We start from the raw sequence: 268,647 nt of genomic DNA, 5'->3' as shown, positions 1-268,647 counted from the left end.
CATATTTCCACCCCATGGGCCATGGGAATGGAAAAGGGAAGTCGTCCCCTCTTGGTCTTTCCACTTGGCCCAAGGCCAAGGTCAAGTGGCAAGTGTTCCTTGCCACTTGACTTCACATCCCCACCCTCTCCTCCCTATAAATATCCAAGGCTCTCCCCTCCAGTTTCATTCATTCCAGAATTCTTTCCCCTCTCTCCCACTCAATCAACCCTCTCTTCCCTAGCCCCCTCTCCGCCACTAATTTTGGTGGTTTTGGTTAGGGATGGCAGCGGACCGGGGGAAAGCAGGGCCCCGCCTCGCCCCGTTTGGACCGGGGATGAAGGGTATGAAACGGGGATGGAGGCGGGGACGAAGGTTAAAATCCATCCCCGTCCGGGGGTGGAGGCGGGGATGGACGTGCACTTTTCCCCGTCCCTGCCACGATCCCCACCCCAACCACTTTTCCCCGCAATATCCCCGCCCCACCCCGCCTCATCCCCGTTTGAACCGGGGATGGAGGACATGAAACGGGGATGAAGGCGGGGATGTAGGATAAAATCCATTCCCCGTCGGGGATGGAGGCGAGGCGGGGGTGGAGACCTTGTCCCCCACCCCGCCCCGCCCCGCCCCACTACCATCCCTAGTTTTGGTCCTCTTTAGCCCCCTTTGCTCCCCTTTTTAGCTTGTTTTCTTCTAAACCTTTCCCTAGCCACTAGGCTAGGCCCATCCACTCCCTCTTAAGTTCAGACCTACCTAACCTAGCTAAGCCCTCGGTTTGAACCTAGCCACCTAGCTAACCTAGCCCACTCTTCTCCTTAAGACATAGCCCAGTTTCGGTTATGTCTAGGTTTGACCAAACCTACTACTAGGTTCAGATCCAGCTCACCCGACTTCATCTTCCTCCACAAAACTAGGTTTTTCCCAATTTAACTCAGCCTAGCAAAGTTCAATTCCACCAACCTCCGTCAACAAAGTTGCGCAGTTGAAGGGATCACCGAAGCTATCATAGTATTATTTTTGGAGAAAATTTTCCCCATGTTTTTTTGAAAATTTTTTGCTTCTCTCAACAAGCATTCCAAGGTAGAATCTTCTCTCTTGTCAAATGCCCATAAAGCGTACGATATTTGATATATGTAATTAATTCATTTGATTATTTGCTCCATCATGAGTTCTCAAAATAATTAATTGGTTATGGATATTTTCCAAGAAGTATGGGTATTTTACGAACACTCTACAAGAAATGAGTGTCTTACAAGAAAATAAATATTTTCAAAAAAAATAAAGTATTTAAAAAAGGTAAATATTTCAAAGCTCTTATTTTTCAAAAAATAGCACACCAGGAAATAAATGATTTCCAAAAAAATATTTCACAAGTATCTTACAAGGTGAAAAATTATTTGGCAGATATCCCTTGTAAAGATAGCTATCCTTGATTCCTATAAACTCTATCTATGCTCACATAATTCACAAAGAATCTTTGATTGAATGCAACATCATAAACTACATGGATAGATCAATAATAATGAGTTAGGGTTCGTGAAACCCTATGGGCCATAGAAACAACCTCCATTAATAAGCATATATTCAGCTCAAAAAACAGAGCTTAGGTTTGAGGAACCTTTGGGATACAACCTAAACTGTTGTAGTGTATGATAAATATGATAGTCAGGTGAAGTGCTTGAAAAGGCCAAAACTGAAAGATAGAATAATCTATGCATAAATACACACACACTTAAAGAAGTGCTCATATGAGCAAAGAGACCCGCCTTCACCGCCGATGTGCTCCTTAGTGTCAAAAAGGTTAGAACAATATTAAATGGGAGAGAATATATAATTGTGTCATAAAACATTGGCTACACAAATGGGGTATGCAAACCATCAATGCCCTGAAATGCTGATAAGAGGCAGATACAATAATAAAATACTTAAAAGAAAACTCCATGTTTCTCATTCAGATCTAGGCCTACCTTAGAGAGGGTAGGAGGTACAAACTTCGATGGATACTTTTGTTAATATGTCCCACGAGTGACAATGACTCGACGTGCCTGACTATCAGAGATACAGGACATGATCTACTACATATATATTATAGGTTGGTAGTTTCTATACTTCTGCAGAAGGTTAGGGTGCATCCTTGTTTATGGCCCAAGGTGAACTTCTCTCTCGGTCCCTATGGAGTCACAGAGTCAGTTAGTCATACGGAGTATTAAAACACATAGCATAATAAACCCCTGTATGATCTCAGTTATGACTCAAAGTTTCTCCTGTGAGTACCCATAGTAGGAGTTAAATATCAAAACATAAGTTCATCAGAATCACACTATTGCACACCTGTTATGATATAAACCAGTCTCTTAAGATTTATGAACATTGTATTGTGAATATTAAATATTATGATAAGATACATACTAGGTTGTCACAAGTCTGACATTATTATAAAATTTCAGGTGAGCAATGAACAAGAGATGGTATGAGGCAAGGGTAGCATTCAAAGCCAACAACTTTTAGGATTCGAGGGCCAACTCAGGATACTTTTGTCTTATTTTTGAATCTTAAACATTCTAGAAGTTATAAATCTATTTTGAAACTCTGATATCACATGTCACCTACCCGAATTGTCAGACTCGAATATCAAGTTGAAAACTATGTTTTTTTGTTGTTTGAGAGTTTAAAACAAAAAAAATTAAATTTCTATGCAAAAATCTCAGGTTGGGATTTTAGGGTGTGACCAACATGGTATCAGAGCTTAGGATCCTGGAAAGTTCTTAGATCAGAATTTGCTTTATCTTCGATATCTCACTATAAGTATTATATTTTAACTAATAATTTATTAATATTATCGACTTAGCATGTCTTAGATGTGCTAAGAAGTTGTTTTGAATAGATGTCTTATAATGACATGATTGAGGCTACCAATGCCTTAACTGAGGCAGTCAAACAACAATAAACAAATATGCGCCACGTGAGACAATAGGTCCAAGAGTTGGTTCACAGAACACCCAACCCTGGATGATTGGATGAGTGTCACTAATGCCAGATAATGCATCCAGAGCACATATGCCCACTAAGTAGTTAGACTGATGATTCTGTAGTGAAGAAGGGCATACTCACCTTGAGTGCCACATCAGAAAGGGTTATGAATAAAGACAATAAGCATCAGAAAACTTATCTGAAATAGAATCACATGTCAGTGGTTCAGAGATAGAAACCATCTCTTCAGACTCATATATAGGTATGACTAATCCAGAAGAACCTACAAACCCACCGACATCGTCCGAATACATATCATCAACACCTCCTTATAACATCAGTTCACCAATGTATGATCCGATTGCTTTTGAGTACCCTCTAAACATAACAATTCACACACCGACATCTCTAGTGTATGATCCATCTTCATCCTTCTACCCTTCGAGCAAGGCAAGGTGCATTGAAAATAGAAGAGAATACATGAAACAATATTCTAGACACCCATAGGAGGAATTTAGGAATGGTTGTTTTGGAGTCAGCTTGTTGAACTCCAAATAGATATCTTTCTTTTTAATCCTGCTAACGAGCCCTGCTGGTAATTTTGTATCTATTGCAGATATCATTAATGTTATTTTTTGTTGTTTTGTACATATAACTGTTGCATATTATAATCGGGTCATTCTAATATGAAAAGAATGACTCACCACACCAGAAAGAAGTTGACTCCACTCGATAAATGGGCAGAGCATGAGGGTTGGCTATGGAGACCCTTAATACTCTTGCTACTATTTTCTGAGATCAGGCCCGAGATAGGTAGGGACAAGAAGTCATACCCAAAAGTTGTAACCCAGGAGGGGTTACATACGGAAATTTTTTGAAATTAGAACCTCTAACATTCACAAGAAAGGCTGACCTAGAAATTGCATAAAGCTGGGTTAAGAAAATTGAACATGCTTTTTCAATGTTATCCATGCCATAAAACAAGAAGATAGACTTTGGCACATATAAGTTAAAGGATAACGTTAGGAAATGGAAGGACATCGTCAAAGGAATTCAAAAATTTTAGAAACAAAGTGATTCCCTGGGAAGATTTTTGAAGGGCCTTCTTAAAGAACTATGTGCACTTCATGCCAGGGATAAAACGAAGGTAGAATTCCCCGAGTTAAGTCAAGAAAACATGAACTTAGTTGTAATGCCCATGATTTTTCAAGGAATTTTTATAAATTTTCGTAAATGCCTTTATATGTGATAAATTGATATTGCTAATAAGTACTAAGTATTATACAATAGATTATGTAAAACTTAGAAAAAAAAAATATAGGAAATACACTCAAACACCAATGGGTCCTATCGACCCTAGTGAAAATGATTTTTTGAAATACATTTTTGGGAAATTGGAATTGTTAGAAAAAATACAATTAAACTAGCTGAATTTTGGTTTAGAGAAAATCACTTACATTTGAAAATAATTTGAATTGCATTTAAATTCATTCTATTTAAATTTAAATTCTAGCTTTGAAAGAATTGAAATCCAAAATACTAAATTTAATTAATTAAGAAAATAATTAATTGGAATAAAAAATATAATGTAATTAAATTGAATAAAAAGGTAGGAGTCCATAGGTGGGTGCTCCCATCCTATGTGACACCTTATTGTCAATTTTAAGAAGTAAAAATGAATTTAAAAGTTTAAATTCACAAGTTTTAAAACTTTCCAAAAACTAAAATTTAAAACCAATAGTCAAAACTTACCTAATTGGATAGGAAGCCTCCCAATAGGGGGGGGGAGGCATCCCATCCTAGGGGTGGCAATCGGGTCGGGTCGGCGGGTCAGAATACCTCAACACGAACATGACTCGTTTATTAAACGGGTCGGATGTGGCAAACACGAACATGACCCATTTATTAAACGGGTAACCCGACACAACACGGTTAACCCATTTAATAAATGGGTCGGGTCGACACGACACGATTACATGACACGGCGACCCGTTTATTAAACGGGTCGACCCGATAACATACACATGATAACCGCACAGGCGCACACCACCACTGGAGAGGAGAGGTCTCGGGCTCTCGGCTGGGTAGGAAGGAGTTAGGTGGGTGACTAAAGTGTAAAGTTAGGAGTTAGGGATAGATAAGTTAATATATATATATATAAACGGGTTGCGGGTTGACGGGTTCGTATAAACGGGTTGACCCACCCGCCTAACCCGTTTATTAAACGGGTCAAACGGGTTGGCGGGTTGGCATACCCCTAACACGAACACGACCCGTTTAATAAACAGGTTAGGCGGGTCGACCCGTTTACGACACAAACCCGTTTAAGCCAAACCCTAACCCGGCTAAGAAGCGGGTTAGCGGGTCGGGTCAGATTTTGCCACCCCTATCCCATCCTAGAATCTTCTAGGATAGGAAGTCTAGAAAAAAATTAAGAGAAAAGAAAGAGAGATTTGAAAAAGGAAAGAAAGAAAGGAAAAAAAATATAAAAGAAAAAAAAACTTGACCTAGTCAAACTTGACAAGCAAGCAAGTTTGACAACCTTTGCAATATGGAAAGGTTGGAAACCCCTGAGGGGGGGTGTCGACCAGCCCATATACATTAAAATTACATAGTATACAATATAGTATATACTATATATGTAATAGATATTATTCAAGACTACGTAAGGTAGAAAAAAAAAGAAAAATAAAATAAGAGAAAATGAAACTAGAGGAGGTAGGAGAAAGGCAAGTAGGCTTAGATTAGATCAAGGGTTGAGATCAGCCCTAGCCCTTGACCTAACCCTAAGCACTATAAAAATAGATGAGGGGCTCACGTCGCCCCCTATTTGTCATTTTCTCTTCTTTGCCTTGCGCTTTCTCTTCTCTCCTTCTCCCTCATGCTCCTTCTTTCTTCTTCTTCCTTTTCCTCTATTTTCTTATGGTTTGCCTCTTGTTCAACCAAGAGGTGAATCTACGTACGCGGGTGGAGTGAGTAGATCATCTCGACGCATCTACCACACGAAGTGGATGGTCAGTACATTTGTGGAGTTCACTTTTATTTTATCGAAAGAGGTGTTTTCACGCAAAAGGTAGGGGGGTTTATTTTCTACATGTAAATTAGAACTCGTAGGCACAAGTTTATTCCGATTTCTAGTAGAACAAACCCTGAACCAAATGCCCCATGCGTTGAATTAGTGTTGGGTTTGTCAAACTTTGAATAAAGAGTATTTTTGAAAGAAAAACCCTCTTAAAAATCATTTTTGTCAAAATCGTATTCTTGAGTTCGAATTAACATATTGTTAAAAAGAAAGGCTTTCATAAAAATCTAATTGGGTTAATGAAGAAGGGTTGATTTTGATTCTTTCGAGGAGGAATCAGTGATGCAACTTTTTCAATAAAGCATTTAAGAATATATTTTCAATAAAACTGTTTATGCAAACCGTACATCAAATCATAAAAACCGGCTCGCACGAGTGGTGGAGTCTGGGTTGATCTCAGAGAACGGGAAAAATACTTTGTACTCCACAAATAACTAAGCTACTCTTTATTGCCTTGAAAAATAAAAGAATTAATTAACTAAATGAGAGTGCGGCCCTCTACGGAGGGCTTAAACAAATAAAAACAATAAGTGCCTTATTACAAACCCAATGAATAAAATAAAATAAACATCCTAAACTAAAAATGAGAAAAAGGGTCTTCAGTGCTATGAGCTTCTAGTCCCTTTTGATGTCTCTTCTTTTTTTTTATATTCCTTTGCTTATTGTTGAAGGCTCCCTGAGGGGCTCAAAGGGCCTTTTGAGGAGACATTTTGAGGACCTCAGAGGGCTCTTTTAGGGTACTTTTGAGGGCTCACCGCACATTCAAACACTTTTCTACAAAATAAAAACATAAAATAAGAACAAAACACAGTAAAACTAGACAAAAATTCAAGGTTAGTTTAAAGAAAAATCACAAAAATTATAAAGAAACTAACATGTACACTACAAGACAAAATAACAAAACTAACTAACTAACAAGAACCAATCAATGTAACAACTAATAACAAATTGAAACCAACCAAATCTGAAACAATAAAACGTATAAAGGAATCAATCTATAAACTAATCAAATAACAATCTAATTAACTACAGGCTATCTAACTACACACGCTTATGAAACAAACTACCTAATGCTTGTATCACTAATTACTTAACATAACTTCAACACTACTATTTAATTAAACGGCTTCCTAAAAAAAAGAACTACAAGATATAGATTCAAACTAATGCTGGAGTATATATAAAAAAATAAACTAAGAAATCATACGTAGCTACACAAGTTTTTGTTGGCCAAAAAACATAACCCAACATGTATTCGGTTCATGCACAATTTGTTCATCTCACAGCTCACCGTGATCTGGTCTAAACTCATCCAACAACCACCATGAAATGAGTTTTGATCTAAAAAAATTATTGTTGAACTTGCCCCGGGGATTGACGCTGAAGTGGACCGGTTGAACCATGTTTTACGCTGGATCTCTAAGCAACATACTATGAAAACAAAAAAAAAGTATTAACAATGTGAAACGTTGTTCCATTTGCTTGCTGAGCGAGAGGAAAGGATTTGTAGAGTGCACGGGTTATGTGTTCAAGCGATGATCCATGACCAATGTGCACTGGCGCACACGGTTCCAGCGTTACACAGATCCAAGAATCGGGTGATGTTGTATCCGTGCGTGCGTGAAACTCGACAACCAAAAGAAACTAAGAAAAAAAAAGCACTAGACAATAACAAACAAACAAAAAGATGATTTATGCATTAACTCTGCCAAACAAAATTATATTTTTGATCATGCGTAAGGTTTCAGGCTAAATGACATATATGAATTAATGATGTACTTTAAAGTCATGTGCATGAATGCATATATGAGTTCTATTTATAAGTTGTATGCTTATTGTCTGTGATTGAGTGTACAGTTCAAGGAACCTTGACAGTGCCATTGGGCATTAATGTGGATAATATTGTTATACAATTAATATTGTCATGCATGTGAATCATGTTTGTATTTTTGTTAGCTCATGTACGAGCTTGGGTCAAATGAGAACCCTCAGATGCGAAATGAATGCACTATGAAATAAATGATACATACCTCACTTAACTTGGGATCTGCCTGTTAGAAAATGACATATATATGTATATACTTGAATATATATATATATATATATATATATATATATATATACATACTTTTCGTAATACAAGAGTATGTATATGTATATATATATGTATATAACTATATATTTAAAGTATATACTTATATTCTTGTAATACTTTTTTATTTAGTTATTTTTGTAATTTTATTTCTTTCTTATTTTTTGTCAGGTTCTGTCAAACAGTCAAAATGTTGACTGTTTGAATAGAGCTGTTGGGCTACTCCCAACGGCTCTAATTAGAGCTGTTGGGAGTAGCCCAACAGCTATCCCAACAACTATTTTAATAGCTCCTCTCATGTAACCTCTCTATAAATAAGGGCATGCTGCCCATTGTAATTTATATACAAAGGTAGAGGGTTTTACCTCTCACATATTCAGATTCAAGTGCATTTATGCACTATTCTTATGTTTGTGCTGTGGAGCATTTTGTATGCTATTTTGGTTTACCATATTGGGTGAATGTATGTTTTGTCAAGTTGTTTGTAGACTTGATTGTGTGAAAGACTCTTTACATGGTATCAGAGCTTGGTGTATGATCAACCGTGCATTGGTGAGCTGCCTCGTAAAGCGTGCCTTCTTTCTTTCGTGATTGGTGGTTCCTTTTTTTCTTTGGATTCATCATGGGTGAATTTTTTCCGCACAATACAAGCAACTCCAACTTCATTCCGCCATTCAAACTTGAAGGAAGCAACTATAACATTTGGGCGGGACACTTGGAGACATTCATCAAGGGTCAAGGTTTGTGGGGATTTGTAAGAGGTACTATTCTTGAACCCACTCCCAAAATTACATTAGGTGAAAATGACGTTGAGACTAGTCTTGAAGAAAAAAACAAAGCCATGGAAGAATACTACAAAAAATTAGATGAATGGGAAATGAAAAATGCTAAAATTCTTTCATGGATGCTTAGTGGAGTTGAGACAAAAATTGCCTCAAACCTTTTGTGTTACAAAAAGGCAAATGAAGCATGGGAATATCTTAGAGGTATGTTTACCGAAAAAGATATGGCTCACAAGTATTATTTCCAAGAAAAAGTTAGAAACATTAAACAAGGAGATAAGAATATAAGAGATTATTTTATGGAGTTATCTTCCATTTGGACCCAACTTGCCCAATTTGAACCCAAATGGGAAGGAAAGTGTATAGAAATGCGGAGAGTTCAAGTTGAAGAAGAGAGACTTTTCGCTTTTCTCTATGGTTTGAGACCCGAGTTTGAACAAACAAGGGCCTCCTTGCTATCATCTTCATCACCTCCTCCTATTCATGAGATTCTCACTAAACTTAGTGGAGAAGAGACTAGGCTAAACATGAGTAAAAATGTTAGTGTGCTTGCTACTTCTAGCAATGGTCAAGAAGAGTATTGCGCACTTGCCGCATCAAAACCAGGACACTATATCAAGCCATATAAACCTCCTCATTTTAATAAGAATCGAGGAGAATCAAAAATCATTTGCCATAATTGTAATGAGCCCGGTCATATTAGGCCTCAATGTCCTAGATACAAATATAGGCCTCAAGAAAAGCGTGTTGCGGCTGCACCATCAAAACAAGATGAAGATACTTTGAATCTCAAAGACCTCACCAAATCATTATCTCAACTGACGGAGGCATTACAACCACTGCTTAAAGGATCTACCTCAGGAGCGTCCATTGCAACCTCTTCTACTCCTGGTATGTGCTCTTCGCTTCTTGATTCAGGAGCTTCTTTTCATATGACCCCACATAGATCTATACTATCCGAATGTCAACCTAATTCAAATGCATCATTTGTTTCCACTGCCGATGGTACTGCCTTGGAAATAGAGGGTGTTGGAATTTTTAAAAATGATTTGTCAAAACATAACAACTTTTATATTCCGAAAATAAGACTTATACCAAAACTTCATCTTAATCTACTTTCTGTTTCTCAAATCTCGGATCATGGATGTGATGTCATTTTCTCATCAAGTAAATGTTGGGTGCAGGATCGCCAGTCCGGGAAATTGATTGGGGAAGGTTCTAGGCAAGGAGATCTCTATTATATGGATTTCCTTTGTATTCCAAAGGAATCATTTTGCAACACTGCCCAAACAAAAGACATACGGACTTGTCATCATAGACTTGGGCATCCAAATATAAGAAAATTAAATTTTGTACCTATTACCAAGAATCTTTGTAAAGATAATTTTGAATGCAAAGAATGTTTACTTGGTAAAATGAAAGGCTTGCCTTATGGTCAAAGAACTTTTTACTCCTCAATGCCTTTTGAATTAGTTCATTCGGATGTATGGGGTCCTGCTCCTGTAGCCTCTAAAGGCGGATTATCCTACTATGTTGTGTTTATTGATGACTTCACTAGATATTGTTGGATTTACTTTCTTAAGTATAAATCAGATGTATTTGCAACCTTCAAAACATTCCATAACATGATTAAAAATCAATTTGAAAGTAAACTCAAAATTCTCAGAACTGACTCTGGAGGAGAATACTTGTCAAATGAGTTTAAACAATTTTTAGAAAATGAAGGAATTTTACATCAAAGATCATGTCCTAGAACCCCACAACAAAATGGAGTTTCAGAAAGGAAACACAGACATATTATGGAAACTACAAGAACTCTTCTTATTGCTAAAAATGTTCCAAAAAATCTTTGGGCTGAAGCTACATTAACCTCAGTATATCTTATAAATAGGATGCCTTCCAAAACTTTATCTAATGAAATTCCTTTTGAAAAATTATTCAAATATGAACCTGACTATCAAAGACTGAGAATCTTTGGTTGCAAATGTTATGTTTTGAATGATAAAGGAGATAAACTATCTTCTAAAGCTATTTCCTGTGCGTTCATTGGTTATTCAGAAACACAAAAAGGATTTAAATGTTATGATACCAAAAATGATAAACTTCTCATTTCAAGGAATGTTAATTTTGTTGAAAATGAAAGTGGATTTGAAGAAAACATGTTGGAAGACATAAACTCTGATTATTCTTTCTTGTTCAAACTATTGTCTAATGATGAAAATATTTATGTAGAACCTCTTATTGAAAATAGAACAATAGTTGAACCAATAGTATACACTAGAAGAAATCGAAATGCATTCAATGAAGGTGTAAATCAAAGTAATCATGAAGCATCAGAAATTCCTTCAGAACAAACCACTATTCGTAGATCAGAACGAACCTCAAGAATCCCAAATAAATTTGTGTCTTATGATTCATTCTCTCCTAAATATAGAGCATGTCTTATAGCTATCCACTCATATTTTGAACCCTCATGTTACAATGAAGCAAAAAATTTACCTGAATGGATAAAAGCTATGCACATAAAATTAGAAGCTCTTAAAGATGCTAATACTTGGGAAATTCTGGATTTACCTATAGGAAAAAAGACAATAGGTTGTAGATGGGTTTTTAAAGTAAAAACCAAAAGTGATGGATCCTTGGAAAGGCATAAAGCCAGATTAGTTGCCAAAGGATATTCTCAAGAATACGGAGTAGATTACGAAGAAACTTTTGCTCCTGTTGCCAGGATGACCACTGTTCGAATGCTTGTAGCTATTTCAGCTATTAAAAATTGGAATATATTTCAAATGGATGTTAAAAATGCATTTTTAAATGGGAATCTCAATGAGGAAGTATATATGGATATTCCACCTGGATTAATAATTCTTTCAGGTAAAGTGCTTAAATTAAAAAAGGCATTATATGGCCTCAAACAAGTACCTAAAGCTTGGTTTGATACTTTTAACAATGTTATTACAAGGTATGGTTTTAAACCATGCTATACTGATACAACTTTGTTTATCAAGAACTCTTCTGCTGGTATTATAATTTTACTTTTATATGTTGATGATATGTTAATTACAGGTAGTGACAAGGAGGGAATCAAGAAAGTAAAACAATTTTTGAAAAATTCTTTTGAAATGACAGATCTTGGGTTTCTAACATACTTTCTTGGTATAGAAGTTTCATACTCTAACCGAGGATACATATTGTCACAAACAAAGTTTGCTTCAGATATTATTGACAGGTCAGGACTTTCAGATGATAAAGTTGTTGATACTCCAGAGATTGTTGGAATGAAAATGCGAGCCGATGATGGAGTTCCTTTGGACAATCCAACTCCCTTCAGACAGCTAGTGGGATCTCTTATGTATTTAAGTATTACAAGACCAGACATAGCCCATGCTGTACATATATCCAGTCAATTTCAACATGCTCCAACATCAGCTCATATGAGTGCAGTCATGAGAATTATTAAATACATCAGAGGCACTATAAATAAGGGAGTCTTTTTGTCCTCTTCTTTCTCCTTAGATCTTATTGCATATTCTGATGCTGATTGGGGAGGAGATCCAAATAACAGGCGCTCAACAACTGGTTTTTGTATATTTCTAGGTGAATCTTTGATTTCATGGAGGTGCAAGAAACAACAAAAGGTGTCATTATCATCTACAGAAGCTGAATATAGAGCAATGGCAACTACTACTATGGAAGTCGTGTGGCTCAAACAACTGATTTCAGATATGGGGATTCACCTTCAGAATCCTACAAGATTGTGCTGTGACAATAAGAGTTCGATATACATTGCTCGAAATCATACATTTCATGAAAGAACTAAGCATATAGAGATGGATTGTCATTTTGTTCGTGAAGAATATTTGAAGAAGACTATTGATCTTCCCTATGTGACATCAGAATATCAACTTGCTGACTTCTTCACCAAGGCACTATGCTCACCAAGATTCAACTTTTTACTTGACAAACTTTCGGTGATTTCACCATAAGTTTGAGGGAGACTGCTAGAAAATGACATATATATGTATATACTTGAATATATATATATATATATATATATATATATATACATACTTTTCGTAATACAAGAGTATGTATATGTATATATATATGTATATAACTATATATTTAAAGTATATACTTATATTCTTGTAATACTTTTTTATTTAGTTATTTTTGTAATTTTATTTCTTTCTTATTTTTTGTCTTTTTGTCAGGTTCTGTCAAACAGTCAAAATGTTGACTGTTTGAATAGAGCTGTTGGGCTACTCCCAACGGCTCTAATTAGAGCTGTTGGGAGTAGCCCAACAGCTATCCCAACAGCTATTTTAATAGCTCCTCTCATGTAACCTCTCTATAAATAAGGGCATGCTGCCCATTGTAATTTATATACAAAGGTAGAGGGTTTTACCTCTCACATATTCAGATTCAAGTGCATTTATGCACTATTCTTATGTTTGTGTTGTGGAGCATTTTGTATGCTATTTTGGTTTACCATATTGGGTGAATGTATGTTTTGTCAAGTTGTTTGTAGACTTGATTGTGTGAAAGACTCTTTACACTGCCTTCACAGGCGAAGTGATCATATGGGCTAAAGGCGCCATAGCATACTGAATTGGGTTAGGTACCAGTAAATACATTCTAAAATTGATTGATACCCAAAAAAGGGTACTTGGGCTACTGAGCCCTGCTATGTCTATTGAAACTCATTCTGAAGAATGCCGACCTTAGAGAGGATACAGTGATAAAACCTTGAGTGACGTGTCATATTTTTTAAAGCAACGATGTCCCAAATGGTCTCCAGTCACTCCAAGGTATAAAAGACTGAGGCTATCCACATGTCCTAGGTAATAGACCTCAACTACTATAGATAGTCTGGATACATCTTATACTAAATGTCATACCTTTGCGAGAGTTATCTCTCGGTCACTGACTGCCCGTTTTGGAATCCCGGTGAGATAGGCACTTTGAGAAATTATTTCACCTAGCATAATAAACACCCATTGTGACCTCATCTATTTTGATGTTCACCCTTCGAGTACACAAGGCATAATTAAGAAAAACAAAGACTTATTAACATGATGAATATAAATTGTTCTCGAATGTTGAGATATATGTTTGCTATTTGCATTAATGTTGAGATATATATTTACTATTTGCATTAATGCTGAGATATATGTTTGTTGTTTGCACTAATAATGAGATATATGTTTGCTATTTTCATTAATGTTGAGATACACGTTTGATATTTGCATTAATGCTGAGATATATGTTTGTCATTTGTATTAATACTGAGATATATGTTTGTCGTTTGTATTAATACTGAGATATATGTTTGCTATTTGCATTAATGTTGAGATACATGCTTGATATTTGCATTAATGCTAAAATATATGTTTGTTGTTTACATTAATGTTGAGATATATGTTTGCTATTTGCATTATTGTTGAGATACATGTTTGATATTTGCTTTGATATTGAGATACATGTTCACTCTTTATTTTGTTTCAATTATATTATGATAATTATTGAACTGTGATATCATGTTTGTGAAAAATATTCTAGCACGTGCAATCTTGATGTTAGTGGTATAACTTACCGACTTTCATAAGTCTAACCCCATGTGTGATGGCATGATGCAAGGGTTAGGCCAGTGAACCATGTTTCTATTCTTCTATCGATCCTAAGATGTTTTGTCTTTTAGATCTAAGTTAGACTGAGATGATTTTGGTCCTCCATGTATGAACATGTTTTTGGTTCAAATGATTATTAATACATTATAATTTATGTTGGAATGAATTGCATTTTATTTCAATTCATGTAGAGTCAGATTCTTGACATAATCTTTTAATATGCAGACCTGGATTCAAGTTCATATAAGAATTGGACTCAATCCAGTTCAGAATTGTTAGTTTCAGTAACCTGCCTAAAGTTGTTCAATTCAAAAACCAAAACTATTTTTGTTGTGTATCGACCCTCTCATTTGAGTTGGATTGTATTTAAAAAAAATAGTTGAATTTTTTTAATTATTTTGAGCTTGAAATTTTGGGGCATTACATGTGCGCCTTCCCTCCTTCGTTGAACAAAAATTAGTCATAATAGAGACTCAAAATCTTCGACAATTGGATCATGACTTGCAAGGTGACTCGTACCTCGTACTTGAATGCTATAAAAAATGTGAGGTTGATGGTGCGAGGCATCACCAACACTCGAAAAAGCATGAAACAAAGACAAATATAGGAAATTAGAGACAAACACACTCTAAATAAATAAATAATGAGAAGAAAGTGAACTCACCACAAGCTTAGGTAGCCCTCTTAAGACATTGACTCCGATGAGCGACGCCTTCCATAATACTTTTATAGGGCACGAGCTCTGGGAGATTCAGATCCAGTATAATGGATCCTAGGATAGGTGATCTACACCTAGATTTGGTAAGTAGGTTCGATAGTGAGAACACTCAAGTTAGGTTAATCTCTCAATGTGATAGGGCTTCCTTAATCTAGTTCTAGATGACATAACTAGAGTGATAGATCCATGTTTATAGATTTTGAAATGGCACAAATTTTGGGTCCAAAGATCAAGATCCAACTTCTTATGATGTGTTACAATTATATTGGATTAAAGTTTTGAAGTCTCTTTCTTTTTTATTCTTACTACTAGGTTGAATCCTATTGGTTGAAGTTACCTAGCTTAAAGGCTAAGCAACCTGAAACTGATTAAGTTTAGTGAATCTAAGGTAAGAACAATCTCTAAGAGATTATGAAGGCTTATCTCTAAGAGAAAGGGGAGGAAGCTTCTAAGTGGCTTTTGGTGATTTTTAGAAAGATAAAGATTGAAGGTCGTCGATGGGGCTTCTAAAGGCTTCCTATGGATTGGAAATAAGAATTTCAAATCTTTACAATTTGCATCTATTATAACATGCTAAATTGTTTTAACCATAACTCTCTATCTGAGTATCAGATTAAAATACGATTTGAAGTGCTAGAAAGATAACATTCAATTTTTTAATTTATATTTTAATTGCAAAATAAATCCCATAAGTTTTGTGATAAAAGATACATTAAATGTGGGGCATACCTAAAAATAGGATTTTCTAAAAATAGGATTTTGGTCTGACATATCACAATGTTTTTGTCATTACTCTTTATTCTAATGTTCGATGGAACTAATTTTTGTCTCATTTAAAAACTAAGACTCTTTAGTTTAATTCATATTTAGGTTAAAATCATCAAAGAAGTTATTTTGAAAGCCAAAAATTCACTTGAACTTAATTTTAACTTAAAAATGATATTAAAGATTTTGTTTTAAAAAAGAGGTTTTTTCTGTTCAAAATTGAGATGTCTACCTAAGTCATATATAGTATGACAACAACTAATGGAGTATACAACAATTATTGCATGTCTTGGTGTCCCTACGGTGCAAGGCTGGGCCACTTTTGTCGTACGACAAAGCACACATTATTCATTTAGAATGTGTCCATCTGGCTCGTAGCGCACAAAGAAATCTGTCAGAGGTTTTCACTCACGCTATTCTCTCCTTGGAAGAAAAAGAGATAAATTGACCTTGACTATGGTCATCGAAACCACAAATGGAGAAGGTGTGTGTGTCTCATATATTTGCAGGAGTCGTCCAACTAGGGATGGCAGTGGACCGGTCTCCACCTCCGCCCCATTTCAAAATCAGAACATCCATCCCCGCACAAGGATGGATTTTAACCTCCATCCCTGTTTCATGTCCTCCATCCTCGGTCCAAATGGGGGTGAGGTGAGGCCCCATTTTCCCTTGGTCTATAGTCATCCCTTGAAGGATTGGGGATGGGGTGGGGCGAGGCAAGGCAGGGATTAGGATAGGGCCGGGGGGAGGGGAGGGGGGGGAGCGTAAGTCCATCCCTACCTCCATCCCCACACAGGGATAGATTTTAACCTTCATCCTCGCCTCCAACCCTAATTCATGCCCTTCATTCTCATGAAAGTATTGTAGGATCGATGCAACCAGCACTAGAGGGAGGGGTGAATAGTGCTTTTAAACTTCGTCTCTAGAATTTAAAAGATTTTGAATTCTGCAAAGCAATCACACACAAAGAATACAAAGATTTTATCCTGGTTCGGTCCTCCCGACCTACATCTAGTCCCCAAGCAAAACCCGCTTGAGATTTTGACTATCAAACTTGTGTCACCACAAGATCAAACAGACCAAAACTAGTCCCACTTTCAGCAACAACTCTGTTGAAAGCAAACTTCTCCTTTAAACCAATGAGACTCTGTCCTTTTATAGAAAAATTGAAATAAACAACTTACAATCAGCCTATGAGTCTTTCTTATGAATGTAAAAGAAGTGAAATAGGTTTGCAGAGGCTTCTAAGGCTTCAGAAATACTCAATTCACGATTTCACTGACTCACAAAAGAAATTGGAGTGAAGAACTTGAGTGAAAAGACTTAGTGAGTGAGAAAATGAATGTTTGAAAGAATTGGAGTGAAAAACATAGAATTCGATGTTTCAATTCATTTATTTATTTAGTGTAGATCTTACTCTTATTTATAGCTAAAGAATTTCAGACATTGGTGGTATGAAGGGGTGTCAAACTGACGATTTTGAACAGTCAAATTGTTTGAAAAATGAAAGAATGTAACTTCTAAAAAGTTCAGAAAAATGGCTATATTAGTCAACTAAAAAAGTTATCAGTCGACTGAAATCAAATATTAGCAAACTGATTGTTAAATCAGTCGACTATTGTGTCTATTCAAAAAGATTTGAATTCGAGATTTTGAAAATTAGTCGGCTAAAGAAAAATTAGTCAACTGATGAAAAATCATCAATAGACTGAAAGAAAACGTTCAATCGACTTGTATTGAATTTTTTAGAAATCAGACATTCGGGTCGGTCGACTAAGAGTATATTAGTCGACTGATCAGAAAATAGACATTTGGCTTTGAAAAAGGCACGAGAAAATCGATCGACTGATAAGACTATTGGTCGACTGATAAAACTAAAAATATAGGTAAATAGCTTTCTAAAATAATTTTTGCAAAGGGTTCTTTTTAAAGAAAGTTTTCTTAAGTATTTTTAGGTGTAATGCAAGTGAGATATGCAATCAAAGTAAGGCTCTTACAAGAATCTAAGAATTTAAAGAGATTTACACTTGCATGAAATCTTTAATCAATTCTTCAATGTAGAACTTGTAAACTTCTTCAATTCTTTTCTTCTTTCTTTATTGCCATAGCTGAAATCTAGTTGTTCATCATCAAAATATCGTACTTGAATTATCGTGTACAACTTCCTTGTCTTAACACCTCGGTCCAAATGGGGCGAGGTGGGGCGGAGCCCGTTGTCCCCCAATCCACTGCCATCCCTACGTCCAACCATTGGGAGCAGCCAAGCCTTGTCGTAGATCACCCTCTACTCTTTAGATATTCATTCTTCTCAAGAAATGTACATGAATAATTAATTGGGCAACTGTATCAAGTCAAAGGCACCTGCTTTGGATGTCATTCATTCATGAGATGAACGGCAGCCCAAACACCACCATTTTCCCTTGTTGTCAGCTCCCTCATCTTTTGTGCTTTAGATGTCGTTCATCTGCAAGATGAATGACTAAAGATCTTTGTGGGACCCATCTACATCTAAGAGGTAAACTATCCAACCATGGTATTTGGGTTACGTTCATCAAATGGATAAATGGCATTCAGGGCGTCCGTCAGAGGTGCCTCTAACCTCGTAGAAGAATTTTCTTCAAAAAAATAAATAATTATTTGGTTGGAGGAATTGGAATGAATAACTTCCTGGGCATGCTTTCTTGCTCATGACCTTTGACTAGTTGTTAATTGTTTCATAACACATGCATGTACATATTCAATAGTAAAGAGAATGTCTATCTCCAAAAAAAATAAGGCATAAAGCAACAAGTGTGGTTACCATTTTTTTTCATTCATCGTCCATGGAATGGTACTAGCACTACAGTAGTAACCAAATTGATAACACTATTTATATTAATTAGTTGTCAACAGACAAATACACCCTTACGCTCTTTTCTTTCCTTCTTTGCAAATGACACTAGTTAGAAATGAAAATTGACTACCCATTTTATTGTTTTATGAATGAATCTTTGTTCTTTTCTTTTAAAAACAGAGAGCCAAGTACATCTAATGTTATCACAACCAAACTCTATTATCACTCAAACATTGGGTATCTGACTCCTGCTGCCAAGACGTGCTATTGCTCGATCTGGGACCATAATGAAAGTTCACTCAAATAAAAAATCTGTAAAAATGTTCATTCACGAAAGTAAGATAATTAACACCCTCTCGGGTCGCCTAAGGGTAGGAGTACATGAGCTGAGCCTAAGCTATTTAAACTTGGCTCCCTTCAAAATGTCCATGTTCAAGCTCAGCTTAAGCTCGAAGCCAAGCTTGAACAACATAACTCACCTCAACAACTAAGTCTGGTCCCACAACATAGAAGTGCATACAACTCACCTCGATAAAGTCAAACAAATAATAATAGATGTATCAAAAGAAGAGTGATGGACTTACAAAGTCAAATAATAAAAACCTTGAAAGACACATTCCAAAGAATAAGAACTAATGAGAAAAAATTTCAAGTCAAGAAAAATCCTCAAGTAATGTAATTATAAAGCCTTCAATCACGAAATGTCCACCAATATTAAGTAGATAAAAAAGTATTTTCTAAGGAACACTCTCACAAAACCCATAAAGGGCTACCACAAAGAAGGTTCTCAGAATTCTCAAATTAATATTTTATTAAAATTAAGTATGCAAAAAAACATAATATTTAAATACCATGTAAAACATGTAAGATAATGTTCATTACAGAGCCACGAGACTAAGAAAATAATACAATCACAAGGACCACAAAAGGGCCAATAAGATAAACACCCAATAAGATAACTATTTTTAATATTTTTTAAAACTGAACATATTTAAAAGGCATTTATAAAAGTGAATGGTTTCCATAAGAAATCATGCTCAATACCTTATATACGAATAGATAATCTCATTCATCATGTAAGACAATCACAAGTGCGCAAAGATCATATATCAATATAAAAGTTATTTATTTAAAATTAAAAAATAACAAGGTATCCATGATCACTAAGTTCCTAACCACATATAAGTTTTAATACTTCATAAAATATTTATGTTTCACATAAAAATATATCAAAGAGAAAAGAAAAGAAAATCAAACACAAGTTAAGCAAAATCTCATAAAATCATACTTGTGAATGACCCACAAAGTCATTTTAAAATAAATATTTCAAATTATTTTAAAAATATTTGACAATTTTTCAAAAAAAACCAAAACAAAGTTCAATACAACAATAAATACAAACATGATTTGATATTTGTCTCCATGAAATGTTCAAATAAAGCATCTAAATGCCAACAACACATGCTAAAAAATTACTAGATCATATACGTACATTTTAAATAAAGCGAGTTAAAAAAAATCTAAGATTCAAACTAGATCTCATGGAAGCATACACATATATCATTTCACAAGATCAAACAAATATTATAAACCTTATAAAACATTTAATAAAAATAAAACCAACAATAATTTAAAAAACATTTAGAGATTTTAGTTTTTAACAAAAATAACAAATACTTTTTCAAAGAGAAGAAAAAATGAGTGTTTTTTATGCATAATGCATGAGATAGATAACTCAAATAACACTAAAGGTTTAATATACATACCAGATCAAGATTTTCCTTGAATACAAGCCACACAACGATCGATCACAATTCCTTCACAAAGCACGAACTCGAACCAAAGAATCCCAAGACCCAAAAAAAATAAAATACCAAGAAAGATTTCTTTGCTTTGATACCATGTAATGAAATATGCAAAAATATAAAACAAATGCCTCTAAGGGCTTACATAATCATAAACACAAACTGCACATGAACATACACACATCCAACTAAGGAACAATCCAAGAGCACTAAGGCACTACACAAACACTAAGTGCATACAAGACATAAAGGAATTAAAAGAAAAACACAAAAATATAAAGAATATATATTTTATTGAGCATGAATGCTTAATAAAAGCATTAAGAAATGAAAAAGGATAAAAGCCTTTATTTATACACATACAAGAGAGAGAGAGACCTCAATAGAGTTGTTTGACTATTCCAACAACTATAAATATAGTTGTTGGACTATTCCAATTGCTCTATTAACTAGTCAATTCTATGTTGACTAGTCAAAAAAGAACCCAATAGCTCTATCAGCTATTTGACCAGATAGTCCCTATAAAAGCAGAAAAGGACAAAAAAAGAATAAAGTAAAAGTATTAATATGCCCCTAATAGGCACAACCTATTACAAGATCTGAAATGACCAAAATACCTCTAATTATATACATATATATGAATATATACACATATATGTACAATATGAACCAAATATATATATATATATATGTGAATAAAAATACATATATATATATACATGTATAACTTAACATTGAGAATATCTTAGATATGACTAACTCCCTACTTATCACCTCTGTGATAATAATGTCATCCACATAGAGCAACAATATCTATACCTGCATTAGAAGACTTAACAAACAATGCAGTGTCAGTATAACAAGACTTAAAACTTAGTTGAATCATCACAGTGCTGAATCGATCATACCAAGTCTTAGGAGCTTGCTTTAGGTCATACAAGGCTTTCCTTAAACGAAAAACTTTTTCATGTATCAATCATAAACCTGAAGATGATTCCATATAAACTTTCTCATTTAAGCTATCATTTAAAAAGACATTTTTAACTTTCATCTAGAAAATAGGTCATTTTTTAATTGAAGCTATAGAGATGAGGATTCTAATAGTAGTCATACGAACAATGAGAGTAAAGGTCTCTTCATAGTCTATATCGTACTCTTGACTATATCTTTTAGCTACAAGTCTAGCTTTATATCTCTCTAAGGTTTCATCACTTTTGGTTTTAACTTTATATACCCACCTACATCCTATGATTTTTTTTTTCTTGAGTAAAGTTTAAATTTTATAAGTTTTTGCCATTTCTAGAGATTCTAATCCATTGTTCATGACTTTAATTCATTCTTGATGGTGTTTAGCTACATTATATGAAGATGGCTTTATATAGGAGTGAATGGTTATAAGACAAGCTCTATAGTTGGGTTCAAATGATTCATAGGATACAAACATACTAGGTGATTTAGACATTTTTATAGATCTCGTAACACTAGGCTGATCTATGTCTTGACTTTGAGAATACCTCTCTAGTGCACACAGAGATTGATCTCGAGTTTGACGAGAAGAGACTTGCATTTCATTATGAGATTCAACCATATCAATAGAGGTATTATGTGCATCATGAGTGTCATCATAATCGCACTCATGCATATCTTGAACATCATTATTATCATTTACATCATTAACAATATCACCATCATGCATTTAACTAAATCAAGCAAAAAGGAGTATTCACAAGGTTCCTTAGACTCAAAATTTTCAAATCCATTTTCCTTTTCAAGAAAAGCAAAAAGGAGTATGCATGTTAATTTTCATTGGCAATGGATCGGTATATTTTTGTTGTTTGTTCAGAACTAACATGTTTTAACTTTTCTCACCTAATTTCCAGCATGAAAGGCCAATTGATGTGCATCACAAGAACATTGACAATAAGCAACCTAATTTCATCTGCATGAAAAGGCCAATTTATGTGCATCTCAGTCCATTGACAATAAGCAACCTAATTTCATCTGCATGAAAAGGCCAATTTATGTGCATCTCAGTCCATTGACAATAAGCAACCTAATTTCATCTTGGATAGAATAATTAAGTCAATAGAAATATCTAACAATAATTTGCACTTTCACCTCTTTCAAGGCATTACCTTATGGACAATCAATAGATCTTTTCCATGTTATCTTGGACACTCTTGTTGCACTGGCATAAATCATGGAACTTTTGCAAGAATGGCAACACATAGTCTTTGTCCACTTGCAAGTTGGTTATTTTCCTTTATGATGACAATTTTCTTGCAGTTCATCCCACCAAATTGTAGCATACACTTTTAATTTTGTAGCAACAAATTTCCCTTCTCTCTCAAATAATTATTCTAATGAAAGAACTTGATGCTATTCAACTAATCAAGGAAATCTTTCGAATTTAAATGGCCTTACAAGCCAGGTTTGTTAACCTTAATCCCATTATCACTATGGTCTTCTATGGCATGAAGATGACAATCTTCCAATCATGTATTATCTCTTTAGAGTCTTCCTTTTAGAACTCAAATTGTATCTGCTATCTAATCCCCTTTGTCATGGCCAAGTTATGCATTCTTCAGGTTGTTGAGCTGAGTTAGCATTTGTTTTTAGGGTTCTCAAAATTTTGGCAGTCATCCATAGGTTTCTTCCTCGAACAACTTGTGGGCAATCTGCAAAGTATCATCTTTTTGCAGCTTTGTCCTTTATCTATCATTTTTCATTTATTATTTTGAATCATGAAACATATCCCTAAGATCATAGAGTCTCTGTTACGCCGAAAACAATATCTGTAGTCCTAGATCTTACCTTTCCAACACACCGAAAATTGTGTGCATCAACCATCATGATACAAGGTTAGGCCCAGCCAGAACAGACTACCAAATGTATGTGAGAAAAAGTAAACTGATCCTGAACAAGAACAAGCTGCCTCGTGGCCAAAACCCATCTCCGATACCAAAGTAAACGGGAACCATAGCTCGGAGCTATTTGTTCAAACAAGTCCAAGAACTTTATTTGCTCATGATTCTCAGTTTCCAAGTCAACAAGCAGCAGTGGTATGGCCGAAACCTTATTTTGAAGACTAGCATACGCAAGATTTTGATTTGAAATTAATAGGCAAATTCCGGGTTCGCTGCTTGTGATCGTGGACTGCCAACTGTTCTCTCTGAGAAAGAGTTCCCACTCTTTAAAATTCAGAGGTACGACTCAATCAATCATTAACAGCGTTAGCATGGCCAAACACCTGTTTTCTGGAGTAGAGGCAAACATGAAGGAAAGAGAAATGGAAGTAGCCTAACTGGTAGGGGTCTGCCTAACCCCAGCTTGCCTTTCAAAAAGAGAAATGGAAGTAGCCAAACCCCCAGCTCTCCGATTATGCAGTGTGATTCTTCCTCCTGCATTCCTATATGCAAATTACTCGCATGAAGAAGCAAAAGAAGATGATGATGATGATGACGAATGATGGTCAAGAGAAGAGACAAACAAGGCAAAGGAAGAAGCATTGGCGTACAGCAGGAGGAGGGAGTTCCGGAGTAATTAACTGGCAACCTGAAGATCCCGAGGGACGTTGAGCGAGACGCATCAGAGCTTCTCCTTGACGTCGTCCATGATGAAGGTCTCGTCCATAACGTTGATGGATCGGTAGGAGACCAACTCGTTGAGGTAGTTGGTGAGGGCCTTGCCCCCGAGGTCTAGCCGCTTGACGGCGTAATTGAGCGTGAAGTTTTGGAGGACCGGCGCGGCGTGGGTGAAGGAGAAGCCGCAATCGACGACGAGACTGCATTGGCTGGTGCCCATGAGCTTGTCGGGGGGGCAGCGGCTGGTCTCGTAGAGGTGGACGAGAGAGGGCGAGTCGGCGACGTAGACCAACTGGAACCCAAACTCCTCGAAGACGAGCTCGTCGGTGGAGCGCTGAATGGAAGGCAGGTTAAACAGTGGCTCGACAAGGAGCAGGGAGGAATCGGAAGGGTCGACCTTCAGGAGTGATTTCAAGATGCGGTCCCAGATATCCTTCTGGAGATCGGTGTTGATGAGGTATCCCCTGTCCATGGGACGCCGGATGGAGATGACGTCGTCCGACTCTCGGAGCTGATCGGCGACCAGCCACTTCTTGGAACGGGAGTGGTGATGGCCGCTGCCGCCGGTGGACGACAAGCGGCCGACGCAGTTGGGGACGACTCCGATTGGGTTTCGGTCGCCTCCGATGCCGGCCTTGCACAGTTCCCCGCCATCGTCCAGGACCACCACCACGTTGTTGCTGTTTGAAGATGACATGATAATACCCTTCTTCTTCTTCTTCCTCCTTTTGTTTTTTGAAATTAATTTTGCTTTCAAATTTTAACCCTTCCGCTCTTTTCCCTCCTTCCCTCTGTTCACGGTCACGGATTAAGTCTTTTACCCACACGCAGTCTCGAGTCTTTTTGGTTGAGGTATAAAGTTATATAAACATAGAAAATCTCGCGTGAAAACTCGAACGGACGGGGACCAGACGTTATCTTCACGCCTCGTCCACAAACTCTTCTAATAAAGGCTCGTCTCAAGCCGCCCTCTAGTTTAGTATATTTGTGTTGTCTCTAGGGGAGAGCGGTGAAGGTCGATTCATTCCCTTAAAAGAAGAAGTCATGGCATATGCAGCTGCAAGCGTGTCGTCCTCCGCCCTTGCCTTCACCAACCTTGCTCATCATCATCCTTCAGTCTATCCATCCTGCGGTGCGTACCTTATCCTTGCTTCCTTATGACATTCCTTCATCTTTAATTCCTGTTGAAGAGTGTTGTTGTTGCTTATGGATATTATAGCAGCAGATAGAAGGCCCGAGTACTTTACAAAGCATTCGGGTTCGAGAAAATTGTTGTGTATAGCGATTTTGTGTTGTGTGTGCAGCGATTTTCTGTACTAGTTTGTGTTTTACACAAAAAATCCTTACGCGTGATAACGATCTTCTGTATTTTGTGTGGCTCTAGTACTTCGTACAGTACTTGGCCGGATCACCTGACCACACGTTTTAGCTTTAAGAACTCAACAGCATGATCCGCCAACCCTTGAAATATTATCCTGAACCTGAAAAGGAGCGTCTACATACACCCCAATTTTACCTTTTTCCTTCTATAGCGTTGTTCTTGTTCTTCTTCTTCTCTAATAAGGTTTGGTCGAGGTTTCCGTTCCTTACATATATGTGTGTATATAATATAGAATCCGACCGATTGCGTTGCGTGAGACCCTTGCGTAGCATTGGGAGACAAGTCACATTAACTAGTGACCCACTGGATCTGATGATTTTGATTATGTTTTCGTTTCATGGGGGGAATGTCTCCCTTGTATTTGACTAAATTGTGTGTGTTTCTATTTACTAGAATTTTCAAATGCAGTTAGTGATTTCACGGGATCTCGCTTGATGGTGGGATGTCTTCCAAAGAAAAGGCAGATGATTAGGATGACTGGAGAAGTGCGTGCAGTTGCAGCCCCTGCCATAGAGGAAACCAAAGTGTATGCCTTCCTTTTCTGTCTTTTGCTTATTGCATGTACTCTCTTGCATGTGCGATTCTTGCCAAATGTGAATAAAAAAATCTAAAAAAGAACCGATGGAAACTTATTAAATGTGCAAGTAGGTAGATGCAACCTCTCTAGTTGTTTATGGGGCTATTTCATGATGCTTGAGTAGTTAAGAGAATGCCTTTTGGCACTAGCTCCATAACGCTTGGACTCTACCATTTTACTGCTGTTTTGTTCCTGAACTTGTGCTTTTACATTTTGCATTTCTTTTCGTTTGTCATCCAAGTTCAGCAGCTACTGTTAGCTTCTTCAGCCACAATCAAGTTATGGGCAGTACATTTTGACAAAAAAGTTCTTTTGGCTGATGCAGTTTTATTGGGTTTGAGCATAAGGTTCAATTTGCTTGATTGAGGCCCCTCCTATGTTTTATGTAGTTCCAATGGAAATTGAGAGCAAGTTGAAATCACCCAATTCTTCAAAGTGCCATAAAGTCAAGATGAACTCATGATAAGTTATGATAGCTTCAATTATTTTCACTGAAACTGGTAATTCATGCTAACTTGAGCATATGTACAATGCCTCCTTCTCATTGTTAAATATATATATATATATATATATATATATATATATATATATATATATATATATATATATAAATCTGTAATTCCTTTGTATTGCCCGATAAGGGCATTTTGATCTTTTTACTTGTACACTAGGTTGTTTATTAGAAACAACTTATTCTTCTTTTTTCTTTTTGACCTTTTTTTATTTCTTCTTTTGGAGTCATTGGGCCCCCACTTTTGGAGTCGTTGGGGCCCCAACGGTCATATTTTATGACCGTTGGGAGATCCCCAACCACTTCAAGACTGGGGAGCTCCCAATGGCTCCCTCTCCTTTTTCTTGTATATATAGGGGTGTCCCCCCTTCATTTGTATATGGTTCTCTCACTCATATTTTCAATAATATTTACCTTTTTTGCCTTTTGACATTATTTCTTTGTGGATTTATGTGTGTGCAACCTTGCACTTAAAGTGCTTGTATACTTTCTTTGTTTTTGTCCATTGTTGGACTTGTAAGTGTTCTATACTTGATATTTGTATTTCCGCTTAGTTCATTACATGGTATCAAAGCCTCTTGGATTCTCTTGAACTTGGAAGCCTTTCTTATAGTGTTTAAAGATCGTGAGAAGGGTACTATCACTTTCTTTGTTTCAATCTTTTTCTTATCGTCATGGAGCATGAATCAAGAGTAAATCTCTCTTTCAAGCTTAATGGATCAAACTACTTGATGTGGGCATCAACTTTGGAAAATCATCTTAGAGGGAAGAAACTTTGGGGCTTTGTGTTGAGAACCTCTCTTGAGCCATCATTGAAGCTCACCAAAGTAGAAGAAGGTGTTGAAAAAGCTTTCATTGGGGATGATCATCTTAAAGCCATTCATGATCATCAAATAAAGGTAAAAGATTGAAAAAATAATCACGCTAAGAATATGTGTCAACATTGCTAAGTTTAGAAAAGCCAATGAAGCTTGGTTCTTCCTTAGGGGTATGTATACCCAAAAGGATCTTGCTAGACAATGTTTTTGTCAAGATAAAATTAAATCCACTAAGCAAGGGGACATATGTGTCCGTGATTACTTTAGTACTTTGTCCCCTATTTGGGATGAATTAGCTCTTCTTGAGCCTAAATTTGTGGCTCCCGAAGATATTGAAATGAGGAGCAAATTGAAAAAGAGCATTTTTTCAATTCTTTTATGGTTTAAGACTGGAGTTTGAACAAGTGGGGGCATCTCTCCTTCGTAGGAGCAAGGCTATGCCTATTAAAGATGCTCTTGGCGAAGTATGCCAAGAAGAAACTCGTTTTGACATGACCCATAAGAATGATGATATTTTGGTCATTACTGGGTCAGGTTCCAATGTAAAAACCTATAAGCCACCTCACTTTGCAAAACCTAATGGACCCAACTATAATAGTGGTTATAGGAATGGTGTTGAACCGGGACATATGAGACCCATATGTCCTAAGCTTTAGGGTAAAGTTGCTTCTATTAGTGAAATCACACCTAAGAAAAAAGAAGCAAGAAAAAGTGGAGGAGATATTAAAGATACACTTAATCAAATATCAGAGGCACTTCAACAACTTCTCAAATCATCCTCAACTTCGGGTATCACCATTGCATCGTCTTCATCTCCTCCAGGTATGTGGATTCTTGGCTCAGGTGCCTCCTTTCATATGACACCTCATAAGAACTTTCTAAAGTTTATTTTAATCCTTCCTTATCTTATGTTTCAACGGCCGATAGAACTTCTTTAAAAATAGAAAGTATTGGAACACTTGATTCAAAACATTCTAAAAAAAATTTAGTTCAAAAAATAAGGGTGGTTCCAAAAATAAATTTAAATCTCTTTTTCGTTTCTCAAATCTTTGAGCATGATTGCAAAGTTTCTTTCTCACCTAAATATTGCACCGTGCAGGATCTTCAGTCAGGGAAGCTGGTTGGGCAAGGCCATAGAAGAGGTGATCTTTATTTTATGAATTTTTTGTCTCTTTCACCCAAGTTATTTTGTAATTTTGTAAATATCAAAAACATTGATGTTTGGCATAAGAGACTTCGCCACCCTAGCTTTTCAAAGATGTTTCTTTTCTCTTTTTTGGGAAATACATGTAATAAAAAAGACATAGCTTATAAAGATTGCATTTTTTTGAAAAATGAAAGCAATTCCCTTTCCCCAAAGAACTTTTGTATCTACACGACCTTTTGAATTAATACATTCAGATGTATGGGGTCTCTCATCTATCATATCAAAAGGAGGTTACTCATATTATGTGATTTTTGTTGATGATTTCACTAGATACATATGGATTTATTTTCTAAATCATAAATTTGATGTATTCTCTTTCTTTAAAGAATTTCATATAATGATTAAAAATCAATTCTTAAGCAATCTTTCTATTCTAAGATCGGATTCGGGAAGAGAATATATGGCTAATGATTTTCAAAACTACTTAAAAGAAAATGGAATTTGTCATCAAAGGTCTTGTCCTAGAACTCCGCAACAAAATAGGTTAGCGGAAAGAAAACATAGACATATAATAGAAACTACTAGGACTCTTTTAATTTTCAAGAATGTTCTAAAAAAATTTGGGCCGAAGTTGTTTTAACTTCAACTTAATTAATAGAACTCCTTCAATCTTATTAAACAATGTTTCTCCATTTGAAAAGCTTTTTAAATGACTCGATTTTAAATGACTAAGAATTTTTGGTTGTAGGTGTTATGTTCTTATTCATAAAAATGATAAACTATCTCCAAAAGTCATTGAGTGTGTTTTCTTAGGCTATGGAAAAAATAAAAAGGATACCGATGTTTTGATCCAATAAATAATAAAGTTTATATTTCAAAGGATGTTATTTTTCTTGAAAATGAAAATGGGTTTGAAAGTAAAGAATCAAGAGAAAACATTGATTATTTATTTATATTTGATTTATTACCAAAAAATGATAAGTCTAACTCTATTGAGGTTTTTTAATCTTTTGACAATGGTTCTAATAATGAACATTCTCTTAATGATAAGGATAGTAATCAACATGAGAATTTGAATAAACATATATCAAGTAATACACGTGTATACTAGATGGGGACAAGGCAATCATCCTTGTGCCTTTGACAAGTTCTCTCCAAACATATCTTCAAAAGAATCCCAACCTAGAAAATCAAATCGTATTTCTAATGCACCAAGTAGATTTGTATCATATGACTCATTCTCTTCAAACTTTAGAGCATGTTTAATAACTCTTCACTCTTACTATGAATCATCTTATTATAATGATGCCAAATAATAGTCTCATTAGAATGAAGCTATGAAATTTGAACTTAACACTCTTAAGAAAGCCAACACATGGGAAATAGGTGATCCTTCCCTAGGCAAGAAACCTATAAGATATAGATATGTGTTTAAAGTAAAACCAAAAGTCATGGGGCGTTAGAAAGATATAAAGCAACATTAGTTGCCAAAGGGTATGCTCAAGAATATAAAATAGATTATAATGAAACCTTTTGCCCCGGTTGCATGAATGACAAGTGTTCAAGATCTCATTGCCATTGCGTCTATTAAAAAATGGCCTATTTTCAAATAGATGTTAAAAATGCTTTTTTGAATGAAGATTTTGGTGAGAAAATTTACATGGAACCTTCTTTATGGGTGAATTTAAATGAAAAAATTTAAAAATTAAAAAGGGCCTTGTATGGCCTTAAACTATGTCATATGAGTGCGGGTGCGACACGGGTGCGGTGCAATTTTAAAAATTTTAGACACGAGGACTCGGCTATATATATGTATATATATTTAAAAATATATATATATATATATAACAATAATAAGATTCAGTCAAAGTTGTGCCCATTAGGGGACACGACTATATATATTGATTTTTTTTAATTTTTTGCCCTAAAAAATAGACAAAAATAGACTCGGTCAAAGTTGATCGAGTCCAAAATGTGGACAGACTCGACCCTGGTGCATTGACCGAGTCCGACACTTGGTTGACTGTGTCTACCCCATGTCGAAAGCCGCACCCATGTCGGGGCGTGTCGACAAGGGTGCGTCGACCCCCTAGCCGAGTCCATGTGACATAGGTCTTAAACAAGCTCCTAAGGTTTGGTATGACAAATTTAGTAATGTGTTATTAATTTGGGATTTATCTCTTGCTATACTAATGTTGTTCTCTTTGTCAAGAATATAGGTGATACTATTGTGATTCTCCTATATGTTGATGATATGATCATCACAGGAAACAACAAAAGAGTGATTGAAATTAAAATAATCTTAAAGAAAACTTTTGATATGTCTGACTTGGTTTCTTGAGATACTTTTTAGGCATTGAAGTGGCCTACTCCTCTAGAGGATATATTCTCTCTCAAATTAGTCGGGAATCTCAGATGAAAAGAAGGTGGAGACCCCAGAAGTTATAAATACTAAATTAAGACTCGAAGATGGTACAACAACAACAACAACAACAACAACAACAACTACGCCTTCATCCCAAAACAATTGGGGTCAGCGATATGAACCAAAAAAGAAATTCATTTCGGGTCTTCCACATGAATCCTTTTCCTCCAATCATTTCTATCCAATGCCATGTCCTCGGTGAGGTTCAAAGCATTCATATCCTTTCCTATCATCTCCATCCAAGTCTTCCTAGGCCTACCCCGACCTCTTTTAACTAACATATTTTCCCATTTCTCCAGCCTTCTAACTGGAGCATCACTAGGCCTTCGCCGAATATGTCCAAACCACCGTAAACGATTCTCTCGCATCTTATTTTCAATGGGTGCAACACCTACCTTCTTACGTATCTCCTCGTTCTGAATCTTATCTTTTATTGTATTTCCACACATCCATCTAAGCATCCGCATCTCAGCTACACTCATTTTTTGAATATGATATCTTTTGGCAGCCCAACATTCCGTACCATATAGTAAAGCAGGTCTAATAGTCGTCCTATAAAACTTTCCCTTCAACCGCAATGGCATTCTACGATCGCACAGCACTCCAGTTGCACTTTTCCATTTCATCCACCCAACCTTTATCCTATGATTTACATCTCTATCAATTTCTCCATACTTTTGAATGATGGATCCCAAATATTTGAAATAATCATTCACCGGTATTTCTTGCTCACCAAGCTTCACTACACTCCCATCACTACTTCGTTGCTTACTAAACCGACATTCCATATATTCAGTTTTACTCTTACTCAACTTAAAACCTCTAGCTTCCAATGTCTGTCTCCATAATTCTAACTTAGCATTAACCCCAGCTCTAGACTCATCAATCAAAACAATATCATCAGCAAACAACATACACCACGGTACATTTTCTTGAATTGATCTCGTAAGCTCATCCATCACTATCGCAAATAGGAAAGGGCTTAAAGCAGATCCTTGATGTAACCCAACCGTTATCGGAAAATTGGTTGTCACCCCTCCACAAGTGCGGACATTGGTTACTACTCCTTCATACATATCTTTAATTATACTAATGTACTTGAGAGAAACACCTTTCTTCATCATTGTCCACCAGAGAACGTCCCTAGGTACTCTATCGTATGCCTTCTCTAAATCAATAAAAACCATATGCAAATCTTTGTTCCTCTCCCTATATCTTTCAATAAGTTGTCTAAGAAGATGTATAGCTTCCATAGTTGATCTTCCAGGCATAAAACCGAATTGATTCTCCGATATCATGACAACCTTCCTCAACCTAGACTCAATCACCCTCTCCCAAAGTTTCATAGTATGACTCATGAGTTTTATACCACGATAGTTTGTGCAATCTTGTATATCACCCTTATTCTTATATAAAGGCACCAAAGTACTCTTCCTCCACTCATTAGGCATCTTATTTGTTCGCCAAATCAAGCTAAAAAGATTTGTCAACCATTCTAAACCTTTCTCTCCCAAGCATTTCCAAGCCTCGATAGGTATACCATCTGGGCCAACTGCCCTGCTTGATTTCATTTTCTTCAAAGCCTCTGCAATTTCTTTCTTTTGAATCTTGCGCATGAAGTCACGATTTATCTCATGAAAAGGAATGGAGAAGTCTCCAAGATCTTGAGCATGACTATCATTAAATAGCTTATCAAAATAATCTTTCCATCTCTCCTTAATCTCCTCATCTTTGACTAAAACCCTTTGCATTTCATCTTTGATACATCTAACCATACCCAAATCCTTCGATTTTCTATCTCTCATCTTTGCAAGCCTATAAATATCCTTCTCGCCTTCTTTGGTATCCAACTTGTCATAAACCTCCTTGTATACCTTAGCCCTCGCGTTTCGAACAACTTTTTTAGCTTCCTTCTTTGCTATCATATACTTCTCCAAATTCTCATTATCACGACTCTTACTTAGATTTCTATAACACTCTCTTTTAACCTTAATAGCTAATTTGACATCCTCGTTCCACCATGACGTATCCTTACCTAGTGGTGCACCGCCTTTAGACTCACCCAATACCTCCTTAGCCACTTTTCTCATGCCACCTGCTATCTTATTCCACATTGATTCTGAATCTTCCTCGAGACACCAATCAGCTTCCTTAACTACCTGCTCTACAAACATTCCTTGTTTAGCTCCTTTCAGTGCCCACCACTTAATTCTAGGATCTATCCTATGTCTATCCCTTTTGCGGCATTGTCTAATTCTAAGATCTAAAATTAAGACTCTATGTTGTGTAGCTACACTTTCTCCCGGTATAACCTTACAATCGATGCAACAACCCCTATCTCTCTTTCTAAGTAGGAAAAAATCTATCTGACTCGTATTAACCCCACTTTTAAATGTTACTAGGTGAGACTCCCTCTTCCTAAACCAAGTGTTTGCTAAGATCATATCATAGGACAAACAAAAATCTAAAATCCTTTCTCCACTTTCATTTCTTTCTCCTATACCATAGCCTCCATGGATACTCTCAAATCCAGCCCTACTAATGCCTACATGTCCATTAAGGTCACCGCCGATGAAAAGCTTTTCTCCATAACCACCGTAAACGATTCTCTCGCATCTTATTTTCAATGGGTGCAACACCTACCTTCTTACGTATCTCCTCGTTCTGAATCTTATCTTTTATTGTATTTCCACACATCCATCTAAGCATCCGCATCTCAGCTACACTCATTTTTTGAATATGATATCTTTTGGCAGCCCAACATTCCGTACCATATAGTAAAGCAGGTCTAATAGTCGTCCTATAAAACTTTCCCTTCAACCGCAATGGCATTCTACGATCGCACAGCACTCCAGTTGCACTTTTCCATTTCATCCACCCAACCTTTATCCTATGATTTACATCTCCATCAATTTCTCCATACTTTTGAATGATGGATCCCAAATATTTGAAATAATCATTCACCGGTATTTCTTGCTCACCAAGCTTCACTACACTCCCATCACTACTTCGTTGCTTACTAAACCGACATTCCATATATTCAGTTTTACTCTTACTCAACTTAAAACCTCTAGCTTCCAATGTCTGTCTCCATAATTCTAACTTAGCATTAACCCCAGCTCTAGACTCATCAATCAAAACAATATCATCAGCAAACAACATACACCACGGTACATTTTCTTGAATTGATCTCGTAAGCTCATCCATCACTATCGCAAATAGGAAAGGGCTTAAAGCAGATCCTTGATGTAACCCAACCGTTATCGGAAAATTGGTTGTCACCCCTCCACAAGTGCGGACATTGGTTACTACTCCTTCATACATATCTTTAATTATACTAATGTACTTGAGAGAAACACCTTTCTTCATCATTGTCCACCAGAGAACATCCCTAGGTACTCTATCGTATGCCTTCTCTAAATCAATAAAAACCATATGCAAATCTTTGTTCCTCTCCCTATATCTTTCAATAAGTTGTCTAAGAAGATGTATAGCTTCCATAGTTGATCTTCCAGGCATAAAACCGAATTGATTCTCCGATATCATGACAACCTTCCTCAACCTAGACTCAATCACCCTCTCCCAAAGTTTCATAGTATGACTCATGAGTTTTATACCACGATAGTTTGTGCAATCTTGTATATCACCCTTATTCTTATATAAAGGCACCAAAGTACTCTTCCTCCACTCATTAGGCATCTTATTTGTTCGCCAAATCAAGCTAAAAAGATTTGTCAACCATTCTAAACCTTTCTCTCCCAAGCATTTCCAAGCCTCGATAGGTATACCATCTGGGCCAACTGCCCTGCTTGATTTCATTTTCTTCAAAGCCTCTGCAATTTCTTTCTTTTGAATCTTGCGCATGAAGTCACGATTTATCTCATGAAAAGGAATGGAGAAGTCTCCAAGATCTTGAGCATGACTATCATTAAATAGCTTATCAAAATAATCTTTCCATCTCTCCTTAATCTCCTCATCTTTGACTAAAACCCTTTGCGTTTCATCTTTGATACATCTAACCATACCCAAATCCTTCGATTTTCTATCTCTCATCTTTGCAAGCCTATAAATATCCTTCTCACCTTCTTTGGTATCCAACTTGTCATAAACCTCCTTGTATACCTTAGCCCTCGCGTTTCGAACAACTTTTTTAGCTTCCTTCTTTGCTATCATATACTTCTCCAAATTCTCATTATCACGACTCTTACTTAGATTTCTATAACACTCTCTTTTAACCTTAATAGCTAATTTGACATCCTCGTTCCACCATGACGTATCCTTACCTAGTGGTCCACCGCCTTTAGACTCACCCAATACCTCCTTAGCCACTTTTCTCATGCCACCTGCTATCTTATTCCACATTGATTCTGAATCTTCCTCGAGACACCAATCAGCTTCCTTAACTACCTGCTCTACAAACATTCCTTGTTTAGCTCCTTTCAGTGCCCACCACTTAATTCTAGGATCTATCCTATGTCTATCCCTTTTGCGGCATTGTCTAATTCTAAGATCTAAAATTAAGACTCTATGTTGTGTAGCTACACTTTCTCCCGGTATAACCTTACAATCGATGCAACAACCCCTATCTCTCTTTCTAAGTAGGAAAAAATCTATCTGACTCGTATTAACCCCACTTTTAAATGTTACTAGGTGAGACTCCCTCTTCCTAAACCAAGTGTTTGCTAAGATCATATCATAGGACAAACAAAAATCTAAAATCCTTTCTCCACTTTCATTTCTTTCTCCTATACCATAGCCTCCATGGATACTCTCAAATCCAGCCCTACTAATGCCTACATGTCCATTAAGGTCACCGCCGATGAAAAGCTTTTCTCCATAAGATATCCCTTGTACTACTCCATCTAAATCTTCCCAAAATTGATGCTTAATGGAATCATCTAAACCTACTTGAGGTGCATAAACACTAATAATATTAATAATATCCGTACCTAATACTAATTTAATAAGTAAAATTCTATCACCCTTCCTACTGACCTCAACTACATTATCTATAAACTGACGACTCATAACAATCCCTACTCCATTCCTATTCTTATTTATTCCTGTATACCAAATCTTATATCCCCAAGGTTCTATCACTTTAGCTTTCTCACCTACCCATTTGGCTTCTTGAAGACATAAAATATCAATCTTTCTCCTACACATAACATCTACTAACTCTACCAACTTACCAGTTAAAGACCCTATATTCCAAGTGGCTAACCTAATTTTATGGTCTTGGACTAACTTCTTTACCCCCACCCGTCCAACAAAGTGAGGGAACCCTTGCCTATTTGACACCACACCCGGGCGCCGGTGTGACGCGTCGCTTCTGGGCGACGACCTAGCAACCCTTGCCCATTTATCACTGCCTCCGGGCCTAGAGAGGACAGCGCGTCGCTCAGTAGGGAACGCCCCAACGAAATTCTCATATTGGTTCATTTTCATAGGGTATGACAAAGTTTTTATGCTGGCTGTCACAGGCCTACCGCAACCCTCCTCCTTTATCCGGGCTTGGGAGCGGCAGTGTATACTTAAGACTCGAAGATGGTGTTCTACTTAAAAAAATCCTACTCTATATCATCAATTAATTGGATCTCTTACTTATCTCTCCATCACCCGACCCAATATTGCTCATGTTGTTCATGCGACAAGCCAGTTTCAGCATGCCCCTATCACAATGCACATGGCAGCAGTAATGAGGATTGTGCGATATATTAAAAACGCTATTTCAAAAGGGTTTTTTTATCCTCTTTCTCGTCTTTTGATTTAACTGCTTATACTAATGCTGATTGGGAGGTAATCCAAATAATAGAATCTCAACTGCTGATTTTTGTATTTTTTAAGAGATTCGCTAATTTCGTGGAGGTGCAAGAAACAACAAAAGGTATTTATATCCTCAACTAAAGCCGAATATTGTGCCATGGCTACAACAATAATGTTGATTGTGTGGCTTAAAAGTCTTCTGAGTGATATGGGTATCAGCATCTCAACTCCATCGAAGATGTGCTCTGACAATAAAAGTGCAATCTATATTGCAAGCAATCATTACCTTCTATGAGCACACCAAACATATTGAGATGAATTGCCATTATCTTCGTGATGAATATTTAAGATGAACTATTACATTGTCATATGTCACCTCAGAGTATCAGTTGGCCGACTTCTTCACCAAAACTCTTTTTACTCCTCGTTTTCTCTTTCTTCTTAGCAAACTTTCGGTTCTTTCCCCGTAAAGTTTGAGGGAGAGTTAAATATATATATATATATATATATGTATATACATATAAAAATATATAATTCCTTTGTATTGCTCGATAAGGGCATTTTGGTCTTTTGACTTGTACAATAGGTTGTTTATTAGAAACAACTTATTCTTCTTTTTTTTTTTACCTTTTTTATTTCTTCTTTTTGAGCATTGGGGCCCTACTTTTGGAGTCATTGGGACCCCAATAGTCATAAATATGACCGTTGGGAGCTCCCCAAAGACTCCAAGAGTGGGGAGCTCTCAATGGCTCCCTCTCCTTTTTCTTGTATATATAGGGGTGTTCCCCCTTCATTTGTATAGGGTTCTATCACTCATATTCTTAATAATATTTACCTTTTTGCCTTTTAGCATTATCCCTTTGTGAATTTATGTGTGTGCACTAAAGTGCTTGTATACTCTCTTTGTTTTTGTCCATTGTTGGACTTGTAAGTGTTCTACGCTTGATATTTGTATTTCTGCTTACTTCATTACACTCATCACCATGAGTAACTCATCTCCTGCGCTTCTAAGAACATTATGAAAATAATGTCAACATTATAATTGGCTGTCTTTTTATTAACGTTGCATGTTTTCTCAGTGTTATTGTTATCCACACAAAGTTATGTGTAACCTCAGCAGTCTTAAAACTTAACTTGATCATGAGAGAAACATTGCCTCACAAACTTGAAGAAACTGTAATGAAATAAGCAAAAATAAACACAATGTCCTATAATGGACATTCACAAGCAAAATGCAAAGAACAAGTCCACAATGGACATACACAAAGCCAACAATGGCTTGCTAAAAGGAAAGATCTTATAAAGCAAGAAATGGGCTTGTAAAAGCCACACATTACAAGGGGGTTTACCCCTCTATTTATCAGCAAAAGAGAGAGAGAGAGAGAGAGAGAGAGAGAGAGAGAGAGAGAGAGAGAGTGGGAAAAGAGTGAGAGAGAGTGGGCATTGGGAGGCCCAACAAGGAGTTGTTGGGCCCCCAACGGTCACATTTGTGACTGTTGGGGGTCCGACTCTTAGTTCGGACTCCCAATGCATTATGCATTTAATGCATTTACAATAAAAAATAAAAATAAAATTAGGAAAAAGAAAAGGAAAGAAAAAAAAAAGATAAAAGACTAAAATGCTCCTATTGGGCAGAATTATAGAAATACCCTTTATCGGGTATGATGGGATATTAATTAGTATATATATATATATATACATGAATACCTATGTCACAGGGATTCGGCTAGCAGGGTGCCGCACCCGCGTCGACGCGACTCGACGCGGGTGCGGGTGCGGTCAACCCGACCCTGGGTGCGTTGATCGCACCCAAGGTCATTTTTGTCCATTTTTTTTGGATTTTTTTTTAAAAAAAAGACAACCATATAAGATTAAAAAATGGTAAAAAGTAAGTTGGGCATAAATGTCATGGACCTTAACAGCTACCATACATTCATACATATACACTATATATACATATACACTATATATATATATATATATATATATATATATATATATATATATATATATATATTACATTTTTGCCCCTGCCGCACCCGGTTTTTTTGGAAGTGCCGAATCCCCGCACCCGCACCCGCACCTGCACCCACGCCCGCACCCGCACCCGCACCCGCGCCTGCACCCACGCCCGCACCCGCACCCGCACCCGCACCCGCACCCGCACCTGCACCCGCACCCGCACCCATGTGACATAGATGAATACATATATTTTAACAGAAACTACATCCTTGAACATACACATCACCACATAGCTGAAATGGGTTTCTCCATTATACATTGTGGACTGAGTACTGGTTACGGCAACATTTTCAGGGCTTGATTTGACACTTTTTGACAGCTTTTGTAGGCTGATGAGCCAATTTTGTTGCCTATTCATAATATCACGTCTCTAGGGACTTGAAGTCTCATACAAAAATCACTTTATGATCAAATACAAGTAAAGACCATAGTTCCTTGCATCATTTTGTGAGCATTGGAACCAAAGGATGCCCCTTTTAACTCCAAGAGTGAATAGATGCTCTTGATCTCTTCTAAGTTTCTAACAAATAGGTCTGAAAGATTGCAAGCCAATTGTAACTCATGTCATGCATTATACATAGCTTACTGAGAGTTCTTCCACACCCATAACTATATTACGGCATTAGTAGAGAACTACATATTTTAATAATGAAATTGCAGTCATGGTTTATGTGTTCTCCAAGGTGGAACAGTAAACATTTTTGCTTTACATTGAATGGACTATCTACTATTACTGGTTTATTTTATGCCATCACTTTTGATTAGTTTTTTTTTACCTTGTGATGCTGAACATTACACAGATGAGGTTACAGTGAAATACATTTATATTGACAGTGATTGGCTTTGAGTGTAATATATTTATCTGGACATGATGTTTGATGAGTTGAATTTTTATTGTCCCCCGTAAAGATTTACCTATAGGAACTGAAACCATCAAAATAGTGAGATATTAAATGAGGCTTATTTTTGTTTAATGAGAGGAAGTATTGGTACAAACACAAGGTAGTTAAAAGATGTGCAAGATTCAGTTCTAATCAAATCCTGCATTTTATGATTCTATACTAGAAAGTCATTAAATTCAGATACTTTACACTTGTTTGATAGATATGTTCCTGATATAGAGGACTCTCTGATAGTGGACAGGCAACATAGGAGGCATTTGCACCAGAAGTACAACATAACTCATCATTTTGTTTGTTTTCTTGTTTTGTTTTCTATGTCTCTTTTCTACTCAACATCAAGGCTTCCTCACGTTTGTCCAGCCTTTTGCTGAACCTAGTACCTATGATGAAGCTGCTTTCCGACCTAAGTGGCAACAAGCTATGAAAAAAGAGATACTTGTGCTAGTTAGAATACCTACTTAAGATGTAAGTGAGCTGCATGTAAGAAATAGTGCAGGTGGGTGTATAAAGTAGACGAACAAATGACCCCAATTTAGTGTTATAAAGCAAAACTTGTGCTAAAAGGTTTAGTTGATAGTTTGTATTGATTATGCAGACTGTTATTGCTATGTTGCTTGCAATAGCTACCATTAGATGGTGGGACCTTCAGCAGCTTAATGTGGAAAATGCATTTCTCAATGGGAAGTTTATATGAACGTAACTTTTGGTATGTCAAAACCAAAGGAAAGTGTCTCTGCTTAACAAGGAACCATATGGTCCCAAACAAGCACTTAGGGCCTGATTTGAGAAATTCAATTCAACAGTGGAACATCTTAGATTTTCAGAAGTTCAATTCAATGATGGAACATCTTAGATTTACACCAAACTTCCATGATCCAATACTTTGTGTCATCCTTATCACAAGGACACTGCTTGCTTCCACTCTATGTAGATGATACGATTTTTACAGGTGACAATGCTGGCACTACAGCTAATGCAAAGCAAAGACTTTGACAGTTATTCATGATGAAAGATCTTGGAGTGCTACATTATTTTCTTGGCCTAGAGATTGCCTACTCAAAAAAGGTTTTATTTGCTATCTTAGCACAAATATGCAGCAGAGCTTGTGACTATAGCCATGCTTGCGAACTATATGGCACTGGCACTGTGACCCTGTGGCCAAGCTCAAAAATGCATGCTGACTTGGCAATAGAATGATACAAGTTGTTTAACTGGGGATGAGTATGACCATATGCTTATTCATCAGAGGATTTTTTTAAAGGGAAATTTGAGTAGTACAACTATTCATAAAAATATGCAGCTACAGGGACATTATGTTATTTAATATCTTTGTAAAGCTTGAAGTTCCTATAACTTCTGCATTTGCTCACGCTACTCTTTATCTTGTGTCTAAATCAGGAGCATAAGGCTTTGTTGAAACAGCACTTTGATGCATAAGTGGATAATCTAGTACCAATTTTTCATTTATGCCTTTGGTAAAGTTATAACCAAAATGATGTCATAAACACCTTGACATGGTTCATCACCTAACTATTATTCATCAACTAGGCACTTGAACATGTTTTTGATCTGTCAGCAAGTTGAGTTCTGTTTGTTCACATGGCTAAAATTCCATTCTATGCCATGATCATGCTGGTTTTATGTCAATTATCATGTCCCTGCAGGTGTTATCTTCCAACCTGGGCTGAATTCGACTTAGGAAAGGCTCCTGTATACTGGAAAACCATGAACGGCCTCCCTCCTACTTCTGTATGTTGGAAATGAAGCAGGTTGTAACATGAGCTCATTTTCTTGTTTCTGCCTCATTTAGAGATGCAATTCAACATTTGACAGGGAGAAAAGTTAACACTTTTTTACAATCCCGAAGCAAGTAAGCTGGTCCCTAATCCTGAATTTGGGATTGGATTTAATGGTAAATGTTCACCAAGTGTCATTGCATTCTCTAATTAATTTGCTTTCACTTTTACACATAATGAGCTTGAGTATTGGCAGGAGGCTTCAATCAACCTTTCATGTGTGGTGGCGAACCAAGGGAAATGACACGGAAGGATCGTGGGAAAGCTGATCCACCTTTATATACCATCAAGATATGTATTCCTAAGCATGGTGAGGAGTGGATAAAAAAGCTGGGTTTTTTTTTATATATTTACGCGGAGAAACCGCCCCCAGGATCAGAGACCTAGTCACGCTGGCTTTGCCTGCCATGCTTACGATCACTTTCCTGGCTGCATAAAACTCTGTGGGCTTATCCCTTACCACCACCACCCCAAAAAAAAACTGGTTTTATAAAATGAATAAGTATTCTTTATCATTCACATGTCCTGTGGCCCCGGACATCATGAGTTGTTTCCCTCTGGGACCAAAATCGTGACAGGCATGGTACTGCACCTGGGGCCACTCCTCTCTCCTGGGGTATACCCCTACAGGGTGGGGCCAGTAAGGGCTTGATCCAGTTGGGATCCTCATCATAAGAAATAAAAGGATATTCCTTTATTGATAGTTGTTTTATGTTTTGACATGTTTATCATGATAATATGATTGGTTGGTGGTTGGACAGCTGTTAGTTTGATATTCTCATTCACAAATGGGGTTGACTGGGTTGGACCATATAAACTGCAATTTGAGGTTCCCAAGAGATGGCGCAATAAACCTATCAGTTTCTTTAATGAGGTAATGCTGATAAGATCTTCTTGATGAGATATATTACCTGTTGCAGTAATTAGTAGGAAAAACTGGAGAAGCTGTATTTGCATGAGACATATATATTAGATGTAAAGTAAATGCAGCTTTCATATGTACTGCAATTGTTTAAAAACCTAGTGGATTGACCTATGACCCACTCTATTGGACTAGGCCAGACAAAAAATGGATCAAACTGGTTGGCTAGCTTGTTTATAATAAATGGCCTCGATCAGGGCTTTGATGTAGCTTGAATTGGACAAGTCATACCAAATCGTTCTGGGATCCCATTCTATGTGTCTCTAGGCTGATCCAAACCTGCATTATAGCTTAAATAATTGGTGAAGTGGAGCACCTCACCCCCGCGCAACACCACTACACACCTTCCCCCCACAGCACCCCCAAAAACACTTATATAAGGATTTGCATAAACAGATTGATGAACACAAAATATATACTATTTCTTCCCAATAGATGATGTAAAATAAGAGGACAATCCTCTTTCAGCATCATAAAAGTTTATTATTTCTGATGATTGTTAATGCTTCAGTCAGTTTCTTACATACTATTTGAATTGATAATTGATATGTTAATTTTACACAGTCAGCTTTATCTCATGCTGTCAAAGATTAATTCTACCACTGCCATGTCGCCATCTTTCTATTGTAAAATGCTTTTCTATTTAAAAAACGAAAATGCTAAGTGGTTTCTTCAATCCAAGGATATTCCTGTTATTTTCACTTTACTTATTGTCCTGAGTTACGGCAGCCACTTTGATAAAACGCTACTGCAACTGCAACTGCAACCTCATGAATGGCAACTTATTGTCCTGAGTTGTATAGGAAGATTCTGCCTCTTCTAGTGTCATCTATGTCACATGGGTGCGGGTGCGGGGGTGCAGCACTTTCAAAAACCTTGGGTGCGGGAGTGCAACAGGGCAAAAATGTAAAAATTTATATATATATATATATATATATATATATATATATATAATTTTGAAGTTTTAACTGTTAACATTGTCATAATATCATTCATCATGCATGCAATATATCAACTTAAATATCAATCAAATAAGTAAAGCAATTAAACCTAAATATCAATGAAATTAGTAAAGTAGAAAAGAACTAAATTACATACCAAAAGTATATCCTACAATGTATATGACGATGAAGTAATGGATCTTAATAATTTTCTTCATCATCATCAAATGCATCATTAGAAGGAATATTGAGCTCAGCTAAATCCATCTTTGTCATGTTAAAATCATGCTCTCCCTCGAAGTCACACTCTTCTGGGTTTACATCCCAAAATTTGAATGTTCCTTGTCTGTGTTACAAACCCAATTTGAAAATGTTAAATACAATATAAGTATATTTAAATGAAAAACTAAGAAATAATCAAATAACTAAGAGAACAAATTAGTACTTGTATTCATCATTGGTTTGCGAAAGTAATTGAAGATTTGAATGAACATATACTAAATCCTCTGCACGCTTGATGGTGAGTTTGTTTCTCTTCATGTTGTGGATTTGAGAATATGTGCTCCAATTTCTTTCACAACAAGATGAACTAGCAGGCTGCGATAACAATCTTAGTGCAAGGCGTTGGAGAAGAGGTGTTTCTGATCCAAATGTTGACCATCATGTGATGGGATCTATATTATCCTCTTCTCTCGCGAATAATGTCGGTTCATATAATCTCGAAGATGAAAATTTTCCAAACTCTTGTGTGACTTGATGTAGAAGATATGTTTCTAGAAAAAGTCTTGTCATACACATATTTCTATGTCTTGATAGCTTTGGGTCTAAATTTGGAGGGACACAACCAATACCACCTGCCTATCACTTATTTGCATAATATTTTGAATTAAGAGAATGTGTCATGCAATGCAAAGGAGTGTTGCTCTTATCCCATCTTCTGACTAAAATTGAATGAATATGGTTAAAAAATTCTGAATCATCCAATGCAGGATTTTTTTCTTCATGCTTGAAAACTATAACTTGTATTTTTTCAATCATATTATCCCACATTTCATAAACTCTGTGAAGCATAGGCGCATCCTTATCAACTTCTCTTAACATTTTTCAAATAGGTTGCATAAATTGAAGAAAGTATACCACTCTATCCCAAAACTCATCATCAAGAATGAATTTCTTAATTTCTTGAGCCTTGATATCATCAGCAGCACAATAGAATGTCCAATTTTTATCAGTCACCATGTTAACCAAAGCATTCTTCACTTTTTTAATCCTCTTCACCATCACAATGATGGACGCAAAACGTGTTTCAGCAACCTTCAACAATTTTAGGTCAGAATGCCTATTAAATATAGCATTAACACGATGGTGGTTAACAACAAAATTCCTAATGCTTTCGACATTTCTTTCTAAATCTTCAATCCATGAGCATAAAGCATATGCTTGTGAATTTTCTTCTTCTTTGGGGTTGCAGATACTCTTTAGGGTCAGATTTAAGTTGTGTGCTATACAGGGAGTCCAAAAAATATGAGGGTACTCACTCTCTAAACTCAACGCTGCACTTTTACAAACTAGAGCGTTGTCTGTAATGATTTGTATCACTTTTTGATTACCCACTTCTTTTATAACTTCTATAAACAACATCTTCAAATACTCTGCATTTTTATATTCCCCAGATGCATAAACTGCTTTCAAGAATATTGGGCCACTAAGCGAACAAACAATAAAATTGATCAGTGGACGCCTTTGAATATCTGTCCATTCATCAGAAACAATAAAAACTCCATTTTGCTCCCATGAATATTTTTTAATCTCCAGCAACCTCTCCACATTTGCCCTCTTTTCTACAAGAAGTGTGGTTCGTATTTTTTCTGAGCTTAGAGGCACATAGTCACTCAATTGACAATTTGCCAAAGATGTTACTAAATCCTTCCAATAAAGATTTCTAGCCGCATTAAATGGGAGTAAACTAGAATAAAAATACCTCCCTACTTTTCAATTCATATCCTACCTTCCATATGTATTAAATGATGTTTGTATCGTTCTTCTACCTCCTACATTGACTTTTTTTTTTCAGCATCTTCTTGGTGGCTTCCAAATGGCACACTAATTGCACAAGAATCACTCATTGTCTTTCTCTTCTCATATTCTTCTTTTATTTTCTTGTATTGTTTTTGCATTGCCTCATTAACTTTTTTGCATCCTGAAATGCCATGTCCTGGTATCTTCGACAAATGAGCCTTTACTCTTGTGTAAGACCCAACAAAATCTCTTTCACAAAGCTTCCATCAAAATTTCTTGTTTTCACCTCCTCCTTTTTTTGTTTTTGCAAGCTTATCTACATGTACCCATAGTGGCCCTACATCATCTCCCACTACAACTATCAACAAAACTAGCAGCAAAACTCACATGTGGGGACGAAGATGACACAAAAAAAAATTATATTAAAATCAATTATGCAGACAATCAAGATTTATAATATTGAGTCCAATGATGAGTTGTGGAGCCTGATTCAGAGTTTTTGCCCTTACTGGGAGGTTCAGGGGATCCCCCGCCCCCTCCCCTGAAATCAGAGGGAGCAGGGTGGGGGGCTCGGCCCTCCTCTGACGAAAACAACGAGGGGGCTCGGCCCCTCCCTTGAAATCAAAGGGAGCAGGGAGAGGGCTCGGCCCCTCCCCTGCTGACCCAACAAGAGAGCGAGAGGGTACCTGCGACGAGGGAGAGGAGGTGGCGTCAGGCTCCCCTGCGACACGTCGGGAGGAGAGGGGGCGAGAGAGAGCAGAGCTGCGCGGGAGAGGAGAGGAGAAGATTAGGGTAAACTTCTTTCACAGCCCCTTTTGATCGGGCAACAATTTTTTTTTTAGGTTCAAAAATTGGACGAAAATGACCTTGGGTGCGTTGACCGCACCTAGGGTCATGTTAACCGCACCGGGTGCCGCACACGCGTTGCGTCGCGTCGACGCGGGTGCGGCACCTGCTTTGACGAGTCCCTATGACTTAGAGTGTCATGTATTATGCAACTCTTGTCCTCTAATTTATGGTATCAAAGCTTTAGTCTCTCAACCAAAGGTTTCAAGTTTTAATTTCTCAATGTTTATGCTAGTTGATGAACTAAGGTTGTATGTGCTGCAATTGTGTGTGCTTTTTATGGCATTTAGGTTGCTTGATTTCCATAAAAAATTAAATTTATAAGAATTCAATAATTTTTTGTTGTAGAGTGTAACTTTGGTTGTGATTTGCATTTGATCTATTTGACCTTTTAACTTTCGGTGAGTCATACATTTTAGGATAAGAGTTCATGATCTTTAGATTTATGTCAAGTTACAAGGATTTTGTTATGGTGGGCCACAATTTTGAACTTGTTATGATCTCTAAAGACCATGTTTTTTGGTACTCTGTGATTGATAAACCTAACTTTTCTAAATTTTAGTGAGGATCCAAGTTATTTTTTTTTAATTGTTGGTGGTAGAAGGTGATAGCTGTGCACTTCTGTATTGACCAACTGTGTTCAGGGTTTGTTATACATTGTTTTGTATTATAAAAGCGGTCTCAACGACAAGGTCTAAACGAGCCAATTAAAAGGTGCAAAAAAAGTTTTATTTTCGACCTTTAAATTCAAGCAAAATTTGAGCGAAATTTGGGTTAAATTTGGACGAATTTCAAAAGAGAAATTTGAGTTATATATCGTTGAATGCGGCTTAAAATTCTGAGCGTGATGATATTTTACTTTTCTGAATTTGGTCTACGGTTGACTCGAAAATCGTAATTTTTCAAAAAAGGACCGCCTTTACGGGCCATGTCCGGATTTGGATCGGACTGGATCCAATATATATGATCCAAATTAATATGAATCTGGACTCAGTCCAAGACCCATATTAATTAGGAATTGATCCAGCTCAGTATCCAATTGGATTTTGGTATGGATTTGGATCTTGGATCTGAATCTAGATCCACAATCCATACCCAACAAAAATATAGCTTTAAATTCAATATTTACATTTAAATTAAAGTTAACTAGAGTTAAAAGGACACTTAGAGGGATAAGGTACCCTCTGAAAGCTTCTGGATAATTATTTATTAATAAATAATTAAATTAATATTAAATAAACATTGATTCTAAATTTCAGAGAGTTACCTAAGTGGTGGGTGTCTAAAAGAATCTACGGTAACCATGAGATAAGGAGAGGAAAATGTAAGTCAAGGTGAAAGAAGGTAATTAGTAAAAGAAGTTTGAAAAAGTTACCAAAAAAGGGGAGTTAGAAAAAATATAGGAAAAGTAAACATTGGAGATAGAGTGAAAACTCTTTCTCCAGCCTCAAATGAGAAACCCTAGAGGGGCGTCACCTCTAGGGCCTCTCTCTAATTAAACCAAAAAGAAAGAAAAACGTGTATTAGAGAAAGAGCGGGAAAAAAAGAAGAGAGAGAGAGAGCGGAAGAGAAAGGGAGAGGGAGAGAAAACGTGTGAAGGAAAAGAGAAGGAAGAAGAAGGAATAAGAGGCATTCTTTTTCTCCAACCATCCATGATTTTCTGATCTCTTTTTCAAGCTTCAAAAAGGTACGGGTTCGTTTCTTTCAATTCAAATAGGAAAAGAAAGCTTAAATATGATTTAGGCGATATTCCCTAAAGAAGATCACAGATCTGATCTGTTTTCCATATTCAAAATAGGGAAAACTGACATGAGTATGGTGATCTAGTTTTATTTTAGATCTGTGCTTCGATTTCCATATAATATCATGCTTTATTTCAGATTTATAGGCATAATGTATATATATATATACCTGGACAGGTCTTTCCATGGGATAATCGGATAGATCTGGACAGATTTAACCCCTCTCAGCCCTGGACAGAACATGACAGATATGTCCCAATGCACTTGCTGTCCATTCTGGACAGATTTGTCTACTGCGAGGGTGGACATATCTGAAGGAGTGCTCTATGTTGAAGAAAAAAAAAACACATGAATAAAAATCTGAGCCCTGTCCGTTCTGGACAGATCTGTCCATTGGATAAGTGTAAATATCCGAACAGATGAACATGGGACTGCGGTTCTTGAAAACGAACCTGATCCATGGAAAAAAAATATATGTATATTCAGTTAAAAAAAGGGCATTTTAAAATTTTTTTTGTACTTTTTGGTCCTGGACAGGACCGACAGCTGTCCAGTCTTGGACTGGACTGCTGATCCAAAAAAAAAATTAAATGCATATATATATATATATATGTGTGTGTGTGTGTGTGTGGCGAGATCCAGCCGACTGTTTCGTTGGGGCTGGCATCCTGTCAGAAAAAGAAAAAAAAATGTTGTTACAAAAATAAATATTTTTGTGTTGCAGTTGCAGTGCCTGTCAAACCCAGCTGAACCAGGCCCGGATAGGCAGGCTTAGGGCCTGGGCCTGTATGTGCAATTTAATAGGCCTAGCCGAACCCATTTCAGCTGGGCATGAAAAAAAATTAGATATATATAATTTTTCTGGGCAGGTGTAGGGCCTGCCAGACTCCTGGAGTTGAGCCCTGGCTGATTGGGTTGGCTGGGCTCGGTTGGTCAGGTTTGAATAAAAAAATATATATGTTAACAGAGTAAGGAAACACTTAGGGTTGTTGCTGAATTAGAAAATCTGAAATTTTCTTGAATGTAAATTTTTGACTGTTGCATATTTAAAATGTTGATATGGATCATGTATCGGATTATTGGTTCGTGCATATTGGATGTGTTGCTTGATGATGATGAAATGCAATTTAGTACACTAAATTTCCAGATTTTGCCTATTATGAATTATTAGGCTATACTCATGCTAAAATTTAGCTCTGCATGCTTATGGTTGATCAAAGTATACATGCTCAATGTTTCTAATGCAATGTTACTTATATGTGTATCTTGTGGGCATATGCAAATTTTGAATTTTTGATTAATTTGAATATGTATCTATGCATGGTAGTTCGCATGTGAGCATGAATTGACTCATGAAAGGAATGATTTGGCATGATTATGTGAACACATGCATGAGAAAATTATTGTTTCTATACATCCTTGTTGAGCATGTATGAATGTGCATTTAAAAGCATGTGAAAAGAATGCATAAGTGGCATCTTCATTATGATTTTTACATTGGATGCATCGGTGGTCAAAAGTGGATCATCGTATGCCGTGTGGGCTCGTAAGCAGGTAATGCTCCATGTTTACTTTTCTTATGCATCGTAAAAACAACTTAATGTTTATTGAACTAATTGCATTGTTTCATGTTGCTATGGGTTGTGGTCCCGTGATGAGTTTCGCATGTTGATTTGCGAAACATATGTTATTGGTTTTGCATGTTGATTTGCAAAATAAATGAATTGAAATAATAAAAAGATAAAAAGAAGACAACAGTGTAATTCACGTTTTTCTCGATGTTTATTCTTTAGTGTGGTCATCCTGGAGTTGCAATTTTGAGGAACCGTGAGGATACTAAAACTCCATGTGCATTTGTGCTCCTAAACTCAACTAGGCGGTTCACCTCTCGGCTATGGTTTTAGTAAGATTCCGCGACTTTGACTGGGGGTGGTGTGTAGATGCAGTTGTTGTTATTGGTATATCAAGAAAGTGACATTAGTGGATGTTGATTTTTCTAATATCTCGACATTAGATGTTGAATTCTAATGCTCCGATAGATGGTTCTGAATCCTGATATCGGTCGGGGATTAAGTGTGGAACCTAGTAATAAAATACAAGTTATGTGTTAAGTTACAACTGAGAACTTAAGTTAACCTCAGAAATTTGTTTACCCATTTTGAGTATCCGCGGACAATGGTAATAAAAAAAAACAAGAAGAACAAAAAATTGACTGTATTTAATAGTGACATGCATATAAAAGAAAACTTTGGTAAAAGATAATAATTTATTCATACATGTGCATTGATATCATAATATTCTTGTTACGCATTAGATCATGCATATTTACTTGTTCTTTTACTTGTGCCAAATTAATGATTGCATGATAATTGCTCCCTATTGTTTAATAATTGTTCTCTCTTGCTTAATATGTATTCTCTATTGTTTAGTCATAGTTTTCTAATGCATGAGAGGTTAATTGAATTATGAATTCATTACATTGGTATCCCTCTAAAATATTGCATGAATCTTATTTATATTCTCTTTTACTTATTTATTTTGTTAGAGGGACTCGTACGCAGGATCTTTGATTCTGACACTCTTACTTTACTATGAGGAGCCATAAGGGTTACACAACTGTTTGACAAGTTTTATTTGGGGACAATGTGACTTCATATTTTGATTTATTTACATTCATTTGTTTATATAATCAGACTTTATGTTTTTTATTAATAAAGTTGATTTGGTTTGGATGATGGTAGTGTAAGATGCCTGGTGGTTGTAGATTAGTTACGACTGTAAAGGCCCCGGGTCTTTGGTAATGTTTTTGCAAATGTTATAAAAAAAATACCACTTTTTAACGGGTATAAGTTGGGGTCATTACATGTACTGTATCATAAGATATGAGATAAAATAGCACTTAAATTTTTTCAAAAAAATAAAAAATACAAAAAAACACAAAAGTTACATTAGCCTGAGATGTAAGTACTTTAACAATGTCCAGATACAATTATTTTCTCTATTTGCTACAGTATCCACTAGCCTGAGATGTTGATGGTTCATCTTCATCTTCTAAATCAAGGATAAATTCTAGCAATTTTTCTTTAACAAATGTTGCATGTACTTGTCTTTCTTTTATCATCTTTTATAACACTCATAAGAAGATTGACACAAACATCAGAGAAAATACGATGAGTACATAATCATATGGTAGAGTTTCTATGCCCCGCAATGTGGCATTTAAATCCATACAATACACGATGCATTATAAAACCATAAAAGTTACACTATTATCCCTCTCAAACATGTCCCTAAGCCCACTAGTTTGCAACATTTATATGTTGGATCATTTGAGCTACATCCTCCACCATTCATCAACCTTTAGGGCACAATTTTGAGATTTGAGAATACAAAAATAAGTGCTTTTGGATAAACAGAGAAAAAACTAGGATCAACAACGCACCTAGCTATCAAAAAAAGGGTTAAAAGCGAAAATTAAGAAATGTCTTAGAACAACATCAAAAGAAATGTGTTTACACTCGGTTTTGGTGCTTTAAATGATCCTCTAACTTTAATCTCATACAAATCCAAACCCAAGGGCTCATATTTGAGGGTTAGGGGCAAAAAAAGAATTGCTAGATTTTAGGTTATTCACACTTCTATCGCTCAAATCTAATACAATCCCTATTTTTTTATGTTGATTTAAACCAGAGTTATCGGAAGCGCCTATACCATAGGGGAAGCGCGTTTCCCCGATACACATTTCGGAAGCGCGAAACGTCACGCTTCCAAAATGCGTGGGGAAGCATCTTTTTTTGGGAAGCGTGCTTCCCATAAATGGGAAGCACGTTTCCCTTTTATGGGAAGCGCGCTTCCCCCTCTCTTCACCCACGCTTCCCTCTTTTTTTCATTCTTTTTTTTCTTTTTTTCGCTTCCCCCTCGCTTCTTAGGTCGCTTCCGAGACCGTTCGTGATTCTCGCTTCTAAGTCGTCCCACGCTTCCCGCTTCCTAAAAATTTGTAAGTGCCTCGCTTCCCGTTCCCGCTTCCTCGACTAGCAACCATGATTTAAACCCAAACATCAATTGGTAAGCTTAAACAAAGTTTAGGGAGGGAAAATGCAAAAAGAAAAAGGGTCAAAATGACCTCCAAGGGCTTAAAAACGACCCCATAAGTGGTCGGTTACCACTTTCTGGAAAGGTTATAAAAAAGGAAGTCAACTCGTACGATACAAGGTGTATTGTTTGATACAGTACAATACACATCTATATCATATGATATAGTCAGATATGAATCGATAATTGTAAATTTTAATATATAGGAGCATTATCGTATCAGTTCTCCTGATGATACACCGATACAGTATGATACAATACAATTCGGTTCTCCTGCTGATACACCAATACAGTATGATATGATACAATATTGATAACCACGGTATCAATGCCTTAAAGAACATTAAAAGATTGAGCACAGTAAGAAGTAGTTGAACTAGTTTACTTTAATGTATTGTTGGGCATGACATGGTGCTGACATCATCAACATAGGTGATGCTAGATTGGTGAGTACTTGGTTCAAATTAGAGCTGTTTGCTGTTGCAAGAGTATCTAAAAACAAGAGTTTAGAAACAGATCCCCTTCGATTTAGAGCTGTATAGAAAGATGATTATTTCATGTTTTCTTTTTAAAAAATAAGGTCAGATCTGAAGTTTTTCTTTCTTTTATAATTTTTTGTTTTTTCTTGTAAATACTTGTATTTGGATCATTTTTTATTGATGACCACCATAAAGGGGTTCCTTAGGGATTTTGGGCAGTACTTTTTGAGTTGGGGGATCTTTTTGAAGTGAACCAAAGTCTACAACAGAGATGTGTTTATTTTGGATTTTCCTGTTAACAATAGGGTTGTTTCGTGTCATCCTTGGTTCTTGGTTCAAGATGGATAAAAGTATTCCTATTCAATCGATTCCTGTTTAGCTTGATGGGACTAACTATACTTTTTCTACTGAGTTCATAAAGACTGTAATTGAGGGAAAGGAGCTTGGAGGATATGTTGATGGAACCAAAGCAAAACCCAAGGCTGGAGAAGTAGATTACAGTGAACAACTTAAATAGAGGAGAATACATAATGTTAGGGTCAAGTCGTGGCTTTTGTGTTTGAATCTTTGATATTATAGTGAACAACTTAAACAGAGTAGAATACATAATGTTAGGGTCAAGTCATGGCTTTTGTGTTTGGTAGAACAAGGTATAATGATCAATCTGGCCAAGTTTGAGGAAGCTAAAGATGCTAGCTTCCTTGCTGGGAATGTGCCAGCAAACTAGCTAGACATGGAAGGATCAGTTGGTGTAAGAATCAAGGAAGTTTAGACAATAAGAGAAATCTGTTAAGGCCTTTTATACAGAGAGAGTTTTGAGATTAAGAGAAAAAAAAAGTTGAGAATAATTGGTTTATGATTTGCAGGGCCTAGCTGAGGAATTGAGCAAAGATGGTGCTTGTGATAGAGCAATATTTCCTGATTCAAACATCATTGTGACTAGATGTGCAATGATTGGTAACTTGTCAGTTGAAGGGGTATGTCAAAACCATCCCAGGATTTTGTAAAACTCCCTGTGCTTCTTTCTGCATTTGCTGTTTGACATACTGCTACTTTGTTGCCATAAACACAGGGTGACCGTTGCAATCTGGATATCGTACTAGGCTGTACAGATCCAAGCTCACACTTGTACAATCCATTGGCCATTGTTGATGATGGATCTTGCCCACTCGGCCCAGATGAGGAGGATTGATAATTCTTAGTATGATTAGTGCATCTAGTATTGAACTATGTAAGCTTCTTGCATGTAAAACCAGCAGACTTATCTATATATTAATCCACCTTCAAATATAGAAACTGGATAGTCATTCCTACATGCCTGGATTTGTTCTGGAACCTGATTCCGTAAACAGAGAGAGAGAGAGAGAGAGAGAGAGAGAGAGAGAGTAGGTGGGATGTTAGATTGTAATCACCACATCAAAGCTTGGGCTTTTTGTTAAGCATAATCAGGCTGGGGATCAGTTTGATGGCCACATTTATCTTTAAAATCAGTGTTTGTTGAGAAAGAATCGAGGCTCTCAGATCAAACACTATGAACCAGATGCTAAATGCTAAAATGTGTCCAAGCAGAATCAGGCCTGATCCCAAGCTTGAATTTGTGGACGTGCAGAAAGCAGCATGGATCCCACATTTTCTCACACTGCCACTCTCGAATAACTTTCACCATGGAAGTCATCCACGCAGGGATGCACACGAGCAGAGCTTGGGCTGTTTGAACTCGGCTCGGTTCAAATTGTCTCTGTCCAAGCTCAGCTCGAGCTCTGAGCCAAGCTTGAATGGCATTGTCCAAAGTAGGCTTGGTTCCGAGCTTAAGCTGAGCCGAGCTTCAATGGCATTGTCCAAAGTCGGCTTGGTTCCGAGCTTAAGCTGAGCCGAGCTTCAATGGCATTCCAAAAAAGTTGATCTTGTAAAAGCTTTTGAGAAAGTGAGATTCGATCCCCAACCTCTCTCAACATTTGACAAGTGACCTACCACTAATCCAGAGCATATGCTTTGTCTATTGTGACTGAAAAATATATATACTAAAATTATTTACATTAACATAGCTAAAAAAAAGAAGTAAAAGACGGCATTCAAACTCAACACCTTCCGAGGAAAAGACTAACGCCTGATCATTAACCGTAACAAAACATATTATATATATATACTTTTATCCGTGCTTTTATTCATTTGGAAGTTGATAACACCACTCTTGTGAATACTAAGGGAAACAGCCAGCATTTTGGGAATGTTTTATGTCCCCCTTCCGCAGAATTAGAGTAGGACCACCCTCCCTACGATAAGTAACTTCGCGGAAAAGAGAAGGTCCCCATTGAAAAGCGACCTCCTTTTCCGCAGAAAAAGGGAGTGCCCCCTTTGCATTAGGGGTGGCAATCGGGTCGGGTTGGCGTGTCAGCATACCTCAACCCGAACCCGACCCATTTATTAAACGGGTCGGCTGTGGCAAACACGAACCCGACCCGTTTAATAAACGGGTAACCCGACACGACCCGCCAACCCATTTAATAAATGGGTTGGGTCGGGTAAACGGGTTTTCAGGTTGGCGGGTTGACGGATCGGGTAGGCAGGTTGGCGGGTCGGGTTGACGGGTCAGGTTGGCGGGTCGGGTTGATGGGTCAGGTTGGCGGGTTGGCAGACGAGTTGGCGGGTCGACCCACCCGCCTAACCCGTTTATTAAACGGGTCAGGCGGGTTGGCATACCCCTAACACGAACCCGACCCGTTTAATAAATGGGTTAGGCGGGTCGACCCGTTTATTAAACGGGTTCATTTTTTCCAAACCCGAACCCGCCTAAGAGGCGGGTTGGCGGGTCGGGTTGGCGGGTCGTGTCAGGTTTTGCCACCCCTAGTTTGCATTGCCATGGTGGGGATTGCGAAAATGCACAAATTTTTGTGCATTTCTGCAGAAACCCTCAGGTTTCAAGGGCATGTCACTTTCCATCGCAATTCTGTCATCACTGACCATGTCATGATTGTTTCCTCAACCTGGTTCTGAAGTTGCTGGCTCCGGCAATGGATTCTGGCCCATTTGAAGGTGGGTGTGGTCGAGACTAGATCAGGTGCAATATATTTGCAATTTTTTGGTCTGCGGCTGCTGCACCTGATCACCCACCACAGGCTGTATCCCAAAGATGGAGGGTGATCAACTGCAGCAACACACTAAATGTGTGCAATCACATTGCACCTGATCTTAGCTCGTTGTGGTCTGTAGATTGCCTGATGTGTTACTGCCTACTTGGATGCCACCACTAGAGGTCTGAAGGGCCTGTTCACAACTTCATCTTAACATGCGTGTAGGTGTTATAATAAAAACATCACTTTTAAAAGGAAGTGCAATTCTTCTGACATTGAAAAGTCCATTTCCTACATCAATGATGTATGGCACGTCTCAAAATGGTTATCGTCAAATAGAAATAATTCTATGGTTCTTTGTTGTGAAGATGAAGAGTCAACAGGGTACATGTTTTCGAGATGCTCATTCTTTTATGCATTGGGTTTGAGGCAATATTCATCTTAGTTTGCATGTTGAGACATTGTAGAAAACTTGGTCACACGAAGGGCAAATGTTATGAATTGCACGATTATCCTTCTAAAGCCAATGCCTCATAAAGAGAAGAAAGTTCCACGATCAACACGGTGCCTCAGTTCACTATGGAGCAATATACACACCTCATCTCTCTTGTGTTGTTAGGTAAAACGTCTCCAATGGCAAATATGCTAGGTAAATCTCTCTTAAACTTCGTAGACACTTCCTCTCAAATTTGGATTCTTGATATGGGCGCAACCGACGACATGTGTTTCATGTTTTTTTGTTTTGACTCTCATCATATTCCAAAACCCTTCAAACTTCCAGATGGATCATATAATCCGGTAACTAATATAAAAAAAAATCATGTAACTTCAAAATTCAAGCTTGATAATGTTTGTGTTTCATCATTCAAATTCAATTTGATATTCATTCATAAACTCATTAAGTCTTTGAATTATGTGGTAACTTTTTTTTTCTTATTGTCATATTCTAGACTCTCACTCGATACAGTTGATTGGAGTAAAGTGCATCGAGCGCCATATTATCTTGATCTGGATGAAAATAAGGTGGCAGCCATTTCCACCAATAGATCTAATGATATATTTGATTTATCGCACTGCCGTTTAGGTCATGTTTGGCGTTTAGGTCATATTTTTTTTAACGTTTAAAAATTTTGTCTTGAATGAATGATTTTATTTCTTTTAATCAATGTTTATGTGAGATTTATCCTTTAGCCAAGCACAACAGATTACCATTTTCTTCTAGTGATACCTGATCAAGATATCCATTTGAACTTGTTCATTTTAACATTTAGGGTGGATATTCTATACCATCTCATTCAAGAGCTCGATATTTTTTCATGTTGGTTGATAACTAGAGTAGAGCAACATGAGTTTTCTTAATGATATTCAAATCTCAAACTAAGGAAATGTTGCAATATTTTATCGTGATGATAAAAAAATCATTTCAATATGCAAGTGAAATAGGTTAGATTTGCATCAACATAGTTGTGTTTTCACTCCCCAACAAATGGAGTTGTGGAATGCAAGCACAGAAATTTACTTAAAATAGCAAGAGCCTTGCTTTTTTAAGCAAAATTGCTTCACAGTTTTTTGAGAGAATGCATCCTTACTATTGCATATCTCATAAATCAGATTTCAAACCTCTCATTTGGAAAACCATTGAACACCTCATGAAGTATTGTACAAAGGCAAACTCCAATATTCTCATTTGAAGGTTTTTAGATGTCTATGTTTTGCACACAATATACATCACAAGCACAAATTTGACACTCATGCTTGTAATTATATTTTTTGTTGGTTATCCATTAGGTAAAAAAAGGATACAAAGTTTATGATCTTTAAAACAAAGAAATCTTTGTTAGTAGAAATGTTTTTCACAAACAAAAATTTTCCTGTAAATCTGAAATCCAATCTCACAAAAAAATCTTGTTTTACCAATGCCCATCCTAAATGATTCTCATAAATAATATGATTTTTTTTAAATCTATCATAATCGAGAGGGGGAGAATGATTGTGATCATACTAGATTCTCATGAACCAAATCCGGTTAACAACAATGATATGGTCTATCCTGAACTCAATGATCATGGAGCATCACCAGAAAACATCCAAATTCAAGTTCAATCTAGATGATCCAACATGCCTAGATCGCATCCAATATATGTGAAAGCTATCAATGTGATATGGTAGCACTTTATGCCCACTCAATGATTTTATCTATTTTCATTATATCATTTTCGTTCATTTTCATAAATTTATCCAGAACACGAAGTATTCCTTGTTTCTATTACCTCCCATCAAGAGCCAAGAGACTACATGACATCCTTGAGAGATGAGAAGTGGTGAGATGCTATGTCAGCTGATATTCAAGCTCTTGAACAAAATAAAACTTGGAGTCTTATGGACCTACCTTCCGAAAAGAAACCCATTGGATCCAAATGTGTATTCAAAATCAGGTTCAAATCAGATGAGACTATTGAATGATACAAGACCTATCTCGTTGCAAAAAGGTATAACTCAACAAGAGGGCATTGATTACCATGATACCTTTGCCTTGGTCACCAAGCTTGTCACTATGTGATGCTTCTTGTCTATGGCAACAAAGTCAAACTGGCCACTCCATCAACTTGATGTCAAGAATGTCTTTTTTCACGATGACCTTGATGAAGAAATTTGTATGAAGCTGCCATTTGGTTTCTCATGTGAGAGAGAGACTTGTGTGTGTCGCCTACATAAATCTATTTATGGATTGAAATATGCATCACATCAATGGTTTGCAAAATTTTCAATTGCCTTGAAAAAAGCTAAACAGGCGTTTGTTCTAGTTTATGTTGATGACATCATCATCACCGAAAATGATAATGCTATGACGTGAAGGTATTTCTAAATCAATGTTTTCATATTAAAAACCTTGCAAAGTTAAAATACTTGGAATAGAGGTGGCCCAGTCCAAGAAAGGAGTTTTCTTGAATACTCTTGAAATATTACAAAATGTAGGGCTTTTAGGATCCAAGCCTAGAGAAAAACCTATGGAGCTGAACCATAAGTTGGATCATAGTGGTAATCTTGTCAAAGACCCTATGATTTATAGAAGGCTCGTGGGACACCTCATATATCTCACCATAATCTGACTAGACATTACATATGTGGTTCACATCCTCGGTCAATTCATGCAAGAACCAAGACATTTACACTGGGCTGCCATGAAACTCATGACATATTTAAAAAACACTCTAGGCCAAGGGATTTTACTTGAGTCCGAAAACAACTTGAACTTATCCTGTTTTGTGAATTCCAATCGGGCAAGTTGTCCATTCACTAGAAGATCAACCATAGGATATTGTACATTCCTTGGTGAGTCTCCTATTTCTTGAAAATCCAATAAACAAAGTGCACTCACACATAATACCATGCCTTGGCATCTAGCACTTGTGAAGTAACTTGGCTGAGATATTTATTAAAAGATCTTGGATTTCCATAAAAGGAACAACACAAATATTTTGTAAAAATCAATCAGTTCTATTCCTGGTTTTCATGAATGAACAAAACATATAGAGTTGAATTGCCATTTTCTGAGAGAAAAGTTGCAGCAGGGACTCATTAGAACTAATTTTTATCCGAAGTAAAAATCAAAGGGCTGAAATTTTCAGGAAGGCAGTGGGACGTGATCAATTCATTTGGTTGATTGGCAAGATGGGTATAATCAATCCTCAAAGATTCATCTTGAGAGGGATGGAATTCCAAATGACGTCAAGTTAGATCACACTACATGCAAAATGGAAATCCCCTCAGCAAATCAGTTCTTAAAATTAAGTGATTAGATTGTCTGGTCCTAAATTGTTGTAACCTAAGGAATTTCGTATCTCCATGTGTAAACTACACATAGTCTGTTTTGTACTGTGTAAAAGGAAAGGAGATCCGAACGAAATCGAGTGATTTTATGTTCAACAACCTGAGCATGTAAGTTCTTTTATGCAGGCATCGTTGAAGAGATAGTGAAGGTGGAGCCGCTTGCAGTATCTGCAGTAGATGAACAGGGTTCCTCTGCTTTGCATCTAGCTTAAGAAAGGCCATGTCCGACTAGCTAAAAAGATCTTATGGACCAACTTGGATCTCTGTTGTCTGCGCGATAAGGAAGGAAGAACTCCTTTGCATTTGGCAGCCATTAGGGGCTGGATGGACATTCTTGACAAATTTCTTGCCGCTAGACCCGACTCAGCCCAATTACTGACAATACGAGGAGAGAGCATCCTCCATCTATGCATCAAGAACAGCCAGATCGAGGCCCACCAATCCATAATCAAGAATCATAACGTGAACTACTACATCAGCAGGCGATCATGCCGGAGACACAATTCTGCATCTTTCTGAAGCCAGAAAGCACTCTGAGGTATATCAGCGCATGCCCCTCCTCTCTCCCGCCAACTCTTCTATGTGTTGCAACATATTCAAAACAATTCATGTTGATTATTTCCTCTTGTTCCAGCTGGTTACATGCTTGATCTCAAGAACAGAAATCGACGTGAACACCCGCAACAACCATGGCCTTACAGTCCTCGACATCGTTCGGAATCTAGAGATCGACTGCAACACCACCGAAATATTGCTTTCCATACTAGAAAATGTACATGCGAAAAAAAGCCAAGCGCGAGCGTCCACCCAGCAGCCTGTCACAAGATGCTCATAAGATGGTGACAATGAGGTTAGTAACAACAAAGCTTTATCCTCATCTTCAAGTTTAACATCCAGACTAAACAGACCAACAATAATCTTATTAAACACACTAAGATGGTCAAGAATGAGAGTACCTTCCTTCATACGAAGACTATAAAGTTGTTTCTTGAGGTGTAACTTGTTGGACAAGTTCTTGGTATGTAGAGGCTCTCTAGCCGCAACCACAATCCCGCTGTTGTCCTCTCTTCCATCACGTTACACATGACTTCATCTGATAGACACAACTCAATCACACCAGCAACCCTCAAGTCAAGATCATCTCATTCATCATCGGTCATGCTTTCTGGCTTATTCGCCTTCCCGACAAGAGCCTTGTGCAACCCTTGCTCTACAAGTAGAGCTTTCACCCTTCTTTGCCATAAGGAAAAGTTTTCTTTGCCATCAAACCTCTCCACCTCAAACTTAGAGCTAATTGACTTAGAAGACATGATTTTCCACGAACCTGTTCTGATACCACTTGTAGAGAAATTAAGATAACAAAAAATATGCGGAAGCAATATAGGATCTAACAAAGGCACAATCACATCACAACACAAGGGTTTACGTGGTTCGGTCAACACGACCTACATCCACGAGACACGGAGAGAATAATCCACTATAATGAAAGTAGAGAGTACAATATAGAGAGTACAACGTCCAATAGCTTGCCCAAAGCTAAAGATAATAATAACAAAGAAATCACAGGAATAAATGAATACAAGATTACTTCTTGGGTGCACAACCCGAGTCAAAGCCCACACCACAACCAACACCTCTCTCTGAGGATCAATGCGTGGTGACGAACCTTCTTCTTTCCTTTTCTTCTTTCTACTCTCTCTCTCTTACTTCTTCTCTCTCTGCACACTGCACACAGCCACTCTACCCTTCTCTTTCCAGCACACAGCCTTTGCACCCCTATTTATAGATGGCATAGAGTCTTTTAGATATGAACCTTCTAGAAGTGAGCCTTCTAGACTCATTCCAGAAACCGAAGGGGTTTTAACCCTTCAACTTCCTGCATTAATGGGAGTTAGGTGGCTATTCCACTTCCCCACATCATTAATGAGGGGATAGGGCTGACCCTTCAACTTCTCCTGCATTAATGAAAAGTGGGTGACTATTCCACTTCCCCACACCATTAATTAGGAATAGGGCTGGACCCAACAATCTCCCCCTCCAGCCCAAGGGGATACTCCAATTCAACTAATCAACTGAAGTTCATGCCGGCCAATTGCCGACATGTATTTTGTTTCTCCATCGGTAAGGTCTTTGTCAGCATATCTGCACCATTATCATTTGTGGAGATCTTTGCAAGATGAAGCAAATTTTTCTCAAACACATCTCGGATCCATTGGTACCTGATATCTATATGCTTTGACTTTGAGTGAAAACTCGGATTCTTGGCGAAATGAATGGCACTCTGACTGTCGCAGTACACCAAGTACTTGTCTTGCTCAAAACCCAACTCCATCAAGAATCTTTTCATCCACAACATCTCTTTGCAAGCTTCTGTAAGAGCAATGTACTCTGCCTCAGTAGTAGACAAAGCAATACACCTTTGCAATTTTGACTGTCATGACACAGCTCCCCCTGCAAAAGTGAGTAAAAAACCAGATGTGGACTTCCTCGTATCAATATCTCCAGCCATATTTGCATCTGTGTAACCTGTCAAGACAGGTGATCCACCACCAAAGCTTAAACAAACTTTGGAGCTCCCTTTGAGATATCTAAAGATCCACTTTACTGCTGCCCAATGTTCTTTTCCTGGATTTGCAAGGAATCTACTAGCAACACCTATTGCATATGCGATGTCTGGTCTCGTACATACCATCGCGTATATCAAGCTTCCGACTGTTGAAGCATAAGGAACTTTCTTCATTTTCTCCTTCTCCTCGTCACTTGATGGATTCTGCTCTAAGTTCAGCTTAAAGTGACCTGCAAAAGGAGAACCAACTGGCTTTGCATTGTTCATACTGAACCTGTCCAACACCTTTTCGATGTATTTCTCCTATGATAACCATATCTTCTTGGTTTTTCTATCACGAGAGATCTGCATGCCCAATATTTCCTTTGCTGGCCCCATGTCCTTCATTGCAAAGGTCTTACTCAGTTCCTTCTTAAGCCTGTCAATTATAGACATATCTTTTCCAAGGATAAGCATATCATCAACATATAACAAGAGAATAATAAAATTCTCACCGAACCATTTTATGTAGACACAATGATCTGCAACCGATCTATTGTATCTATTTTCAGCCATAAATGAATCAAATTTCTTGTACCACTGTCTTGGAGCATGCTTCAACCCATAAAAACTCTTTTTCAACCTGCATACAAGATTTTCTTTACCTTTGACTTTAAAGCCTTCTGGTTGCTCCATGTATATCTCCTCCTCCAAATCACCATAGAGGAAAACAGTCTTCACAGCTAGCTGCTCAATCTCCAAGTTCAGGCTAGCAGCAATACCTAGAGCAACATGAATAGAAGACATTTTAACAACAGGAGAGAAAATCTCTTTAAAGTCAATACCTTGCTTTTGACCAAAGCCTTTCACAACCAATCTAGCTTTGTACTTTGGTTGAGAACATTGTTCTTGAGTCTTCAACCTGAAAACCCACTTGTTCTTCAAGGCCTTTCTGCCTTCTGGTAGTTCCACCAAATCATAAGTGTGGTTCTTCTGCAATGCATCCATCTCATCGTGTATAGCTATTAGCCATTGCTCTTTTTACTCACACTTTTGTGCTTTCTGGTAACTCTCTGGTTCACCTGCATCAGTAAGCATCACATACTCATATGGAGAATACCTTCTAGAAGGTTGTGACTCTTTGGAAGATCTTCTCAGTTGGGGTTCTGGAAGAGGTTGTTCTCTAACTTCTTCCTGCTCAACATGGCATGCAGGTAAATCAACATTTGCCTCTGCATCATCTTCCTGCGTTGTTCTTTCTTCAACTTGTGCCACTGGAGGAGTAACTGGATCTAAGTGGATAGATTCACCTGCAGAAGTCTGAATTGACACTTCTTTCTTGATATCTTCAAGTGTCTGGTCTTCAAAGAATACCACATCTTTGGATCTGAATATCTTCTGCTTCTCTGGATCCCATAGCCTGTAGCCGAATTTGGCATCACCATATCCCAGAAAAATGCATTGTCTCGTCTTATCATCAAGCTTGGACCTCTCCTCCTTAAGGATATGAGCAAATGCCATGCATCCAAATACTCTCAGGTGCTTGTAAGACACATACTTTCCTGATCATACCCTATCTGCAACATTATTTGCTAAGGCATGAGTAGGAGACAAGTTGATCACATCAATTGTTGTCCTTAAGGCCTCGCCCCAGAATTTCTTTGGCAGCTTGGACTGTGCAAGCATACACCTGATTATTTCTGCACTTGTACGATTCATTCTTTCTGCAATTGCATTGTGTTATGGGGTACCTGGAACTGTCAAGTCATGGCGAATTTCATGAATTTTACAATATTCATATAATGGACCTGTGTACTCTGCCACCATTATCTGACCTGATGCATTTCAGTTGTTTTTATGTTTCTCTCTCAACCATAGCATGGAATTGCTTGAATACATCAAGAACCTGATCCTTGGTTTTCAGAGGGTATGCCCAAACCTTCCTGGAGAAGTCATCTATAAAAGTAACAAAATAAAGTGCACCACTGAAAGTTTTCACATCAGTAAAACCATTAATAGTTTTTGTTCTCAGAGTTCCACAAACATCAGTATAAACTCGCTCCAGAATGTGAGATTTTCTATGAAAGGCATTTCTAACAATGAACACATGGGTTTAGACGTGTACCTTTTAACTCTGGGAGTTGCACCCTCTTAGCAAGAATCTGCAAGCCCTTCTCACTCATGTGGCCTAATCGACTGTGACACAAATCAATAGAAGAGTCATCAGTTGTATTCAACTGTCCCTTGCATACCTTGTCTTGCATCTTGTAAAGAGTACAACATCTCTTTCCTCTGGCCTGAACCAATGACTCGCTGCTGAGTTTCCACTGTCCTTGGCTAAAAACACTGCTTCTGACCTCTTCATCAAGCTTTCCTACTGAAAGCAAATTCAACCTCAAGTCTGGAACATGTCTGACATCCTTGAGCACCAACATATATCCAAGACTGGTCTGGAGATGAATATCTCCAATACCTACAATTCCTGACGTTCCTGTGTTTCCCATTCGGACAACACCAAAATTATTGGTCCTGTATGTACTGAAATATTCTCTCCGTGGTGTGTCATGGTACGAGGCTCCTGTGTCTATGACCCAATCTGTATCCTGATATACACAGTTGTAGCAAGTGATGTCCTTCCTTAACCTGGACTTGCTCCTATATCTGCGGTCATTTTTCCTGTCCTTTGACCGACCCCTGCCTTTGGATGAACTCACCATCAATCCTTCACCAGAATCCTCATTCGGTGATGGTCTTCTCCTAATTTCATTGGAAATGAGCGTACATGTGACCTCTTCCATATCCAATGTTTCTTTTCCATAAATTATGGTTGTCACAAGATGCTCATAAGATGGTGACAATGAGGTTAGTAACAACAAAGCTTTATCCTCATCTTCAAGTTTAACATCCAGACTAAACAGACCAACAATAATCTTATTAAACACACTAAGATGGTCAAGAATGAGAGTACCTTCCTTCATACGAAGACTATAAAGTTGTTTCGTGAGGTGTAACTTGTTGGACAAGTTCTTGGTCATGTAGAGGCTCTCTAGTCGCAACCACAATCCCGCTGATGTCCTCTCTTCCATCATGTTACACATGACTTCATCTGATAGACACAACTCAATCACACCAGCGGCCCTCAAGTCAAGATCATCTCATTCATCATCGGTCATGCTTTCTGGCTTATTCGCCTTCCCGACAAGAGCCTTATGCAGCCCTTGTTGTGCAAGTAGAGCTTTCACCCTTCTTTGCCATAAGGAAAAGTTTTCTTTGTCATCAAACCTCTCTACCTCAAACTTAGAGCTAATTGACTTAGAAGACATGATTTTCCACGAACCTGTTCTGATACCACTTGTAGAGAAATTAAGATAACAAAAAATATGCGGAAGCAATATAGGATCTAACAAAGGCACAATCAAATCACAACACAAAGGTTTACGTGGTTCGGTCAACACGACCTACATCCACAGGACACGGAGAGAATAATCCACTATAATGAAAGTAGAGAGTACAATGTAGAGAGTATAATGTCTAATAGCTTGCCCAAAGCTAAAGATAATAACAACAAAGAAATCACAGGAAGAAATGAATACAAGATTACCTCTCGGGTGCACAACCCGAGTCAAAGCCTTCACCACAACCAACACCTCTCTCTGAGGATCAATGCGTGGTGACAAACCTTCTTCCTTCCTTTTCTTCTTTCTACTCTCTCTCTCTTACTTCTTCTCTCTCTGCACACTGCACACAGCCACTCTACCCTTCTCCTTCCAGCACACAGCCTCTGCACCTCTATTTATAGATGGCATAGAGTCTTCTAGATATGAACCTTCTAGAAGTGAGCCTTCTAGACTCATTCCAGAAACCGAAGGGGTTTTAACCCTTCAACTTCCTTCATTAATGGGAGTTAGGTGGTTATTCCACTTCTCCACATCATTAATGAGGGGATAGGGCTGACCCTTCAACTTCTCCTGCATTAATGAGAAGTGGGTGGCTATTCCACCTCCCCACACCATTAATTAGAAATAGGGCTGGACCCAACACAGCCCACCTTGAAGCAAGCAAGCAATGGCATCGTCTCAGAGTCCCAGCAGTATATGGAGAACAAGAGGTACCATGAAGTCATGCATGAAAGGATGGGCAATTCTCTTAATACCATCACGGTGGTTGCCGCTCTGATCGCCACTGTCGCTTTCTCGGCGGGAATTAGTCTTCCTGGCGGCGTCTACCAGGCCCCGGGCTACCATTTAGCAGGGAAGGCAATCATGGCTAACCATGCTCTGTTCCACCTCTTTAAGGTGTGCAACGACATGGCATTGCTCACTTCCTTGATCGTTGTCATCGTGCTGGTCAGCTTCAAACCCGTGCGGCAGCGCGCGCTGGAAAGGTTGTTGTCTGTGACGGACAAGGCGATGTGGGCGTGTGTTGCATTCATGCTGGTGGCTTACATGACTGCCTCATGGATAGTCATGCCCAAATGGATTGCAGAAAGCATGGGTGCTGTGGGCTACTCGGTTATTAGAAGTGATCATGCTTGGAGCAGTTATCGTGGTGCTTTTGGCACTCAGAGCACAGCAACGCCAGGAAAAGCTCGGAGCAAATCCACCGGTAGAGAGCAAGCCGAAATTGGAGCATCAAATAATTCCAATGTTTAAGGTACACGAGAACACAAAACTGCGCGGGCACACACACACAAAAAAGGATAAATAAATAAATGAATAATATATAGGAAATTGGTTCTTCACAACGTTATGAATGTGTGGGAGGAGAGTATTAAGAATGCTCTATTCGCTTGGAACTGGTTGTTGGAACGAGTATTTAATTTCGATGAAAAAAAAGATTCTTTGAACCTTGAGAATCTGAAAAACCTACGGGGAGTTTATTTTTGGAGCCCTTCAAATGCATGTTTATTTGTTACAAACTTACAATCCAATGATGCTAAAGGCAATCCTACAAAACAAGCATTGTCACGTTTCAAGGTTAAATTCAAGAAAAAATAGAGAAAAATTATAGTTGTCCACACCCCCTTAGCATTATATATATATATATATATATATATATATATATATATATATATATATATATATATATATATATATATATATATAGTTAGTGATTGGTAGGTGTGAAATCCATAGTTACTAAATTCGTGATCAAACATGCTGACCGTTCATCACACGCGTTGATGGACAACCAGCGCAAAACAAAAAAAATTATGTTTTTGATGAGTTTTTCTGCCAAAGGGGCATTAGACGTGGCAAAATTGTAGTAGCTAATGCTCTGGGCCGGAAAATGGGCATTAGTGGAGACATCAATTGCCGCTAATGACCTTTAGCAGCAATTTTTGTCTCCTCTAATGCCCCTTTGGTAGAAAAACTCATCATTTTGATGCTATTTTTTTTTGTGCATGATCGTCCATCAACGTGCATGACAGATGGCCAGAACGATTAACCACCCATTTAGTACCTAAGCATTTCACAGCTATCAATTTTCATATATATATATATATATATATATATAGAGAGAGAGAGAGAGAGAGAGAGAGAGAGAGATGTGTAGCTGCTCACTTGTTAGGTGCTCAAACGGTCACTCACATTGAGCGCCTTTTTTGTGCAAATTGACTTTTACAGGCACTATTTTAGTGCTAGTAAAAAACATATGAAATTTTATAATGACACTTTTAGACTTACGCTATTTTAGTGCCAGTAAAAGTCGTTTTGAATGTCCATCACACCGTGCGATGATACTCAGCATGAGTGACCTGTTTTCAAGTGAGCAACTACCAATTTTCATATATATATATATATATATATATATATATATATATATATATATATATATATATAGAGAGAGAGAGAGAGAGAGAGAGAGAGAGAGAGATCTCCTCAATGAAAATTTTTTGGTATTTTTTCAAAGTTCTAACCGTAAGGATGTGTTCAGCATGATTGATTTACTATTTATAGACACTTGGATTAATAATTTTGAATTAAAAACATGGTATTTGGAGGCTCCAAAAATTATGAAAATTGTAAGCAGTTGATTTTGAAACTTATAAAAACCTATCCATACAATGGAATCAAATGCTCCAAGAACTTATTCATATAAAAACAAGCATATAGATCACATCTGTAAGGTCAGAATTTTGAAAAAAATATCAAAAAACCAATAAAACGTCCAGCGAAGAGGTTTGGAAGGGTTTTCCATTGAGAAGGTTTATATATATATATATAACAAACTGATTGTCCAAGCTAAGAAAATACAAATCATGGAAACCACGTTAAAATAAGGATTGACCTTGCAGATGTGACCTTAGTAATAAAAAACATAAGAATCGGCTCCTAAGTCAAAAAAAATTGATGCATAAATAAGATTTCATTAAAAAATTTAAATTATAAAAATCATATTTATGCATTAAATTTTTTTCATCTATTAGCCTATTTCTAGGTTTTCCAACAGGAACATCACATCTATATGGTCAGATTTGACCACAAAACACAAAATTGATTTTATGAAGGTGGTTTGGACGGTTGTTTGTATCTTTCTTGGCTTGAATGGCCATCTCTCTCTCTCTCTCTCTCTCTCTCTCTCTCTCTCTCTCTCTCTCTCTCTCTATATATATATATATATATATATATATATATATATATATATATATATATTAGTTCTCTCTCTCTCTCTCTCTCTCTCTCTCTCTATATATATATATATATATATATATATATATATATAGAGAGAGAGAGAGAGAGAGAACTAATGAGTTGAAATCTCTCTTTTCTTCAAAAAAAAAAAAAAATTGTAGATCAAATGTTACATATGTGATCTACATTGTTTATTTATTTAGAAACCTATTTTGAATCATGTGATTATGGCAAGTAATTTAAGTTTTTAAAGGAGTTCAAAAATCAATGGCTTGTAGTGTTCTAAAATTTCATAGCTCAAAAAAATCATGTTTTTACATCAGTAAAGCACAATCCAAGGCTTGATCCTTCCAAAACAAACATGTTGAACACATCTATGTAGTTAGATTGAGTTGATATAACCTGCACCTATGATTTCTAGCTCATTAGTGCATTGCCTTCATTAGTAGCACACATATACTCATGGGTAAGGAACCCCCTAGTTGCAACTCATAGTAGGAAGTTGTTTATACCAAATTTAACCTGGTGGATGTGTTCAGCATAGTTAAATAGTAGGTATTGACTCTTGGATCAGTTTTTTAGCGTAAAAATACATGAGTATGACAGTTAAAATTTGAAAAATGATCGTATTGTACAACAAAAGTGACGTGCTTTAAAAAATACCCTTAATTTACCAAATTTGTCAAATAAACAATTCTGCAAGTTCTTTATTTTTTCTGAACACTTTTACGCCTCACAACTGTGAATTTCCATGGGTCACGATACTAAAAGTTGATGGACCCACAAAACTCGTCAACAAAATCACATTTGAGTCTACGATATTTTGAAAAAGATTATGAAATTTCATAACACTTGTGAAACTTGTGCCGAGTATTGCAAAGGACGTTGCGAAAATTCTATAGGTATTGCGGAAGTCCTTACCTTGCAAAATTCAAAAAGAGTATCTCATAAAGTATTGTGAAATTACTAAAAAGTTGTGAAACTCTGATATTGTGAAATTTCTTCTTTGCATCACACCAGTATTGTCAAATTTTTTTTCTTGCTAAGTTTCGTTACATATAAATAATGCTTTGTTTCTCAACACCTTTTTTGTATCTGTATGCCCTATTTTTACAACCCTAGATTTCTTGTGGTCCTCAATCTTTCTGACAATCTTTTGGTGAGACTTCGACGATATTTAATCAAATATTTCGGTAGTCTACAACTTTGTGAAAATCCTTCATCGGTTGCGATTCATCGGCAGTGAAAGCCTCTGAATTTCTTTGAATCTTCGACGATTTTTTTTTGACGAATATTCTGGTAAACTATGGGCAGTGACTTAATCGGCGTCGCTCAATCGAGTTTTTTCAGTAAGGTTACTGACGACGAGGTTTTTTGGTGAATAGTTTTTCACTATTTTTTTCAGTAATATTATATTTTTTAAAAATTGGTTGTATATACAGTTACGTCCCTCAACTGACTTGTTTTTACACATATATTTTACTTCACTACTATTGTTTTTGTATTCATTTGTCCTATTTTGAATTATGATTGTACAACTCTTGTTATCATAGGAATTAAGTTTTTCATTACAAGATGGCAACAAAGAAGAGAAAGAACACAAAATTTACTGATCCTGAATGACCTCTAGGATTTGATGGTTGTGTGGTATTTCATGAGACACTTGACATATACAATAGGCTTGTCACTCCGATAGAGAGGGATCATGCTCTAGCACCAAAATTTTGGTTGTCAAATCTTGTCCACAAAAAATACAGCATCAACGATATGCAACGTAGAAATATGCTCTCATCCAAGCAATTGTATGCACTTCCAATTGCTCAGCTGCTAAAATTTTCAGACAGACCCATAAGTCCTACTGATTCTGAAAGAAATATTGATGAGATTACTGCTAAATATTTGTCTCTCATCCCAAAAGCATTGAAGTAGGGGGAGGGGTCTCAGTGGTGAAGAAGTTTCACTCATTGGCTACCTCTAAGGTTGTTGCTAACCTCAATCTTCGAATATAGAAAGCTGGAGATGTGGCCACTTATAGTGGCAGTGAAGAGATAGTGATGAAGGCAGTTCTACCTTTACCTCCGGGATTAGATTAGGAGGGGAGTAAGAGTTCGGATGTAGAGGAGAGTCATGTTGGGCCACATAGTGCACAGTAGGTTCCTTCTCCTCCTTTAGTGAGAGTGCATGATTCGAGTAGGAGGTTGCAACAACAAACAATGTCTGGTTCCAAGGGATAGGTAATTTTCTATATTTATTTTATATGTTCAATGTTAATTTTACATTCAATGATTGTTAAAATTGTCATATAAAACTGCCACTTGATGTTTGTATGTGTATGTATGTAAGCATAGATACTGCCACATTTTGTTATATTTGTAAGCATAGATGTTGTCACTTGATGCTTGTATATGTGTGTAAGCATAAATTATGAATATGTGCATGTGAGTGCAATAGCCACATTAGCCTTCATCACCCCTCGTGCATCGATTCTTCTAGCACAAAGCACACTCATGGTTTCTAGCATTGTCGAAGACTTATAAGGATTTGCTTGATCAGGTGCATTTCTAAAAATTCTTAGAGATCATGCCATGGAACATCAGTCAAGGTCTTATTGATCCTATTATGCAGTTTTGGAGTCCATCATCAAACACATTCAACTTCGTAGACATTGACCCGATGATTACATTGGAGGATATTACGTAGCATGAATCACCATATTGGAGTATCAGGGGAAGCCAGTGACTGGATGTTGATGGGGAGAATTCAAGGAATTGGGTTGTGTCCTCATAGATACAAAAGATGAGGCGTGGAACGGTGCTGAGATCAAAATATTATGGTTGAGGAACCACTATGACCTCACATTGATAGAGTTATGGTGGAAAGTTGGTGCTGACTTTTGGAGATAAAGGCAAAAAAAATCTGTAGAACAATATCAAAGCATTTTTTTCTCTACTTTTTTGGTGGATGATTATTCATTGACTCGGTGGAAAGACTATTGATGGATTGTACTTGGAGTTGTTATAACCATTGACTTCTATCAATGAATATGCATGGAGAGTTGTCATTCTTGCACACATGTATTCAGGTTTGTCTTAGTGAAAGACTAACAAAAAAAATATTATAGGCATGTTGGTTTTTTCAGAGGTATTCATTCTTTCATGTTTCTTATTTGATATTTCTTTGCATTTGTTATCTATAAATTATTGATGTAGTACTAATCCTTGTATTAATCTTTATAGGTTTGGATACGGGAGCACATATCCATTGGAAGACCCTTAGGACATATATACCCTTTCCCTAAATTTTAACGTGCTGCAATGTGGAGACAGACACACGACAAAGAGTATAAAAATGATCAAAGAGGGTTGGAACATAATATCAATAGGTGTCTTGCATAGCATAATTATAGAATATCATCGAAGCACATGTAAGTTTTCTTCAAATAATCTGTTGGAGGTGTTCATTCATTGGTTGGATGTATTCATAATGGTTATTATGTTTTAGTTAATGTAGTGCTCATACGTAGACGTGGTAGATAAGGGACCATGAGGATGTGATTGTGCATGTGAGAGACCTCGCAAGGAGTAACATTTGGTTGCACAACATAAACGAAGTTGAGCAACAACTAGCCAATCAAGTGATTCAGTAGTGTAGCTTTGTTTGGCAAACATCCCTTCACCCAAGAGTAGTTAATAAAATAATTCATGACACATTAAAGGATAAGAAGAAGGATAACCCCACTTTGTTTGAATACGAACTGAAAAACTGGTATGACGATAGGAAAAACATCAATAGGGAATCCATGGCCAATATGCACAAAGATGAAGAGAGAGATAAGGTTTACATCAAGGAGAAAGTTGGAGTTACAACATGTGCTACCAGGCGGATGTAGAAATTGCTCATTTAATGGAAGAAGTTGTCAGGTTAAGGGAAATGCTTAACTATCAAGGTGGTCTTATCATTCATTTACAAAAATATAATACACAATTGTGGCTGACCATTCTGCATAAATATCCTTAAAAAAAATACAACAATAAACTGAATGAATACTTAAACAAAAGAAACACAATATTGAATAGATAATAATAGTGTGTCTCATATATATGATGTTCTTATCAACATGTTTTGTAGTCCTCATCGAATTGTACAACCTTAACTCCTTTGTTTTCATATTCATCTCTCAAAGAACCTAGGATAATTGCCTCAGTTTACAAGAACCAAGAGCTGCAACACAAATTGATTTTAAGGTAGTTGTGCAGTTTGAATTTTATGTTATGTAAGTGTATATCTTGTCACATTCATATAACAGATACAACACGTGATCAGACGCCAAGCATGCACGTGATCTGACTCGATATAGAGGAGCTTTAAGAATTTATTATGAATTTTATTATTTAGTGATTAGTTTCCATTAGAAGGAAGAAAAGAAAAGATATATTGTTTTATATACTCATAAAGAAGTATGGGGTCATGTAAATGGTCTTGGCACTAAGTCTCACTATGAATTGTTCTAGGTGCTGCATCAAATAGGTAACTATAGTCATGTTATTTTTAAAATAATCTACATACAATCATAACAAACAAACATACCTAAAAAAACTTGTAATATACAATTACTTTATTGACCAACAAAGTTTCTTCAAAAAATAGCCGCACTTCACTATATTTTGGCTTTGCCAACACAACCTCTTAAGTCTAAGCCATCACAATTGTGTTGGATGACAGGCCCTTGACTCCTTTTCCTACACCGCATGTAAATTGTGTGTTCTTTCTTTTCTTTGTTGTCATATTGGAATAAAAAACTTAATTCATACGATAACAATAAGGGGTACAACCATAATTTATACAAGCAACATCAACAATTCAAAATGTTATAAATGAACACAGAAACGATAATCATGTACTAAAATAGACATACAAAAACAAGTTAGTTGAGGGACTTGCATCGATGTGATACAAACAATATTAGACTAACCATCAGTTAACGATAAAAACACTACATTCAAAATCATTTTTCATAAAATACAAAGCTTGTGGATGATGTCAGAAACACCTTACTTTTCTTTGACATAGGCAAGGCTTTCAATCTGGCTAACTATTGTATGTATAGCCTTTTTTGCTTCTTTTTTATTTTATTTTCTCATTTTTTTTGTATTATATTTTTAAATTAAACAAAATTTATTTTTAAAATAAACTGATTTAGTTTAGAATTCAATTTCGACAACATTGTTCAAAAATATGCAACCATGCGCTAATGTTAATTTCTTTCGCAAAATTTTCTTGATCAGAACAAGTTGTACTGACTACTCAAACAAAGATTTATTAGTTCAATGCTAATTGTTTTGTCTAATCAAATGCAAAACAAAACTGGTTAAGGACAGCTTGTTCAAGGCAAGTTTGTCTTAGCATAAGCTTGTCTTGAACCAACAATCCTCAATTGTTCTGGTCATTCTTCTTTCTAGCAGATTATCTTAGCTTCATACTATTCTTATGATTTTATTACTTTGAAGCTTGGATTTATGGCCTCTGATAATTCATGAAATGTATATCATATTATCATAAAAGTATGCAATTATGTGAACTGTCATAGCTTAAACACTTTTGTTTATGTTGTTTTAGGTGTGAAAGAGTTATGGTTTGAATTCCGTTAGAATCAGAGTTAAAATGAGGAAATTAGAGCATTTTTTGAGAAATCAGATATATACTTATGCGAACTGGATTCAGATCTGATCCAAATTGTGCCAAATGGATATCAAATCTGGTCCACACATCCTTCAGATCTTAGTCCAAGATCTATATGTTAATAAATTCATAAAAACCTTCTTTGAAAATGGTGTAGACACTTTTTAGCAATTTTAGAAAGTTTGGTTATTTATTTATAAATATTGTAAAATAGGACTTATTTTATAACTTTTATAAACTATTTTTATAAAAGGGGAACGTCTAGCACTGTAGAGATTGTCTTACACCTACAGTTTCATGCTCCTTTTACCATATCCCTCTTTTCTCTTTCTTTGTCCCTGCCTCTTCCTTCTTTATGCTTCCCTTTTTTATGCTATTTTGCTTCTCAGTACCATCATGTTTTTCACTGCCTTCTTTTTTTTGTTGTTGCTTTTCATATGTGTTGTAGGTACACATGGTTGAAAGCTTTTGATTTGGATTTGGTGTGAACCACTATCTACCACCACGATCAGCTGATCGATAACCCACTGCCTTTATAACCGATCGATCTCTTTCTTCCAACGCCGATCTCTCCCTTCGTTATCTCAGTTTCCAGCCATGCTGCAACAAAAATAGAATTTCAGCAAGAAAAAAACATATATGACGTGAGATTTGAACTGTAAGTCCATTTTTTCTCTCCTTTTTTATTTTTTGCTTTTTATTTTTTATTCTTTTTAGAAAATATATAAAGAAAATAAATCTTGGCCATTTTTCTTTTGAGTTTTCGTTTAAACTTTTGATATATGATGTTATTTTTCGTTTAGAGCCAGTCTGCGGTGTCTGGTCATTTTTTTTGGCATTTTGGTTGAGTCTTGAGTTGTTTGATCGAAAGAACTTAACCGAAAAGGCTTGTCGGGTAAGTTCTGGTTTATAAAATTTGTCTATATGAATCTATAGCATAGTTTATTTTTATATTTGCTTTGATTTGATTGTCCTTGTGTTGGTTTTAGATTAGATCTTAATTTATTTATTTTAGATTTAAGTTTTTCATAAAATAAAAAATAGATAAATTAGGGTTTTTTTATTTTCTTGATTTTTCAACATAATTTTCATGTTTTCTTCAAATTGTTAGATAAAGAATAGTTTTTTATTATTATTTTGTGATTTTTGAATAGTTTAGGTTCAGATTTAGGTTAGATTTAATTTAGAATAGTTTCTTTAATTCAGTATTCATTAGATTTAATTAAATAGAAAAAAAATAATATAGTCGATTAGAGTTCTTACTTTTCTTTTTTATTCTTTTAATAGTATATCATTAGATCTCGTTCTTGCTTATGTATTTTTGTTCTCTAGAGTAATCAATGCATGTTATTTCACATTTCTTGCATGATAATTAGTTCTTTTAATTAGTAGTTATTCAATTGATAGTCTAGTTTAAAAAAATAGATAGAGTAATTAGTTATTTTAATTTTTTTTATTTATTGAAATAGGGTAAATTTAATTATTTTCAGTTCTTATTGATTAGTTAATGTAATTTTTAATTCCAAAAAATTTATTTTTAGCAATTAGATCATAAACAGTTGTTTAAAGTTAATTATCATTTTTAGTTAATTAGTCTTAATTTAACCGATTTAGGAATAGTTAGTTATTTTGGTTATTTATTAAATTCAATCACTTTAATTCTGCTAATTAGATTAGTGTTATATCTAATTTAATGTCAATAGATTAATTAAAAATTAGTTTAGTTAAAATAGATTTAGCCAAATTATTTCCTTTCTCTAATTATTGCTTTCCTTTAAATTGTTTAGTTAATATTAATTATTTTATGTAGTCGTGTTTTGATGTAGAAAATCAATTTTCATTCAGTTAATATTTGTTTAATTGATGCATGCTAGATTAGTTTTAATTTCCATTTGCGTTAATTAGATTTAGTTGATAAATAGTAACTGAATCTTGTCTTTCTTTATTTCTTTATTTATTGTTAATTAGATAAGTTAGGCTAGTCTTTATTATATTTCTATATTTTGTCATAGTTAGTTATTATTTCCTGCAGCCATTAATTAGTTTTGATTTAGTTGTTCAATTAGTTTTAATTTAATCTTGTAAATTGTTCAGTTAGTTTAAATTAACATTAGTTGATCCTTGCTTTTGACTTTCATTCATTTATTAAATAGTTAGAATAGCTATCATAGTTAGTTTTATTATTTGTTAATTTGTTAGATATTGTACAACATCTTTGTTATTTGTTTGTTATTTAGCATGTTAAGTTTAATTTTTAATTCTTGTTAGTCGATTATAACTTTTGTCTTCTAGCTAGTTAGTTATTTTCTTGTTAGTTGTTAAGTAGTTTTAATCCTTGAATTTAGTTAGTCTAGTTTTCTTGTTATTGATTAATTAGATAAAGTTGTTAGTCAGTTCTTGATTCTTGTCAATTCACATTAGACTATTAGTTTTAGTTATTGAATAATTAATTACATTAATTAATTTCAGTAGTTTAGTTATTTCTTTCTTAGCCCATAAATAGTTTAATTTTAAATTAGAATAATTGTATTTTCTCTTAGTTAATATTTGTCCTCTTTATTTCATATTTTAGTTCATTAATTCTTTATTGTCCCTTTTTAATTAAGAACTCTTTTTAATTTAGTTTTCCAAAATTTTGTAAACCTTAACATAGTTCTCCTTTTTATTTCATAGGCCCGTTAGTTGAGTCTCCTTTTTATTTATTGTTCAGTGTATTATCATCCCTTATTTAGTTGAATATACCTGAATACATTGTTAGAAGAGGGAAGGTCTCTTTTTGTTTGTTTGTTTTTTATATTACAGGTCCCTATATTGTGCCAGCATAACGAGGAGGGTGGGCTGAGGTGGATGTAAAGAATATGGTCATCAAGGTCTGGATATCATTTGAGAGCCTGAGATTAGTTTAGAATTTTTTATTGTTACTGTTCCTTTTGTTTTTCAATTAGCTTGTAATTAAAGATAGTGTAATTTTCTTTTCAAGGTATTAATAAAGTAAGCCCTTTTGTGAATTGTTTTGCCTAAGTTTTGTTTCCTGTGAAGACGATCTGACTTACTACTCTGTAACAAGTGCAAAAACTAGATTTTAAATTATTATTTGATGTGCATATCTTGATTTAAAAATATTGTTTTCAAAATTGTCACCAACCTCTTACTAGTCTTCTATATGATCATGATTTATTTGATTTTTTTGGTTTCCTGTTTAATTTCATGTTTACATGAACTATATAGACACAATTAGCAATCTTTATTTGCATTTTCTGTTATGAATATCTTATGTACTTTGAATGCTAGTGTTGGTGTTAAAATACTTATAAAGTATGCTTGTAGTGATGCTTCACAATAAAAACAACATTGGACAACTATTCACCAGAAAACCTAGCCATCGGAAAGCTTACTAGAAAAAAACTCGATTGAGGGATGCCAATGGTTTTACAAAAAATATTTGTAAGAGATTCACTAGACAAATTTCATGAAGGGGGGCAAAATTCAAGGTTTTCACCACTGGCGATGAACCGCTACTAATAAGGAATTTTCACAAAGCCTAAATATCATTGGAAGGTTACCGAAAGGATTGGGGACCACAAGAACCCTATGGTTGTGAAAAAAGGGTTGAGAAATAAAGTGTTATTTATATGGGATAAAATTTTGCAATATTAGCGTGATTCAAATAAGAAATTTTTAAATATCGAGCTTTAAAAAGTTTTTAGTAATTTCGCAATACTTCATGTAATACTTTTTTAAAATTTTACAAGGTAAGGACTTGTGCAACAATTAAAATATTTTTGCAATGTGCCTTACGATACTCGTCACTAGTTTCGCAAGTGTTTTGAAATTTCATAATCATTTTTAGAATATCGCAACCTTGTGATTTTGTTGACAAGTTTCGTGCAGTCCATAAACTTTTAGCATCGTGACCCACAAAAATTAGAAATTCACAACTGTGAAGGGTAAAAGCATCTAAAAAAATTGAGAACCTACATAATTGTTCATTTGACAAATTTATTGAATTGTGGGGCATTTTTTAAAAAGCATCATTTTTGTCGTACATTATAATCATTTTTCGGTTAAAATTTTGATATATTGAGCGCTATTGATTTTTCAATCTTGCATACATGATAGAATAACTAGGGGTGGGCGTCGGCCTAGTCCAGTCTGTTGGAAAAACCCTAGCCCACTGACCATCCGTCAGTAGACCCATGGGCCTAATTGGGGAGGCCTATTATATAATATATAATATATATTATGTTATATATAATGCATTATATATATAATAACGGGCTGGACTAGGCCTGCCAGTGTTGGCCTGCTTTAGGTCGAGCTGGGCCAGAGGCCCAGCTCGGGCCGAGCTAGGGCTAAATATATTGGCCCAGCCCCGAACCATTGTGGGTTGGACCAAGCTGCCCCACGGGCTACCTGGCCTAGTGACCACCTTTAAGAATAACATCATCCAAGCACTGATTTCTACAAAAACATGTAGATCACATCTAGAGGGTTAGACATGCAAAAAACATTAAAAATAAAAAATATTACAATTTTTTACTAAGGATTTCATACCCATGAGTCTAACACACACACACACACACACACACACACACACACACACACACACACACACACACACATATATATATATATATATATATATATATATATATCAAGAATTAGAAACTTACAAAATGGACATATTGCTAAATGAAACATGCTAATGAATTTTCAGTGTTTTTTTCAAAATTCTAACCCCTTAGTTGTGTTGGGCATGATTGACTTACTAGAAATTACTACTTGGTTCATGCATTTTGGATGGAAAAAATGGTATTTGGAGCTTCAAAAATTTATGAAAATTATAGGCCGTTGAATTTTGAAACCTTATAAAAATATTCATACATCAGAATCAAATGCTCTAAGAAGTGAAAAACAAGCATATAGATCACATCCATGACAGAACTAAAAACAAATCAAAAATCCAATTGCATGTTTTAATTAGCACCGTGCTCATTTTGTAGGTTTTCAGTTCCTTGTATATATACATATATATATATATAGAGAGAGAGAGAGAGAGAAATGAAAACCTCCCCAATGGAAACTTTCCCAAACCTCCTCAATGGATATTTTTTGGTATTTTTCAAAATTCTGACCATATAGATTTGTTTTACTATAAATTGACACTAGGATCATGAATTTTGGATAGAAAAAATGGTATTTGAAGCCTTAAAATTTTATGAAAATTGTACACCATTGATTTTGAAACTTATAAAAACCTCTCCATGCATCGGAATCAAATTCTCCAAGAACTGGTTTCTATAGAAACAAGCAAATAGATAACATCTGTAAGGTCAAAATTTTGAAAAAAAATACCAAAATCTAATAAAACGTCTATTGGAAAGGTTTGAGAGGGTTCTCCATTAGAGAGGTTTTCAGTCCCCAATATATATATATGTGTGTGTGTGTGTGTGTGTTGCTGTGCAATCCATCACGAGGTGTGATGGACGGCCAACGCCTAAAAAAACTTCAAAAATATTGTTTTTGTGAGTTTTAAGTTTTATCAAGGCTTTAGAGTGTCGCTATTCGGGCCCAAGGGATATGCACATAGATGCACAATGAGCCGAGCTAGCTCGGGCTCGACCCATTTAAGCTCAACTCGAGCTCGTTCAAAAAATAAATGAGTCAAGCTTGAACAAAGGTTTAAGCTCGATACACATAAACGAGCCAAGCTTGAACATGTAGTCCAGCTCAGTTAGGCTCGATAAACCCAATTAAACTCGATTCACATAGTTATATAAAGAATTTAGATTTTATATATGTATATTACTTTTCTTTACCAAGTCTTTGAACTCTATTGAAAGTTGGGTTCATATCCCACTACTTGCGTCTCTTTTAAAAAGTGCTTTTGACATTTTAAAAAAAACAGAAATTTTTATAAAGGTCTTCAACTCGAGCTGAGCTCCTGTTCAAGCTTGGCTTGGCTTGAGCTTGAGATTGAGCCGATCTTGAACAGCCAATTTTTCTTATCGAGTCGAGCCGAACCAGACCAAGCTCATTTCGAACCCGGCTCGTGTGCATCCCTATGTGCACAACTTTTGAAAAAAAAATGTTTAGCGACACTTTAAAGCATCACTAAAGGCCCCAACAGAACTGGGAGTTTTAGTGGCGATTTAAAGAGCGTTGAAGGACCGTTTTTAGCATCTTTTTTCCTTTAATGAACAGTGGCGGTCCATCACACCGTGTAGCTGTGCACAACTACCAATCACTATATATATAAGTGTTCGATGCTTTTTGTGCCTACCGTGCTTTGTATGAGTTTTCAGGTTATTTTTCAAAAATCTGACCCTACAGATGTATTCTTCATGATCAATTTGCTAGAAAATCACACTGATCATGTTTTTTTGAGAAAAATGATTTTTTAAGCATTTAATATTTTTTAAAATTGTAAACCGTTAATTTTTTAATCTTATAAAAACCTAACTTGGTGCTGGAATAGGACCATCCAAAAGTCGATTCTCACAAAATCATGCATGTAGATCACATCTGTATGGTCAGATTTTAGAAAAAATAGAAACAATCTTTCCAAAGCTTGGTAGGCATCCGCGCAGCACAAAAATGTGTTAGGCACCAACCCATCACTATATATATATATATATATATATATATATATATATATATATATATATATATATATATATATATATATATATATATATATATAATTGCAAACATGCTAAATGAAACGTTAAATGGGGTTTTCAGGCTTTGTGCATTTTGGCTTACCAAATGTAGATTTTAATTAGGATAAAATCTGATTCATTGACATCAGTACCAATTGTGTACCTTCTCTTTGTCACTATGGTCAGAACTGAAATATGATGTCATCCTTTTATAGGATGCACTGGACCAGTCCAGAACGATGAGATATGTTGGAATGATGCATCGTGGATCAAAATTTCCATTATTTTGGATAATTGGATATTTAATACAAAATTAATAATACAGAGCCTATAGCCTAAATCAAAACCTGGGTTAATACCTCCATGATCATCATTTTCTGTTCCAGTAAATAAAAAACCTAGTACAAATCTTTCCCAATTTGATTAAGAATATCAACTACAAAAAAGAATAAGATGCATGGATTAACATCTAGGAACGGATACAACAAGGGCTTTTGCTCTTAAGAAATAAAAGGATCGATTAGTAGGAATGCAGGTTGATCCTTCAAACCAACCAAATCATAATACCACCACCATCAAAATAACATGAGAGAGAGTGATTGTGGGCTCTTCACATGTATTTATGGTATCAGTTTTTTCTCTCTCTCTCTCTGAGCATGGCGCGCACGCACAGCTCCATGACACCATTGTTTTGTTCAACTTTTCTAATGCACTACAGAGAAGCGGATATGAATTTCACAACCGTACAATTCTCATGTATACTATAGGAAAGTAACAACAATAACATCATTCAAATGACTACAGCTATCCACAGCAACTCCTTTTCACCTGATGCAGATCTAACTCAAGCGACTTCCAAAGCAGGTGCATATTCCACTAACTTTCACAGCAGACTCACCACACAATGATACCCATATCTTTACAACAGACCCACTTTCAGGTCAGACTGATTCTCAAAGCCACGCTGTTCATTTTGCTAGATCAGGTACGAACACAAGAACGTGGTTAATCCCAGCAAATGGTATAAGATGGAGACACCACACACACACAAGCCACCATCATAATTCCTGACCATCGAGATCAGGTTTTGATGGATACTCAAGTCCCTGAAGGGCAGGCATCCTTCGCAAGTCTTCTTCTGAGTATGCAGGGAAAAACCAATATCCCTTGTCTGCTCCAAAAACCTGCTTCCAACATAACATGCGTATCACTTTCTCCACAATATATGTAGACATGCATCAATTTCTAGAAGTATATTCGCCTTGCAACCACATATACTATCATTCATCAAGCATAAAACATTCAACATAAAATCTGATTGGGAATCAATAGAAACAATGAAGGCATAAGAAAGCAGAAGAGATCAAAGAAAAGAAAAGATTGAAAAAGAGTGATTGGGAAAGAACAGTTGGAGAATAAGATTCAGAAGAAGCAAGATCGTAGGAGATGAAGTGAATCTATCTTCGAAGCAGTTTTGTTACCATGTAAACTTTTGGTATCTTACTAGTAGCCCAAAGCACAATTTCTTTTCCTAATAGACGTCACCTTTGCCACAACGCTGGGGAGTCCCATGGTCATCTGTTCTTTTTCTTGCAATTATGGCTGCAAATATCTGGGTTTCTATCGTTGGGATGTTTTCTAAAACGAGGATTCCCAATTCAAATACATTAGTGAATTGAAGAAGTGGTTTTCCGTTCAATTCAGTAAGCTTAGTTGGAAAGTTGTTGGCAGTCTATCTTGCATGTCATCTGGAAGCTTCATTTCTTCAGGAACAAGTGGCTCACAATGAACACACACTCGATCTCTGGAGCTAAACATGGAAATTTTGCCTGCTCGTTGGGAACTCATACTAGCGATGAACTTGAATAGTAATACTCTGCATATGGTGAAGATATAGCTCAATGATGGACTGGTTATAGACACTTCTGAACCGGTTTTCCTGTGGATAGTCTTCAAGTGTACTTTTGTACCTGGGAGAGATCAGATGGATTCAGAATTGCTTTCCATCTCTTGGTGTTGGTGGGATGCAACTCATTTTGTCAGAGATTCAGGTTCTACAATTGCTGAACGAGTCGACAAATATTCCAATGTAAACAGCAAGAGATGATTACGAGTGTTGATAGCGTCAAGGGAAGGGAGAGAGCCAAATTCTCCAGATTACTTGTTTCAATGCCTTAGTGAATCATTGCATTATTTCTTTTAGAGGGTCTTATGTTCAATTATGTAAAACTCTTTTAGTATTGCACAAGATGGGTGATACTTCATATTGGAAATATAAACAACCTGATTGGATTTAAATCATGTGGTGCAGATTCATGTACACATTGCAAAATCAATATTGCAAGAGATGATTAAGAGTGTTGATAGAGTCAAGGGAAGGGAGAGAGCCAAATTCTCCAGATTACTTGTTTCAATGCCTTGGTGGATCATTGCATTATTTCTTTTAGAGGGTCTTGTGTTCAATTATGTAAAACTCTTTTAGCATTGCACAAGATGGGTGATACTTCGTATTGGAAATATAAACAACCTCATTGGATTTAAATCATGTGGTGCAGATTCATGTACACATTGCAAAATCAATATTTACTTGCAAATGAATTCAGATGGGAGCACATCCTCCAGCATGCTTATCAAAAAAGAAAAGAAAAAAAGAAAAAGATAAGATGGCACCTGTTCAAAGTTCTTTCTTCGACCTAGATCATACCGCCATTTAGGAGAAGTCTTCTTTTCATATGCCTGAATACAAGGCCCACATAGAATGAGAACAAGGAATCTAGGGATTAAACACATTTACAGCATACTTACCTCAATAGTAGTTGTGTTTGCGGACACCAGAGATATATGCATGATCAAAAACCCCATAACACTTAATGCAAAAGCCAGGTTCAACACTGAATATAGCAAATGAATAAGTTCAGAACACAAGCTAGAGAAAAACATCATTAATCAGTAAGAAAACGGAAAAAGAGAACTCATACCAAAAGCCAGGAAGGTGGTAGCAAGAGTTCCAGGTGTACCAGGGATTTCTCGGTCACTAAAGAAAGCTATGAAGTGCGGCAATAGAGATAATGTAACAAGGGTTGTTTCAAGAAAAGTGTATAACTGCATTTAATGATAGAAATCAATTTTTCATAAAACGAGAAAAACAAAGATTAACAGCTACATGAAAATGAACGAGCAACATCATGTGAACACCTATGTGAAAAACTTATTTTCATAGGAACACTCCATGGAAAGAAACATCACAGTTATAATCATCAAAATCATAGGGTGAATCATCTTTCTTAAAATGTATATAAAACATTTAATTGGATAATTAATAAGGACAATTGAAACTACAGAAGATAGAAAAGCTGATGCATATTTATATTACACTACTCGGATTATAGTCATAGCAGGAAAAAGCACTGGACTTGTGGCAAAAATCAAGTACAAAAGCAGAAACTTAATATAGCAGATCTAACTCTAAATTCAAAACTTCTTTTGATATTGGATGAAATGGAAAATGTAAAAACAAATGTGAGAAAAAGGAAATTTATGTGTAACATCCACTTTACTACTGCAAGGTATGTGTTCTGTGGCAAATCAGCAAAGTAGCACACCCCGTCCGCCTTCTCATTGGTTTTGGCACCATCATGGCCACAGCTGGTGCCTTCAGGTTGTAATTGGAGGTTGGACAGGCAAGGGTTTTGGCAAATGGTCCTCATTGCTCATCTATTGTTGTCCACATTCAGGTACCAGCCCAAAAACTACTAGCATACTTCAAACCATATCCCAGTTGGGTCCTTCTAGACTTAATTTAGAAAAGGATAAAATGGTGTAAGAACCTGAGGACCATATCTGTCATAATGAGCATAACAATGTGGGTCTATACCAGTTTCAGTACATGATAAGTTTGAATCCCAATCTGGCCAAGTCTGATCCATTTCAAGTTTCAATTGTAGCCAAGGGAAACTATCTCAAACTAAAAAGAAATGAATACCTAATAAAAATCAAAATAGAGCCAAACTCAAACTATCTTCAGAAGAAGCTTCACTTACTACAGGTTCAGGTCAAGATTGTGAATCAGCACCATTACGGTGTAGATGTGTTTATGCTCCCACACATGTTCATCAGTTTTCTAAGAGAATTCAGAGATGTTTTGAACACCAGTTAAACAAATCAGCAGTTTCGCTTATCCCTTTTAAAAAGGTTCTCAAGAAACCCTCCAACCTTCAATTATTTGTAAACAATCCAAGTACTAAAGGTTAGCCTTTTGTACCCATGTACAAATGCTGTAAATCATCAAAATATATGCATGAAGGCCACTCAGAGGTTGTAAAACATATTTTGAGATACATTAAGGCTCTGTTTGGGAGCCAGAGATGGGAAGGGAGATGGAATTTAATGAGGCTTTAATTAATACCACCTAACCCCACTGGTGTTTGGGAATCCCGATTTGAGAGATGAGAATGTTGTTAAGACTCTGTTTGGGAGCCGGTGTTGGAGAGGAGATGAGAGGGGTGATATGAGGCTGGAGTTGTCAACATCCTTCCCATCTCCCCTCCCAACACCATTTTCATCTCCTAACCTGTGAGGGTGTAATGAAACTGTTAAAATGTAAAACTGTACATATATATATATATATATAAATACATTTTTCATTTCTTTCTTTTCTGTAATTTTTTTCCTTTATTTTTATTTTTTGTCTTTATGTCATCTAGTTCAGTTTGAACTAGAATGATTGTTGCTAGTCAAGTCTTGTCCAGACTTGACTAGCAATAGAAGTGTTGGACTGACACATTCCAACAGAGTCCTCTTTCAGCTGTGTATATAAAGGGGTGCATCCCCTCTTGTATTTCATTCCAATGCTTTTTAAGCAATTGGTTTTTCATATCAATAAAGAATACATTTTTATTTTTATTTTATTTCCAGTTATACCCTTTTTAAGGGTTACGCTTTAGTGTCATTCTTGACACTTGCCCTTGTGAATCTAAGCTCGTGTTTCGAAGATCCCCATTTCATTTCATGGTATCAGAGTCGTGGAAGTACTAAATCTTGAGGAAAATCTGCCTCGGTTTCCGTGCCCGTTTGCAAAAGTGTTTGCCACTTGAAGAGAAGTGTTTTATCACTTCATTGGGGAATACTTCACATCTTGTTGTATTGTTTTTTTCTTTTCTTTCTTTTTCATTTTCCTTCTTGTTTATCTTCTATCCCTATTCTTTCTCTCCTTGTAATCGATGGATGACAATGATAAAGTCACCATCATGACTATGAAACTAAGCGATACGAACTATGTAACATGGGCTTCAATCATGAAGCACCATATATGGGGAAAAGGCCGATGGGGGATTGTGGATGGTTCCGATTCGGAACCTAAGCTATCTCTTACTAAAAAGGAGGGAGATAAAGAGGTCCCTCTATCGGAAGAAGAGAAAATCAAGGTTATTGCTTCATACGAGAAGAAATAGAAAGAATGGAGAATATCTCATGCGAAGATAATGTCATGGCTTATCAATAGCGTTGACATTAAAAAATGCTCAAGTCTTGCCAAATTTGATCATGCCGATAAGGCATGGGAATACCTTAAGAATATGTATTCCCTTAAAGATATTGCACACGTGTGCAACCTCCAAGAAAAAGTTCGAATGATGACACAAGGAGACAAAACTATTCGTGAATATTACAATGGGTTGTCCGAACTTTGAGAAGAACTTTTCCTTTTAGAACCAAAGTGGCATTGTGCCGAAGACATCGAGCTTCGTCAGAAACAACTCGATCTGAACATTTTTACCAGTTTATCACTGGATTAAGGCCGAAATTTGAAACCACTAAATCGGCCCTACTTCACCGGAGAAAAATTCTTTCTATTGTTGAAACTATTGAAGAGTTAACAATGGAAGAAAATCGTCTCCGGAAAGGTTCTTTAAAAATTGAAGATGATTCCGTTTTAGCCGTGTCTAGACCAGGGAATCATGTTCGATCATATAGGCTTTCTCACTTTAACCGACAAAATGGTGACTATGATAAGAAGAAAGTTATTTGTCATCACTGTCATGAACCGGGACACTACAGGCCACAATGTCCCAAACTTAAGAAGCTGAGAGAAAAAAGAGCTGTAATTGCTGGATCGGAGCCTAAAGATCAGGATGCACCAGTTTCCCTGGCCCAACTAATGGAGATTCTTCAGCCTCTCATCAAAGGTGCCTATTCCTCATCTGAAGCTTCAACCGGCGCAACAGCCTCAGCTTTTTCTGATCTAGGTAAAATTTCTTGGTTCCTTGACTCTGGTGCATCTTTTCATATGACCCCAAATAATCAAAAGTCTATCCAAATGTGTTAAAAATAAAACAAGTGTGTCAAAGGTCTTTACTGCTGATGGGACTTCTCTTGAAATAGAAGGAATAGGAAATTTTGAAAAAAATTATAAAACAAAAAAATTTTTTATTCCAGAAATTAGACATGTTCCCAAATTAAATTTAAATCTTTTATCTGTATCTCAAATTTCTGATTATGGGTGTAATATTTCTTTTTCTTCTCATGGTTGTTGGGTACAGGATCGCCAGTCAGGCAAGCTGATTGGGGAAGGCCATAGAGAAGGAGGACTCTATTACATGGATTTTTTGGAAATGCCGAAGAAAGCTTTTTGTTATAATATTCAAAAAATAGAGTTGGAACTGTGGCATAAGAGACTTGGTCACCCACATATAGCCAAAATCCAACATTTCCCAAATCTAGGGAAATTTTGTAACTCTGAATCATTTGATTGTAAAGATTGTATTCTCGGCAAAATGAAAAGATTACTATTTCAGAACAGAACCTTTTTCTCTTCAAGACCACTTGAATTAATACACTCGGATGTTTGGGGTACTGCACTAGTAATTTCTAAAGGAGAATTTGTTTACTATGTTATTTTTGTCGATGATTTCTCCCGACATACGTGGATGTACTTTCTCAAACACAAGTCTGAAATATTTGCATACTTTCAAACTTTTCATAATATGGTTAAAAACAAGTTTCAAAATGATATTACTATTTTTCGCACAGATTCAGGAGGAGAGTTTTTATCCACATATTTTCAAAATTATCTTAAATTGCACGGCATCACACATCAAAGATCTTGTCCTTATACACCTCAACAAAATGGACTGGCAGAACGAAAACATCGCTATATTATGGAAACCACTAGGACTTTATTAATAGCAAATCAAGTCCCGAAAGACTTTTGGGCAGAAGCTGCCTTAACTGCCACCTATCTCATTAATAGGATGTCATCTTCTTCATTACAAAATATCACTCCCATTGAAAAACTTATGAACATTTCTCCAGACTACTCTAGACTAAGAATATTTGGGTGCAAATGTTTCATATTTACTGACAAAAATGATAAACTTTCCCCTCGTGTGATTCCCTGTGCCTTTTTAGGATATGCTGAAAACCAGAAAGGTTATAGATGTTTTGACTTCAAAAATAATAAACTATATGTGTCTAGAAATGTTTCCTTTCTTGAAAAGGAGAGCTTCTTTGATTTTAGAAAATTAAAAGACGTCACTGAGTACTCCTTTTTGCTAGATCTAACATCAACAACTGATGAATATGACCTTGACTGTAACTTTGATGATGATCAAAGAATTATTAATCTTAATGTTGAAAATGAAGAAGCTCATAGAGATATTAGTATTCAATATTCCAGGCGACAAGAGTCTAATCCTCCATATGCACTTGAAAAATATTCTAACATTCCAACTAGACAATCATCCCAAGTCTCGAGGCCTCCAGAAAAGTTTGTATCATACGAGTCTTTCTCACCCATATATAGGGCAGTTATTGCATTAATTCACTCATATGAAGAACCATCCACATATTTTCAAGCAAAAAATGATATCAAATGGATAGAAGTCATGAAAGCTGAATTAGATGCACTTGAAAAAGCTTCTACATGGAATATTCAAGATCTTCCTCCAAGGAATAAAACTATAGGATGTCGATGGGTTTATAAAATTAAAACCAAGAGTGATGGTACTCTTGAAAGATATAAAGCTTGTTTAGTAGCCAAAGGTTATGCCCAAGAATATGAGATTGATTACGAAGAAACCTTTGTTGTGGTGGCTCGTATGACAATTGTCTGAACCTTAATTGCCTTAGCTTCTATCAAAAAATGGTTTGTTTTTCAAATGGATGTCAAAAATGTTTTTTTAAATGGAAAGCTAGTTGAAGAAGTATACATGGAACCCCCTCCTGGTCTAAGTATTCCTAAGGATAAAGTCCTTCGCTTAGAAAAAGCTCTTTATGGACTTAAACAAGCACCAAAAGCTTGGTATGATAGGTTTAGTCGTGTTATGATTGATATTGGTTTTCAATTCTGTTTAACTGACATTGCTTTGTTTATTAAGAATTCTGATGCAGGGATCATTGTGCTTCTTCTCTATGTGGATGATATGATCATCACCGGAAGCGATAAACAAGGAGTTGAAACATTCAAAACACTTCTTAAATCTCATTTTGAAATGACTGATTTGGGCTTGTTGAGATATTTTTTAGGCATTGAAGTTGCTTATTCTCCTAGAGGATATTTATTATCTTAGACTAAATTTGTTTTTTATATTGTTTTCAGGTCTGGTATTACTGATGATAAGAAAGTTGACACTCCAGAAGTTGTTAATGTTAAAATGAAGATTGATGATGGAGAACTTCTTGCATACCCTACTCCTTACAGACAGCTTGTCGGGGCACTTTCCTATCTATTCATTACCAGACCAGATATAGCACATGTTGTTCACACAGCAAGTCAATTTCAACATGCTCCTACTTCTGTTCATATGGGAACAGTCATGCGTATTATCAGATACATCAAGTTCTCTCTTTCACGAGGACTCTATTAGAAGTTATTGTATATTCAGACTCTGATTGTGGTGGAGATGTGAATGATTGATGTGCAACAATAGGTTTTTGTGTTTTTGTAGGTGATTTCTTGATTTTGTGAAAATGCAAAAAACAACAGAAGGTGTCTTTATCTTCCATAAAAGCAGAATCCCGAACTATGACAACTACTATTTTTGAGTTGATGTGGTTGAGACAATTGTTAAAAGACTTGGGAGTTCACATTAGCAGAACCCTCAAGATTATGTTGTGATAACAAAAGCGCAGTTTACATCGCAGGGAATCACATATTTCATAAGTGAACCAAACACATCAACTCAATAGAGAAGAAGATGACAAAAATAAACCATAACTATTAGTATTCCTTATATATCTAATAATCCTCATTACAATACTCATACATAGTAAGAGCATATTGGAATTGACTAGCAGAATGAATGGTATGAGCAATATCAAACTGATTAATAGAACGGTAAGTTAGAGCTTCAATCATTTGTCAGTATGGAGTTGAAAAATTCAAAGGTTCTCCATCATCCTTCTTTATCTTGGCATTGATGACCTCAGGAGTATCAACTCGTTTTTCATCAGAAAACCTTGATCATTCTATTATCTCGGTTGCGTACTTAGTCTGTGATAAAAATAGCTACGAAGTAAGTATGCAACTTCAATACAAAAAAACATAAAAAAAAAAGATCTGTCATATCAAAGTTAGCATTGAGAACATCTTTGATATGACTAACTCCCTGCTTATCACATCTTGTGATAATCATGTCATCCATGTAGAAAAATAAGATTACTATACCTGCATTAGAAGACTTAACAAACAATGCAATGCCAGTATAACAAGATTTAAAACCTATGTCACACGGACTCGGCTGGGGATTAGATGTACCCGCGTCGACACGCCTTGATACGGGTGCGAACATGGGTGCGGCTTCGGACACAGGGCGGACTCGATCAACAGGTGCCGGACTCGGTCAACGCACCTGGGTCGAGTTCATCCACTTTATAGACTCGGTCAACTTTGACTGAGTCTATAAAGGTCCATTTTCAAACTCATTCTTTTTTTCCGGCAGGGGGCGGAGGCCCTTACCATACTTTATTTTCCGACAGGGGTCTCCCCTACATCATATGTATTTTCCGGCAGGGGGCTGCCCCCTGCCTCGGTTTCTCAAACATAAGCCCAAGAAAAAAAATGTGTGTTTGGGGGCTCCCCTCGGGACCCGCGCCGGGGGGGAGCCCCCGGGACCCGCGCCCGGGGGGGGGGGAGCCCCCAGACCCCCCTTCCTATAAGGGCAAAAATTTGAATTAGGCTCCACAACTCATCACCCCCTGCCTCGTTCTTGTCAGGCAGGTGCCTTTTGGGGTCTTTGTGTTTGCTTTCCCTTTGCCGCAGCAGAATCATGTCCCTACAATCTTTATGTGTTAATTTATTGTTATATATATAATTATATATATTTAAATATATATATATATATAGCCGAGTCCTCGTGTCAAAAAATTTTGAAATTGCGCCGCACCCGTACCGGCACCCGCACCCATGTGACATAATTTAAAACCTAGTTAAGTCATCACATTACTGAATCGATCATACCAAGCCTTAGGGATTTGCATTAGATTATAAAAAGTCTTTTGCAAGGGAAGGACTTTTCTTTGTGCCAACCCTAATCTTGGGGAAGGTTCCATATAAACTTCTTCATTAAGATTATCATTCAAAAAAATATTTTTAATATACATTTGAAAGATAAACCATTTTCTAATAGAAATTATAGTATTGAAAGTTATAACAATGATCATTCGAATAACTAGAGCAAATGTTTCTTCATAGTCGATTATGTTCTCTTGACTATACCCTTTAGCTACAAGTCTAGTTTTATATCTCTCTAATGTTCTATCACTTTGGTTTTAATTTTGTAAACCCATATACACCCTATGGTTTTCTTTCCTTCAAGTAATGTTTGAATTTCTCAAGTTTTTGTCTTTTCTAGAGCTTTTAATTCATTATTCATGGTTTTAATCCATTCTTGATGATTATTAGCATCATTATAAGATGATGGTTGTACATGAGTCAATGGCCAAAGTTTGCACTTCATTATGTCATTAAGACTTTCACTTTTATTCTCATGTGCATCATGAGTGTCCTTATTGTCACTCTCATAAACATCATGAATGTGATCATCATTTTTCTCATGAATACTATCAATGTCAACAACTTTATAATGCTCATTAACAAGATAAAAAAGAAAGGAATACTCATAATATTCTTTGGATTTATCCTTATCAAATTTATTTTCATTTTCAAAGAAAATAACATATGGTTTTTCCTTTTTAATTTCATAACATCTATACCCTTTTTTTATTTTTCGCAAATAAAAAACACAAGGAATATCTTTAGCAGAAAGTAGTGTTATTAAAAATGCGCCTCAAGGCGCAAAAAGCGCACATCGCCTCAAGGCGAGGGGCTTTATGCCTTGAGGCGCATGTACAAAGCGCAATAGCCCCGAGGCGTGCGCCTCATAGGCCTTGAGCCACATGCCTCGAGGTGAGGCGCGCCTCAAGCCAAGGCGTACACGCCTTGAATTTTTTAGTCAAATGAGGGTCAAAACCCTCATTTGACCAAAAAATAGGTTTTTTTACGCAGTTTTAACTAAGCTGCTAGTAAAGAGGGCATTTACTACCAGGCAAGGGCAGATACAAGAGAGAAAGAAAAGAAAGAATTTATACAAGGCAAGGGCAATAGCCCTAAACCTAAACAAATCGGGTCTGATCCATAAGACACCGGGTCTCAAACATAAGCCCCAAAAAAAATTCTTTCGGGGGGCGCTGCCCCCTAAGACCCGCCAGGGGCGGCCTCCCCTAGACCCCCGCTGGGGGGGGGGGGAGCCCCCTAACCCCCCTTACTGCAAGGGCAAAAACTCTGAATCAGGCTCCACAACTCATCAGTTGGACCTATGTTAAAATGAGTGGGTCCAAACCTGAATCCAATTAATGTAGGTATCAGATCAAGGTTCAGGTTTAACTGGATTTTTATAAGAAAAACTATACCCAGATCCGATAAAAATTACATAAACTAGACCCAGTCCATACCGGGCAAAATAATATTTTTAATTATTTTACATTGAAAATTTGAGAATCTTAACCGAAACTCCAGTCAGACCTGGTTTGGTATAAAAATTTATAAACCATAACCAACCCATATAATAATCGAACCTCATGGGTCCAACCTGAATAATTAATCAGAATCCCTTCTTTGCAACCAAACCCTGGCCCTATAAGATCCAATATGTGTCAGGATCGAGTCATACCCAATCCATTGACATCCTTAGTAGCAGGTTCACCAATTTGCAGTCTAATAGACACTCAAAGCAACCACGTTAATAGACACTCAAAGCAACCACGTTTGAAAAGCATCTGCCTCGATTTCCATGTTTCATTTGCAAAGGTGTGTTATCACCTTGTTCTTACAAGGAGTGTTTCCTTACTTGGCTAGGTGTGTTTCATCACTTGCCAAAAGGGTGTTTTATCACATCTCTATCGGCTACAAGAGGATTTGGTTGGAAAGGACTTGAGCAACATCGTTGTATTGTATTCTCTCTCTTCTCCTTAGAGTTACTTGGCATGTATTTTTACATTTTTCAAATATTTAGTCCATGCATTATGCATGAGAAAAACACTTCTTGTTCTTTATCATTGTGTATATATATATATATATATTGTATGATTAAAATAAAAAAACAAAATGTATGTTTTTTGAAATTTTTAGTATTTTAATCATCGATGAACTTGTTTTAAGAAAACAAAATATATGTATCATGTTTGAATCTCGAAGCTTTTTCGAAAATAACTCATATATATATATAATCATGAATTATTAATTCTAGGTGGTTCGTCAATCATATTCTTATCTTAAAATAAATTGATAATGATGTCTTATTTAACAAAATATATTCTTGTTTGAACTTGTATTTCACACACACACACACACACACACACACATACATATATAATCGTCAATTACAATTTATATTTCATCTTTGATAGACATGCGTGTTCATGCTTAAACTCCTTGACTCATTACATGCTTAAACTTGCATATATACTTAAACTTGATTGGAAGCATGTCTTTTGTATGAGACATGTGGCTTTAATTTTTGCATGAGTGCTTTTGATTTCTCTATGAGAATGTATGCATTTGGTCTCTCATATGGTTTCTTTTATCTATTCATGTGCTTCGGTTAAACTCTCTTGTGGTATCTTTTGTAATGAGTATTTTTTATATTTCATTACAATTGATAACTTTAAGATGTTTTTTCATAATACAAAACTAATTCTTAGATTGATAATTTTTTAGAATGATCCTAGATTTTTGTTCATCTCTAGCTTGATTTTTGGATATCTTGAATATATTTTATAGTGTTAACTCAATTTTCTCTAAAAATGTGTCATAATCACACAAAATAGATTGCATTGTGAATAAATGATTGGCATAATTTCATAGCCACTATATAAATTGTTGGATTATCTTTCAAGTATTCATGATTAGTAATAATTGTGTTATAAGAGGTCCTTCTAAAAACTTCATATGCATTATTTGCTAAATATTTCTTGTTGTGTTTGTCTCATAATATATTTTTGTAACTTAATTTTGAAGAATTGATTATGTTAAGCATGATCCGTGTTTATGCAAAATTGTTGTCATAAGGCATTTTGTTGTGCATATGAGTGCACTTTATCTAAAATTGATTATCTACCATTATTGGATCTTTGATTTGACTTTTTCAAATCGGCTCTCTTTATAAAATCACCTATTTGAAAAATGATTTTCGTAAGTACTTATTGCCTTCTTATGGCATTTGTATTGTCTATCATAAACTTTATATAATGCATCAATTTTCTTGGCCTTATTATTATTACAAAAATATTTGTTGGGGTGAGTTATGTGCACCTCGTGTTGTTTTTTTAGATTGTCAACTTGTAGTTTGACTCTAAAAGACATGTTATGTGATCTCTGATTGTGAGTGTGGTACCACTCGTTTGTTCTTTGGCCATTAATTTTATTATGGATGCTCTTAATTATATATATCTGTGATGGATCTCTAACTTTTGAAACCATAGTGTTTCTAGATATATTGAAAATTTGATATTTTTTACAAGCCTTCTTGTCTCAATTGCCTCTCCTTTTATGCCCATCATCTAAGTGTCATCATATGTAGACAAGAATTGTTTGTACACACCTTTGTGTGTGTGTTTAGCCCATTGTTGGTTGTTTGCTCTTGCACTAGTAGCTGATACACTTGTTTTAAGTATCATTATATGTAGACAAGAGATGTTTAGTCACACCTTCGTGTGTGCTTTTTGCCCATTGGTGGCTTTGTACTCTTATTCTAGTCGCTGAACATACTTGATTTTGAGTGTCATTATATGTAGACAAGAGATGTTTATTCACACTTTCATGTGTGATTTTAAGCTCATGGTTGGCTTTTGTACTCTTGTTCTAGTTGTTGATATACTCATTTCAAGTATCATTATATATAGACAAGAGGTGTTTATCCATACCTTCGTGTGTGTTTTTGGCCATTTAGTGACGTTATATTTATATTCTTGTTCTAGTCGCTTATACACTTGATTTGTGGGTTTTAGAGGTCTAATGAGATAATTGTTTGTAATAGGTTGAATTATTATTGAGATTTGCAAATTTTCATATTTATGGGAATTTTTAACCTAGTCTTGATTTGCATGTATCATTCCATTTATCATATGGGATTTCTTTCTAAATTTTAATCCTTATTACTTGTTTCTTCCTTGCATGGAAAAATATTTATCGATAAAAGTTCATATCATTGATATGCATATTTGGAAATCACTTTTACATTTTGGAATTTATCCTATAGGGAATTTGGGTATTTTGCACATTAAGTGCTTGTGGTTCTTCGGCTTTCTAAGTGGGCTTTTGTATTTTCCCAATATTTCATTTTAAGATGTGTGAGTCATTATTAACTCATCTTTTATTGATAAAATTAATTATCTCTTCATTATTGATTTATGGGTATTGAACATGCTTCAACTATATAATGTGTGATCTACTTTGTGAGCAATTTTTTGTGCCTAAGTGCACATATCTTTCGTTAAGAATATAGAGAATTTATCAAATTGTGTTTAAGTTTGATTATCTTAAAGACATTTTTACATTGTGCACATTTTTGAAATGCTTAAACTTTTTTTTTGGGGATAACTAAAGATTCATTTGTCTATTGTGATCTTCCATTTTGTATATCCTTTTATAGGATTTGTTTGAAATATCTCTAATAGACACTCGTTCGAGAGATTAGTATGACTCTTAGAACATTATTTCTTCTAAAAATAATTTTTATGCATAAGTAATTATCTTGTCTTAATGGATCATGTTCTAAAAATAAGCTGATTGTGATTTAATCTCAATCCTTGAGGGATGTGCCTCTTGTCTTTCTTAATATTTAATGGTTCAAAAAGTTATTACTATTTAAACCATGTTATTCTTGCTTTACAATATATTGCGGTTAAATTTTTTGTCAATTCTTAGGCTAGAATATTTCTCTTGTGTATTTGGAGTCTTCTTTTGGTTTGTTCTTTCTATACAGGATCGTTAAGATGTGGTGCCTTAGATACATCATGGATTCAACCAATGAAAGTACTTGAGGATGATCACCAATAAAGATATTTTTGAAGACTTATATTTGAAAGAATTTGTTGAGATGTCATAAAGATGGAGATTTCCCTTAAAGACTTTTGAAGAATTTGACTTCTTCCCAAGATTCTTTTTGTATTTCCAAACTTTTGGGATAAATTTTCCCATAAAGTTTGAGGAGGGGTGTTAAAATACATGTACTCGTTCACACATGTTAAAATTGTAATCTCATAGATAATCTCATATGTAATATACCACTATCATATGTAATCTTCTTTGTTTTGTTTAGTTTATCTTTTTAGTTTAGTTAGCTTTTTTTTTTCATTTTGGACATGTAATAAGCTTTATGCCTTTTGACTAAGTCAAAAAGCATAAAGCATCATTTCTTACTTTTTGGACATATAATAGGCTTTATGCCTTTTTTGACTTAGTCAAAAAGCATAAAGCACTAAGAGAGTCGTTGAACTCCCAACAACTCTAAATAGAGCCGTTGGGAGCCCAACGACTCCCTCTCCCTCTTCTTTATTACTTGTATAAATGTGGGGTCTCACCCCCATTGTAATTGTATCTTTTTGTGTGGGTTATATCCCACTTGAATGAAATTATATTTGCATTCTTTCTTGGGTGGTGTTTTTATGAATCTTATTGATTCTTGTGAGTGATCGTTGCTTATGAACCTTTATGGTTCTTGTGGAAGATCTTTTGTGAGAATCATTTGAGGATTCGAATTGTGGGTTGCATCTTCTTACAGTCACAACCCTGTATATATATATATTAACATTTGGTTGTTAATGCTAAAATGCGTTTTCTAATTATGACATGATATTGTTAATGCTAATATGCATTTCGTTGTTAATGTTAATTTTTTATTTAATGAATGCTCATGTTTTATTTTTTAGATACTTACATAGATCAAGTTGTTGCATTAATGTTATTTTTACATGTTAATCTCATATTTTCAGTATTTATTTGAGATTTTTTATTTCTTGTTGGTTGTTGCTTCATCAGTAAAGAATTTTTTATTTATTTATAATTTTAGATATTTTTAAAGTTTTTTTAAGTTTTAAAAAAAAACTTTGAGGCTTACGCTTTACGCCTCGAGGCTTACGTCTCGCCTCAGATTTTGGTGGAGCGCCTCGCTACTCCTCGACGCTTTTAACAACACTGGCGGAAAGTTTGTAAATTTTTTTAGTAAGGACAAAGAATTTACAACCGAAAACTCTTAACCTTTTATATCAGGTGGAGTTTTAAATAATTTTTCAATAGGAGAACAATTTTCAATAGTGTTTTAAGGCATTCTATTAATCAAATAAACTGCCGTAAGAGCGGCTTCAGTCCAAAAGCTTTTAGAAACATTTTTTGATATAAGGGGTTTTAATGGTCTCAATCAATGTTGTAAGTATCGTACGATACAGTACGATACATATCGTAACTATGGCAAAATCTATACGATATACACTCGTATCACCATATGAGTGTGTATCGTATTCGTATCTAGTGTATCGTACAATACAACCCTGTATCGTACAGTATCTTACGATACAGGGTGTATCGTATACGATACACCTCTGACACACTTTAAAAAGGGTCGAATAGTATTTTTTATTTTTGGGGTTTTAAAGACCTCTTGAGGACCGACTTACTCATTTGTGTAGAGGCCATTAGAAGGTTATTCATGCACCCTAGGAGTCGTGAGAGCAATTTGGGGTCGATCCGTGCGGAAGGGAGATGGTTTTGCGGTTTGCTCCAATAAGAGTACAGTTTTCACTCAAGGAAGTGAGTTAAGGTAAAAAATCACTATAACTTGCTTCTTATTGAGTTTTTTTTTTTTTGAAGATGGCATCAAATGATCCATGGTAATGGGGCATAAAATCTTATTGATTTTATGGTTGTATTTTGTGTAATTCATCATTGTTTCATGCGTTATGATTTTTTTATAATTTTTGCTATTTTTTTTCTTGATTTGTGTGAAACAAATTTACTACAAAATTATGATTTCTTATGATATGATATGATATGATACACTGTGATAGATATCTTTTTTGGGTCTAACCGATATAGGTAACGATACGATACTTACAACCTTGGTCTCAACAATATGTTTATGTTTCCTTTCAACTAGACCATTTTGTTGAGGAGTATATTTTTGATGAATGATTTAACAAAAATGTTTCCTTTCCTTTCCATGGAGATCAAGATAACTTTTTAAATCATTTAACAAAAATTCTCCTCTAGAATCGAATCTTAAAATTTTAATGTTGGCTTTAAATTAATTTTTAGTATAGTGGTGAAACTTTTTAAAACAGTCAAATACTTTGGATTTGTATTTAAGAAAATATATACATGTATGTCTACTATAATCATCAACAAATAAAACATAGTTTGATACAACTTTGGACACAACCGAAGCCGGTCTCCATACAGCTGAATGCACTAACTCAAATGGTTCTTTAGATATAAAATGACTAGATCCAAAATGTAAGGATTTCATTTTTTTAAGAATACCGTCTTCACAAACCAAATCCTTTTCATTACAATTTGCAAGGAATGTAGGAAACAAATGTATTTTTGACATACTTAAATGTCCTAATCTTTTATGCCAATTTTCTATGTCTCTCTTTTTCAAAAAATTATAAAAAAATATGTTTTGATAGTTCAAGATTGTCCACAAAATAGAGATCTCCATTTCTATGGCCTCGCCCAATCGGCTCCCCGGACTAGAGATCCTGCACTAAACCACTAGATGAAAAAGAGATCTTGCACCCATGGTCCACAATTTGGGAAATGAACAGGAGATTTAAATTTAATTTTAACATCATTCTAACATTTGGTACATAAAAGGTTCTATGTTTTTGCAAAGTTCCAAAACTTTTGATTTTTGAAAGAAGTTTCATCGGTGGTTGAAACATAAGAATCATTTGGGTTAATATGACATTTAGATAGTATGGACTCATATGAAAGGATGCACTGGAATCAAGACTCCAAGAAGTCTTACAGAGATCAATGTATCTGGATACGGCCGCACCGGAGAGGGAAGACGCTTGATTTTTGAACATTGGTTGTAGTGCCTCCATGAGTTATGCTAGTGACATTGATCCAATGGTCTTAGAGCTTTCATGTACACCATTTCTCTCAAATGGTGGCCCTACGGAGGTCACTTTCTTTTCATCTCTTCTCTTCTCTTCTCTTCTCCTCTTTGAAAAAAATAGCTTGATGTGACCCAGCTCATTGCAAAAATGACATTTTCTTTTTTTATTCATAGTCATTTGAATTTCTTCCAAAGTGAGGAGGCTTGTAAGTTCTTGTATGATTTTTGGGTCTTGACATAGCAAGAACCGAGTCTTCATCTTTGGAGGAAGGAGGTTTCTTCAACCTATTCTCTTTTAATGTTTCAACTATAGAGGGAACACCTCATCTATGCAAAAATGTGGACTTAGTACCCTCAAATTTGGGTTTAAGTCCATCTACAAAATGATAAAAATGCTCTGTATTAATTTGTTTTTCATGGAGCTTTATGTTTATGGGACAATGCCACTTAGACTCTAAAAGAGCTAACTCATCCTAAAGGAGAGAGAGAGCATTGTAATTTTCTCTTATATTTATGTCTCCTTATTGTCCTAACTTTATGTTGAAGATTATATACATAAGTGATGTCTTTTAAAGAATACATATCTTGGAGGTACTTCCTAGCATCACTTGCAAGAACACTTTTTTATGTCAACACTATTGATGAGCCATGGAATAATCTTGTAATGGCCCATTGAATATGCATAATATATACATTTCATATGCATTATTATATGTAAAATGAGTATTAATAACCCTTGTTTAATCGATATTTGGCATTATCTCGTAGGGCACGTTTTAATTTCAAAAAGAAAAAAAAAATGAATAAGTTGAAACCACTTGAGTGTTTTAGCAAAACTCAGTTTTTACTAACAGGTTTTTTAGAAAATAGTTCTGAAAACGGAGGCTTTATGAATTTGTTGAAAATTTAGAAAGTGTTTTAAAAAAATTCTTAAACATCTCCAAAACCTAATTAGAGCCTAAACATAATAGAGATTAAAGAGAGGGGGGCGTCTTTCCCTCTTGGAACTCACGCCCCTCTCTCTCTCTCTCTCTCTCTCTCTCTCCCTCTCTCCCTCTCTCCCTCCCAGCTGATTCTCTCTCCTCTCTTCTCCTTTCTTTTTCCCTCTCCTTCCTTTCTTTCCTTTTCTTTGTCGGCTTCTTCTCCTCTCGTCAGGAGGTGTTGTGTGACGTGCGAACATCGTGGAAGACCGCTCTGCTCTCCCCAATTCGTCGGAGGCGACTCCAGGTATGTCTCTTCTCCCCTTTCTCTTGGTATTTTCTGCGCATAGAGTAGTTTTGCTGAATTTCTACATGCATCTAGTTTAGGTTTTATTTTCATAAGCGTTGCATATAGGTTAGCTTCTCTGTTTAATTTAATTCAGCATATAGTCTAGTTTTTTTTATTGTTCTACGCTAAAAATAAAAAGAGGGCTGAATTTAATTCTAGATCTGTCGACCAGATCTGGCCGACTGATCCACTTGTTAGCCAAGATTTAATCTGCTGATCAGATCTGCCATAGCAGACCCGATCAGCAGATTAACTCAGGTCGAGCCATCATGACTGTCAGCCTGATGAGCCAACGTGCAGCGAGTTGATCAGCCTGCTGCCAGGCTAGCCGGATCAGCCTGTGTCCAGCCAGCCATTCGGTTGGCTCAGATCTGACCAGAGCAGGCTATCTCATGCCTGATTTGCCGAACCAACTGCAGGAGCAGTCTGCGTATATTTTTTTTAAATATCTGATCTGCTGGCCACAGCAGATTAGATCTGCCACCATACTCGAGCTGTCTGCATTCTCGGCCCAGCCTGATTTGACCAGACTAGATCTGGTCAGATCCGACCACTAGCCCAAGTCTGCAGTTTTATTTTTGAAACCCTGCCAGCAGCCAGATTCGCTAGCACTCTGTCTGTGGATCTTTCTTTTGGGTTTTATCCAGTTCAGGCCAGTGCAAAGCGAGACAGCCCTGATGTGCTGTGTGCAGATCAGGCTGATCTGCCGAACCTGCTGAGTCTGATCTGCAACCAGTCCAGCCGATCCACGCAGCCTAGACCAGATCAGATCTAGTCTACGTATTCGGACCAGGCCAAATCTGAACATATTCTAGCTGATCGGCAAGCATAAGTCTTGCAGCAGATCAGGCCAGCCTGACCAGTTGACTAACCAGGCCAACCCGATCATATCTGCAGACCTGCCAGTCCGATCATAGCTGCAGACCTGCCAGTCCGATCATACTAGACAGATCTGGCAAACTGATCTGATATCATAATCTGTCAACGGAGCTGTGAATCATCTTTTAGCAAGGGCACGACTGAATTGGGCTTGGGTGTTCTAAGTGCTTTCTTTCCAGTAGTTTAGAAAATAGGTATTAGATTAGGAAATTTAAGTTTTAGAGCTTTTCTTTTCTTTAGAGTTAGGTACATATAGGTTTAGTTTACTTACAATTAAGTTAATTGTGATTTTCTCATAACTAACATTAGATAGACTAGGGAATCTAGTTGGTCCGTTTGTTTTGTGATTGTGTTTTGCAAGTGGGTTCACGCTTGGTGATGAAAGCGTGATAGCAAGGGTTGCGCCCGTGCGAATGAGGGAAGCTAGATCGTGAGGGAAATGAAAAGGCAATAAAGCTTGTTCTTGTATGGAGTACAAAAGTTATAACATGTTCCGTGAGTTCGACCCAGATTTCACCACTAGTGTGAACCGGTTAATTTAAGATTTGATACACGGTTTGCACGGACAGTTTTATCGAAAAAACTCTTTTAAAATACTTTCATGAAAAGTTGCATCAAATTTTTGGAGCATGACTGTCAGCCTGAACAGCCAATGTGCAGCCAGTGGATCAGTCTGCTGCCAGGCTAACCGGATCAGCCCGTGTCCAGCTAGCCATTCGGTTGGCTCAGATCTGACTAGAGCAGGCTATCACAGGCCTGATTTGCCGAACCAACTGGAGTAACAGTCTGCGTATATTTTTTTTTTAAATATCTGATCTGCTGGCCACAGTAGATTAGATATGCCACCAGACTCGAGTTGTCTGAATTCTCGGCCCAGCCTGATTTGACCAGATCTGGCCATTGTAATGAAAAGGGGCGAAAGCACCAATAGAGCAAAAAGCACTCCTTAAGAGTGACCACTAGAGCCAAGAGCACAAACACTAAAAGTGCACACACAAAACTCTCAAAAGTAGAAAATGACTTAAAGTCATAAGTTGGATATTATTGAAGAAAGGAAGAGAAGGGTGAAAACCCAATACATTTACAAGGGGGAGCCTCCTCTATATATAGAGGAGGAAAGCTAAAGGAGGACCATAAAGGGGGCTCCCTTCTAGTCGTTGGGAGCCCCAACGGTCATAAATATGACTGTTGGGGCTCCAACGACTAGATAGGTGGGGCCCCTTATGGTCCTTAAAAGTAAAACTGAAAAAGTAAAAAAGAAAAAAGAAAAAGGGGAAAAAGAAAGCAAAAAAGAAAAAGGCAAAAAAGAAAAAGTACAAGTGGATTTACCAAAACACCCCTATCGGGTTTTTGGTTTGTACAGAAAAAGAAAAAGAGATATATTATGTATATATACATATATACATATATATATATATACTTATATATTTACGAATGTATATATATAAGTATATGTATATATATATTTATATATACATAATTTAACATGCCCCCTCAAACTTTACGGGGCGAAGACCGAAAGTTTGCAGAAACATGAATCGTGGAGTTGGGAGCGCCTTGGTGAAGAAGTCAGCCAGTTGATTTTTTGAAGTGACATATGGTAATGTGATGGTCCCTTTGAGATATTCGTCTCGAACATAATGGCAATCCATTTCTATATGTTTGGTCCGCTCATGAAAGGTGTGATTGCTGACAATGTATATCGCACTTTTGTTATCACAACAGAGCTTGGTGGGAGTGGAAATGGGAACGCCCATGTCACCAAGGAGACTTCTGAGCCATACGATTTCCATAGTTGTCACTGTCATAGCCCGATATTCAGCTTCAGTAGATGATAGTGAGACCTTCTGTTGCTTCTTGCATCTCCACGAAATAAGAGATTCACCTAAAAAAATGCAAAGACCCGTAATTGAGATACGATCATTGGGATTTCCTCCCCAGTCAGCATCAGTAAAAGCAGTCAATTCAAGAGATGAGGAAGAGGATAAGAAGAGTCCCTTGGAGATGGTATTTTTGATATATCGCACAATTCTCATTACGGCCGCCATATGAACCGAAGTAGGTGCATGCTGAAACTGGCTTGCTGCATGAACCGCATGAGTTATATCTAGACGTGTGATGGATAGATAGGTGAGGGATCCGATTAATTGACGGTAGGGGGTTGGATCCTCAAGAAGAACATCATCTTCAAGTCTCAGTTTCGCATTGATAATTTCGGGAGTCTCAACTTTCTTTTCATCAGATATTCCTGATTTAGTACAAATTTCTGCAGCTAATTTCATTTGAGATAAGATGTAACCTCGCGCGGAATAAGTCACTTCAATTCCTAAAAAATATCTCAAATAACCAAGATCAGACATATCAAAAGTTTCTTTTAACATAGACTTAACATCATTTACTCCCTTTTTGTCATTCCCAGTGATGATCATATCATCAACATACAGCAGAAGCATAATAATGGAGTCACCTGTCCTTTTAACAAAAAGAGCAGTGTCAGTATAGCAAGAAGAAAAACCTAAATTGATTAATACATTACTAAACCTGTCATATAGGAGCTTGCTTAAGTCCATATAAGGCTTTTTTTAATTTCAAAACTTTTTCATTTAAATTCATACCTGGAGGTGGTTCCATATAAACTTCTTCATTCAAATTACCATTCAAAAAGGCATTTTTCACATCAAGTTGAAAGATTGGCCATTTTTTAACCGAGGCTATAGCAATAAGAGCTCGAACACTAGTCATTCGAGCAACTGGGGCAAAAGTTTCATCATAATCTACCCCATACTCTTGGGCATATCATTTGACTACCAACCTAGCCTTATATCTTTCTAATAAACCATCACTCTTAGTTTTTACTTTAAAACCCCATCTACATCCAATAGGTTTCTTGCCATTGAGAAGATCAATGATTTCCCAAGTTTGCGCCATTTTAAGAGCATTAAGTTCTAGTTCCATAGCTTCATTCCAATGAGCATATTGTTTATCATCATTGTAATAAGATGGTTCATGAAAGGAGTGAAGAGCAAGTAGGCATGCTCGGAAGTTAGGAGAAAAAGAATCATAAGAAACAAACCTATTTGGCATTTTGGAAATACGATTTGATTTTCTTTGAGAGGTCTCTTCGATCGACTCACTTTGAGAGAATTTTTCAAGGGCACAAGGAGGATTCCTTTCATTTCTTCTAAAGTAGACTTGTATTTGTCTTGAAACATTTTCTTCTAAATTTTGATCATCATTTGGATGTTCAAAATGATCTTCACTAAGAGGTTCACTAGGATCAATATGATCATCTATGATGTTTTCTTGAGGCAACAAGTCAAATAGAAAGGAATAATCAATATTTTCATTTGGTTGGTGCGAAAAACCATTCTCTTCTTCAAGGAATGTGACATCTTTTGAGATATAAAGTTTGTTCTTAAGCATGTCAAAACATCGATAACCTATTTGTTTTTCGCCATATCCCAAGAAAATACATTCAATAGCCCTAGGAGAAAGTTTATCATTTTTGTGAGTTAGAACAAAGCATTTACATCCAAAAATTCTTAGTCTTTTATAATCGGGAGACATATTGTAAAGTTTTTCAAATGGAGAAAGATTTTTCAAAGAGGATGAAGGAGTTTTATTGATAAGATATGTTAAGGTTAGAACCGCTTCGGCCCAAAAGGATTTTGGGATATTTTTTGAAATTAATAACGTTCTCGTAGTTTTTATTATGTGTCTATGCTTTCTTTCCGCAAGACCATTTTGTTGCGGAGTGTTGGGACAAGAGCGTTGGTGACAAATTCCATTTTCTTTTAAATAGCTTTGAAAATCATTGGACATATATTCGCCTCCCGAATCGGACCTAAGAATAGATAGATTTCCCAAAAATTGATTTTTAACCATTGCATGAAACTCTTTAAAAAAGGAGAAAACTTCGGATTTGCGACTTAGTAAGTAAATCCACGTAAATCGAGTGAAGTCATCAATAAAGACCACATAATACGAAAATCCTCTTTTAGACAAAATAGGGGAAGGTCCCCACACATCGGAATGAACAAGTTCAAATGGCCGAGTGGTAAAGTAACTTCTTTGAGGAAATGGAGTAACTTTAGATTTCCCAAAAATGCAATCTTTACAAGTCATGTGATTGTCTTTACAAGTATTGTTCAAAAACAGAAAAAGAGACATTTTTACAAAATTTGGATGGCCAAGTCTCTCATGCCAAATTCCAATACTTTTGTCTTTTACAAGATTGCAAGATGACTTAGATGGAAGAGTCAAAAAGTCCATAAAATAGAGATCACCCCTTCTATGTCCTTGCCCAATCAGCTTCCCTTACTGGAGATCCTGCACGGTGCAATCTTTAGGTGAGAAAGAGACTTGGCATCCATGATCAGTGATTTGAGAAACGGAAAAAAGGTTTAAATTAATTTTTGGAACAATTGTTACTTTAGGAAGAAAAAGTTTTGAGAATTTTTAAAATCAAGTGTTCCAATACTTTCAATTTTCAATGATGTTCCATCGACCGTTGAAACATAAAAAGATATGGGTTCGGAAAAAATATTTGAAAGAGAGTTTTTATGAGATGTCATATGAAAAGAAGCACCAGAGTCTAGTATCCACATACCTGGAGGTGATGACGAATAGGCGATGGCGGCTCCGGAAGTTGAAGAAGATGTTGGAGAACTTCGGAGATATGATTAAGAGTTTCTTTGATATCTCCCTCTTTGGCACTTTCTTCTTCCTTCTTTGGAGAATTTTCTCCAACCGCGGCTACTTTTCCCTTAAGTTTGGGACAAACCGGTCTAATGTGTCCCGGTTCATTACAATAATGGCATATTATTCCCTTTCTAGGCCCATTACTATTTTTGTTAAAGTGAGGAGGTCTATATGCTTTAACATTTGATCCGGGCCTAGTAACAGCCAAAACTTCATCACTCTTAACACTTAAGCCAAGTCGAGTTTCCTCTTGGCATATTTCGACAAGGGCGTCTTCAATAGGTAGGGCTTTGCTTCTATGGAGAAGAGATGCCCTAACTTGTTCAAATTCCGGGCGAAGACCATGAAGAAATTGAAAAAAGTGCTCATTTTCAATTTGTTCCCTTCTTAACTCAATATCTTCCGTAGCAACCCATTTAGGCTCAAGAAGAGCAAGTTCATCCCAAAGAGGAGTTAGAGAGCTAAAATAATCCCGGACACTCGTATCCATTTGTTTGGTGGAACGGATTTTTTCTTGACAAAAAAATTGTCGAGCAAGATCCTTTTGGGTATACATACCCTTACGGAAAAACCATGCCTCATTGGCCCTTCTAAATTTAGTAATATTAGCACAATTTTTAAGGTCTACATTGTTCATAAACCGTGCCAAAATTTTGGCATGGTTACTTTACCAATCCTCAACTTTGGATTGATGGTCATTAATAGCTTTGATGCGCTCATCGCCATCTAAAGCTTTTTCAACCTCATTTTCGATTTTGGTGAGAACAAGAGAGGGTTCGAGAGTAGTTCCCATAACAAAACCCCAGAGTTTCTTACCTCTTAGATGATTTTCCATAGCGGAGGCCCACATGAGATAGTTGGACCCGTTTAGCTTAAAAGAAAGCTCCACTTTAGAATCACGTTCCATCGGCACCAAATATCCTTCCTTTCTTCAAAAATTTGAGAGGCACACATTCCAAGATAACAAAGAGAAGCCCAATCACCAACCGAGCTTTGATACCATGTAATGAAAAGGGGCGGAAGCACCAATAGAGCAAAAAGCACTCCTTAAGAGTGACCGCTAGAGCCAAGAGCACAAACACTAAAAGTGCACACACAAAACTCTCAAAAGTAGAAAATGACTTAAAGTCATAAGTTGGATATTATTGAAGAAAGGAAGAGAAGGGTGAAAACCCAATACATTTACAAGGGGGAGCCTCCTCTATATATAGAGGAGGAAAGCTAAAGGAGGACCATAAAGGGGGCTCCCTTCTAGTCGTTGGGAGCCCCAACGGTCATAAATATGACTGTTGGGGCCCCAACGACTAGATAGGTGGGGCCCCTTATGGTCCTTAAAAGTAAAACTGAAAAAGTAAAAAAGAAAAAGGGGAAAAAGAAAGAAAAAAGAAAAAGTACAAGTGGATTTACCAAAACACCCCTATCGGGTTTTTGGCTTGTACAGAAAAAGAAAAAGAGATATATTATGTATATATACATATATACATATATATACTTATATATATAAGTATATGTATATATATATATTTATATATACATAATTTAACAGCCACTAGCCCAGGTCTGCAGTTTTATTTTTAAAACCCTGCCAGCAGCCAGATTCGGCTAGCACTCTGTCTGCGGGTCTTTCTTTTGGGTTTTATCCAGTTCAGGCCAGCATAAAGCGAGCTAGCACTGATCAGTTGAACCTGCTGAGCCTGATCTGCAACCAGTCCAGCCGATCCACGCAGCCCAGACCAGATTAGATCTAGTCTACGTATTCGGACCAGGCCAAATCTGAACATATTCTAGCTGATCAGCAAGCCTAAGTCTTGCAGCCGATCAGCCAAGCCTGACCAGTTGACTGACCAGGCCAACCCGATCAGATCTACAGACCTGCCAGTCCGATCATACTAGACAGATCTGGCAAACTGATCTGATATCACAATCTATCAATGGAGCTGTGAATCATCTTTTAGCAAGGGCACGGCTGAATTGGGCTTGGGTGTTTTAAGTGCTTTCCGTCCATTAGTTTAGAAAATAGGTATTAGTTTAGGAAATTTAAGTTTTAGAGCTTTTCTTTTCTTTAGAGTTGGGTACATATAGGTTTAGTTTACTTAGAATTAAGTTTATTGTTATTTTCTGAAAACTAACATTAGATAGACTAGGGAATCTAGTTGGTCCGTTTGTTTTGTGGTTGTATTTTGCAAGTGGGTTCACGCTTGGTAATGAAAGCGCGATAGCGAAGGCCGTGCCCGTGTGAACGAGGGAAGCTAGATCGCGAGCTAAAAGAGCCTTGCAGATTTTATTTTTTTGTTTTGTTTTGTTTTTTTAGGGCCACTGGTCATTTTAATTTATTTGGGGTTGTAATGATTTTTATTTTCTGCTCGAACCTCTTTAATAGGGTAGCATGTTTCTTTACATTTAATTTTAAGGCAATAAAGCTCCTTGTGTGGAATACAAAAGTTATAAACACGTTCCCTGAGTTCAACCTGGACTTCACTACTAGTGTGAACCGGTTAATTTAAGATTTGATGCACGGTTTGAGCCGACAATTTTATCGAAAAATCTTTTTTAAAATACTTTCAATAAAAGTTGTATCAAATTTTTTACACCCTTGCCGGAGAAGGGCGATTTAAAACTAAGTACTCACTTTATTGCATTTTTCACGTATATTTAAGATTGTTTGTTTGCTTTTGCATCTTTTTTAAGATTACTTAGTTTAATTTCCTGTTGACATCTGAGACTGCTTAGTTTACTTTTATTTATTATTTAGGACGGCTAGAACCACGTTATGTACAAACTATAGAGCCAGTTTACTTTTTCTACACGACCCACCTAGTAAGGTACCATTTTAGGTTCTTGTGCATGTAGTTTGTTTTCAAGCTCTATATATGCACTTGAGTGATGGTTATTTATTTTCAGCATTATTTTTTCTATTTTTACTTGCTTCGTAGTGTACTTTGATCGTGATTGCACGCTAGTTAGGTAGAAACCAAACTGTTAGGACGTTTGTTACACTGGGTCTCAACTCTATGACGTATGAAAGAGAGACGTTCTTCAGGCCCTCACCTTATAGATCCTGTCGAGAATCTTGAATTAATCCCAAGGAGATCTCATTGAATCAAACCCATGACAGAAGAAATTGCCCCAGTTCATCTCTTGAGAGAGTACTTCGCCCCTACGGAGTACAATCCGGTGTCCTGCATAGTGAGACCTAATGTAGGAGTACCCTAGTATGAGATTAAGGTCAGCGTTATCCAAATACTATCATCGTTCTATGGCCTTAACAATAAGGACCCTTACCATCATCTCGATGAATTTTTAGAGATTTGTGTTAAAATATGTAATCTCATATAATATCTCATATGTAATCTCATAGACAAGTAATGTTTTATCTCCTTTCTAGTTAGGATTTTTCGTTTAATTAATTCTAGTTAAAATACAACTAGAATTAGCCAAACCAGTCCATCATTGGACTGATTTGGCCTTTACCTTTTTGACTAGTCAAAAAGGTACCTTTTTGACCAAGTCAAAAAGGTAAATCCAAAAAGAGTTGTTGGACTCCCCAACAGCTCTATTAGAGCCGTTGGAGAGTCCAACAGCTCTCTTAAGGCTTCTCTCTACCTCTCTATAAATATTGGGCTATTCCCCTTGTAAATACTTACTCTTGTTTTGGGTTTTTATCTCAAATCAATAAAATTGTTTATTTTTCATTTTTATACCCGTTTCGGGTTGTGTGTATTCTTAAGTTCTCTTTGTGAACCTTTGTGGTTCTTATGATGTATTTGTGAGAACTTGTTGAGAGACATTTGTTGTAGCGTATTTTTCACTTTCTTACATGGTATCAGAGCAAGGTTGGTGGACGTGTATTGGGAAGCGTGCCATGCAACTACTCTTCAAGAAAGTGAAGTCTCTTTGAAGGAGTGCTCGTGTGTAGCCTTGAAGGGCGTGGAAGGCTACTTATTTTCGATCTTTGTGGTTAAAATATTTCTCTTCCCACTTGCTTTTCTTCTTCCCCTCTCATTCCCAAGCTTGTAAAATGGATGACAATGATAATGTCACCATTAAGTCCATAAAACTCAACGATTCAAACTATGTAACATGGGCTTCAATCATGAAGCATCTTATTTGGGGAAAGGGTCTATGGGGCTTAGTTGATGGAACCGATAAGGAACCTAAACTAACGCTCACTAAAGAAGGTGGAAGAGAAGTACCTCTTTCGGAGGTGGAAAAAACTAAGGCCATCTCCACATATGAAAAGGAATAGAAAGAATGGAGAATGGGTCACGCCAAGATCATGTCTTGGCTAATTTCTAGTGTAGACATAAAGAAGTGTTCAAGTCTCGCAAAATTTGAACATGCTAATGATGCGTGGGAATATCTTAAGAGAATGTATTCTCTTAAAGATATTGCTCATATATGTAACTTACAAGAAAAGGTTCGGAATATGGTTCAAGGAGAGAGAAGTATTAGAGAATACTACAATAGCTTATCCGAACTATGGGAAGAGTTGGCTCTTCTTGAACCAAAGTGGCATTGTCCACAAGACATTGAGCTTCGCCAAAATCAAGTAAATGCGGAGCATTTTTTTCAATTTATAAATGGGTTGAGACCCGAATTTGAATCAACCAAGTCCGCTCTTCTACATCGGGGAAATGTTCCCTCTATTGAAGATACCATTGAAGAGCTAAGTATGGAAGAAAATAGACTCAAGAAACGAGTCGACAAAAGCGATGATGATACAGTTTTAGCTGTATCTAGACCAGGTAATCACATTCGCACATACAAACCTCCACATATTGGGAGAATAAACAATGAAAGGCAAGGAGGCGATTTTGAAAGGAAAAAAGTTATTTGTTATTACTGTCATGAACCCGGACATGTTAAAACTTACTGTCCAAAGTTGAAAAAATCTTATGAGAAGAAGGTAGCTGTTGTTGAATCAAAATAAACAAATGAGACATCCATTGGAAACATGTCCCTGTCTCAGCTGGTGGAGGCTCTACAACCTCTTCTTAAAGGAACTTCTCCCTCAGCTGGAGCTACGATCTCTTCTGTTGGCACCTCCGATCCAGGTAAACCCCTATGGCTTCTTGACGCTGGTGCTTCTTTTCACATGACACCAAATTTAAAATTATTGTCGCATTGTTATGACTCAAGTGGATCGAGTGTTTTTACTGCGGATGGAACATCCCTTGAGATAAAAGGAATAAGAAATTCCGAAAATAACTCTCAAAACTCAAAAAGATTTTGTGTTCCAAAGATTAGATATATCCCCAAACTTAATCTAAATCTCTTATCTGTTTCTCAATTAACTGATCATGGGTGTAATGTTTCCTTCTCTTCTCATGATTGTCAAGTACAGGATCACCAGTCAGGGAAGCTGATTGGGGAAGGCCATAGAGAAGGAAGCTTATATTACATGGATTTTTTGGAATTACCCAAGAAAACATTATGCTGCAATGTTCAAAAAGTAGGCTTGGATCTTTTACACCAAAGATTTGGTCACCCTTGTATATCCAAGCTTCAGTACTTTCCAAACATGGAAAAAAATTGTAATTTTGAAACTTTCACTTGTGAAAAATGTATTCTTGGAAAAATGAAACGACTAGCATTTCAAGAAAGAACTTTTGTCTCCACTCGACCACTTGAATTAATTCACTCTGATGTTTGGGGTCTTGCACCAGTTACGTCAAAAGGTGGGTTTTTATACTATGTAATTTTCGTGGATGACTTTACACGATATACCTGGATTTACTTTCTCAAACACAAATTTGAAGTGTTCTCTTTTTTTCAAATATTTCATAATATGGTCAAAAATCAATTTAAGAATGATATTTCAATATTTCGCACTGATTCAGGGGGAGAATTTTTATCAACTGAATTTAAAGAATATTTGAACTCGCATGGAATTTCACACCAAAAATCTTGTCCCTATACCCCTCAACAAAATGGGTTAGCTGAGAGAAAACACAAACACATTATAGAAACAACTAGAACACTACTTATCACACATCAAGTTCCTAAAGTTTTTTGGGCCGAAGCTATTTTAACTGCTGTGTATCTTATTAATAGGATGCCCTCATCCTCAATAAAGAATATTTCTCCTACTGAAAAGCTTTATAAACAAAAACCTGATTATTCTAGACTGAGGGTGTTTGGGTGCAAGTGCTTTGTTTTTACAGATAAGAATGATAAATTCTCTCCCCGTGCTATACCCTGTACTTTTTTAGGATATGCAAATAATAAAAAAGGATACAGATGTTTTGACCCTAAAAACAACAAGTTATACGTTTCAAGGAATGTATCCTTTCTAGAAAATGAAAGTTTTTTTGAAAACAAAAATTCTACTGAAATAGATGAGTATTCCTTCTTGTTGGATCTAGTTCCAAAGGATAGTGAAAGAGAAATTGATCTAGATGATCAGATGGATGTGATTGATTCTGATCCTCATAGAAATAGTCAAGATTGTATTCAATACTCTAGACGAGAAAATTTAGAAAGACAATGTGCCCTGGATAAATACACAAGGGAACATGAATCTGCCTCTTCATCTAGAAAATCCACTAGGATCTCGAGGGTTCCTGCAAAGTTTGTGTCATATCAGTCTTTTTCACCAAAACATCAAGTCTTTATTGCTCTAATTCATTCCTATGAAGAACCTCCCAGTTATGATATAGCCAAGGATCAACCAGAATGGGTCAAGGCTATGAAAGTCGAATTAGAAGCCTTAGAAAAAGCAAATACTTGGACCATTCAAGACCATCCTCCAAACAACAAGAAACCTATTGGTTGTCGCTGGGTGTACAAGGTGAAAACCAAGAGTGATGGCACTCTTGAAAGATTCAAGGCCCGGTTGGTGGCAAAAGGCTATTCTCAAGAATATGGAATAGACTATGAAGAGACCTTTGCCCCAGTAGCTAGAATGACCACTGTTAGAATCCTAATAGCTCTTGCATCAATAAAGGGATGGCATATCTTTCAAATGGATGTTAAAAATGCTTTTCTAAATGGAACTTTAGCTGAAGAAGTATACATGGACCCACCACCAGGAATGAATATACCTAAAGGGAAAACACTTCGCCTAAACAAGGCTTTATATGGTCTCAAGCAAGCTCCAAAAGCTTGGTATGATAAGTTTAGTAAGGTTATGCTTGATTTTGGTTTTCGATTTTGTCTTACTGACACAGCTTTGTTTGTTAAGAATTCTGATGCAGGTATTATCATCCTTCTACTCTATGTTGACGACATGATTATCACTGGAAGTGATAAACAGGGAGTTTATGATATTAAAAAATTTCTCAAAACACATTTTGAAATGAGTGATTTGGGTTTTTTGAAATATTTTCTTGGTATAGAAGTTGCCTACTCACCTAAAGGTTAATTGCTAACTCAATCTAAGTTTGCATTAGATATTGTTGTCAGGTCAGGTATTTCATATGAAAGATATGTTGATACTCCTGAGATTGTGAATGTCAAAATGAAGATTGATGATGGAGAGCCACTCGAGAATCCGACTCCATATAGGCAACTTGTTGGGGCTCTATCGTATCTATCTATCACAATACCTGACATTACACATGCGGTCCATACAGCCAGTCAATTTCAACATGCTCCAACTTCTGTTCATATGGGAGCAGTTTTGCGTATTATTAGATATATCAAAAATTCTATTTCTCGAGGATTATTTTTATCCGCTTCCTCTAACTTAGAATTGCTTGCTTATACTGATGCAGATTGGGGTGGTGATCCAAATGACTGTCACTCAACTACAGGTTTTTGTGTCTTTTTAGGAGAATCCTTGGTGTCTTGGCGATGTAAGAAGCAACAAAAGGTCTCTCTCTCATCAACTGAAGCTGAATATAGGGCAATGGCTACAACTACTATGGAATTAGTCTGGCTTCGACGTCTACTTTCCGATATGGGAGTTGAAAGTCCAAAAGCATCAAATCTGTGTTGTGACAACAAGAGCTCTATCTATATTGCAAGCAATCAGACATTTCATGAACACACCAAGCATATAGAAATGGATTGTCATTATGTTCGAGAGGAATTTTTGCGTGGCACCATCAATCTTCCCTATGTTGCTTCAGAATATCAGTTGGCCAATTTCTTCACCAAGCCTCTCGCTGCTCCTAGGTTTCACTTTCTCTTAGGCAAACTTTCGGTTATCCAACCGTAAGTTTGAGGGGGGGTGTTAAAATATGTAATCTCATATAATATCTCATATGTAATCTCATAGACATGTAATGTTTTATCTCCTTTCTAGTTAGGATTTTTCGTTTAATTAATTCTAGTTAAAATACAACTAGAATTAGCCAAACCAGTCCATCATTGGACTGATTTGGCCTTTACCTTTTTGACTAGTCAAAAAGGTACCTTTTTGACCAAGTCAAAAGGTAAATCCAAAAAGAGTTGTTGGACTCCCCAACAGCTCTATTAGAGCCGTTGGAGAGTCCAACAGCTCTCTTAAGGCTTCTCTCTACCTCTCTATAAATATGGGGCTATTCCCCTTGCAAATACTTACTCTTGTTTTGGGTTTTTATCTCAAATCAATAAAATTGTTTATTTTTCATTTTTATACCCGTTTCGGGTTGTGTGTATTCTTAAGTTCTCTTTGTGAACCTTTGTGGTTCTTATGATGTATTTGTGAGAACTTGTTGAGAGACATTTGTTGTAGAGTATTTTTCACTTTCTTACAATTTGTTCCACTGTGAGGATCAACAATTTTAGAGATGACGCTCTTAGGTTGACTCTATTCCCCTTCTCCCTCAAAGATAAAGCCAAGCACAGGCTGAAGTCTTTGCATACAGTTCAGATTATCATTTGGGATAGAGTGCAAAAAAAAATTTAAAGAAATACTTCTCAATTGGTAAGATGAACCAATATCGTAAGGCTATCACAAGTTTTACACAAATTGAGAGAGAACAATTTCATAAGTGAGAGAGGATGAAGGATCTTTTTCGAAAGTGCCCCTATCACCAGGTGCCCAGATGGCAACTGGTACAATACTTCTACGATGGGATGACTGAAAAAAACAGCAAATGGTTGATGCAGCCTGTGGGAGTACATTTATGCTCAAGAGTGAGGACGAAGCGTGGGCTTTGTTCGAGACCCTGAGTAAAAACTCTATGCACCATGCTTCGGCCTCTAGAGTGAAAAGGGCAACACCTGCCACTATTGGAGCAAAGAAAGTTGGCATGTACGAGATAGGGACAAACCTTGAGTTGCGAAACAAGTTTACCTTCTGATCAAGAAATTGAATCAGTTGTTGTCAAATCCCTCCCCAGCTATGCAGGTGTGCGCGTTGTGTGGTAGCTCAACACACCATGTAATTGATTGTCCCGTTGTATCGCAATATCCTGAATTTATGCAAGAGCAAGTTCAAGTGGCGCAAGGTTTCGCCAAGCCCGCAAATAACCCATTTTCCAATACCTATAACCCTGGCTAATGAAACCACCTCAACTTCTCATGGAGAAATCCACAACAACCCCCTGCCCCTTCCCAGACCCAAGTTAGACCAGGTGGCTATCAATCAAGCTACCAAAAGACCTAATTTCCCTCAGGCTCAGACCATGTTTAGCCAACCTCAGTTTCAAGAGCCTACTTCTAGAAAGACCTTTGAGGACAAAATGTTTCAGGCTTTTGCTAACATTAAGGAAAATCTGAACTCCCAGACTCAGTCCATAGTGAAACTAGAGATACAGATTGGACAGCTTGCCGAGGCGTTAAGCAGGCATAGCGAGGGGACGCTATCTAGCCAAGCCATGGTCAACCCTAGGAAAAAGGAACCTATCCATGGCCTGCACACCAAGAGCAGGCTAAGGCGATTACTACCCTTAGGAACGGGAAGGAATTTCATGGAATAAGGGAGACTGTTGAAGAATTTCAGAGACAGACTAGTGAGCAGTCGGTTCCCTTAGATATACCCCAGGAAAGTGGGAGGCTCCACCACTTCAGCCTACCTGATCATATATACCCAAGACCCTCTTTCCTAAAGCACTGGAGAAGCCCAAGTCATTTGGCAAACAAGGGATGAAGATGCAAGAGATGCTTGAGATATTCAAGCACGTTCAGATTAACCTCCCTTTATTAGATGTTATTCAACAAGTCCCTGCATACGCAAAGTTTTTGAAAGAACTTGTAAAAAGAAAGAAGTTTAGACACTCATCATCAGGTTCAGGACCTTCTCTATGGACGTTGAGTGATCCACCTCAAGAGAAGGATGATGAATCACTCGGAGAGGATAGCATAGGATTGACTGATAGATGGTATTAATTACATATATATAGTCGTAAAATGCAAAATATCTTAACATAGGGTAGGTGGTATTAAGTACACCATCATTAAATACCATCTCCACTCTCATCTCCCATCTTCGGCTCCCAAGCAGAGCCTAAGAGTGAAGAGAATGGGGATGGGCCTTTTTCAACTACATCCTCACAAGGATGTAGCTGACAACTCCAGCCTCATATTTTCTTCTTCACTCCCAACACCCCTCTTATCTCCTCTCTAACACCAGCTCCCAAACAAAGCCTAGAGGAACATTGAATGATGGCTTGTATATGATAGCATGAAAATCCTTTAATCATATTTGGGTTTGCCAATGGAGATTGGACAAGAGATCAAGATAAGAGAAGGTTGATATCAAGTTATTATGCTTCCCTTGCAGAAATTTGATATCCTGGAGCAGTAAGAAAGAACGGAAGTGGCCAGGTAGAATACGGAGCTAGACCATCGATCCATGGCTTCGCTTATAGTAAAAGTTACATGGATAAGGCATCTATTCACCACCTTGAGTCAGACGATTGGTAGATCCATTATATATTGTGATAACCAAAGTGCCATTAAATTTTTTCTAAATCTCATTCATCATGGGAAGACAAAGGATATCATGATAGATTAGTATTTCACAAGAGGAAAGATTGAAGATAAGAAAATTGAAGCTCAATTCATTGGATCACAAGTCAAACTTTAGACATTTTTAAGGATGGGCTTACCAAAGCACAGTTTTGTGTTCTACCAGGGTATTCTGGTAACTCCTAGAACCATAATGTAGCCTATATAAAGTTTGTGAATAGAGAGAGAAGCATCCCCTTCAACTGTGGGATTGGACCGCTACTTTTCTCAAGACTTCTTCCAGCTCAATCTTATTGTAGGACTGTATCAAGACAACAAAGGTGGATAGTCCTTATAGAATTCTTTCAGCATTCGATGGACACCAACACCAAACGTAAAATATCATGCTAAAGACACAAAAGGAGCTCAAAGCTCCATGCTCCATGTACTCACATGTGTGAACAACATATACTGCCAGGTAAAATGAATCAAGCTGAAGAGTTTCTAAAAGTTATTTAGCAAACAAAACTATCATCACTATCTAACAAATTTAACATATGACATTTTTGTGAGATTTTGAAAAATGATAAAATATGATGATAATTCAAAATTTTGCCAAAAGCAAAATACTCTCAATATTTTTTCCAAATTTGAAAAAAAAAATCCTTTCCTTCTTTTCTATAAATTATGTTGAGACTTACCAAAAATAAGACATTTCTATAACCTCCAAATATGTTTCATTGTGAAGAAATCACATGAATAACAATTTTGATAACAGTTATTTTTCAAGATCCCACATAAATGCATTTAGTATACTAAATGAAAAATTCATACTGCATCAAATAGTCTTGTTTCATTAAAACTATCTAACCACTGGCAAGTGATCTGGACAGCTTATTATGGCTTTAAACAATGCAAAAATGACCGCATAACTCACAAAGAAGGAGCTTAGTATAGCCAACATACCAGGAAAAGAAGAAAAAATTTATAATTTAATGCGCCAACACAGTTAACAACCCATACACAATGATGGTCCATTTTCAGAACACATCTCCCACCTGACAAAAACACAACAGATTGAGTCAATACCTACATAACAGTTTGGCAAAACAACAGTGATACATTGCAACTAATTAGAGTTTGAATAAAGCATAGAAAGAATGCACAAGAAAGAAAAGAATGCACAAGAAAGAAAAGAATGCAACTGACATAATTTCAACAATAAACATGTGGATGTTTCTCACAAGCAATTCCAAGAAGTATTGCAAAGTAAAAACAATAACTTACAAACAGAGCAGTGATGACAGCGAGGTGGTTTTAACTGGTTGCACTTCCTGCAGTAGCGAATTCTGGAATTTAATGGATCAACAAAAGCCGGAGATTGCTGTGAAACAACAACTTGATTAACAAACTCAGAACTAGCCAATGGAATAGTGTCCCCACTCTCTTCATCCACAACAGGCCTCCAATTTGGTGGAACACCACCTGGATCCGTAAAAACCACAGAGAAATAGCTCCAAAGTAGCATCACCAACTACGTAAATAACACACCGAGAATAAGGAAAATACCCATATTTGAAAGCAATCAACTTCTGTTCATTCCAATACATTTAAAACAATCATGCATGCAATTAAACATTGAACAAAACAAAAATGATGGGAAGAACAAAAGAACCATCAGAAAGCAAGTCTTCAAGGAAAAATGATATGGTTCCAACATCAAAAGCAAAATACAACAGGAAAAGAAGGGAAGGGAGAAAACACAAGATTAGTTATGACAAGAAGAAACATGACAATCAAAGACCTCACAACCCAATAATAATTTCAAGATACTAACGTTGACCAAAAAACAAAAAGAAGTCCCAAGTACTTTGCACTTTTTATTTATTTTTATGTTGATCACAAAATAAACGGCAGTCAAGTCCAATCAATCCTACAGATATGAACATCAAATCTATAAAGAATAAGAAAACCAACAACAGGCCGCATGACATTGAAAAGAGACTTACAAATAATCAAGTTTTCAAATAACTTGATAAAACATACATTCATCGAATACGCTAGAACAAAAATAGCATATAAATGCTTCACAACACAAATGTAAAAGAGTGCATAAAAAGCACTTCAATCTAAATATAATTGAGAGGGAGAACCCTCTACAAAAAGTGAATTACAATGGGCACAAATGGCCTTATTTATAGATTACATGTTCTCTTATGCTGCATTTTGTTTATTTAATCAAATATATATACCACGAGTATCAAAGGCATTGTGACTCCAATTCAAACATTAAACCCAACCGCCACATCAAAAATTTTATAAAGATGAGCAGTCTTGGACAATAACAGCAAATAAAATGTGGCTTCCACAATATGTGGCTATATAAATGGGACACCCACAATCATTTCCATGTCATAGATAGAAGATTACTAAGAGTTTCATTAAATGTTCCTTTTTTTTTATTTATAACCAGAAGAAACCGCACCCGGCATGAAGACCTGGTCGCGTTGGCTCAGCCTACCATACCCACGGTCGTCATGCTGGTGGCATAAAACTTCGAAGCTAGGACCCCCGCCCCGCAGCCTATGCTGGGCATCTGCTTGCTCAAAGAGGAGACGCCCATGGGAATCAAACCTTGACCACCCGTCTAGGAGTTTCATTAAATGCTCATAAGCACACTTTCAAACAAGAGTACAATTTCTTTTTTGTTCACAAGAAAGCACCAGTCCTGGACAAACCAGCACATGAATCCTTAGCTTAACAAAGCCCACAATAGAACGCAAACACCAAAATCCTAGAACCTCAAAACCCTAAATAGGTGTATTTTTTCTCCTGGAAAGAAAAGGCAAAGTTACTTCAAAAACTCAATGAGGTTTCTTTTATTTCTTTCCCTTTTCTCGCTTTACGATTACCTAAAGTGGGTAAGACACCACTATATAAACCAACTCTCTCTCCAATTTAGAAGACATGGACAACATTTTTGAAATAAACCATAGTCACAAATATCAGTCTCATGATGACAGTAGCAACAGTTTCTCAAGAGAATCTAAAAATAAGTGGAACTTTTAAAAAAAAAAAATTGCAATAAAAATTTTGAAATGAAAATAAAAATTCTGAGCAAAATACCATTATATCCACAATATAATAATTTTTATCAATTTCTTGCAATATTTTCCCTTTTGTATTTGAAATTTGAATCAACATGCTAAATCCAAAATAAATTGAAGAAAAAAAGGTAATATTTGTAACCATGGAATAAACCAAAAGAACCTAGATACTGTTAACATTCCCTACCAAATAACTATTAAAAGATGAGGATATCCTTGTGACAAATGCCTCTGACAAAATCAAGCATTCATCCCAACAATGTGCCATGTAAATGAGAATCATGAGATAGTAAATATGACCCATAAAAGTGTGCATATTATTTTCATCCCATTCTTTGCCATACAGTTAGTAATCAAACATGAGTGATCATGTTAATAGACAGTGAGTGAACTAGCCTATGACATACCAACAGTCTCGCAAACAAAATGAATATGGCTCACTAACATCATCAAGAGGGAAAAAATAAATGGTGCAGCCTGACAAGCAACAAAAAACTGCCAAATACTCATTCAGTGAGTACAGCCTTCCATTCTTCCTCCAAACAGGGAATGCTGGTCTGCCACCATATATTCCATTTTTACTCCAGTACCATATACCTTTATCTATAATAGAAAACCTCACAAAAACAAATGTGTTTTCTGTATCTACAGCTGAATCCATGCGACATAAATACTGAACGACCAAATGGCATCTCTTCCTCTCTCAATTCTTATCGGTGATGGGCCCTTGGGATGATCTCGAAATGCTTGAATTGTCTTCCAAATCCCTGTAGCTACGACTCGGAATGATAGAAAAAAACAATTAATTCCTAAATCAGACTCTAGAAATTGTCAGTTGTGCATATGTCTGCTTTTGTCGCACATTTAGCTGTGTTAATTACTATGCGAAGTAAAGAAGGTCCTTCTTTATGCCATTAAACTAGGAAAGAGAGAACATCTTGCAATATATCCATTTTACTTCCACTTTGAAAGTGAATGAAATGGTTGTTCTGTCCTAACAATATCCGCCTCATGGCATCCGATGCATTTAGAGAGAGAGAGAGGGAGCAGTCATCTCGTCTCATTCAGAAGATTCACTAATATCAGAAGCGGAAAAGACAATCAATCACTACAATATAATAATGAAAAAGAGAGAGATTTGCACCAGAGCATGGAAGCAGAGCAGGATCAGGAAAGCGATTAGGGATTCAAGGCCACCGTGTTGCAACGCAGGGCCATAGTTGGTGATGACGACCGCATAGTAGGTAACTCCGACGACGCCGAGGACCAGGAGAATCATGATGGATCCGAGGCCCCTGAGCGCAGTGCAGAATCTGAAAACGTTCCACGCCATCACCGCCCCCACTCTGTACATGATGATGAGAAGGACGGCCAGCAAAATCGACCGATCGCTCTTCGCTTCCTCCCTTCTCCTCCCTCACCAAGGGATCGCTCCTAGCATTTCAAGACCACGGGAATTGGCGAAGGAGATTGCCGGAGCCCATCGCCGCCGTTTCCCACAATTGAAGGATTTCATTCCCCCGTGGGATGGGGGTTGGGTGGGAAGGGAAGGTCTTGACGAGATCTGATTGAGGGGTCTTTGTTCCGTGTTGACCCGGGTACGGTCGGTTGGTTGAGGGGTCTCGGAAGGATCAGAGTAAGAGAAGTTAATGGATCGGATTTTATTTGATATCCGACTGAATTCGGATTTAGGAAGCAAAAACCATATCGGATTATAATCGGATATCTGCATCTGATCTACGTGTAAAAATCCAGATCTCATACCCGAATCTGAATTTGAACACGAATCCGTTTAACCAACATCCGATGTATACGATCTGGTATCGGCCACATCCGATCTGGTATTGGCCACAAACTCATGCACACAAGTGATTCACTTTGAGGGTGGGTAGGCCTCTAAGTTTCACGAGGGAAACCAATCGGATTCGCTAAAGCAAGATTATTACATAGGAGGACAATGAGGCTTTATATAACTTAGTTTAGACCTAATTCTAGGTAGGGATGGCAGTGGACCGGGGGAAAGCGGGCCCCGCCTCGCCCCGTTTGGACCGGGGATGAAGGGTATGAAACGGGGATGGAGGCAGGGACGAAGGTTAAAATCCATCCCCGTTCGGGGGTGGAGGCGGGGATGGACTTGCACTTTTCCCCGCCCCATCCCTGCCACGATCCCCGCCCCGACCACTTTTTCCCGCAATATCCCTGCCCCGCCTCATCCCCGTTTGAACCGGGGATGGAGGACATGAAACGGGGATGAAGGCAGGGATGGAGGATAAAATCCATTCCCTGCCGGGGATAGAGGCGGGGCGGGGGTGGAGACCTTGTCCCCCTCCCCGCCCCGCCCCGCCCCACTGCCATCCCTAATTCTAGGCCCCTAATAAATCGCTTACTCAATAAAACCATGAACTTTCCCCATTACCAAGGGTCCTCACTTTTAGCCTATCGTTAACTATGATGGGCCATGCATGTCATCCTTAGCCTCGAAGGAACTCACCAAAATGTCAGTACTTTTTTTAGGAGAACCAAAATGGCAGTACTTAGAGTGACTATCGAGTTGCTTTGGATTGGGTCATTGGCTTACTAGAACCTGATCCAATATTCAACCCAATCCACGATGAGGAAGAGAAGGTATGAATTAAATGTAGCCGAGCCCAGTTAACCCATTCCAATTGGATACATTCCCATGTAGCACAGGTTTTGATCCAGCTTTTTCAATTCATGCAACCCAATCAACTCATTTAGGTTTCGTTCTTTACAAAATATTTAAAGCACTCTAATATGTCGACATATAACTAATTTGACCCATTTACAACTTGGATCTCCTCGATCTATTTACGAAATTTGACTCATGTTACAATTTGGATCACATAATTTGTTCCAATTTCAAGACCAAAAGTAGATCCTCTAGGGTCTTCGTGGCGTTTAATCTCTAGTAATTTGACTCATGTTACAATTTGGATCACATAATCTGTTCCAATTTCAAGACCAAAAGTAGATCCTCTAGGGTCTTCGTGGGGGTTTAATCTCTAGTTCTGATCCACATGATCATGGTTTGATCTGATCCGTTGTAAAATGGGATCTGTCATTCAACATTAATTTCAATTACTCGAATGAAAATTAATATCTTTCTCATGATACCAAATACAATCATTTGTAATTCAAGATCCATTTTTCTTTATTTTCTTCTACCAGATGCCTTCCAAGTAGGGATGCCAGTGGAACGGGAAAACGGGGATTTGTCCTAACCTGCCCCGCCCTGTCCCCGATCTCTGTTAATGAAATTACTAAAACATTCATGCTATATTATAAATTAACTTTTAAATATGTTGCTCCTATGCACAAGACAATGCATAGCATAGGCCTCGGGAGGCAAGGGTGCTAGCCTCAGAGTTTTAGGGCATCAGCATGACAATTGTAGGCATGGCAGGCTGAGCCGATGCCACCAGGTCTTCATGTTGGGTGCAGTTTCTTTGGGTTATAAATTCAAAAGAAACAACATGAATACTTTCTTGGGTCACAAAATCATGTTTTTCATCAAAGAAAATATAATTCAAAAGTCAATCCCCACTATTTTAGATACGCCAAATCCATCTATGAAGTCTAGTTGGATCAAAACAACCTGCACTATAGAGATTCATAAGTGTTTATGCCGATAAACATTTGTTATACTATATTATATATAGAGAGAGGAAGGCGATCATCCAAGCTAAGGAATGTCTAAATCATCTAAACCACTTTCAAAAATCAATTTTAAATGCATTTTTTTATGAAAAATGATCATACGGTACGATAAAAATAACGTGTTTTCAAAAATGCCCCACAATTTACCAAATCCACCAAATGAACAGTTCCACAGTAAATTTTTTATTTTTTTGGGTCACAATGCTAAAAGTGGGTGAACCCATGAAACTCATTAACAAAATCATATCTTAGGTTGCAATATTTTAAAAAAAGATTGTAAAATTTCAAAACACTTGCATGACTCGTGACAAGTAGCACAAGGCACATTATAAAAATTCTTTAAGTGTTGAAGAAGTTTGTACCTTGCAAAATTTCAAAAGAGTATCACATGAGGTATTACGAAATTATGAACAACTTTCGAAAGTTTGTACCTTATGAAATTTCAAATGAGTATTGTTGGGGTATTGTGAAATTATTTTTTTTGGCAAAATTCTATTCTATATAAATGATGCTTCATTTTTCAATCCCTTATTTGCATCTGGATGCCCTAATTTTGCAACCCTAGAGTTCTTGTGGTACTCAACCCCTTATTTGCATCTGGATGTCCTATGTGGATGTAATTTTGATAAAATAAATAAAAAATTTGATGTCATTTGGATGTAAAGTTTATTAATTATTGTATTTAAAAACTTGGTTAAAATTTTGCATGTATGTTTGATAGAATTTATAGTTATTTTGTTATGTTTGTGAATTAATTTTAGTTGTAAATTTTAGTTTAGTTTATATATATTGTTAAATTGTTAAAAAAATAGATTTGTTCTGTAACAATGAAATTTAAAGCAAAAATATTGCATAATTAGGAAAATCATATATTTTGAAAAAAATTACATATATACGTGTGAATTGTATAAAAAATCTACATGTATACATGTGACATGTTATTTTATAAAATAAAGTCTTTCATACATTGCATTCATTCCATTCTTTCCCAAAATGAAGTCGCTCATACATTGCATTTATTCCATTCTTTTACAAAATGAAGTCGCGCCTACATTTTATTCATTTTATTCATTTCATTCTTTCATAAAATGAAGTTGCTTATACATTTCACATTCATTTCATTCTTTCACAAAATGAATTGCATTTATTCTATTCTTTTACAAAATAAAGTTGTTCATACATTTTACATTCATTTCATTCTTTTACAAAATAAAGTTGTTCATACATTGCATTTATTACATTCTTTCATAAAATAAAGTTGCTCATACATTTTATTCATTCCATTCTTTCACAAAACGAAGTTGCTCAAGCATTTTGCATTCGTTTCATAATTTTACAAAATAAAGTCGCTCGTATACTGCATTCATTTCATTCTTTCAAAAGAATGTTGCTTCTCATTGCATCTCTAATGGAGAGAAAATATAGTATGTACAGAGGTACCTTCATCTTTTTCGGCCTTAAGAATCCCAAATTGCAATGCATTTTTTATAGAGATAAAACACAGTACACCATTGTTGATTCTACATTTTGTGTTGTTCTTGTTTTTCTTATCCCACCCATACCATGTGATCGAATAAATGTTAACTGTGAGATACATCGACTCTATATCATCATCATCATCCAACACATCTTTTCGACTATCACAGTTTGTTAGAATGGATGCCTTCTACATCATCATCATTCATGTTTTCTATGATGAGAATGCAGCAATCACAAACAACTCGTGGACTTTTGGTTTCCTATCTCATCCATACCATAAGATCTCACCACCAATGCTTTTACCAAAAAAATAATTACCATTGATGAAGTGTTGTCGATGTTTTTACTATCGATGCTTTTATCAAAAAACTCATGGTCGATGAAGTGTCGTTGATGCTTTTACTAAAAAAAATCACTGTCAATAAAGTGTCACCTGTTTTTTTAGCGAAAAAACTCACCATTGATGAAGTGTTGCATATCATTTTACCAAAAAACTCACTATTGATAAAGTGATGCCCATGCCTTCAAGATTTACCATCGTCGGTGAACTGCTGGTAATGAACCGTCGTCAATAAGGAATTTTTGCAAAGCTTGAATATTGTTAGAAGATTGCCAAAAGGATTGGGGACCAAACGAACCCTAGGGTTATGAAAATAAGGCATCAGGATGAAAATAAGAGGTTGAAAAATGAAGCATCATTTATATAGAACAGTATTTTGCAAGAAAAAAAATCAATACTTTTGTGATACACATTTGGAATTTCGCAAGGTAAAGACTTTTGCAACACTTAAAAGCTTTTAACAACATGCCTTGCAATACTTGTCACGATTTTTGCAAGTGTTTTGAAATTTTGCAAGCCTTTTTGAAATATCGAAAACTTATATGTGATTTTCTTGACAAGTTTCATGGGTTCATCCACTTTCAATGTCGTGACCCACGAAAATAAGAAATTTTCAGTTGTGAGGAGTAAAAACATCCCAAAAAAGTGAGAACCTGTGAAATTGTCCATTTGGCAGATTTGATAAATTATAGGGCATTTTTTAAAATGCTCCATTTTTGTTCTACAGTACAATCATTTTTTATTTTTTATTTAAATCTTAAAGAAGGTCCAAATCATCCAAATCACTTCAAAAATCAATTCTAAATGTATTTTTCTACAAATTTAAGTACATGGATGTAATCTACATGGTCAAAAACTTAAGAACTTGCATTTGGATAGAGTTTTTGTATTGCATAATAGGTTTTTCATAGTCCAAAAAATTTAGTATTGGTCTCTCTCTCTCTCTCTCTCTCTCTCTCTCTCTCTCTCTTTCTCTCTCATGCGGATTTTTGCATGGGAATTTTTGGAGCCTCGAGGTGAGAGATCATCGCCTGCAGTCTCATCCTTTCTGGGCTTTTCGTTTGGAGGTACTTTTCTTTTTAGGGGGCCGCCTTTTTCCTCTTTGATTATCGGGATGCTTTGGAAGCGCGTTTCTGGGTAACTTCTCTCTTAGTCTACACTCTACCCAAGAAGTTGGGAGGGATACCAGGTGGACTGACGAGTGTGATGCGGCATCTTTGCCTTGGTCAGGAAGATGCTTGCTGTCGTGGGAATCCTGGTGGTCTGAGTCTCGGATTACAATGACGTGGATCCATTTGGTTGGTCCCTACACCGAGGTTGATGGGCTTCGGGGTCCGTCAGGGGTCGCCATGACGCCAAAGGATTCTCTCAGTCTCTCTGTAGTTGTATCATCTTCAATTTCGTTTGCTATGATCATCAAGGGGTCTGAGATTTGGCCTTTCCCATGGAAGAGGTCTCATCTTTCAGAGGCTTCATTTCTTGCATCAGCCAATATGTTGCCTATTATTGGAGTCTCGGTCTGACAACATTTTTTCTGCATGCTAGTTTATGGTCTTTCAGCCTTGGTTTCGTCTATCACAGACAATAGCATCGTTTGTCTGCTTCGCCTGGTCTCCAACAGTTTTGTAAGTTCTCCTCTGTTAGTTGTGTATTGCAAGGCTCCGTCTATTCGTCGCTTGCGGGTTCGCCCTCTATGAGTGGTCATCTTTCATCAATCATGGGTTTGTCCGTAGACGAAGTCGCTCGGCGTCTCGACCTAGTGCTTTCCCAACCCAAGTTACTCAACATTAATTTTGTTATGCGTGAGTCCTTGGCCGCGATCGAAGATCTTTTACCGACCTTGGTGGCGGATGATTAGCGTATCACTAACGTCAACCCCCAATCTCCTTCGATCGGGGGGTATCTCAAACTAGGCGGGGTGGTCTCCCAATAAGGAGACGTCGTCAGCCTTCGCTATCTCCATTTAGCGAGTCTGGGGTCTCTCCTAGGCAGTCTGTGAGGATTCGCACTCCTCGAGGATTTCCGGACTTCCAGTTATGAAGATCTTGTGTTGGAATATTTGGGGACTGAATTGCCCCTCCAAGCATCTTTTCTTGGCGAAATGGATTCCTCAAGAAAAGCCCGATCTGATTGCACTTTGTGAAACAAAGATGGCGAATATCTTGAGTTCTATCGTCCCCAAAATCTGGCGTGGTGCAGATTTCTTCTTTAAGCCTGCGATTCAATATACGAGAGACCTCCTTATCCTCGAGAAACATTTTATAGCCTTACAACGGGTGGATGAAGGAGCATTTTTCATATCCATCGCTCTTCCCCTTCCGCCAAAAATGGCACCAGCTGTGGTCACAATGGTGTACGATCCTCACCGCCAAAGTCGTCGAGAGGAGTTCTGGTCGAACTTGAATAGGGTCATTACTTCATTCGGAGACCAACATATTATCATGAGAGATTACAACTGCCTTCTGTCACCTATCGACTCAAGCATTCCGGTTTCCTACTCGGCTTCAATGAGGGGCTTCCAAAACTTTATTCAGATGAACCGGTTGTACTACGTTCCCCATATAGGTGAAGTTTTCTCTTAGACCAATCAGCGATCTAGACCATGCTTTCATTTGCTAGACAGAGTGCTAGTTTCGTCGTATCTGCTGAGCTCTATTAATGGCATTTATGTTGCCTACTTCCACTATCTGTCTCAGACCATAGTCAGATTGTTATTTGATAGGGCCAAGGCTTCACCGGCAATAGATCCTTCAGCTTTGAGCAATGGTGGCTTAAGGAGGCAGGTTTCGAGTTGTTAGTCCAACAATCTTGGAGTAGACCGTGCTATGCGGACCGGGTGGCTACACAATGCATGATTAAGCTTTTTCGCTTATCCTGCGAATCAAATCTTGGCTTATCTCCAATAAAACAAGCAAATTAAAAAATATGGAGGATTGGGAGCACGAGCTATCGTCTATCAATCAGTCTTTCTTGGCTATGACCTATATGAATGCATCAGAGATGGAAAGCCTAAATGCTAGATCGGCTGAGCTAACTCTTCTTTTGCAATCTTGGCGTCTAAAAGATGAGATTCATTGGAAGCAGGGGTCAAGGGTGACTTGGCTTAAAGCGGGTGACGAAAACACAAGGTTCTTTCATTCTTTCGCATCTCATAGGATTCAAAGACATGTGATTCATTCTATGTCTATCAACGATGTCTCCTTCTCGGGCGATCAGGTACTCCATGCTGTCACCAACTATTTCTCTAACCTGTATTCTTACAGCCAAGTTGCAAGTGGCTACATGGGTACAATATTATTTTTGTCCATGGATCGGGCGCTCTCCAAGTCGATTCAGGTGTTGTTCACCGAAGAAGAAATCTTCTCGGCGGTGCGGGATTCGTCAGGGTGGAAGGCTCCAGGATTTGATAGGTATCCAGTGGATTTTTTTCACATATTCTGACAATGTGTTAAGAATGACATTATTAGTGTCTTCGCTGAGTTTCATCGCAATGACCGATTGTCGGTTCTTTCTCACCTAGCCATTGTGTCGCTTATTCCTAAGGAGGAAGTCACATCAGTCATCTCGCGGTTCCGCCCTATATCAGTGCTAAGGGGTTTATATCATATTATCGCCAAAGTCTTGGCTAATAGGATGCAATCAGTCGCTCCTAGGATTTTTTCGGAGGCTCAGTTCGCCTTCATTCCTAATAGAAGGATTCAACATTCCTTTATTTTGGCCACTGAAGTGTTGCATTCTCTCAAGATCAGTGGAGGACCTTTTTTCACTCTTAAGCTTGACTTCCATAAAGCCTACGACTCGGTTCATTGGCCGTTCCTTTTCAACATGTTGGCAAACTTGAGCTTCGGTAGACGCTTCTCTAGCTGAGTGCATGAGGTGGTAACCAATGCCCAATCACAGATTCAGATTAATGGGGTCAAGGGGAAACAATTCAAGCTTAATCGTGGTCTTCGACAAGGATGTCCCCTGTCTCCTTTACTCTTTAACGTCGTCTCTGAAGACCTTGTGGTTTTGGTTAAGAGGGCAGTGGAGTGTGGTCTAATTGAGCCTCTTGGTGTACAGGAATGCCGTAGTCAGATCCTGACCTACGCCGATGACATAATTATCTTCGGAAGGGTTTCCATTCAACAAATGTTAAGATTCAAGGTTGTCTTTTTTTTCCTATTGATGTCAGGTCTATCCATAAACTATAATAAGTGTTGTTTGTCCATGGTAAATGTCCCTCCGTCAATGTTGGTCATGGGCCAGCGGATATTCGGGTACTCGGTATCGGAAAACTCCTTTTCTTGTCTAGGTCTACTGCTTCAGATCAGTCGTGTAACAACAACAACCTAGAGCGCTACTCTTCAAAGGGTTCAAAATAAAATATCGAGCTGACAAGCTTTCTACCTTTCCATCACTGGTAGACTGACTCTCATCAAGCACATTCTAAATGCTATGCTAGAATTTTTTATGTCTATATTCCTGATGCCTATGGGGGTTAGTAAAAAGCTAGCTCGGGTAGTGACAAACTTCCTGTGGTCTGGGCATGACCCCAATAACAAGCGCCACCTGATAGGGTGGGACACCCTTCTACTTCCTCTATATAAGGGGGTTTGGGAATCAAGGATCCCACGTTGAGGAGTATAATGCTCGTCATGAAGCAGTGCTGGCTTGCGCACCAACTTGGGTCCACGTGTACAAGTGTTCTTCTAGCTAACTATGGGGGGTGTGGAATCGTTGGTGGGGGTTACAAGCATGCGTCAACGAACAATGTCAAAGCTTCGTCGATCATGGATCCAAGCATGGTCCACGTTTTTTTCAAATAATGGAAATGTTGACTCGCAGTCACAGTTTTTTGGTCGCAACTTTGCTCCGAACGAATCTTTTCGCTCAAAAGAATCCTACCTAGCTCTCCTTCCTTCGGGGGTGGATCGGTTTCCGGTGAGCCTGATCTGGGGCAAGGGACCGACTCCTCGATCACGTTTTTTGGCATGACTAATCTTACACGATTAGGTGCAGACTGACAACTTCCTCAAATCAGACAGATTTCATCTACCGAATAAATGTGTGTTGTGCGAGATGGTCGAAGAATTTGCGCTTCACCTTTTTTGGGAATGCACTGTTTTTCAAAACATCTTTAAGGTGACCTGGAATAAATCGGGAGTCAGCGTGTGAGGAATTGTTCGTCAGCGACTTGCTGTGGGGTCTCCAGCCAGTTCGTCATTGCAACAAATGGTAGATTATTTGGCGAACTTGGCTTCTCTTGTCCTGGTGGGCCGTATGGATGACCCGCAACAATGCTATTTTTTAGCATATTCTGGCAGTGTTCAATAAACTGGTGAACCTTATTTTGGCAAATGTGTATGCCATTTTGTGCATCAACATTCCTGATCTTCAACGCAATCTGCCTCTATGGCTCCCTCATGATCTAGGGTGATGTTCGTCATCTAACTGTATCTGTATATTGTTTTTTTTTTTTCTTGGCATGTCGGGCCTTTTTTGGCTTTCCAGTAAGTTTATTGTTGGTTGAACCTGTTTTGTAATGTTGATGGTTATAATTCGTCTTTCTCTCTCCCTCTTTATATATATATATGTGTGTGTGTGAAAGGCACCGTGGACACTAAGACCGACACAAAGTTTGAAGACAAAGCACCAACTTGTTCATCAAATAAAAAACTTTGCCTCTTGCAATGCCGGATTAAGCATACTTACTTTATGGCTTGATTTGGCTAAGGTCCATTTACATAGACGGGCTAGAAAGATCAATGAATTACACTTACCATGTTCAGTCATACACTGTCTTGTTCTGTTTGATGGACGTTCAGAACATTTTTTTTAACAAACATTGCACGCGGCGGATGGCATTCCGCGCGTCCGCCGCATTGTAATTGTCGATCCACCTCCCCATGTTACAAAATGAACACGAATTGAGGGGAAGGAAAAAAAGCTGTGCATCGACGGGCGCGCCAAAAATGAACGGGTACAGTACTCTCTCTCCTCCGGAGCGCTCAAACTCGAAAAAGACTGGGAATCGACGGGCGCCCCTCTGTCGTTTGCAATCACGCTCGGTGGGAAGATGGTCAATGTGCTCTTTGTCACCGGTGAGGAGGATTTCAGCGACTCAACGGTTGGGTGCAGACAAGAGGCGATCAGGGCGGTCGTGGAGTGTGCCATTGGAGCGAGTTCTGCCAAAAAACGGTGGAGGATGAATAGGAGGAGTTGAAGATGTGGGGTTGCTGGTTATCTCTTGTCATTGTTTTGAAGGCAAATGTGTAGATTTGGATGTTTCATTCATTTTGTGAGGGTAATGATCAGGACATCAGGTGGTTTTGGGGATGTTAATTATCATGAAATCTTAATATTGGGAATGGGTTTGCATGCCAAATCGAGACACTTAGTGTATTTTCTGCATTTTTCCTGTTATTCTCAGTGCATTTTTTCTGAGTGAGAGCATTTTTTGCATTTTAATCGAGTTTAATCTAGACACTCAGTGCATTTTTCTGCATTTCAAGGAAACTTGTTCAATGGTAATGAATACATGATTAAGCACAACAGAAAATTTTTATTTTATTTTTTCATAATTTTAACTCTTTAACAATGTAGGAATTGCATAAAAAAGCATAATCCCTCTTTTCGGTTGGCTCCTTCATGTCATTATTTATAATAGGAGGTTGATGCTAGGATGCTTAGAAGTTGTTAAGAACAGTTAATAGGAGTATATATATATAGTTTTTCTGTTTATATATGTTGTATAACCTATAGACCTCTATATTTCTGTTTATATGTACTGTATATACAGATATTTTTGTTTCATATTTTTGGTTTATATATACTCTTTATATATGTTTTTTCTGTTAATATATGTTGAAGTTTTCTGTTTATATACTGTACATTTATTTTTGTTTATGTATACTGTGTGCCTATTCTATAAAAGCATGTTTCCAAATTTTGTTAATATATGCTGAAATTTTTTGTTAACATGTTCTGAATTATATATACATACATATATAAATAATCATGTTTCCATGAATTTTTCTGTTAATGCTGTTGAATCTCAATGCTTGCCTCCTTTGTGTAGATCCAGTGTTTATCTTTGCCAGCATTTGCCCAGTTGGAGCTACTGATGCTTTTGTTGTATCATAGGGTTGTGGGTATCATAGATCCAGTGTTTTTTTTTAACAGCGCTGATTATAAACCATATGCAAATGCAGGCTTCCTGGTGGTGCAGCTACCATTTGTTAGCTAGTTGGAAAATTTTCCATAAACAAACAAACAAGCAAAAATTTTTTTCCGTTTTCAATCTGTTTTTCTCATGCTACACAAACAAGCAAAAAATTTCATCTTCATGCAACCTTGCATGTAAATGCATGTCTTAGCAGCTACACAACCAGACAATTGCATTGTTATCATAACACGATAGCATGGAGGTGAAGTCAGACAATCAAAATAAAAAAAGAGCCAATGATGGCCTTCATTGTATCATTGATGCTGTTATCTTGTAAACCTTTGTATGAAAGATGCTAATTTCCTGCAAGAAGGTTTTATCTTGTAAACCTTTGTATGAAAGATGCTAATTTCCTGCAAGAAGGTTCATGTGCAGAATTCCAACCTGCAATCGTCCTCTTTGAAAAGTGTAAGGTGACAGAATGAAGCAAAGACTTCCAAAGCAGGACTTGGTTATTCTTTTTTTTTTAGTGTTTTATTGTGGTGTCCTAGTGAAAAAGCTGGTAGGAAACCAACAAAAATTATAATGGAATGCTTGCTTTTCTTCTCCTGCTGTTATGGTAGCATTGACCTTCTTTTAAATTTATTTGTTCTCAAATAAGTTACATATATCTTCATTTGCAGATTGGCTCGCACTTGTGAATTATATTGTTTGCATTAAATCTGTTTGCATCAATATCACAAGAAACTTTATTGATATATATTTATCAATTTGATTGATAAGAAAGAGATTCTACTCTTGCAATGTTCATGAACTTTGCAAATTCTACATGAAGGTCATGTTAAGTACAATGTAAACTGGAGATTTTGTAGAGTACGTGTTTCATATCCTTTGAACTGTTATTCAAATGTGGCTTAGGTAAAAATATACATACTCAAGGCAAAATCCAATTAGAGATCCATATTCGGGGCAAAAATCCAATTTGAGATCCATATTCGGGCAAAAATACATATTCAGGACAAATATCCAATTTGAGATCTATATTCAAGACAAAAATTCATATTTGGGCCAAAAATCCAATTCAAGATCCATATTCGAGGCAAATATCCAATTTGAGATCCTTATTTAGAGCAAAAATCCATATTTAGGGCAAAAATGCCATTCAATATCCATATTTGGGGCAAAAATTCAATTCCAAATCCATATTCATGACAAAAAATTATAATTTTAGATATTATTTCGTAATTGGATCCATATCCGAGAAAAAACCCATAATAAATTTGTTAAAACATGTAAAATGGTGGACGGATTGGATCATACGACCCAAAACAAAATAATTCGACCCATTATCCATGACTGTCCAAGTTGTCCACACATTGCCATCAAACAACGGACATTTGAAACATAGTATTTGTGTACAGTCCAAATTGGATTTGGAACAGTTGTTACGGAATGAACAAAACCAATGTTTTGTTCCGTTCTTTTTGTTCATTTCGTCCAACCCTGGACAAACGATCAAACATACCCTAAGGGACCTGGAAGGCCATCAGGTAATAGACCTGCTGTGCGCTGATTTTGGGTTGCATGTGCAGTCTGAAACATGATTATGCCTAGTCTCAGCCTCGCTCCATCAATAGTCTGCCCAGGCTTGAGTCAGGTATGGGCAAAATGCTCGCCAAATGGGGCTTGATCCTACACGAATCCAACCCAGAAACGTGTACATGGGCTCAAGTCATGAGCCGTGGCCAAATAAGAAATGCACATGGCCTGAAAACATTAAGGGCCAGGTGGGATAGAGGCCTTCTCGCAGGCCCATCAGGCTCTATGGGGCCCGTGCCAGCCCAACTTGTCGTCAAACCATGGGTTGGGTCATCATTTGTTTTGAATACACATTTACATAAACAGTCAAGCATGGCCCAAGGCTACCAGGCTTGAACCCAGCCCTACACAAGGTCAACTACCAAATGGCATTAGCCAAGTTTGGTTCAAATTTGGGAGTGATGCATGGCACCAACTACCAACTGAAGGGGACTAAAACACTCATCCGCCAGTCCAGACTCGAGCCCCTAGACACTGAACATGCATACATGTATGAATTGTTTGTTTTCACAAGGAAAAAAGAATTAATGCACTGAATCATATACCTGCATATCAAACAGTAATTTATAAGACTGAAAATTACATACAGAAAAAAGCTAGCGTAACAAACCATAGACAATGCACACAAATTTCATATTACACAAAAAAAAAATCAAAAGAAATGCCATACACAAATGTAACAACCAAACACCACTTTTCTCATCCATTTCATCACTGACTAGGGCAAACTTTATGGATCATATACACTTACTAAGAGTCTAGAAAGTGCGGATGCAAGTTTTAATGGGGAGCGGCCTGAAGCATTCCATCCCTGATCTGGGAAGAAATATCGCCTACAGCACCTGGACCATGGGGGATGAAAACAGCTGATGACTTGGAGGATGCACCAATTTCTTTCATTGTGTCGAAGTACTGAGTGACCAGCACCATGTCCATCACATCCTTGGCAGTGGTGCCAGGAACATTAATGGAAAATGCAAGCACGCTGTCTCTCAGACCATCAACTATAGCCTGCCGCTGACGAGCTATACCAAGCCCAGCCAGATACTTGGCTTCAGCATCTCCCTCAGCACGCTTGATCTGCAGTATTTTCTCTGCTTCTGCCTTTTCATTAGCTGCCACCCTCATCCTCGCAGCTGCAAAAATTCACAGAACATATGCAGATCAGAAAGTTATGCTGCCAAACTACATTTGATCGTCCACCAGCAACAAGAGAGCATGTAGTTTCACAAAAGCATACTACCAAGTAGGTATGGCAGGCTGAGCCATCCGACCAGGTCTTTGTGCCGGGTGAGGTTTCTTTGGGTTATAAATTGAAAAAATAGTATTTAAAGCCCCAACAACATTGTACTAGCAACAATACTTAAAAACAGAGAATCATGCAATGGTTCAGATTGAATGCCAACCGCAGTGAAGTCGTCATATAAAAATCTTCTGGAGACATCAGGCAAATAAAGTGATGAGCATTGTTTTTTAATTGAAAAACTGAAACAAACATGTACACACACAGCCCATCAGCTTGTAATAACATCTTCATGAATGATTAAATTGTCAAGATCCCTTGAACTTGATTTAATGAGGAAAACATTTTATCCTGTGGCGAAATTTGTACTATTGATCAAACATTGGTTGGAAAAGCATACCTGCATTTATTTCATTCATTGCCCGCTTAACATGCTCATCTGGGTTGATATCAACTATGAGTGTCTGGACGATCTCATACCCATATGCTGACATGGCCTGCATTGACAAGGGAGGAAAATCAAATAACATTTGAACAAAATCGGTGCTATGGCTCACAAAATACACCACTGAATAGCTATGTGAAAGCTTACCTTCTCGAGTTCATCTTCTACTGCCTTTGCAATCTCATTCTTTTGTTCAAAAGCATCATCCAAGTTCATCTTTGGAACACTAGCTCTAATGACTGAAACAAAAAAATGAAAAGTTTACTCGTTCCACTTCATTTTCTTTTTTAATAATATCCTCCTTGCTCATCGTTAATTTTTTTCCAGTAGATTAAAGCAAAATATCTCAATGGGGCATAAAGTCATGCCAAAGAGCCAATCCAGCTTCATATGATAAATGTGTTGTTATTCTCAGACAGACAAAACTGTGAGAATAAATGGTAAAAGAAAACAGACTGTAAGGTAGGTTCATGGCTTGATTCCAAGGGAGAAGAACATGACATACGGTGATGGCTTCACAATTTGTAGGCGTGCTAGCAATTATGCATGCTAGCATCGTGTTCCATGAGCCTTGCTACTAGAAGCTCATGAAGCATCAGAACTATTGCACCTACAGGTTATTTCAGGTCCATAAGCATGCAGGTTTATAACACCGCTACTACCGAGTGTGCCAGAATGTGCGTGAATGGTGAATAGGAATAATCATCATCATCATGCATTATCTGTTCATATGAGATAAAAGAATTGGATGTGCATGCTTTATCTGAAACTATTGAGCTATAGACTTCAACTGTTTAGGTCATAAGATACTTCAAATATAAAAATACCAAGTTAGCATTTCAATCCTTCTGAAAAAAGAAAAAACCAAGTTGGTCAGCATAACAATAGGATGACAAAATTTAAATAAGGCCAGATGTGAAATGCACAACATAAAGGGACATCAATATAATGTACAAAACCAAATGTCTACAGATTTTTACCATAATAATTTGACAAAAGAGAATGCAATAAACAAATGCTAGGGTTTGGGTAGTCAATACAAAATTAACAACGATAAGTTGCCTGAAAAAATAGAACCATAATTACGCACATCAACCTTCAATAGAATAGATTTTTGGTTTGACATACCATCAAAAACATAAGCTTGAACCTGCTCACGTGTGTTGCTCAGTTTGTAAAAAGCATCAGCTGCCTTATCTGCCAGGGCACGATATTGAACAGATGCAACAACGGTAACAAACACATTATCCTGCAAAATGAAACAAAGACAAGTTAGCTCTCTGTGAATTGATCAGATGGAGGACTACTCCTTGAATTAACACACCCATCAGAAGAAATTTTGGGCTTGAAACTCCACACAAGTTGGTTAAGTTCATAAGAGAAAAAACAAACGAAGTATGAATTATGTCATTTCATCCACAATACCCAACCATTGGCAATTATTTTACTGTTGGTCAAGACAGCAGACAACATTGAATTTTAGTTGGTGATGAACTTTCTTTAAGCCAATAGGTCCAACAGTGACTGGACCTAGGACTAATGAAATTTCTGAAGTTCTTAGTTTTAAACAACAAAAAATAAAGGATCAACAAACGGAAATTTTGAAATTTTTCACCTGAAAATTTCAACTATCATTGCAAGAAGATATTGTAGTGCAAGTAAAAAAAGAAATCTGAAAAGTGAGCTCATCGAGTATATAAACCATGAGTTTAGTTTGGGTCCTAGTTGAACTGAATTGAGCCTGTCAATCTCCAAAATCTTATAAATATGTATTTAAACTATGGTCACAATAACTGCAGTGTGCAGACTGGACATGAATAGATTAGAAGACGGATATAATCTGATATAAAGATAAGCTGATAAAAAGTGATGAACCTTGGTTTTTGTTTCACAATGAACATCCAGTTGTTGCACTCGCAAGGAAAGATGTCCTGCTAATTGACTTCCAAAAATCCATGGAAGGCAATGGCATCCTGGCTCAAGCACGTCATCAAACCTTCCAAATCTCTCTCTGATAGCGACTGTTGACTGGTCAACTTGAATACAGCAGAGTAGTTGCCCCATGATCTATCTCCTAGAAAAGGAATGATGCAATCAACATTAACTACAAGACAACAGAAATGACAAACTGTTTGACCTAGTCAACAAGAGCAAGAAACAATATAGCATCATCATCAACAACAAGATTTCACAAATTTGGCCAAGTAAATGCATCCATCATGAGAATCAAAATCACTGTTAAGCTTTAAGAATATATCTTACTAACAGAAACCTACAATGCCTTGTAAGATAAACTAAGTGCCAACTATGATCATGACATATATCAGGCATCCAACTATCTAAAGGCCGCATTAGCCAACTTCTGCTAGACAGTTTGCAGACCAGCAATGTGTTATGAGTCAAAGTTAGCAATATCTTATAATTTGAGAAAAAAAATATGAACTACCACATGAAGCAGTTGCTTTGGTTACCATTCAATTAATAAGGACAATTTTTGCACCAAGTATACTATTTCGACTATATTTCTATCAAGTATGCTCAATGAAAAACTTGCCATAACAAGAATTTAAAAGTTGAATGAGTATGTCCATGAAGAAAGCAGAGGATAAGCCAATCAAACTTTACAAACTCTTGGTCAAAAAGCTACTCTGGATTCAGTATCCAATTCACAGTTTTTCTTTTATTTTTACATGAACCTAAAGGGGCTTTAGGAAGTAAGACTACGCTATGGTGAGATCTACAGCTTTGTCATCAAACTGCCAAACTGATGAATAGAGTATATCCTTCACTAGCAGAACTTGCAAGCCCAACACTATATAAAAACATCAGCATGGTGATGAAGGGGCTGTGAGAAGTGAATGACAAAGGAACACAATTTCAAAGTTGATGTTTATAACTGGAAAACAATTAGAATCTTAATAGTACAGCAGCTTTTTGCATCTACAGTAATCAAGAAGAACCTTTATCAGATTAAATTTAATCAACTTTTGCATCCCACATAAAATTCAGAAGGCTGTTGTCTCTAGATCGAATAAGTGAATAGATTTGCTTGTAGAATAATAGATTAGTTACCCTAACTCCCATCCAAAACTATGCTGTCTTGGAAAAATTACAGACCATATGTATCCAAAGAAACTCAACTTGGACAAACATAGAATGAATAAATAATGGATTTCTGTTGAAAAGAACTTGACAAAAAAACAACTAACAAATAAACAGATAAGTAAATAACCACTACACAATTAAATTAGAGGAATCCTAACCAGATACGCAGAACTTACAGATGAAGTATGCAATTCAGAAATCAATACAAAATATCTGGCACCACAGGAATACATGAATAAATACAACCATCCAGCAGTGATATTCCACCGAAAAGAATAAAAAAAAACTAAAGATGCAAGTTGCAGGTCAAAACTGCAATAGTGTAAAACAACCAAAATCAAAGATAAACAACGGGCGCCCAAGATCCAGGGCACTAAAGGCAGAACTAGAACCCAGAGAACGATTATCAATTTACTCAGTAGCAGACAAACAAAGAGAATGAAATGAATGACCAAACTATGAAAACTAAAGATGCAAGTTGCAGGTCAAAACTGCAATAGTGTAAAACAACCAAAATCAAAGATAAACAATGGGCGCCCAAGGTCCAGTGCACTAATGGCAGAACTAGAGCCAAGAGAACGATTATCAATTTACTCAGTAGCAGACAAACAAAGAGAATGAAATGAATGTCCAAACTATGAAAACTTGTTATTTAGTTCACATACAATTTACGGATTGATACCAGCAAAAAAACCCGGCGTCCAAAACTCACAGCATGCCAATGTCTTGGATAGCTAATGGAAAACACCCAAACCCACGAAGGAATTTGCACACCAATGAAAGCCATGAAAGTGACAACCGCGCCTTATAAAGACTTTTATGAAGAGTCTTATGTTTTATCCAGACTGGAACTGGAAGGCATCCTCGATACAAGGCAAGCTAACCCAGTGGGCCCCAACACAACACATTGACAGCTGCGGCGGAGCCACATTGAGGCCAGGGTGGGCACGTGCCCACCCTGGCCCAAACAACTCCCCAATAGGGTGTTCAGGTAAGGGGTGGGCATGTAAAACTACCTATACCAGCCAAGACGAGCCCAGCTTGCCATGTTCATGCTCGACTCACTTACCTAAACAAGCTAGCTCATATCTCGGCTCGCTGAGCTCAATTTCCTAGTCAAGCTGTTCGTCTTGTTTCCCATCCCTGGAGTTTGTACCCACCCTAGTTCAGATTCCTGACACAGCCCCTGTTGCAGGGATGTCCCAAGTCAAGGTTAATTTGGTTGCATAAAGAAAACAGCCACGCAGTTTCCATGTTCCCATTATTCTTTCTCTCAAGCTAATCTTAAACCATAAGCCTATAAGCTTATTGACTTTCATGCAAACAAGAAAAAGAAGAGTAGATGAAGAGGATAAGTCGTGCAAGTGACAGCAAGATGACCCACATGGGCTTCCACTATTCTAGGCCTAACACTAATCAAGAGACGCATCAAACAGGTAGGGAAGCCTTGACCCACAAAGAGTTTTGAATGCAATAACATGCAAAATCGAAGGTAGAGAAGAAAGGAATAAGTCAAAATATGGACGGAGGAGTTAATTGCTCTTCGGTTGGCCATTACCTCGAGCAAAAAATAAAACAAAATTGGTTGACTTCCAATACAAGGAGCAACCACTCCATACTTATCGCCCCAACAACAAGGAATTTGACGTCCTTTTTAGGCTTGTAGCAACCACAAGGAAATCTCCATGCCTTCCCACCAATATCCTTACCAAGCAAGGCAGCTAACTAGAACGGGTCGGATTCGGTTCAGATGTGGGCATTACCTGAACCGAGTCCAACCTAACCGGATTCAAAATTGCAGGAGAAAAAAATTTGAAGGAATCCATCAGCGTGACCGATGCAATTAAATTTAAAACTCAGAAAAGTAAAGCAGAAAATTTAATTTTTTATTCATTCTGTGCGTCAAAATTGAACAATAAGGAATCTTTACATGAACAATATAAACGTAAAGCAGAAATTTCATTGTTATTTGTAATTTTTGCGTTGAGATTTTAGAAACTCAATCACAGTTCAAAAAAATAAGATAAGATTCATCAGAATGAGCAACAACTCAACGAAATTAAACAAAAAGATCATTAAAGGTAAACCAAAAATCTCCTCATTATTTTATCCGCATCAGAATTATGAAAATAAGAAGGAATCCATCAGAGTGATGCAAAATTAAACTGAATCACATAATGATAATAATTAAGGGAAGCAGAAATTCATCACTCTCTTTGTTATGCTCAAAATTTCAAAAAAGAAGAAGAAGGAGAAATCATCCATCAAAAATGACCCAAAAACTCAACGGATTCTCATATTTCACAACAAATCGCACAAAAAATGAGGAAAATTAAGAAAAAGGAACTTCCACGATTTGCATGAAATTTCTTCGTGGTTCCGACTTTGAAAAATTAGGGTTTTCTTCTGCCTATGAAGAAAACTAGTATTCCTCTCAATCGATTCAAGAAAGAACCTCGCGATCACGATGTTTACCCTCCCGTGCGAATATTCGAGATATATCCTGAAAATTTCTACCGGATAAACCCAAATAATTCAGAGAGAGAGAGAGAGAGAGATTTTCCGATACGATCCTCTTACCGATACGTCTCGCTTCCTCGGCACCTCGTTCGCCGATGGCGGTATCTGAGCTTCAGAAAGCGCCGGATCCGGCACCGATCCAGCACGGAGAAACAGAGCGGACACAAAGGAAGAAGGCCTCGCTCTCCTCCTCGGAGAGGGGATTCGTACCTGTGCGGGGAACTCTGACGGGTTTCCCCCTGCAACTTACAAAAAACAACGGTTCTGCGACTATCATTTTCGGTAATGGCGTTCCGGATTGTCTCCGTCAGATCCGGATCTGACACAATATTATCTCATCTCTTTCTTTCTTTTGAGGAAAAGGATTTATCTCATTTCTATGGAACGCGGAAAAAACCGAAAAGAAAAAGATAAAAACATTTTATTCGTTATTCTGTAAGATATGCGGCAGTCAAGGAGGAAAGTACTTTGATCAAATTAATCGAGACCGTAGGGACAAGGCTCCATCTTTTCTTATCGGATCTAATAATCAGATTCAACTCCACCACACCAGATTTATTTAGGATCTACTGTTGCTGCCCAATATTCAGAATTTAGATCTAACGTGATCTGACCCGTTTGCACTTTACTTGACTAACAGGGATGTCAACGGATTGAGTTTTATCCTGACCCAATACAACTCCGTTTAATTGTATTTGGCAAGCCAAAACTAGGGGTGACAATCAGGTCGGGTCGGTGGGTTGGGGGTCAGAATACCTCAACATGAATATGACCCGTTTATTAAACGGGTTGGATGTGGCAAACACGAATACGACCCATTTATTAAACGGGTAACCCGACCTGACACTGTTAACTCATTTAATAAACGGGTCGGGTCGACACAACACAATTACACGACACAACGACCTGTTTATTAAACGGGTCAACCCGATAACATAGACACGATAACCGCACAAGTGCACACTACCACTGGAGAGGAGAGGTCTCAGGGCTCTCGGCTGTGGCTGGGTAGGAAGGAGTTAGGTGGATGACTAAAGTGTAAAGTTAGGAGTTAGTGTTAGATAAGTTATATATATATATATATATATATATATATATATATATATATAAACGGGTTGCGGGTTGACGGGTTTGTGTAAATGAGTTGACCCGCCCGCCTAACCCGTTTATTAAACAGGTCAAACGGGTTGGCATACCCCTAACACGAACACGACCCATTTAATAAACGAGTTAGGTGGGTCAACCCGTTTACGACACGAACCCGTTTAAGCCAAACCCTAACCCAGCAAAGAAGCGGGTTGGCGGGTCGGTCAGATTTTGCCACCCCTAGCCAAAACTACATTCGACCATATACTCGGATGTGGATATAGTTTTCATATTTTTTTGCCACCGAATCCGACATATGTGCATATTTGACAAGTATCAGAATTCGATTCTGAGCCTGTTTGGAATCTGTAGCTGGGATGGGCGTTTATGGAGTTTATGCATTTAAAGAAGTGGCCGCTGCTAAATTCATGATTTAGGGCGCTGGCATGTTTGTGCCGCAGAAAGTGAGTTGTTTTTGGCAAAAACGCATCGACGGGTATGCATTTTTTGTGGGGCCCACAGTGACGACACAAATGATGAAAAGTGTCATTTCTGTGAAAAACCCTCAACCATTTTACCCCTTGGGACAGACTCCATTTCTGTGGCAGATGGATCCAAGAAAGCCATTTTGTGACATGCAAACACTCCCTTAATGTAAATACAAAGGAGAAAGGGCTTGACTTCTCATCTCAAATGCATAAACCCTCATCCTAGTACCGAGATTCCAAACAGGACCACCAAAGGGAAGCAGATCAGGTCATGCTGAAAATGAGCGTTTTTGGTCATGCTGACATCGTGGCCATCCGATTTGCCTTTTAAAAAGCTCAAAGTCAACAAAACCACGTGGCATTCATCCAAAATGCAAACAGACGGCCACGATGTTCGCATTAGCAAAAAACGCTCATTTTCAGCATGACCTAATCTGCTTCCCCACCAAGGTAGTTTGACCAAGATTTTAGCTCGCGACCCATCCCAGCACTGAGATTCTAGTGAAATAATCAGATTTGGTGTGAGTTTTTTTTTTTTCACTATTCAAATTGGAGTCTGAGTCTGGACCTGTTTAGCCAACATCTCCCGAGAGAAGTTTGTATGTTCCCCCCGAACACGGGGCCGCGTGTTCGGGTCCAAATGAGTGCCACGTTGGCACTCATTCGGCTGTTTGTGTACGGAGGAATATCTTGGGATCAGTAATATTCCTTCGTACACACCATGCCAACGTGGCACTCATTCGAACCCGAACACGCGGCCCCGTGTTCAGGGGGAACATACAACCTGCTCGGACATCTCCCACTTTGTCATAACGGTCATGTGTGATAGGGAGCGTGAGGCCTACCAATGGTGAGTGAGACTTATCTCGACAAAGACAAAACAGGTGTATCTCTCCCTTCAAACTTGGTATAAGGTTGCGTGCAACTGTACATCGCTACTCGCTAGTGTAATTTTTTTTTTTTTAAAGTCAAGCTGGAGTTAGAAAGACCCTACCAATTATACAACTATGCCATTGGATTTTGAACCTGCACCGTCCCAACATAAGGTGACGTTCTCTAGCTGATCCTACCAGACAAGCGGAGCCTAGACTAAATTTGGGTGAACTAAAGGATGAGAAAAACGATCAGAAAAAACAAATCTTCATAATCTTGAGCCTCCACTTGAAAAACGTGGAGAATCTCTTTCGGATTTTTTTTAAGGATTTAAATCTTTGCACATATGGCTACGTGACACATTGAAACTTGTTTTTTGGATTCTGTTAGGGATGTCAACAAGTCGGATGTAACCTGATCCAACCTGAATCCGAATCAAATTAGTCAGATTCAGTATTAATCTTGCATTGAAATCCGAATACAAACCCGATTAATTAAAATCAAAACCCGATTAAGGTCTAAATCCGATTAAGTATAAAAACTCGAGTTTTAGACTAGTTTGATTCGGATTCGGATTTATCTTTTTTCATCTGAATCTGACTAGGCCAGGTCCGATTAAGTCAGATTCAGTGATGCATCAAATTTGACCGATGACATCCCTAGATTATATTATAGTCGGACTTTTACTATTCGAAAAATAATTTTAAAAAAAGTTATTTAAAAAAACATACCCACTTTTTTTTTTTATGATTCCCATTTATGGCAAAAAATTGCCAATTCAAATACTTGTTAAACTATCCTAAATCCTAAATTCTAAATATTATAAAAGGAGAAGCAAAGGTACCAAGTGCAAAAAATCAGATGCTTTATACCTTTTTCTTAATTGACATTCTTGTAATGTGGGTTGAGAATGTAATTAAAAATTTGTATACAGTACATAGAGTTTTCGTAAAAAAGAAAGTGTTACTCAAGTGGCGCATTATATTTTTTTCAAAAATTAATGACCTACTATTTATTATTGCTTCTCTCTCTCTTCTTAATAGGCTTAAAATGAGAAAACTACCAATCTCTCTTTCTCTAGAAAGTGTCTTTCTCCTCCTTAATAGTCATAAAATGAAATTATTTTAGTAATGTTTTGAAATTATCAATATATTTAGGGTTCTCATTATTTTTACTTTTAATCTTAATAAATGTATATGATGTAAACAATTTTGTTTTTTCTTTATTTGAGTTATCTTATAAGGCTTCGATCACCTAGCACTTGTAAAGGTCGATTTCCTGAGCTGACCGTCCACAGTCTCATTTTAAATCTCCATTTCACCTTTATTAAAAAAATCAGCTTTACCCTTCCCAGTTTTCTTTATCCAACCATATTTTTTTGAAAGGCAAGCTGGGGTTAGGCAGACCCCTACCAGATATCTCTTAAGCCCCATGTGACAGAGGAATTCGAAACTGGGCCTTCAGCTTGGCACAGGACCCCGCTTACCACATGGGATACCACCTTAGCGGTTCTTTATCCAATCTTATTGAGAGGGTGGTGTATGTTCCCCCTGGAACATGGGGCCGCGTGTTCAGGGGTCCGAATGAGTGCCAGGAAGATCTTGGGTTTTGCAATATTCCTTCCTCCGTACACAACCAGCCGAATGAGTGCCACGTGGCACTCATTCAGACCCCTGAACACGCGGCCCCGTGTTCAGGGGGTAACATACAACCTGCTCAGAATCTTATTTCCATGTTTTGATTGCACTTTTTAAACACCACTTTTCATCTTTTCTATACATGCATTCATGAGTCTCCATCTCTCACGACTTAACTCATAAGTTTATGGAAGAGATGGAAGGCAACATGCATGTGCGACACCAACGAATCCGCTTGTCTGGTAGGAGCAGCCAGTGCACATCACCTTGTGCTAGGACGTTACATGTTCAAAACTCAATGGTATAGTTGTATAACTGGTAGGGGTCTGCCTAACCCCAGTTTGCCTTTCAAAAACAAAAATACTCATGTGCCAATGAGTTTCTTTGAAGCTCCATAACACTTCTCGAATTAAGTATTCCTTTGATGATTTTTTTTTGTGTGCAGGACTTCAAATCTAGTCAAAAGTGGATGAAAAAAAGAGAGAAAATAAATGAAAACCTGTAATTTTTTGCAGGTTAGACAATGACCCACTTGAAAATGGTGTTCATGTTGAAACTCACTCACCAAAACCCATTTAGAATGGTGATTTGGTCGACCAAGACTACGTATTGGTGGAAGTCCTTTAGAGAGAGAGTAATAATAGTAAAATGGGCAAAGCAAAAATATTTAATGAGGAAAACTAGATTTTTTTCTGAAATTTAATGAGAATTATCTATTGTTAAAATCAGAGTAATTACCGCAAATATGCATTGAAATAACTAAACATAAACTTAATACCTTTGAATTTTTAAGTACCAATTTGAAGAGTAGAGCATAGCTGCTTGAGAGTTAGCTACTTCATCGTGCTTAAACATTCTGGCCATTGGATCGACATCAGATCCAATGGCTAGAATGTTTAATACTTAAGCAAAAAAAAAAAACATGGGGGCTCTTCGCTTTCCCCCTTTCCCTTTCCCTCTCCCTCTCTCTTGTCCCCTTGAATCAGTTACCAACAATGACATTGGAGGAGTGCTGCAACAGCAAACACTACAACAAACCAGTGGATTAACGACGACCTAAATGCGTCGCTAATCCGCTGCTAATTCATCGCTAAACAGCTTAGCGATGGATATCTTCCATTGCGAATTTTTCGACGCTAATAAGCGACATAATATATTCGTCGCCCATTCCGTCGCTAAGTAGCGACAGACTGTATCTGTCGTCAGTTCCGTCGCTAAGTTGTGACGGAATAACGAATGACAACATCCGTCGCAAGGTCGTCGTTACTAAACGACGACTTCGGTTTGACGATGAATTTATAGCCATCGCTAATTCATCGCTAAATTCAACGTAAATAGTGATTAGCGACAAATATATCTGTCGCTAATCCATCGCAAACAAGAGAAAAAATTAAAAAAAAAATATTTGAAAATTAAATATCGAGAAAAATTTTCTTGTGCTACAATTTATATTTCCTTTACAATTTATATTTCCTGTGAATAAAAAACAAAGTACACATAAAAATACATATAAAAGGAAACTAAAACAATTAATCATTCTACTTTAAAATTCGCAAGTTTTAATTATTTACAATTCAACATTTATATTTTCAAAACAAAAAAAAAGTAGAACAAATTCAACACATTAATCTAATCATCGCCAAGATTTTGTGCTTCTTCTTATTCATTGCCTTGATCTGTCCCTTCCGCTCCACTACGCTGATTATCGTCAGCAACCTATACAAGAAAAGAAAGGTCAGTATTGATAAACAAAATATATTGAAATAAATTATACACTATATGTGTTTCTATCATGAATGATATGTGTTCTAAGGTAGTAAAAAAACTCTATATGTGATTCTATCATGCTCATATGTGTTCTAAGGCAGACAAAAAACTATATATGTGATTATATCATGTTCATATATGTTCTAAGGCAGTCAGAAAAACTCTATATGTGATTCTACCATGCTCATATATGCTCTAAGGCAGTCAAAAAAATGTATATGTGATTCTATCATGCTCATATGTGTTCTAAGGCAGTCAAAAAACTGAATATATGATTATATCATGCTCATATGTGTTCTAAGGCAGTCAAAAAAACTTTATATGTGATTCTATCATGCTCATATGTGCTCTAAGGCAAACAAAAAACTTTATATGTGATTCTATCATGCTCATATGTGTTCTAAGACAGGCAAAAAACTGTATATGTGATTATATCATGCTCATATGTGTTTTAAAACAGTAAAAAAAACTATATATGTGATTCTATCATGCTCATATATGCTCAAAGGTAGTCAAAAAACTGTATATGTGATTCTATTATGCTCATATGTGTTCTAAGGTAGGCAAAAAACTGAATATATGATTATATCATGCTCATATGTGTTCTAAGGCAGTAAAAAAAACTTTATATGTGATTCTATCATGCTCATGCGTGTTCTAAGGCAGGTAAAAAACTGTATATGTGATTATATCATGCTCATATGTGTTTTAAAGCAGTCAAAAAAATTGTATATGTGATTCTACCATGCTCATATATGCTCTAAGGCAGTCAAAAAACTATATATGTGATTATATCATGCTCATATGTGTTCTAAGGCAGACAAAAAACTATATATGTGATTATATCATGCTCATATGTGTTCTAAGGAAGTCAAAAAACTTTATATGTGATTCTATCATGCTCTTATGTACTCTAAGGCAGTCAAAAAACTGTATATGTGATTCTATCATGTTCACATGTATTCTAAAGCAGACAAAAAACTGTATATGTGATTATATCATGCTCATATGTGTTCTAAGGCAGTCAAAAAATTTGTATATGTGATTCTACCATGCTCATATATGCTCTAAGGCAGTCAAAAAACTGTATATGTAATTCTATCATGCTCACATGTGTTCTAAAGGAGGCAAAAAACTGTATATATGATTATAGCATGTTCATATGTGTTCTAAGGCAGTCAAAAAAACTGTATATGTGATTCTACCATGCTCATATATGCTCTAACGTAGTCAAAAAAACTATATATGTGATTCTTTCATACTCATATGTGCTTTAAGGCAGTAAAAAAAGTTGTATATGTGATTTAATCGTGCTCATATGTATTCTAAAGGCAGTAAAAAAACTTATATGTGATTCTATCATGCTCATATGTGTTCTAAGGCAGGAAAAAAAATGTATATGTGATTCTATCATGCTCATATGTGTTTTAAGGCATGTAAAAAAATATATATGTGATTCTACCATGCTCATATGTGTTCTAAGGCAGTAAAAAAACTGTATATGTGATTCAATCATACTCATATGTATTCTAAAGGCAATAAAAAAACTGTATATGTGATTCTATCGTGCTCATATGTGTTCAAAAGCAGTAAAAATATTATACTGAAATATTATATAAAAGGTCAGTATTGATAAACAAAATATACTAAAATAAATTATATTCAATGCACCTAAGTTAAGGCAATCAAAGTTATATGAAATCTAACGACATGCAATATATCGCATGAAACTTTCATACCTGAGAGACACCTGCAATCGAAGTTCTCCTGTTCAGCAAAAAACTGTTGAACTTAGCTCGGAGAACATCGATGATGGTTTCATGGAAGTAGTCACGCATTCTCCTTAACGATCTGGCGTACATCATCACTGGAAAAAATAGGATGCTTGGAGCTGATGTCGACGGGAGAAGTCTGTGAGTCGTGACTGGAGGAAGCAAGGACAGGTGAGGTGTTCATATTACTCTTAAACTCGAACACATGACCATTTTTGGGTTCACCTGCTGCAGTCACCCATGCTGCAGGATCAAATGATGGATGCTGAGTAGAGTCATCGCCATATCGCTCTACCATCTGTTGCTCATATGCCTCATACAAAATAATGTTTACAGTATGCATTGATAAATAAAAATTATAATATTTATGATAACTTGTATATTACAATGATTATTAATAGAATAAATACATATCGCTGTCGTTCTCGCCTTCTATGATACGAAGTCTCCCATGGTCTTCCGTTTATGTGTTTTAACAAACACATCCTTGTATGGTACAATGCCTCCTTTTTCTGCTTCGTGCGAAGTTAAATGATAAAAGATTTTAGTTAACCGGTTTGCAACAATACTTATAAAATTGATAATATATATTGATGAGTTACCATTTTCTTCAGGTGACTCCCAAAAGTCTTAGATCCACCTGTGTGTAGATGAGCTTCTGGCATTTTCGCTCGATTTTGTGCAGTCTTCGTAGAGCGATTTCAAAATACATCCCCCGCCCACTTGTCGCACATTCCCTCCCAATAATCTCTCCTGACAGTAATAGGGGCATGGCCCTTCCACTGTAGTGGATCATCTATTCTGCCAGATAATTTTTTTGCTATAATCTTCATATTGTGCATCATGTCTGCAAATCGATTGACAACTACCCTCTGTCACACCTTTCTTGCATCATGTTCCTCCATCGTAGTCGCGAAGCAATTCGAAGCCTATATATATTTTAGAAAGTTAGCAGACATGACTATAACAAAAAATTAAATATGAAACACATTAACTATGACAAACAACTCTATACCGTAAATTAGGACCACAATCTGTCTATCACCTCTTTTGGATACTCTTTCCATTGAGCGACCGATCCTGGTAGATGTTGAAGAAGTGAATTCATAATCTCGCGTACTACTTCTTGTGGCTCAAACCTCATGCTGCACATGAATTGGTACACAGTAAATATCAATATAAAATATTTATAAGATATGCAATAAGTGAAAATGAAATACTTACGGTCGATTATCGATATACACTATTCGAATGAGTCTTATTGTGCCAGACTGAGAAGACTCTACATCCTGTGTTGGCTCCTGACTTGCACGATCAACTGGTGTAGGTGGGTCATGTACAGGCGAAACATCATCTGTAAAAAAATACGTTAGAAATTCTCTGAATGCACATTTCAACTAATCAAACATCCAATTAGTTAAATGATATACCTATCACAAAAGCCCATGAAGATGAAGGCTGGGCCTGGCTACTACTGAATGAATAACCACTGTAAGCTCCACGAACCATATTCTAACAAATAAAAAATGTCAGACAATATATTCAAATTGTTTCAAATCATTCACATCAATGCAATATACTTCAATACATTCAAATAATTCAAATCAAGTATTGCAATATATTCAAATCATTAGAATACATGCAAATCATTCACATCATTGCAATACATTCAAATAATTCGCATCAAGTATTGCAATATATTCAAATCATTCGCATCAAGTATTACAATACATTCAAATAATTCAAATCATTGGAATACCTGCAAATCATTCACATCATTGCAATACATTCAAATCATTCACATCAAGTATTACAATACATTCAAATAATTAAATCATTTACATCAAGTATTGCAATACATTCAAATAGAGGTTTGTATTACAAGATTTTGCTCATTAGCTTGAGAATTCTTCCTCATTACTTGTTTGACTTTCATATTCTTCTTCTTCTTCATCATCTTCTTCTTCTTCTTTATCTTCTTCTTCATTGTTTGCCCATCCACTTGGTATATCATTTGGATCATATTCTTCTATGAATGTTTCATCGACCAATGGAGATATGACATACATATCATGCGCAACATCATGATCATAAGAGAAGTCATAGATATCATCTGATTGATAGTAATCACTGTTTTCAGCTAACTTGTCTTCCTATAACTGATCATACTCAGGGTATAGTTTAGACTTCACCTTGCAAACTGCCCACCATTCATTTCTATCTGACTTTTTTGTACTCGGATATGAAGTATAATAAACTTATTGAGCTTGCGAGGCTAATATGAATGGTTCATATGTTCCAAACCTTGATCTATGATTCACCTCCACAATGCCTGAGGCTTTGTCGAGTCTTGTTGCAGTTGGATCAAACTAATGACACTTGAATAAAGTTACCTTATTATTTATGCCTAAGTAAGTCAACTCCATTATTTTCTCTATAACACCGTAGTAATCATGTTCATTTTCATCGTAGCTGCTACCCTTGACACACACGCCACTATTCATCGTTGATTTGTTTATACCGTAATCTTTTATACGGAATCGATAACCATTTACGATGTACCCGTTGTAACATCGCACAACTTTGGTGAGACCATTTTGTAAATCACATATTCATTGATCTTTAACATCACCATGGCGGACATACACACAAACATAAACAATGATTGTGATCACGACCAATTAAGTAACTTAGTGTTGTTTACAAGTATACAATTTATGTGAGCGTCCTTTACCAACTGTTTCAACCACTCCACAAACTTAGTTTCATGTTCTTGTTGTACTTCTGCATCAGTGAGATGTGAAACTTCTCTTCGCAACTCCAGATCAAATCATCGGCAAACCACAAATACTTATATCACCGAATCATGTATGCACGTATAGAACATAAAAGAATTTAGAATTGTGTTGCGTCTGCATATACTTACTCGATGTATGGGTCGATCGCTGAGCAATTAAAAAGAATATAGATTTGTGCTGCGTCTTGCTCTCAATCTATCAAGAGTCTTAATCGGCAACTACCAAATGCATGCCCAAGTGGTTGAAATATCAACAACTTGTCAGCTACAGTTACTTATTCTCCATCATCATTACGAGGCGGGCATGTGTAACGTGTTGGAATGTGAGGTTCAAAGTACATAGATGAGAAATTCGAAATCTCTTCTAAAGTGTACGCCTAAAAAATAGAGCCTTCTACACTTGCTTTATTACGAACCTTTTTTTGAGGTCAAACATGCATATGTCAAAAATATACATTTTGAATTTGAAATATCTGTCATTGAAGAGACAAATATAAGAAAACATATACCTTTCAAATGGGTACATCCATTGATATTGCACATGGCCACCAACCCTTATTTCATATGGCAAATGTATGATCAAATGTTCCATAACATCGAAAAATGCTGCGAAAAAATCTTTTCTAGCAGACAAACAATGGTGATGACAGAGTCCTCGAGATTCTTTACATCAAATACTACGACTTCCGATGTGCACAATGTTATAAAAAATCCACTCAACTCAGACAATGCCCCCCATATACGTTTGTCTAACATATCATGGAATGCTAGGGGTATCAATCGTTGCGTAAAGATATAACAATCATGACTCTTCAACCCATATAACTATCTATCATCAATCTTCACATAAAATGATACATTCACTTGAAGCATGCTTTCATTATACAATTTTACATGTAAGTAATAAATAAATTGAAAATAACTACATGCAAGCATGGCTACAACCACATTCAACATTGCAATACATCAAAAATATTCATATCAAACATGTACCTGCAACAAATATACTCCAATATCCTGCTAACTACTACCATGCCTAGCATGAAATCCGTACTCCAAAAATAAGAACACTTCTATTCTCATACATTTAAATCATGCTTAACATGATCTTCAAACTCCAACAAAACAGTCCTAGATATCAACAACTAAGTGAGTGTGTGAACAATAAAGTGTTGCATCTAATAAATTAAATAACATGTGATGTGCTTGCATCACGTACTCACCACGGGTATTCACCCAATTTGCATTGATTTTGTAAGTTACTTACCACGAGTGGCGGGGCACAAACGGGGTCCGTTGAGAAATCTGTAAGAGACAATGTGTTAAAATGAAGTCACCCTCTACTGAAATAAAAAAAATCTTGCATTGGCCTTTTATCTAAAAAATGCGACCCTTCCAGAAGTCGGGCTTTGGTGCACATATTAGCTCTAGCTTTACTAGAGTTATCCGAGTAGTAGAAACCATCAAACAAACTATAACTGATTTAATGAGTCATTCGCAGTTTCACAGAACGATGCAGTGTGGCCTGCCAAACCGTATGTCAAGCCCTCTGGCAATGCACAAGGAACCTTGCAGTTGAGCTGTCAGCACCGAGTAGAGACACGATTCCGCTACGACAAAGAGAAGGCAAACAAAGAGATCCCAAAAAGCACACGCTGTGCACACGGGCATGAGCACAATGGAGGTGTTGAGAAGCCGAGCACCCAAGCACCTAGTCGCAAATTAGGGGGGCGACCCCCTGCCGGAAAAACCAAAGAGGCATGGGGCGCCCCCCATCCGGAAAAGCATTGGGGTGCCCCCCATCCGGAAAAGCATTGGGGCGCCCCGATGCTGGAAAAGAAGGGGGGTGACCCCCTGTCGGAAAACCTGGGGGGCGACCCCCTGCCGAAAAACCAGGGGGGCGCCCCCCCTACCGGAAACGCAGGGGAGTCACCCCCCCTGCTGGAAAAATCAAAGAGGCAGGGGGCGCCCCCCATCCGAAAAGGCATTGGGGCACCCCCCTGCCGGAAAAGCAGGGGGGTGACCTCCTGTCGGAAAAGCAGGGGGGCGACCCCCCTGCCGAAAAAACGAATTTAATATCGATTACCTGAGCATCACTGGGCGGCCAGCGTCTGATGGGGAGCGGCGGGAGGCTGACGGGGAGCATCGGCCGATGAGCGACGGGCGGTGGGGGCCGGGGAGAGGACGGCGGGCGGGAGCAATGAAACACAAAAGAGAAAGATGGCTCTAATTAGGAATTTATGCGACAGATTTAGCGGCGACCTAATTTCATCGCAAAGCCATCATAAATCTACATAACTAGTTAGCGACAAAAATATTTCATCGCCAACGGCATCGCTAGATAGCGACAACAGAGTGTCCCTCGCCAAATACATCGCTAAATATCATGGTTATTACGACAAAACCTTCCATTGCTAAGCCGTTGCTAATTTGCGATGGATTGTGCGCTGAAAGCTATTTTGTTGCTGTTTTCGTAAATATTACGGATTTTAGCGACGTATTTGTTTCTCTCATTAATATGTCGCTAATTAGCGACGAAACAATTCCGTCGCAAACGTCCATCGCTAATTCCCTATTTTCTTGTAGTGAAAGGAGCATAGCATTCTACTGACGCCAGATGTTTCTCTCTCTCTTGGCCCACCAACCGAATAATCTTTGTGCTCATTTGTTTCTTGCTAAATATGGGGCTCCAGCTCTTATCCCGGTTTGCCTGAGAACCCAAGGTTTGGCGTTCTTGCACTTACGTAAATCGTGGTTGAGGGCTTTAGCCTTCTTTAGAGACCATTTTGAGGACTTCAAAAATTTTGGTCAGTGGTTGCACTGGGCACTGGCTCCAAGCGAAGAGTTCCTCACCTCCAAAGTCTATAGATCGTTGCTCCCCTCGGGGGCTGATTGGTTGCCCGAGAGTGTGCTTTGGGCGAAGGTCCCTTTTCTCCATTCTCGGGTCCTGGCTTGGTTAATTTTTCATAATAGGATTCAGACCCACAATAATTTAAAGAAATGGGGCCTTCAACTCCCAAGTGGTGCGTGCTTTGTCAACCTGCAGAAGAATCTACGTTTCACTTGTTTTGGTCTTGCCCAATATTTGTAGAACTCTTTAACAGGACCTGGAGGCATCCGGAAGTGTTTGTTAAGGAGGAGTCCTTTGCGCTCGATCTAATCTTAAGCTTGATTTGTATTAGGCGTAGCACAAGGTGGAGGTTGATCTGGCGGACGTGGTTGCTTACCTCTTAGTGGTTTGTTTGGATGGCGCGCAACGATACTCATTTCCATCAAATTTTGGTTAACATTCATAATCTGGTGCATAAAATCTTGGTGAATGTTTATGTGATCCTGCGTATGCATCTTAGTGATCTCTCTCTCCCTCATGTTGACGCTCCCCCTCTTTTTCCGCCCTTTGGGCCAGCGGCTCCTTTGTGAGCCTGTTTTGTCTGTCAGATGTACTTCTTCCCTTCTGCTTTCTTTTATTTGTTTTGGCTTTTGATCTTGTTCAGTTCATGGCCTTCATGAGTGGTAATGTTGTATTTCTCTCTCTCTCTCTCTCTCTCTCTCTCTCTCTCTCTCTCTTCTACTACGAGCTACCTCTCTCGCCTGCTGCGAGCTCCATCTAGGTTTTTTTTGCTACGATATGCTTCACTCCCCTCTCGTCTGCTGTGAGTTGCCTCTAGGTTTTTGTTTTGTTGCGAGCTGCCTCTCTCTGATAGATTGGGATCCAATAAGGTGGTTTTGGGAAAAGTGATCTACAATATTTTTTTGGGTCTAGATCTTCGCAGAGTTTTTTTTTTGTCTAATTCATTACGAAGAATTTTATTTTTTTTCATCTTTTGTTTTGAGCTGCATTTTTTTTAGTTTCTTATTCAAGGTTTTTTTATTCATTATCAAGTTTTTTTTTTGTTTAGATCTAGATCTATTTTTTAACCTTTTTAGTTTTGATTCATTATCACAATTTTTTTTTCCGATTCATTATCAAGGTTTTTTTTTTGAGTTGCATTTCTTTTTAGTTTATGATTCATTATCAAGGTTTTTTTTGGGTGTAAATCTATTTTTTTCTTTTTCTATTTTTTTATTCAGTAATAGCCCATTGTTTAATGTATAAATAGCGGGTTATTTTTTATTTTCTCCATGATATGTTGTCTAATTAAAGTGGGATTTTTCTTTATATGCATTGAATTATCATTGATAGGTTGTATATGCATTGAATTTTTCTGTTTATATATATACATTAACTTTTGCAATCACCTTGCTTCAAAAAAATACAGGTATTATTTAGTTTCTGATTTTTCTGTTTCTGAGCTGCATTTATGTTTAGTTTATGATTCATTGATATATTGTATATGTGTTTTATTTTTTTGTTTGTGAACATAGCCTAACTATTCAGACAGATACTCCATTTTGACCCTCGTATTCTGTTTATCAATCGTTAAATCTGATGAAATGATTTTTTTTTCCACTTATCGTATCTTCATTTTGGTTTGCTATTCGTTTTTCTTCTATTTCGACTCTAGTGATAGTTTTTTTCTTCATGTATTTTTCTTGTATGATTGGATTTTAGGCGTTGTGCATTTTTATTTGTAGTTCTTGGTCATGACATTGTGTAAATTTATGGCTTCAGTGTTGTGTTTTAATGTGCTTGGTCGTGATTCTTATGCAACATTCTTAGCTTCTACCTCAATATATAAAAATTGAGCTATTGTGTTGGTCTTGTGAATGATGGATTGGTGTTCTTAATTTCTTATTGTTTGCGTTTATAATGTTCAATAATTAGTCTCTCATGAAGAATTAGTCTTGCATGCACAAGAATCATTGCTCTAACCCTAACCCTATGGATGTATTAAAGATAGTTTGTTTTGTAGGAGTCAAACTTTTGATCATGCTTCTTCAAAATAAAATCATGATCTCTTTACTTTAGTTGTAGATTGCATTGGGGAATTCCAGATCTATTGACTATTTGATAATGATTGGTACATTGGTTTAGTTTCATAATTCGATCAGGACAAGACAGAACATCATGTAAGGACAACAACAATATACTTTGATCTCTTTATCCCTATTTATGTTTTTTTCTCTTTTCTCTTTGTAATAAACGAAAAAAAAAATTTAACTTGGATTCGAGTCAGATCCGGTCCCAACTGAGGCACCGCCTCTGTTCCACTTTTAAAAGACGAGGCCGAAGGGGAGGGGAGGTTCTTGAAACCCCCTTCCACCCCGACTCTCGTCTCTTCCGACTCCCATCGCTCTCTGCGTTGCCGAGCACCGCCATCGACGTCGGCGACCTTTACCCCTCCGACAAACTCCTTCCAACGAGCTAACCGACGACCTACCCCTCACAGTCTCTACACTCTCTCCCTCCGCCTCCGCCGTCGTTGCTGTCGGCGACCTTCAGGTACGCTCCCCCTTTTCTTCTCTTCTTCGTTTCCCCTTCTCCCCCTCTCCTTTTCCTTTCTTTTCGTCGGTAGGGGGGCTCCGCCCCTATCACTTGTTGTGTCGACAGGGGCTCCACTCCCCCTGTCCCTCTTGTTTTGCCAGCAGGGAGCAGAGCTCCCTGTGTCGGTCTACCTTTTCGGCAGGGGCTTCTGCCCCACTCCCTTTTGTGGATTTCTCGACGGGGGCAGAGCTCCTGCCTCTTCGTGGTTCTTCCGGTAGGGGAGGGTCGAGCCCTCCCTGCTACCTATGATGGCAGGGGAGGGTCGAGCCCTCCCTGCTGCCTCTTTTGGTCAAGGAGGGGTCGAGCCCCCCTCCCTGCACCCTCGTCTTCTTCTTCTGTCCCCTTTCTTCTTCTCCTCTCAGTCACCAGGGAGGGGTTGCGCCACTTTCCCTTTGCTCGCTGATATCCGGGAAGGGGCGTAACCCCTTCCCTTTGTTTTCCCATTCGACAGGGAAGGGGCCTGGCCCCTCCCTATTCTCTCTCTTCTCGTTTGACAGAGAGGGCCGCGACTTCCCTCCCTGCTCTCTCTTGTTGTCCGATCGGAGGGAACCAGCCTTTCGGCACCCTTCGCTCGGTGAGGTCAGGGAAGGGGCGCAGCCCCCCTTCCCTTCTCTTTTTCTTCTTTTGACCCGCCGATAGGGGCTATGCCCCTGTTGACACCTTCTTTTCCAGCGGACTGGCAGAGGCGATGCCCCTCTGCGGCCACCTTCCTTTCTGGTTGGAAGGTAGGGGTGATGCCTTTGCTACCCCTGCCTTCGTTTGTTGTTCCGATAGGGGGGGGGGCTCCACTCCTCTCCGCCCCCCTCATCTTCTGGCAGGTCGGCAGGGGCTGGACCCTAGCCGTCTGAGTCTTCTACAAATAGGGAGCGACTGCTCCCTGCCTGTCTTCTCGGTCTGCTTTGGCTGGCAGGGAGCAAACCTCCCTGTCTCTGTTCGTTGGCAGAAAGCCAGGGCTCTCCTCCCTCGTTCCTGTCGCGCTAAGCAGGGCTCGTGCCCTTGGCCTCTGCTTCCGCATCTTGTCTGCAGGGAGCGAAGTCCGTTGTTTTGCTTCGCATCGGGTCATGTCGGACCCGCCTCCTGTTGTTTTCTTTATGGTTTCGCATACTAAAGTTCTAAGCATCGCAGGTTGAATGGTGGATCCTGCTTGCCCTTCATGGCTTAAGCTCGTGCTTACCGACACTGCTGGCATACGAGGACCGTCACCTCTCAAAGGTAGGAGAAGATTGCACAGAAGACTTGGACAATTGAATTGAGTTCAATTAACTAAAAAGGATAATTAAATAAAAATATATATATATATATCATATATATTTATACGAGTACGCATTTCACTCAAGAATGCGGTTTCGCGATCCTTGTCCTTTACTTTGCCATTGCGCATCGCACAAAGGTTTTGCGTTGCACTCCTGCTTACGAAATTTACTTTGTCATTGCGCATCGCGCAAAGGTTTTATGTTGCACTCATGCTTACGGTCTTTATTTTTCCGTTGCGCATCGCACAAAGGTTTTGCGTTGCACTCCTGCTTACGGTCTTTACTTTGCCATTGCGCATCACACAAAGGTTTTGCGTTGCACTCCTGCTTATGTTCTTTACTTTGCCGTCGCGCATCGCACAAAGGTTTTGCATTGCACTCCTGCTTACGGTCTTTACTTTGTTGTTGCGCTTTGCGCCAGGCTCTTGCATTTGCATATGTGTTGCTACTGCCTTGCTATTGCAGATGACACTCTGGTTTTCGCTCATTGCATACGCGTTTGAGGCATCCTCGTGGAGGATGCAAGAGACATCTATCACTCCCTCTTGCGACAAGAGTTCAGTCGGGAGCTGGTGATACACCTTCGTCTAAGGAGAGGGATACCTCGCAAGGATCCTGACTCTTCGTGTGCGCAGTCCTGCAGAGTCGACTTAAGATTTTAGGGAGTTGCGCAAAAGCATCAAAGACTGCTCCAAATCGAAGCATTTGGAAGGATGTGACTGATTGGTTCTGCTCGCCTTTTTGGCATATCTCGGGTGATCCTGAATTGGGGGTTCGAGCGAACTTCTTCGCGGGTGTTCTGTTGAGAAACCTGTATCCCGTCTATCGAGGCCGGTATCGAGTCATACAAGACATGTAGATACCTTAATAGCGGATGTGATTCAAGATAATCACATACATAATGTTGGCACAAGGTACTGCTGTTTCAAAAGATAAAGTAAAGTTGATAAACTTTACATCTTTGTGAAACACTCCTGTTGAGGCTTCTATTGAGGAGCTATACCCCCTTCATCCTAGAGTACTTGTAGTCGTGCATGACACATCTAGTACTGCGATGATCGGATGAGACGGTCGTGCAACCTCGAACAGTGCTAAATGCATAATGTTGTAATCACATAAATGGCCTCACATTCGCCTTCACAGACAAGATGCTCGAGTGGTTTAAAGACCACAACATAGGATGGGTCGTTAGTTAAGCAACCCCTAACGCACCCATTTGCTTCTGGTTGTTCTGTCAAGGGAGAGGACATAGCGGTACAAAACTCCAAAGGACAAGTTGTTAACAACCACCCCACGGGCAATGATCCGGCCTCCCTAGTCATTGGAGTTAAGGGGAAAGGGGCTACACAAGTTAGCTCAACACTTCTGCAGAAGTTGGATGCATCCGTGGCACTGCCTGCTTTGGGGAATCCTCTCTCGGCAAAAGCCGACCCTTTAGGAGCGGACTCATCTAGCTATTCGGGTTATTGAAAATACATAGAATAACAGACACCCGAATTAGTCTCAGTTGTTTCTACGTTTTGACTGCGCGTACCCTCAGGCCAGTAATATCGAAACATAAAGTATGTTCACACTGGTTGATCGCTTGCGTGCTCGATAGTTCAGTATGCTACTCGTTGAGTTGTGCACGCCTGTCAAGACATTACTCTAGTTGGTTAAACTGCTTACGTAGTTCTTTGCGGAGTAATAAGGAGCTTCTCATATTAGTTAAATGTTTATAATAATAGCATTATGCCAGTTGCTACATATTAGTATGTGACTTGCTTTATCCCTTGGTCGAACTGTTTGATGTTTATTGTAGCATAACACTTGTTGGCTTGCATCTCTTATGATTGATGTGATTGCATACAACTCGTACTCTACGAACTGGTGGCAACTAGGATTGATGTGACAAGACTTTTTACCGAGTCTTCCACTCCCTCTACCATTGTCTTAATCTCTGCATTGAGATCATTAAAAGCGACACAAGTTCCATTAACCAACTTCTCCATGTTGGTCACTGACCCAGTCAGCTCCGCAACATCGCGCGAGATGGCTGACACCCGATCATCGGTCATGAAATCTTCTTCAGCATGAACCATAACATTCTTCTTTGGTGCCATTGTCACTCCCAATGTCGTCAAGGCTCTGATACCAACTTGTTACGGGCTTACAAGCGAAGGCTCCCGTGACGTAGCTTCGGGCAAATACAAACACCGAAAGCAGGCCTTTTGAGCGCACAAACAACGCACAACACACATGCACGAGCGAAAACAAGAGTACGCGTATATACAAATATAAAAAGAGCTAAGAGACAAGGATGCAAAAAACTTTTTTATAGATACTTGAAAGCAAAGTACATCACGAGGGAAAAAGAGGATCCCAATACACAGGGTTCTTAGGCCGTAAGACCTTGTGGAGCACTCTTGAGTGCCAAAGAGGTATGGTGAGGGCACTCGAATGAGCAGGAGCAGTCGTCAACATCTCACCCCATCTACCGCGCATATTCTGAGATGAACCAGTTCAACAAACAACAATTGCTTTTAAAAATTCCCACAAACTAACCACAACATCACACAGATAATAAGCCACTCAGTTTCTCTTGAAATATCTTTTTCAGCAAGATATTTAACGGCTGATGAACAGAATACGGGGTCCAAAATGGAGTATCCATCTGAACAGTTACAGTTAGGCTCTGTTCACAAACAAAAAAATAAAACATATATACAACATATCAATGAATCATAAACTAAAGAGAAATGCAGCTCAAGAAACAGAAAAATCATAAACTAAATAAGCACTGTATTTTTTTGAAGCAGGGTGATTGCAAAAGGTCAATGCATATACAACATTTCAATGATAATTCAATGCATATAAAGAAAATCCCAATTTCATTAGACAACATATCATGGAGAACAAAAAATCCCGCTATTTATACATTAAACAATGGGCTATCACTGAATTTAAAAAAAAAAAGACAAAAAAGAACCCTTGATAATGAATCAGAAAAAAAAGAAAACAAAAAATCCTTGATAATGATTTAGAAAAAAAAAACGCTACGATAATGAATCAGAAACTAAAAAGAGAAAAAAAAAGATCTACACCCCCCAAAAAAACCCTTGATAATGAATAAAAAAACCCTAAATCGGAAACTAAACAGCAAACAAATAAACCCTTCGTAATGAATTAGAAAAAAAGACCATGCGATAGATCTAGAGAAAAAAAAATATTGTAGATCACTTTCTCCAAAACCACCCTCTTAGATCCCAATCTACCAGAGATAGTCAGCTCGCAGCAAAAAAAAACTAGAGGCAGACGAGAGGGGAGAGAGAGAAAGAATTACACGGGACCTGACAGGCCCGGCTCGTTAACTGGGTCAGGCCTAAACGGTCCAGCCCGAACCGGAGTATATCTGAGTCGAGCCAGGCTCGGACCAACACACGGGTCGGGCCTGTCAAGCCCTTATCGGACCCAACAAAAAAATTACTTGACGTTTGGAAGCACGCACAGACAAAGAAAAGAGAACGCTGCATGGACAAACACTCCGTATATCGTCCCTGTCTTTTCTAAAGAAAAATAAGGGTAATTTGGTCACGTAATTAATGTAAAAACTTCATTGTCGTTCGTTCGGATCCTGGAAAACTTCCACACGGCACGATGGCGGGCTATTCGGTGGACTAATTTACCTTTTTACCCTTACTGTTGGGTTTCTTTGTCATTTTCGTCTGTTCACGGAAGAAGGGAAAAGAGATCGATCGCGCGCTGAAGCAGAGAAAGAGTTCGAATTCCTCTCTCTTTCTCTTTCTCTTCCATACGATGGAGTCGGCTAGGGTTTCGACGATCCTCTCGATGTGTTCGTCCCTCAGGCAGCAGCCCACCGTCTCGGCCTCCTTCCTCGGCCCTCCGATCCTCCCACTCTCCTCCCGAGACGCGCCGTCCCTCCTCTCGCAGAAGGGGCGCATCTCCATCTCTCGGAGCAGAAGCCTCTCGATCGTCTCGGAGACGGGTCGATCTCCGTCTCCTCCCGAGAAGGTGAGAACTGGATCGCCTTTTTCGTTGTAACCGATAGCTAAACTACCTAGAAACTGAAAAGAAAAGAAAGACACTTTGTTATCTCTTTTCTCTTATTACGGTTTACGTTCGTTAAATAATTTTTGTTTTAATTTTAATCGCGCTTGATGATTTGACTCGAATCTGTGTAATCGTACCGAATCAATTGAATTTTTTTATATAAATTGATGATCAGATTGTTGAGGTTAAATTATACACGATCGGATCTGATAATTTGGAACTTGTATACAGTTTTACACTTAATGCGCACAGTAAGAGAAATCGGCGCATGTGCCCCAAGTTTTGGTGTACACTCTGTGTGCGCCAACCTTGAACCGTCCAATCAAATGATCGGATGGTTAAAAAAAACTATACATTTCCAAATAAGCCTTGGAATCAAAGTGGGTACAAAAAGGGACCCAGTGTATGATGAGAACAATGTTTGGGTAGACACACAACCTAAGGAAGTAAGACTTCGGTGGTGAAGAAAGCACTATTCACAAATATGAATTGATGTTTTTACAGGACAAATATGCTTTAAATATGCATAAAGAAAAAGAAAGTGCTAAACGTATTGCTAGTCTGGAGTCTGAAATTGCTAAACAGCGTGAAGAGATTCAATCTCTGTCTGCTAAGCTTTCAGAGTCTGCTGCTAAGCTTCCTGAGGAAAAAACTGTTACATCACCGGTGATCTACATGATTTGCTTAGGGAAAAGCACGCTTTGAATCGCTAGATTAGTATGCTTAAGAAGGATTTTCAAGGGATTCAAAAAATCAACGACCCACACTGCACCAAAATTTTAAAACTCCAAAAAATGTGATTTTACTTAAAAAAAACTATATTCAGGCAAGGTTTCTTAGTAAAGGAGCCATGTTGAAGGCGCGTACGAGAGAGAGAGATTGTTGACCAGAGTGCACATTAGGATCACACTGTAACCAGGGCACACCTACCAATGAATAATGAAACGGAAAATGATCATATAATGGTAGTGTGTCTACAGGATATCGCAATATTCCTCCTGTCTCACCAACTCAACTCTGGATGAAGTTTTGGGCATTTGTAACGCTTTTATCCTTCTGTTGGAGACTGCTTTTACCACTGTTTTAGTAACACTCTTTTAGAGAAACACTCCTTTTTTATAGTGACATTCATCTTTAGCATTCATTGATCACATTTTTGTGGCTGCATATCCACACCAAGGGCTTTTCCATGTACTTGATCTTATTGGATATCTATGTTTTTGTTTTTATTCTTTTCTACATAGGCATGCAACCCAGGCATGTATCCTTGTCTGCTATGTCACATGGGTGTGGGTGCGGGTGCGGGGTGCGGCACTTTCAAAAAAACTTGGGTGTGGGGGTGTGGGGGGGGGGGGGGGGGGCGGTGCAGCAAAAATATAAAAAATTATATATATATATATATATATATATATATATATATATATATATATATATATAATCCAAAAGTTGGTTGACCACACCGGGTGTCGCACCCACACCTGTGGACGCGGGTGCGGCACCTAGTTGGCCGAGTCCTTGTAACATAGTTTGTCTGTATAAATACATTTAGGCTCCATTTGGGAGCTGAAGATGGGAGGGGAGATGGTATTTATTGAGGTTTTAATTAGTACCACCTACCCCCACAAGTGCTTGGGAGATGGGAATGATGTTGAGAGTGAAGGGGGGAGATGGGCCATTTTCAATTACATCCTCACAAGGATCTAGTTGACAACTCCAGCCTCTTCTCCCATTTTCTTCTCCAATCTCATCATCCCTCTCATCTCATCTCCAACACCGGCTCCCAAACAGAGCCTTAAGCATGAACGTACTTGGATAAGTGGGTACCAGGTTTTGACCTCAATAGTCAGCACTCCAATATATATCTCACTTGTTGTAGATAATCCACCTAAGACCAGTTGGAGCTGGTTTACTGCACACTTGATTGAATTGGTTATTGGGACTAAAAGAGTTGCTTCAATTAATTGCCCGCGTCATGTTATCTTGGGAGTCAGCAGAACCATGAACAAGTACCTCAGGATTAGGGAGTATCAACCAAAACCAGGATTTTTTTCCTGTGGTGTGTGTAAGCTGGGAAGACACACATAATTGCATGTCCACCAACAAATGAACCACTAACAATCTCTCTTATGCAACAGTGCTAATTTATTAGCTGTTCATTTGTTGGTGGTCTTATGCATTTATGTGTATTTTCCCGTGCATCACACGTACATATGCGTGTATCACATATATAACCGCTCTATCACATGCTCATGCATGCATTTGATAGAAGCATTTTATAATTTTGCTTTATTGGAAATAAAAATGCTGAATTGATCTCAACACACAAACAAACACGTGCAGACACTTACGCATAGTTTGAGGAACAGTTCCCCCCTCCCCCCCCCCACACTCCGTCTTTAGCCTCACTTCATGAAAGTTTTTTCATTACAAGTTAGTTTAAACAGTTTCCCCAGATATTTTAAGAGTCTCAGCTTTAGTGAGTTCTGGAGTTCCCAACTACAGGATCCTGAGGGAATCTTGCTTATAAATTTCTGATTCCAAACAGGCCCTTAACCTTTTCAACCATGCACAGGTGTTCTTTCTGTTAGTTTATGCTTTTTCTGGATGCTGTCTGTTGATGCAAATCCCTTTTTCCTAAATGTCGAGTGGCATGAGTTACATGAATTTTATACAATATTGTGACAGTAACATATACATTTATAAATGTGATTAACGGGACAAGATGGAACAGGCTTTATATGATTGAAAAGATATTGGAAGCTCTGACTGGAGGTTTCATGTATATTAAAAGAAACAGACTTTATATGATTGTCTTAAGTTTCATGTATACTGATGCACAAAACTGTCAACGTTGCAGACTTCTGAATCCTTTTTTAGAAGTGTGTTGGCAAGCATGGAGGGAGTTTACTTGAACCGGAATCCATCTGCAAAAGCCATTCTGGATCTTGTTCATTCATATTCTGGTGACCGCATTTGTTATGACCACTTTGCTTTTAGGACCTTTGGGGTACGCACTTGTTTCTTCTTTCTCCTTTGGAACTGGTTTGTTTCATACAGCACATGGCCTTAGCCTTGATTATTGCTAAATAGATCATGTTATTGTTGCTTGAGTCTGCTTTTCATTCTGTAGGTGGATGGTCATGGGATTGATTCTGTGGCAAGGTTTTTCCTTGATTTCGGTTATAAACCTCGTGAGGAGCTGAGCTTTCCTGTTAAGAAGTTGAGAGCATTCTGGTTTTCTCCACCTGATATAACAGTTCGTGCCAATAGTCATCGAGTGGAGGGGCCATTGCCAAGAATCTTCATTTCAGAGCTTCTTGTAGACAAGATGAGTTTGCAGGTTCAGGTGTGTTTTTAGAAGCGTATGTTTCAATTAAGGCTGAGGACATGGATGTGTTAATTTTTCATTTATTGAACATGTATCCTAATGTTCATACATGTAAAACAAATTGGTCATGATGTTTGCTTTTGAATTGATCAACTAACCATTCTTTTGGTAGATGAAGGAAAAACTTTATTGCTTTTTCAAATATTTTGCTTGAAGGTCACTTGGTTCTCTTGCTGTAACAGGAAGATCTTTTTCTCTTATTGGAAAATCATGTCTAACTTGCTATATTATCTTGCTAAACCAATAAGGCTATCTTTGAGCTGATCTTCCAACCCTAAATTGAACATTCTCATAATTACTCTGCTTCATATACCTCATGCAATTCACAGACAATGTGCCTTGCGGCTACATAAAAAAGGGAAAAAGAAAAGCTAAACAATATGACAAAGCAATATGCAGCATCCATTATGGGACCTCAAAGTTTAGCAGTCAATCTACAAGTAATTAGTGAATCATCTATTGATTGTTTACTTATAGTAGTATCTTGAATATTTTCTTTTGAATGTTATGTGGGTTCCGATTGTTGAGGCAGCCATATTCTTGAGCATGCTCATTATATTTCCACTTATGATTGTCTCAAATAATTAAATATAGCTGTTTCATAATCATCTTTTTAGGACCTATCATTCTAATCTTGAAGTTTACAGATTATTTTGTTCATAGTAATTAAATTGAATAGTGATGCTCTTTTTTACACATGCAGGATATAATAAGAAAATACACCACTGCATCCTCCTGTGGTAACAAATATGCATCTCTTGCAAGTTCCATAGGGTCTTTGACATGGGAGAGGCCCACTTATGCTGACTATCAACAACTATCTAGGTACTCTGTCTGTCAGCTATATTTCGTTACTCTACAAATTCAATTATTTATATGATTAGCTGAAAGCTGTTGTTTATTTTTTTTTTTTTACTGTTAGATTTTCTAGTTTGCAGTCCAAAGTTTACATAGTGCTTAGACATGATTGCTCTTTCTCCTTTTGTTTGTGCATCAAGGCATTGTTTCTTGTTTATTGTACGTCTGTTGGACTGAAGAGTTACATTACTATTTCCAGGGATTATTGTTTTAGCAAGCTGTGTGTAGTTTTCTGATTGTTTTTATGGTTTATCAGGGTAAGTGAGTATGCTGCATGGACACTTGTCAATGGCTATTCAGTGAATCATGTCACAATTTCTACTCATCAACTGAAATCTTGTATAAGAGACATTACACATCTGAATGAGTTCATTGCAGAGAGTGGATTCAAATTAAATTCTGAAGGGGGGCTTTTGAAAGGTCTATTATCCAACGTTTTCCCTAGATATTACCTTTGTGCAATAGTTAGGTATTTAAGTTCATATATTTCTTTTATAAATGTAAGATAAGTTCAACCTGGATGAGGAATGGTTGGCATCTATCTCTTAGATCTTTTGGGTTGCCTCTTCCTTTTGTTGTCCATGTTTTAGATGTCTCATGTTTCTCATGTGACTGTGCCTCTCTAATTATGTTTCTTTACCGGCATATAAGATCAATCTGATATATTCGTGCTTATCAATCCATTACCATCCTTGCATTTCATGCATGTAGTAATGGCATTGCCATCATCATGATGCAAAACTAGCAGTATGTTGAAATAGTTTTAATGAAAGATGACGTTAATATGGAAATTATTGGGAAACCATAGATCATATCAGTATCGTCCCCTTGACATTAGCTATGAATCATTTTAGAACTCATATGATGTTCTGATATCATGAGCTTGATTGCAACATTCCCATTCTTTTGTGTGAATGCTATAATTTATCATTAATTTTAGATGTTGGAGGCATTGGTCTCGTCGCTTATTTGTTTCAATGTTTGATTTTATTGTTGAACTGCTTGATAAATATGTTCTATCAACTCTTCTGTTTAAGTACTGCGAACACGTCTGCCACTTCTGGACACTAGCACCAAGACTGAAACTCCTGGACTCTGAAAGATAAAATCCAAAGCATGATTATATCTTTTAGACACTTTATTATTCTCTCTCTTTGAGTTTATTTGTGTTTTTGTAATCGTTTAGCTACTGAGCAAATTTGGATGTCCTTCAAGAAAAACATATCAAGTGACAAAAGAATTGAAGTTTGCTATGTACCCGTCTTTAAAGATGGGCTTTAGGTTACGTCAAATTTTTTTGGAGATGATGTTACATTTAAGTGGATCCACCTTGTGGATTTGTATTACATTGTTCCTCTTGATTGGCTTCTAGGCTCTAGGTTTGGGGTAGAATATGTTCATCAGATATAGCGGTAGGCTGGTCTGGTATAGGATGTGCTCATGATAAAGTTCATTTTGAATCTGGATCTAGCCACGGGTCTTGGCAGGTCTTGATTTAGATAGGAATAGGTCTGGATTCTGGTGGATTCAAGTTTGGATTCTGCAGGATTTAGCTATGGACCATGACCCGCCTACTCCCTTTCATGGTTAGCCAAGTCTTATCGTGGTTGCTTGGTGCAAAGTTTTAACGAATGAGTTTGTATTGGTGGGTTTGGAGGGCATTGGTCCCGGTGGTCTATGTCAACAGGCTTTCGCTTGGCATGCATGTCTTGTGTCAACCTGGTAAGGCACTATACACACCCAGACACTTCATGGACACATTCAAACCTGTGTTAGACATGGTCAACACCGTCTCTCTTTTGTCTACTTCTTTTTATTGCCTTCATTCTAGCTTTTGTATTTACTTGTCTTTATTTTGAATTTTGTCCTTGATTACATATCAATTTGTCTTTATTAATGTTCATTGTCAATAATGGTTTAAAATTGTTTTTTTAAGAATTTGCAGCTAAGATCGTATTCATGCTAAAATGGGGAAAGAAAAATGGTATTTGCTAAGACCCACCTAATGGAAAATATGAAGAAAAGGTGTACCAAGGATATAGTGGGCCTTTCTTTGATGCATGACATCAGCTTAGGTTGATGTTGAACTCGGTTTGAATATTTTCTTAAACATAAGTGAATTCATAACGGCATATGATGAAGAGGACTTGGTTTTTAGATGAAAAATGTGGAGTGTTCCTTATTTTTTTTATAGGTATAGCCAACCTGCTGAATTCTAGTTTCTATGGCTCAAAGAACCTGATATTATGTACTTGGATCTGGCATTCACATCCTTGCTCATGTTTACAGCATATCTTGTAAATCAACATTTGGCAAGATTGATGTCCTATAAAACATGGAAAGGAAGCATTTTCCCTAGGAGTTTACATTTAGGCTTCGATATCTTTTTTTTTTCACTTCTTGATAAAATAGTTGTGAAGTTTGGTCGCTAGATGCAAATGTAGCAGGGCATTTTCCACTTCTTGGAAAATGATTTCTTGAACCATTTGTATGTTTGACAAGCAAGTTTTTTCCCAAAGTCTCCACTTTTTTGTTAATACCAAAAGTAACCCTGATTAGCTGACAGCATGATGTGATGAAAAGTTGAGATGTGAGTTCTGTATGGTATATTATATTGCTATTTTTATTGCAAAAAATGAGAGCAATACAGGGTGATTAGGCTCTGTTTGGGATCTGACCATCAGAGCACCGTCGGACTGAAGCTGGGGAATCACCAGCATCATTTTCTGTTTGGGAAAAGGTTTTTGGGGGTGTTCAGTGTGCAGTTGATGGTGCCATTTCCATAAACCGACTGCCATCTAGGGGACGTGGTAATTTGCAATTACCACACCGATGGCTCTTTCCAATAGCTTTCTGGTGGTCTCTGACTTTCTTCGGCTACCACTTGAATGCAATGTGAGAGGATTACATAATGTCTGCTACCATTTTAAATGCATTAACGGGAGAGAGTTTGACCATCTGCCAAACAGCTTTGGATACATTTCGTAAATACCTGACCGAATTTCACAGGGTGCTCCCAAAGATCATAATAGAAAAATTCGAAGTCATTATCCTTTTGTAGATTTCATGGCCGTCTCCCAGCTACCTTTGATTCTCGGCTCCTACTAAATGACCCATAGTTTCTTGTGAAATCTTGCTGCTTGTCTTTCCTCAAAAAATAGAGATGATTGAATGGATGTAACTCATTTATATGACTTCCATATAACGTCATTTCTAAAGAAAATCAGAAAATTAAGCATATTTCTTTATGCGTTTAACAAGGTATCTTTAATGTTAACATTCTTCAACTTTATAATTTAGGAACCATTAAAATGCTAAGAAGCTTCCCCATGTGTGATATAAGGAATACCATTGGTGCAACAAGCTTTGTAGGTGATATTGTTATGTGATCTTTGTCTATTTTTAAGACAATAGTTCCTCTCCTACCCAATATGAAAATGGAATTACTATATTGGGAAATATTGCGTGAGACAGTAAAAATTCTACTAACAGCTTCCTCGATCAGTAACAGTTTGCTGTAAAGGTATTATGATACTAGGAGCATAAAGTTACTTTATGCTGCATATGTGATGCATTTTTGTGTCCTGCTGAAGTGGTATCAATAATGCCAGTGATAGTTTATTACGTTTATCATGGCAGTGGCATCTGATAGAAGTATGCTAAGATGAAGAAAAGTTATTGGGTATGACACATGCACATACACATATAGTTAGACATATTCTCTAGGTAATTATGATCTTTAATCACGATAAATAACATTTTAGAAGTTACGAATCAAGCATTCTGTTCCATTTATAATATATATTTTTCACTTTTTCTGGATGGAACAGTGTGTACATCTTAGTTCTTCTAATATTGTGAGCAGTGAGCCCCGATGGACTTCTGTTGCAAAGTTCAACTGTAGCAGATTCAACATCCTTCCACTTTGCTGATAATGTCACAGAGTCCGTCCCATGTTCGTACATCGAATTTGCTGAACGTCTTGTGCTTCCTCAGTATAGAAACTTACCTGATGATGAGGTTAGTACAGCGCCTCTTCAAATTCTCTGCAAGTTATGCTATAATTACGCTGCTTGAAGCCATTGTATTTAATGAAGAACCGAATTAGTCTGGTGAAGGAATTCTTGATGCTTTGATGTTTACTGCCTACACAATACTTGGGAATTTTACTCTGATTTCACTAACCGTGTGCAAGGCACCGTTACATCTATTCAGATTCTTCTGTTTCAGACATTGTTAAATTCAATTCTGTGCATAGTATGAATGCCTTCGATAGAATGCAGACATGATTCATCTGATGGCTTCATGTTTATGATATGACACAGATCAAGGAATTCCACAGGCGTGATGGCTTTGAGGTTGGCAATGCAGACAAGATCTTTGAGAGCACATCTAAGGGCCAACTTAGCCGATAAGCTGTATACGTGATTATTTTGTAACTGAAATGGAAGCTGAAAAATCAAATCATAATGTACATTTTCCATGGAATGCAAACATCTCATAAAGAATTAGTGAGAGATGCTGGCATAGACTATTGGAAAATGGATGCAATATTGATGTCACATTTGGAAAACATTTTCCTATAAGTTAGATGGTACAGGTCAACTAAGAGATAGATGGTTTCGTTTTCATGCAGTGAAACTGCTCGATTGTGCATTGCGACAAATATATGGTGGATTAACCCACGAGGGCTCAGCTCATCTGGTCAGAGGAGCTTGTAAATGTCACCGAGTGTCCGTGTCCGGGATGTTATGACTTCAATGCCCACGGGCATATAGCTTGTCATATGACTGGTAGGAGCCTGCTTAACCCCAATTTGCCTATCAAAAAAAAATATTTATATGATGGATGCCCCTGCTGAGCCATTCTAACCCCCGCTTTTGGAAAAATAACCCATGAACCACTTGAGATCATTGTCAAAGGGATTCTTCAACTTTCTCACAGGTCGTGTCTCCTTATATGATATTCTTGATGGAAAACTGCACGAGAATGGCGTCTTGTGTCTTCCTGGTCGTGTCCATGTGACAGGTAAGGACCGACAGAAGGGGGTTGTTGGTAGAAGCTTTAGTGGCTGTCTTCGTATGATGGCTGCGTTAAATTTTTGCAAGGGAGTCATCAATGTTTGCAATAGAAGAAAATGGTGTGTTCGACTTAACATTCTAGCATTCATATTTTAGATGAATCTTTAGATGGACAAAATGTCTGTCAGGGTATTATGGTGCGCTAACCTCTTACCCTAATAATATATTATGGAAAATGTTGCCTTGACTGACAAGCGGTGGGCCGTTGTCATTTTGAAAGTTGGTTTTTTGTGGGATTACTGTTAGATCCAGACAAACACCTTATTTTGTGCAACGGGCTGATAAGAATCGGAGAGAGAGAGAGCCAGTAATCAATAACCTTGACACATTTGCCCACCCCCTCTACAACGGAGGTACAAAGAGTTCAAAATTTGTGATTTTCCAAGTGATGAACTTGAGTCAAACAGTCTGAAGTTTTCTTTTGGTTTTCTATAAAAAGGTTATTTAGGTTATAATAATAAAAGAAAATGTCCTCTCTCTCTCTCTCTCTCTCATCACAATCACACACACAAAGAAGACTAGCAAAATGTGAACGATTACTTGTTTCAGAAATCATAAACTCAGTTATGACTTGCGACAGTAACAGCTCTTCACAGTAAGATCCAAACAATCATATAGCCATATGGCTCAGACACTTCCCCTGTATGTATTCCTCCGTCAGCAGGTTGATTTCCAAAACCACATTAAACAGTGACCCTATTCCCGCTGCCCAACAGTCAAATAATTCCCATGGTATATACAGAGATGAATTCTTGTAAGTAAACGAGGAGAGGACGCATCAAGAGTCCAAGGTTCTATGGTTGTTTACCATTCGGGTTGGGCGACTGCAGATAGGGGGAAGCATGGACACCATTTGAAAGGGTCCTCACCGGTCCATTCCTTGATCCATGAGGCTGGGTTTTGGGGTTTCTAGCATGCAAATTGGCATTGAGATGGTCGGCTTGGAATGCTTGGAAGTTATAGGAGGAGCTAGCCATGTCTTTAAGGTTGATAAGGGGTTTGAGAGCATTGACGACTTCGCTCATGAGCGGCCTAGCTTTCGGATCTCGACTAAGGCACTGGGCCGCCAACTGTGCAGCTTTCTGTGCGCCTTTAATAGAGAAATGGCCTTCTAGCCGATGGTCAATCAGGTGGTAGAAACGACGCCTTTCCCCAAGATAAGGCCGCGCCCACTCAACCAGGTTGTGTTCACCATTGGGTCTGTTTTTGTCCATGGATCTTCGGCCGGTTAGCATCTCAAGAAGAACGACACCAAAGCTGTAGACATCACTCTTGGATGTCAAATGTCCTGAGGCAAAAGATTCAACTATTTAGGGTCCAAAAATTCCAAGGGTATTTTAGCTGCAGACTTAAGGTTACTGGCTACTACCATCAATAAATAGGAATAACAAGAAAGAAATCAGTGCTGCGTTATGAGTTAAATAAAGACCCTTCACAATTTTCTACATTTAAATTCTGAAAGTACCAACAGTTGTATTGTAAGAACTAGAGGATCAATCCAATATCAGCAAATCAACCAAATTTCAAATATATCGCCTTGAATAGACATTCCTGATTTTACAGAGACAACCAGATAACTTGGCTTGACAGAACGAATTAGTAAACCGACCATCCGCTTTTTTGATAGGCAAGCTGGTTATAATAGAGCAACCTAATCATCCATCTGTCTTATTCGATCCCAGTGAACTGACATTCCTTTTCTGTCGAGAAGTCAACATCGAATGACCCTTTGTTAATTTTCCTGACAAACATCCTCAAAGTAAGAAAAATAACCATCATGGAACATGGCAGACAAAAGGAAAGCAGAATCCTGTCATTGTGAATGGACGTTCAGAACTCGATAAATCAATCAAGAACTGGACAACTCGAACTTGAAGAAGAGTAGAGTCTAGAGGTAGGAAATATTATTGAAGATCAAACAATTCTCATAAGTATCCCAAGCTGGACTTTGTTTCTGTTTGACATTCATTATAGCTAAAAGACGTTGACGCACTATACATGTGATGGGTGTAGTCTGTGTAAAGCAGCAAGGTGATTTGGACTATAAGCAGTTGGAAGTTGGAACCTGTTTTGATAAAATTAGCCAAATCAATAAGTTAATCTGAAAGTTTAATGTTTCATCCAAACAGAAACCAGCCATCTCATACTGCATCATTCAAGACATATTTCAAATTTGGAGGGACTGACAGGCTCAAGCAGTGGGAAATTTCTCTTGCATGATAATCTGTGTAAATGAACTGGTTATCAGAGCTTTGATGTTTTCTGAGAGCAATTCCTTGGAAAAGAAAAAGGAAACATAAAGTTTGAGAAGTAGAGAATTTATGATACTCACCGGTCATTACATACTCAGGGGCTGCATAGCCATAAGTTCCCATTACTCGAGTTGAAACATGAGTCTTATCGCCTTCAGGACCATCTTTGGCCAGCCCAAAATCAGAGAGCTTGGCATTGTATTCCTGCAGGAAAATTTTGCGTGCATGACTAGTGGAACAAAAAATTTATATTCAAACTAAACATTAGAGCTTAAAAAAAGAATTGACATAGGAGTCACAAGGCCTAGATGGATTTGTGCAAGCACCCATGCATAACAACAGCTGACCAAACAATAAAATTCCCAGCCCAGGGACTTAAAACCAAAACCAGACTGGAAGAATTCCTAAGGCAGTACAAGACACAGATCAAATGCTTAAATTTTGTACAATTATTTAAGAAATAAAACCAATAAAGATAAGATCACAACCTAGACTTAGGTAGCGTTTTGTTGTATTTTGTTAATAAGCTACTTTTGTTTATGGTATTTAAATATCTAAGTGATGGTTATATGTTAGCTTTTTATTTATATATTCACAATCATTTAAAAACATTATTAGAGGAGGAAACTGAGGTTCTCTCCCTTGCTTCTCATCCTACCCTTCTCTAATTTTGCTCATAAATAGCTCTAAATCCAAACTATGCTTTTGCTTTTAACAAGATGTGTTTTCAAACATGATTTCACCTACTGTTTATGAATAATAAATGAAAATAAATCCAAACAAGGCCTTAACAAATGTAAAATAAAACCAAGATATCCCCAACAATCTAGGTTCTAACTACAATAAGCATTTTTTTTATGATAACTACAATAAGCATTAATAAGAAATAAAACCAGAAAAAAAAAAAGAAATCAACATAAGACCTTGTATTGTTGTCACATCTAGATCAGCCTAGATTAGATATTATATTATCATAACAAATAGAAAGAAGAAAAGACGTAGGTTGAATCTAAAAACAGATACCACATTTCACACAACTACAACAAAACAACAACAACAACAACTACGCCTTCATCCCAAAACAATTGGGGTCGGCGATATGAACCAACAAAGAAAATCATTTTGGGTCTTCCACATGAAACCTTCTCCTCCAATCATTTCTATTCAATGCCATATCCTCGGTGAGGTTCAAAGCATTCATATCCTTTCCTATCACCTCCATCCATGTCTTCCTAGGCCTACCCCGACCTCTTTAACTAATATATTTTTTCATTTCTCCATCTTTCTAACTGGAGCATCATTAGGCCTTCGCCGAACATGTCCATACCACTGTAAACAATTCTCTCTCATCTTATTTTCAATGGGTGCAACGCCTACCTTCTTACGTATCTCCTCGTTCCGAATCTTATCTTTTATTGTATTTCCACACATCCATCTCAGCATACGCATCTCAGCTACACTCATTTTTTGAATATGATGTCTCTTGGCAGCCCAACATTCCGTACCATATAGTAAAGCGGACCTAATAGTCGTCCTATAAAACTTTCCCTTCAACCGCAATGGCATTCTACGATCGCACAACACTCCAGTTGCACTCTTCCATTTCATCCACCCAACCTTTATCCTATGATTTACATCTCCATCAATTTCTCCATACTTTTGAATGATAGATCCCAAATATTTGAAAGAATCATCCACCGGTATTTCTTGCTCACCAAGCTTCAATACACTCCCATCACTACTTCCTTCCAATGTCTGTCTCCTTCTTGCTTCCAATGTCTGTCACCAAGCCGACATTCCATGTATTCTGTCTTACTCTTACTCAACTTAAAACTTCTTGCTTCCAATGTTTGTCTCCATAATTCTAACTTAGCATTAACCCCAGCTGTAGACTCATCAATCAAAACAATATCATCAGCAAACAACATACACCACGGCACATTTTCTTGAATTGATCTTGTAAGTTCATCCATCACTATAGCAAATAGGAAAGGGCTTAAACCAAATCCTTGATGTAACCCCATCGTTATAGGAAAATTGCTTGTCACCCCTCCACAAGTGCGGACATTGGTTACTACTCCTTCATACATATCCTTAATTATACTAATGTACTTGAGAGAAACACCTTTCTTCATCATTGTCCACCAAAGAACGTCCCTAGGTACTATATCGTATGCCTTCTCCAAATCAATAAAAACCATATGCAAATCTTTGTTCCTCTCTCTATTTTTCTCAATAAGTTGTCTAAGAAGATGTATAGCTTCTATAGTTGATCTTCCAGGCATAAAACCAAATTGATTCTCCGATATCATGACAACCTTCCTCAACCTAGACTCAATCACCCTCTCCCAAAGTTTCATAGTATGACTCATGAGTTTTATACCACGATAGTTTGTGCAATCTTGTATATCACCCTTATTCTTATATAGAGGCACCAAAGTACTCTTCCTCCACTCATTAGGCATCCCATTTGTCCGCCAAATCTTGTTAAAAAGATTTGTCAACCATTATAAACCTTTCTCTCCCAAGCATTTTCAAGCCTCGATAGGTATATCATCTAGGCCAACTGCCCTTCCTGGTTTCATTTTCTTCAAAGCCTCTGCAATTTCTTTCTTTTGAATCTTGCGCATGAAGTCACGATTCATCTCATGAAAAGGAATGGAGAAGTCTCCAAGATCCTGAGCATGACTTTCATTAAATAGCTTATCAAAATAATCTTTCCATCTCTTCTTAATCTCCTCATCTTTGACTAAAACCCTTTGCATTTCATCTTTGATACATCTAACCATACCCAGATCCCTCGATTTCCTATCTCTCATCTTTGCAAGCCTATAAATATCCTTCTCGCCCTCTTTGGTATCCAACTTGTTATAAACCTCCTTATATACCTTATCTCTCGCGTTCCGAACTACTTTTTTAGCTTCCTTCTTTGCTATCATATACTTCTCCAAATTCTCATTATCAAGACTCTTACTTAGATTTCTATAACACTCTCTTTTAACCTTAATACTAATTTTACATCCTCGTTCCACCACAATGTATCCTTACCTAGCGGTGCACCGCCTTTAGACTCACCCAATACCTTCGTAGCCACCTTTCTCATGCCCCCCGCTATCTTATTCCACATTGATTTTGAATCCTCCTCGAGACACCAATCAGCTTCCTTAACTACCTGCTCTACAAACATTCTTTGTTTAGCTCCTTTCAGTGCCCACCACTTAATTCTAGGATCTATCCTATGTCTATCCCTTTTGCGGCATTGTCTAATTCTAAGATCTAAAATTAAGACTCTATGTTGTGTAGCTACACTTTCTCCCGATATAACCTTACAATCGATGCAACAACCCCTATCTCTCTTTCTAAGTAGAAAAAAAACTATCTGACTCGTACTAACCCCACTTTTAAATGTTACTAGGTGAGACTCCCTCTTCCTAAACCAAGTGTTTGCTAAGATCATATCATAGGACAAACCAAAATCTAAAATCCTTTCTCCACTTTCATTTCTTTCTCCTATACCATAGCCTCCATGGATACTCTCAAATCCATCCCTACTAATGCCTACATGCCCATTAAGGTCACCGCCGATGAAAAGCCTTTCTCCATAAGATATCTCTTGTACTACTACATCTAAATCTTCCCAAAATTGACGCTTAATGGAGTCATCTAAACCTATTTGAGGTGCATAAACACTAATAATATTAATAATATTTGTACCTAATACTAATTTAATAAGTAAAATCCTATCACCCTTCCTACGAACCTCACTACATTATCTATAAACTCACGACTCATATCAATCCCTACTCCATTCCTATTCTTATTTATTCCTGTATACCAAATCTTATATCCCCAAGGTTCTATCACTTTTGCTTTCTCACCTACCCATTTGGTCTCTTGTAGACATAAAATATCAATCTTTCTCCTACAGATAACATCTACTAACTCTACCAACTTACCAGTTAAAGACCCTATGTTCCAAGTGGCTAACCTAAATTTATGGTCTTGGACTAACTTTTTTACCCCCACCCGTCCAACAAAGTGAGGGAACCCTTGCTTATTTGACACCACACCCGGGCGCCGGTGTGACGCGTCGCTTTCGGGCGACGACCTAGCAACCCTTGCCCATTTATCACTGCCTCCGGGCCTATAGAGTACAACGCGTCGCTCAGTAGGGAACACCCCAACGAAATTCTCATATTGGTTCATATTCATAGGGTATGACAAAAATTTTATGCTGGCTGTCACAGGCCTACCACAACCCTCCTTTATCCAGGCTTGGGACCGGCAGTGTAAAAAAAATTTATTCACATTTCACACAACTACAATGAAAAAAAAAACACTCTTTCATTTGATCATGTCATGTAAAGCAAACACCTTAAAATGACTAATGGAAAATGACCATACTATCCTGGAAGTTTGATGCGTTCTTGCAAATGCCCACTAATTTCCCAAAATTCTCCGCATATCCAAAAACATTCCCAACTTTTTAAGGACCATTTAACCCTTCGCAGGTGATTTACACAGACCTCTCCACATTCGCACAAATAATTTGCGAACCTTCGAAGACTTGAATCAATAAAGGGGATTCACAATTTCACAAGGTATACACACGAATGTCAGGAACTCCATGTATTTAAACTGCATGCATCTCCTCTCAAAGGTTTGCAAGATGTTTGTGTGAATTTCCTAACATTCGCATGCATACCTTGCGAACCTCGGAAAGATTCAAATCAATGAAGTGGTTAGGGAGGTTCGCAAGGTATTAGTGTGAATTTCAGGAGGTACATGTAAATTACTGGTGAATCTCCTTGGCCTAGAGGTCCAAATTATGTTTCAGTGGGCCTCCTGACATTTGACTAATAACCTACGAATCTCCCTACCCCTTATTTGCAAGGTACTCATGCAAATGTCATGAGGTCCGTGCAAATTATATAATGTCAGGAGGTTTTACATGTGTGCATATGAAAGACATTTCACATTCGAACATTCGAGATTACTTAGGGTTTGGCCTTGTGGGATGTTAGAAGTCCCCAATCCTTAGTGATCTCCTTGGCCCGAAGGTTCGAATTATGTTTCAGTGGGCCTCCTGACATTCGACTAATAACCTACGAATCTCCCTACCCCTTATTTGCAAGGTACTCATGCAAATGTCATGAGGTCCATGCAAATTATATGAATGTCAGGAGGTTTTACATGTGTGTATATGAAAGACATTGCGCATTCGAACATTCAAGATTACTTAGGGTTTAGTCATGTGGGATGTTAGTAGTCCCCAATCCTTAGTGATCACTGACATTGATTTTTTCGGTGATTATACTATATTCCGACCGACTTTTCCAGTGATTGTACTATACTGCGACCAACTTTTCCACAATCCCTATTATGATCGTTCGCATGGCATTCATCCATCTTTCAGTACTCTGGCAGCACATCGTTGGCCAGTTTTTTGCTGATAAGCACAACATTCATATCTTTTTTGGCCTTCGTCCCTCTATAAAAGGATATTTTTTTAATAGAATGTGAATCACAATTTCCCACATTGCTTCTTCCTCAGTTATTCCCTTCAACCAAAGTGTGCCAAAACCTTATTTGGTTCATTGGTCGTGAGGGAAACACTCAGATGGCGTGGAAAGAAGATTTCAACAAATACATCGGCTGCTCCATCAAATGCATCTAAAAGCAAGGTTATTGTTTTGTTATTTTTTTTCTTGTTTTCACATTGAACATTCACACTGAGTGAATATTCATAATGATTTAGCATTGCAAACATATTTTCTTTGCAAGTTATGTCCCGTGCACCTCTAATCAACCTTGAACAATTGGTGGATGCCTCATATGTTGATGTACGCATGAGAATGAATGAGCGAATTGAAAGGCCAGCTCTTGTATGGCAAGAAAAATGGATGTCTGATATAGTGCATAAAAAATGTAGCTTCAGTAACAAAAGGCCGAGACTCGAGAGTAATGAGATCAGACACAAAAATTTTGCCTCTCGTATAAGAAGCTTCCAAGGAGGGGAAGGATAGTAGCATGGTGGGTAAGAAGTCTAAGACGCATGTGAACCCTGAGTCCTCAACGAATGTGAACCTTCAGGCTTGTCTTGAGATGGCAGAAAGTGAAGTTATTGGTGGTTATGATGGAATGCACATTGAGCTGTAGGAGAATGTAGAGGAGCCACATCAAAGGAGGGAAGTGGCCGAACATAAAAAAGTGGTGGTTGGAGCTCCTAAACAAGATATTGTGGCTGCTCTTTGGAGAAGAAAAGGCATTGGCTGTCATTCATCAACAAGAGGAAGTAGTAGTTGGTGCCTCTCCTCAACAAGAGAAAATAGAAGTGGTTGGTGCTCCTCAACTTGAGGAAAGAGTGGTTGGTGCGTATCCTTAACAAGAGAAAACTGTTAAAACATGTATCACGCCTGATAAAGGGTATTTTTGTAATTTTGCCCAATAGGGGCATTTCTATCTTTTCCTTTTCCTCTTTTTCTATTTCCTCTTTATTCTTTATTTTTTTGTCTTTATTAGGTTACATTGGGGGTCCCAACTAAGAGTTGTTGGGCCCCCCAACGGTCATTAATATGACCGTTGGGGGGCCCCAACGACTTTTAGTGGGAGCCCCCCATCTTGAGTTGTATAAATAGGGGTGTCCACCCCTTTGTAAAACAGGCTTTTCAAGCCCTTATGCTCAATAACATTCTCTTTTTTCTTTATAAGCCTTTTTTGTTGGCTTTTGTATTTGTCCTTCAAGGACTTGTTCATTGCTATTGCATTGTGGTTGTCCTTTTTAGGACATTGGGTATGCTTTAGCATTCCTCGTATCTATTTTCGCTTACTTTATTACATGGTATCAGAGCAAGGTTGTGCTCTTGATTCTTGTTAAAATTGTATTTGCTTTTCTTGTATCTCTCTTCTTGCTCCTTTCTCTTGATCACCATGGAAGGTGAACAAAAGATAGATCTTTCTTTCAAGTTAAATGGCTCAAACTATTTAGTATGGGATCCCGCTATGGAGAACAACCTCAAAGGAAAAAAACTTTGGGGTTATGTGATGGGCACCGTTCCGAAACCTCAACATCAACTTACCAAAATGGAAGGAGATCAAGAAAAGGCTTTGGAAGGAGGTGCAAGAAAGGAGATTGAAAAATATCAATCCAAGATTGAGGATTGGGAGAGTAAACATGCAAAGATACTTGCATGGTTTATGAACAATGTGGAGTTAAAAATTTGTGCAAACATTGCTAAATTCCGTAAAACTAACGAAGCATAGTTATTCATGAAAGATATGTACACACAAAAAGACCTCGCTAGACAATTCTTTCTTCAAGAAAAGATTCGCACCATTAAGCAAGGGGACATGTGTGTCTGTGACTACTTTAACTCTCTTAGTCCCTTGTGGGATGAGCTCGCTCACGTATAACCAAAGTGGGTGGCTAGTGAAGATGTAGAGCTTAGAAGAGAACATTTTTTCTAATTTTTACATGGGCTTAGGCCTGATTAGGAGCAAGTTAGATCCTCTCTCCTCTATAGATCTAAACCCCTTTCCCTAGAAGACGCGATTGCCGAAATATGTCAAGAAGAAACCCGTCTTGGCATGATAAAATGAGGAGATGAGGTCTTAGCCGTATCCACATTTTGGGAGGCAAAATGGATACAATGGTAACTATAAGAAGGCCATATGCCATCATTATCAAGAACCGGGACACATAAGGCCTAATTGTCCCAAGATAAATGAAGCTCCCAAACCTAGAGTTGCTTCTGTTGAAGAAAACACCCCAAGGAAGGAAGATTTAACCAAAGGAAAAGATTCCTTTTCTCTTGATCAATTATCGGAGGCGCTTCAAATTCTACTCAAATCTCCATCTACATCAGGCACCGCCATTGCCTCTTCCTCTCCTCCAGGTATGTCTTTTTGGATCCTTGATTCTGGAGCTTCTTTTCATATGACACCAATTGATAATGGGCTATCTGACTTACGTTCTAATTCAAAACCTCTTATGTTTCAACTGCCGATGGAACATCTTTGCAAATTAAAAGTGTTGGAACCTTAAGCTCTTTTGAAAATTTTCTTGTGCCAAATGTTAGAGTCGTTCCACAACTAAATTTGAACCTTCTCTCTGTTTCTCAAATTTCCGATCATGGATGTGAAATCTCCTTTTCAAATAAGGGTTGCCTTGTGCAGGATTTCTGGTCCGGGAAGCAGATTGTGCAAGGCCATAGAAGGGGGGATCTCTATTACATGAATTACTTGAAACTCTCCACCAACTTTTTTTATAATTATGTCCAAGATAAAGATATTGATACTTGGCACAAAAAACTTGGACATCCAAGTTTCTCAAAAATGTATACTTTTCTCTTTGGAAAAAAATTTGTAATGAGAAAAAATTTATTTGTAAGGATTGTATCTTTGAAAATATGAAGTTCACTCCTTTTCCAAATAGAACTTTTGTGTCTAAGAGACCTTTTGAATTAGTTCATTCGGACGTGTGGGGCCCTTCTCCTGTCATATCAAAAGGAGGACACTCATATTATGTTACCTTTATTGATGACTTTACTAGATACGTATGGATTTATTTTCTTAACTTAAAATCCGATGTATTCTCATTTTTTAAGAAATTTTATATGATTGTCAAAAAACAATTTTTAAGTAATATCTCTATCCTTAGGTACGATTCGGGTGGAGAATACTTGTCAAACGAGTTTCAAAATTATCTAGAAACCAAAGGAATTGGCCATAAAAAATCTTGTCCTAGAACTCCTCAACAAAATGGTTTAGCCGAAAGAAAACATAGACACATTTTGGAAACTAATAAGACTCTTCTCATTTCAAAAGAAGTTCCAAAAAGTTTTTGGGCCGAAGCCGCTCTAACATCAATTTATTTGATAAATAAAATGATCCCATCATCTTACAAAATATATCTCCCTATGAAAAACTATTTGAAAGAATACCCGACTTAGTAGGTTAAGAATTTTTGGTTGTAAATGTTTTGTTTTTTCACATAAAAGAGATAAATTATCACAAAAAAAACTATTGAATGTGTATTCTTAGGGTACGGAGAAAATAAAAAAGGATTTAGATGCTTCAACTCCAAAAATAACAAACTATACGTGTCTAAAGATGTAACCTTTTTGGAAAATGAAAATGGTTTTGAAAAAACTAAAGACATTAATGAAAGCAAATATGCTTTCTTGTTTGATCTTCTTCCTCAAGAAGAAGTGATTCTTAATGAAATTCCGTGAATGACCAAGAGGATACTCCTCTTAATGATATTGAAAATGAAAATGATATCATTGATAGTAGACCAATTCAAACCTACTTTCGGCGTGGTCAACAAGTCCCCATGAATGCATTGGAAAAATACTCTCAGGATTCTAATATGGAAGAAACTTCACTTAGAAGATCCAGTCGTATCTCCAATCCTCCTAATAGGTTTGTTTCCTATGACTCACTAACACCAAAATATAAGTCATGCCTAATTGCGTTACATTCATTTCATGAACCATCCCACTATAATGAGGCTAAGAATTTTTCCCAATGGGTTGAAGCCATGAACCTTGAACTTAGTTCTCTTAAAAAAGCGAAAACTTGAAAAATAACTTCATTACCTATGGGAAAGAAATCTATAGGATGTAGATGGGTCTATAAAGTCAAAACTAAGAGCGATGAGTCCTTAGAATGCTACAAAGTTAGGTTAGTAGCTAAAGAATACTCTCAAGAATATGGTATTGAATATGAGGAAACCTTCTCCCCGATTGCTAGAATGACCAGTGTTAGGACCCTTGTTGTTGTTGCCTCTATTAAAAAATGGCTATTTATCAATTAGATGTTAAAAATGCATTTTTAAATGAGGAACTAAATGAAAAAGTTTATATGGATCCACCGCCAAGGGTATGTATTGGTAATGATAAAATTCTCAAACTCAACAAAGCTTTATATGAATTAAAACAAGCCCCAAAAGCTTGGCATGATAAATTTAGCAATGTAATGACATGTTTAGGTTTTCGTTTATGTTATACTGACACTGCTCTTTTTGTGAAAAGTACAAGGTCTATGGTGGTTATTCTCCTGCTTTACGTGGATGATATGATTATCACTGGAAGTGATAAACAGGGAATTAATAACATCAAGAAAGTTTTAAAAGAAATTTTTGACATGTCTGATCTTGAATTCTTAAGATATTTTTTAGGTATTGAAGTGGTCAATGCCAAATTAAGATTGGAAGATGAAACTCTTCTTGAAGATCCTACTCCCTATCATCAACTTATCGGGTCTCTGACATACTTATCCATCACTCGGCCAGACATTGCTCATGCAGTACATTCAGTTAGTCAGTTTCAACATGCCCCAACAATTGTGGAAAGGTCGAATTTGCCCTTAAATTTTTTTTTTACACTTGAATATATTTTTTACTGAGGATAAAATGGGTATTTTACAAAACCCGTGAAAAAATAAAATCGAAAGGGGCTTAGGGTTTTGTTTTTCACGCGTATCTTCCGACTCCTCTCTCTCTCTCTCTCTCTCTCTCTCTCTCTCTCTCTCTCTCTCTCTCTCTCTCTCTCTCTCTCTCTCTCTCTCGAGTTTTCGGCAAGCTCCGAGTTCCGACGACCTCAAAAAATTCCGGTGGCCTCTACCGACTTCCGACGATGAAGATGTCCAGGACCTTCAGGTACGCTATCTTCTCTTACCCCCCTCTCTCACGCTTTGTCACTCTCTCTATCTCGAATCTGGATCGGCCGGGTCCTTGGTGAAAAGGGGACGGCAAGAAGCAAGGGTTTGTAACTTCGGTTGGAGGGGTTGATGGCGGTTGGGTTCTGCCAACTGCGAGCCCTAGGGAGAGGAGGACCTTTGTCTGGCCACCTGTGCATGGCAAGTGGCTTGGGCATGGGGGGGTGGCTCGACAGAAACACACAAAGTGGGAGAAGGTTGGGGAAGGAGGCTCCAACAGGGAGCACCACCGGCAGTGGCGTAGCTAGGATTCATGTGAGGGGGGGCGTAGCTAGGATTCATGAGAGGAGGACCTTTGTCTGACCACCTGTGCATGGCAAGTGGCTTGGGCATGGGGGGGGTGGCTCGACAGAGACACACAAAGAAGGAGAAGGAGGCTCCAACAGGGAGCACCACCGGCAGTGGCGTAGCTAGGATTCATGTGAGGGGGGGGGGCAAATAGGGGTGTAGCAAGAAAAAAAATTTGTGTGATAGGGGTTCGGGGGCAGCGTCCTCATTTTTTTTTTGAGATAAAATAAAAATGGCTACAATTATTAATAAAAATCTATTTCATATGGACAAATCAAACTATTTGCTGCAGTCAGGGTTGGGCTACAAAAATAGATAAAAATCTATTTCATATGGAATCGGAGCTGGGCTAGGATTGAGCTTTTAAATTTTTTTTTTTAACTAGACCGGGAGGCCCATATTTTGCTTTGATGAAGAGTTTTCGAGTGATATAGGGCTGGTGTCTGACTTGTGTGGTGTGAGGTTCAGCTCGTGAGTAGAGGTTTGATTCCTTCATTCTCTCTAGAAAGTACATTTAGGGAACAGGGGATTGTTAGAGACTATTTGTTTCATTTTCCCGTTGCAATAACATGATGGTCTTTATCTTTTGTGTTATCAATATGATGATCATTTATATTCTTATTTGAGTCCCATGAATGAACAGTATATTGGTTGAGAAACATTTCACATTTTGTGGTTTAACTTAGTTTATTTGGTCGTCTTTTTTAGAAATAAGGGTTAATGCAGTATTTTTTTATCATTCTTGTAGGTTTTAACTTTTAAGTCATTTTGACGATTGCTTGAATCCTGATTCCTGATCAGATTGACTCGATCACTTTTATTATTCTTTTACTGTTGGATATATATGGATTATTGATTTATTGTTTTCAATTTCAAAGTCAATGAAAAACATGTTCTGCCTCCACAAGTTGTCTTATGGTTTCATTATGGTGTTTGATCTTGCAGACTTCTATTCTCTCCTTGATCTCTTGAAGTGATTTTGCTTTATGTAAATTCTAAACTTACATGTTGATCAAGTGAACCAAGCATGATAAAAGAAACAAAACAAAAGAGATACTTATAAGTATCCTATAATATATAAAAAATATATTATAGGAAAATTCTTGAATTCATATTATAAAAACATATTATACAAAATGTATACCAAGCATGATTGAGCTTATCATCCCTATTAAGTATGAATTCTTTGATATACCGAGCGTGGGCACACCCAGGCTCGGCTCATTTACTCTTTCAGAAGAGTGGGGCAACTAGTATGCTGCAGCTAGTTGTTTAAAATTTTAAATAAATATCATTATTGCTAGTAACAGTCGGCCAATATAAATTTTGTTTTTGTTCGTTGTTATGTTATCTTATTTTGGCATTTTTTCATAAATGCAAACTTTTGAAAGAACTTTTTTTTTAATTTTGTTTGCTTTATTATAGTATATTATAGAATCATAGATCTTTCACCTCCTTAAATGATGTTTATTTATTTGTTTTAGTAATTGGTAAATTATGAGTAATGATTTGTGTTCTTCACTCTCCATCATTTACTGTTAATAATAGTTTTTTTAAAAGTGTTTTAGGCTGATTCTTATACTTTTATGATGTAGATATATTTGCATGTTCTTTGCTTCATTAATGACCATCTCAAGCTATGATCACGATAATTCTGATGACGATGATGATTCTTTGTACAATTTGTAGCATGAATCATCTAGTGGTGTTGGGAAGGGCAAGAAGAGGTCTTCTGCTTGTCCATATCAGTTTGAGGACAGAAACAAAAATTGTTTTGATGAGGAAGATGAAGAAGAATATGACTTGGATGACTACTATTCTGAAGATGACCAAGATGATGAACCATGCAAAAATATTTATCATGGGTCATGGGATCTCCAAAGGGACAAAGTGTTGGGATTGCCTTTTGCCCTGTAGTTGCAAAAAATGCAGAATTGGCAGAAAAAAATTAAGAGGCAAGTTCGTCGAGTGGAGGTTTCATCAAGTGCATTTGAGTTGAGGAGATCAAGAATTGATACTCCGAAGAAGCCTATTAGTATGACTACATCATCTAGTGGAAGCCAAAAAACAATTGATATTCGTGATACCTTTAAAAAGGTAGAAAGAGATGATGTAGATCACAAAATTATCAGATTTTTGTGTGCAAATGACATACCTTTCAATGTGCTTCGATCACCATATTGGGAAAAGATGATATCTGCAGTTAGTAAAGTGCCCGGATATAAACCCCCATTATAAGAAAAAGCACGAACAACGTTGCTTGACAGTGAGAAAGAGTGTGTTCACAGGGAGTTAAATGAATTTCGAGAAAAGTTTGAGGAGTTTGGAGTTTCCATTGTCTCAGACGGTTGGACAAATATCAAGAACAAACACTTGATAAATATACTTGTCTCAAACTGTTTGGCTCGATGTTCTTATATGCAAGCGATTTTTCTAATGTGCAACAGTCAGCTGCAAACATTGCCGAGTTTTTGAAGACGGGATTTAAACTTGTGGGGCCTTCTAATGTAGTGCAAGTGATTACAGACAATGCAGCAAATTGCAAGTTAGCAGGTGAAGAATTAAAACAAACGTACAAGTATATTTTTTGGTCACCTTGTGTTGTGCACACACTTAATTTGATCTTCAAGGATTTGGCACATGAGTTTCATTGGTTGGAATAAACATATTTGCAAAGTAAAGAAATTGTGAAGTATATCACAAATCATTCAAAAGCACTAGCAATCTTTAAAAGCAATGAAAAATTAGAATTAATAAAGATTGCAAAAACAAGGTTTGCTTCACATTATACTACTTTGAAACGCTTGCTTGATGTGAGGGAGAGCTTAAGGCTCACCGTAATTTCAGATAGATTGAGCGATTGGAAGCAATCATGCACGGATGAAACTATGAAAAAAAGGGTTGTTACAACAGAAACAATTGTTCTTGATGAAGAATATTGGGATTTTGTACGTTTAGCATTATTGATTACAAAACCCATCTATAAGATGATTAAATTTTGTGATCAGGAAGACCCTATAATTGGTGAAGTGTATGAAGGCATGGACAACATGTTGGGAGAAATCAAAGACAATCTAAAAGGACAACTAGATTTATATGAAAAGATTCATAAGATTGTCTCAAATAGATGGGATAGAATGAATGTGCCTCTCCATAGTCTAGCCCACATGCTTACTCCAAAATATTACGAGTCGGAGTATCTCAAAATCCCAGCAGCAGGAGGGGTCAAACGAGTTTCTCCTGGTAAAAATTTAATTCTATCTATTTAATAAAGTTTAAAGTTAAATGATTTAATTATTTTATTATTTCATTTGCATTTTCTTGTTATAGTTACTAAACATTTTTTTTTGCAGAAAAGGATAATGATATCTTAGACGGTGCAATGCTCGCGCTTGAAGTCATATCTTCTGGAAATGAAGAGTTATCTACACTTTATAGGTCACAACTTGTGGCTTTTGCATCAAGAAGTGGAAGATTTAGCCGAAATGCAGCAAGAATAGATGCACTGAATCCTATAATATCAGTGCTTAATTGGTGGCGTTTTTATGGTGGTGATACACCGGAGTTGAGAGCATTAGCCATTAAGGTTTTATCTCAACCTATTAGCACATCTTCTGCAGAAAGAGTGTGGAGCACCTATAGTTACATTCACAATGTTAAAAGAAATAGGCTCAATGAAGATCGTGTTGATACCTTAGTGTATATTCATTTCAATCTTCGATTGATTGACAGGTATAATTAAATTGTGTTGTACTTTTGTTTTGGTATTTTTTTTTCTCTTTTTCTATCATTGATTGTTTATTAGCATTCATATTTTATATTCTTGTTATAAAAGATGCAACAATCGCTATAAAGAAAGGCCTAGTCGAAAATGGGATATCAATCCAGAACTTCCTATTGTAGAAGAAAATACGTTGAGATTAGAGGATATGCGATGGAGAGATTTGGATGATAGTGCACAACAATCAAGCACTATTTCCAAATCCAAACATAAAGATGCACAACCAAGAGCTCCATTACCTCCAATAATTATACGTACAAATGAAGTTGAAGAGGATACAAATCAATCCATCAGAGCTAGTAGAACTGCAGATATACAAGAGCGACCATCAGTTCCTCATGGTCGGATTGATCGTTTCTTTAGCCGGAGACCTAGGCAAGGTATGTTGATATTGTGTTTTTTATATTTTAAATTATGGTTTTTGAACATTTTAATTTTTTAACGTATTCATTATAGGAAATGAAGGAAGGAGCAGAAGACATGGTCGTGGAGGACAAGAAGCACGTGATGATGCAGAAAGTTCGCGATCTATTGCTGACTTGAAGGGGAAGAGAAAGATGACAGATTAATTAACTCTTGAATTATTAATTTTTTTTATGATGCAGTTGGAGTAATCCAACTTAAAAACTTTTATATTACTTTTTTGTCATGGTCTTGTAATCTTTTTTTGGTATACTTTTATTTTGAATCTTGCATAATGAAGTAAAGTAGTGGATTATGTTAATTTTAAGTTTAGAGTTTAGAACTTTGTAGCTTATAATTTACAATTTAGAAATTTATAGCTTAAAAATTTAACCATATCTCTATGTAATCTTTGAGTTTATTGATTTCTCATTTTCTATGTTGCAGAGATGACAAGATTTACAACATCAAATAACAAGTCATTTGATTCTTTCGTTGAAAAAGGTACGCTTTTTAATCAAATTTATTTGTTTTCTTAATGCATTATTTAGTGTTCGCATGCATTTGTTAAATAGTTGCAACAAGAATGTGAATTATGATCTTCTTTTGATGTATAATTTTTTAAATGTTTGACAGTTGCAATATGATGCATTTGTTAGATAATTACAACTTATATTATTTATTGTCTGTATACATGTTTTATTTTGTCAATAATGACATAAATCTTAGTTTTTGATAAAATAAAAATATATAATTACATTTTCGCTTCTCTTTCGATTCTTATTCGCTTCTCTTTCGATTCTCACTCGAATCCTATGTCGCTTCTTAGGTCGCTTTCAGTTCGCTTCCTAGGTCGCTTCTGAGACGCTTCCTGGTTCGCTCCTAAGTCGTCTCGCGCTTCCCGCTTCCTAAAATTTTAGAAGTACCTCGCTTCCCGCTCCCGCTTCCTCGACTGGCAACTCTGAGTGCAAATAAATGTTTGGTGCATGTTTACTGTCATCTATTATGAAAAATGTATCTTGAGTAAACTGCATTTTATAGGTCAAGTGGAGGCCCTACAGAGACGAGGAACATAAGGAACATGACATGGTTGCTCCTACAAGAGAACTCATTGAGGACATATGGATGCATGACATGAATGAAGTTAAGTGATAAATGGCAAGCCGCGTATTACGACAGTCGGGGAAGGGTCATTTAGCACCCAAACCCGCTCCTTGTGTGAGCGCCACAATTAACTACAATGTAAAGGATCAGAAGAAGGAATTTTCCATCCATTTTACAGTGGAATTGCAAAACTGGTACGATGGTGGAGATGGGATTGAAAAATGCCAACAATTCAGTTTCACGCCAGGCTACACATAAGCTTACAATCAACATTTGTCTGTCTGTTCCAAAGTATCAATAGAGAGTGACATAGTAAAGTATGCTATTCACTTTGATTTGCCATTGAAAATCATGTTGTGATATGAAATTTGGAATCAACCTGTTATATTACAAGAGACGGACCATCGGAGGGCTGACTTGGGAGCTGCATATGATGACTTGCAACTGTAGTTTGCATTTGCTAAAGCTAAGATCAGAAAATTGCAAGCAAGGAGGCGAAAGAGCAAGTAATCATGATAAAAGATGAGCTCTTGTAGACCCAGAAGCACAAGAGCAAACAATCCACGAACTCCACGGACGCTTCTATGCGCAACAATCCCAACCCATAGATGACTTGGATTGAAGATATTGGGCGACATCTCATTTTTTAAGGAAAAGATACAAGTGTTTAACATCCAATGTAATGGAGTCCTTGAATGCATGTATTGTTCCCTTGCATGACAAGCCTCTAATTCCTTTGATCGAAAGACTTCATGTCAACTTGATGAGTTTGTTTAAAAAAAGGAAAGACATCAAGCAAAACATGTCAGACATTATTGCGCCTTCAGTGAAAGAAAAGATAGGTGATCTAAGAAAAAAGGCACAACAACTAAATGTGCACGAGGTGTCTTGCCATTGATGTATGAACAAGGCCCGCGACTGCCATCATAGTTACAACGTTGACCTTGAGAAGAGTAAATGCTCTTGTATGGAGTGGCAGATCGGTGGCATTCCATGCACGCATGCAATTGCATGCATCCAGTATGAGAGAAAGCTGCTATAAGATTTCCGTGACAAATATTTTAAGGCTAATGCGTATAGAACTGTGTACAATACATTCACATTTATGCTGATGGCAGATAATGCTCTACACATTCCTTTAGCAAGTCTTCTTTCACTCCTTTCATCGAAAGTGTCATGCAAACCAGGGCATTCTAAGGTCAATAGACGGAAGACTGTCATGCGGACTCTTCTAACAGGGCACCGCACCCAGGCGGGTGCAACACTTGGACACAGCTTCCTTTGTGTTAGGTGAAGTCAACCACATTGATGTCCATTTCTATCCAAAAGTAGATTCAGTTAACCCTAATCAAGTCCATTTTTATCTATATTATATATATAAATACATAAATGCACAGGCATTAACAGTGTTAACTTAAAACTGTTAAAAATTATATATATATATATATACCCTCTCCGCACCCAAGTTTTTTTAAAGTGTCGCATCGCCGCACCCGCACTTATGTGACATAGGAAGACAACGCCAAAGGAAGTGTCATACAAGTGCAGTATCTGTGGTGAGGTTGGCCACAATAGGCGACATCATGCTTAAGAGTATGTTTTGGTAATTACTTTATGATGCTCTGGGGGGGGGGGGTGCATGTGTGTGCCCGTCTGTATGGTCTGAAAAAACTATCATATTATGTTTTATAATTGTCTCTATGTATGTATGTGTTTGGCCTGTTGGTAAGTGATATTGATTGGTACTATGAAGAAAGCACAGCCTTCCATGTGTGCAACTCAGAAGGACACTAGAAAAGCACATCTTCAACACAATGTCAGTATCGCAACAGAAAAACCAATTATGATAAGTTTACTTTGTGGTAACACAATTGAAAATGCAAGTGTTTTTGCATTTGTAATGTGTCATGAAAACAAGTGCAGCACGAAGAGCTAGAAGTGGGGCCAGATGTGGATCCACATATATTTCTGGTTGGCAAAGAGACGTCATTGACGAGTGATGTAAGAGCTAGATTTGTCTGTTTGTTTGTTAGTTATGATGCAATGATTTCATTAAACCTTAATAGAACATGATTTTGGAAGCAAATTTCTTTGATGTGTTTTGTTGCACGTTACTTCTGCAACATATGAACTGTTACATGAAGTTCATGCGAGATCAACATAAGAAAGGTAAACTCGGGAAAACCTCTACCAAAGGTGCAATTTCATTGATAAGTGGTTTTGGGTAAGACCTTACTATAAAAATGCAAGTGTTTTTGCATTTGAAAATGCAAGTGTTTTTGCATTTGTAATGTGTCATGAAAACAAGTGCAGCACAAAGAGCTAGAAGTGGGGCCAGATGTGGATCCACATATATTTCTGGTTGGCAAAGAGACGTCATTGACGAGTGATGTAAGAGCTAGATTTGTCTGTTTGTTTGTTAGTTACGATGCAATGATTTTGTTAAACCTTAATAGAACATGATTTTGGAAGCAAATTTCTTTGATGTGTTTTGTTGCACGTTACTTCTGCAACATATGAACTGTTACATGAAGTTCATGCGAGATCAACATAAGAAAGGTAGACTCGGGAAAACCTCTACCAAAGGTGCAATTTCATCGATACGTGGTTTTTGGTAAGACCTTACTATGCATTACCCCTTTTCCACGACTTACTGAAACCAACTCTTGCCCTATGGGTTGAACCACAGCAAATGATTCAACATAACCAATTCATTGTTGGTCGTTCTTTCCTGGAGAAGAGGAACTTGTCCTACAAATTGGATCAATGTGACAAGGTTTCTTCAATACAATGTAGGTAAAGTTACTTGTGAAATAGATACCATGCATACATGTCTCAATGTCACATGTTTTTTAATTCTTTCCTTGTTCAGATTTTGATTACATTCGACTGGGATAAAAATCATTGGGTTCTGTATGAGATGGGTATGAGGGCAAAGTAGTTTAGTTTCTACAATTCCCTCTCACCCATACAACTCATGTAGACAAAGACTTGACAAAATTGGTATGAACATTTAATTATGCCATCTTTGTAATTTGTTTGCTCTGTCGCATATGATTATTATCTACTAGTTATTGTGCTTGTTCCAGACAATTTTTTGTGCAGAGCAGCTAGGATTTGATGCTTATACATAATGGAAAACAGAACTCATTGAAAGTGCTCCTCAACAAGACAATGGGTAAGTCACAACTAATAGATGTCAGGCTCTCGTTCAGATGAGCTTGTAGTTTGAGAAGAATTCAGGTGCACTTGTTAACGAGTTTGTTACAGGTTTCATAGTGGACTATTTGTTCTCAAATTCATAACTTCCTTGAGCACGAGATTCAAGCCATAATTCACCGAGGTAGTGATGCTTTTGGGTTCATGACAGCTATCGTTACTGTATTGTAAATGTCTTTATATCAGAGTTGCCAGTTGAGGAAGCGGGAGCGGGAAGCGATACGGGAAGCGGGAGCGGGAAGAGAGGCACTTTCAAAAATGTAGGAAGCGGGGGAAGCGTGGGACCACTTAGAAGAAAATTATGAACCGTCTCGGAAGCGACCTAGGAAGTGAACCGGAAGCGACCTAGGAAGCGAACCAGAAACGAAGGGAAAGCGAAAAAAATGGGGAAGCGCGCTTCCCATAAATGGGAAGCGTGTTTCCCATAAAAGGGAAACGCGCTTCCCATAAAAGGGAAGCACGCTTCCCAAAAAAGGGAGACGCTTCCCCTCACGCTTCGGAAGCGCGACGTTTCGCTCTTCCGAAGCGCGCTTCCCCTTTACCCTAGGCGCTTCCGGTAACTCTGCTTTATATAGATAAATGACCTTATAGAAACATATCACAGAATTCAGGGAAATCATGATCAAAGATTATGAGAAGGTTGCAGTAGCGAGGAGAGAATAAAAAGCAGCAACTGAGAGGACAGGAGCAGAAGCAACAGTTGTGAGTGGGAGTGGGAGTTGATAGTGACATCTTGATGTACATGAAACACAATTGGACTTGTGTCTTTCATGTGTAAATGTTTCACACATTTGCGCTAAGATTGAATTGTAACTTATCACATGGAAATGTTTCACACATTCTAAAGCCTTTGTTTATAAGCATTCACAAGCCTCTAGAATGATTACGATTTCATATGCACTTTTATTTGATGAAGCACGTATATGTCTTTGATTCTAATTGTAATAGGTTGATTTGTGGATGATTACGAACCCGCTTTATAACAGTGATTGAGGAGGTCCACATCTATTTAGTCGCGAACTGCGGGGTTTCACAAAAGAGGTTTGCAACTAATAGACGCCTACCCGAGAAGGTTTGCATCTATTTAGTCGCGGACTGATGGGTTTTGCAAAGAAGGTTCACAACCTATGTCACACGGACTCGGCTAAGGAGGTGTCGCACCCGAGTCGACACGCCCCGACACGGGCGCGGACTCAGGTGCGGCTTCGGACTCGGCCCGGACTCGGTCAACGCCGAGTTGGACTCGGTCAACGAGTCGAGGCCGAGTCCGTCTACATTTTGGACTCGGTCAACTTTGACCGAGTCCAAAAATGTCCATTTCGATTTTTAAATTACATTTTGGATCCGGGTAGGATCGGGTCCGGACCCGACCCAGATCCAAATTTCTTTTGCAGCCGAACCCTAAAAGGGGTTTATCGACAGGGGGGAGGGGCTCACCCTCTCGATTTTGCCTCTCCCCCTCAGCCACTGCAACTTTCTCCTACACCCACGCCGACGATCCAGACTCCGGCGACGGTACGCACAGGCAGCCACCGTCTCCCCCTCCGTCAACACTCAACAAGTATGTCGATCAACCCTCCCTCTGCTCGTAGCCTCCCTCCTTGCACCCTCTGCTCGCAGAAGAGGGGCTCGACCCCTCTCTGTGCCTCCTATTCACAGAGGAGGGGCTTGGCCCCTCCTCGTTTCGCTTATGTCAGGCAAGCCCCTCCCCCCGTACCCTCTGCTCGCAGAAGAGGGGCTCCCCCCCCCCTCCCTGCACCCTCTGCTCGCAGAAGAGGGGCTCGGCCCCTCCCTGTGCCTCTGATTCATAGAGGAGGGGCTCAGCCCCTCCTCGTTTCCCTTTTATGGCAGGGGTAAGAAGTAGGAGTGGGGGAAGGAGGGGGCTCGGCTGACAGGCCGATCCTTGCCCCGCCGAACAACAGGGGAAATGAGGAGGGGCCGAGCCCCTCCTTGTTTCCCCTGTTGCCTTTGGCTTTTTAGCAAGGGCGAAGCCCCTGGCACGGATAAGGTTCAGCAGGGGCTTGCCCTGCCCCTCCTTTTTGCGTTAGATAGGGGGCAGGCCCCCTATCTAGAACATGATTTGCAGAGGAGGGCCTGGTTTGAACCTGATTTGCACAAAGGGAACGAACCTGGAGTTCCTATTACTATTATTTTGAAGTGTTTATTAACTTTATTTTATTTACTTATTTTCTTTTCAGTTTTCACTTTTCAGATATAATGGCGAATTCTAGTGGCAGTGTCAATACATTTGGTTCAAGTTCTAACCCTGAATTAGAAGTTTCTCAACCACTTTGGAGGCTTGTGACAAAAGGGGTAAAAGCTAGTAGTGGTGGTGGTGGGAATGTGCAATTTCATTGTAATCTATGTAAGACTGTTTTCACATGTTCTTATACGCGTGTGAAAGCACATCTTTTGCACATTCGTGGTCAAGAAATTAGGGTATGTTCTGGGGTTGACAAAGACAAGTTAAAGCAATTAAAAAAAGAACAAGAGGAAGCTGAAAAGAAGAAAATTGCAGAGATGAGAAGCGATTCGATTAATTTGTCTTTTCCTACTGCTAGTGATATACAAGAAGAGCTTTTAAAGAAAAGAAAGATGGAAAGCAATAAAACAATACAAGCATCATTCAAAAACATGGCAAGAGCAGAAATTGATAAAAAGATTGGTCGATTCTTTTACTCAAGCTCAATTCCTTTTAATGTAGCTAGAAGTCCATACTGGAAAGATATGATTACATCTTTGGCTAATTGCAATTTGAGTGGTTATGTGCCTCCTAGTTCAGAAAAACTAAGAACAGTCATTCTTGCAGAGGAAAAAAATAGAATTGAAGACTTGTTAGAGACCCAAAAATTTGCATGAAAACGACATGGAGTGTCGATTGTTTCTGATGGGTGGACTGATATACAAAGGCGACCACTGATAAACTTCATTGCTTACTCACTTAATGGGTCAATCTTTTTAAAGACTGTTGATGTATCTGGAGAGTATAAAGATGTTGAATATTTAAAGAGATTATTTATCGAAGTGATAAAAGAAGTGAGTGATGAAAGTGTGGTGCAAATCATTACTGACAATGCTCCAGTTTGCAGTCGTGCAGGAATGAATTTGGCAAGTGAAGTACATATTCACATATTTTTTGGACTCCTTGTGCAGCACAGTTTAAATTTGGCACTGAAGAGTATATGCAATCCATCAAAAGATGATGCACATGCACATGAAATGTGCTTATGGATTGAGAAAATAGAGCATGATGTTCGAAATATTAGAAATTTTGTTGTAAACCATCATCATGCCCTTTCTATATTTAATAGGATCTCAAGTTACTGAAAGTTGCTGAAACTCGTTTTGCTTCTCTCATTGTTATGATAAAAAGAATTAAGCAACTCAAGAATGCATTGATGATGATGGTGCTGATCAAGATTGAGATTTTTATCGTACTGAAGATGATGTCAAGGCTCTATCAAAAAATGCATCTATGATGATTTTTGGTGGGATAAAATTACATATTTTGTTGAATTTACAGAGTCTATTTGGAAAATGTTGAGAGAAGTTGACAGAGATGTACCCATGCTTCACAGAATTTATGAAATGTGGGACAATATGATTGAAAAAGTTCAAAGTATCATTTTTAAACATGAGAAGATTCAGAATTTTACAATCATGTACATTCAGTTTTAGTGAGAAGATGGGATAAAAGCAATACACCTTTGCATTGCATGACACACTCTCTCAATCCAAAATACTACGCAAAAAAATGGTTGACAGCAGGTGTTGGTCATGTTTCTCCAAATGAAGATCCTGAGATATCAAGAAATAGAATGATATATTTGGGAAGACTTTTTAATGATCCTCACATGTTTAAGGTTGTAAATAGTGAGTTTGACAAGTTTTCTACTAGGAGATTTGATTCTTTAGCAACACTTGTGGCAAGGGACGAGGAAGATCCCCTTAATTGGTGGGCAACATATGGATCAGAGACACCAAATTTGCAATGTCTTGCAATGAAGTTGTTATTTCAACCTGCTACAGCATCTTGTTGTGAAAGAAATTGGAGTACATATGCTCAAATTCACAACATTAAAAGAAACAAACTCACTAGTAAAGAGCAGAGGATTTGGTTTATGTTCACTCAAATCTACGATTAATTTCTCGTCGCACCAAATAAGAGTATAGGTACTTTTTTTTCTTTGTATTGAAAGTTTGTATTTAAATATTTGTATTCAAAGTTTTAAGTTAGATACTAATATAGTCATTTTTTTATGCAGTTGTGGACCATCCAAGAATTGGGATGTAAATCCAGAAGATTTTGACTTGGAGAGAGGACATAATTTACATACTCTCAACATGGACTACTTCGATCTTGTTCTTCCCACTAATTCAGACGATGAGGCAGATTTATGATAAGTTTTGTTGTTTATCACACTCACAAGCTTCTTTATGTGTTATATTTTGGTAAGTTTGTGTTGTTAAGAATTGCTTTTTTATTTTTGCTTTAAAATTTACAATCTTTATGTGTTAATTTATTGTTATATATATAATTATATATATTTAAAATATATATTTATAATATATATTTTTTAATATATATATATATATAGCCGAGTCCCCGTGTCCAAATTTTTTGGAATTGCGCCGCACCCGTACCCGCACCCATGTGACATAGGTTGTGAACCTCCTTAGCGAAAACCATCAGTTCGCGGCTAAATAGATGCAGACCTCCTCAGGTATGCGTCTATTAGTTTCGAACCTCCTTAGCAAAACCCATCAGTCTGCGACTAAATAGATGTAGACCTCCTCAGGTATGCGTCAACTAGTTGCGAACCTCCTTAGCGAAACCCATAAGTCTGCGACTAAATAGATGTAGACCTCCTCAGGTATGAGTCTATTAGTTGTGAACTATGTCACATGGGTGCGGGTGCGACACGAGTGCGGCGCAATTCCAAAAAATTTGGACACGGGGACTCGGCTATATATATATAAATATATATATATATATAACAATAAATTAACACATAAAGATTGTAAATTTTAAAGCAAAAATAAAAAAGCAATTCTTAACGCAAACTTACCAAAATATAACACATAAAGAAGTTTGTGAGTGTGATAAACAACAAAACTTATCATAAATCTGCCTCATCGTCTGAATTAGAAGGAAGAACAGGATCGAGGTAGTCCATGTTGAGAGTATGTAAATTATGTTCTCCCTCCAAGTCAAAATCTTCTGGATTTACATCCCAATTCTTGGATGGTCCACAACTGCATAAAAAAATGACTATATTAGTATCTAACTTAAAACTTTGAATACAAATATTTAAATACAAACTTTGAATACAAAGAAAAAAAGTACCTATACTCTTCTTTGGTGCGGCGAGAAATTAATCGTAGATTTGAGTGAACATAAACCAAATCCTCTGCTCTTTACTAGTGAGTTTGTTTCTTTTAATGTTGTGAATTTGAGCATATGTACTTGTGAGAAATCAGATGTGGGAGTCACCTTACTATTGTAGCAAGAGATAGAGAGAGAGGTAAGAGGGAAGAGAGAAAAAAAATGTTGGGCGTAATGTCTTCTCCCCTTTCCATTGATATTTATATGTTGTACGAGTGGTACAATACAGTACAGTATGTTGTACAATACAGTACAATACAGTACAGTAGTACAATACAGTACAGTATGTTGTATAATACAGTACAATACAGTACACTAGTACAATACAGTACAGTATGCTGTACAAGTGGTACAATACAGTACAGAAATATATTCATTTACATATACATATTTAACAGCCTCCCTCAAGTTGAGGATGATCTTCAATCATGCTCAACTTGCCCTTAAGTAACCAAAATTGATGACTAACCAATCCTTTGGTGAAGATGTCTGCTACTTGGTCTTCTGATCTGACATACGAAGCCTCAATTTCTTCTGTTTCAATCTTTTGTCTAACAAAATGCTGATCAATCTCAATGTGCTTCGTGCGACAATGATGAATAGGGTTAAAAGAAATATTAATGGCACTTTGATTATCACATAAAAGCAGAGAGGAAGAGATAGGTTCATTCAACTCTTGAAGAAGATGTTGTACCCAAGTGACATCAGTTGTCCCTGCTGCCATTGCCCTGTACTCTGCCTCAGTGCTGAATTTAGCAATGGCCTTTTGTTTCTTACTACTCCAAGTGACAATATTTGGGCCAATAAAAACACAATATCCTGAAACCGACCTACGCTCATCAGGGTCCCCACCCCAATCTGCATCACAATATGTAAGTAAACGGTGTCCTGTAGTGAAGCTTTCATCTTTGTGATAGAGCAATCCATCTCCAATAGTCCCTTTCAGATATCTGAGAATACGCTTAATACATTCCATATGACAATCAGTGGGAGCATGCATAAACTGAGATGCTTGATTTACAGCATAAGCAATGTCAGGTCTTGTAAATGTAAGATATTGCAACATACCAACAATGCGGCGATATAAAGTGGAATCATGATATAATTGGCCTTCTTTTGCACTAAACTTATGATTTAAGACAGATGGGGTGCTGAGAGGTTTACAATTAATCATACCAGTGGTGTGAAGAATGTCAAGAGTATACTTGTGTTGACTTAGAGTGAGTCGATCATCTTGTCTATCGACTTCAACTCCCAAGAACTATCGCAATGGGCCTAAGTCCTTCATCTTGAATTTGGCCATGAGTAAAGACTTGACCAAGGCAATATGTGCATCATCACTCCCAGTGATAATGATGTCATCAACATATATAAGAACCCAAGTAGTAACATGATCATTCTTATACATAAATAAAGAATGATCAAGTATACTCTTAGAAAAGCCATGCTGCTGAATTTCCATGGAGAAACTCTCAAACCAAGACCGAGATGCCTGTTTTAAACCATAAAGAGACCTTCTCAATTTACAAACCCATGTAGCCGCATCATGTTCACTATATCCAGGAGGTTGCTCCATATACACCTCTTCCTTCAAGTCCCCATGTAGGAACGCATTCTTGACATCCAACTGGCTAAGAGACCAACCATGCTGAAGTGCCAAAGTGAGGATCACACGAATGGTGCCAATTTTGACAACAGGGCTAAAAGTTTCCTCATAATCTTGCCCATATTGTTGTGTGAATCCGCGTGCAACAAGGCAAGCTTTATATCTTTCAATGCTACCATCTGGTTTACGCTTGATCTTGTAAACCCATTTGGAACCAACAACATTTTTATCAACAGGTCGAGGAACAATATCCCATGTATGACATTCATGAAGTGCTGCCATTTCTTCGTTCATAGCTTCAACCCAAGCTCGAGAATGGGCTGCCTGATGGAAAGTAGACGGCTCTTTCTCTTTGGCCACATTGGTTAGAAACAACTGAAAGTCAAGAGAAAAATTGTTGTAACTAACCCAACGATGGATAGGATGCCTTTCACGTGTGGATCGTCGAAGAGGGGGAGCCTCGTGAGATGGAGTTGAAGGGGCTCCTCAACGGGCATAAACCAAACCTGAAAACCGTGAAGGTGCATCCTGGATGATGGAGTTGTCTGCTTCAAACTGAATTGGTTCATCAACAACAGGATCTCTGATAGAGTCATATAGCAAAGTATCACAAAGCCATGGATCATAAGTAGTTTGCTCATATACCTGAGAAGTATCACAAGTGCTGAAATGGTCATCATCAAAAACAACATTTCTAGACACCTTAATCTTACCCAAAATAGGATCATAACATCTATATCCTTTATACCCATCGGCATATCCCAGAAATCTGCACTGAACTCCTTTGTCCTGAAACTTGTTACGTAAAGAATGATCCACATGGACATAACAAATGCATCCGAAAGCATGCAAATCATCATAAGAAGGGTGAGAACCGTGAAGCAAATAATAAGGAGACTGATCTCCTAATAATTCCATAGGCAACCTGTTAATGATATGCACTGCAGTGTGAAAGGCCTCAGTCCAAAGAGAGAAAGAAATATCAATATTGTGCATCATACTTAACGCGGTTTCAACAATATGCCGATGCTTACGTTCTGCTACTCCATTCTGTTGTGGAGTGTAAGGACAAGAGGAGTTACGTGTGATGCCATGGTCCTTTAAATATTCACTAAAATCATGAGATATGTATTCTCCACCACCATCACACTGGAAATAAGTGATATTTGAATTGAAAAGGTTCTGAACAAGAGCATGGAATTGTTTGAAAAGTTTGAACACTTCAGATTTGGATTTCATAAAGTAAATCCAAGTGTAACGAGTGAAAGAGTCAAGAAATAACACATAATAACGAGAGCCAGATAGAGATGAAACAGGAGCTGGGCCCCAAACATCAGAGTGAATAATTTCAAATGGCTTGGAAGCTCTTTTATTGATACTTTGAAAGGGAAGTACATGACTCTTGCAGACATTACAACTAGGACACTTATGATCTAATTTGACTTTGGGAATAAAACCCTGAGAAGACAATTTGTCAAGGAACCCTTGACTACAATGACCTAACCGACGATGCCAAGAAACTGGCTTATTACATTGCATAACAGAAGAAGACTGACTCAAATAAGCAGGAAAAGATGGAGACACGGTAGATGACGTCTTCAAAGTCCCGGGGGCTGCTTCGAAGACGTACATGTTTCCGCGTCGTTCACCCTTAGCGAGCATCTTCTTGGTTCGAAGGTCCTTAAGACAAACAGAAGACGGAGTAAATTCTATGGATGAATTTGTTTCATCAACCAATTTAGAAACAGATAAAATGTTTTTCTCAATGGCAGGAGTGAGTAAGACATTTTTCAATGGTAGTGTAGATTGTGACAAAGAGAGAGGTGCATTTCCAGTATGAGAAATAGGGTGGTGGGAACCATCTCCCGTGACAATAGTGTCAGTGCCAATATAAGGAACCATGTTGGAAAGTTTACCTGCATCAGAAGTAACATGTGCGGCTGCTCCAGAATCAATATACCAAACTCCATCATCATTCTGACGCAAATTCATGTTGTTAAATGCAGTCATCAGAATTTGTTGCACATCATGTGGCAACCCTGCACTCTGTCCCTGATCAGTACCCTGATGTGCTCGAAAATTTCCCTGCGGCTGCCCCTGAAACTGTCTAACATTCATCTGTCCAGCTCTTGGTCCTGGCCTCCCTGCCTTGTTGCGATTCTGTGGGTTGTGCCAACAATCTGCTTTCACATGGCCACGCTTGTTGCAATGGAAGCAAGTAGGGACACGGGTACCTCTAGTGGCAGGTGGAGCAGTAGGAGTAGGAAGGAGTCCTCCACGGCCCATATGAGCAGCAGGTGGACGAAATGAGGTAGACCCAGATGTAAACATGACAGGATGAGGATCATCAATAAGATGATCTTGAGTCAAACTAACTTCATACTGTAGGAGTTTGGCCTGTAAATCCTCAAAGCATGGAAGTGTAGAGGCAACCTGTAATGCAGTGCAAAACATACGATATTGGGGCCCAAGGCTTCCCAATACCTGTTGAACAACATCTCTGTCAGAAACAGGATATCCAATAGCGGCCAACTGATCAATGATAATTTTGATATCCCCTAGAAATTCAGTAATGGTCTTAGTTCCCTTTCGCATAGATTGGAACTGCCATTTCAGTTGAAGTGCACGTGATTCAGAAACTTGTGAATAAGAGTGAGCAAGATGTCTCCATAGTTCTGCAGCAGTAAAATGGTCAGAGATAGTTTGTAATATACGATCAGATAACGTGGCAGTCAAATAGGCAACCACAGATTGGTCCTTCTGAAACCAAACATCATACGCAGGATTTGGAATAGCAATGCAACTCACCTTCCCATCATTACCAGTTACCTCTTGCGTAATAGTCATAGGTGGGGCGGGTGATCCCCCATCCAGATGCCCGGAAAGACCATGACTTCGGATAAACGGCAGAATTTGGCGTTTCCAAAGTAAGTAGTTATCATGAGTTAATTTGTGAGAAACAAGTTGAGAAAGAAATCCGGGGCTGATTTTAGAATCCATAAGGAAGAAGATCAAAGATGAATCAAACAGCACGACAGAAATTCGTAGGTTGTACGGACAGAACCGTACGGACAGAAATTTTTGAGTTTTGGAAATCACGATTTTTTAGTTAATCGTGCAGAATGTACGATTTATCAACTATATTGCAAGAAATAGATAAGAAATCACAAGAAGTTTGAGAAAAGAGGCACTTTTGAGAAATGAGGGTTCCCAAATTTGGGGAAAACAGAAATTAGGGTTGATAAAATTGGGGATAACAGAATATGTAAGAAGGAAAAAGATGCACGATATGAGGAAATGAAGAAACGACGTCGAAATATAGTGATTCAACGGAGAAACAACAGAGAAAAGATGAAACACTTTCCTTGAGAACGCCCAAAAACGCACGTCAAGGTCCTTAGGGGCCTTCCAGATGATCGTGATTACCACGCCCTTGGCTCTGATACAATGTGAGAAATCAGATGTGGGAGTCACCTTACTATTGTAGCAAGAGATAGAGAGAGAGGTAAGAGGGAAGAGAGAAAAAAAAATGTTGGGCGTAATGTCTTCTCCCCTTTCCATTGATATTTATATGTTGTACGAGTGGTACAATACAGTATGTTGTACAATACAGTACAATACAGTACAGTAGTACAATACAGTACAATATGTTGTACAATACAGTACAATACAGTACAGTAGTACAATACAGTACAGTATGCTGTACAAGTGGTACAATACAGTACAGAAATATATTCATTTACATATACATATTTAACAGTACTCCAATTTCTTTCACAACAAGATGTTGTAGCAGGTTGAAATAACAACTTCATTGCAAGACATTGCAGATTTGGTGTCTCTGATCCATATGTTGCCCACCAATTAAGGGGATCTTCCTCGTCCCTTGCCACAAGTGTTGCTAAAGAATCAAATCTCCTAGTAGAAAACTTGTCAAACTCACTATTTACAACCTTAAACATGTGAGGATCATTAAAAAGTCTTCCCAAATATATCATTCTATTTCTTGATATCTCAGGATCTTCATTTGGAGAAACATGACCAACACCTGCTGTCAACCATTTTTTTGCGTAGTATTTTGGATTGAGAGAGTGTGTCATGCAATGCAAAGGTGTATTGCTTTTATCCCATCTTCTCACTAAAACTGAATGTACATGATTGTAAAATTTTGAATCTTCTCATGTTTAAAAATGACACTTTGAACTTTTTCAATCATATTGTCCCACATTTCATAAATTCTGTGAAGCATGGGTACATCTCTGTCAACTTCTCTCAACATTTCCCAAATAGACTCTGTAAATTCAACAAAATATGTAATTTTATCCCACCAAAAATCATCATAGATGCATTTTTTGATAGAGCCTTGACATCATCTTCAGTACGATAAAAATCTCAATCTTGATCAGCACCATCATCATCAATGCATTCTTGAGTTGCTTAATTCTTTTTATCATAACAATGAGAGAAGCAAAACGAGTTTCAGCAACTTTCAGTAACTTGAGATCAGAATGCCTATTAAATATAGAAAGGGCATGATGATGGTTTACAACAAAATTTCTAATATTTTGAACATCATGCTCTATTTTCTCAATCCATAAGCACATTTCATGTGCATGTGCATCATCTTTTGATGGATTGCATATACTCTTCAGTGCCAAATTTAAACGGTGTGCTGAAAAGGAGTCCAAAAAATATGTGAATATGTACTTCACTTGCCAAATTCATTCTTGCACGACTGCAAACTGGAGCATTGTCAGTAATGATTTGCACCACACTTTCTTCACCCACTTCTTTTATCACTTCGACAAATAATCTCTTTAAATATTCAGCATCTTTATACTCTCCAGATACATCAACAGTCTTTAAAAAGATTGACCCATTAAGTGACTAAGCAATGAAGTTTATCAGTGGTCGCCTTTGTATATCAGTCCACCCATCAGAAGCAATTGACACTCCATGTCGTTTCCATGCAAATTTTTGGGTCTTTAACAAGTCTTCAATTCTATTTTTTCCTCTGCAAGAATGACTGTTCTTAGTTTTTCTGAACTAGGAGGCACATAACCACTCAAATTGCAATTAGCCAAAGATGTAATCATATCTTTCCAGTATGGACTTCTAGCTACATTAAAAGGAATTGAGCTTGAGTAAAAGAATCGACCAATCTTTTTATCAATTTCTGCTCTTGCCATGTTTTTGAATGATGCTTGTATTGTTTTATTGCTTTCCATCTTTCTTTTCTTTAAAAGTTCTTCTTGTATATCACTAGCAGTAGGAAAAAACAAATTAATCGAATCGCTTCTCATCTCTGCAATTTTCTTCTTTTCAGCTTCCTCTTGTTCTTTTTTTAATTGCTTTAACATGTCTTTGTCAACCCCAGAACATGCCCTAATTCCTTGACCACGAATATGCAAAAGATGTGCTTTCACACGCGTATAAGAACATGTGAAAACAGTCTTACATAGATTATAATGAAATTGCACATTCCCACCACCACCACTACTAGCTTTTACCCCTTTTGTCACAAGCCTCCAAAGTGGTTGAGAAACTTCTAATTCAGGGTTAGAACTTGAACCAAATGTATTGACACTCCCGCTAGAACTCGCCATTATATCTGAAAAGTGAAAACTGAAAAGAAAATAAGTAAATAAAATAAAGTTAATAAACACTACAAAATAATAGTAATAGGAGCTCCAGGTTCGTTCCCCCTGTGCAAATCAGGTTCAAACCAGGCCCTCCTCTGCAAACCAGGTTCGAGATAGGGGGCCTACCCCCTATCTAACGCAAAAAGGAGGGGCAGGGCAAGCCCCTGCTGAAACTTATCTGTGCCAGGGGCTTCGCCCTTGCCAAAAAGCCAAAGGCAGCAGGGGAAACGAGGAGGGGCTCGGCCCCTCCTCATTTCCCCTGTTGTTCGGCAGGGCAAGGATCGGCCTGTCAGCCGAGCCCCCTCCTTCCCCCACTCCTATTTCTTACCCCTGCCATAAAAGGGAAACGAGGAGGGGTTGAGCCCCTCCTCTATGAATCGGAGGCACAAGGAGGGGCCGAGTCCCTCTTCTGCGAGCAGAGGGTGCATGAAGGGGGGGCGAGCCCCTCTTCTGCGAGCAGAGGGTACGGGGGGAGGGGCCTGCCTGACATAAGCGAAACGAGGAGGGGCCAAGCCCCTCCTCTGTGAATAGGAGGCACAGAGAGGGGCCGAGCCCCTCTTCTGCGAGCAGAGGGTGCAAGGAGGGAGGCTACGAGCAAAGGGAGGGTCGATCGACATACCTATTGAGTGTTGACAGAGGGGGAGACGGTGGTTGCTTGTGCGTACCGTCGTCGGAGTCTGGATCGCCAGCGTGGGTGTAGGAGAAAGCTGCAGGGGCTGAGGGGGAGAGGCAAAATCGAGAGGGCCCCTCCCCCTGTCGATAAACCCCTTTTAGGGTTCGGCTGCAAAAGAAATTTGGATCTGGGTCGGGTCCGAACCCGATCCGACCCGGATCCAAAATGTAATTTAAAAATCAAAATGGACATTTTTGGACTCGGTCAAAGTTGACCGAGTCCAAAATGTAGACGGACTCGGCCTCGACTCGTTGACCGAGTCCGACTCGGCGTTGACCGAGTCCGACTCGGCGTTGACCGAGTCCGACTCGGCGTTGACCGAGTCCGACTCGGCGTTGACCGAGTCCGACTCGGCGTTGACCGAGTCCGGGCCGAGTCCGAAGCCGCACCCGAGTCCGCACCCGTGTCGGGGCGTGTCGACTCGGGTGCGGCACCTCCTTAGCCGAGTCCGTGTGACATAGTTCACAACTAATAGATGCATACCTGAGGAGGTCCGTATCTACTTAGTCGCAGACTAATGGGTTTCTCAAAGGAGGTTCACAACTAATAGACGTGTACCTATTAGTCACAGACTGATGGGTTTTGTAAAGGAGGGCCGCAACTAATAGACGCGTACCTACTCAAGTGCACGACTAATAGCTGTGGCCCTCCTCAGTGTCCCCTTCAGGCCCATAAATAAAAGCATGTTATACATACATCAACATTTATAAATCAAGAGTAAATATATTCCAGGTTTTTATACAAAATTATACACAAAAATAAATATATTGCAGGTTTCTAAACAAATCATGAATCAAATGGTGTCATGTCATAGAGGGGCTGGGACTCTTGGGGATGCTGCAATGCATACAACCATGCGCGTAGCTCTTGGATCATTTGCTCTTGCGTATCTAAGAGGTGCTTCTGGGTTGACAAAAGCTCATCCCTTGTCAGGATTACATGCTCTTTAGCCTCCAGAGTTGCTCGTAGTTCTTGGTTTTCAGTTTTATCAACTGCCAACTACAGTTGCAAGTCATCTGATGCAGCTCCCAAGTCAGCCCTCCGTTGGTCCATCTCTTGTAACCCGTAAAGCTTAGTGTACTTTTTTAAAGTCACCTCAACTTTATTGTGAATGGCCTTTCACTGCTCCTTGACCATACACGCAAGGTTGAACAATGATGTTTTTCTTGACTTTTATACATTTCTAGAATCAGCGTATCACTGCTCATACATAAACTATAGTTTGTATATTTTACATAACATGGGAAAAGACAAAAAAGATACGCCCAAAAATATACTGTTAAATATTTAACATACTGAGATAAAACCAAGAGAGTCAAGACCAAAAAAATCAAAGTTCCATAATGTCCTTACACTCTATACTACAATCACCTTGAACCATTGTTAAGCCTGAATGACAATTTACGCTTTAAAGATGCTAACTAAAAAAAGAAAGAGAATCTAATGTGTAAAAGCTGCAGCAAACAAAACAAAGATCGACTAAATGTAGACTCTAAACTCTATTATGTTCCGAACAAAAAAAATGATTCATAGCCTAGTCCAAGACTCCGAGTCACCATCAAGTCCATATTGCAATCACATTTACTAAATGAGTCAATATTAAACAAAACAATAGAATCAAATCCTAGACAGTCGTTTGGATATAGACATACCGCATCTAACAGGATGTTAGATGTTTTGAAGTCCCGGTAGATGACTGGCCTTTCAGCTTCTTCATGAAGAAAAGCAAGGCCTTTTGCAGCACCAAGGGCAATTTTCATTCTGATATTCCATGAAAGTGGCAGAGACCCTTCTACATGGGAAGTGGTTGTTACCAAAATACATTAAAGTCTCTTACAGTAAAGAGGGACAAAAAGTATCACATAACCTAACCAAGAAGGGGAGAAAAGAGGAACAGAGTCAAGATATTCATGATATAAGTACATTAATAATGATAATCACTATATCCAAAGACAAACATTTTTGTTTCTTGATCATCCATGACAGAAATGAAGAATTATAAGTTAAGATATTGATGCGACATGGAGAGAAAAAAAAATGAAAACAAAAAACTGAAAATCTAGTCAGTCGTTCTTCACTATCACCATATATTTTGTTGATATTTAACACATAATTTTCCTATCCAAGGATAAATACTAAATCAACAAAAAGCTTTACCACAAAGAATTATGACAGGGCAAAAATATGGGTGATGACACCTGAACTAACTCCAGTTACAGCTTCAATGATAGCAAGTCATATAAAACAAATATGTACTCAGAAAGGATGCAACATAAAGACAATGAATGGTTGTTTCAAGCACTCACTAGAGGAAAGTTGTTCACAGTTCTGCTAAAGTTGTTCTGAACAGAAGATAAAATCTAAGGTAAAACTAGACAAATCATCAAAAGGCTTTCCCACAAGAATCTAAAGATGCCAAGGCAAGGACAACAAACAGCACCAACACTAACACTTCATATACACAGAAAAGGATATGAACTAGAAAAGTTGCAACATGAAGGGAATGACGGGTTGGTCCTCCCAAGTGTTCCCTAAAATGAAATTCCTGATACTTCTCCTAGATTGATCTACTTTATATTGCTTTTATAATAAATATTTAAAAGGAAAAAAATGCCATAATATTTCCCCATTTAAAAATACCACAATATTTATTATTTACCTTTGTTTTTCAATAATTTAAATATGTTTTCATTATGTCTTTACTTTTTTATATTTAAAAAATGTTCTACTTTTTTAACACTTCCAAAAAAAATATTAACCAAATGGTCCAAATCTATTCTTCCATATCTTTTGTGCTGTTTTTAAGTTTTTTTAAATGCTGACATTTTTTTTTCTGAGCTTTACAGAAAATCCTATAACATGCAGGAAATTGCCTTGTTAAGCCAAGACCAATATAGGGAATATCTACTAAATTCATGAAGCATAGCAGATGCATTCAATTTATACCCTTGAACGCCACAAAGTTTTAAATAGTTCCATATAGGAGGCAAAATTCAAGAGTGAGACTGAGATGGAAGTAAGGTTCCCCTACTAGCTCATTTTTGTAATAAAATAAAACACAAGCACTTAATTTATCTCATACATACTCCATCAAGGTGTCCAGCAATTTTGACAAAAGTTCATGATTTTTCCTCTTAATTTTGTGCAAGATCTTTCCATTGCAAGATCACACAAAGGAGCCATACGAAATTATGCCCATGTGATGCATCCACATCCTGCTTTAGCATCCAAAATCTTCAGGACATCCACTCCTAAGACATCATAGCTGCTCTAGCATAAAAAACAGCTCAGGTTTAAATTTCATCTCAAACCAAGCTAGTTTCTACATGCTTCCCAATTCATGGTACTCAATATGTTGGAGAAGCCTAGTGGCCTGCCCCTTGAAAGCTTATGGTAACAGTTATTTTATTGTTTGCTAGATAAATTTATCTATCATAATTCATAAATACGGTCATGCCAACCTTTTAAAGTTTTCAAAATCCTCACTCTTGATCAGATTATCTGAAAGAACCAATGGTGCAACAACTTTGATAGCCCCAAAGAAAGTTAACTCCAAAAAACCACCAAAAAAGACTTACAAGACATTGTCTTCTTTCAATTATATGAAAGTTACACACATCAGAAATGGATGACACAAGATAGAGTTCCTGAACAGATAAGTTCTATTAGTGATCCACACTGTTCCAAGATCCTTGGCCATATTTGAATAGCATCAAACCCTCAGAGTACCATGATCCACATGCATATATTTGTACACAAACTGCTATTTTAACATGTCTCACAACTTAATGGTCGCTTGTTTTAGCCAAACAATCTGAAGCCCAACCAGTTTAAATTTCTGCCTGTACACACTATAACTTGGCTACATTACCACTTCCAAAAAAAACTGAAAACCACTTTAGAACACCTTGCATTTATAGTTTTTCACAGTTTCATGATGGTCCTCCTTCTAGAGAGAATTTTGAATTTCAAGTCTATCGATGGAGCCAATCATCCATCAAATTCCCCATGCCAGGACTCAGGCTGGCACACATCCAACTGCTCCATAGTTCAGATCCCACATTTATCTAAAATTCCTAAACATCTTATATGGAAAAAAATGCAAACACCATCAAAGTACTATTTTGCCGACAAAGCACCTCCAAGCCAAATTTTGTAAGCTTTCAGTTGATTGCCAAATGTAGCTATACTCCACATTATCAATCATCAGAATACCCAAGCTCAAAGTGATGAACCTAACAATAAATGCATTAGGAAGTGACTTTACTCTGAACCCAACTTGGTAATAAAAGCAAGATTATTTCTTGGATTACAAAGTTCACCATATGTCTTGCTTGCCATCTCTAAGTAATCTCACTTTAGCTAAAAGCCTAAGTGAGAAAATCTGCTCCAGAGATTCCCTTTCCTGAAAATTTTCTTCAATTTCAGGCTTCAACAGACTGGAACACATTGCACATAGCTTATAATTTCAAATATGCATATAGTTTATTTACAACAGTAGACTTGTTTAAAATGCTGCATGAATATTAGAGGACTTATAGCCATGGTATCATATCAATGATTATGAGATCACTCACTTTTTCTTTTACACATTCTAACATAGACTATGCACATAGCTGAGTTAACAGCCAATCTTAACTGAATCACATACAAAACTGGACAAGAGTCCCCCGTGACTCCTCCCAGTGCCTAGACAAATCACATTGTTTAAGCCATTTCCTAATATTTGACTTCAATATCAATGGAAATTACCACAATATATCTGTATCCAGTCCACGTGTATAAGCAATCAACCAGTGTAGAGTCTGAGTCTGCACACCACAACCTGCAGCCAAACATATATAAATGCTGGAGGAATCCATCCAACGGACCAACCTCTGTCAACAAAGGTATGTTTACACAAATGCAGGGAAAAAAAGATATCTTCTCATAGTGGAAGAGAAGCTAACATTTCCAGCAACACCATCCTCATCATTATGATCACCAACAACAACACTGACTCAAGTCCTGAAAACTTGCAGGATGCTTCATTATGAAGCTCATATTCTACAAAATTCATATGTATTCTACAACTCTTGAGACAATGTTCAAGTTCTTAGGGAGAAAAACAATGTTCAATGTTCAGCAGTTATACTCTAATAGAATTGCCCAAAAGGCCAAAAGTCAAACTTCCTATATCAACAGTCTAATAGATATGGTATGTTTAGTTTGTGAAACTGAAAGCCATCCTGGTGAATCGAGAATCTACAACTTTTGAGACAATGTTAGAAGTGCTTGGGGAGAAAAATAACAGGAATTATTTGTAGGTCAGCAGTTATACTCTACAAGGATTCCCCAAAGGCCAAAACTCAAACTTATTATATCAGCGGTCTAACAGATATGGCATGTTTAGTTTGTGAAACTGAAATCCATCCTCTTGAATAGAGAATTTTCCTTTGTCAATTACATTAAATACAGATCCATATCTGACAATGATGAAAGTTCATTGTTAGGTATTAGCTATAAGCCATTTCCTGATCTATTGTGAAATATAGATGCAGTTGGTCAAAACAAAACTTAGGTTCCATGAAATAGGTTGTCTGTTTCATGGACAAAAACCTGCTAACAAATTTGCATGAAGAATTGTAATATGTTCCTAGAGACCAGAAAGGGGGAGTAACATACTTCTGAAAAGATGATTTTCCAAGCTTCCTCTGGGCATAAACTCATACACTAGCAACCTATGATCATCTTCGATACAGTACCCAATTAGCTTAACCAAATTAGGATGGATTAAGTCACCTAAAAAGTTTACCTCAGCCTGCAAAATAAACAAAGAATTTCATTTCACATAATTCATAAATCACAGTGTTTAAATCACATGTCCAAAGTTCAATATTACTAAGTAAACAAACAACAATTACCAGCCACTCTTTATGCCCCTGAAGCCCATCAAGGTTGAGTGTCTTAACAGCAATTGTAAGACCAGTGCCTGGCTTCATCGGTGCAGTTCCATTCTCTTCAATCCATCCCTTAAAGACACAACCAAATCCTCCTTCACCGAGTAAACTTTCTGGTCGAAAATTCCTTGTTGCTGTTTTGAGACAGTTAAAGGCAAACTTCCTAAGCTGTGAAGCAACTTTGAGTTCCTCGCCAATTTTGGGTGTTGGTGGATTACTTTCTGGATTACTGGTGGTTGTGGAGGAGACAGCAGGTGCCGTAGGTTGGTCTCTACTACCATCATTGGTTGATTTACTTTCTGCTGATAATTTCAAACACAAAAAGAAGAGAAGAAAAAACATTCAGCCTCTGAACTCAAAAGATGGGTCACCAATACCCCTAAAAATAGAATCATTATCAAGAATCCAAGCAGTCAAGCTTCAATAGCTCTATTTAGTATTTGCACAAAGACTGACTTCCTAGTAATTAATAGTCAGTAATATCTACATTATTCTAGTCTCTCAAATCAAAGTACATATCAAGAGACGCTCAATGAAACAAAGCAAGTTTCTCCTTTCTTAATTCCTAACTTCAGAAAATGTACACAAATAGAAAACTTTAGTTCCTGAGAAATGCCTCCTTGACCCTCCGTCTTTCATGGATAAGACATATGCAGACAAATATTTCACTCTTAGGAAACTCGATCGCATAACCAAAATGATTTAACTAACAAAACAGAACTATTCCATCCCCATGGGACTTGTCAAAACCCACTGATCTTGCAAATTACTAAATCCCACCAATTAATCATACAAAGAAAGACATAATTTCACATGTAACTCATGAGAAAGGGAGAGCAAAGAGAAAATGGGAAAAGGATGGGTTACCATAATAGGTGCTGGTGCTGCTTAGAGAGTTATCCACCTTAGATCTAGAAGAAATGCAACTACCAATGAACTTAATGTTAAAATTCCAGCATCCAGGATCTTCCACACCATTCTTCTCCTTCCTTCCTCTTGACTTACCCATCTGCTCCCACGCCTCCACCTGCACAGCCCCAGGCCCCAGACCCATCCCTTCCCAATCCCAGTGCTAAAACAGCAGCACTATCATTCTACAGAACTGTCCTTCACAACCTCCTCATGACCCACATTCACCCACAAATAGAAAACCCTCAAAAAGGGCAAAGAAAAGAATCCCCATCCCCCCTACGAATAAACCACGCAAACAGCTCACTAATTACGGCAAGCAAAAATGCATCTAGAACCCTTAAGCCCCTAAATCTCCCCAAAACACCACCTTCAATCTATAAGTCAAATCCACCAAAACAGAGAGAGAGGCTAATTCTCCAAATCCGTGTTTCGAATTGCTCAATCCAGAAAGAAGAGAGAAAAAATAAGCAGAAAAAGGGAGAGACAGCAGACCCAATAAATCGGAGAAGATTTTCCGAATAAGAGGAAAAACAAGACCCTTTTCTCTCTCCTACACTAGACCCTCACTCTTTGTCTTCTCCCCACTTTTCCCAATCACCGAATAGAAGTAGAATAGTAGTGCGACTCGGAACTCTTCAAGAGGTCAGTGAGTTACGGAGAGAGAGAGAGAGAGAGGAGTGGGGTTTGGGGTGAAGCTGCCCGGAGAAGGTGGGGCGGTGAAGGGGAAGGACCATCCGGGCAGATGGGTTTAGCTGCCAGGAGACCCCACAGCGTCATCCTTCAAGCCTTCTTCCATTCCGGAGCTTACACTACCAATAAAGGCTCCACCAAAAAAATCACAGAGAGAGAGAGAGAAAGAGTTACGGGCAGGAGGTCGGGCGGGTGGGGGAGAATTAGCAGATCGGGTCGCACCGGGGACCTGGCCCGGCGGGCAGAGTGGACACCTGCTCTTCCCCCAACTTTCTTTACTTCTTTTAAACAGACTACGTTTTATCCCTTCTTTTAATTATTTTTATACGTTTCTCTTTTTCTTTTGTTCCATATTTATTTCTATCCGTTTTTCAGCATTTAAAAATTGCCGTTGGAGTCTGGGGAATGGGGACCTCTCTCTTTCTCTCTCTCAATGCCATTTCTTTACTATTACATGCATTTTTAAACTTTGATGTTGATAGTTAAATACAAATTTTACCATCTGGAAATTTTAACTAACCAAATTATTTAATCTTTTTCATTTCATCGACAATGGCATCCGCACGCAACCTAACCCCTCCCCTCCACCACCTCTCTTTCTTTCTCTCTCTCTCGATGGGCTCTAGTGCCTCATTGACTGGTATTAGGTCTCTCTCTCTCTCTCTCTCTCTCTCTCTCTCTCTCTCTCTCTTGCATTTCCATTTCCTCAATTGATATCATGATTAGTCGTTGGACTTAAGCTGTTTTGACCGATTTTCAGTATCACTTGTTTCAGAAATAATGCATTACTGTCTTATATATGTTTTTATCTTGACTTAATATATATATATATATATATATATATATATATATATATATATTGATCTGTACCACTGATAAACGAACCAATATGGGCATTAGTACACAAAAATATTTTGTTTTACAAACTTTTTAAAGTTGATGCAAAGCTTAAATGCAAATGTTTTTCTAAATAAAATTTCAAATTGTTTAAAATTTTACCATATCACGCACATATGAGAAAGTAAAATAGGACTTAAAGATAAAAAGCATTATCCATAAATTAAGAGTTATTATCTCTTTAAACTTAAAAAGAGAGAGAGTAAACCCCGTAATTTAATATAGAAAGTTGGCATTGGACTGCTCAAACACCGAATTATAGATAATTTTTAAAAATTACCGTATCTTTTATAAGTTTGTTCAAGGTTAATGGTGCGAAGTCGGCGATGAAGCCGATCCACAATCCGAGATCCCAATGGATCTTCATGTGCGGAAGCTTAATGTTTTAACAATTGAGTCCGAACTTGACTCAAACGATCTGTTATTAGTATCATAAGTACTTTGTTTCAACAGTTGGTGCAAACACAAAAAATATGCACAACAAGCATACCTTTCTAATGGATCTGAGAACATAATTTTTGGATCTGCGATGACCAAAATATGATAAATTTATCGAACTAAACAAACAAGCCACTATGGTCCAACCAAGAGACAATTTATCAATTTTGAAAGGGTTTTTGGACCCTCATTTGTCTGAGTTTGAGAAAACTCAAAACAACAAAGTTGTTAAGTATTGTGTTATCTTTCCAATTAACTAAAATTTGAAATTTTTGAACAAAACCACAGTAAGTTATATCTAAAATATGTGATATTTCTTGCATATTTATTGAGTAACCTTTTTCAGGACCATGTAATACAGTTAGGCATTGAATGATAAAGTTACACAAATGTGAAAAAAAGATCATCCGTGAGTGGAAGAAAAAGCGGGTTGAGCTTGCAGCAATGAAAGTTGATGATTCGTCTAAGTTGGGGGATGCACTTGTGGTTGTGAATGTAGAGACGACATCGAATAATGAGGTACCAGATGGTGATGAGAGCTTACAATAGCTCTGGGCACTCATAGGTATTGTTTGCTTATGGTTGTGTATACAATAAGGACTTTGTAATTTTGACATAATAAATAATAAACAAATTTTATATGGATGACTATGCAAATTTTAGACTATGAATGTGGACACAGTATTATGTATTGACTATGAATGTGAAAAATTGCATATAAAATTTTAAATTTATGTGGATGACTATGTGGATCTTTTACTATAAAGGTGGGTGCCTATGCAGATTTTTGACTATGCAAAGTTGGGAATTTCACACGTACCTTGCAAAATTTCTTTCTAATTTAAAAAAAATGGATAAAATTTTGCACGTACGTTACAAACTTCCTTTCTGATTTAAAAAGAATGAAAAAAAAATTGCACATACCTTGCAAAATTCCTTCATGGTGCAAAAAATCACCAATTACAAATACACGTTCATTCCCTGTTATATATACATTATATACAATTGATTCTAATAAACAAATCTATCATATGTTGCATAAATCAACACATATCATTGCATTATTTTACAAAATGAATGAATGGTAATGCATTGTATTCATCCCATTTTTTAATAAAATGAAGTCACTCATTCATTGTGTAAATTTCATTTTTTCACAAGAATATTGTTTCTTACCCCCTCTTTGATGGGGAGAAAATAGAGTATGTGCAGAGGTACATTCATCTCTAGGGCCTCATGAATGTTGCATATCATCACATCTTTGATAGGGAAAAAACATAGTATATCATCATTGATTCTATAATCTATGTTGTTCTCTTGATTTTTTATATCCTTCCCAAACCATGTGATCGAACGTTGACTATGAGATACGTCAACTTTATGTTGATGAGAAGAAAATATAGTATACTATCTATTCTACTTCATCATCGAACAACACATCTATCTAGCTATCATAGTTTGTAAGAGCGAAGGTCCCCCATTGATTCTACATCATAATGAGAACAAGTTTTCAGATGGTAACGTGCAGACTTTTGGTTTTCTATGTCACCCATACCATAAGATGCACTTGCCGGAAAAACTCACTGTTGATGATTTTTTGCTAATGAAGTGTCGATGATCTTTTTTTTTTTTATGCTTGGCCATAAAAAAATGACTATACTTTTTCATTGGTTGTAGACCACAAAAACCTTAGTTTCTATAAAACCTTAGCTTTGCTTTTATACTATGCTCGTATGGAAATTCGCAAGAAAAAAATGAATTTGTAATACCCATGCGATGTGAATAAGAAATTTTGCAATATCGGACTTTCATAATTTTTTATAATTTCGTAATACATTGTACGATACTCTTTCAAAATTTTATAAATTACAGACTTTCACAACACTTAAAGCTATTTTCGCAACACGATATGCGATACTTGTTGCAATTTCATAATATTAGACTTTCACAAATATTTTAGGATTTTGCTATACTTCATGCGATACTCGTTCAAAATTTTGCAAGTATAAACTTTCACAATACTTAAATGGATTTTTGCAACATGCTTTGTGACACTCGTCCGCAATTTCACAATTATTTAACTTTCGTAAATTTTATAATTTTTGTAGGTGATCGCGCGGAACTCTTCACGAGTTTTGCAAATTTTTTAAAATTTTGCAATTTTTTTTGGAATATCACAACTTCCAATGCAATTTTATTAACAAGTTTTGTGGGTATATTATTTTAGCATCATGACTCACAAAAATTAAAAATTCACATTTGCGGGGGTTAAAAGTATCCATAAAAAATTGAGAACTTGCGGTATTGTCTATTCGACAAATTTGATAAATTGTGGGCAATTTTTAGAAATACATCATTTTTGCCGTACATACGATCATTTTTTCATAATTCTTAGAGAAATTTTTAAATAACCACCAAACTTTTTTGGTCTAATTCATGTGCACAACAAAAGTTTGGATGTTTTTAAGTTCCCACCAAAGTTTTTGCTTGGGTTAAGGAAATGACACCAAGTTAGTTAATTCCATAACTTCTCTTAATTATCCGTTACAAAGACCATTCTACTCAGGGGTGGAGCCAGGATTCTAACCTAGTGTGGGCACAAATGCAAAGTAAAAACTAAAAAAAAACAATTACTAATAAATTATACTAATTCATGATATTAAAATCACGTTATTTTCAGCACAGTCGATTTTTTTCATGTTTCTTGACCATGTGGAAAAGTAACACCATAAGAAGAAAGGCATGAGTTGGCCAAAAAAATTATAATTACTTAAGATCTAGACCTATGTCCTATGTCACAAAGACACAGCCGGATACAGATACGAGATTTGGACACAGGATACAAGTTCTAGACAAATTTTAAAATAAGGACACAAGGATATATATATATATATATATATATATATATATATATATATATATATATATATATATATATATATATATCAAACACATATTTATTATGTTTTATGACATTATTTGCACCTAAATGAAGTAGTCTCACCAAGTTCACAATATAATCTCTGATAATATTCTAATATTGATAAAAATTGATAGCTTAGGCACAACCCAACTTATTTATAAATTATATGATTCATTTTTTTCAACAGCAATGCATCAAATATGGTTGATATTTAAACTATTAAAGTTTATAAATGTGTAGCTTGTTTATTTATAAATATTATAGAATATTATTTAAATCACAAATCAAAGGCAATAAGTGATAATATAGTCTTGTACATAAAGTGTAATGTGCTGCGGACCTTTCATATGCCACAAAAATAGTGAAGCGATTATGTAATCACATGAAAAAATGAAAAAGAAGTACAAAAAACAATACCAGCATGATAAAAAATGACATGAACACAACATAAAACCATATAACCAACTTGTAAACTTGTTACAAAAAATATTATTATTTTTAATATGAAAAAAGTAAGAAGTGACAAGAAGCAAGAGGGAAACGTTAGTAAAGCGAGAATCGAGTTTACGCTTGAGAAGCGAGCTGAGCTTCCGGGAAAGCGAGCTTCTCCGTGTAAGCAAGAAGCTTCGATAATTATCTCTCTCTCTTTGTGGAAGCGATATGCTGAACGCATTGAGGTCGCTAACGAAATACCCCACCGTCTCATTTCTCGATTCCTGCACTTCCATGGCCGAACTGAAGCAGATCCACGCTCAGATGATCACCAGCGGCCTCATTCACCACCCTCGTTTCGTCGCCAAGCTCATCTCCTTCTCTGCCGTCTCCGACCCATCCGACCTGAACTACGGCCGTTCGATCCTCCAACATTCCGAGAACCCAACAATTTTCACGTTCAACACCATGATCAGGGCCTATTCCAAGAGCCACGAGCCCGAGCAAGGTTTGATCCTGTTCAGTCACATCCTCCACCAACCCCTCCAGCCCGACAACTTCACCTTCACCTTCTTGGTCCGCTCCTGCACTCAGTTTCTCTCTCTAGAAATCGGAGAGTCGGTCCATTGTGCTGCTTTCTTACGTGGGTTCGAGTCCGATAGCCATGTCGAATCGGCATTGATCCACATGTACTCAGCGTTTGGCCGCGTCGATGGTGCGCACCAACTGTTTGTGAAAAGTCTTCAACCAGATGTTGTTGCTTGGACGGCGATGGTTGGGGCATGGGCAAAAGCTGGAGAATTGGATTATGCGAGGAATTTGTTTGATCATATGCCCCAGAGGGATGTCGTGGCGTGGAACGCCATGATCACGGGGTATGCACAGGGTGGATGCTCTGCTGCTGCGTTGAGTATGTTCCATGAGATGCAGATGGCTGGGGTGAAAGCTAATGAAGCGACGATGGTGCCGGTCCTGTCAGCGTGTGCACATCTCGGTGCTTTGGATCAGGGCAAGTGGGTTCATGTTTACATTGAGAAGAACAGGTTGAGGTTGAATGTCAATCTTGGGACTGCCTTGATAGACATGTACGCGAAGTGTGGGGATATAATGCGAGCCATGGAAGTTTTTAACAAGTTGAGTGAGAAGAATGTCTTGACTTGGACTACAATGATGGCTGGCCTTGCTATGCATGGTCTTGGGAGGGAATGTCTTGAGCTGTTTGATTCTATGCAAGGGATTGGGATTGTGCCTAATGAGATCACTTTTGTTGCTGTTCTGCGTGCATGTAGTGTATCTGGGTTGGTAGAGAAGGGGAAGATGCATTTCGATTCGATAATCCATACATACGGCTTAGAGCCCATACCAGAACATTATGGATGCATGGTTGATATACTTGGTCGAGCTGGGCACTTGGATCAGGCCATTGATTTCATAAACAGCATGCCTGTGACACCTCATGTTGGTGTGTGGGGTGCACTACTCAATGCTTGTAGGCTCTACAGAAGAGCAGACATGGCAGAGTATGCACTGAGAAAGATTGTGGAGCTGGAATCAAGGAATGATGGAGCCTATGTGCTTTTGTCCAATACATATGCATCATCCAACAACTGGGATGGAGTTGGCAATGTGAGGGAACTGATGAAGACAAAAGGTCTGAGAAAGGTTCCTGGCTGTAGTGTGATTGAGGTAGATGGAGTTGTTCATGAGTTCTTTGTGGGAGACAAATCACACCCTAAATACTTGGAGATTGAGATGAAGTTGGAGGAGATTTCCAACAGGCTACAGTTAGAGGGGCATGTGCCAGACACACATGAAGTGCTCTTTGATATTGAGGAAGAAGAGAAGCACGATGCATTGTGCAGACATAGTGAAAGGTTGGCTATAGCCTTTGGATTTATTAGTTTGGAAGAGGGTGTGCCCATAAGGATTGTGAAGAATCTTAGAGTCTGTAATGATTGTCATGATGTCTCTAAGCTTATTTCTAAGGTTTTTAATAGGGAAATAATTGTAAGGGACAGGAACAGGTTTCACCATTTTAAGAGTGGGTCATGTTCTTGCATGGATTATTGGTGATAGTGGTGACTGCAATTGCAAACAACCTAATGTTATCGAATAGGCTCAATTGATCTGCAACAATATGATGCCAGGCATGCTCCAGTGAGCATATTTCCGGCGGATGATTTTGTAAGAAGTCTTGATTGCATCCCCTGTTCTGTGTTTTTTGCTTGTCTGTCTCTGGAGATATGAGAAACTAAAATGCGACGGTTAAGATTGGCAGGGTTCCTGCATTGCTACAACTTGATCAACAAAAAGAATGAATCAATGATAAAACTTTCCAGAGCAAGTATTGGTACATGAAGGAAAAATTCTTTGTGGCAGTGTATGTAGCCATGAAGACATGAAAATGGAAAATCTCAACCTTGGACAAGATTTGAGTATTAGTGGGTTCAATCCAGGCCAATTGGGCATTAAGTCTGCAAATGTTTTCTGTTGTTAGTCATCCAGTGATACTATGCAAGAGCTGAGCATGATGGCAACTTGCAGTAATTCGTGATCTTCTACCACCTTGCTTCTCAAGCTCAGATAGATATTACTGGGGCATGGTATCAAATACTGGCTTTAGAGATATAACCATGAGAAGATTGAGGCTGGCATTGAAGTTATGCTTAAGTAAAATGATTGGCTAGGTAGTATAAGCTATTTCTGATAGGCGAGCTGGAGGATATTATAATAACTATCCAGCCATATGGTTCAACTCCTAGACAGCAAGTGCTTATGCAGAATATATTGGCTAAATAACTGGAGCATTTTCATGTGGTTTTGAATAATCCTACCAAGGATTATGAGAAACATGTTACCACAGTTTAAACGCTTTAATCCAGACTGTTGTCCTCGTGAATGCCAGGATTCCTCTTCAACACTGACTCTAGGCATTGTCCTCACTTTGATCTGCTGTGTCTCATCAGTGTCTACCATTCAAGTATGCCTTACCTCTGTCTCAGGTATGTGTGAGAAGAATGACCTATTCATGTTGCTTGCTCTCCAAAAAGAGCCAAGTTGAATCAAATAATGACCAAGTTCATGCAAACATGAGATCAAATGTCCATTTGGTGATTAATCTTGATGCATTTTCTGAAATGCCCCACAATTTCCACTATTCTACCCATGTCCAAAATAACAAATATCTGGTTTTCAAAAGTTTTTTTTACCCTTTGCACATACGAACTTCTTAAGTATATGCGATTTTTTTCTCAAATATGTGATTGTCTTCTGCATAAGTCTCTGTTCTTAAGCAAATATCGAAAACTTGTGTTTTTATAGTCATTGAAAAGCTGAGATACATGCCTGTAACTTTTCTGTTTTGAGTTATAACTGAAAACCCCTCTAAGGTTTCTGTTTTTGAGTTTCAAAACCAAAATAGAAGTATGCTCTGCAGACTTGAACAACTGAACAAGTCTATCATACAGAGGACCTTTCAACTTAAAAAAACGAAGGATTATGAAAATACACAAAAATAAAGAAACAAAACAGAAATATCTTTTCAACATCTAAATCGTTGAAAAAAACGAACGAGTGCTAAGATACATCTCTGACAATGTTACAAAAAAATGAAGATGAACATGCACGGTTGTGCCAAACTCAGTTATTCTATGTTATTTTTTTGTCACTTGTGTTTGAAATCCAAAAAAATAATAAAAAGGGCAGAAAAATCAATGCCTTAGCTTTCTAATGCCAAAAAAACCGCTTTGATATGATGAACAATTTTCGACTGTATCACACCCTCTAACAAAAAAATATGTGCATGATTTTTTTTGTGAACCTCATAAAATATAGGCAAAAAGTAACCAATATTTTCAAGGACGAGGAAGTTTGCATATATTTTATGTGTGGATGAGGAGGTCCACATATATTCTATGAGAAAGGCCATACTAAGTTCGCATAAAATATATATGCGATAAGTATTACTGAATTCAACATAAAATGCTATGACCTAATCAGATTTGGCTTTGGATGTAAAAATTGAATGAGGTTCATTTAGTTAATGGGGTATGAAACATACCATATGACTAAATGGCAATTGGTCAGTCAGATATCTAAACCAGATTGAATCCATTGCCATTCCAACCTATAATCTGGTTCCTTACACGGTCGGATTTGTTTTGAGGGTCTCCACACCCAAATCTGATAAAAAAAATTCAAGTATTGTTATCATACAAAATTTTACTTTTGCAAGTCAACTGACCTTTTGAAAAAGATTTTTAGAAAACTCGCCTTCGTTTTAAAAAATATGGGAAAATTGAGAGAGGGGTCTCGCCCGTCGGTACGAGGTTCAACAATTCTTAGGCGCCTTAACCAGAGGTAATCGAACCAAAGATTGAACTGTATGCCTTGTTTTGTTTAAATGTCTAAGATATTATTCTAAATCCTAGAATGCAGAAAGAATCAAATACACATGTGATATGATTTGAAAAAAAAGTTTATTGAAAACACGATGCATGTCTGGAATTGTTGAAAATACTTTAAAAAAGATGTTTTGATATATTTTGAAAGTTTCAACTGACTGGGCATGTGACCTTATGGGCTCATGCATGATACAACCTAAGTCTAAATGACGTATGGATGCAATTTATCAAAATTTCTTTTGAAAGATTTGAAAAAATTCATTTATAAATCTTCTTGTTTTTACAAAATTCTTTTGATGAAAAGGGGTTTTTGTGCCTTATAAAATTCAGATGAAATAAATTCACCATATATATCCATAATTATGGCTATAAATATATTTTAAATATATCTCATTTAAATCCTAAGAGGAAGGTTTTGAAAAAAAATACTTGAAAATCTTTGGAAATATGCAATGATTTTGAAAAATAACCTAAGTGCTTAGGCTTTTGTAACTTAAAAGGGATTAATAAAGCTTGCATTTCATTTGTATTCTGACTATGACCATAAATACAAATTCTATTAATTTTTTAAAAGAAGGTGCACGTGCCGTTCGTGTTTCACCATTGTGGAGTTGAAAAATGCATATGCATGACAAACCATATATAGCAATTAATATTGAGAAAATAAACTATATGCTTATACAATCTATCTATGCAGAAAAGTAAATTTTCACTATTTTTAGTATTTGATTACAATTTATATTGAAGAATTGAATAATAAAATAAAAAAAGAAAAAGAAAAAATAAAGAAAATAAAGTCTTGAGCTTTCCCGTGAAATCAGTAAATATGTCAGTAGAAAAATATAGGCCTTTTGGAATTTATCCAACAATATCTGAAAATTGAAAGATATTTAGCCTGAAATAAGCCTTTCTCCCATGCATTCATAAAATAAAAATTCTAAATAAAAATTCTAAATAAAATAAGATATTATTCTAAATCCTAGAATGCAGAAAGAATCAAATACACATGTGATATGATTTGAAAAAAAAGTTTATTGAAAACACGATGCATGTCTGGAATTGTTGAAAATACTTTAAAAAAGATGTTTTGATATATTTTGAAAGTTTCAACTGACTGGGCATGTGACCTTATGGGCTCATGCATGATACAACCTAAGTCTAAATGACGTATGGATGCAATTTATCAAAATTTCTTTTGAAAGATTTGAAAAAATTCATTTATAAATCTTCTTGTTTTTACAAAATTCTTTTGATGAAAAGGGGTTTTTGTGCCTTATAAAATTCAGATGAAATAAATTCACCATATATATCCATAATTATGGCTATAAATATATTTTAAATATATCTCATTTAAATCCTAAGAGGAAGGTTTTGAAAAAAAATACTTGAAAATCTTTGGAAATATGCAATGATTTTGAAAAATAACCTAAGTGCTTAGGCTTTTGTAACTTAAAAGGGATTAATAAAGCTTGCATTTCATTTGTATTCTGACTATGACCATAAATACAAATTCTATTAATTTTTTAAAAGAAGGTGCACGTGCCGTTCGTGTTTCACCATTGTGGAGTTGAAAAATGCATATGCATGACAAACCATATATAGCAATTAATATTGAGAAAATAAACTATATGCTTATACAATCTATCTATGCAGAAAAGTAAATTTTCACTATTTTTAGTATTTGATTACAATTTATATTGAAGAATTGAATAATAAAATAAAAAAAGAAAAAGAAAAAATAAAGAAAATAAAGTCTTGAGCTTTCCCGTGAAATCAGTAAATATGTCAGTAGAAAAATATAGGCCTTTTGGAATTTATCCAACAATATCTGAAAATTGAAAGATATTTAGCCTGAAATAAGCCTTTCTCCCATGCATTCATAAAATAAAAATTCTAAATAAAATGAAGGATGGTGCATGATTTAATAAGTAATAAAAGTAAATTGATTATAAAATTAAAAATTTAGAATTGAAAACAAAAATATTAAAATACCCCTGAAGACTTTGAATATTTGCAAAACATTGTTAAAAATCAGGGATTTTCAGAAAATGGTTTTGAAATATGCCTAATCCGAAGACCAAACGGGTTCGAATCGATGCCAAATTGGGTGGAGAGCACCCTGACTTGATCAAGAAAATAATCAGAATATAAAAATATAAAAAATATTTATAAAAAAGATGAAACAACAAAAAAAGAATGATTTTGTTCGTATTTCTGCAGAACAAGGCTCCTACGGGAACTAGTTTTTGCCAAAACCGTAAGATAAAATATCAAATGACCTTCAAAAATTATGAAAATCAACATGAACAATTCTAACAACCCTAAAAACAACATACAATCGAAAAATAAATTTAATGAATATGCTGAAAATAAATATTAAATTAAAATATGAAAACAGACTGCTAAATGAACTATTATGTACCTGTCACGGTGTCAGACCAAAATAAAATATCAAACAGAGATGAAATTTATGAATTTTCCAAAGATAAACTAGACATGACAATGAAGAGATTTTGTTTTACGGATCAAAAAAATCATTTCTGGTTAGGGAGATATGATTCCAGCAAGATACATCTGATTCTGGTTTTTGGTTAAAATAAAATAGCAAACGATCAACAAAAATCACCAAAATTACACGACAGAAACTAAACATGTAGACAAATAGGTCACTTTTTAAGGAGATATGATTCCGACAAGATACATGTAGTTCTGGTTCTTGGTTAAAATAAAATAGCAAGCGATCATGAAAAATCACCAAAATCACACGACAGAAACTAAACATGCAAGCGAATAGGTCACTTTTTACGGATCAGAGAGATCATCTCCGATTAGAGAGATACAACTTCGTCAAGATGATCTTGGATCTGAGCAACGCCTGACAGTTTAAGAAGAATAGGTTCTAGTTTTGTGATAAAATAAAATAGAAGCCGACCATCAAAAATCACTAAAATCACACGACAAAAACTAAATACACAGACGAAGAAAACACTTTTTACAGATCTGAAAAATGATTTTCGGTTAGGGAGATATGACTCCGGCAGGTTGCTTCTGATTCTGCATAGCGTTTTGACAGTGCAGAAAACAAGTTTCGGTTCTTGATTTTAAAAATAGGTCAAGAGATGCCCAAAAATCATGAAATTTTGTCAGATTCACTCAAATAGATGAATATAACCCTCATAAAAAATTCAGATTGAAACAACGAAAATATGCACAAAATAACGATGCTAATGCGAGGTTAGAATCAAGATTGATGCAGAACTATTAAAGAAGATGGAAAAACTTAATCTAAATATATATAAAACGAAAACGAAAATACATATGTAATATTTTTGAATTTGTATGGATGAAAATAATAAAGATCTAAATCTAATATGCATAAAATAAAGAAAAAGAATAAAAACAATGAATGAATGGGATCAGTTTGATATAGCCAATTAAAGAGGGACTCAGTTTTATAAAAAACCGAGTTCCAACTCCATGGTGGCTGTAAAGAAAAAAAAACAACAACAATAATAGTAATAAAAGAAAATAAGAAGAGAGGGAGATATCACCTGCCGTTCTCCTTTGCTGCAATAAGAAAAAGAAAAGGAAAAAAAAAGAAAGAAGAAAAGAGGAGGGGGGCAACAACTATGGAAGAAGGAGAAGAGAGAAAGAGACAAGAAAGAGAGAGTGAAGGCTTTGCTATGGGTTGATGGATCAGATGGGATGGACATCCCCTCCTTGTACCTTATTTATAATAATGTTTTAGAAAGAGATAAGAGATTCTAGAGGTTTAACTAATTAACCTAATTAGCACCTAATTAGGAAAATTAGGGAGGGGTGATTTTTTCTAATAGAGTCCTAATTGAGTTTTTTTTTTGACTTTTCTTACTTCAGCCTAATTGAAACTCTAATGAAAGACTAGAACTTTCCAAATGTGGTGCCACCTAGGTGGGGCCCACATTTGATTTTAAAACAAAATAAAAGGTTCAAAGTTAAAAATGAAAGGATAAAATCAAAAGATAAGAAGTAAAAATGAAGTCCTAAATCAACTGTTCTTCTTAAATAACAAAATATGAAAAACCAAATGAAAGAAATGACAAAGAAGTTGACGCCACCTAAGTGGGTCACATCTAATGTGTATTGGATTGGATCTAAGATCCATTTTAAAATCTGAGCTTGATAAAAATCTAAATAAAAATCCGACCCGGATCCAGATTTGACACATTAAAAAAGCTGTTTTTCTGAAAAGGGCATTGTAAAGCACTGGGTTTAGGTTAAAATGTAACAATCGATTTTTGAATCGAGGTTTGAAATTGAAAGAAGAGAGTTTTGAATTCGGATCTGGATCTAAAATTTTAAAATGACAAATGAATCTGGATCTCAGACAAGAAGTCTGATCCATACTTAAAAATGATGGACGGATCGTGGATCAGAGATAAGATTGAAAAGTGAATCTTGGATTAGAGGTAAAATTAATAAATGGATCCTAGATATTAAATAAGAATTAAGGAATGGATCTGGAATGACAAATGATTGGATCCTGGATATCTGATACTCTGGATATAAATAATAGAATGGATTGGATAAAAAGATCCAGGTCTGGGATAGAAATTGGGTACTAGATATTGGATCCAGTAATGGATCAATGAATTAGATCTTGAATATATACAAGATATCAGACACCAAAATTGATCTGAGTTCGAGCTAGAAATGACCTTGGCTCAACAATCGACCAAACTGCCCCTCCAAATGGCTCAGAGTGTGGACTGAGTGGCAGAGTGAGTTCAAGAATAAATTTGGAAATTTTGGGGTGTTTACAAGTGCCTATTATATAAAAAAGAGCAAAACTTGTATAAATGTGAAGGAAGACCATGATATCATGCTTCTAAAGAGATCGTGCCTTTTAGAAGCTTTTGGTAACTATGACATGGAGTATACAAATTTTGTAGCTCATAAAGGGATTAAATGTGATGGCACGTCAGTAATAGAATAAAAAAACGTTAATGAAACATAAAACTATATATATATATATGAGATTTAAATTTCATGAGTTTAAGATTGACAAATTACAAGAAAAAAAAGAAAAATAATGAATAAAAAACTGACAAACTTCATTCATTTGATGGTGCTTTGGTGACTTCATTTGATGGATATATCTTGTGTCCCTATCTCCAATCTTCAACCAATCAATTTGAGACCTTCATTCCCTGCTTTATTTTGTCATGCAAATCTCCATTCATTCATTTTATCCTCCAGGCTGTGCATAGCAATGTTGGATTCACTCAGTTCAGCATTACTTAATCCAACGCATTACTTAATCCAACTTTAGCTTAATTAAATTTTTATTTGGATCCAGAGTCGGATGGAAGAAAGTTAAATACCAAACCCCAATCTGATTAGCCAATTGGATATACTTTACATATATATTATCAGGTCAGATTACTCATCAAATTCGGTTCCGATTCAGATGAAAAACTGTGTACCTAATCAAAATCTGACCATCAATCAGATTCGACTTGCTTTACAAAATCTGACTAATTGTATTCGGGTTTGGTCAGATATCTGACAAGAATTTGAACTGTTTACATCCATAACTTTGTATCTCTTCAGGATTTTAAACCCCGGTTGATCTTCTGATTCCAACTCTTAATCTAGTTTGTTGATTCCTTGCCAGGGTCAGTTCAGATGTAATGGCACATAACTTAATATGGTTCTCATAATAAATTATGGGAATTAGCTCTTAATTTTTCTTTCTTGTCAGGACGGGGAGGTGTCATTTATGTTCATGTAAAGGATAGTGCATACTATGTTAATGTTAGGGAGATGCTCATTAGATCTTCCTGGAGTCCACTAAATCGCATTATAGGGTGCTATATTTTTCTCGTCATCATGAAATGACATAATTATCTATATCTGAGCAGCTTACTACTGTATACTGAAAACAAACGAATGAAAGAGAGAATAGGCACAACATTCTACGTGGTTCAGTGCTAGGTTCACCTACACCTACTGTAATTTGACTCCACACTCAAATTAACGTGTGGGAACATCTAAGGGCATCACAGACCTGTTATTGCCTCAAACTTCCTTGGCCTAAACGGCCATAGTCCCTCTAAGAAGCTGGCCGTGGAGGGGTACCTCCACGTAGCTAGTTAGCAGGCTGAGGTCTCATTCGTTAACGGAATTAACCGGACAAATCACTCCACCAACTAAGAACGGTCATGCGCCACTACCCATAGAATCAAGAAAGAGCTCTCAGTCTGTCAATCCTTACTATGTCTGAACCTAGTAAGTTTTCGCGTGTTGAGTCAAAATTAAGCTGCAGGCTCCACTTCTGGTGGTACCCTTCCGTCAATTCCTTTAAGTTTCAGCCTTGCGACCGTACTCCCCCCCGGAACCCAAAAACTTTGATTTCTAATAAGGTGCCGGCAGAGTCCTAAAAGCAACATCCGCCGATCCCTAGCCGACATAGTTTATGGTTGAGACTAGGACAATATTTGATCGTCTTCGAGCCCCCAACTTTCATTCTTGATTAATGAGAACATCCTTGTCAAATGCGGGCTTTCGCAGTTGTTCGTCTTTCATAAATCCGAAAATTTCCACTCTTAATCATTACTCCGATCCCAAAGGCCAACATAATAGGACCGAAATCCTGTGATGTTATCACATGCTAAGCTTGCTTTGAGCACCCTAATTTATTCAAAGTAACAACACCGGAGGCACGACCCACCAATGCATTGCCGGTAGAAGGGACAATACAACCGGTGCACACCCAGAGGCGGACCGGTCGGCCCAACCCAAAATCCAACTACAAGTTTTTTAACTGCAACAATTGGATTGAGTACAATCTAAACCCCTTAACGAATATCCATTGGAGGGCAAGTCTGGTGCCAGCAGCCGCAGTATTGTTATGTATTGTCACTACCTCCTCGTGTCAGGATTGGGTAATTTGTGCGCCTACTGTCTTCCTTGGATAGCTCACACATAAATACAAGATAGCTTATATGATTTACATAAAAAGGGATCTTATCAACATTAATCATATCTCCTTAATTCTAGCTTCATTGATAACCTTTCCTTTCGAGTAGGCTTCCTGTTTTGATAAAGTTCCCTGCATGAAGAGATTATAACCTGCTGGTAACATTTCCTTCCGGATGACTACAGACATTTCCTTATAAATGAGGTGTCATGTGCTGGAAACCTTTCAGATCGAGCCCAACAGTTCTTGCTGGATCCTGATTGAGTCCAGCATGACTCTTATCATTACCTTTCTCATGACTGGGGATGGCAGTGGACCGGGGGAAAGCGGGGCCCCGCCCCGCCTCGCCCCGTTTGGACCGGGGATGAAGGGTATGAAACGGGGATGGAGGCGGGGGTGGAGGATAAATTCCATCCCCGCCGCGGAGGCGGGGCGGGGGTGGACGTGCACTTTTCCCCGCCCCGCCCCGTCCCGTCCCTGCCACGATCCCCGCCTAATCCCCGCCCCAACCACTTTTCCCCGCAATATCCCCGCCCCGCCCCGTTTGGACCGGGGATGAAGGGTATGAAACGGGGATGGAGGCGGGGGTGGAGGATAAAATCCATCCCCGCCGCGGAGGCGGGGCGGGGCGGGGGTGGAGGATAAAATTTTGAGGCGGGGCGGGGGTGGAAACCTTGTCCCCCGCCCCGCCCCGCCCCACTGCCATCCCTACTCATGACCCCTCAAACTTGAGATGAGGTGTGGCCGCAAAAGCTAGTAGTAGTTGTCTTGGTGATTGGGCAACCTGCTCAGTTGGCATCATAAAAGGCATACAATTGAAGGGATGTCTTAGAGAGTAACCGGGTTCCATAATCCATTATCCCATGCAAATACCTTAAAATTCTTTTAACCATCTGAAAATGAAACACAATTGGATTTGACATGAATTGACTGACATAATTTACACTAAATAAAATATTCAGCCCTGTAAATGTTAAATATTGTAATCCCCTAACAAGACTTCTATATAGAGTACTGTCATGAAACATTTATTCACCCTCTTTTGTAGGCAGCAAGTTGGACATCATGGCGTAGAAACAGGTTTAGCTCCTATCTAGTAGAGCATATGCGTAGCACCGCTGGCTGAATCAATGGACTTCCATTCCAAAAACCAGTGCAAATGTTCTAGGGTCCTACATAGCAAATTCACTACTGACATTCAACAAACTTATTTAACATAGAAGGATTGCTACCAGTAAGAATGATATCATTGGCATAGAGTAGAAGGAGCGTGGTTCCATTACTATGATAGAAAAAATAAAGAAGAATTTGCCACACTGGAATAAAACCCCATAGCAAACAAGTAGTTTCTGAATCTGTTATACCAAGCTTGTGGAGTTTGTTTCAACAAATATAATGTCTGATTTAACTTGCACACATAATCTAGTTTGTGCTTATCACGGAATTCAGGCCGGTTGATCAATATAAACATTCTGGTTCAAGAATCCATGCAAGAAAACATTTTTAACGTCTGAGAGCAACTATTAGCATAATTTGAGTAGATGTAGGTTTTATGACTAAGAAAAAAAGGTCTCAAAAAAATCAATTCCAAGGATTTAGCTAAAAACCTTAGCTACCAAATGAGCTTTAAAACATCCTAAGCTGCCATCACTCTTTATTTTGGTCTTGAATACCCATATGCTCCAGATTATATTCATATCTGGTGTTCATGGGACTAAAACCCAGGTTTCATTTTGATGCAGGGCATTGAGTTCCTCTTCCATGGCTTGATGCCACCCAAGATTTTTTAGAGCTTCAGTCAATTTTTTTTGGTTCTAAGAGAACTAACAACGCTAAAAAGTATTTTGGATTTGGCTTTACAACTCCATCTTTTTGATCTTGTAACCGTATAATGAAAATTTTGAGCATTTGGCTGAACCTCTTCAATAATATTTTCAATTTGCACCTTATCATCCTCATTTTGAGAACCCATCTTATTTCCAAAAAGATTTGCTTTGTTTTCTAAAACACCAAAACTTTGATCTTCATTCACATTTTGGCTCTCATCAGCTTGAATGAGAGAGAGATTTTGAGAAACATGATTTTGACTACTAACTTAACTTGAGAGATTACAACCTTAGAACTCGAGTCTTTTGGAGCATCAACACATTATAAAATATTTGAATCAATGAAGCTCAACATTCTTCATTAGAAGCTATAGAAAAAAACAAATTTTCAGGCTCTCTATATGGGAACACATATTCATCAAACACATGTCTTGACTGGAACACATGACCTGTGGGAGGGTATAAGCATTGATACCCCTTGTGAAACTCACGGTACCCTAAAAATACTCATAGTAATGACTATGGTTCAAACTTGTTTTTCTTGTAATATCTGATATAAGGAAAACATCTGCACTGAAAGATCTAAGATAAGAGTAATTTGGCTTCTTCATTAAGAGGATCTCAAATAGAGACTTTATATTGAGATTGGGTATGGTAATCTATTAATCAACCAAAAAATAGTGGAGAAAGCTTCTACCCAAAAACAAGCAGAGAGGTTGCTATGAAATATTATAGTCAATTCCAATTTAGTGATGATACGATGCTTGCGCTCGACCATCCCATTTTGTTAAGGTATCTTAAGACATGCTTTCATGTGCCTATTACCCTTGGCTTTCACAATTTTTTTTAATTCTTTACTATTAAATTCTTCCCCATCATCAGTTTGAAACCTTTTAATCTCTCTTTCAAATTGAGTAAAAACCAAATTATAGAACTCAATAAACTTCGATGCCAGTTCAGATTTGTCTCTCATCGAGTAAAATCATGTAAAATGTAAACATTCATCAACAAATATGGCATAAAACCTAAATTTCTGAAATGAAGAAATTGGCTCCGGATCCCACAAGTCATAGTGAATTTTGCCAAACATCTTTGAGTAATGTTCATCAAAAAAAAGAAAAGGTATCATACACATATTTCCCATTTGACAACTTGGGCAAATAGAGAAGCATATATTTTGTGAAGTTTCTTTCATACTATTATTCTTAACCAAAAAAATCTACCAGCTGCATGTTGGGATGGCCAAGCAGTGAGTGCGAAACGTCCTGACTGACATATCTGAATCCAGAAGAATAAAAAACTTGTTTATTATCTGAGGTGATGCCATAGAGCCCTCTGATCCTATTGCCCATCACCACCACTTTGTTGTTGGCCTTGTCCTTTACCAAGAAACCATTTGACAAAAATTCAAAAGAATAGGGCATGTCAGGAGTCAACTGACTAACTAAAATCAGATTCTTCTTTATTTCGTGAACAACAAGAACATTTTTCAATTTTGAATTTTGATTTTTAATATTCAAATTTGCAGATCCAATATGAGTAATATCAAGCTTAGATCCATCACCAATCATAATTTTCTGGCCCATAGTATTTATTAAGTTTAACGAGTTTACCTGCATATAAAGTATTGTGGACAATAGCTCTGATGTCTAGGAACCAAGCCTTATCTAGACCATCTAACACCTTCAAGGAAAGAAGGGCTTTTGGGATGTCTTTTGCTTGAAAATCTTATTAAACCAATGCCAATAGTTGATAGCATTGTGGTTTGACTTATAGAGATTTGACAAATCACACAGTTCTCTTTATTTTTTGTTTTAATTTTGACTCAACCCTTGACCATTAGGCTGATTTTGATTGGTCTTGGAAGTTGAGTTATTTCCTTGATTAACGGTTTGCCCAGCTTGTGTAAATTCACGACCCTTATAATTAAACTGTTGTTTATTCCCAATCTTTTGTCCCATGAACACAAGAGGTTGATTAACTCCTTCATTCACGTGCAAGTCACCCATGATCTGATGACTTTGCAATAGACCAACCGCTTGTGCATATGAAGGGGTCAGTGGCTTTAGCATTGTCGTAATGAACACTTCATAGCCAAACCCTAAGTCCATTTAGCAGCCAAAACACCTTAGTTTTGTCATCTATTGGCTTGACTATCCATGCAAGTTCATCGCATATATTCTTAAAAATTTTAACATAATCAACCACTGCTAAATCTTTTTTGCGATGAAGCTATAATTTTTGGACTAATAGAAACTCCTGTTCTTGAGAAAAATGACCAAAGGAGGTTATCAGGTCAGTCCATACCTCTTTTGAATTTTGAATAATAATATTTTATTCAAATTGATAGATTTAGCATAGTGTTTTATGATATTAGAGTGATTTTTAATTCCGTTTATGCTAGATTTAGTCCATATTAAGTTTCTAATACTCGATATTTACTAGATTAGTTAATTAGTTTATTTATTTATTTATTACCCAATTTAGGGTTCTTGAAGTTTTTCTAATTGTTCTTTAATTGCGTCAAGTAGATCTTATCTTTCGTTGTTTAAACTCAATTCTAGGTTAGTTAGTTATTGTTCAATGCATGCAGTTATTCTTTTATTAATATTAAATTAGTTTTTTTATTAGATTAAGTGTTAGATTGGAAAAAATTGGTAGAAAATAGGTTAGCATTTTTTTTATTCAGTCAAATAACATAGATGTAATTTCTGTCTTCTCTTATCAGTTAGCTAATTAATTTTTTTATTCGAGATTTTTAATTTCATTCATTAGATTAGAATTAGTGGTGTAAAAAGCAACCATTAGCGTTTTTTTATAGAGTCGGGTATCAGCCAATCTACTAGTGGGACGTAATGTTAGTTTTTTTTTTTATATATATGCCGGGTGTTTATTTTTGTTCACAGCAAGTCAACGTTATAAATTAGTTCGTTAGGTCATTCTTGATTAGTTGAAATAGATAAATGTTAGCTTCTTTATGTTTTTAATTCACAATTTTTGTTTTTTTATTTACATCCAATTGAGTTAGTCAATTTCAATTCCTTTATATGGTCAACGTGTTTGCTGCACTTTATTTTATTTCTTGTTTCATAATTAATTAGTGATTAATTTATTTAGTTTGTTTTTTATTTGGTCAAATTGATGTTTAGTTGTTAAGTAGCTACTTTGATTGTTAGTTTCATAAGTTGTTCTTAGTTGATTAGATTCTTGCTAGTTAGTTTATTTTGCTATTTTGTCATTTAGTGCTTTAGTTTGTTATAAGTTAGTTTATATTTGGTACATGTAGTTAGTTTGTTCTTAATAGTTAGACTCTTGTTTTTGTAATTTTTTCTTTAAATTAACCTTGAATTTTTGTCTAATTTTTTATTTTATTGTTCTTGTTTTGTCTTTTGCAGGGAAGCGGTTAAACGTGCGGTGAGCCCTTAAAAGTACCCCTGAAGAGCCCTTTAAAGTCCCTAAAAAATCACTCAAAAAGCCCTTCAAGTCCTTAAGAAGGCCCTTCAAAAAATGTATGAGAAATGTAAGCAATGAATGCAAGGCAAATAAAAAAGAAATACCCATGACTCTTAAATTCAAGTAAAGCGGATGCATCAAAGTGACGGGAAGCTCATAGCACTGAAAACTAATATATATATATATATATATATATATATATATATATATATATATAAGAGAGAGAGAGAGAGAGAGAGAGAGATTTTCACTTTCCCTTAATTAATTTACTATATATTATCTTGCAATACTATTTTCGTAGCCACAAAATCAATTAAGAAATTTAAAGAAACAAGCTAATAACATGCCCTTGCTGCAACACGTGTGTGGCGTTCTCTCGCAGTAAGCGTCGTCAATTTTTATAACACCCCCCGCCATCTACTAAATTCATAGGCTATCCACGATCAGGATTTCTTTACTTCAATTTTCATTTGGTGGGACCACCACGTGGCAAGACCTGGCGCTTGTATCTGTATCGGATGGCCCAAAAGAGGAAGTGGAAAAAATTTGTGGCGCTCAGCACGCACATCAGCCAATAGAATCTATCCAAGTGGAAGTAGTCGAGGCTCTCACCCTTGAGCCACGGGGTCCGACCCGATCCGCCGGTGGCGCTGTTGATGATCGACACGAGCACAGAGCTCAGGTAGTATCCGACGGCGAGGGATGCCCATGAGAGTGACGTGGCAAGCGATCGCATGCTCTCAGGTGCCTCCGTGAAAAAGAACTCAAGCAGACCCGCTAGTGTGAACAGGTCCGCAGATCCCAGGAACAGGTACTGGATTGCGATCCACAGGAAGGTCTCAGGCCCGCTGGTATCCAGAAGTCCAAGGCGGCGGGCCAAGCGTTTGCGGCGCTCCTCGATGACTGCTGCTATAGCCATGGCAATGACCGAGAGGACCAGGCCAGTGCCTATACGCCGCAGGTGTGATATCCCGGATTCAGACCCGGTGATCCGACGGGCCATGGGCACGATGACGTGGTCATACAGTGGGGCCAGGATCATGATAAAGACCACTGGAAAGACTGGGAGTGAGGCAGGTGGGACCCGCAGCCGGCCGAGCCGAGTGTCCATCGTGGCAGCCTGCTGGACGGAAAACGTGGACAACTGGGCCAGGCAGCAATTGAGCATGATGGTGGAGGCAAAGATGGGCGCGATCCCGATGATGGTCTTCACGTCCTCAACCTCGCCGGCCGTCGATCGGAGAATTGGGGCCCTAGCAAGGGTGGCCCGATTCAGGAAGGGAAGCGCCTCGGTCAGCGCCTTTGTATCGGTTTGGAGTCTCGGTTTACCAGAGTCCGGTTCATCTTCATTTTGGTCTGTTAGTGCTGTCTCGGGACTCTTCTCGTACGGGTCTGGTCTGCCCGATACATTCGTGACGGCATTGTCGGCTTTGCAGCTGAAGATCGCGCCGAGCAGAACCTGCTTGGAGTGGAGGAAAGATCAGTGCTTGAACCCGGTACGGATCCGGTTTAGTCATCTCTGATAAATGCAGTTTTGGCACTGGAATGCAAATCTTAACAACATGTTGCTTTGGTCATAAGTGAGATGAGCAATCATGAATGAGAAATTCAAAAGCTGTAATTGTTGGTCACAAGGTCAGTCATGTGACCAAACTTTTAGAGGATTCCAGGGAAAAGCATTTTCAGGTGAAGATGGTAATCACAACTTTCACTTTCTCATGTTTCACTAAACTTGGAAACATGTTCTGATTAAGATTTGCTCCCACTCGGTGTGGCAACTGCCTTTAGTTGGCGGGCTTGGGTATCGATGGCAAGTGCGAGGGTTTCTCGTTATATAAAAAAAAAGAACATTGTGATTATGATTTTCAATCACAGGAAGCTGAGAAAATCGAAGAATCACATGATGATTGTCTGAAATTTTTACAAGAAAAACTGCAGGAAAAAAAAAAACTCACCTTTGCTATTGTGATCAGAGGGCTGCCATCCGGGATCTTGTTCCGATATGTAGGCGAACCGGACAGGAAAACCGGTATGGAGAGGAGGATGCTGAGGGTGGAGATCCCAAACCCCCACTGCCAGCCCTTGTTGTCCTCCACCCACACCACAAAGGTGACAGCCAGAAGTCCCCCACAGGAGAGACAGAATACAAAGTAGTTGAAGAAGGTGGACCTCTGCTTCCTCCCTTGCTTGTCATTCTCGTCGAACTGGTGAGCCCCATGGGAGGGCAGGCTGCCCTTGATGATCCCAACCCCTAGGGCCACTAGGTACAGCCCACAAAAGAGAGCCCCTAGCTCTTTGCCCCCTGCCTCTTGGCACTGGCTCCTGTGGTCTGTGGGGTCGCATGGTGGTGGCTTCAGGGAGGGGAGGCGAGCCTGCAGTGTGAGCAGCAGTAGACCCTGCATTGTAAGTGTGCATATAAATCAATAATTTTTTTTGCCAAAGAGTACAAGGCATGTGTTTGTGTGTTAATGGAGTGGAATCAACCAAAATCAATCATTAATTGGCCTCTCAGGAGAATGGATTGGCCTTATTGGTTGTTAATGCTTGATAATTAGTGTATGACATTGAAATTATTAGTCTAAATCTATAAGTTTGAATTATGAACAAGATGTGCTGAAGCTACACTCTACACGCAAGTGTACATTGCACATGATGTGCCTTCTATGTATTTCACTAAACCAAATTTGCCCTAAACAAAAATAAAGAAAAAAAAAGAAAAAGAAAAGGTAAGAAAACAAAGTCTGAGCCAAGTTCAGGTGAAGCTGGGCCATAGACGAGCAAGTAATAAACGGTTGATCTTATCGACTGAAGGGGTGCCTCTGTCAACTGGGCAAAATCAAACAAAAGTCAAAGACCAATATACTTCACAGGAACCTCTTGGAGGGAGGTCAGAAAGCTAACAAAAAAAGAGGAAGAGATTGCTCAGATGCAGTCTCATAGTCAGTCAACCTGCCTAACTTACCAAAGTAAAACTGTGAAAAGAGTTTTTTGAGGGTACCTTTGATAACCACAATCCCCACAGGTGATAGTAGTAACGATGGAGTGAAACTGTGAAAGAATTTACTGCAGGGATGCTTTCATCATTTAACTAAAAGTGGGGCAGAAAAAGTTCCTGCTGTCTTCTCAATTCTTCCCTTTTGAGATCACATGAAACTAGGGGAATCAACGGGTTGGGTTGGGTTCGGACCCAGGTAGAATCAGACTTGGGCCTGATTTTCGGGTATGGTATCGAGTCCAAACCAGGGTCTAATAGGGTCCACTATAAGAGAAATCATACCTAGACCCGATAAGACTACATGAATCAGACCCAGACCATACCCAGTAAACTAATATTTTTTATCATTTTTACATTGAAAAATTATGGGTCTTAATCGGAACTCGGGTCAGGCTCTGATCTAGTATAAAATTTTACACTAAGAAAATCATCATGAACCCTACAAAGTGGTGCAGTTCAATACAATAACTAGGAAACTATGTAATAGGGACTCTTCTAACATGGCACTGTATCCGGACACTTGACAAGGCTTCCTTTGTTAGGTAAACTCAACTACACTGAGGTTTATTTGTTAAGTAGATTCAGCCAACCCTAACCAAAGTTCGTTTTTATATATATTATATAAATAAATACACAAAATGCACACATGTACATGCAGTGATAACTTAAAACTGTTAAAATATAGATACCCTTCCTATACCCTTGCACCCAAGTTTTTTAAAGTGCTGCATCGTTACATTTGCAAAATCATTAATGCATCTATGATCTGCACTTTATTGTGAAGGAATGCTCACATGGTCACACCCACTTTGAAAATGATTGTTATTATGGTAACATCTTTAGGTTAAGCCACAAATTTTTATCATTCTGCATGCCAACTGCATATTGAAGCCAATCTGACTCTTCCCAAGTTACCAGTTTGTTATTTTTCAAGCAATGTGCTGGTGGCTTCATGGATCAAGCTGGCTAAAAAGGCCTATGACAGAGAATGGCAAATGATATAGTGAACATCCCCTATAGAATTTCTTGGTTGATTTGCAAGAACCCAGGACATCTAGAGGCCCTGAATGCCAGGGGATCAATTTCTTCTGAGATCAAACCCGTGACAGGTATGGAGCAGAACTATTGGGAGGGAGGATCAGGTGCAATGTAATTGCATATTTTTAGTGTGCTGCGGCACCTGATCACTCTCCATTATTGCTTGGGCCCCGCAGCTGACAGGCTGTATAAAAATGGAAGGTGATCAAGTGCAGCAGCGCACTAAAAGTATGCAATTACATTGCACCTGATCCTCCCTTGCAATGTTTATCACCATAGATTTAAGACCAATTAAGAACTTGATCTTGGTGGTATTCGTCGTTAAAAAGATGACATGGTGAATAGATTGTTGCCATTGAATGAGAAATAGGGCTCATAAAGTGGGAGGCATGCATGCAAGACGGAACAGGGCTTGATAGGGGATGACCATTTTCATTTTTTCTTAAAATATCACCCACTTCAGCAGCAACTTAGGATGGCCATTTTCACTTTTTCTTAAAATACCACCCACTTTAGCAGCAGTTCATGAGTGACTTAACTTTGCTCACCAAATCACTATCTAGGAAAGAATAAAAAGGGTCGCATATGGTTTTACTAAAGAAGAGAGAGAGAGAGAGAGACTAGCACCATTTCATGTGTGATTTGAATTTTTTTACATGGAAGCTGTGGTCACCAAATAACTATGTGTTGACTGGAGAGAGAGAGAGAGAACTTTAGCAGCAACTTGTGTGACTTGAATTTTTACATGGGAGTTGCGGTCACCAATTAACTATGTATGCAACTACGAATGAATAAGTATATATATATATATATATATATATATATATATATATATATATATATATATATATATATATATATATATATATAGAGAGAGAGAGAGAGAGAGAGAGAGAGAGAGAGAGAGATGCAATCGCTTATCAAACTCACTACGAACTCCACAAGGGCACCCAAGAGGTAGGTGTGGTAAGTGGTAAGGAAGGCATCGGACAAGAAGCCACCGAGCAGGGCAAGCAGGAAGGCGGTGCCCATGAAATTGGTGACGCTGTTGGCGGACTTGGCCGGCGCGAAGTGCATGAACCGCACCAAGTACATCACCAAGTTGCTCGCATTCGCCAAAAACGCCAAATTCTCCAATACCTCCACAACTGCACACATGCATAATTTCCATCACGCCAAATTATATTGTGTTTAAATTTTAGTAATATATACCAGAACAGAGAATCCAGATATAAGCTAGAGGAAGAAGTAATGGATGACAATGCAACAGTCTAAACGAAAAGGAAATGAGGCTGCTTTTATGAACAATATCCCAAAAATGGCATGTAGAAGACTGGTTCGTTGAGCTGACCTACAATTTTTTTATGGTTATTTTTTTTTTGCCTTTATAAGAGCCATTTGATGATCCACCAGGATACACATCCTTAGCAAGGCCATGACTCCCCGAAGATTGAGATTCTCATTGCCAAACAACAAAATGGAAAAAGGAGGAAAGGAAAAGGAAACCCCCCTTCTTCAGTATCAAAAGTAAAACAAACAGAATTGATCTTCTTTTTACTCTTTTTCTAAATTGAGTGCAAAGGGAGTACTACGTACCAAGAACAAATGATGCAGCCAGCATGCCTCCATGGCGAGATCTGTATGAGGGTCTGTTCCTCCAATCCACATAGCCTTCCCACTTCTCTGAAACGTGTCCTTCTTCCTACAAAAGCAAAAGCCACAAATGTTTAATGATATATTTCAGAAACAAGAGTTCAAAGATCACTAAAATCAAATGACACCCACCATTTTTTTTCTCTCTTTCTTGTGAAAGCCCCAGAACAAAAGAACCAATTCAATCCTTCTATTTATCTCCAACTAGAGATCTTCTGATACAGAGAGACAGAGAGAGAGAGGGGTCTGGAGAAAGGAAAGAGAATGGAAGCTTATACCCACATGCAGATGAACTCCCCTTGATCCGTTTCTCGAATGGTGTACTCGTCTATTTATTCCTGCGTCTGCCACCTATCCCATGATAAATACAAGACAAAAAGAAACGGTTGCCAACAGACTTGTGTGGTACTTTGGTAATTAGCAGAAAGTGCCATTCTTTGGAAGATAGCAAAGGGTTCTATTTGTGAGTTATAATTCCAAAGATGCCTACGTTATAATTCCAAAGATGCCTACGTATCCTTGTGACAGGGACTCAAAAGCATCGTATTTAAGAGCCAATGGTTCTAATGTACCTAACTTTGTTAAAAATAACAAACATGTTGGTTCATGGAACTGAAAGTCCACAGAATCTTGATTTGAGGTGCAGCTTTATCCTCTCATAAACATTCTGTAGTTTTGTGGAATATAGGCTTCATATACAGCTCAGGAAATCTCGACAAAACATAAAATGTTCTTTAATTCTATGGTTCAAGTTCCAAGTTCGTACAATCAGGCTTTTGGGGTCCCATCAGTGCATCGTGTTCTTCCTCCTCAATTTGCTTTTACCATGGTGTCCAAATGCAGTTATTTTACTTGGGATCACTACAAGAAAAATGCGTATTAGTGACCAACGCTATCCATCGCTAATCTGTCATAAAATCCGTTCACTACAAGAAAACACGTTGTTAGCGACAGACGGTAGCGACGAAATATTTCCGTCGTTAATTAGCGATGGATTAACGAGCGAAAAACATCCGTCGCTATAATTCATGAAGCATACGAAACCAGCGACGGAATATAGTTCGTCGCTATTTAGCGACGGATTTTGCGACAAACTATTTTGTCGTTACGTCCGCACGATTTACCGATGACTCTTGCGACAAACTTTAATCCGTCGCTAAGTAGCGATGGACTTGGCGACGATGTATCGTCCGTCGCTGGTTTCATAAATTTGATTTACGTGGGCTTAGCGACGGATTAAATCCGTCGCTAAGCCCAGACAACTTTTCCTTTTCTTCTTTCGCTGCTCCCGCCGTTCGCCGGTCCCACCGTCCGCCGGCCCCGTCGCCCGGAGAAAGGTAAATGATCCCCCCCCCCCCCGCGTTTTCCGGCAGGGGGTCGACCCCCTGCCGAAAAGTCAGGGGGTTAACCCCCTGCTGTTCCGGCCGGGGGTCGACCCCCCTGCCAGAAACGAGGGGGTTAACCCCTTGCCAGAAAACACAGGGGGTTAACCCCCACGTTTTCACGCAGGGGGTTACCCCCCTGCCGAAAAATGCAAGGGATTAATCCCCTGCGTGAAAACGCAGGGGGTTAACCCCCTGCCGTTTTCGGTAGGGGGTTAACCCCCTCCCGTTTCCGGCAGGGGGTTAACCCCCTGCGTTTCCGGCAGGGGGTCGACCCCCTGCGTTTTTCGACAGAGGGTTAACCCCTGCCTTTCCGGCATGGGGTTTAACCACTTGCCGTAACAGGCAGGGGGTCAAGCCTTTCCTGCTCAGGCAGGGGGGCGACCCCCTGCTGTTCCGGCAGGGGGTCGACTCACTGGCGGAAAGGCTGGGGTCGACCCCTTGCCCGAACAGGGGGTCAGTTAACTCCCTATGTTCCGTAAGGGGGTCGACCCCTTGCCGGAACAACAGGGGAGTCGACCCCTTGCCAGAACAACTTTTTTTTTCGTGTTGACTTCATTTTAAAATAGTGTTTTTTTGTGCAGATTTTTCAACAGAACCAGCTCATGCTCAACCACCTGCGGTAAGTAAGTGTAAAAAACAATGCAAATCGGGTAAATACCCGTGGTGAATAAGTGATGCAAGCGTATCACATGTTATTTAATTTATTAGATGTAACACTTTATTGTTCACACACTCACTTAGTTATTGATATTTAGGGTTGCTTCGTTGGAGTTCGGAGATCATGCTGAGCATGATTTTAATGTATGAATATTGAAGTGTTCTTATTTTTGGAGTACGGAGTCCATGCTAGGCATGATAGTAGTTAGTGAGATATTGAAGTGTGTTTGCTGCAGGTACATGTTTGTCATTTGTTTGATATGAATGATTACGATGTATTGCAATGTTTGATGTAATTGTATCCATGCTTCCATGTAACTTTCAATTTGATTATGACTTCCATGTGAAATTGTATAATGAGAGCATGTTTCAAATGATTGTATCGTGCCATTAATAGTTTGCACATGAAAATATTAAGTTATTAATGCATGCATCAAAATTCTTGTTATTGTATGACATTATATATTGCATGATAAATTTGATATGTTCTTCATCGTAGCATTCTGAGTGTTCTCTTTTAATTCGTTAGGCTATTATTCGTAACATCATAAGAAAATGACTGTAAACCGTGAATAGATGTACCGTAGGATAGTGGACAATGAGTTATCGCATGAATATATGGATGGTGTTGACAGTTTTATTGAATTTGCAATAGCAAGTGTCAGTACAGTGGATCCCATAGGTCAGATTAGGTGTCCCTGTAAGATTTGTAAGAATAATCAATTTGTAGAACCTCATAGCGTTAGACATCACCTATACAGGAAGGGTTTTGTGAGTGATTATCAGAACTGGATGTTTCATGGAGAAGAATTTAGAAACGATTTTGATGCACGAGTGAATATGGTGCACGATAATCCATATACAGATTTGATATTTGATGCCGCAGGAATAGAACTAGGTTCTGCTATGAGTTCTAGTGATGTAAGAACTGCCGTAAATGAAGAATCACCAAACGATGCAGCTAGTAGATTTTATGATTTACTTAGAGATGCTGATGAGCCACTTTGGAACGGTTGTGAGAGTCACACTATCTTGTATGCAGTTCTTCAACTAATGAATTTGAAGTCCGAGTATAATTTGAGTCAATCATGTTTTGACCGTTTGTGCATGATTGTGAAGAGTATGTTGCCCAAAGATGAAAAATTGCCACAAAATTTCTATCGTGCAAAAGTTATGGTCAACGCTCTAGGTATGGGTTACAAAAAGATTGATGCTTGTCCAAATCACTGCATGTTGTATTTCAAGGAGCAGAAAAACAATATATCATGCCCGTCATGTGGGCATCCTCGGTTCAAGCCAAAGACAAGAGACAATGGTAGCACGAGATCAAAGGAAGTTTCATACAAGTCGCTCCGCTACTTTCCTATCACTCTTAGATTGCAGCGATTGTATATGTCTTCAAGGACAGCTAAACACATGAGATGACATGCAAATAAAGTTCGACACGATGAAAACAAGATCACACATCCTGTTGACACTGAATCTTGGAAGCACTTTGATCGTACTCATCAGAACTTCGCAATGGAAGTGCGAAATGTTAGACTCGGTCTATGTACAGATGGATTTAATCCATTTGGGGTAGATCAACTCCATACTCATGCTGACCAGTATTTGTAACTCCATATAACCTTCCACCAAGCTTGTGTATGAAACGTCCAAATCTTTTCTTGTCTCTGTTGATCCCTGGTCTGACCTCACCTGGCCAAAATCTTGATGTATATCTAAGGCCATTGATTGATGAACTAAAAGTACTCTGGGATGACGGTGTTACCACGTATGATGCCCACAAAAAACAAAATTTCAACATGAAGGCCGCTGTTCTATGGACAATCAGTGACTTCCCTGCATATGATATGCTATCTGGTTGGAGCACACATGAGAGGTTGACTTGTTCGTACTGCATGAAGGATTCCAAAGCTTTTAGATTGAGGCATGGAAGAAAGCTTTGTTGGTTTGAGTGCCATCGTCAATTTCTACCCAGCGACCATCCATTCCGACGGCAAAAGAATGCGCGGGCACAATTAAAACGGAAGGTCCATCCTCAAGATTGTCTGACATAGAGATTCTAAGAAGATTGCGATATTTTCCAGATGTATTAACAGATGCCCGATGTTCTACACCCTTCCGTGGATTTGGGAAGGATCACAATTGGACGAAGAAATCTATTTTTTGGGAACTACCGTATTGGCCGACCCTATTGATACGACATAATTTGGATGTGATGCATATGGAGAAAAATGTGTTTGATAATGTATTCAATACAGTAATGAATGTTAAAGAAAAAATGAAGGATAATCCGAAGGCCCGTATGGATTTAAAATTAATATGTAAAAGACCAGAATTGGAACTCAAAGAGTATAGTGACAAAGTATTGAAACCAAAGGCAAAGTACGTGCTCGGACCTGATCAAATAAAACATGTATGTAAATGGTTGAGACAACTGAGATTTCCAGATGGATATGTCTCTAACATTGCTCGGGCTGTGAAGATTGACGATGAACATTTATATGGGTTGAAGAGGCATGATTTTCATATCTTTATGCAACGATTGATACCCCTAGCATTCCATGATATGTTAGATAAACCTATATGGGTGGTATTGTCTGAGTTGAGCGGATTTTTCAGAACATTGTGCGCATCGGAGGTCGTAGTATCAGATGTAAAGAATCTCGAGGACTTTGTCATCACCACTGTTTGTCTGCTAGAAAAGATATTTCCGCCAACATTTTTTTGATGTTATGGAACATTTGATCATACATCTGCCATATGAACTAAGAGTTGGTTGCCCTGTGCAATATCGATGGATGTACCCATTTGAAAGGTATATGTTTTTTTATATTTGTCTCTTTAATGACAGATATTTAAAATTTGAAATGTATATTCTTGTCAGATGCATGTTCGACCTAAAAAAAAGGTTCGTAATAAAGCAAGAGTAGAAGGCTCTATTTGTGAGGCGTACACTTTAGAAGAGATTTCAAATTTCTCATCTATGTACTTCGAACCTCATATTCTAACACGTTACACATGTCCGCCCCGTAACGATGATGGAGAACAAGTAACTGTAGCTGACAAGCTGTCGATATTTCAACCACTTGGGCATACATTTGGTAGTTGCCGATCAAGGCTATTGACAGATCGAGAGCAAGACGCAACACACATCTATATTCTTTTTAATTGCTCAGCGATCGACTCATACATCGAGTAAGTATATGTAGATGCAACACAATTATAAATCCTTTTATGTTCTATATGTGGATACATGGCTCGGTTATATAAGTATCTGTGGTTTGCAAACGATTTGATCTGGAGTTGCAAAGAGAAGTTTCACATCTCACTGATGCAGAAGTACAAAAAGAACGTGAAACTAAGTTTGTGGAGTGGTTGAAACAGTTGGTAAAGAAGCTAACATAAATTTTGTACTTATAAACAATACTAAGTTACTTAATTGATCGTGATCACAATCATTGTTTATGTCTGTGCGTAGGTCCGCCATGGTGATGTTAAAGATCAAGGAATATGTGATTTAGAAAATGGTCCGACCAAAGTTGTGCAATGCTACAACGGGTACATCGTAAATGGTTATCGATTCCATACAAAAGATTACGGTATAAACAAATCAACGATAAATAGTGGCGTGTGTGTCAAGGGTAACATCTACGGTGAAAATGAACATGATTACTACGGTGTTATAGAGGAAATAATGAAGTTGACTTACTTAGGCATAAATAACATGGTAACTTTATTCAAGTGTCATTGGTTTGATCCAACTGCAAGAAGAATCGACAAAGCTTCAGGCATTGTGAAGGTGAATCATAAATCCAGGTTTGGAACACATGAACCATTCATATTAGCCTCACAAGCTCAACAAGTTTATTATACTTCGTATCCGAGTATAAAAAAGTCAGATAGAAATGAATGGTGGGCAGTTTGCAAGGTGAAGTCCAAACTATACCCTGAGTATGATCAGTTACAGGAAGATGAGTTAGCTGAAGACAACGATTACTATCAATCAGATGATGTCTATGACTTTGCTTATGGTCACGATGTTGCGCATGATATGCATGTCATATCTCCATTGGCCGATAAAACATTCATAGAAGAATGTGATCCAAATGATGTACCAAGTGGATGGGCAAACAATAAAGAAGAAGAAGAAGAAGAAGAAAGTCAAACTAGTGACGAGGAAGAATTCTCAAGCTAGTGAGCAAAATCTTGTACTACAAACTTCTATTTAAATGCATTGCAGTACTTGATGTGAATTATTTGAATGTATTGTAATACTTGATGCGAATGAATGAGTTGCATTGCAATACTTGGTGTGAATGATTAAAAATTTTATTTGAATGTATTTTAATACTTGATACGAATGATTCGAATGCATTGCAATACTTGATGTGAATGATTTGAATTATTTGAATGTATTGTAATACTTGATGCGAATGCATAAGTTGTATTGCAACACTTGATGTGAATGATTAAAAATTTTATTTGAATGTATTGTAATACTTGATACGAATTATTTGAATGCATTGTAATACTTGATGTGAATGATTTGAATTATTTGAATGTATTGTAATACTTGATACGAATGATTCGAATGCATTGCAATACTTGATGTGAATGATTTGAATTATTTGAATGTATTGTAATACTTAATACGAATGATTCGAATGCATTGCAATACTTGATGTGAATGATTTAAATTATTTGAATATATTATAATTTATGCAACGAATGATTTGAATTATTGCAATACTTGATGTGAATGATTTGAATGCATTGTAATACTTGATGCGAATGATTTGAATGCGTTGCAATGCTTGATGTGAATGACTTGAATGCATTGCAATACCTGATATGAATGATTTGAATTATTGTAATACTTGATGTGAATGACTTGAATGTATTGTAATACTTGATGTGAATTATTTAAATGTATTGTATGCCATATGTTATTTGTTAGAATATGGTTCATGGAGGTTACAGTGGTCGCTCATCCAGTAGTAGCGAGACCCAACCTTCATCTTCACGGGCTCCAGTGATAGGTATATTGATTAACTAATTGGATGCTTGATTAGTTCAAATGCGCATTCTGAGAACTTCTAACATATTTTTTTACAGATGATGTTTCGCCTATACACGACCCACCTACACCAGTTGATCACACAAGTCAGGAACCAACACAGGAAGCAGACTCTTCCCAGTCTGGCACAAGAAGACTCATTCGAATAGTATATATCGATAATCGACCGTAAGTATTTTGTTTTCAATTATTGCATATCTTATAAATATTTTATATTGATATTTACTGTGTAACAATTCATGTGCAACACGAGGTTTGAGCCACAAGAAGTAGTACGGGAGATTAGAAATTCACTTCTTTAATATCTACCAGGACCGGTTGCTCAATGGAAAGAGTACCCAAAGGAGGTGTTAGACAGATTGTGGTCCTCATTCACAGTATACAGTTGTTCCTCATAGTTAATGTGTTTCATATTTAATTTTTTTAAGTAATGTCTACTAACTTTCTGAAAATATTTATAGGCTTCGAATCGCTTCACAACTACGGTAGAAGAAAATGATGCAAGGAAGGTATGACAGAAGGTGACTGCCAATCGATTTGCAGACATGCTGCACACTATGAAGACTGCAACAAAAAAAACATCTGGCATAGTAGATGATCCACTACAGTGGAAGGGCCATGACCCTATTACTATCATGAGAGATTACTGGAATGAAATATGCGATAAGTGGGCGAGAGATGCATTTAGAAATCGCTCTGCGAAGGCTGCACAAAATCGAGCGAAAATGCCCGAAGCCCATCTACAACAGGTGGATCTAAGACATTTGGGAGCCACCTGAAGAAAATGGTAACTCATCAATATATAATATTAATTTTATAAGTATTGTTTCAAACTTGTGTACTAAATCTTTTGTCCTTTAACTTCGCAGGAAGCAGAAAAAGGAGGCATTGTACCATATAAGGATGTGTTTGTTGAAACACATAAACGGAAGACCACGGGAGTCTTCATATCAGAGAAGGCGAGAACGACAACGGTATGCATTTATTGTATTAATAATCATTGCAATATGCAAGTTATCATAATATTATCATTAATTATTAATGCATACTTTAAACATTATTTTGTAGGAGGCATATAAGCAACAGATGGTAGAGCGATATGGCGATGACGCTACTCAACATCCATCATTTGATCCTGCAGCATGGGCGACTGCAACAGGTGAACCCAAAAAAGGCCGCGTGTTCGGGTTTGAGAGTAATCTGAACACTTCACCAGTTATTGCTTCTTCTAGTTACGACTCACAGGCTACTTTTGCCGACATAAGCTCCAAGCAGCAGCCTATTCTTTCCGGTGATGATGTACGCCAGATCATTAAGGATACAATGAATGACTACTTCCATGACACCGTTGCCCCCTTTCTCCGAGATGAGATCACCAGTATTGTGCTGAATAGAGGATCTTCGATTGCAGGTCCCTCTCAGGTATAATCACATATTCAGTTTTTTTACTGCCTTAGCACACATATGAGCATGATAGAATCACATATATAACTTTTTGCCTGCCTTATAGCACATATGAGTATGATAGAATCACATATAGAGTTTTTTTATTGCCTTAGAGCACATATGAGCATGCTATAATCACATATAGAGTTTTTTTATTGTTTTAGAGCACATATGAGCATGCTATAATCACATATAAAGGTTTTTGCCTGCCTTAGAGCACATATGAGCATGCTATAATCACATATTCAGTTTTTTGACTGCCTAAGAACACATATGAGCATGATAGAATCACATATAAAGTTTTTTTGACTACCTTAAAACACATATGAGCATGCTATAATCACATATTCAGTTTTTTGACTGCCTAAGAACACATATGAGCATGTTATAATCACAAATTCAGTTTTTTGACTACCTTAAAACACATATGAGCAATCCAAAATCACATATAAAGTTTTTTTACTGCCTTAGAACATATATCATTTATGATAGAATCACATATAAATTTTTTTGCTTTGCCTTCCTTAGAGCACATATGAGCATGCTATAATCACATATTCAATTTTTTGACTGCCTTAGCACACATACGAGCATGATCGAATCACATATATACCTTTTTGCCTGCCTTAAAGCACATCTGAGCATGGTAGAATCACATATAGAGTTTTTCTAGCTGCCTTAGAACACATATGAACATGCTATAATCACATATTCAATTTTTTGACTGCCTTAGCACACATATAAGCATGATAGAATCACATATATAACTTTTTGCCTGCCTTAGAGCACATATGAGCATGATAAAATCACATATAGAGTTTTTTTATTGCCTTAGAACACACATGAGCACATGATAGAATCACATATAGTGTGTAATTTATTTCATTATATTTTGTTTATCAATACTGACTGTTCTTTTTTTGTGTAGGCTGCTAGCGATAATCAGCGTAGCGGAGCTGAAGGGACAGATAAAGGCAATGAACAAGAAGACGCACAAAATTTTGGCGATGATTAGAGAACTGTGTTGAAGAAGTTCTATTTTTTTATGTTTTTTAATTGTAATTGTTGAATTATAAATAATTAAACTTGTTAATTTTAAGGTGAAGCGATTAATTGTTGTAGATTCCTTTTATATGAATTTTTTTAGTGTAGTTTGTTTTTTATTTATAGGAAATATAAATTGTACAGGAAATATAAATTATACCGTCCTCTGTATTTAATTTTCAAATAATTTTTTTTTTCGTTTTTGCGACGGATTAGCGACGAAAACATCCGTTAGTATGCATATAAATTTAGCGACGTCTTAGCGATGGACGTAAATCCGTCGCCAAGCCGAGGTCGCCGTTTAGTACTGGTGGATTGGCGACGGAATAAAGCGCTTGTTAGTCCGTCGCAATTAGCGACGGACCTGGCGACGAATTTATGCCGTCCCCAGTTAGCGTCGAAAAATTTGCGACGTAAGCATACCGCCGCCTCGTTGTCGCTAATCCGTCGCTACGTCTGTTAGCGATGGATTAGCGACGGAATGTGGTCGTCGCTAATCTACTGCTTTGTTGTGGTGGTTGTTAATGTGTTTAGTGACGAATAACGCCCATCACATAACTTTAATCGCTAAACTGTGGTAGAATTTATCTGTCATCAATTCGTCACTACTTAACGATGGATTAATGATGAATCACGTTTGTCGCTAATTCATTGCTAAATAGAGACTGATTTAGTTATGCGATGAAATTTAATCGATTATAGAAGACTAATCACACTTTGCTAATTGAAAGGTAGCTTGACCATGCATTGATGTTACATGCTGCTAAGATCAGGACACCACCCTTTTAATTAATTAACTTTTGGGAGCTAGAATTCCCATTCAACTGAGATGTGTGCACAAATTATTATTATTATTTTTTATGACGAAGGAAAACCCTCATCCAGAACAGGGCAACTTAATGAGCCCTCCCTTGCAGGTAAAGCTCTGGGTTGAGGACACAACCACTCAGCCTTACTTACTCCAACCCTGATAAAGCAACGACAACCCTCATATGCTAGCCACTACAAAAAAAATGCTAATTATAGTGATAGAAATTTGCGACAAATTTTTTTCGTCGCAAATTTACGACGGATTAGCGAGAGAAAACTATTCATCGCTAACATTCGAAATATTTGTGAAATTAGCGACAGATAAAATTTTATCGCTAATCCATCTCTAATTAGCGACGGATTAGCGACAGGAAAATTATGTCTCAAACTCCATCCCAACTTAGCGACGTAAATAATTCTATTGCGAATCCGTCGCTAATTAGCGACGAATTTGTGACGGAATGTTTCCGTCGCCAAATCCCAACATAAGAAAACATTAATTAGCGACGGAAAACTTCTATCACAAACTCTGTTGCAACTTAGCGATGGATGAGCGACAAATTTTTTTCGTCGCGAATCCGTCGCTAATTAGCGACGAAATATCGATGTCATTTTTCTGTCGCTATTTTTTGATTTATTGCTCATCTAGTGCACAAAATTTTTTCACCCCCTTCTTACTTTTCCCCCTTTCACTGTACGCAGTCGCCCCCCGAGCCTTCTCTTCTTCTCCTTTCTCTTCGTCGTCCGCTGACCGGTCAGAGCCACGTCGTCGCTGACCCCCGCCAACCATCTCTTGTCTTCCCTTCCTTCCTCTCTCCTTTTCCTTCCCTTCTTCTTTTCCCCTCTTCTTTTCTTTCTCCTGTGTTTCCCCTTTCGTTTGAGCACCCATGAGTGCATAGTCGCCACGCCATTCTGGCGACCCCCTCTCATTTGAAACCCTCCACTGCCGACGTCGGAAGCCGGTAAGGTTAGATTGATGGCATAGAGGGCGAGGGAAGGGATGGAGGTGATGACGTCGTTGTCGACGTTCTTTGCGTCGACGTCGATGATTGATCGGAGGTACGAAGAGGCAGAGTACCCCGTCTAGGAGAAGCTAGGCGCCGTCCTTCGCCTGAGCTGCGGGATCGGTAAGAAATGTCTCTCTGTGCGAAATTATGGCCTGAACTGGAAGCGAAGATTCTGATATTGATGTCAAGAAACTGTTTGCTGTACCTTACCTTTTTTCAACTTAACTAGACAGATTCTTATGAATCCTGAGAAGTTCTGCTTAGTAATGATGGGTTTATAGTTTTCTTCTGGTTATTAAGTTGATGATGGTCAGTTTCAGAGAGCAATCAAAATCTGATTTTTCCTTTTTTCTCTCTAGTTTCTGGTTAGAAATTTTATCTAGGAAAGCTCTTTTCTAGAACTCTTTTCGGTCTAGCGGGATTTGATCTGCGACCTTTAGCTTAACATAGGACCCCGCTGACTACATGGGTAACCACTATGGATGCACACGAGCTGAGTTCGAGCTGAGCCTGAGCTCGGTTCAAAATGACTTTGTAGGCATTGTCCCATCTTGGGTCGGTTCCCAGCTCGAGACGAGCCAAGCTTCAATAAGATATAGTAAAATTTTCTTTTGCAGATGAGAGAGTGATCCCCAACCTCTTTTAACATTAATTAAGTTAACCAAGTGACCCACCATTTAAACCAAAGCATGTCTTTTGATTATTATTACTGAAAAAATTATATATATACTAAAACTCTCAGCTAAAAAAATACAAAAGACGGGATTCGAAGCCAACACGTTTTGATGAAAGACTAACACGGTGTTCAGTGCAATAACGATGCACTTTTGAATTTATTTTCAAAGATATTGTAAATATTGGGTTTGCAATGAACCGAGCCTGCCGAGCCTTATCGTTGAAGCTCGGCTCGATAGCTCGTCCGAGCTTCATACACCGGTTCAAACGCGGCTCATTTACAAAACCGGCGAGCCCAAACCGAGCTTTAACCGAGCCGAGCCTGAGCCCGCGTGGTTCGGTGTGCATCCCTACCACCACGGTGGTCATGCACAAATTAATTAATTGGCAAGTCGTGATTTGTTCTACCTTGATTCCTTCAAAATAAATAGCAAAGCACCTTTGGTATAATTGAATTCTAGTGTTTTTTTTTTCCTAATTTGGAGGTATATGTCACAAAGAGACGTCTATGAACCAACACTTGGACCAAAGGTGACTTGGTTAAAAAATGTTTTGAAAAATAAGACTTCATCGATGATTTTCTTAGATATTTTTTGACATTTTAAATTACAAATATAGTTTATCTGAAATATTACTAAAATTTATTAATGTTCATATTAGGGGTGGCAATCCTGTCGGGTTGGCGGGTCAGCATACCTCAACCCGAACCCGACCCGTTTATTAAACGGGTCGGTTGTGGCAAACACGAACCCGGCCCATTTAATAAACGGATAACCCGACACGACCCGCCAACCCATTTAATAAATGGGTTGGGTCGGGTAAACGAGTTCTTAGGTTCGCGGGTCAGGTTGGCGGGTTGACCCGCCCACCTAACCCGTTTATTAAATGGGTCAGCCGGGTTGGCATACCCTCAACCCGAACCCGACCCTTTTAATAAACGGGTTAGGCGGGTCAACCCTTTTATTAAACGGGTTGGCTTAAGCCCAACCCGAACCCACCTAAGAGGCTGGTTGGCGGGTCGTGTCAGGTTTTGCCACCCCTTCATATATGAGTGCCCAATTGTTAGGGGTGGCAATCGGGTCGGGTTGGCGTGTCAGCATACCTCAACCCGAACCCGACCCGTTTAATAAACGGGTAACCCGACACGACCCGCCAACCCATTTAATAAATGGGTTGGGTCGGGTAAACGGGTTTTCAGGTTGGCGGGTCGGGTTGGCGGGTTGACGGATCGGGTTGGCAGGTAGTCAGGTTGGCGGGTTGACCCACCCGCCTAACCCGTTTATTAAACTGGTCAGCCGGGTTGGCGGGTTGGCATACCCCCAACCCGAACCCGACCTGTTTAATAAATGGGTTACACGGGTCGACCCGTTTATTAAACGGGTTGGCTTAAGCCCAACCCGAACCCGCCTAAGAGGTGGGTTGGCGGGTCGTGTCAGAAATTGCCACCCCTACCAGTTGTATTATAGTGTCCCTGTACACATGGGACCCCAAATGCTGTGGCCGTGTGACAATCATCCCACGGTGCACCGTATCTGATTGACATAATTCATGCACAAAAGAAAGGAGTTACGATCATTCGCATTCACCTCTCCTTTCTCTAACCAAATTATTTGCCTTTTTTTTGTGGGGGTGTTTGTTTGAGAGTTATTGGTGACAGTCTCACTGATGCAAGTGTGGCTCACAAAGACTGTCCCCCCCTAATTATAGGGCATCTTCAAAGCTCCAAAGTATCCCTTCATGTCAAAACTGTAGGACATTTGTGCCGTTGATCAAATGGTTCAGGTGGGATTCTGCAACTTGTGAATTGACAAACCTGCACTACTGATAGTTGAGGGAGTGTTATGGGGGGCTTTGCCATTCACATAGTTTGGGGAATTAGGACCCATTTGAGGAAGGCAGTCAACTTAATGTTATGATGCTTGGTCCCACCAGCACCGTCCATCTCAAAGATGAATTGTGAGACTGTGGGAGGAGACATATGTGGCAGACTATGACCCACATACCATAGCTGGACAGTATCCTCCATGTGATCCTGTAGGGCAACAATGATCTTTAAGTGTATTTAGATAACAAATCCCTCCAGTGGACTATTTTTTTTTCCTAATATCACCAAAAAGCCATTTGGCTTTTTTTTTAAAGGCAAGATTGGGTTAGGCCGACCCCTATCAGTTATACAACTATATCATTGGGTTTTGAACCTGCACCGTCTCAACACAAGGTGACGTGAACTAGCTGCTCTTACCAGAAAAGCCATTGATTTGTTGGGTGGTCAAAAAATGCACCCCTATTTTAGCTCCCTAGTGTAAAATCTCGGACAGGATCAAGTCAGAGTTACTGTCAGAGGTGCCTTTGATGCCCATCATCCATGTGATCAATGGCAACCCAAACACCATGATTGGATAGTTTACCTATCATATGTGTTTCACAAAAAATTTCATGGCATTCATCTTGTAGATGATCGACATCTAAAGCACAAAAATTGAACAGCTGAAAAAAAAAATGGAGTTTAGGTTGGCCCTTTCATCTCATGGATGTGATGGATTTTTTGTAGTCGAAGAAAGACAAAAATCAAATCAAGAGGAGCATGTTGTTACACTTTGGATCTCCAAGAATTGAAGTAATCACAGCCTCGGTAAGGTATTCACTCTTCTTTGTTTTCTTCTCAAGATTTTTTTTTTGAATGATCCTTCAGTGGGGGCTGGATTCTTTTTCCATCTTGGTGAAACGCTCCTTTTGATCCTACTGTATGATAACTATTATGCATATAACAGTTATGATTCTAAAGCAATTAATATTTTTCAAATACTTTTATGAGAGGTAGCCAACTTCTCATGTACGCATAGGACACCATGGCTGTTGAGGTGGCCCTTCCTCAACGGTCCTGGATCCTCCCATTATGAAATATTTAATATTTCTTAATTAGAAGATCAAGCTGTTTATGACCATAAATCCTAACATCTTCCACTTGGCCATAATCCATTTAGGAGCGTTTAGTCTCACAAAGCCTACTCCCACTCTAATGTGTTTTTGCATTTGTATACTTACCACCTTGTATTCTATTAACACATATTGCCAATTTTAATGCGAGCATCATGATGATTCTTTTCACACCAAGTGAAATTTTCACTCATGATAAAGTTACTCATACTTGAGTCCTATTTGACTCATATGTCTAGCAAAGACATCCTCAATAACGGCCTTCATCAATGGATCGACTACCATATCTATCAAAGGTAAATAACTAACTAAGATCTCATTTTTCTTTATCATGTCATGAGCATACTGATATTTTATCTCAATATGTTTACTCTTAGAGCTATCAACTTCGGAGTTTATCAAGCTTATTACAGCTTTATTATCATAGTATATTTGGACTAGTTCATTTAGGATATTCAGTCTCAACTCACTCAAGAAGAGACCAATCCAGACCCCGAAGGTCGCAGCCATATTACAAGCTATGTATTCCGTTTCTTAAGTCTGCAATGCCACACAACCCTGTTTCTTGTCACCTCCAAATATAAAGACATATTAGGAAGTGAACTTTTCATGATTAATACTTTCTGCAAAGTCGGCATCTAAATAACCAATAACTTTTAGCTTTTTTTTGCTTGGTAACATAACTTAAGTCCCTTAGTTCCTTTAAGATACCGAAAGATTTTTTTCATTGCTTCCCAATGAGGAATGCCAAGATTACTTTGTTATATACTTACTAGACTCACAATAAAACTAATGACTCGTTTGGTGCATAATAGAACATACATCAGGCTACCGACTACATGAGTGTAAGGGACCTTAAGTTTCTCTTATCCATCTCTTGGATAATCATTCTTAATTTTATTTCTTTCATAACAAGAGTTAGCTTGTCTTTACTGTTGTTCATTTTGAATTTCTTTAAAATATAGTCAATATATCTTTCTTGACTTAGGTACAACAATCTAGATGGTCTATCTCTTGTGATTTTTATTCTAAGCATGTACAATGCTTCACCCAAGTCTTTCATCTTAAACTGAGATGATAGCCAAGTCTTGGTTTCGATAACCATTCCCATGGCATTCCTTGCTATAAGTATATCATCAATATGTAAAGACATAATGGTAAAATTACTTTCACTTTTTTTGACACATACACAATGGTCTATCTTATTTGCAACATAACTAAGTTTGGTAACTGCCTTATGAAAGGTCATGTACTATTATCTGGGTAATTGATTAAGCTTGTATAAGGATTTCTTCAACCTGTAGGCCTTATCCTCTTGACCTTCTATAACAAAGCCCTCCAGTTATTGTATATGCAGAGTCTTTTTTAGTTCACCATTCAGAAAAGTTGTTTTTATATCCATTTGATGTAATTTAAGGTCATAGAATGCTACTAATGCCAATATAATTCAAATAGATGCAAATTTCACCACTAATAAGTAAGTTTTGTCATAATTGATGCCCTCATGTTGAGCAACCAATCTTGCTTTAAACTTGTCAATAGTACAATCAACTTTATATATTTTTTTAAGGATCCATTTGGAACCAATTGCCTTGTATTAAGCAATATTGTAAATTCCCATATTCTATTCTTTTCTATTGAGTCAATTTTATCTAGCATTGCTTCAATCCATTCATTGGATTCATACGAACTAATCTCATCTTGAAAGCTGAAATTATCAACAGCTTCATCCAAATCAACAAAGTAATATAGTTCATATGTCAAGAACACATAATAATCATCCAAATAGGATGGAAGAACTCTGAACCTTTTATGTCTAGTTATATATTGTGAAGACCACTCATCATCTACAACTATCTCTTGATCCTCTGTAAACGACATAGAGATCTCTAGTTCACTTAATGACATACCATCATCATTTACGATGTCAAATGGTACATCATCTTCTTGATGATCAAATTCACATTTCTTGTCTACTGAGAATTCAACATTCCTACTCTCTATAAAACCCTTTTAAGGGTTGTACAATCTATACCCCTTTGAACCTCAGGATAACCCACAAAAATACATCTTAGTATTTTGTTGTCTAACTTATCTATTAGACGTCTAGGAATTAATGCATGTGCAACTGATCCCTACTTGCAGTGGCGGAGCCAAAAGTTTTTTGTTGGGTGGGAAGACTTCGGGTCTCGGGGACAATGCTATGGTATTGAAGGACGATCCATTTATTTGGACCAGTGGTGGAGCCAACAATTTTTCGCTGGAGAAACAATCGTTCATGGAGAAATAAAACTTAAATAAGCCTTTGAATTAAAATAACAATTGTTACAAACACAAACAACTAAATTTATGAACATAACAAGATAAAACCTTAAATTGTACTTTTAAACTAAAATAAAGATTGTTCAAATAAGAAATACAAACAACTAAATTCATGAAAATTTTACAATTACAATTGGCATCTTCTATTTTTCATATTTCAAAAATAATTCATAATTGCATCATCACTGATGGTATCAAATGTCTCCTCTATATAAGTAACCAAAGCATCATTGATCCATTCATCTCCCATTCTATTACGTAGACAACATTTGATATTATTCATAGCTGAAAATGCTCTTTCAACACTTATTGAAACTGACAAAGTTAATGCCAACTTAATCAATAGATACACATGAGAAAATACAATGTGCTTTTGAGTTGCTACCATCATCTCTACTAGCTCTACTAAAGATTTTAAACTTGAAAACTTATCACTGTTTCACATTTCTGCAATATATATATCCAATTGATTTTCAAGTCTAATTATGTTTACTCTAGAAAAGTCCTTAGGGTAAAGCTCAGCAAGATGAATCAACTTATCTTTATCAAATGCAGAAAAAGAATTCTTCGGACTCAAGCATGCCATTAAAAGGAGGAGCTCTGTATTTGCTTTAGTGAAACGATCATTCAACTCTTGAAGTTGAAAATCAATAATAACATAAAACACATCAATACAATAATGATGCAATGTGGTGATCTTTTCAACCTTACGTTTTGGTCGTCCTTGAGGTGTATATGAGTCCTCTAGATCAGGAATCAGAATATCAAATCTCATACAAAATATGAACACTTTGTTTATGAGAAAGTCCCATCAATTGTCTCTCAGACCTTGAAGGCACTGTTTTGATATAGTGACTAAACTCATAGCATTCACAATGTCTTGATCTTTTCATTGAAGTGCTTGTGAAAGGTCATCAGTTATTTCTAAAACTTTACACATCAAATGTAAGCAAAAAACAAATTCAAAATCTTGCAACTGATGATATAAAATAAATGCATCTGAACTTTTTCCTGAATATGTATCTTCTGCAATGAAATCTAACACTTGAATAACAAAAGAATACATACTGAGTAAATTAACCAACACATCATAATGAGAACCCCAACGAGTATCACCAGGTCATTTGAAACTTATTTCTTGATTTAATCATCGTCCTGTTTCAAGTTCACCCAATGCAAATGCTTCAACAATTCACGTAAATTCTGCTTCTCGAATAAGCTCAGATCTCTTGCATGAAGTGGAGAAAAAAGTTGACAACCTGCCAAATATATTGAAAAACACATCAAGCAATGAATTTTTTTTAGCAACACCAACTAATGCCAATTGAAGTTGATGTGCAAAACAATGAATATAATATGAAGATACATTTTTATGTAATATAAGATTTTTCAATCCATTAAACTCCCCTCTCATATTACTTGCTCCATCATAACCCTGTCTACACAAACTTGATATGCTTAATTTATTCTTACAAAATGCTTCTTCAACTGCTTGTTTGAGTGACATAGAACTTGTTTCAAGAACATGCACAAGAGTAAGAAATCGCTCAACCACTCGGCCTTTTTCATTAACAAACCGTAAAACAATAGCCATTTTTTCTTTAGTTGATACATCACGAGAATCATCAAGTAAAATAGAAAAAAAAGTATCTCTAAGTTTCATGATAACAACATTTGTGGTTTGTATAAAAGCAACCTTGACAATATCCTTTTGTATATCAGAAGATATCAATTTGTTATTTTCTGGAGCACTTTTCAATACAACTTTATTTATGTCATCACTGATCTTTGCAAATATCTTCAACAACTCAATAAAATTTTCTCTATTAAGAGATTCTTCAGCTTCTTCATGCCCTTGAAATGCCAATCCTTGACTTAACAAGTATCTGATTGCATTAACAGTTGCTCAAAGGTGAAGTATATATCCATCTTTCTGTCAAACACTTTGTTTATAAAGTATAACATCAATATGTTTTCTTATTGCATCAAATTTTGACACTTCATTCGTGCTGAATTGTGAAAACTACTAGAGCTTCCAACATGTTTATCAAACTTCTTCTTGTCTTTCTAGTTATCAAATTCTTCAAATACGAATGCCTCTACACTAATCTTCTTTGTGCTTTTTAGCCTAAAAATATAACACTAAAAACAATATGCTTTATGATTACTTGTACTATACTCCAACCAATCCTTATACTCATCATACCAAGCTGGAATGAACATTCGTTTTTCGTGGTTTAGTTGAAACATACAATCTCGAGGTTGACAAAGACCTCAGATCATATATGCTCTACAAACATTATCTTGGATATTAGGATGATAACTAGAAATAGAAGGACAAAGTGCAGGGTCTGCAGGTAACTCTGATTCATCAATTTCTGTTTTGCTTATTTTCTGACTTGGTTCTCCTTCTCAAGTTACAGAAGATTTATTAAAGATTGACCTTTTCATTATAAACTTATCCATTCCTATGCAACAAAAAAAAAATAAGACAATGTTCTATGAGCCAAATCTCATTGCAAAAAAGGATCGAACAAAATGAAAATGATAATTTTCTATGAGGCTAGGTATCAAACTATGTTTTGTAACTAAGTAATGAGTATCAACAACATGATATGAACTAAATATAAAGCTCTCAATCATCAAGTGAAAGTAAAATTCTAAAGAAGGTGGCAGCAGGTACCGTAAAATTCTCCAAAGTCCAAACCCGATGTGATCTCCAGATCTTCCTCTTACATGAAATAATCAGTTTACCTCTATCAAGAAGAATGGCCAGCGTCTTGTCCCAATGTCAAAGTCTGCATAAAGAAATTTCAAGTAAGAAACCTCCTCTACCTTCATACCAAATACAATAATTCATCTGTTATCTCGAAGGAACTAGTCAGCATTTGCAGGTAAAAGAGATGCAACACTATGAATATCCATCACCTACCCTATCAACATTTCACTTTTAATGAGCACAGTCCTACCATAGTTACAGTTCATTCGCCCCAATTAGAATAAAAGCTACCCGCATATCCTAAATCTACAATAAGAACGGAGAGTTGAAATAACTCAAAGTTGACACTTTGATCCAAACAACTCTTCACGTATATATAAATAATTTACGATCCATTTTAAAGTTTTGCTAAAGTGAAGTTTTGAAGATGAAAGAGCCACTGAGAGGAGGGGGGCAAGTTATAAGTAAAAATACATAAGCAACATGCCTTAGCTCTTCAAAAGTTACAGACACCTCATTCCATAGCTAGTTGACAGGAGGCAAGCTATAATTGGAAAAGACCAACAATACGTCAAAAGTAGCAATATCTGTTTGTCACTCAAAAAAACTTATTTGAGAGAACTTCTACCGGTGTGTTCATCGAAAAGCCTCCATGGATATGTTGTGAAATGCATATTACACAGACTTTCCTTACATGCCACATGCTAGTTGATTCACAAATTTGTAGGAAGAGGATTTGTATTGGCATTAGGAGAACATCAAGTTACTTCAGTCAGAACATTATGGACAAAGAAAAGAAACCATTAACATAAAATACAAGTCATAAAACCCTTTAATCTTTTATTTTATTTGAGGATAAAGAAAAAAATATTAGAAAAATAGAAAAACCACACAATGACATGTCCGCACAGGGCCAATAACATTGCCATTCCTTCAGACAGAAAGGATCATACACTCAACAATCTTGTTAGAAGAAATCCATTAGCAGTTTCTGCACACCTACAATTAGATAAAAAAGTAAAATTCTTCTTGGATTCATATTGAGCATGCCAACTTCTAATCCTCTAGGTTTATGTTTATTGTGGCCACCCAGAGCTCACCTTATTTAGTGAAGCATCAAGCTGAGTTAGCTTTACAAATCTTATTTTCAACAATCAATGATTTAAGCAATTTGCTTTAACATAGGGTATAAGGATTTCATATGCAATCTGAATATGATCCAAGATACACTTGGATCATGTTGGATCAAAACGTAGATATGGGTCATTGCATATATAGATTGTCTAATGATCATGTTTGAAATAGTATATATATAAACATCATGGCACTAGTATGTTATAAATCATAATAAGTAGAAAACCCTAATTTTCTCTTTCTCCAAAATTTTTTGGTAGATCAATGAGATGCAACAAATGTGATCTATAAAGTTAGTTCAAAAGGAAACTAGTTTTAGATCATCCAACTACAATGCACAAACATGCTTTTTATCATCTTAAAAATAAATAACTCACAATTTATGAAAATTTTGCAACTTCAAGATTGTATTTTTACATCGAAAGTGTCAATCTAGAAGCGTTAGTACCTATAAAATTTTGTAATAAAATGTTACACATATAAAAGATGACATTTTTTCTCTTATGTTTTTGATGGAGGGTATTCTTGATTTCTTAGCAGGGGCCCTATTTTCTTCTGAGCAATGGCATGGGGTTGCCGAATGGGACACATGGGAGGGAGAGATCGGCTGGGTGGATGCGGCCAGATTAGGAGAAGAGGAGGGAGGAGGCTCAACTCAGGTGGGTGCCATTGGGTCAAACAGGGGAGGGCAAGCTCGGCTGGGTGGGTGCCGTAGGATTAGACAAAGAGGAGTGAGAGCTGGGCTGGGGTGTATGCCGCCTGATCAGACACGGTGAAGGGAAAGCTTGGTTGAGTACCACCGGATCAAATGAAGAGGAGTGAGGAGGCTCGACTGTGTTGCCAGAATAGATGAAAGGGGAGTGTGTCACCATATTAGAAGAAAGAGGAGAGCGGTGGGTCATCACCGTCGACGGTGCTGTCGGGGGCAGTGGGTCAGTGCCTGTGGTATGGGAATCCTAGTGAAGATGTAGGGAACGTTCATAAAACATGAAAGAGAATGAAAGAAAGAAAAAGAAGAAGAAGAAGAAGAAGAATAAAAATAAGAAGGAGAAGAGAGAGAGAGATACCAACCTACTTCAAGCCTTCAACCGGCGGTCTGGCGTTCCGGCATGATGGCGGACAACGATGATGTTTCTTTATGTCGGCACTAGTGGCAGAGCCAGGGGGCATGGGTGAAGCAGAAACATAAATGAAACGGTGAAAATAAAATGGAAAACCTCAATCCCTAATTTTTTGAAATGTCCCGATTCCTGACTCGACCGAGTCGCAGTAGACTCAGGGATGGGCACCGAGTTGAGTTGACTCGACCGAGTCCCAAGTCGACTCAGTTTTTAATTCTGGGGTGGGCGACCGCTCACCCCTGGCTCCGCTGCTGCCTTCTTGAGTAAATGACTGAAATCTAGTTTTCTACCAATCCATAACTCATAAGGTGTTAACTTAACAGATTTTGAGGGAACCTTGTTTAAAACATACATGGTAGTGACAAATGCTTCTCCTTGAAATATCTTTGAAAATTTTGCATGTGCCAACATGGACCGATTCATGTCCATCAGGGTTAGATCTCATCTTTTGGGTACACCATTCTGCTGAGGGGTGTCAGATATAATAGTATTATAAGTAATATGATTGTCATAGTAAAAAGCTTTAAACTTATTAGAGTTGTACTCACCTCTCCTATCAGATCTAATGACCTTGATCTTTTTGCCTAACAATCCTTCTACTTCATATCTATATTCTTTTAACATTTTCAAAGTCTCTAATTTTCTAGAAATCAGACAAACATACTCATATATTGAATAGTTATCTATAAAAGTGATAAGTATGGGTATCAAAAAGAAAAGGACAACAAATATCTAAGTGGACTATAGTCAACAATTGAAGAACCCTACCACCTATTAGAAAAGGTTTTCTAATTATCTTTTCAGGTATACAAGGTTCACATTTGTCAAAATTTATGTTTTCGAGAATAGGTAATATGTCTTGACTTATCATCCTTTTCATTTTATTAATATTTATATGGCTTAATCTTAAATGCCACATATATACATCAACATTCAAAGCACATTCATAACCAGAAGTGCTCATTTTATTCATATCAGAAGCAATTACATCAAGGCTGAACAGACCGTAGTTAGGGTCAAAGTGACCAGTAAGTTTCACTTATCCATATTTCCCAAAAAGTGACCTTATCTAGTCTAAAACGAACTTCAAAATCTTTCCTCACAAACTCAACAATAGACACAAGATTTCTTTTCATAGAAGGTACATACATAACATTAGTCAATAACATATTGTTGCTTTCAATAGACAACTTATGCGACCCAATACCCATGACGTTGCAATAGGTGTTGTTTCCCATATAGACCCTTTGGTCTCCTGCATTTAGTTCTTTTATATTCACAAGGCCCTCCTTGATTTTGGCAACATGCCGAGTCGAACTTGAGTTGGTCCACCATCCAGATAGGTCTCCATCACTTATTAGCGGCTCAGAAAATGTGCAGACAATCTCATGACTACCTCTTAGCTTGGTCATTTTCTCCTTCTTTTATAGATTTGGGCAATTCCTTTTAAAATGCTCAGGTTTCCCATAATGGAAGCAATTTTCTTTTGTTGTAGCTCATGGATTTTTTTTTTGCATAAATTACTCTTTATTGTTACTATTCTTAAATTTATTGGTTTTCTTGAAACTAGGGGCCTTGGGATGGAATCTTGAGGATATTGATGGTCCAAGGATCGCAGACTGGATCATCATCGTCTCTCTCTTCTTATCCTTATTTATGTGCTCCTACTCTAGGGCGAGTTGCTGAGGAAGTTTTGCTAGAGTCAAATTTTTTTTATTCAACCTCATAACAATTGCTACCATCTTCCATGATGGAGGGAGACTGTATAAAATGATGGACATCTGCATGCGATCAAGAATGATATTTTTTGCCATAACCAGATCTTTAGTAATGACAAGCATGTGATTAACATGCTGCACAACATCATCTGACTCCTTTATCTTGCAGATGTTGTATTGCTCTAGAAGTAACTAGATAGGAGTTTTAAAACTCGTATCATATTTCTCTTTTAATGTTTCCATTATTATCTTTACAAATTTGTAATCCTCAAAAACATGAATGAGGTCTTTTTGCATGAAAGTGAGGAGAGTAGTCTTCGCCAATATATCATCCTCAACAAACTTTTCTAGTTTCTTTTTATCTTCCTCACTTGCGTTATCCCCCAGAGTTGAAGTTACATTATTCAAAACATATAAAGTTTTGTCATGAATGAGCACATACTCCATTTTGCGTCTCCACATTGCGAAGTTTGTGCCATTGAGATTCTCAATTTTTGAAAGTTTAGCCATAATAATGTAGTTTGTCATTTTCAACCTTAAAAAAAAAGATAATACTAGGATTAAATTTAAATTATTCTACTAGTATATATATTTGATATTTTAAATATGCCTAAAAAAATTCTTTTCTATAATTTTTGGAAGTTCTGAACCTCTTTCTGTAATTTTAGAAAATTCTATCCCTGTTCTATAATATTTATTTTAACCAAACTACTTTTCAATAATTTCAACAAGTTTTAGGTACAGAACTAAAATACTTGAAAACAAATTCTAGGTACCAAACTATAAATAATAGACAAACAAAGAACTAAAATATAATTACGATAATTTCAATACTATTCAGAAACTAATAAAAATTTAGACACTAAACAAGAAATTAACTAATAACAAAAACAACTAATTTTTTATAAAAATCAGAAACAAGGGGTTTTCTGTAAAAACCAAAACACGAAGATCCTTTATAGAATAACCAAAAATACAACACTGTTTCTGTGAAATAGAGTGTTGTAGGGTCTATTTTAGCAAAACAAAGAGCCCTAGGGACTGATCTGAAATATCAAAGATATGAAGTACCAGTTCTGATTTTTTTTTTATAAACACTTTCAAAAAGAGGGGAACCTGATTAGGGTTTCCTCTTCAATTTTTCTAAACAAAGAGAGAAAAGCGAGAGGTACAGTCAGAGCTATAGGAATTCTTTGGCTGACCATCAACGGGTTTTCGCCTGTAGTTGAACCACTGCCTCACCTAGTGGTCTGAAAACTCTCCAGTGATTCACCGCCTCTAGCACCCTTTCGGGAAGGATGGCAGCCTAGTGGGGTTGCCTCTCAGCGGCAGCACAAGCTTCTTCGCCGGCCACCTTCTGTGACAACCTCCTTCAGGAGACACAAACAACACCTCAATGCTTTGGCAATCTCTGGCAAACCCCCTTCAAGCCCCTTTTTTTATTTGTGGTATTCACTCAACCGAAATAGAGAGGAAGGATCGAGAGAGAATAGAGGGTTGGCAGCGAAGGGTTTCTGACCCTCTGCTTCTTCTCCTCCCTGATGTCAGAATAGAGAGAGGGGAAAGTCACGATGGTTTTTCCTCTCTCTCCCACTTTGCCTTTGTGAGAAAGCAAAGGGTTTATCTAAAACTTGAATTTTTTCCTTGATAATTAAAATGAATAAATAATGAATCATCGGTGTGTTCATGTCTATAATCGTGAATTCTTGATTTTCTTGATTTCAATTAATTATGAACCTTTGTCTCAAGTTATAAAGATTATTTTAAGAATAATAAAAAAACTAAAATATGTAAACTAAACAAAAAAGTAAATGATTTGTATATTTTTAGATTTTGGAATTAGATCTAGTTTTATTGGATTAGACCCATAACGTAGGACGCTCTGAACAATATCATTATTGTTTCAACAGAAATTTCGACCGATCAGTGGTCATCTATCAAATCGGAGTTGACTTTGACATTTATCATTTTGAGGGCATTGAAATCGACTATTTACAAGCCCAAATTAGTATTGATTTGAGTGTTTTATCAGTGATCAAAGTTAATGCCTAATTATAGGTCAAAAATTAACGTTTTTTGATATCGACAAAATTTTTTTGCCAATCCATATCCGTACGATTAAATCTAAAACCATCACAATGATCTACATTTTGAGGGCTATCAAATTGATTATTTAAACATCTAATTCTGATAAGTTTTTGGGTCTGTAGGCCTCCCAAAAGGTTACCATGTCACTAGAGCCTAACCAATGTAAAAAGTCTACTTTTCTTTTATAGCTTAAGTAATTTTGAAATTTAATTAATTAGGTCCTATAATATATTTTTTATTTTATTAATAAAAAAATTAATAAATATTAACTTCTTATATTGGAAATAAGACTCTTGTCTAAGTACATCTATAAATAGAGACCCTCATGATGAGGTTTAATAAGGTTAGTTCTCTTTTTCTTTCCTCTCTTCTTCATGCCCCTTAGAGTCTTTCCTTCTCTTTGT

General features: G+C 37.5%; 7 protein-coding genes and 1 pseudogene across 15 annotated transcripts; 3 read left to right on the top strand and 5 right to left on the bottom strand.

Annotated features, from left to right (window-relative positions):
• Positions 1-24,199: 24,199 nt before the first annotated feature.
• LOC149829517 (actin-related protein 6 pseudogene) lies at positions 24,200-24,937 on the bottom strand (annotated as a pseudogene).
• A 276-nt stretch (positions 24,938-25,213) lies between these two features.
• Positions 25,214-53,922, top strand: PIFI (post-illumination chlorophyll fluorescence increase). Its single transcript, XM_090016001.1, has 8 exons — positions 25,214-25,372; positions 26,030-26,147; positions 41,454-41,538; positions 41,623-41,701; positions 41,782-41,895; positions 42,347-42,459; positions 53,493-53,603; positions 53,699-53,922. Exons 1-8 carry the CDS (start codon positions 25,285-25,287, stop codon positions 53,816-53,818), a joined length of 828 nt encoding a protein of 275 aa, XP_089872127.1. The 5' UTR covers positions 25,214-25,284; the 3' UTR covers positions 53,819-53,922.
• A 27,619-nt stretch (positions 53,923-81,541) lies between these two features.
• Positions 81,542-121,968, bottom strand: LOC149829515 (putative protein S-acyltransferase 14). The gene is made up of 7 exons (XM_090015991.1): positions 121,579-121,968; positions 118,615-118,861; positions 118,294-118,385; positions 84,028-84,151; positions 83,855-83,940; positions 83,720-83,785; positions 81,542-82,233 (listed from the first exon to the last, which is right to left on the bottom strand). Exons 1-7 carry the CDS (start codon positions 121,786-121,788, stop codon positions 82,108-82,110), a joined length of 951 nt encoding a protein of 316 aa, XP_089872117.1. The 5' UTR covers positions 121,789-121,968; the 3' UTR covers positions 81,542-82,107.
• A 13,253-nt stretch (positions 121,969-135,221) lies between these two features.
• LOC149829514 (hypersensitive-induced response protein 1-like) lies at positions 135,222-142,217 on the bottom strand. 2 transcript variants are annotated; one of them, XM_090015989.1, is made up of 6 exons: positions 142,051-142,217; positions 138,241-138,439; positions 137,494-137,614; positions 136,513-136,604; positions 136,321-136,417; positions 135,222-135,813 (listed from the first exon to the last, which is right to left on the bottom strand). In XM_090015989.1, exons 2-6 carry the CDS (start codon positions 138,427-138,429, stop codon positions 135,458-135,460), a joined length of 855 nt encoding a protein of 284 aa, XP_089872115.1. In that variant the 5' UTR covers positions 138,430-138,439; positions 142,051-142,217; the 3' UTR covers positions 135,222-135,457. The 2 variants fall into 2 exon arrangements, with proteins under 2 accessions (XP_089872115.1, XP_089872116.1); XM_090015990.1 differs by lacking the exon at positions 142,051-142,217 and adding an exon at positions 139,647-139,720.
• A 20,588-nt stretch (positions 142,218-162,805) lies between these two features.
• Positions 162,806-171,989, top strand: LOC149829513 (plant/protein). Its single transcript, XM_090016000.1, has 7 exons — positions 162,806-163,099; positions 165,996-166,145; positions 166,269-166,484; positions 167,230-167,351; positions 167,641-167,804; positions 171,250-171,404; positions 171,710-171,989. Exons 1-7 carry the CDS (start codon positions 162,884-162,886, stop codon positions 171,797-171,799), a joined length of 1,113 nt encoding a protein of 370 aa, XP_089872126.1. The 5' UTR covers positions 162,806-162,883; the 3' UTR covers positions 171,800-171,989.
• A 991-nt stretch (positions 171,990-172,980) lies between these two features.
• On the bottom strand, positions 172,981-215,217 carry LOC149829512 (serine/threonine-protein kinase PBL34-like). Of its 8 annotated transcripts, none has more exons than XM_090015992.1 (6): positions 214,344-215,217; positions 213,441-213,778; positions 213,202-213,337; positions 209,190-209,329; positions 174,798-174,921; positions 172,981-173,753 (listed from the first exon to the last, which is right to left on the bottom strand). In XM_090015992.1, exons 1-6 carry the CDS (start codon positions 214,528-214,530, stop codon positions 173,260-173,262), a joined length of 1,419 nt encoding a protein of 472 aa, XP_089872118.1. In that variant the 5' UTR covers positions 214,531-215,217; the 3' UTR covers positions 172,981-173,259. The 8 variants fall into 8 exon arrangements, with proteins under 8 accessions (XP_089872118.1, XP_089872119.1, XP_089872120.1 ...); XM_090015993.1 differs by having other exon boundaries at positions 209,190-209,326; XM_090015994.1 differs by having other exon boundaries at positions 213,441-213,775.
• Positions 215,218-219,996: 4,779 nt separating this feature from the next.
• LOC149829511 (Tetratricopeptide repeat (TPR)-like superfamily protein) lies at positions 219,997-222,174 on the top strand. The gene has a single exon (XM_090016219.1). The coding sequence runs from the start codon at positions 219,997-219,999 to the stop codon at positions 221,839-221,841; it is 1,845 nt and encodes a 614-aa protein (XP_089872345.1). The 3' UTR covers positions 221,842-222,174.
• A 14,543-nt stretch (positions 222,175-236,717) lies between these two features.
• On the bottom strand, positions 236,718-242,382 carry NRT1:2 (nitrate transporter 1:2). The gene is made up of 5 exons (XM_090015564.1): positions 242,230-242,382; positions 242,041-242,146; positions 241,375-241,592; positions 238,367-238,807; positions 236,718-237,870 (listed from the first exon to the last, which is right to left on the bottom strand). Exons 1-5 carry the CDS (start codon positions 242,230-242,232, stop codon positions 236,878-236,880), a joined length of 1,761 nt encoding a protein of 586 aa, XP_089871690.1. The 5' UTR covers positions 242,233-242,382; the 3' UTR covers positions 236,718-236,877.
• Between the last annotated feature and the right edge of the window lie 26,265 nt (positions 242,383-268,647).

This window comes from Nuphar pumila, chromosome 8 (genome assembly GCF_984573655.1).
Source record: "Nuphar pumila chromosome 8, dmNupPumi1.hap1.1, whole genome shotgun sequence".
NCBI lineage: Eukaryota > Viridiplantae > Streptophyta > Magnoliopsida > Nymphaeales > Nymphaeaceae > Nuphar > Nuphar pumila.
The sequence above is the reverse complement of the archived record's forward strand: the minus strand, read 5'-3'. Positions and strand labels throughout refer to the sequence as shown.

What these genes read in the sequence shown, in the direction of transcription:
- LOC149829513 (XM_090016000.1), top strand. Translation starts at nt 162,884, where the DNA reads ATGGAGTCGGCTAGGGTTTCGACGATCCTCTCGATGTGTTCGTCCCTC. An exon ending in AGATGAGTTTGCAGGTTCAG is followed by an intron (nt 166,485 to 167,229) that starts GTGTGTTTTTAG and finishes TTACACATGCAG; the next exon opens with GATATAATAAGAAAATACAC. An exon ending in GAAACTTACCTGATGATGAG is followed by an intron (nt 171,405 to 171,709) that starts GTTAGTACAGCG and finishes GATATGACACAG; the next exon opens with ATCAAGGAATTCCACAGGCG.
- PIFI (XM_090016001.1), top strand. Translation starts at nt 25,285, where the DNA reads ATGGCATATGCAGCTGCAAGCGTGTCGTCCTCCGCCCTTGCCTTCACC. An exon ending in ACGGCCTCCCTCCTACTTCT is followed by an intron (nt 41,539 to 41,622) that starts GTATGTTGGAAA and finishes AACATTTGACAG; the next exon opens with GGAGAAAAGTTAACACTTTT. An exon ending in CTATCAGTTTCTTTAATGAG is followed by an intron (nt 42,460 to 53,492) that starts GTAATGCTGATA and finishes TATGATTTGCAG; the next exon opens with GGCCTAGCTGAGGAATTGAG.
- LOC149829511 (XM_090016219.1), top strand. Translation starts at nt 219,997, where the DNA reads ATGCTGAACGCATTGAGGTCGCTAACGAAATACCCCACCGTCTCATTT.
- LOC149829514 (XM_090015989.1), bottom strand. Translation starts at nt 138,429, where the DNA reads ATGGGGCAACTACTCTGCTGTATTCAAGTTGACCAGTCAACAGTCGCT. An exon ending in ATTGTGAAACAAAAACCAAG is followed by an intron (nt 137,615 to 138,240) that starts GTTCATCACTTT and finishes TTCATTTTGCAG; the next exon opens with GATAATGTGTTTGTTACCGT. An exon ending in AATGAATGAAATAAATGCAG is followed by an intron (nt 135,814 to 136,320) that starts GTATGCTTTTCC and finishes GAATTTTTGCAG; the next exon opens with CTGCGAGGATGAGGGTGGCA.
- LOC149829512 (XM_090015992.1), bottom strand. Translation starts at nt 214,530, where the DNA reads ATGGGTCTGGGGCCTGGGGCTGTGCAGGTGGAGGCGTGGGAGCAGATG. An exon ending in CAGCACCAGCACCTATTATG is followed by an intron (nt 213,779 to 214,343) that starts GTAACCCATCCT and finishes TGAAATTATCAG; the next exon opens with CAGAAAGTAAATCAACCAAT. An exon ending in AGGGGCATAAAGAGTGGCTG is followed by an intron (nt 213,338 to 213,440) that starts GTAATTGTTGTT and finishes TTTATTTTGCAG; the next exon opens with GCTGAGGTAAACTTTTTAGG.
- LOC149829515 (XM_090015991.1), bottom strand. Translation starts at nt 121,788, where the DNA reads ATGTACAGAGTGGGGGCGGTGATGGCGTGGAACGTTTTCAGATTCTGC. An exon ending in TGCTCTGCTTCCATGCTCTG is followed by an intron (nt 118,862 to 121,578) that starts GTGCAAATCTCT and finishes TTATTTACGTAG; the next exon opens with TTGGTGATGCTACTTTGGAG. An exon ending in CTGTCATCACTGCTCTGTTT is followed by an intron (nt 118,386 to 118,614) that starts GTAAGTTATTGT and finishes TGTTTTTGTCAG; the next exon opens with GTGGGAGATGTGTTCTGAAA.
- NRT1:2 (XM_090015564.1), bottom strand. An exon ending in GGCTGCATCATTTGTTCTTG is followed by an intron (nt 241,593 to 242,040) that starts GTACGTAGTACT and finishes GCATGTGTGCAG; the next exon opens with TTGTGGAGGTATTGGAGAAT. An exon ending in CTCTGATCACAATAGCAAAG is followed by an intron (nt 237,871 to 238,366) that starts GTGAGTTTTTTT and finishes CACTCCAAGCAG; the next exon opens with GTTCTGCTCGGCGCGATCTT.